Source organism: Pezoporus wallicus, unplaced genomic scaffold, assembly GCF_028554395.1.
Source record: "Pezoporus wallicus isolate ANWC-B61680 ecotype Strahan unplaced genomic scaffold, APGP_CSIRO_Pwel_v1 contig_13622, whole genome shotgun sequence".
Classification (NCBI taxonomy): Eukaryota; Metazoa; Chordata; class Aves; order Psittaciformes; family Psittacidae; genus Pezoporus; species Pezoporus wallicus.
This window is the reverse complement of record NW_026636904.1, coordinates 1-255,629: the sequence shown is the minus strand read 5'-3', so window position 1 is coordinate 255,629 and position 255,629 is coordinate 1. Positions and strand designations below refer to the sequence as shown.

The window sequence follows — 255,629 nt, the reverse complement described above, 5'->3', positions numbered from 1 at the left end:
ACAGAAGCACAAACTGCTTTGGGTTGATTGGGTTGTAGGGATCTTAGAGCTCACCCAGTTCCAACCCCTGCCACGGGCAGGGACCCCTTCCACTAGAGCAGCTTGCTCCAAGCCCCTGTGTCCGTCTTGGCCTTGAACACTGCCAGGGATGGGGCAGCCACAGCTTCTCTGGGCACCCTGTGCCAGCGCCTCAGCACCCTCACAGGGAAGAGCTTCCTTATCCTCAACCTAAATCTCCCCTGTTTCAGTTCACTCTGTGCCACCGCAGCCCTACCACCCCTTCGGCTATCGGCTTCCCACGGAGAGAGGCCAAAAGCAAGCAGAGATAGGATTTTGCAGCAGTGGCGCTCCAGGCCAGCCCGGCTGGCCTTCAGAGACGGTGATTGTTAAATAAATCGTGAGGAGGGCAAAACAAAAGGCTTGTTGACTTGGCTGCCTTGCCGATAGTGGATGCAAGGGGAGCTCTGACCCCACCTTCCCAGGGGAGGGACCAGACCCCACCAGCCTCCTTTAATACATAGGTGCACCCAGGCGCATCTGTGGGTGCGCACGCCTGGGTCCTGGCATCCCCGGTGCCAAGGGCGCTCCTTGGCCTGGAGCATCATAGAGGGTGAGGAGTGAACCCAGCTTGAAGGGGAAGGGGGGGGGAATCGGGCTGGAGGGCGCAGACCCGGGTTGTAGTTGGGAACTGGGCTTGGGTTGGCACTGCCCGGCCTTGGGGGTGAGCCGGGCTGGCTTGTGAGGAGGTAGATCAGGCTGTGGGGGGCGAACTGAGTTCAGGGGGTACCGGCCCGAGGTGGGAGGGCGGTGAACCGGGTCCGGGGAATCGAATCGAGCAGGGAGGGGGCGTGAGTGTGAACCGGGCCGGGGGAGCGAACAGGGACGGGGGGGACGAGACGGGACGGTCCGAGCGTGAGACCCAGGTGTGGGCTGGACCAGTCCTGGAGGGTGGAACCGGAGCTTCCGGGGCTGCCCTTGCCAGGGCAGAACGCCGGGGAGCGGCAGGGTCAGCGCCAGGAGGGCGGGCCTGTGCCCGGCTGGTTCTGGCCGTCCCCGCGGCGTCCGGCCCGCTTCAGAGCCAGCCTCGCCCGGCAGCGCTGCCCGGTGCCGGCCCGCCCGCCTGCCCCTGCGCCTGCCTCGACGGGCGATGCCGTCTGAGGGCTGGCGGCCGCGGGGTCGGCTGGCGGCGGGGGGGTGGGCTCCGTGCCTGGTCCTGGCGCTGGGCTGGGCGCTGGGCTGGGCGCTGGGAGCCGCTCCCCCGCACCGCTGCCGCCCGGACACCGCTCTGCTGCCGCCGCCGCTCCGCCGCCTGGCGGGGGTCGCGCTCCTGCGCGCAGCCGTCCCTCGGCTCCGCGGCGGCTGGAGCCCCTGTCAGCTCTACCGGTACCGAAGCACCGCCGCCGCCGGCCCCAACGGCACCGGGCCCTGCACGCGAGGCTGGCACTATGCCCTTCCCGCCGCCGGCCTCCGCTCCAACCTCGTCACACAGGTCCGGGGGGTGCGGGGGGTATGGAGGGGTGGGGGGGGGGTACGGGAGGGTGAAGGGGTTTGAGGGAGGGGGGACCCCAGCGAAGCCCTGGGTGTGCGCGGGGAGCCCTGGGGGGTGTCCTGGGATGGGAGGGGGACGGACGGGACCATGAGGGTGCTCGACGGGACGGACGGGGAGGCGCTTTGGGGGCTACAGGGAGCTAAGGACCATCCCCTATGCCCCCCCCCGCGGGGCTTCACTGGCTCCAGCAAGGTCAGCGGAGGGGGGGGGGGGTGTTTCTGCCGGGACCGCCGTGCTGATGCCGCCCCCCCCCCGTGTCCCCCCTCGCCGCAGTGGGATCTCGTGTGCCACTCGCGCTGGAAGGTGCCCCTGGAGCAGACCACACACTTGCTGGGCTGGACGCTGGGCAGCATCACGGCTGGCCTGGCCTGCGACAGGTACCGGGGGTCCCCGGGGGGTTCCCTCCCCACGCAGAGCAGGGGTCCCGGCCCCAGCCCCGCTCACGGCCCCGTCCCCCGGCAGGTTCGGCCGCAGGACGGCCTTTGTGGTGTCCCTGGTACTGGCGGTGCCGCTGGGAATCGGTGTGGCGCTGGCCTCGGACTTCACCGTGGTGCTTGTGGCCCGGCTGCTCTTCGGGGCCGCTCTGGCGGGCGCCTTCCTCTCCCTCTATGTTGCGCGTGAGTGTGGCGATGGGGTCCATGGTGCCCGAGCACCGAGGATGCTCCGGGGTGCAGGCTACCCCATGGCCATGGCACCCACGGTGCCCCCCCTGCAGGGCTGGAGATGTGTGACCCCCCACACCGCCTAGGGGTGACCGTAGTGGCCAGCTTCTTCTGGATCGCCGGGGAGCTGCTGCTGCCGGGGCTGGCCGTGCTGTGCCGGCACTGGCGGGTGCTGCAGGGCGCTGTCACCACGATCCTGGCTCTGATGGCTGCCTTCTGGTGGTAAGGACCGCGGCATAGGGTGGGGTGTGGTGGGGGGGGGGGGGGGGGTACCCCTGCACTGGGGCTGAGCTGAGCCCGGGGGCTGGCGCTGAGCCGTGCCCAGCGCAGCGCACCCTGCCCGGGTAAATGTTTGCTCAGGCTCCAAGTGGAGGGTTTCCGTGCTGAGCCGCTCTGCGGCCGGGAAGGGGTCGGGGCAGGCCCTTGGGGGGCCCCGTGACTTCAACCCTCTTGTCGCAGGTGCCTGGTGCTGCTGCTGGAGTCCCCGCGCTGGCTGCTGGCCACGCGGCAGCTGGACAGGGCCAGGAAGACCCTGCAGGCACTGGGCAAGGGCAGCGGCTCCGACCACAGCTCCTGCCACCAGCAGAGCCTCTGCGCCGGTGCGTGCCCTCCGCAGAGCAGAGTGGTGCGGTGGTGCCATGGTGCTGGCCCTAACCCGGGTCCCCGTGTCCCTGCAGAGCTGCGGTCCCTGTCCGAGGGCTCCCCGAAGCCCCGGTACCACGCTGTCTGCGAGATCTTCGGCACCCGGGTCATATGGAAGAACAGCGTCATCCTCGGCTTCACAGCGTGAGCAGGGGAAAGGTGCCGGGGGGCGAGGGGGGTCCTGCCACAGCCCCCCTGATCCCGCTGTCCCGCAGGTTCATCGGCGCCGGCATCCACCACTGCTTCACCCGCAACCTGGCCCCGCACCTGCCCCACTTCTTCTCCTCCTACTTCACACTGGTGGGCACCGAGGCCACCGCCTGCCTCTTCGTCTTCCTGACAGCCGAGCGCTTCGGGCGCCGCGCCATCCTCCTGCTCTGCACCGTCCTCACCGGCATCTGCTCCCTCCTGCTGCTGGCCCTCACCCAGTGTAAGGATGGGCGCAGGGCTCCCCTGCTCTCCTGGGCAGGTTTGGGAACAGGATGCTTCGGGTGGGCTGTGTGCAGGATTTGACCCCTGATGATGCTTTTCCCCCTCGCCCAGACTTGCTGGAGTTCATTGTCCTGACCCTGTCTGTGGTTGGCATCACCACGTCACACGCCGTCACCATGCTCAGCATCTTCTTCGCCAGCGAGGTCCTCCCCACTGTGGTCAGGTAAGGGGGGGAGCTGCCACGTCCCTCATGCTACCCCTGGGTGACCCGGACAGGGTCCCCTGGGTCCCCTCTAAGTGCATTTCCCCCACAGAGGTGCCGGGCTGGGCCTCATTGCGGGCGCCAGCTTCGTGGGCAAGGCAGCAGCCCCCATCACCGCCATCTCCAACAGCCGTGGCTTCTTTCTGCACCACATCGTCTTCGCCTCCTTCACCATCCTCAGCATCCTCAGCATCATGCTGCTGCCAGAGAGCCAGGGCCACAGCCTGCCTCAGTCCCTGGAGGACGGTGAGAAGCAGCGCCGGTCCCCCCTCTTCCACCAACCACCCCGCGAGGACCACGTGCCCCTGCTCGCCACCCCGGGCAGCCAACACTACTCCAACCTCACCTCCTCCGCCAAATCCATGACGGGCTCCACGGTCACCCCCAGTGAGATGTAGCTGTGCCCCCCACCCCATACTGGAGTCTCCCCACTGCTGAACACGGTGCTGGGACCCCCCATCTTTGGGTGCTCACGGGGATGACGGGGTGCACCGGAACACACGTGATGGGGGGAGCAGCAAGCCAACCCCGCGGTGGGGGTGGATCCTGCCCCACGAGGAGCTTTGCTGAGAATCCTGGGGCAGGGGTGATGCCCCCCCCGGGGTGCTTGCACCAGAGGCTCGCGGGCTGCCAATAAAAGTGCCTTGTTTCTATGGGCGGCTGGTGAGGTCGGGGCCCCGCAGAGTGCCCCTGCCACCGGCCCCTTCTCTGGGATCTTTATTATGGGGGCAGTGGGGGTCCCCAGCTCTATGGGGCTTATCCCCGGGGCATTGCCCTCCACAGGGCTGCCCATGTCCCCACATTCTGCCTTCCTGGGGTTTGCTGGGCATGGGGTCCATGGTGTGTGCAGGTGTGCCAATCCCTGCACTGAGGCCTCTCTCGGTGCACGCGCATGTGCAAAGCCCCTGCATCTTGTGCGTGTCCATATGCAAAGCTGCTGCAGCCGGGCATCCTGTGCACCTACGTGTGCAAGATCTCCACTGCTGGTTCCCCATCCCAACCCCTCAGTGGACAGTGGGGTGACCCCCCCCCCCCCCCCCCCCCCCGATCCCTGCTACTGCCCATAGAGGTCGGCCAGGCGCCGGAAGCGTGGCCCCCACTCCGTCAGGTAGTCGTAGTCCTGGTCCTCATCCGTCAGGCTGGAGACGATGGAGCTGAGGGGGCTGGCGACGGAGCCTGAGCCCTCGTAGTCATAGATGAGGGCCGTGTCATAGGGGGGCACGCTGGGGTCGCTATCAGCCGCCTCCAGCCCCTGCAGGGACAGAGGGGCACCGTCACCCCACTGGGGCTGGGGGCTGGGGGCAGGATGGGGCACTGAGCCCTGTCCCCACCTCGTTGATGAAGTCCTCGATGTCAGAGGGGCCACTGGGCAGCTTGCGGGGTGCCAGGGGGGTGGCGGAGCTGAGCGGGGCGTCCCTGCGCAGCGGCGGCTTCACCCGGGGCGAGAAGAGCTCGGGGTGCCGGAGCTGGTTGATGTCGTAGGCATCCTGCGGACATGGATGGGGTCAGCAGCGGTGTGGGGCCGGGATGGACCCCCCCCCCCCAACCCGGGGGTGTCCCCGGGTCCTGCTGACCTGGTCCTCCTCGCCCCCGCCCTGCTCGTCGTAGTTGAGGATGTTGTCCCGGAGGTCGTCCCGCGAGCGCTGCAGCAGCCCCTTGCGCAGAGCCCGCCGGCGCCCACGCACCCGCGCGGCCCCCAGCCCCACCAGCACTGCGGGCACAGCGCCCATGGGTGCCAGGCCAGGGGAGCCAGAGCCGGTGGGACGGGGGGTGAGGAGGGTGCTGGTGGGGCTGGGGGAGTGGGGTGGGGATGCAGGAAGGGACTTGGGAGCAATGGGGTGGGATGGGTGAAGAGGGAAAGGGTTGGGGGGTGTCTTAGAATAGGTCAGAAGGGGTTGCTGGGGGGCAGTGTTGGGAGGCATGAGTGGGATGGGGTGTTCTGGAATAGGATGGGGTGGTGAGGGATGCGGGTAGGGAGAGGTTGGGTTGTTCTAGACCAGGATGGGGTGATGGGGAATGTGGGAGGGAGAGGTTGGGGTGCTCTGGACCGGGATGGGGTGATGGGGAATGTGGGAGGGAGAGGTTGGGGTGCTCTGGACCAGGATGGGGTGATGGGGAATGTGGGAGGGAGAGGTTGGGGTGCTCTGGACCGGGATGGGGTGATGGGGAATGTGGGAGGGAGAGGTTGGGGTGCTCTGGACCGGGATGGGGTGATTTGGGACATGGGCAGGGACTGTGTGGGGAGGCCAGGACCATGATGGGGTGACAAGGTGACGGATTGTGCTGGTAGGGCTCAGGATGGGTGGCCAGGACCAGCACTGCACGGAAGTGCACAGGGCTGGGGTGCCGGCTGGGGGCAGGATGGAGGGCTGGGGGGGGTCTCACTCACCAAGGAGCAGGATGCTGCTGCCGAGGATGATCACGAGAGCCCCGAGGGTGATGCCGGCGCCGGCAGTGGCGGCAGCCAGGACGCTGTCCTCGCAGGTTCCCTCCCGGCCGCAGTGGCACACGGAGACGTTCAGGAGCTGCTGCTGCTCCCGCGGGGGGGTCCCCGAGTCCCGCACCAGCAGCGGCAGCGAGTAGAGCCCCTCGGGCAGCTCCGCCAGCACGGCCAGCACGGCGTGGGTCACTGCGGGCAGGGAGCGGGGCTGAGCGGGGGTCCCCCAGCGCCCCCGATGCAGCAGCACCCGCAGCCCGGTCCGGTCCCTTTACCGTTGAAGCGGGAGATGCTCCAGTTGCGGGCGAGCTGCGGGTGCTGGGGGCTGAGCTGGAAGTGGAAGGGGGCGCCGTGGGGGGGGCGGTCATCGTCCGTGGCCCCCAGGAGCAGGGTCCCGCCGCGTCCCGGCCGCCCGCAGAGCAGCGCCGCCGGCGGCTGCAGCACCGGAGCGTGGTCGTTCACCTCCAGGATCTCGATGGAGAGGGTGCCGGTGGCCGAGAGCGGGGGCTCGGCTGGGGGCAGAGAGCGCGGAGGTCAGGGCGGGATGGATGGAGCGGGGTCGGGGGACGTGGCTTTGTGGGGGGGGGTCCGCTCACCGTCATCGCGGGCGAGGACCAGCGCGATGTACCAGCCGCCCTGCAGGAAGGCGGAGGGGTGCAGCAGCTCCCGCTTGGTGCGGACGGTGCCGGTGTGGGGGTCCAGCCGCAGCCAGTCCGCCGGGTCATAGAGCAGCGTGTAGCTGTGGGTGCAGAGGGAGGGGGAATGACTGCACCCTCCAAAACACCCACTAACGGCCAAAGGGTGCCGGGACCCATGTTCTGGGGCTCACGTGAGGGTCTGGAGCTGGTGCGTGTCGGGGTCGCTGGCAGTGTAGGTGGTGACGGGGGTGCCTGGGGGGGTCCCCTCCAGCACGCTGATCCGCCGCGGGTTCTCCCGGAACACGGGTGCCTCATTGACATCCCGCACCCGCACCCGCACGGTGGCCAGCGCCCGGGGGCTGGTGGGAGCCGTGGGCTCCAGAGGCTGCTCGTTCTGCACCGACACCGTCAGCTCGAAGCGGTCCCGCACCTCGTGGTCCAGCGGCTGCAGACAGGGGCCCAAGGTCAACCCGACCCACGGGACCCCCCCACATCCCGACCCAGCCGGTTGCCCTGCGCCCACCTTGGCCACGGAGAGCACGCCGTCGTTGGTGTGGGGGTCGGTGTGGATGGCGAAGGCGCCCTCGGGGTCGCCCTCCAGGATGGTGAATTTGGCCAGCCAGTTGGGTGAGCCGGCCAGGTCCTTGTCGTGCACGAACACCCTGCCCACGTCCACGCCGACCGCCTGCTCCTCCACCTCCATGGAGAACTTTGGGGGGGGAGCGATGTGGGGATGGAGTCTGCTCCCTTGGGGTGCTGCTGACCCTGCGTGTTAACCCACCCTGCCCCAGCCACTACCTCCTCCTTGGTGAACTCGGGAGGGTTGTCGTTGATGTCCTCCAGGTAGATGATGGCCATGGCGGTGGTGGTGAGCCCATCCCCGGACATGTCAGCTGCCTGCACCGTCAGGTTGTACACCCCCATGGTCTGCAGGGAAGGAGGGGGCCGGTGCTGAGCCCCTTCAGCACCCCAAGCAGCCCAGAGGTCTCCCAGAGGCCACCCATTGCATCCCCGTGCCTGGGTCTGCCCATGGCTGGAGCTGTGGTTCTACCATCTCCCAGTCCACAGTGCCAGTGCCACCCTGGTGCCACACGTGCCCACTACCTCACGGTCAAGGCCAGGCCGTGCGGTGCAAATCTCGCCAGTGGTTGCATTGATGCTGAACATGCCCCCAGCACCCTGCTCCAGGATGGAGTACCGCACCACTGCGTTATCCGTGTCGGGGTCATCAGCATCAGTGGCATCCACCATCATCACGCAGGTCCCTGTGGCCACAGGAGCACCATGGTGGGTGCCAGCACCGGGACTGATTCATCCTCCTCTTTCCCCAGCACCCCCCCAGCTGGTCTGACCTGGCTCAGCACCCTCCACCACGCGCCCTGTGAACACATCCTGCCGGAAGAGTGGCCGGTTGTCGTTCTGGTCCACCACGATGATCTCCAGGTCAGTGGGGTCCTCCAGTGTCACACCACCCAGGTCCAGCGCGAAGGCTTTCAGCTGCGGGCATAGCACAGGTCGATTTGGGCTGGCTGTGGGGCTGGGGAGGGAGCTGTGGGCAGGCAGGCAGCATCCTTACCCTGAAGCGGTCGTTCTCCTCCCGGTCCAGCATGGCGTTGAGGAACACCTTCCCGCTGAACTTGTCAATGGAGAAGATGCCCAGGGGCTCCTCATCCACCCCAGGCCCCTTGATGCTGTAGATCACCCCCCCAGGCTGTTGCTTGTCCGACTTGATCTGGGGGAAGCGAGGCTGATGGTCCTGGGGCTGGGGGGGCTCTGTCCCCTGCCTGGGGTCCCCCTCTGCCCTGAGCCTCCCCCCATGCCACATCCTCCTTCCTGGGGTGCCCCAATGCAATCCTCCTGCCCAGGGTGTCCCCCGCCGCCTCGAAGAGAGGGTGGGGGGCTCCTACCTGCACCAGGAGGTGTGGGATGCGCTTGTGGTTCTCCGAGACGCTGATGGGAGGGATCACCCAGGCCCTCTTCACCCGCCTTGGAGCCTCGTGCTGCTGCCAGGCCTGGGGGCTGCCTGGGACTGTGAGCCCCGGCTGGGCTGGGCTGGCACCCTGCAGGGGGACACGGTGCTGCCGGTGACCCTGAAACCTCCCATGTGGGGTGCGGTGCTGGGGGAGTTAGCAGGGACTTGCATGGTTCTGAGGTGCACAGTACTGGGGTGAATAGGGATGGAATGTACAGTGGCGGTGCAGGTTGATGTGGTTAACGGTGATGGGGTGTGCAGTGATGGGGTGCACAGTGATGGAGTGCATAGTGATGGGCCCCCTGATGGGGTTGGTTCTTGGGGAGCAGAGAGGTCACCCAGGTCCCCTGGGGGCTTTGTGTCAGTGGGCCCCTGACATCCTGATGTGATGGTGAGGGGTGTCCCACAGGGAAAGGGTGCTCCTCAAGTGATCCCGGTTGTGCTCTGGGCATGACCCCATGCCACAGCTGGGCAGGGCCCCATGAGACCCTTGCAATAGGGACTGGAAGTGGCACCCCAGCCCAGGTCATGGTAACTGCATGGATGTGGTGGAAGGGTCAGGGATCAGTTTAGGCTGCAGGGGTGGCCTGGCTGGGCCACAGATCAGGAGTGCTGTGGGGCACAGGGAGCTGTGGGGCTGGGGTGGAGCTGGGGGCTGTGAGGTGGGGGAGATGAGGAATGGAGAGTGGGGAGCAGGAGCTACGGGGTTCGAGAGGCCGAAATCGGGGTCAGCAAATTGTGAGGACTCGCATGGGTTTTAGGGGCTGTAAGGAGCTGAGCTGAAGGGGTCAGGGAATTGCGGGGTGAAATGGGGGTCCGGAGCTGTGGGGAGCAGGTGTGGGGGCACAGAGATGGGGTCTGGAAGAGGAGAAGGGAGCTGGGCATGCAGCTTCTGCCCCCCCCCCCCCCCCCCCCAGCTCCATGCATCATTATCAGGGTGCATCCTTGTCATGCCCCTCGGGACCTACACCGTCCCCTCCACAGAGAGGGAGCACATCTGGGCAGCATCACGCCTTGCCCCACATCTGCACCCACCTGCATCTGCACCGGGTTACACCGCTGGGTGCTGGGGCGCACTGGGTGCCCCGGGTTCCCCCACGTGCACTGTGCCAGGGCAGGGGGAGTAGGGCAGGGGGGGCTGAGCTGTGGGTCCCTGGTGGCAGAGGGGGCCGGTGCAGGGCAGGGGCTGCCTGCCAGGGCTGGGCAGGACAAAGGGCTTGTTCCGAGGCTGCTGCGGGAGCTGCCCCATGGCTTCCAGCTCCCCCTCTGCCCTCCCCAGGAGAGACCCCCCCCCTTTCCCAGGAGGCCACGGATGGGGAGGGTTGTGGGGGGCGATGAGGGGGCTGCTGCTGGAGGGGGGATGACTGTCGTGTATGTGCCTTTTCCTTCCCCTGCCCTGAGCACCCGGCCACGGGGTCCAGGCCAGAACCCCAGCAGCTCCATGTGGCTCAGGCCTGAGACCACGGTGAGGGGCTCTGGGGGCACGTGCATGGACGAGGGGGCGCGGAGGGGTCTGGGACGATAGGTGGGGTGGGAAAAAAGGGGAGCGCGGTGTTTCTGAGTGCCTAACCCAGCCTCAAATCCCATCTCCCAGCTCACAAAGGCGGGCAGTGTGCCGGAGCCGCAGGCCCCCCTCTGCCGCTGCCATCTGTGGGGTAGAAAATGCCTCAAGAGGGGCACCAAGCCCCCATAACCCCCATCTCCATCCCCACTGCCCCAGAGGATGTGTCTCCACGGGGTCTGCTGTCCCGCTGCCCCCCAGCACCGTGTCCAGTCTCCCCATCCCATCCGGCCCTCCCGAGCCATGGAGCTGGGGGTCCCCATCCCCATCTCCCCCCCCACCCCGTATCCCCGCACCCCTTACCCGAGCGCAGAGCGGGGCGAGCAGGCAGGCGAGCAGGAGAGGGGGGCCCATGGCGGAGCGGGGCGCAGTCCGGCCGCCAGCCCCGAGCTAAAATAACGGCGGGGCTGGCTGAGTGACAGCACATGTGCTGTGGCGGGCCGGGCCCCCCCCCGCACCGGCACCTGCCCCGCCGCCCCCGGCCGCCAGCCTGCACCCGCCGAGGGGCCCGACGGGGCGGGCGCGGGGGGCTCGGGGAGGGACCCGGGGGGGACCCGCAGCCCGGGGCTGGGGCCGGGGGGCCGGTGAGGGGGACAAGAGGCCCCCGGGGCAGGGCGGGAGGGAACGCGGCAGCTGTCGCAGGGCGCACCCCGGGGATGCCGCGACGGGGCGGGAGGGAGGGAGAGACCCGGCCCCGCTGTCCCCGCCACGGCTGGACCGGCACCGGCACCGGGATCGGGATGGGGATGGGGACGGGGGGTTCTGCCCGCCCCGCTCCGCAGAGCTCCGCATCGAGGAGAGCTCGCTCCAGCCACCCCCGTTCGCCCCCCACGGGGCAGGGGTCCCCCCGCGCTGGCGGAGGGGTTGGGGCCGGTGCGGGCGCGGTGAGGGGGGGAACGGCAGCGTCCCGCGATCTCCGGGTCCCGGCGGGTTCACACGGGACGGAGCTGGGCCTGGGATGCTCCAGAGCCACAGCGAGGACCCGGCCCCGCTGCTCCCTGATCCCCCCGGGGCCGGTCCCGGTGCTGCTCCTCGCACCTGGGGCACATCCCGGGGCTGGCCCCGAGCTCCGGGGCTATTCCCAGCGCTGTCCTCGACCCTCGGGGCCGGTCCCGGTGCTGCCCCTGAACCCCGCTGGTAGTCCCGGTGCTGGCTCCGACCCCCGGTGCTCGTTCCGGTTCTGTCCCGACTCTCGCTGCCGGTCCCGGCGCTGCACCCCCGGTCCCTGGGACCGGTCCCGGTTCTGTCCCTGACCCCCATTGCCAGTCCCGATGCTGCCCCCTCGACCTCCAGCGCCGGGACCGGTCCCAGCGGCACCGCGAGGCCACGGCACCAGGTGGCAGCATCCTCCCGGCCACCGGCACCGGCGGTCCCCGCTTCCGAGGTGCCGCAGCGGGGAGCGCTCCCCGCTCGCCGGGGCCGGGCCCCTGGGGCTGCAGCAGGGCTGAGAGCCAGCACCCCTCGGGAGCGGTGGAGGGGTTCGGGACGGAACCAAGCGCTGGGCCTGGCACGGGGACGTGCGGGGACACGAGGGGCATCATCACCAAGTCCCCGCTCGGCTGCTGTGGGCGCCCGGCACCGCGCCTCTCATCGGAAAGAGGTGTCCCCGGTGTCCCCCCCTGTGCGGCATCGTTTGGAGCTCGGTGGGCAGCGTGGGCCCCCGAGACAGGGGTAGGGTACAAAGCGTGGGGAAAGGGACGAGGGAGGCTGGCCGTGGGATGCAGGACGTCTCCTGCCCATCCCCAGAAGCTGAAGAGCAGCGGTGGGGCTGTCGGTGTCCCCAGCGGCGTGGACCCGCACCATGAGCGGGTGATCGTGGGGCACCAGTGACCCGCGGCGTGGCTGGGCCCTGGCGCAGGCAGTGGCACTCGCTTGCCTGTCTGTCTGTCTGTCTGTCTGTCCGATCCCATCTGCCTGCCCTGCTCTCCCTGCCACCTCGCATCAGTGTCACGGTGAGGATCTGCACCGGCAGCGCTGGCCGGGGGTCTTGGTGTCTGCCCCTGACCCTAACGCGCCGTGGCAGCGGGGCGGCCGAGCAGATGTTCCCTGCCACCGGCACCGCAGCGTGGGGGCATGGCACTGGCAGACGTGACAGGCTCTGACAAGGCGCCAGCCCCAGCTCATGGTGCTGGTGCTGCCGGACACCGGGGCTGCCTGGTGCCCATGGCACTGCTCTGGCTGCAGCACCAAGCCCCCCAACCTCTGGCACAAATGGAGCTCCCACTCGGGTGCAGGGGTTGGAGGTCCCACAGATGCTGGGTGCAAACAGTGACAGCCATGGCCTATGACTCCCTTGCCATGCTGGGTCAGAGAATGGGTCACCCTGTTTTGGAGGGGCCAGGTGCCCCCTTCCCACCTGACACCCTCTGATCTGCCTGGGTCAGTGCAAGAGCTGCGGGTGTTGAGACCTCCACCGTGGGTGCCGGCACCAGACATGGTCCCATTGTGGATGCAGTGGGACCAGTTGTGACCCCAGTGCAGCGCCTGGGGCATCTGGGCACTGCCCTATCCCCACTAGGCCCAGTGATGGGGAGTGCTGAGCAGCCAGGAGCAGAGAGAGCTGAGCAGCGAGGTGCCAAACGCCGGCGCAGCAGCCATAAAGCCACTGGAGCTTTGTTTTTTATATGGCAATAAAAGATAATGTCAACTATAAAGCGCAAGAGCAGGTTCCAGCATGCTGAGCCTGGGGCAGGGGAAGCTGCTGGGAGAAGCTGAGGGATCACGGAGGTGTGGGGGGGTCCCTGGGGACCCCCCCCCAGCAAGGCAATACCTCACTTGAAGCGAGCAGGTCCCTGGGTGCCCTAGGGCTGGCTGCAGGCAGCAGGAGATGGCCAGCATCAGCACTGGGGAGGGTGTTAGAACCAACCATTAAAGATGCTACTTTGGGTTGTTGTTGTTGTTTTAATGGTTTTATTGCACGGTGTGGGGACAGGCCTGGCAGGCCTTAATGAAGGAGATTGATGGCTTAATAGCCTGTAGCCATTACGGGGTAATTGAATGGTTGTGTACATATGATCAGACCGTCAATGCGGACGTGGCTCGAAAGCGAAGCACCTGGAGCTGTGGGGGGATGCACGCAGCACCCCCTGTGTCCCTGATGGATTCAGAGCAGAGCCCATGGCCTTGAGGACACCCATCCGTCCCTGAGGCCCTGGCTGTGTTGGTGTCCTGGGGCTGCATCCAGCGGTGAAGGGATAGAGCAGGTCTCCAGGTTCACCCAATGGTCACCAAAACCCATCTCTGTCCACCTCAGCTGCCAGCGCGGGCTCCGGGGCACCATACCTAGGTGCTTTAATGAGGCTTCTAATTAACAGCCCTATCTATAGGGACGAACAGCGCTGGGGAAGTGGAGGTGGGGATCATGGGTCCAGCACGGATGGCAGCTCCAAAGTGGGGGGACCACCCTCCTGGCCACCAAGGAGAAAACGTGGCACAGCCGGGTCCCTGCGCTGAGGTGTGAGTCAAGCTACTGCTTTCAGTGTGTGACAGCCAGGTGTTTTACAGTATTTGCTACCTGTGATCATCCATCAAAGCAATCGATAGCGTTCCTGCAGAGTTTTATTAATGATCTTGTCACCGGGCTGGTGCTGGGTGCCTGGGGTTGTCGAGAATGATAGATCATTAAGAGCTTTTGCTGCTATTTATTCTCCAGTGACCTTGTCTCTCTCCATTGTTGCTTGCTTAAGAGTTATGAATGTGAGACATGATAATTTGATATTGATCTATTCGGTAAGTTAAAAAATTTACTGCATCGTTGATGTTTTAACAAAGGATCCACTCAGTCCCTCCCACAGACCGGTGAGCGCTGCTGGTGCTCTGCTCCATGCACTGTGGTGAAGGGACACGCTGGGTGCTGTGGGACAGTGAGGCACGGCTGCGTGAGCTCTGTGTGTCCCTGGTGCTCCCGGGGGTCCTGTCCTGACCCCTTCTGAACCTGAGGTACCAAAATCCAGGAGCTGGTGGATGCTGCTGTAGGCAGGGTACCGGGATGCACAGAGTGGGTGCGTGGCTGGACCTGTCCGTGCATGTTGGCTGGGGTGGAGGGATGGCAGTGGAGAAGTCTCCATCCACATCCTCTTCCCCTTTTCCCCATCCCTGTCCCATCCCTGCTCCCACTGCCCAGCCGTCCTCTCCACACTCACTAACTGTCCTCCCTGATGTTCAGGGCTCCGCTGACCCTCACAAAGGGATTTGATGCAATCACCTGTGCTACCTGTTTCTCTTGTCCTCCCCGGTGCTTCCAGGGCCGTATCAGCTGATGAGGGAATCTGGGGCTCCCTGTCAGCCCCTTGGCACCGACAGGACCGGAGCAGCATCCTCCTGACACGCTGCCTCCCCAGTGCACTGTCCCCGTGGCCACCACTCCCTGCTGATGTTATTGACCCTCACTGCCCACTGGCCAGCAGCTCACGCATGGAGTCAAACGGGACAAAATCCTGTGTATAAAGGTAGGGTTTATCCACACTGCCTGTCCTCTAGGACATCAGTGACCTTCAGACGTGGGCACTGGTGCCAGCACACACACAGACACAGGGGTGAGTGCACATGCAGTGTCATTCATGCTGCAGCAGCTCCCCAGTGCTTCCCACACCCTGCTCAGCTCTGACCTCACCCTGTGCTGGACCATGTGCCCAAAACCGAGCCCATCTCCAGTGCCTGCCTGGTCACAGTCTTCCTCCCCATCTTCCTGGGCTCTCTGCATAGGATTTGATGCTTTAAGGCTCTCTTATCACATGGGGGTCACTGCAAGCCCTTTGAAGCTATCCCTGCCCTAGTCTTTCCCCCTCTGTTACAGGATGTGTGTTGCAGGTGGAGGAACAACCAATGTCCTCTTGGTGCTGGCACCTCTGCTGTTGCTCCATGTGGGACCCCCTGGGTGGGGGGATGCACTGGGATGTTACACACAGCTGGTAGTTACTTGTGGGTTTGTATTCATTCTTCACTTCTGCAGGGAAACGCAGGCAGTGCTTGATGGAGGAGGGAGGTGGATGGTACCCATCTGTGGCAGAGGATGGGGCATCCTGTGGAGAGCAGGATCCCACCAGTAACAGGCGGGCTGGAACTAGATGATCTTAAGGTCCTTTCTAACCCTAACTATTCTATGATGCTGTGATTTTATAACCCGCTCACTCTCTGGGGCTCTTCTTCTCTATAGAATACGTTGCAGAGAAGATGCAATATTACCAGGCATCCCCGTAGCTGTCTGAAGGCAGGAGTTTAATTTAAAGAGTCCTTTTATCCGGGCATGAGTCGTACGTGGCCTGAGGAAGAGCTGTAATGGCAATGGGGACTAGTACCCATAAGGAAGGTGGCCCTGCAGCTCTGGCTCAGTTCATCCAAAGGGACTATATGGGATGAATCCTACTTTCATTGAACTTTATTCACGGACCAGACTGCGGTGAGCCCAGACCTGCATCTGCAAATCACTGCTGGCACCTTGTGAGTGCCTTTGTGGAGGGAGAATGGACGTGGCCGAGGACCAAACCTCCCCAGGCTCCCAGTCCTGGCCCCAGGCTGTGCACTAGGCTGGGTAAAAGCGCTGCAGAAGCTCCTTCTTGTTGACTTTTCCCATCTGGTTGCGCGGGATCTCCTCCACCACGATCAGCTCGGTCGGGATGGCGTACGGTGCCATGATCTCCCTGCAACGCACAAGTGCGGTGTGGAACCAAGGAGGAGCACTTCCAGCCCCTCCCGAGCCCCCACAAATGCCACTGGACGTGTGGAGGAGTTGATCTGGGACCCTGTGTCCTGCAGCCTGTCACGGTGTACAGCTGAGCTGCCCCAGCCACAGCTGGACCTGCCTCATCTAGGGATGGACTTGGTGGTCCTGGGGTAAGGGTTGGACTTGTAATCTTAAAGGTTTTTACAACCTGGTTGATTCTATGATTCTGATTGCTGTGGTTTGGGCTGGCAATGTGCCCTGTTACTGGTACCCAAGCTCTATCTGCTGCACTCAGCCCCACTAGTAAGGCAAGGCGTGGGAAAACTGTGTGTGCAGCATATTTTCCACGCAGATGGATGCTGGACACCTCCTGGTGCCAGACCCTGAGGACCAAGACTGCAGGTGGGTCACGTCCCCAGGTACATGCGCTGGTGACCTGCCAGTGACTCACAGTTGTGTGCTCCAGCCCATGGTGGGGGTCTTCCTGCACTGGGAGGGAGTCTGAGCACCGAGCATCGTCCCTGTGCCCTTTGCAGAACACGGAGGGGGGCTCTCCTGCCTTCTGCTGCCTGTGTGTCACCAACCTGGGGCTGTGCCCAGCTCCGGCAGCATCCTGGCACTGTTTCTAATGCGAGATGCCAAGTCTGCTGAGCCCTTCAACCATCGCCCAGCCCTCCTCCCCCTGCCACCAGCACCCCCTGCCATATGGATGCCTCTAACTCAGGATGGCGCCTGTCGCCGGGAAGCACGATTGGAGGCAAAAGCTGCAAAATGAATCACTCTGAAGAGGGACATGTGTCTCCTGCCAGGGAGTGCGAGAAAAGGGGCCAGGCGAATGTTAAGTGACATAAAAAATAAAGGGGAGAGACAGGGCGAGAGGGAGAGGCAGGAGGGGGGAGCCGGAGCGGTGCCTGGAGCCAGCGCTGGGCAGGGAGCAGCAGCCGGGTAGGCAGACACCCCTCGGCCCTCCGGGGGCTGTTATTTCAAGGGCACCTGCCCTTGATCTGCATGGGCAAAACAGGGTCATGTCTATCCATAGAGCTGGGGACTGTGATGGGAAGAGACGTGCAGGGACAAGGGGAACACCCTGGAAGGGGAGCACATGAGGGGCTGAGTGCAGCCCCTTGCTCTGTGCCAGGGACACCCGGGTGACCCACTAAGCACAGCCATGGGTGATGGATGAAGGGATCTGCTCAGGTCACCAGTGGTCCTGCCAGGAAGCTTAGGAATGAGTAACCACCATGCAGCACAGTGAAGCATCCCTTCCCTGCTCTCCATCACTCCTGCCCTGAGGCTAAAGAGGGTCCTGAATGGAGAACCCCAGGGCACCAGACTCTGTATGGACCAGGACAGGCTGAGTCTGTCTAAGAAGGGGCAGGACGTTTAGGGAATTCATCAGCTTCATCACTATGAGGGTGCCGAGGCGCTGGCACAGGGTGCTCAGAGAAGCTGTGGCTGCCCCATCCCTGGCAGTGTTCAAGGCCAGGTTGGACACAGGGGCTTGGAGCAAGCTGCTCTAGTGGAAGGGGTCCCCCCCCATGGCAAGGGCTGGAGCTGGGTGAGCTTTAAGGTCCCTTCAACCCAAACCAGTCTGGGATGACTGAAATCCAGCATAAGCCACGGGCTGCCCTTCACGGAGCAGCAGTCCCAGGTAACCAGCAACCCGAGGGGTAAGATGTGTGCACAGTGCAGGGACACCCTGTCAGGGGCTTGCCCCCACCTGCCCCAGCAGCCATCCCTATGGCTTTGGTTTCTTTGTTTGCTTCTCTTCCCCCAGTACGTAACTGTTTAATCAGAGCAGCAGCGGCCAGCCAGCATCTTCCTTGCATTTGCTAAATCACAGTCCCCCAACTGTGATTTTTGCAAATCCAGGGGAAATCTTTAATTGGCTGCTGCGCAGCCCCTGATGAAACAAGTGCTCCTGCCGCTTGCAAAATAGCACCAAAAATATCCGCAGCCTGAAGGAGGGAGCCGCCAGGAAAAGGATCTGCTATTAAATATTTTGCTAATGGAATATTAGCGATAAACCCACTGATTCTGCTTCCTGGCTCCCGCCTGCTTACGCTCCCATGAGTGATGCCCAAAACTTTGGCACTGGCTGCTCCCTGACTGATTTGAATGAGGAGGTGAAGGTTTTCACGCTGAACCCTTGCAGGTGGCTGCTCTGTGCCACGCTCATTGGTACTGTGATGGTTTCAAGTGAGATCAAGGAGCTTTGGTGTCTCCCACACTCTCTAAACTCTACGGGAGAGGTCTCTGGGGTTTGCTGGGACTGGGCTGGCTTCCAGCAGGTAGGAAGCAGGAAGGAGCAGTCACAGCAGCACTGGGGAAAAGCTGAGCAAATGTTCTTGCTGCTGAGAAAACACGAAGCTTCCCCTGCGCCAGTGGTTGCTCCGTGCCATCTGCCAGTGTCTGGGCTCAGGGCTGCAGGGTAGGAGCCACTTGGCTGCACCGTGCATGTTGTTTATCAAGGCACTTTTGGGGTAAGAAAGAGGCTCATTTCCTTCCCTTATCTAGTGTGCTTGGGGACCCGGCTGGAACTGTGGTCTCTTCTCCATCCCCAGAGCCTGAGGCACTGTGTCACTGCTGGCCGTCCCTTCATCCCTCCGCTGACCTGTCTCTGACGAGGATGCTGCAAGCTCTGGGCCTGCTCTCCCCATGCCATGCTGCTCACCATGCACTGCCCTGTGGCATCTTACCTGGCCCAGTCCTTCAGGTCCTTCACAGAGAGCATCTCACCCTTGCGCAGCTGCACAACAGCACTGACCCGCTGGCCCCACACCATGTCCGGAGGCCCGATCACAGCCACGTCTGCAGAGGGATTGGAGAGAGCCTGAGAAACCCGAGTGAATTTGGGGGTCAGGGTAGGGCAGAAGAGGGGTTCAGCCCTGGAGTGCTTGGGGGAAAATTCCATGGGGTGTTAGCACGAGAAAACACTGCGTGCCTTTGTGCTGACACAAGAACAGGGCTTTTCACCAAGGGAAAGGCAGGAAGCTGGATGGTTTGAGGTATTTAAGAGTCAAGAGGGAGGAGGATGATGTACAGCGTGGTGTGGAGCCGGGGGCACTGCTGCTATCCCCTCGTGCAGGGTCACACACAGGGGCAGGACAGATTTAATTATAGGCTCATTTCCAAAATCAGATGGGAGCTGCTGCTGACTCAGCACCCAGCCACGGGCTACGGGGCTTGAGCCCCAGGAGACAGCTAACAGCGGGGCCGGTCTCACTAATGGGGTGGTTGGGAAAGAGCCTCCAGGCGTGAGCCCTCGGGCAGCCTCCTGTGTGCACCCCCAGAGGCAGGGCTGACCCTGCAGCTGGGCTCACACACCCCGCTCCTCCTCAGCACACAGGGAGCGTACCTGTGATGTGCGGGTGCGCGAGCAGATGACGCTCCACCTCCAGAGCGCTGATTTTGAACCCCCCGTTTTTGATGATGTCTACTGAGGTGCGGCCCTTGATCCAGTAAACACCGTCCTTGTACGCTGCTGTGTCTCCTGAAAAGCAAAGCAGGATCTGTCAGAGGACATCCCCTCGCTTCTCTGCTTTTCCTGACACGTGGACGCGATGCTCAGGTGATCACAGAATGGTTTGGATTGGAAAGGACCTTAAAGCCCATCCAGTTCCAACCCCTGCCACGGGCAGGGACCCCTTCCACTGGAGCAGCTTGCTCCAAGCCCCTGTGTCCAACCTGGCCTTGAACGCTGCCAGGGATGGGGCAGCCACAGCTTCTCTGGGCACCCTGTGCCAGCGCCTCAGCACCCTCACAGGGAAGAGCTTCTGCCTTAGATCCAACCCTGTTTCAGTTTTAACCCGTTACCCCCTGTCCTGTCACTACAGTCCCTAATGAAGAGTCCCTCCCCAGCATCCCTATAGCCCCCTTCAGACACTGGAAGCTGCTATGAGGTCTCCATGCAGCCTTCTCTTCTCCAGGCTGAACAGCCCCAATGTTCTCAGCCTGTGATGCTCTCAGCAGGCACCGAGCCCAGCTCCCTGTGAGCCCACACTTAGCCCTACAGTTGAGAGCATCTCTGCAGAGACCCCCATGGATGGGATATTAGACTTCCTCACACAACAGCCTGCTCCCAGGGTCATGCAGAGAGCAGACAGCCATTGCTTTTCTGTGGAGGGAAAGGGAAGAATAAGGCTCTGAAGCCAGAAGTCATTTAATATGGAAGCAATGGAAATGGGAGCCATTGCTGCAGGTGGATGTTTCCCCAGCACACTCTGAACACAGACCACAGGACAAGCAGGCTCTAGCTCAGCCCCTTCCTCATCTTTCTGGCAATCACCAGTCACAAGGACCTCAGTTGTCCCGTCCCAGCAGGACATAATTCCTTCTGGATCCCTGGCATCACCAGGGCTGCTCATCCTCCATCGCACAATCCCCAGCCTCCTCTTCCTCCCAGTAATGAAACACCCTCCTCCAGCAGCCCATGAAACCCACAGCGGGTCTTTCCCAGCAGCAAAAGCACCATGTAGGTGCTCTGACCACAGCCACCAGCCCCTGCCATCCCCTGCAGCAGCCCTTGCCCTGGGCACTGCCAGCTGGGAGCACCCACGGCTTGCCAAGGGCGCTTCCCTCCTCCCCTGCATGACTCCTAATAGAAGAATGTTGGGAGTGATGTTAGGAAGATGAGTGTCCTAAGCAACACGTTGGATCTGACCTGTCCTTTCTGCAGGCGTGTGGCAGGTGTGATCCAGTAATTAGCTGCTTGAGCCAACGCTGGGAAGATTGAGGAGAGAGGTCATGTCAGCACAACCTGGCTAAATGCTTAACAAGCTGGTGCACTTTGATAGCTACTTAAGATGATTACTCACATCCTGCTAATAGAGCCTTTGCCAACCGGTGGGTGAAGAGGGGGGGTCTGGGGACCTCGCATTTCCATTTCAGAGCCTTGATGGTAGCACCAGGGGGGCCCTTAGCTCTCCCCTGCACATCAGTCTCCATCCTCTCCTTAATGATATGTGCTGCCTTTGTGTCCACACACCCGTCCCGCTCCCCACAGCAGCTTCACTCACAGACTCATCTCATTGCTTGCTGGAAAGCCCCGGCATGGAGGTGACACAGAGACTGGCAGTGAGGAAAAAGCAGCTCCCAACAATGCAGGGTGAAGCAGCACTGCTGGGGTTGCAGGAGTTCCACGTGTTTGCCTTGCCCTCCATCCAGGCACATGTTCAAAGTATGGTGAATGAGGACAGGATGGGGTCCTGGACAGCAGCATCCCTGTGGCTGGGAGCCCATTGAGCCAGGAGGATGTGCTGGACCTCTGGTTTGAGGGGAGGCTGTGGAAGGAGCACTTTGAGGGCACGGGGATGGGGACTTCATTGGGTGGCCAAGGGAAGAGCATCCCCGGGGCCAAAGACTACGCAGACCCCAGTCCTCCCCTTCAGGGATGGGGACCCCGCTCTCTGGGGGGCTCAGTGTCACCCCAGCGGAGGTGAGCATCCCCCAGTGTTCACATCACTGAACCCCACCTTGCTCCCCTTTCTCCCTCTGCTCCTTATCCCCCATCAGTGCTGCTTTGCCGTGCTCCCAGCACGTTTCTCATGCCAGGTACCGCAGCACACACCACCAGCCCCATGGTTTTACAAAACCCCGTTTCCAGCTCACCTCTGGCACACTGCAGAGCTCGCAATGTGGTGCCTGCACAGGAGCGAGCGCTCAGGGATTTACAGAGTCAGAGCAGTGAAATACCAGAATCAGTTGTGAAATTTGGGCTGCTCCCCAGAAGAGCCGCGTCCCTGCTCAGCTGGCACATGCCAGAATCCCGAGCAGCTCATCCTGCTCAGTTCAGCCAGGGAATGATTAATTGGTGCTGTATTTGCCTGCCTGCCTCTTGGCACTCCTGTGGATGCTGAACGCTGTCTGGAATATTTGGGACTTGTGAGAGAGTTTTAAACTGGGGCTCTCTGGGTGTTTGGCTGCTTGGGTTGAAAGGAATTCATTACTGCTGTGATAAACTACCTTCCATGTCCGGTATCACTGTGGCATGTGTGACTGACACAGGACTGGAGAGCAAACGTTAATTAAAACATGGCAATGGGGGAACAAGAGCCATGAGCTTTTGGCAGGGAGATCAGGAGCTGCTTATTCATACAGAGAAGACAGGGAGAAGAGAGGGAATTAAGACCTGGTTCAATGACACACAGTTCCCATGTAGCTCTTCAGGGTTTAGGCACATGAAAGCTGCCACATTTGCATTTTCATCTTCTCCGTGATGGGGAGAATGGTCCCAGGGACAGGTCCAAGGGATGATTGGGATGTGGGGGCAGGAGATTTCTTTGCACCAAGGTCTTGTGATGTGAAAGCTGAAGGGCCCTTTACCTGCACAGAGTCGTCACTCCCCTTATCTCTCCCTACAATGAGCAAGGACTGAATTCACATCCCTTTGTGTCCTTGTGTCTGTTGGGGACGTGTCAGCCCGAGATGATTTCTCTGGAGCTTGCTTGCAAAGTGAACTGATAGGGCAGAGCCTGTCACCTTGGTCTTGTCTCTGTCCCACTCCCACCCCCTGTACATGGGGTCCAGGCAGAATGAGACACTCAAACCCCGGCATTGCCTGGCCTCAGAGCCCGTTTCCAGTCAGGGAAGTCTCTGTGCTTTGCTTGTGGCATTGGGATTCCAGGGCGCATGTACCATAATAAAACACCTGAGCTGGCAGCAGCCTGAGCATCCAGTACGTGTGTAAGCATCCCTACATGGCCACTGCCAGCATCCCTACATGGCCACTGCCAGCATCCCTGCACGGCCACCACCAGCATCCCTGCACAGCCACCACCAGCATCCTTGCATGGCCACCACCAGCATCACTGTATGATCACCACCAGCATCCCCGCATGACCGTCACCAGCATCCCCACATAGCCACCACCAGCATCCCTGCATGGCCACTGCCAGCATCCCTGCGCGGCCACCACCAGCATCCCTGCATGGACATCACCAGCATTCCCACAGAGCCACCACCAGTGTCAGTGTATGAATAATCACTACTAGCATCCCTGCATGGCTGTCGCCAGCATTCCTGCATAGCCACCACCACCATCCCTGCATGGCCACCACCAGCATTTCCCAAGGTGTTGCCCTTCTTTATGTTCCCCCACACAGCAAGGGGCAGGAGAAAGAGTCATTTCAGACTGGGCATGGAGAGGAGACCCCGTCCTCACCACTCAGCCTCCACCCCCATGCTCCCCACAAACACCATCACAGCATCTCACACGCATCCCTGAAGCCCCGTCAGCAGCACAGCGTGACGGGTGGTTAGCATTATTATTGTGACTATTGTGAGCTTCGGGGACGAGCTCTGTAATTTCCCCCCCCATCTCTTTCTTTCTGCCTCCTCTCTCCTGTCAGGGTCTTGCTGTCACTTCCCGAGCTGACAGGACAGAGCTCGCTCCAGGGGACCGCTGTCCGCCGAGGACAGCCACATTACCCTCTGCCCCGCGCCATCTGCTACCAGCCGAGCACATCAAGACAGCATGTGCGCCGGCACATCCAGCGCTCGCTGCCTCCCAGGCCAGCGGGGATTTCCTGGGCCAGGGAGACTAGTTAAAAGGATGCTGTTGTTTGCTTAACGACTCACCCCCACTTGCTGCTGCGAACGGAGCTGCGAGCATCATTTCCAACCCTAGCACTGCGCCGAGGGTCAATGGCAAGGGTTGTGCTTGTCACCTCGGGGCTCCCAACGTGAGTCCTTGTGCCTGCTGGTGCAGGTGTCCACCCAGCCCCTGCAGGCAGCCCATACAGGCATTGAGCTCCATCCATCCTGCCTGCCCCGGCTGCTTCTGACACCTCCAGTGGGCTGCAGACCATGGGGCACCTTGCCCAGCGGCCTCTTAGGGCTTTGCCCATGTGGGTACCTCCTGGGCATGCAGGGGCAACAGAGGCAATGGGGGGAATTTCTGGGTGGGGAATGGGTCTGTGGATCTCTCCCCCCATGAGATGACACCGCTTTAAACCACATTTCTGTTGACCCTCTTTTCCAGTTGGCCGTGCCTGTGGCTCACAAGTGCTCCCAGGGAGCACCCAGTGCATCAGCACAGGGACAGGAGGGATGCCGTGGAAGGGTTTAATACCTGTGTGATCCTGCTCCACCACCTCTGCTTGTGTGAAATGGGGACAACTGCCACTTCTTCTCCTTGTTCAAGCTTTCAAATCCCTCAGAGCAGGGCTCTGGAGCTGCTGTGGGCAGAGGAGCCCCACCAGCCCAAAGGTACAGCTCGTCCTCCTCCTGTCCTGCCTCTGGAGCTGCCCTGATCCTGCTCTGGTTCCAGGGGCCCTCTGGCCCAGGAGCAGCACACAACAAGCAGGGTGAGGACAGCAGAGCCCGTGCTCCGATGCTCCCCACAACACAGAGGCAGGAGCAGCCAGCTGCGTGGGGAAGGGGATTTTGGCTGATGAGAAGATTACGGTCTCTGACACCACATCCCCACCTCTGCTTGCCCGGGCCACCTCCAACAGGGCTCCTTTCATCAGACAAAGCAGGCAGCAGCAGAAGCCTCCGTCGCACGTGGCTCGGCTCCGGGGCTGCAGCGCAGCTGATGCTGGCGAGGCCATGGGATTATTGTTTCCCTGACAGCAGCCGTCACCGCTACCTTTGGATTTGTTTCAAGATGCTCAGTGGGCATCTGTTCTGCGAAATGTTATAGGCTCTGCTGAGCTGCATACTGAACAGGCTCAGCTGGGGGGGCTGCACATACATATATGTAACCACAGAACTATAGATGGGCTGGGTGGGAAGGGACTTAAAGCTCATCCGGTGCCAGCCCCCTGCCAGGAGCAGGAACACCTTCCACTAGAGCAGGTTGCTCAAAACACCATCCAACATGCCTTGGCCTCTTTTATATATGTATATATATATATATGCATATATATACATGCAAATATATGCACACGTATATATACATAGAATCACAGAATGGTTTGAGTTGGAAAGGACCTTAAGATTATCCGGTTCCACCCCCCTGCCATGGGCAGGGACACCTCACACTAAACCATGGCACCCAAGGCTCTGTGCAGCCTGGCCTTGAACACTGCCAGGGATGGAGCATTCATGACTTCCCTGGGCAACCCATTCCAGTGCCTCACCACCCTAACAGGAAAGAACTTCCTCCTTATATCCAATCTAAACTTCCCCTGTTGCAGTTTGAAACCATTCCCTCTTATCCCATCACTACAGTCCCTGATGAAGAGTCCTCCAGCAGCCTATATATGTGTCTATGTATGTGTATATATATAAATATAATGGGCAGCAGGCTGGCTTTTGGGTAAGATCTCCTTATGGGAAGGGTTGTCTGTAGATGATAGTTCCTTGTCAATGGCCATACCATAGCTGCATGCCTTGCCCAAATGAACTCTGAGAAGCAGATGTGCTGCAATGGAGCCCCTATTTCCAAACTGAAACCACAGTGATTTCTGCAATGAGGTTCTTCAAGTTGTGAAATACTCACTGCAAAGATGAAAGGGCTCTTGTGATCCTGCCACTATGGCCTTTACTTTGTGCACCTCTTTCAGAGAGCAGCGAGAGCTTCCAGTGACTAACACGGTGCCTGAGCTGCTCTCCTGGGACGTGCTGAACAAGAGGCTCTTTGCTCCCAAGAGCAGAGCAACAGGAGCAAACCCTCCTTGCAGCTCCTCAGCCACAGGTCAGTTTGTTCCTGGCAAACACAGCAACGCTGCTACATCAAAGTTATCATGAGCAAACATTTGAACCAAGTATTGACCAAGAGAGCTCTTGGGCTGGAGGAATGAAGTGCTGAGCTGCTTGGAGAGCTCTGAAGTGTGCAGGGAAAAATGAGACTTTTCAGGTAAACCATAAGGAACAGCGACTTCAGCCCAACCTCGATGCAGAGCTGGGTCTGCCCAAGGAATGAATAGCGACAGCCGCCCTTGTAATGGTTCTGGCTGACCAGGCTTTGTGAAACAAAGACCTGATCCCTGCAAACGGGCGCTGTGGGGAGGCTGACACACGGGAGCTGCCACCCTCGACACAACATCGCTGCTCACCGGGGACAGATGTCACCGGGGTGCCAGGAAGGACGGGGAGACGAGAGCTTGTTTGGTAACACGTGTCACCAGCTTCGCGGCAGTGACAGTGTCGGCTGCGCTGCGACGTGCGAGCTTCAGCTGCTACAACACGAGAGCAACGCGGCACCACGCCGGCTTGCAGCCTGTCACACGGCCTGTCCTGGCTTCTGGGAGGTTTGTCACCAGCCCCACGTTATTTACACACCTATGTCTTTGTGTTTGAAGCTCCCCAGAAGGGATGCGGCAGGCGTTCCCCAAGCTGTGCCATCGCAGCAGATGGGAGGCAGGACGGGACGGGGACCCATGGACGTGTGCTGCAAGGTTTGCAAACCAACACCACAAACACTGACTGACCTGGGAGCACCCAGCCAGGTGGATTTTGATGTCTGCAGCTGCAGATGCTGGGCAGGATTGAAGCTAGGCAGATCCCACACTGGTAGGGCTTGGCAATGGAGACAGAAGCACACTGTGGTCTTTGCCATAGGAGGCACCAGTAGCAGCATCGTGCCCAGCTGCGGTGTCAGAGGAGAAAGACTGAGCCTACCTTTGTATACCATCAAACCTGGTCCAGCTTGAGAAGGACATGAGAGCTGGAACACCCATGACTCCATGTCCCCAGGGCACCCAATGGCAGAAGGGTCTGCAAATGTCCACAATTACATGGTGCTTTTGCAGACCAAGCACTGCGCAGCAGAAAATACAGAGAAAAACACCTCTTTGACAGGGAATCTATTCTGTTGAGAAGCAAAAAGTGGATCGTTTTACCCTCCTGCTATGGTGGCAGCTAATGCTCTCATGGGGAGCTCGAGAGACCTGATCAGATGCTGCAGAACACTCCCCTGCGTGGGGCACAGCCCTCACCCTGGTAAATGGTGCTCTCAGGCAAGGCTGGGCTTCCCCCATGGTACCAGCTAAGTGATTTGCTGTTGGTGCAAAGTGCTTGCTGACCCAGCAGGCTGGAGCTGCTCCTTTAACAGTTTCCTGGCTGCTGGAGCAGCTTTTACAGGTTTCAGAAGTGCCTGTGGAAAAACGGGGAGGTGAAGAGCTGCGGGAAGCAGGCCGGGTCTCTGGGGCCATCACGGCGCAGGAGGGATGCTGGTGGGCTCTCCCCTGCCAGCAGCAGAATGCGGTTTGAGCGCTCTCTAATATTAATTACACCTTTTGCTGTTAATGAATCACGCCAGATATTGGAGGCTTGGCTTTCAAGCGCTTCATGCAGAGCACAGCCCAGCGCTCCTCTGAGAGCGGGGATGTCTCACAGCCACCTCTCCAGGAGACACCGACCTGCGGGGACACAGAAGGGACCCATATGGTTCCCAGCCCTACTGTAACGCTGCTGATGCCCCACTCCTTCCAGGCTCAATACCTGCTCTTTCAGGAACCTTTAAGCTTCCCCCCCTCAATATCCAGAAGGAATGCCCTGCTGTCAGCTGCTCTCCTGGCACAATGATCCCTCATTTCCAAGGGGAAGGGCTGGAGCATTCCTCTGCACTGCCTGTACCTGGGGAACTGCTCTTGCCAAAGGAGCGTGTTGGGGGGACCACCAGGGTCCCAGCTGGCAGAGCTCAGGGAAGCTCACAGGGATGCAGTTGGAATAATCAGTCTTTGCCCTTCTCCGGTGCCTTTCAGCAGAGGATCTCCAAGCAAGCTGATCTGGAGGCTAATTAGGCAGAAACAGGAACAGCTGGTAGGATAGGGTGGGTTGCCTGGATGGCTGCTCACACCCAAAGCAGTGGGCAGGAGGTTGTGCATCTCTGCTCTACCCTGGGATTAACTCTTACCTGCCTCCTGCTCCCCTACAGTGGCTCTTGATACTCCTGCTCCATCCCAGGCTGAGGCAGAGCTTATCCTCTGGCAAAGAAGACACACATGAGTGATTAAGATGATTGATTTTCCAGGTAGGATTGGTCTGGTCAGGTGGTGAAGAGCTGGAGCCTTGATCCCTGATCCTGATCCTTTCACTGGCTTAGAGAGCAAAGCAAAACTCCCTTAAACCCCCTTTGCCTTCACAGGGCTCTGTAGGAGCGAGCCCCAGCTCTCCCCAGCACACAAAGCTGAATGGGGTCACAGATGAGGCTTGTGATGGGCACTCACAGGCAGATGTGGGGCCACAGCTGGCAGGCAGGTCCTCCTGCCCTTGAGCCTGCAGAGTAGCTCCATCCCAGGCTGTTACACACAGCCCAGCAGCAGACCACAGAAATGCTCCTTCTCAATCCCAACACCAAGCTTTCAGCTTTGGAAGCCTCCTGCAGCAATGAGCTCCGTGTACCCATCGCACCTCACACGGACAAGCACTTCTTTTTATGGGTTTCAAGTTTTGCTGCTCTTTCCAGTCTTCTAAATCCACGTAAATGGTTTCTTTGTAGGTAACACCAACTCAATGGGAGCAGGTAGCTGCAGAGTGTCGCATGGCAGTGACACTGCCTGTGTTCCCATCCCTCTGGGCACAAGACCTCAGCCTAAGCCCATTGCCCAAAGAAATGGTTTCTTCCCACTGCCAGAGGCTCCCATGCCTGAGAAAAGCTGAGGAGGACATGTGGGGTGGACGAATGATTAGTGCTAAAGGCCGTCAATAGGAATTAGATCATCTGTCCTCTCTGCAGCCAAGTGCCCACCTTGATGGGCAGAGGGACGGGAGGCTGTGCGACACGTCTCCGTCACGGACATAAACCTCTCCTTCCCCCCACACAATGAAAAGTGCATCAATAGATCCCCCATCTGCTCACATACATCACACACTTCACTCCAGTTTATTAGCTGGAATAAATCATAAATATTTCATTATATATCAATGACGCTCGACTCCGGGAAGGTGCAATCCATCACCTCGACACTCTTTGCGACCTGCCGCCATGCAATAAGCTTTCCAGTCTATTAAACAAGATTGATACAGTGTGCTAGGATGGACTAGGGGAATTTATTTATGGAGCACCGGGAGAAGGGCATCCAACGCGTGGTGCCACACGGAGCTGCTCCCGTTAGCTGCTTGGACCCGGCAGCCCTGGAGCAGCAAGAGGCAGAGTCCTCCTCTGAGCGTGCCATGGTTCTGCTGCCATGGTAAGAAGATGCTGTGGCAAAGCAGGGCCCAGGCTGAACCCCAAGGTGCCCAGGTTCAGATGCAGGACCCCAGGGTCCTGTGCAAGGAAAGGGAGACCCCACTCCAAGCTGGACTGCAAGGATGGGTTGGTAAAGCTTTGGCAGAAAGCTCAGCCCTGCTCAGCACCCCCATGCTCCTCAGCATAAGGAGCCGAGCTCAGCACTGCTGTGGTTGCACAAGAGCAGTAGCTGCTGTTCTGCATTGGTGCTCAGCTTCTTCAGCTCTGCAAGCACTGAAATACTTACTGCAGTGCCAGGATATTGCTTCTCTTTGTAGCTCCAGGCTCATTTTGATGCCACACTTTCTCCTTTATTTCTGTCTACCATGAAAGTAAATGCGTCCTCCAGCTCAGCAGTGAACAGAGGGGACCTTTCCAGCGTGCAACCACAGCACTGCTGCTCGACCTCCACCACCACCACCATGTCCTATTGTGTGGGGCACTGCCACCGTGCTTCACCCTGACAATGTTACTGCTATTGTCCACAGCAGCAATGCCCCCATAAACTGTTATCTATCTCCACTCTGCCTGCAATGCAAGGATTAAGAGATTCAGCTAGGATGATGCAGAGCAGCTCTGAGCCCAAGCTCAGCGCTCTCAGCCCCTTGGCTGCTGCTCTTTCCATGCAGGAGGTGATGGAAAGCCCAGCACCAGCCCAGCAGAAGCTTCCTCCAACACAGACCTTGGAGGCAGCTGCAGGTCAGCCCCCAACTGAATTCAACCTCATCCACCCAAGAGAGACCTTGTCTCTCCAAGCCACATCTCGCTTTAGGAGCAACAGCACCACCAATAGGGCTAGTAATTCTGGTTGAACGCTGGGTGTGCAACCAGCTGATGAGTTACCAATGCCTGATGGATGCTCAGTGAGATTTTAACCTGGCACACGGTAATCCAGAGCCTCTCCACAGCGCTGCTGGGATTGATTAGAGGCAGCCTTGCTCCTGAAAGGGATTGACAAAGCCTTGGCAACGATGATGTATGTGCACATATCTATTTAATGAAATGCTAAATGATAGGCTAAATAACAGAAGCAACTTCAGTTTGATTTATTGCATGGAAATGAATAATGTTCGTCACTGCTGTCAGCCATCTTGGTGAAGAGCAGAGGTTATGAGCACAAATTGTAGCTAATTAACAGTAATTAGCACCTCTGGAATTCCGGATCTGGGCTCCTTCACAGAGGCCGCTTGTGTCACAGCACGTGTCCCTGCTCACACATCTCTCTCCACTCACCCCCATCCACCCCAGCACTGCAGCACACAGAGTCTCTGAAACCAGGCTCCATTCCCCCTCTGTCCTCCAGACCCCTTCAGATGGGAAATGCATTAGGAACCCCCTAGGCTTTTCTGGCAGCCTTCCTGCATCAAAGTTAATCAAAGCCAACCTCTGACATCATTATTTCTGCAGGTTCCCGGATCCTCTTTTGAGCTACAAGGGAACCTGAGAAAGCTCCTGTTAATCCTGATTCAGGGCACAAAGTTACCTTGAAGATACCTTGAATCTCTGCCTTTGCACCCCTTCTCCACCCTGTGCAGCCACAACAGGGAGACTTGCCGAGCTCCCACAGACCAGCTTGATGCTTCCTCCAGAGCCTGTCACACACAGTGGCTCTTTGGGGCATCTCCAGTCCATCCACGACTCACTTGGACCAGCAAAATGCCTTCCCTGGGTTCACAAAAGACAATGACCAAAGATAAACGGGCTGGTTCTGCAGTGGCATGCAGCATGCCGAGGGTTTGGTGTGCACCGCAATCATTAATAAAGCATCAAAGGCTCCTGAGGGGGAGAGTTTGAAACTTCTTCAAAACACACATGCATATTAATAATGCACCAATTATTCATGAGGAAGCCATCTCCCCTCCCCTGCAAGTTGCAGGGCTCCTGGGTGCAATGCAGAACCCTTCCCAATAACCCAGCTCTGCCCCATAGAGCCACTGGACCAGCTCTGCCCCAGGACAAGAGCCAGCACCGTGGTCCTCAAACCAGCAGCAATCCTGGCACTGACTCAGCTGCACCCCAGAGACAGGTTCCTGTGGTTGGGACCAGCAGGTCAGCTCAGAGCAGAGCTGGCTGTTCTCCTTGCAGATCCTATCTATTGGTGAGTGGTGCTGGAATCTGGTGAGCCCCGATGCTGATGCTCTGCAGAGGGGTGATCAGTTTCCTAGGAAACCCCAGCCCAGAGCCTCCTCAAGGTCCAGAGCAAGCTCTGCTTCAACCCCTTGGAAGGGAAGAGCCCTTCAGCCTCTGATCAGACAGAGGAGCTGCCCCAAGGGTCTGCATTTGGGTCAGCCCAAATATCCTCCAGACATGGGGATGTTTGCTGCTTCCCTCACTGCAAACTGCTCAGAGATGACGGGAGCCCTGCGGGCAAGTGAGGGCATCCAAAGACACCCATATAACAAGGATAATACCAGTTGCTCCTACCCCTGCCCCCAAAACAACATCTGACAGTAATATGTGTCTGCCATGCTCTGCAGGCCACTGTCCACTGAAGCAGAGCGAGATTCCACCGTTGCTACAGATTTCTACCTGCGTGAAATCTGGAGGTAATTTAATGGCTCACGAGAAAGGAAATAAATCTATTAGAACGGAATCGCTGTTTGTTTACGTATCTTGCCATGAACATCACCACAAGCAGCAGCAGCAGCAGGTGTATGTGCAAGCACCATTTATTTACATAATAAAATTGCCAAGTAGATTTGTAGCTCAGGGGCATCCTCGCCTCTCCGTGCGCGCGCCTAACTCCCATTAGCACTAATGGCAGGCGCTGTGAGCTCAGCAAGCGGGGAACAGACCCTTCCAACTGCCCTAATGGCTGTTACTACGAGATGTAGGGATGCAGACAGCTTGCTGTGTTGGTTCCTCTCCCCTGACTTGGTCAGCGGATGGGAATTGCATTGCAGCTTCAAGCTGCTTTGCCATCCTCCCCATCTGCGAGAGCTGCCTGCTCCTAAGAGAAAGGGGTTTAAGCAACTGATTCCCCACTCTCAAAACTTCTCCAGAGACCCCTGGAGCATCCAGCAAGAGCGAAAAACCAGAAAGAAAAAAAAAAAAATAACAAAAAGCCTGGAATGAATTCCTGTCATGCTCTGTAATGGGGAACTTTGTTTGTATTCCACAGGCAGCAGCGCTGAGCCTGCTGTCAGAACCACGCTGGGAGAAAGGGCAAAACCCTGCCGAGATGAAAGAATGTGAAGCACTGGTACAGCCTCCCCTGGCATTCACACCTGGAAAAAAAAGCCCTAATCACTCAAGGGCATCTCACAAAGAGCTGTGCTAATAAGGCAATCCTCCCCTCGCTGGGTGGCTGTGCCACTGGAGTGGGAGATGGAGCGGTGCAGGGAACGCTGCCAGCATCTCCAGCTACCTGGAAGGTGGAAGCTGCAGATAAGACACGTCTGATTTCAACCCAGTCATCCTGAGCGGCACTCTCCCACACTCTACTTCCAGCTAAGGGACAGGGGGAGTCAGGCACCTGCTGCTGGGCAGATGGGGAGTGCAGCTACCCCTTGTCTCAGCTAATAAATCAGTGATACCTTGCCCTTACATCCACATTTTTGGAAGGTTCCTTGAGCTTCTTTCACCTCTTGGACAGCAGTGAGAAGCCAGGATTCCTCCCACTGACCCCATGCTGCTCTCACCACTTGCTTGCACATCCCCTTTCCTTCCCCACCATGAAGCATGTTGGGTGCAAATCCCCCTGCCATGCTCTGTTCTACAACCCTGACCCAACCAACCACTGTGAGTAGGCTCATACCCTCACACAGACCTGCCTCTGCTCACAATAACAGTTTACTCCTGGGGGACCTGTCCTGCTGCACACTGCCTTCATGAAGGATTCACCCCAAGGGTGCAAAGGGCTGGTTTAAGACTGGTGGTGGCAGCTCTCTAAAACCCCCAGACGAACAGAGCTAGAAGCTTCAGCTTCATATGCAGACACATTAGGGGAGCTTGGAAAGCATCATCCACTGCATCCCCTCCAAATGTCAAGCCTTCTTCCACCCTCTGTGAAACAGGCTTCCCAGCATGCCCAAATGGCCAGAAGGATCTGGCTAGCAAATACAAAGGCTTATCTCTGTATGGCTGTTTCTGGGCATTGGAGATTGCTGCATATGGCCCCTGCTCCAGCCCTGGCTTGGGTTGGGGTCAGACCCCCCTTATATGACATATGCCAGCAGACAAAGTCCTGGGCAGCAGGTTTTAGCTGGGAGAGGAGAACAGCAAACAGATGAACACAAAACTCAGACCTTGGCAAAGTGTGGCAGCATTCTGGGTCCTGCCTGCCCTTGGCAGAGGTGCTGTACCTCACTTCTACACGTGTAGCTCAGCATGACCAGGAGCCTCTCCAACCCTTCAGCACATCGCAGACCTGAAGGACAAGCAGCAGATGAAGCCATCCCAAGCTGCACACTCTGCTCCATGGTGCCATACACCTCTAAGAGAAAAGAGCAGGTAAACCAGCCAAGCTTTGTGAAGTCAGGAGGCTGAGACATTGTAGGTTCACTCAACATCAGCAGGACCTCATGGTGACTGATACAAACACAAGCAGGCTGGGCAGAGGAGCCCCACCACTGCCGGCAGCCAGAATTACTGCAGATGGGTTTGCCCAGAGGACAAGCCAGAAAAGAAAATGGGTAAGTAAAAGTGAAAAACGCTGAGGTTTGGTTTTGTTGTTTTTTTTTTTCACATTAGCTTTTACATATTTATAGAAATCCCTGCAGAAAACAAGATGAAGAAGACAAAGACTAATAAATAAGTAAATGCTGCAACGTGTGGTAGCCCCTGGTGAAACTTTGATGAGCATGGTAACTAAAAATAATAATTGTAATAAGAAAAGCATCAGGCTAAACCCCTCACTTTGGCTTCTGCCCTCTGCAGAACAGCTGAGAGATCAATTACAGCTAAAGAGTGCACTACCTCTTCCTTTCCATGCAGTGACCTGTCCCAGTCTTCAGTGAGATGAATTACTGAATAAAGCAGAGATAACAATGGGAGGCTGTTGACTAAGAGAGGTAGTAGTGGGATGTGAGGAACGCTATCATCTGCCTTAAATTGTTTACTTAAATATACAGCAGCCTCTACTTTTGCTTACAGCAAAATACCATTAGGCATAAGTAAATGTGATCTCAATTGAGTGAAACCCAGAGGGATGACTCCTGTAGAAAGCAAAGAGCCTCTCAAAGCCAGAGATGTTCACCACTGTTACCAGCCCAGTAAAATACCCAGCAAAACCCTCACCAAGGTCTTGGATCATGCCTGCTAAAAGCGATCCCTTGCTTTCCTGCGCTGAGGAAGGAAGGAAACCAGGCCACTGGTTTCCCGGCTCATCCTACGAGCTGTAATCAATTTGTGCGATTCCCTGACCCTGCTCCATTTACGGCTGTGCTGGGTTATGTAAATCAAACACCAAAAACTGTTCAGCAAGCTAAACAGATTGTCTGGGCACCAGCAGAGTGCCTCGAGCAAAGGGAAACCCGGCAAACGAGGAGGAAGGGAAAAGCAGAGGACACAAAATGAGGCAGAAAAATGATAGATTGCCAAGGGTGGAAGGAAAGTCTGTTTGCAACAAATATCCTCTTGAGATGGGCATCTCTGGTGACAGGCAAGGGGCAGGACCCATCACCACCCGAGCTTGAAGAACAGACATGAGGAAGCCTTTCCCACCCGCATGCTGCTTTAGGGGAAGCTCCCGGTGCAAAGAAGCCCACCAGTACACGACAAGCTAGGACACAGACCCATCAAACCCAACATGCAAAGTGCAACTGCTTGAGCATCCCCGCCGATGGCTGCAGCCTCTATGAGGTGAAGCTCCTACAAAAGCTCTGAGTGAGCAAACTGGCAGGTTTAACTCCTGACAGATTGTTGCCAGAGTGAAACCTCCATCCCAAGAGCTGGGCATCGTACATTGAATGGGATGAGGCCAGGCAGCAGCAGGCTGCGCTTGGCAAGGAACTAAAGAGCAAAGCACAGACAGTCTGTCCACAGATCACAACTCTCCCTTGGAGCAGCGAGTTGCCAGCCTGACATCTGCAAAGCTGAATGCTGTCTGGATTTTGGGTGATCACTTTAACATTCAATCCTACTCGTTACCTTCCATCCCTGATGCTCTCTGCAGGGTACAACGAACCCACCCCTCAGTCACTGTTGCAGACAACCCCTGCAGCGTGTATCCATCCTGCTGGAGAGGCTTTCCAAAGCCCTATGGTCATGGGGCAACCAGTGACAGCAAAGACACCACAAAAACGGTCTTCACAGCTCCCGAACCACAGGCATGGAGCAGTGAAAGCCCCCAGGGCCCTATTCCAGCCATGCTTTGACAGTGCCTGTGATGGGACCACGGTCCTGTGCCCTGCACAACTGCTGCAGGAACTTAGCTGATTTGATACTGACCCTTCCCCTGTGGGATTTTAATTCTGGACTGGAGGAGACACATTATTTATATAGCCATGAGTAGCCACTTGAAAGAAAGCCTTGCCAATGATCCAATGGGCTCTGCCAAGTATCATAAGATGATTGTTCAGCCCATTTCTTTACCACATCCTGAGCTCAATCCTGCACTTCCCCTCTTAACCCACTTACTGGCTTGCAGTTGTCCCACTAGATCTTCTGACAGGCTTGCAGAGCTCAGCTTGACATCTCTTACAACAGAACCCAGCTGGAGCTGCAGCCAGGACACCTTGTGTTAATCCCTGGGATGGGATGGGAAGCATCTCTCCTGGCAGCCAGAGCCTGCATGAGCCCCTCTCCCTTTAGGCTGTAACAGCAGTGCTGCCACAGCACAGCTTGAAAGGTAAAAGGAAATAAGAGACCTGAGAATGAACAGCCTGGATTTTGGGGATGTGGGTAGCTGCTGATAGCACAGATTCAGGTGCAATTGCCCCATGCCTCTGAACAGTGGACCATGTGTGTAACAGAGGTTCTCAGACAAGTGAAGAGTTGGCATTTAAGATGTTTGATACAACTAGAGCAGAGCTTTGTAGAGAGTAAACAAATTCAGTGCCAAAAGCTGCTCTTGTTTATGGCTACAAAAAACTCTCTGAGCAGCTGAAAACATCAGTCTCACGAGCAGCCAAGGAAACACAGGGTTTCATTTTGCCGTGTCCTGATGACCCTAAGATTTCCAGCCATTGGGCAAACCTGGCAATAGTGTCTTCTCAAGGAGAAAGAATAAATACCGAGGCAGGAAGCAGAAAAAGTGCATTTTCTCTCCATGGTGTTAGAAGGAACATTCTGAAATTAGAAACGAATCTTTACACACAGCTGATGCCCTGGACACCATGCCATCTTCCTTGTTTACTTCTAGAAACACCTCTTAAATGAGGGCTGTAGATCCAGTGGGATATCCATCCTAAAGCAGCACATGAAGCTATGGTTGGGATACATGTGGCACTTTTTGGGGTGTCCTTTCCTTTGTCCTTTGTCTAAATTCAAAGCCACCAGCAAAGGAAGGAGGTGAGTGCTGCCCTCCTGCCTGACTCAACAAGCTTCAGCTATGGCAGACCCAAAAAAGAAGCAACCTCAGCCCAGCTTTGGAGGGAGCCAATGCTTCATCCCCTGGGCTTATCAAACCGGTAACTCACATCGTCTGCACCATGTTTAATTAAGGAATCCTTTATTTAAAAATAGAATTTGCATTAACTGGGTTTGTGACTAGGAAAGATGCTGCAAACAAACAGAAAACCTGCAGATTAGGATGCTAATTGGATGCATTTCTATTTATAATCTGCCTTGATCAGGCTCAAGTATTTTGTGTTTCAGGTGTCAGTGCTACACCCACGAATGTAAGCAATTCCCCTGGCAGGGAAACACCTGCTTGTCTCTGGGGACAAGCAAGTGCCAGGGAAAAAGCCTGTGTTGGAGGCATGGGGTGTGCACTGATTGCTGCTTCTGCTTCCCCTTCCCCTTGGAGGCCAGCCCTATAGGAGGAATGGGCTGTGTCTGGGCAAGGATGGCCTGCACAGGATGTTTCCTACAAACCCAGATTCCTCTGTGCTGGAAAAGTGCAGGCATTTTGCCTTTTCCATCACAAGTGGGGTAGAAAGCTCCAAAGAACAGGGCTGGGAATGGCAAGGTGCTGGTGCCAGCAGAGCTACCTGGATACAGGCTGTAAAAGGACAGATGGACACCAGGAGGTACCTGAAACCAGACTGAGTCACTGGGTTTCTCCCCTCAACTGGGGTTTCATGGTGCATATCTGAATCCAGCTGGGAAGTGCAGTGCAATGCTCCCCACCAAGCCAAGGGTTGTCCTTGCTGCCCAAGTTTGTGGATCACAGTGAAGAGGCCTGAGCTGAGAGAACAGCACGTTCAGCAAGCACAGACAGATGCTCAGCGTGCTGCCGACTGCCCAAGCTTGGCAGCATCTGAAAGCCTGCCAGAAGTGATGGGTGCTTCTCGTTTCTCCTGATGATGTCTTATTCCAGATTAACTCCTTACTTTCCTCCTATTTTTCCTTTTTTTTTTTCATTGCCTGGAGCTCCTGTCGCAGCGGAACATCCAGAAATAAAGAGATAGCAAGTCCACCCCATTCATTCTCCATCTAAAGTCTTCAACAGCACACAGGAAGTTTTTTGGGCCACAGGAATTATTGTTAATTGGAGTCTGAGGGGTTTGTGACCTGTGAAAAATGATCTAGAAAATATTCAGCAATAAACCAGCACTTAGCCATGTGAAAAACAGCTACAAGGCTGTTTCTTCCAATGCAGCTTAAAGAAAGAAACTTAGAAGATATGAGTCATCATTCTGAAATGTGCATCAAACAAGTTAAATAACTCTTACTTTCTTAACGACATATTAATCAAAGTGCATTGATTCTTGAATCAGATTCTACTACCAACAAGCTTTCTATCTTCCCCATCCTGATGCATGCATTAAGAGAGTTTTATTCTGACAGATACAATATAGCAATCAATAAAATCTTATTATATGGAGCTGAGATACATGGATTTGTTGCAGGATTTATGCACTACTTTCAGACCCGGTGCTATTTCATGTCTCAGCCTTAACCTGTAATTGAAAATAAATCTCCCTGAATACACCAGGTTCTAATTTTCTGGATGTATGAGTAAATGTGAATGGAAGCTGGCCTTCCCTTGGGGAGAAGTCTGATTTCTGATCCTATCTCTCCCCCTGTGCACAGCACTGTATTGCCAGATTCCTCTGGAGAAAGCACCCAACCCAGCCCTGCTCTGTGCAACTCCATCACGATCCCAAACCCTCTGTCCCCTTCCTAATACATCCAAAACCACTGCCTGCCCAACAGCAGCTGTCTCCCAGGCAGAGAGAACACAACCTGAGAGCACCAGAGCCTGAAGGACACGAGCATCTCAATGCTGGGATGGATGATTAGGCAGTGGGATGACCAGAGAAGCTGGTGTTTCCCTGCTGCTTTGCTCAGTGATTGCTCACAGAATCATGTCACCTAATCACAGAATCACAGAATGGTTTGTGTTGGAAGGGACCTTAAGATCATCCAGCTCCAACCCCCTGCCATGGGCAGGGACACCTTCCACTAGAGCAGCTTGCTCCAACCTGATCTTGAACACTGCCAGGGATGGAGGATTCACCACTTCTCTGAGCACCCTGTGCCAGTGCCTCAGCACCCTCACAGGGAAGAGCTTCTGCCTTGTAACCAACCTGAACTTCCCCTGTTTAAGTCTGAACCCGTTACCCCTTGTCCTGTCACTAAGCTCCTAATGAAGAGTTCCTCCCCAGCATCCCCATAGGCCCCCTTCAGATACTGGAAGCTGCTCTGAGGTCTCCACACAGCCTCTCTTCTCCAGGCTGAACAGCCCCAGTGTTCTCAGCCTGTCTTTGTACAGGAAGTGCTGCAGCTCCTGATCATCCTAGTGGCCTCCTCTGGACTTGCTCCAAGAGCTACATATCCTTCTTAGGTTGAGGACACCAGAAATGCACACAGTGCTGCAAGTGGGGTCTCATGAGAGCACAGTACAGGGGCAACCCCACTGCCATAAGCAGGGACATCTTCAACTGTACCAGCTTACCAGAACCCATCCAGCCTGGCCTTGAATGCTTCCAGGGCTGGAGCATCTCTCTGGGCAACCTGTGCCAGCATTCTAGTACCCTCATCACATAACATTTCTTCCTTCTTTCTTTCTTCCACCCTTCTGCTCAGCAGCACGTGAGCGTGCTGGGAGGTTGCCTCTCACCTCGCAGGGCACAGGACAGCTGGGAAGGTATCGCAGTGACAGGAGACAGACAGCCGTAGGCATTTTTCCTTTGGGTCTGTCTCAGTCTCCGAGGGCTCGGAGCTGCTTGGATGTATGACAGCAGGTGGATACACAGCAGTCTCCCTGGAAATGGCTGGAGGGGACACTGATCTAAGCAGCTTTGTCAACAGCGTTAATACAATAAAAATAATCAGATTCACTCGGATGGAAATGAGAGAATAGGCAGACAACGGTGCAAATCAGAGGGAATAAACAGGATGGGAGCAACAGTAAATCACCTATGGAACACCACGAGTTCAGATGCTCCCCAGAAGAACCACAATCTTGAATTCATCAAAAAGTCACAGCAGCATCATGCCTTTTTGTCTGCTTCCTTTTTTTTTCCTACAATACATACACACATGTTTGGGATAAGGCGAAGCACAGGGAGGTCTGCAGAGGCTTCCTCATGGCACACACATGGTGTTTGCCTCTCATCCCGGAGGGAGGAAGCACAGGTTTGCAGTTGTTGCACTGAGCACTTGGTGTTTCCTAGAAAGAGAGCAGGGTCTGCATCACTCTTTTTTCCTCCTATCATGGAGGGAATGACCATCCTCAATGTGAGGTTGTTTACCTAGAGGACACAGTTTCACAGGAGAAAGGGGGATTTTAATAAAGGAGCTGTCAATCAGAAAGGAAAATGACAGCTGCCATGGAAGTGTTTGCTCTGGATTTTTTTTGTGTTCCTTTACTAAACCCCATGATAACTCAATTTATGGGAACAGCAACCAGAAACAAAAGAACTGGCCTGAAGAAGGTACTGGAGAAATAAATGACCTGCAGCCAGAAAAGACTTAAAAACTCAAGACTCCTTTGTGAGCCTTGCATTGCAGGAAGCACCCCAGAAAAATACCTGATGGAGCACTTTAACAGGCAGCCTGCAAGGTTTGAGCCTCACCCCTCGCCACGGGGACAAGTATGGAAGGGAACTGGCACTCAGACCACAGAGCCCCATGCAGCAGCTCCAGGTTAACTCCAATCACAAAACCAAAGGAGGGAATGAGCTCTGGTGACTCTTGGCTTTGTGTGTGTAGCTGGAGGGTATGTGCAGAGCCCACATTCAGTGTTTGGCACCCATCCCCACATGCCCCATCTCCATGTACCACCCTAGAGCAGTGCCCTTCCAGGGACAGGCTCCCAGTGAGGTGCAGCACAAGCAATATGCTGGGATTCCCTCTGCAGTGATTACTCTTCATTTGTGGCCCGCTGGGTTTTCAGATCACCATTAACAATAACAGCTGGGGAGTTCCTACACTGATTCCCAGTTTACCCTCTCCAAAACTCATCCCTGCTGCAGCTTAGTGCACATTCCCCCTGACCTCAGAGACATAGGGGACCTGGTCATTGCCTGCAATCACACTGTCATCCTCTTCAGGTGATCTGCCTGTCACTTGGTGGGGTCTGGCAGTGAGAGGAACACCATCGCCTGGGTTTTGAGAGCACCATGTGCGTGCATTCAGCCTCACCTTTAAAACACTGACCTATATGATATGCAAATGGCAGATGAAGCAGATTACAGCCTGGCAGCAGCTGGGCCTTGCCTCTTTTGGGTTCTGCCAGTACGGTCCTAAAGTCACCATATGGTCCCGAAGTTACCCACCTCTGCTTATCAGGGGTAATTCACGCTATGGATCCCAGTTGCTATGATGGGACACAACCTCCTCGTTTCCCTCACCACAGGGACACTTGCCAGCTCTGAATGATCTCCAGAGGCTGTCACAGTGGTGAAAAGCGAGGGGCAATGTGGCTTGCTCACAGCACCACTGGCTAAATGAGGCTTGGGGAAAAAAATAGCCCCATTGACCTGACATCCTTGAGAGACAGAGCAAGTGGTCAGGAGAGGAAGGAAAGGAGAGAAAGGCAAAGAGAGGAGGAACAGGAAGGGGAAGAGAATTAAAGGCCCCCCTAGACAGCTGTGGGAGACACTGGGGAGGCAGCCTGGCCACTGGAGCACCCTCCAAGCCCCCCTGCCTGTATCTTCTCCCCCCTTATATCTAGCTCTGAGTTTTGCTCAGCTAGTGAAAGGGTTAAGTTTAATTTATACTGATTTCTATTTAATATCATTCTCTCCCCGTAGGAGCCAGCAGCTGTGAGCTGATTGTACTCTCTCATTATGCAGTCTGTATCACTAATGGCCTGTGACAAAGGCATGCCATCTTCCCGGCCTTACCCCCGAGAGCCAATTAAACACACATACTCCCTTCCTGTTTGCAGCGCATTACAATGAAATTAAACTGAATTTCAAAATCATTTTCTCCTAAAGACATCTCTTTGCAATAATTAATGCATGCTATTCCTTTGCATCTGAAATAATCATCAGGAGTGGTGACTAAAAAAATTTTTAAAGCTGATTGCCCTGCACACCCTGTGCATCGCCTGATGATGCTCCAGTACCAGCCCATGGTACGCACCCGGGATGGGGACCCGTGGTGACACTGCCGGCAGGGCAGCTCCATGTCTGCTTCGGGATAACAATGATAATAAATCACAGCTTCTTCAGGAACCATAAATAAATAAGATTACACACAAGGCATTAGAAATCCAGCCTGACTCCTGACACGATGGCACTGCTAACACACAGCGAGAGGGGAATGGGGAAGTTAGAGCTGTGTCTGTGTTAAGGTTCAGCAGAAATGAGCCATCAGCCCCTTCTGCACTGGCAAGATTAATTGGTGGCTGGGCTTGGTACAGCCTGGCTTCACCCCACTGCTCAAACAGCTCCCAGCCAGTGGCAGGGGCAGCAGGAAGGCTGCTCACTGAGATACCACCCAGGAGCTAGGGACAGAGCCTGCCAACGCATCCCATGGCTGGTTCAGTGTTTAATCCATACTGCAGAGAACCTCTGACTGAGGAGGGCCTCTGACCGCTCACCACATGCAGGGTGGGAGGCATAATTTGCAGCACATAACTTATTCATGGCCTGTCACATCTATGCCAACTGAAAAAGCTCTTCAGCCTGGTATGCTCCTGAATTTGTTACCCCGCATGATGGGCACAATTAGCCATTACGAGTTCTCCTCTGAGAACTTACTGTCCCAGCCACAGCAGCTCCAGGTATGGACAGTCCCAATGGCATCCGCTGCTGTAGTGGGATAATGGGATCTTTATTCTGTCTGCAAACATTTGATAAAACCTACCATGGCACACACAGGCCCCACCTGCAATAGGTATTATTATTAAGGTATTCTCTTCTGGTCAAGTTTTATTTGAAAGAAGCAAACACCACAGGTTTTCCCATCCCTGGAAACATTCTATGTTTCAGAAACTCTTCCCTCTCTTGAAAGGGAAAGGAAAACCCAGAAGGGAAATGAGAAAACCCAGGAAAAGCACCATTTCCTCTGCATTTCCACAACGTATCACATAAAAATAAAACAAGCCTCGGTTTCAAATTAAAAGGTCTCTTTATTTGGATAACTCAGGCTTTTCACTATTGCAAAAAAATGGTTCTGGCAATTTCAGAACCTCAGCCTAAACCTGAGGACACCTGCTGGGATTTTTCCTCAGAAAGCTCAGCATTCCTTCAATTAGTAGTTTCTGACTGACAAATGACAGTCCCTTGAAAGGCTCCCTCATGGTCCCAGACCACCCCACGCAGCCACACTGCCCATGCTCATGCCTTCAATCCTTTAACTAAGCCATGACCAGGAGGACAAACTCCCCTGCAGACACCATGATGGAGGCAAGAGGGGAAGCAGGATGGATCCCCCCTCCTTGGAGCTTAGTGGGGGTTTTCCACTGATGTAGTCCTTGTATAAGTTAAACTTAATCACATTTTGCAAAGTTTAAGTCCCCAGAAAACATTAAACATCAGTATATTATGCTCGCAAGCAAGCGACCCCAAACATACCCCATCAACAGGCTACTTACAGCAAAGCCCCTCCTTGAGCCTGGAGTTCTGAAGCGCATCCAACCTGCACCCCCAGCTGGGCTGTGATCCCCCATGTGCAAACCCCCCAGCAGCCAGGGAACCCCAGGGGCTGACCCATAGCTGCTACCTCCTCCTCCCCTCGCTGCCCTTTGCCGTACGCTGCAGGGAACCATCGCGGTACCTGTTTTGAACCAGCCATCGGGCGTGAAGGCATCTGCTGTTTCTTTGGGTCTGTTCCAGTACTCGCGGAAGACGGAGGGTCCCTTCACGAGCAGCTCCCCTTCTTGTCCCTCCAGACCTGGTGTCACCTAGGACAAGCACACAGTGAATGCATCCCAGGGAGTGGCAGTGAGAAGTTGTTCTGCAGCCACATCGGCTCCACCACCTTGCATCGGCTCCCCCACCTTGTGGTAGGGGACAAGCAGGACCCATGCACCGTGTCTTTCCAGCCTTTCCCAACCTCCAATGCAGCCTGCCCACCTGCACGATGTCTTTCCTCAGATGGAAGGACTCACCAAAGTGCCTTTGACATCCAAAAGCACTGGAAACATACATCTGTGTTGTATAAAAACAACAACTTCCATCCTGGAACCATGGTCCACGCAGGCTGATGCCTTCCAGCTGCTGTCAGAGGAGAGGTCTCATATGCAAATATGCAGGAAATACTCTTGGAAAAGGGTCAAGAAATACTTTGGGGAAAGGGATGGTCCTTTCTGACCCCTGGATGGCCTGACGCAGACCAGCTTCACAAGATTTCTCTGCACCCTGCCTCTGTCAGGATTCTCTCCCAGGAAATAATTCTAGGTAAGGGAAGCACAGCCCACTGTCCCACACCTGAGAGATCAGATCCTGGTCTGGTGCTGAAGGCAGCAGCACCACTCACCCTGGACGTATGAGATATGCAGTGTCCTCAGGGATAAGGACCATCCTCCTACCCTCCACAGTTGGGTGATGCAGCAAGGAGGGCAGCCACTGTGAGGCACAGGCTGACACACTCCTGTGACTCTGCCATACTGCTGCTTGCTCCATTTGCCTTCCAAAACTGCCAACCTATCATTCTTTTCTTCCTCAGGTGGCAGCAAACATCACTGGATTTGTTCTTGGGGACACTCGGCTCCTTTCAGGCCCACTGGAAGGTAATGGCTGTATTGACAACACGGGACCCCGCAAACCCGCACAGGCAGGTTTCCTATGGCAACAAAACAAACATCCTGCTGTTATGGAAAATGGAGAATTGCAGGAAGGTCACAGACTTGCCTGACATGGCATGATATCTCATCTCCCCTGCACACACAGCTTCGTAATCGTAAGGAGGCAGGCAGGCTAGGAGATGAGGCACCAGAGAGGCACAAACTGCTTATGCTAACCTAAAGTCCTTTTGCAGGGAAGATGTGCCAAGCCAGTGCTGGGATGGGAGGTCACCCCAAGATGTGGTTTTATACACTGCTCCATCCCTCTGCAGAGAACATCCCAGTAACGGGTACAGAAACACAGCACGAGGGGAGGTGGTAACAGCAGATCTGGAGCACCGGGCAGAATCCCAGGGCAGAGCAGGCTTCACTTGTCTGTGCACCCTTTGATGGAAACAAAACTCCTCTAATGGAAAATGCTTAGAAAGCTTGTTTTGAGGCACAATTTTTAAGGTGATTTCTTCCTGATATCCTGCCTTGGAGGATGGGGTGACAGAAGGATCTCTGCACTTAGAGCCCAGGTGCTTCTGCAGAATTGCCTGGATGACTCCACGTGCCACAGGCTGGGCTGAGCGCCCAGAGCCCTGGCTGTGCATCACCTCCACTGTCTGGAAGATGCTGCAGGAGAAAAAGGTCATTAATGCTGAGCCATGGCAAGGTGGGGAGCTCTCCCCAGGGGATCTGAAAGAGGGAGCCTGAAGACCAGAAGACAAGCAGGACAGCACAGAGAAACCTGAGCTCCAGCAGAGCCAGAGCCTCAGTATATGCTGCAGCCAAAGGGCAGGAGGCACAAAGCCTGTGTGGCAGGGACATGGTGGGTGATGCAGAAGGACTGGCAAAACAAGGCTGCAGTGCTGTTACAGAGGCTGTACGTACTTTTAACAATGAAGCTCTTTCTCCTCACTCCTTTTCCTGCTGGCCCAGCCATAACATCACAAAACAAGCAACTTCCCTGAGTAACCCAGTGCCCCAGGTACTCTCAGTTCCAATTATGCCCATTGGGTAACCCAGCCAGCAACACCTCCCCTCTTAGGGGAAAGTCCACCTCACCTCCCTCCAAACCCACCTGATCCCATCCAACCATCTCAGTTAGCAACAACTATCAAAACTGCCCTCAAATTGCAGGCATTTTATACTACTGCAAGCCTCCAAAGTCAGTCCCTTTAGTTGTCAGGCTGCTTCTGACTCCCCCAAAAGAGCTGCGAAAGGGGAGATGGAGGTAAGGATGGCAAAGACCTGTGAACAGTTGCCTGACCTTCACCTACAGATCCTGCCAGATTTTGTCTTCTGGTTGTCAGCACTGAACCCAAGAACGGGTGTAAATTTGGGTACTAGAATGTCTCTAGCCCTAGCCCAGCCTTGCACAGGCATCACACAGTGCCAGCCTGCACAACCCACACTGTGCCCCAGCTCAGAGCAGCTGAGCTGCCCCAGGGACCAATCCTGCACAGTGTTTACCTGCACGCAGCATCGTTTTGTGTGAATCAAGCCTTGAACCGGCTCCAAATTTCTTGTCATATCAACTCAAATTTTGGCAGCAGCTCAACCCACATCTTATCTCGAGCAGAGCTCCTTGGCAGCAGGCACCTCCCTGTTGTGTAATTTAATGATGTTATGGCTGGCTTGCAAACAGTAAAACAGAAAGGCCGTGACGTTATCTTAATAGGATTTTGCTTGCTGCACTTCGAATGTCAGTGCCACTGCTCCCCGGTGTAGCAGAGGGGACACAAACCACCCCGGCACCAGCAGCTTCTGCTGCTTGCAGACAACATAAATTAAAATTCAGGGTTCGAGGCATTTATCTCCTACAACCCCTTGCATCTGATCCCTGTTAAACTCCCAAAGACACCAAGCTACGCGGCTGATACCCGCTTTGAGAGCGCGATTTTGGTGGCAGCAGCACGGCCAACGTCTGTGCTTCCTTTCTGCAGCAAATCTCAGTGGCACCCATTGCTCATGCACTGGATGGACGTCGCAAGCAGCTGCTGAAAGCATCAGATTGTTAATTGCCCAGATATCTCCTCTCCTTGCTCCATACTTTAATGCACTTTTCAACTGCTTTAATGCATTTGAGCAACTTTTAACACCCAGGCATAGTGTGCTCCTGAAGGTTGCTGCCTGATAGCTTTCTGCTGGACCAGCCAGCATACCAGATAAGATTCCATTTTCCACGCATGAAAATAAAAGGTTGTAATAAATCCTTTGAAGGACTAAAGCTGGGTGATTCTAAAAGGTGTATTTTCCCTGCTTCCATTTTACCTCTATTAGGGGGAAGCGAGGGTGGTTTGTAAATAGCTGGGAATCCCCGCTTGGCAAGCGGCCCTGGGATCTGTTCAAAGTGGCCATTTGTTTTCTTGTGGTCTCTGATGGATGGTGCCCCGTGCCTTCAGGAACAGCAGGAGAGGAACTTGTAATGGACTTTAATGGAATTAGGGGCTTTTATGGAGGTAGGCTCTCAGCGGCGTGTCTTTCGCTGGGAAGAAGGGGAGGCATGGTGGATTCCTAAGCATGTGGAAGACACAGGGTGAAAGCTGTAAGGTGAGGCTGTAAAGGGAGGTAATACCTTGTTACTGGGCTGATAGGATTGGGAGGACGACAGACAAGCTCTTCAGAAAAGAAACAAACACCTTCCTCAGGTGGCAAACAGGTTTTGTAGAGACACATTTAACTTCTACCAGACCTTTCCTTCCTCCTGCCCCCCCCCCAAATAATTATCTGAACCTCTCTCATGGGTGAGCAAAGGCTGTGAATCAGAGCACCTCCTATCAGGAGGGACCATAAAAGGAACCCTGCCACTCCTGCACCCCAGAAATGTGAGGCAGCACATCTACAGAAGAGCAATTTGCCTGGATGGGGTGAAGCGGGGCAGGACAGTGTGAGGGGCATCTTCTGGCACTGCAGATCTTGTGTACCACTTTCCTTCTACTCTTCCCTACTTACACTTCTGTCCCTCGGTCCCCACTCCCCATTCCACCCTCCTACCCAGCCACAGCCTGACTCTTCCACAGTCCTTGCTCCATGAAGCCTTGTTCCCTGCAGCCAAACCTGCTCCTGCAGCTCCCACCACCCTGGGCTCCGAGCAGCCCAGCTTCTATCACACCACTGCTGCCAGAGCAGGAGAGAACAGCCTGGGGTATACATGGGATGGGCACCACCACTGATGCAACCAACAAACTCAAAAGCATCTGTGTGGAGGAAGGAAATGCTTCTGCAGCCCTGCCTCCTCTACCACAGCTTGGAAATGCTTGGCATTTTTCCCCACCTTGTAAATAAGTGATTACTGTGATCAAAATAATTAAGCAACCTAGCCTTTTAAGTGAATAATAGAAGACAATAATTTATATGTGTGAGGTTTATGGAAGTGATGGAACCATCTTAGCAGTTCTCACAGAGTAATAACTTTTTTTCTGTCTGCTTTAAACATATCATTATACAACAAAGCCTAAAGAACGGCTCCACATCCCACTCTGCACCCCAGGGTCAAGCTACGGAGCCGGGATGCTCTGCCACACTCATGACCCCACTGCTGCTAAAGCTCACCTGCCATTTCTAGACATGCTCCTTCTCTCTCAAAAGACCACACATTCACCCCATCAGGATTTTGGTGGCCAGGAGAGCGCTGCAATACACCAAGGCTTTGCTCCAACACAGCATCCAAAAGCTCAGCCCCCCTGGCCTGGAGAAAGCATGGGAGCTTGAGAAGCCCAGACTCTGCTTCCAGACCAGGCAATCATGCTGCATCCAGGACTGGTGTGGTGGGTTGATGAGGGATGTAAGGATATGCTCACCTGCTTCCTAAAAGGAAGCTGGAGACCAATAATCCACTTGGCAGTGCCTTTTAATCACTGTCTCCCTGGGCCGTATTTGAGTGGATGTCCTAGAGGTGTGAGGCTTGCTAAAGCATTACCAAATTCCCAGGCAATCTGAACTCTCACGCACATTCATAATTAAAAATTCCCTGCTAAGTTGCATGGTTTTGTAAAAGCATTATCATTCCTCTGAGCTCCATGTCCTGCAGCATCCTGCAGAAGGGTAGCAGGAGGCAATTTAGACACAGAACAATTTTCCTCCTGCTGGAAAAAGGCAGATTTCTATTCCTCAGGGACACAGCATAGAGAGAATGAAAAAAAAACCCCAACCAAACAAACCCTAAGCCCAGGCTGTAATCTACGAGGCCACATTTCACATCTGTTTTTGCAATGTTAACTTTTATAAAAGGGCTGGGAATAACACAATCAATTTACTTTTCATTTTGGAGGGTTATAAATTTAAAAGCAAGGCTGGCGCACGGTTGAGCTAGAACACTGAAACTCAGTTTCAAAAAACCTAACCCTCTACTTACAGTAAATGTTGCTCCACTGAAAACAAAAGTGAGTGTATATCTTTTTAGGCAGTACTGAGTTTTGAAAGTTAACAGACTGATTAACTCCAGATGATCTCAAAAGAACCACAGAAACAAAATACCAAGTTTGGGAAAGGTCAGTCCTCTCTGCTATTGTTCTACAGACAGAGAACTTCTTGATCTATATTAACACCATAAATTAGATGTGTAACACTGTTCCAGAAACACCAACAACTCTCTATGCTGCTGCTCTCATCCCTCTTGTTTGCAGGCTTCAGAAGATAATAAACAAGGCGAGATGTCAGCACATCTTCCCACTCCCTCAGCTCTCTTCATTAGAGAAAGGCTCCTGACGTGCCCTCACAACGCCTGCTCTGATTTGGTGCTCAGGGGCAGGCAGAGGACCAGGCAAGGATTCAATTAGTGGCCCACCTTCAGTTCTTTTTTCATAAGCCTCACTCAAAAGTTCAGGTCAGCAAGGCTGTGACGTGCTGTGACTACAGATGAACACACTGCCCGAGAAGCTCTAATTGCTTCCTTGTGCTAAGCCATCCCGTGGTGGCCAGCGCCTCCTCCCTTTGGCTGGAAGCACTCTAGGGCAGAGACTGTACCTTTTTCTTCTGGCCTCTGTGCTTTATCATCTCCCCAGTGTGTCCAGGCCTCTTTGGCAAACATCCCCAAGATGTGCTACAGCAGGAACAGCCTCTGCGACCCAGCAGAGGTCCAGCAAGCGTATCATGGGAGGAGGGAGGTTGTAAGCACATCTGGTTGAACCCACAGCTCAGAAGGACTCAGGTGTGCAAATATCAAGTAGAAACAAGAACCAGTGACTGGGCCGTCAGGAAAGCTGCTTTCATCCCATGTCTCACAATACCAAACATAAACAGCCCGGTCTCCCAGGCCCTCTTGGCACAAGCAAGGATACAGAAGGTTGAAGACCACGAGCAGCATGATTGATAGGACCATAGAGGGACGAACCTACTCACCCCTTGTCTCTCATGCTGACAGAACCAAGACTGCCAGTGTGGTGAAGGATACAGTAAGGTCACATATCCTAAATCTTCCCCCTGCTACAAGGAGGAATTAAAGCATAAAACAATAAAGAGATGAATAGAGATCTTGAGAGTGCTATGACAAAGGAAACACTTGTGGATAGAAGGTTCTTCTTGACAGATAAATTCAAATTCAATGTGCAAGGAAACAGTCTTCTGGGATCAAGGCTGCTCCCATGGTAAGAAAAGTTTTCAGCTGAGAAACAAGGGGACATGATGCTACCATGATCTCCTCCTCCTCTTTTCTACCAGGAAGAAATAAAATACAACTATGGCCCATAAAAAATCCCTAAATCAGAGAACAGACAGAAAGAAGGAAGGAGATATAAATACACATGAGAATGAGATACACTGAGTTGACTAAGGAACTGGATGTGATCAATGAGAAGCAGTTAAAATGTTTATACAATAATGAAAGCAGCCTGGGCAACAAAGTGGAGAAACTTGAATTATTTGGGCAGGTCACTGAGGAGATGAGAGGAACACAGTGAAACAGAAATCATAACTGGAATATATACGACTGCAGTGTCCAGCACTGTGAGTGCTTTGGAAGAGTTTCTGGAAGAAGCTGAGGCAAATGGAAAATAGGAAAAAATGCAGCATGAATTTACCAAAGATGGATTGTGCCAGAAAACCTGAAGACTGATGTCCCAGATAGAAGAAAAGTAGTAGACATAATCCAGGCTCCCTTCAACAACATAATCCCTATACTGCCTGCCTGGGAGGTGGCTACTGATGGGAGAGATTGTGTGGCTGAGGGGCAAGATTCCTGAGATGGGCAAAGATCCAGGTAGAGGTGATGAAGCCCAAAGCATCCCAATGAACCCCTGTGGTAGCCAGCCAGCCTTGTCAGCCAGCCAGCAACTCTCCATCACTCGAGTTTCACCCTAGGTTCCAAGTAACAGTCTGACCCAGAACCACTGACTTGCTGTCCTGAGGAAGGCATTCAGTACCACACAGCACATCCTGCACCTACAGCAGCAAGCTGCTGATGGGAGATGGAACTGAGACACTGGAGTAAGGTTCACCATCCAGAGACCCACAGGAAGCAGCAGTACATGAGGTTGTGATGCAGCAGGGACAAAAATACGGATGAAAAACAAGAAAACAGATGAAAAATTGCACCATTGGGAGGAGATGTTCTAGAAGTATAGAAGCATTAAGGACAAACTGCTTTCAGTTGAGGTCTGATCCGGATAGAAAAGGAAGAACCCGGGGTGGCTGCTTGAGACAGCCAGAGACAGGACTCCCTGGCCCTGGTGCTCACATCCCTACCAGCATCCATACTTGTCCATTTCCAGGAATGCCTGGCACGTACCTATCTCTAGCCTCAGGAGCTACACATGGGATCATGGTACATTCACACCAATTGTTTAAAAATACCTGGATGGATGAGGAGGAGACAACCATGCATAAGGGGTACACGTGCAACAGCACCTCCATGCAGCATCTATCCAGAGAGGTGGACCCAAGTCCACAGCACCCACGGGCAGCAGCAAGGAAGCACCCAGGAAGCCTCCAAGACAACCCTGGCAGCTCAGTGATGAGTTCCCCACTGGGTTCTCTGGGGATCTGGGATGAACATGAGTGAGGTGGAGCCATTCTGGGCCCCTCCACAGGGGCATCAATGGCCAAGGCCTCCGGTCATAACAAAGGGTGATGGTGGCAGCTGCCCCCAATGCCGCAGCCCTGTGGAGGTGCTGGCAACCAGCAGCGAGCTGCTAGCAGATGGCAGGGACACAGGGGACATGGGGAGGAGGGGCCAGGAGATGCTGGTGGCTTTGGGAGGGGATGGCCGCAGCCGAGCCGGTTCCCGTCCAGGACGACAGCTTGCATATGGATAAACAACGAGCTAATTACAACCTTTGGAGGGTGGGGGAGAGAAAAACCCATGGCTGCAGCGTCCTCCTGCTGCCAGCTCCTGCAACCCATACGTCCCACACGGCTCCCTTTGCAGCCTCAGCACGAGAAAATTACTCACCATAAAAGCCCTGGCTAGAGCACTGCATTAGATACAGCTGTGAAACCATTTATCTATTGATAGACCCCTATTGTCAAGGACTGAGGTTTGGCTTTCGTGCGAGTGAGCAATTTGGAAAAAAAACAGAAGAAAAAAAATAAAACCCAACAAAAATGACAACCCAAAAAAACCCCTACCAACCAACAAACAAACAAATAAAGAAGGAGAGAGACAATACCCGACAGCTTGCAGGGTTTCCAGGCCTCTGCCAGCTGGGAAGCTAAGCGTATGAAATATGCATTGCACTGAACAAAGCAAACTGAAACATTCAGCGCTGGAGAGCTGTAACCCTTTCCTGTGCGCTGGAGTCAGGCATGGGAGAGTGAGATCCCGGGCTGCCAAAAAGTTAAGGAGAAAAAAGACCAGGAGAAAAAGCATCCAGGGCTCTGGGTGAGGATTACTGAGCCTGCCTGTATGGTCAGATGGACTCAACAGGCAGCTGCTTAAGGCAGGTTAAAAGTTTAGGGGCTGCTTTGGATGCGAGCGGCTACAGGAGCAATAGACTCAAAGCAGACAAAGCTCCTGCTGTCCCCTGACATCCGCTTCCACAACTCTGCTCCCCAGGGATGTATGGGAGGAGAAGCACTTCTCCAAGCACTCAGAGGACAGCATCTCTTCAGAGGACCACGTTCTGTGTCACCACACTCCTGCAGAGGGAGAGGTGGAGGATGCTGTGTCAGGGTGCAAGCACTGCAACTCCAATGGGGATTGACACCTCCTGCCCCACCAAGGTGGCCCTGTCCCACAGCGTGTTGCAGAGCATCCTTGGCTGGGAACAGACCGTGCAGTGAGGGGATCTCATCAGGCTGGAGCACCTTTTGGTGTTGGCAGTGATGGTGCAGCTTCAAGCAGGGCACAGCTGACAGCCTCATGGCTTATGGGTCTGTGTCAGCTCAGGAAACCAGCTCACGGCCCAGGGTGCAGCAATAACTACAGAAGCAGCACAAGAGCCAGCTAGAAAATCTGTGCAAACTGGATGCAATGGAGCACAAGGCTCATGAGAGCTGCAAGATCGAAGGGCTGGAGCACACGCATGAAAGGAATCCAGCACTCTAATCAAGGGGTGGGAGAAAATGAAGGGAAGAACAGAGATCCAGCAAACTTTCAGCTAAGTAGATTATTGATCTTCAGGGTGTGCCAGAAACCAGCTTTGCAAATTACAGCAGTCCCCTGCTGCAAGCTCAGGCAGTTACCGGATGGCAAAGCAGAAACGCTTCCTACCTCCCTGCTCCCACCACCCACAGCCTTCCTCTGCCACCACCACGATGCTGCCGAGCTCCTGTTTGCATCTCACTGCAGCAGGACGTGCAAATGTGTCTAAAGGGTGACAGTGTGAAAGGAAACGGAGCAATGCCCCAGCACCTAATGGGAGAGACAGTGTTAGTGGGGAAGAAACAGCTCGGGCAAAGTCTGTTGTCTGCTGTTGTCAGGATGGAGCAGAAGGCAGAAACCTCAACCCAACGCGAGCCAGGAAGGCAGTGACCTTGCAAGGCTCCATACAGCAAATGATTTCCTTGGCAAAGGCAGGTGCTCTTTCTGCTCACAGCCAGGGTTTCTGCACCGTGGAGCCGAGGTGTGAACGCCTCACAGATTGCCCTGACAATGCGCCTAACCCGCCGGCACCGAGATCACCTGCAAGCAGGAGCTGAGAGCCTGGTGAGAAGAGATGGCTTGCAGCCCAGCTCCTACTGGGGTGCTCAGCATCCCACCAGATCTGCCACACCATGTCCTACATGCCGCCAGGCACAGCCCCACGTCCCCACCGTGGCCAGGACCAGCTCTGGGGTGGCAGTTTCATTATTATCTGTGCAGTGGCACAGATGTGCGCCGCGCTTTCTGTGTACAGAGAGAGATCCCTGCCCTGAAAGTTGTGTAACTGAAGCAGACGGCAGGCGCTGCCTGTGCCGGCCCTGCTGCCGGGAGGTGTTTATTTCCAGCAATCCATTACGTGACATTTGGGACTTTTTCACAGTATCAATGCCAGAACAGAGAGAAATGCCCAGAGCAGCGATGAGGCTGCAGATGCTCATATCAAACACAGGCAGAGCGGGCGCTGAGTGGGCTGTGTGCTTTCTGCACCGGCCTCACCATTGCTGTCCTTCCATACGGACCCCGCTGCCTTTGCCAGGACCACACCAGAGACCTACTTAGATGCTGTAAGCCTCAGAGCCCTCCTGCAAGGGAGGTGAGGCCAAATACGTGTGTCCCTCCTCATAAGAGGCATGGAAAAGGCCATGTCCAGTGGCACGACCAAGGCAGGGAACACCGACAAGGTATTCTCATTCTGGGGACAGCCCCTTCACCACGGAAGAGCTGATCTGAAACAGAGCCAGACCTTTCCTTGCCTGGTGGAGCATGATGAGCATTGGGCCTGTCAGATCCTCTTGTTTTAAATAAATTCCACTGACGTACTCTCTTCTGACATAAATTATTAACCAAGCATGATGCACAGAGTGTGCCAGCAGCAGCATCTCAGGGCAGGAACAGGCAGCAGGTGAGGCTTTCTGCCTGCAACCACAGGTGTGAATCAGTGAAATGACACTGTCACTGGGACAAGAGGTATGCCACCACGGATGCCACCTGCCCATGCAATGGAAAGTCACACTCCATACACAGACCAGACAGAAGCCAAACTCCTGGCATCCCCATGCATCCATCTGTGCCAAGACACACTAAGAGCAGGGACCGTTTTTCCCACTTTGTCACAGCCCTTTTGACAGTCCCAAGGACAGAGGCAGCAGATCCACTCTGCTCCTGGATGTCCTGGAGCAACACAGGAGCCACTGTCACCTAGTGTCACTCAGAGCAGATGGGACCGTTTCTCTCCCTCAGCCTGCAGAAACTCTCAGTTAAGCTGGGACAAGGGGCGAGATGGGCTCAGAGAGGGACCAACCCCTCAGCCAACAACCAGAGGCAAACTCTACCACCTCCCACACCCTCCATGGGTGATATCTTGAGAATTCACCAGAACATTCATAAAACCCCCAAGGGATAGCCTGACGGAAAGTCAGCCGTCAGCCAGGGGCACGGGGCCAACACACCAGTGCTGATGGGAGCCCCTGGGAGCACCATGAGGCATTGCTATGGAACTCAGCAGCCCGCACTGGGGGCTGAAGAGTGTATGTGACAAATGGATGGGATAAAAGGGCAATTCCTCTATCCCAAATATGAACTCAATCAGCCTGAAGCCAGAGGAAATAGTTACGTAGGTCTCAGCCGTCAGAAACCTCAGAGGGTGGTGGGCTTCCAGCACCAGACACAGGTCATCTGGGCTCCCCTTCTTCTCTGGTCACTCAATACAAACAGAAGGAAGGGGAAGGAGTATTGAGCAGACAAAAAAAAAAAAAAAAATTAGGGTTTTTTTCCTCTTATAATTCAGAATAATAACAAACATCCACATTTCATCCTGGAAGTAGCTGCACTATGGGGATTCTTGTGTCTAAGACCCAATTCGTAAAGAGCTCACGGATCCCTTAGGGTAAAAAAAGCATTACAGGATCATTATTAAAATGGACACATTCTATTTCATGTCTCAGTTTCACACAAGTGGAAAAAAAAAAAAAAAGGCCAAAAGCTAACTCCAGGATGAGGGGACAAAACCATGAGATGTAACACTCATCCAGTGAAGTGATATAAACAGGAAGCAGCTTCCTATGTGTTGAGTGCTGCACCAGGGCAGCCACCCCAGGTCTCCTGCTTTGCTCACTGTCCAGCTACACCACAATCCCTGCCCAGAGCGGTCCCTCTCAGCTCTCCCCTGGGCTCATTTTGTACGTCTGGGGTGGGATGCAGTGCTCTGTTTTGGCATCAGGACACAAAAGGCAACCTGCTGCAGCCTGACCACAATGCACATGGGGCTGCTTGTGGTCCCGCTAGCTCCTCCAGCTGCCAGCACAGATAACCTAGAGGAAAAACGGCTTTCTTCAGCCTTTCACCAGTACTTAACATCAGCAGCATCTCTGGTATTCCCTGCTGCAGACCAGGAAGCTCCTTTTGAACCCTTGGCATGTCCGTTGCTAGATGATGAAGCTATTTCCCCAGAGGAATGAGTGAAGCCACATATTTCAGGTTGAATCTCACGCCTGTCTGTCTCCCACCCACACGGTGCACACAACTGCTGGAGCAATTTCTCTCACGCATACAACATCCATCTACTCAGCTGAGCCTGTACATCACCTGGCTATTGATCTGCCAGAGGCAACATGACCTGCACCGCAATGAGGGTGCAAAGGAGATGTGGCAGGAATGCAGACCTTGCTCAGCCATTTCTGTGGGGAGAGAAAGGGGCTGAGGCAGCAGGATACCCTGGATGTTGGGCTGGGGGCTGCTTCTGCAGCAGGGAACACACAGCACCCCAACACAGGGACAGTTCATAGGGAAAAGGGCTCAACTGCTTCATCATCATGGACATCTGGGACAGCAGAACTGCTGGTGCAGATATCACGTGGCTGTTAGAGCTCGGTATGCAGCTGGACCTTCATGGAAACCTGATGAGTTCCCCCCTCATCTGTTTTGAAATGAATGCAACCCCCAAGGCCACCAGTCCTGCCCTTCCAACTCTCACTGCTAACCCCCTGACCAAACCCAGTGAAATAAACACAGGGTTAGAAATCACTCATCCTCTCCTCCAGACTGCAGATATTTAGTGACTCTTTGAAGCAGAGTAGGGTTCACCTGAATTCCCTTCTATGCCTTGTTTTTACCTTCTGCAGTAGATTTCAACTTTTTGTCCTGCCTTTCAAAGGCCAGAAACTGCTTAACTCATCACCTTCCTCCAGGGCATCAACAGCCTCAGCAGATACAATATCATCTTATCCCATAGCCCTTGTACCACAGCCTTCACCTCCCACTCCCACGCAGAGGGTGTTATTCTCTCAGATGTTGTTCATCTATGCAGCAAGGACCACACTTGTGCAGTCTGCAAAGTAACAGGGCTATAGTAACACAAAGAAGAACACAAAAAAAGAGACATTCTAAAAGCATCACCAAGTTCCTGGGAGTAACAGCAGTGCAAGCTTCAGTCCTTGAGGCTTCAAAGAGCTGGGGAGGAGAGAACTCATGAGACAAGTGAAGCAGTAGAGAACATGGATGAGCACTACCTGTGTGCTGTCTTCATCTCCCTGAGCATGGATGGCATAGGAACGAGCACCACTCTTCAAGGTCTCAGTGACAATGCGCACTTCTACCCCTGGCAGTGGGGTGCCCACAGAACCTATGAAGGAAAACAGCAGTGAAACAGTGGACAGCCTCTGGGAAACAACAAAATCAAGGATGCAAAAGAGCAGCTGCTCGTCTATCAATGGCATCTGCAGACTGTGCTGGCACTAAAGAACTTCCTAGCAGGGGGTTATCCTTCAGGAAGGCTTCAATCACATCATATGTCTGCATGCAAATGTCACTGCAGTGCAACACGCCGTTGTTCGCTGAGCAGGCAGTGTTGGAAATGCCTAGGAAAACAAATGTGTCTCCAGCCCTGAGCAGTCTCTCTTGGCCGGTCTTTGAAGACATCAGCACAGCTTCGTAGCCCAATAATGAAGCTGTCTTTTTGTAAAGAAAAAAAAAAAAAAGGCACCATGAAACCTACACAAAGACGTGAAAAGAAAGAGCACAATGATTACTACAGTGGCTCACTGCTTCTCTAAAGCCTGGATTTGACAGAAAAGGCAAAGGCTTAACAGTGTGAGAATTGCAAGGGATTATCTCAGTTTTATGAGACATCAATACACTGTATATAAAACATCACAGGAGAAAAGCAGAGATCAAAACCACATCACTCTTCCACAGGTTTCAATTTTCAAAGCCAGGGAATCTGACACAGTGTCATGAACAACTGCTTTTAAGCTCCAAGCTGGTTCTGCTGACCTAGAGCTCCCCAACCTGCAGTCTGCAGCATTCCCACCCTTTGGTTTAGTGCATGCTTTTCTTGGTGAGCATCTGAAAGCACAGAGGACAGGACAGTTTTGTTCTTGTGACTTTTGTCTCATGAGAGGCTCAAGGCCCAGCATCCACCAGGAGTTGAGGGCATCTGCTGGTTTCCCTCTGCATCTCAACAGCATGAAACCACTCTCAGTGCAAGATGAGAACCATGACTTTCATCCCCTGTGACTGGGGAGAGAGACATGGGCACAGAGCTACCTAGGGCTCTAGAGGACTGCATAAATCTGAGCTTAAATCAGTAAGAGATCTCTCTATTTTAAGAGATGATCAATTCCCCCCCCCCGGAGAGCCTCAAGCTGATGATGCTTTCTAAGTCAGCTAGGCTTGACATTGCAAAGTCCTTAGACCAAGGTGTGCAGGACCTGAAGCTCAGTATTGTCTTCCCCTTGTCATCTGTATCTGAGGCATTTGGGTTCAAGTGGCATTTTCCCTATCCTGGTCTCATTCTCCTGCTCAAGCCCTGGAGATGTGGTATCTGTGACATCATGATTTTGTTTGCTACATTGGTCAGTTGCCATGGAAATAGATATGTCATCGTAGCCCAGATTTATGGCATCCCTGCAGGATCAGCTAAGAGCAGATGGGCTATGAGGGAGTGAGATTTTATTGCAGTGAAACTACCCGAACAATTAGCAAATCTGGCAAGAAATAAACAGAAAGCGACGTGGCAGTTCTGCGATGCGTGTCTGTTCAGCTTGAAATTGCCTTCGGCATTCAGGTCACCCAACATGCATCCAGGTCCTTCTCTTACAAGCATCACTTGGGCTGCTCTTATTCCATGGGCAGACACTGCCAGGAGTCAGAGACAGAGGACTGCAGCAGGGTGAGGAAGAAGCATGAGCCAGAAGAAATGCCTTGAGGTACCCTGCCAAGGTCTTTATGTATTTTAAACAGTCTGGTACCTGCCATGGTAAGCTCCAGGATGATTCAAAGCATGTAACAATGCACAGAAAACACCCTCAATGTTTGCATGCCAAGCTTATGAAGCCACCTTCTAGATTTCTATGGGAATATTTTCTCCAGTGCGAAAAATGCCTTGTGTGAACAGCCTCCAACCTGCCTGGGACACGTGGGAGATGCTGCAAGGGACAGCAGGGAGATGCTGCAAAGTCAGTCTCATAACGCTCATGGAGTGAGCAGTAACCAGTGCAACGAACCACCATGGGCTCTCACAGACTTGCCATCTCTGCAAGCTTTCAAATCAAGATCGGATGGATGCTTTCCTGGAAGATGCTTCTTCCCTGTATGGAAGCTACTGACCTCAATGAAGGAATGTGACTGATTCACAGGCAATAGGACTCAATGACTAGTGCCCACTTCCAGTCTCAGTCTTTGAGAATGAAATATAAAAGATTAGCTGAGTGCTGCCAAAGCTGAAGACACAGAGAAGGCAACATGTCCCCCTCACAGTGTTTCAGATCACAGTTACAAATACAGCTCCATCAACTTATTTTCTACTTGGCTAATGTAAAACTAACACATAGAGTAAGTCCCTCATAGAGAGCTGCCTCCTTGTATTCAGTCTGGAAAAGGCTTTCTGATATTTAGGAAAAATACAAACCTGGAAACCAACATCTGCAAAGGCTGAAAATGCCCACAACATTGATTACAGCTACATGAACCCGAGTGCGTTAATAAAAGTCATGCAAAAACAATGACTAGAGCTTCTCAGGCCCATCCACCATATCAAGATACATGCCATGCAGACCTCAACAAGTCACCAGAAGGTTGAGCCTGTTCCCTAAGGAACAACACTGGAAGTCCTAGCTTCACCCAGACTGCAGTCTACAGGTGATCAGAGGGGGTCTACACTCAGCACTCACTTCCTTTAGTCCCCAGCCATGATCCCAAGGGGAAACTGGGAAGAAATCCCTGCTCTTTCCCCTCTCTCTCCCTCCCAGCTATCTCCAATTTGAATGTTAAGAAATGCTGGCAGCATGCCTGTGGTGTCAGCTCAGCCGACACCAGCCAGGCTGCAGTCAGGAAGGAGTGACACTATTATTCTTTCACCAGTTCTCCTCTGTTTAAAAAAGTTGTCAGCTCTTCCCAGATAAATTTAATTGGCCCTGCAGTCTGTGTCCTTCGGTATCTGGTTACCTCGATGCTGTTATGTGCAGTGGTGTCCTGGGAGAATTGAAACAGGCCAACGATAAGGCACTCAACGATCTCACTGTCAACAATACACGGAGTCCCCGCTGTAGGAGCTATTAGCTGCCTCTGATCTAAACCTCCAATTAAAGTGGTGATTAGGCCCAGTGAGGCATTCTCCATCCATGAATTATTCATCTCCCTTCACAGTAACAGCACCAGGGGGATTAGAATGAGAGCTGGTGAAAACAGAGGCATTTTAAACAGGGTTTTAACCATATACAAGCAAACATTTATCTTTCAAATCTTTCATCTTTTCTTCTTCTGGAAATTAAAGCTCACGACCCTTCAGACCTGTGCTGTGGGTGGATAATGATGCCACACTGCCAGACACCAGTGGTGACATGGGCAGGCTCCAAGGACTCAACTCTTCCCCAGCCACACCAAGTGGGTGGAAGAAGGCAAGGGAAGCCTCAGGACCTCTCCTCAGAGGCTCATGAAGCAGTAGAGAAGGATGTGTGCTGCTTCCATTGCAGGAGAAATCCCCTGGCAAGTGTGAGGATTCCTGGAGTTACCTGCAGGGTAAAATGCCATGCCTGTGGTGCTCCTTTTTCAAAATACAGCTAGTAATTGCTCTGGCCAGGCTGCAGGTCTGAGGTCACCTCTGCCTAGCACCTATCAGTGCCATCTGAGGCCTTTTCTCCAGACACTTAACTCCTCCTCCTACCCATTCTCTGTTCCCAGCCCATCATTGCATTTGACTCTCAGTTGACTCTCTTGCACTGGACACTCTGTGCTACCTGGTGACCTTACATCCCAGCCTCTAATGGGGTAGTATATCAAAAGCTTTTTCAAGGCTCCAGTAAATGATGTCTCAGCTTCACCCATCTGCTTCCCAGGTGACACTTTCTGAAATAAATTAATCAAGCCTATTCAATTATAGACTTCTTTCTGGAAGGTCTCTCACTGATTCACACCTTTGTGAGATGCTCCTCTCCCTCCCCTTAGGGCTGCAGCATCCCCTAGACAGTGGCTGGAATGACAGTCAGACAGCCATTACCCACAGGCCCTCTGCTTGTAGCTGCATGAGAGGATTTGTTCCCACCTCCTCTGCAGACCTTGGTGCCCTCAGGGATTCTGCCCCAGCTCTGCCACCCAGCTCTGAAACAGAAGCTGCCTTTCTGAGTGTCAGCATCTGTCTTGACTATGTTACTTTCAGTCTTACTTCTTTTCTCCTCTTGTCTCCTGGGAAATTTCTAGAGCCTCCACTCATTTCTCCTCCTGAAGGCGAATGAAAAACAAATATAACCATGGCATACAGACATTCAAATGATCTCTGCACCATCAGATGGTGCATGGGGCATACGGAGAGCTCGAGCTCATGCAGGTGAGAATTTTGTTTCCCTGCCTGCTTCTCTCTCCTGCCTGCAGCACTGGGGCTTCTGAAGGAAGGGAAGACTGGCTGAGCTGGGATAGGGGAATGACAGTTACTCTGCAAAAGTAAACTAGAGATTGTATTTCACACTAGCCCTGACCTGTTCTCAAGATGAGGAGCCAGTGTGGGGCAGCTATAGCTTCTCATCCTGTGCAATCTCTGCAGGGGCACAGCCTCTGCATCCCATGGGGTGCTGTGGGGAGCCACGATGCCCTGGACAGCCCCCTGGGTAGCACTGATCCCCCAAGACACTGGAAACCAAGATGATGCATATGGTACCATGCATATGCAGACAGTGTGTGGGGAGAAGGTGGCATAGTGGTGGGCTGGGTTGCTTGGCAGACAGATGGCCACGTTTTTAACCAAAGGGAGGGTGGGGGCATTTCATATTTTGAATGTTTCAGATCAATTTCTGGGTAGGTTACATAAAGTACAGATATTGAGAGGAGGCATGAAGTGTAGCTAAGAGAAGTGAGGGAAGACAAGGAGAGAACAGAACCACAGTGTACAACGAGGTGTGACAAGTTCTAATTCCTGAAGAGCCAAGAAACATGCACTAAAATAAGAGTGAGCAGACATCCTATTTTAAGTATTCAGTACTGATCAGTTGGACAAGAACTGCTTTGTGGAGAACCCTGTGTCAACACCACACATAAATACAACCCCAAAGAGCAGGAGCCGATGATGCAGTCCCATCACAGTGCTTGAGCTTGCTAAGACTTTGGGAATAATAAAGCATCAATATGGCCTCTGCCTCCTGGATAGAACCAGGCTGGCTGCTCAGGTCAGCATACACCACTGCAAGCTCTGCACACACAGCTTTGCCAATCCACCATGATCAGTGATCCCAGGGAAACCCATCAGCTACTACCCATGCACCCCTATCCCCTACCTGGCTTCCCAAGGCCAATTCCCCTACCATCATCATTCCTACTGTAGCCTGCTCCTCAAACATGACAAATGGTGATTAGGTATTTATTCTCTGTGATGAAAAAAGACAAGAATACTTCACAGCCAAATGCCTCCAAACAATGTGCACTCTCTAGAGACTCCTACCTGGGACACGGACTCCATGCAAAGGGTTAGAAAGCGCCATCCCAATTTCAGTCATCCCATACCTCTCCAGCAATGTGTGCCCAGTGATGCTCTTCCACTTCTCCAGGACAGGCACAGGCAGGGCTGCTGAGCCTGAAACCATTAACCTGAGCAAGGAAACTCATGTAAGAAAGTATTCAAGATTACCTGTGCTCCGGGGGATTGCAGTCTAACACAGGGTTACATATAGTCTGCTCCTGCATAAAATCTTAAGACAGAAGCCCTCGAAACCTTTTAACCAGTAGCAAAGATGTTCCTCAGAAGAAGATTCTCTGTCTGATATTGGTTTTATGTTAAGATAGGACAGACTCCTAAAAGAGATACTGCAGTACAAGCTTGGGTTGCAGCACAAAGTCCTCAGTCTTGTGTTATGTAGGGTGACACATATAATGAGCACACAGACCCCTTCTGGCTTTACCATGCAAGAGTGGCTTATAATTAAATAACGTCACCCTTGTCCTTGTCAAAGAGACACTAAAGCACAACAGCCAGCACTGCAGAGAGGTGATGCTGAAAAGCAAACTCATCAGATCCACCATGGAGACAGCCAGCCACCAGCAGCCCCTGCCCACAGGGGCATTGCTCACCTACCTGATGTTCTCTTGGCAAAAGGCACGCACAAAATCCTGCACTTGTGGCTGAGAGAAATGATTGTCGTAGTACTCTATCAGCTTGACATAGATAGAGGGCACTGCCATGAAGACACTGATTCGGGGAGCTTGAGAGCTTAGAAGCTTCTTCCAAACCTAGAAAGGAAGGGAATATACATGTATAAAAATACACCTCAATGTAGAGATTAGAGGGAAGTGACCGTCAGCGCTGTCAGTGACTCCTCAGCACCTCTGAAGAGGTTCATAAGTGAGGACTCTGCAAATGCTTCACAGGGCAGTGAGCTCCACCACTGCTCCTTCATACGGTGCAAGGGGATGCTGAGGTACAGGAACACAAGAGGCTTGTCCAAAACAAAGCCACCCTAGGCTGCTCACAAACAGTCAAACCTCTGCTGTCTGAGACTTCTGGAAAGCACAAACAACAGGAAGCCCGTTGTGTGCACCTGATCCATGCCCAAAACAATGGCTCCCAACCTTCATCATGCCCTTACTGCCCAAAGCACAATATTCAACTCTCTCATCCCACCAGCAGATCACCCATCTGCTTTCACGCACAATGAGCACTAGATGATGGAAATGGCATTTTTCTGTACAACCAAGAATTTGCTCACAAAGACTTAAACTTATGGTAGAATTAGTTAATTCCCTTAATATGCACAGCTCTTCAAAAGGCTACACAAAGCCACCAGCTTATCCAAGCACGCAGCTATTCTTTGGGAAGACACTAAGCCACATCTGAAGAACACAAGAGAGTTAGGATCCCACAGACTCAAACCTTTAAGGGAGAAATGCTTTTAAGAGAAATGGCAGGGCTGGGAAGAGAGAGATCATGCACTGGAACTGGGAGTGAGACTCCACTGCAATGAAAATGGTCATCTTCTGATGAGTTGGTGCAGAGAGGCATGCCCTCAGCAAGCTCAGATCACCCATCAGAAACTGCAGGTAAAGCATCTACAGGCAGGAGACAGCAGTTATCCAGGAGGGCCACCACACCAAGCACACTGTTCCCAAGAGGAATGGCTCCTGTGGGACAGATGTTTTCCAGCTGTAACTCCTGCTAACCTGTGGGAACTACAAATGGAGGCAAATTCCAGGAGCCAGCTCTGCTGGCGGAAGGGTGAAGACAAAGTGAACCTGGCTGCTGCCCTGGCCAAGCATCCCCACCTGAGAGCAGTTAGCAGTGGGTGAGAGCCATAAATACTGCAACTGGGCCCATTCCTTCCACACCTCCCCACTCAGCTCCCTAGGTGAGCTCTTCCCAAGACAGGAACAAAACAAAACCATCAATAAATAAAAGGCTACAGTGACAGCCACCTCCTTCCTTTCACTCTGGCCCATGCCCCGTTGTTGACAAATGTATTTCCTAACAGCTCCTGACAATGTGCCGCCTCTCCCCTCCCTGCCCGTGCATGCTCAGCTGCACAAAGGCATGTGTGACCACGAGAAAAGGCAGGAATTGATTGAAGGTGAACAAGTGATTCTCCTTCATGCTGTCATTCTGCCCCCTTTCCCTCCGTCCTTCTCACTCAGGCTCCATTTCATTACTTTCTACTTGGTTGCGCCAGTGCCGCCTCCTCCTGCGTCTCTCACTCCACTGCTTCAGAACAATCAACTCCTAAAAAACACCACCACCACCATGTTGTTATTCTTAATAGAGCAGGACACATCCAACAAAGGCACCAGCCCACCAAACAGAAGGGAGTTGACGCTACCACCCAGCCCGGAGATGGTCCTCAATGGTGTGAGACAAATACACAAGGTGGAAATCACCCGGAGACGCTGGGAGCTAGGACATGAGTGCTACAAGATCCCCTTAGCATCAGGGAAAGCAGAGGAGGAACATGACTTGCCTGGACCAATGGGTGAGATGCCTAGAGAGAGAATATCACACTCCCTTGCAGAAACCTCACCTACCAGCATGATAAAACAAGCTGGAACAGGCATAACTGCATTTAAGAAGGATCTAACCCTACCATACTTTTCCCAGCCTCTATAGAATCATAGAATCTTTTAGGCTGGAAAAGACCTTTAAGATCATCAAGTCCACCCATTAACCCCACACTGCCAACTCCACCACTAAACCATGTGTGATCCATGATTAAGGCTCAAGCGAAGCTACTCCTAGGGGACTACATAGGGACCATCACTCTTCAGACACAGTTCCCCAAAGATCCTTTTCTCTTCAGTCCCCAAGTATCTTTCCCACTTGAGGCAGCAGAACGGACAAGGACCTTTTCCAATGCCAGTGGTGATATACATGGATCTACTCTCCTCAGCCTGGTGCTCCTGAGAGCCATTGCCTTGGGCATGCAGAGATGTATGACAGCAAGCAGGGAGCAGAACTGTGCTGGAAGAATTGAAGGGAGACAGATGCTCAGAGCTGTTTGACCCCGGCTGCGTGCTTTTTGTTTTGGCCTTCACAAGTCCAGAGCAGCTGTTGGGAGCAGAGGCAGACTTCCAGTCTGTCCATGCAGCAGTTATTTTCACATGGATTTGGATCTGAAAAATGCCAAACCAATCACTCCAAAACACAGCGGATGTCTCTCGCACCCCAGAGCCCCGTCCTCACACGCCTGCTCAACTCCTGCTCTAGATAAAACCCTCACTACCACCACTCCAAACACAGGGGCAGCTTTTTCTGTGTCAGCCCGACTCGCCCCAGCAACAGCCCCTTCCTGAAGATAAGCAGCTGCCTTTGGATTTGTGCCACCAGCTGCCGGGGCGATGTGCTGACAGCCAAACATCTCCACCTGCTCCGCTCCTGCTCAGCCAAATCTGGATCTTACCCATGTGTTTTAACAGTGTTAAGCACCGAGCTGTGGTACAAAGCTGGCAGCCCCAGGCTCTCCGCAGCCCCTGAGCTGTCCGGAGGGCTTGTAACTGCCTAGCCAGCTGTGACAGCTATTTCTGTTTTATAACTATAACTTCACGGTTTCAGAGAAGGATCTGGGAAAGTCTCGTTACCTGGGACTAATCAATCAATCCTGGGGCTCGGACAGGCTCATAGCAAGAGGCCAGCTTTGCCCTTCTAGCACACAGCATCCTCTGACACTGTCAGGCTTAGAACAGCACAATCAATCTCCCCCTTCTGTTATCCCATGTGTCACCGTCACCACATCAATTACATGTGGTATTGGCAGCCCATCATTTCATTTTATTTTGCTCACCTCATACCTCAGTGCTCCAAGTGCTTTTAAAAAGCTATGGATTCTGGAAGCAAACACAGCATTGCATGCCAGGGCTGCCAGACTTTGCACCAAGCACTCACCGGACACAAGGGAAGCTCCAGTACTCCAATGGAATGTTCAGGAGATGGACCAACATTCCTTTTAAGGGTTAGGAACAAAAAGTTTCTAATTGGAAGAAAGCAAGAATAGGAACAGCTTCCTACCAGCAATAACAGCAGCAAAAGGCCAGGGCAGGCTTAAAGGACAGGGCTGCCTGAGCCAGCAAAAGAAGTGGGAGACTTTCTGTTCCCAAGAGCCTTCCCATCATCCCAACATTCCTGATTTTCTTCCCCTCCCACTGCATAAAAGCGTATCTGGGCAATTCCAAGGACTGGCCAGTGAGTTTTTTGCCATCAGTAAATGAAAAAAAAGGAGAAAATTACACCAGTGGGTACAAAACAACCCCAGTGAGACACAGCTTAGGATTTTTCCCACGTATTCCTTCCAGCGCACAAACAGCATGATGGTGAACAAGGACGCAGGAACACGGCAGCTGCTCCAAAACATGGTCACTCCATACAGCAACCTTCCCAATCAGCCTCCAGATCTGCTGAGGTGGCCTGAAGCAACAGATGTGAGTGCAGAGGAGAAAAGGGAGATGCACAGTGCTATGAACTAGACAAAAAACACCAAATCTACCAACACCTGTGCATCTTCTAACGCAAAGAAAGAAGATGGCAACAACCATTTGTACACTAAAACCTGCAAGACTTTGCCTGATACAGGACTCCCAGAAGCAGCCAGAAGAGATGCAGACAAAAGCTGAAAAGGAAGTGAAAGTCCAGCATAGATTTTCCCATCAGACCACAAGCCGATAATAGACAGCCCGTGCTGCTGCCTCTATTGACAGCTACAACAGCTCCTCTCTTCTATAAAATTATTGTATCATTTTCACTTGTTATTGAATTTTTTAAAGCCTTTTCAAAACTAACAATACCCCTAATGCAAGGTTAAATCATCCCTTTACTTCCCTTTTGATCAGGAGATGGGTTTGTGTTTTACATTGATCGCTGCCATGTGGGTGGCACCACAAGTGAGGAAAAGGGCTGCCTGCAATTTTTAGAGTGTCTGTGAGAGCAACAGGCAGTAACACAGCTGCAATCAAACCAGCTCCTTGCTCGGTGAGACCCTGTGCCTAACACTGAGGTCAGAAAGCTCCTGTAACTCTACAGGAGCACCAAAGGGATGCCAGTTTATCCCCAACAAAGGCAGATGGGCACGGCATGAGATGGGAGAGCATCAAGGGGAGAGCTCTGCTCTCTCCTAAGGATTGAGCCACGGATATTTGGTGAGCAATACACAGAGAATCATTCTTCTCTTCAAAGGGAAACTGGGCCCTTGGTGGCTTTGTCTCATGTCTGTTATAACCCCAAACTGTTTGTGCTCTGCATGACTCTGATTTTAATCATTTATTCATCAGTGCAGTTTGATGGCCCCTCTGCATTCCAGGCTGAAGCTTTTAAACCCTTCCTATGCTGCAGGCATACAGAAAGGAGCAAGTGCTTTCCCTGGGACCTGGTAATATAAGTAAATATGACAAGCTCTGGTTCCATTTTTTATATTTCCCCACACACATCAAAAGACATTACTCCATAACAGATGCTGAGGACAGACGGCAGATCTGGGGAGACAGGAAGAAAAATCTCTAACTTTTCAAAGCCAGGTCTGCAAGAAGTGATCAAACATAATCCATTCACCAGTGACCTACTCCTCCCTCCACCGACTCCTCTTTGAGTCTGAAATAAAATTACTCCCCTGAAGCCTCCCATTAATGGATGAAAAGACAATTGCCTTTCTCCAGCTGAAACCGGATGGGAGACACAATCCCCAGCATGCTACCAGCAGCATCTTAGCGGTGCTTGGTTATTGGAGATCAGATTCCTCTGCTTGCATTTGCTTTTCTTTTAAAAATAATCCAAAAGAGCTGCCCAGAGTGATGTTTGCATAAGTGACAGATACAGAGGACAGGCTCACTGCGCTGCACGCCTCTCCTTCCCGGAGGCAACAGTGACTGCTGAGCCATAGATCTCCCTGCACAGCCCAGCAAAGGTATAAAGCATCAGCACCCAGCCTGGTTCACACAGACAACAGCAGCAGCAAGGACAAACAGTTTGCTCCCAGATGTAGCACAAGCTGCTGGTATTCACAAGAAAGTCAGGGGTATACGACACAGCAGCAACCCTAGAGCAACACCTCATACACATCCTTGGCGAGCATCACGTCTGGGGCACGCTCTCACCATGGGGAAAAGCTGCCACAGGTGACAGCACACTCACAGATAGTCCCGAATCACATGCTAGCTTTGGGCACCCATCATTCCCATCTCCCTAGAAGCAGGATCCAAATAAGCTTAACAATTTTGATGGCTTTGTGTGTGACATTATAAAACCGGGTATGAATTTTAGAGGGCTTGATCCTCGGAGGCACCTTAAATCAGACATGCAGTAACGCTGGCACCAAAACAACAGCTCCTTTTGGAACTTCAGGGCAGTAAATCTGCATCTTGGCATATTTATCATGGAAGCCGTTGCAGGGCACAAACTGTGTTGTCATTCTGCAGGCAGCTCACCACAGCTCAAAACCTGCCCAGCAGAGCCAAGCAGGCAGAACACTCCACAACTAGGTCACACAGAGCTGAGATTTCTATATGCTTCCCCCAACACTCATCAGAGCAAGCTTTTTTCCTTCATGTTTCTGAACACTTCTATTTCCTACTCCACACTTAAGACTAAAAGACCTCCTGGGATCTGATCTCATGTTTATCAATATGAAACGCTGACAAGGAGCCTTTTGCTATTAGAACATCTTGAGGCAAGATCAGAGGTGGTCCGAGGCAAAGAGAAGCTGCTCCCGCTGTTACACACTCAGGGTGGATCCACTTCAGCCAAAAGCCTTCAGCAGAGGATCCTGCAAAGCAGACACTGACCTCATGACTCGCTCTGAAAGGGTCCTGTTCACAGGGGGTCCGTCTGCAATGGGACCATGAATGTGTGATTGTCACAGCAAGAGCATGGGCACAGAGGATGCTTGGCTTCCCCTGGGTCTATCTCTCGAACCTCACTGACGTTCCCATCGACTAACAGTCACACCACAGGGTGTGCTCAGTCTTAGTGGCCATCAGTGAACTGATGAAGGGAAGGGAGATGGAAAGAGGGAGTCACTAGGGAATGGATACTGTAGTGCGTGCTCAGTGCAAACCCCAATGCTCACAGGGGCCTTCAAAAGGCCAGGAGGAGGCGGCTCACCTTGCACTCCTTCCTTAAGCAAAGGCATTAATGTCTTCTCCTCTGGCCACCAATTTGCACCAAAAATGTACAAATGCAGCATCTTTAAATTTTCTGTTCTTGCATAAGCAAAAAACCAGGCATTTTAAACAGGTTCAGAAGCAGCTGGGAAATGCTGGCTGCCTGCAAACAGGGACAGTGCAGCTGGAGAAGTAAAAACTCAGCTTGGAAGAAATGACGGGAGGATTAAGGACACTTATGCTGCAGAGCCTGCTCTGGCTCTGAAGGAAGTTTCTGCCCTCTCAGTTCTCACTCTTGAAGAAAAAACACCCAAACCAAACATCAGAGCCACCCCTGCCCCACACAGCTGCCGGGAGGAACACACTTTCAGGCTCACTGCTGTTCTCATGCCTGTTTCAAGTCCACATGCCCACAACAGTGCTGAAATGTCCGTCGTGTCCCCCCCCCCCAATCAGCATTGGCATTCCCAAGCATTTCGAAGCACCAGAAGGACAGGCAGGAATGCTGGGTGCTGCTCCCATTGTCTCCAGGCAGGATTGCAGGCAGCAGCAGAGGAAGGGCTCCCTGGGAAGACACACTGCACCCTGAGGAGTACACACACCAGAGGAATTAACATGTCACATGCGAGTAGACTGTAACACTGGAAATTAAGGCCCATTTATAAACCCTTTATTAATAAATGATTAATAGATGCAGCCATATTTTTTAATAACTTACAATAAAATGATGCTACGAAAAGCTTAAGCAAGACAGTCTTAACAGATGGTGCTATAAAGTGAATTATAACATGTACAGTAGCTAGTGCAAAGTAATGGATGTCCTCATTTAATAAAAAGAGCCTGATTTTATGCAGCAACTTTCATGCTTGAGGCATCCCAATACACTTTAATGAGCCCTTGTGGCCTCACCAGTAGCTTGCATGCAGCTGCAGACATCAGATGCTGTTTTAGTAAGAAAGTGGATGTTGGTCAGGACACCGGGGTTACTCCACAGACTTGATTTTTAACCTTTCCTTGGACAGCTACCAAAAGCAGATGGAAGGGCCTGAAAGATGCCACCTCCTAACACTGCACTGCAGGGAGCAACAAGCAAAGCTTGGTCCGGGGCTCGAAATGTCTTTAACTAAGGAAAAAATGAACATTATTACCACTGAAAACAGACCGGCGTCTGCATCCATGACTATAAGGCACGCTGCAAATTATGTAATTTAATAAACACTGTAATAATAAAGTATTTATTTTGTATAATGAAGTGTTAGTGATTAGAAACCAAACACACATTGGGCATGCTGCTGCGGTTTCTCTTGAACCTTTGCCAGTATCACTCAAGGCTAAATATGTCTGCAGCAGGTTGAGAGTAAGTTCCTAGCCTTGTTTTGATCAGCCTGTCAAGTGTTTTAGCTGCCATTCGAGTTTCTTTATATCACACTATAATTGGCTGCTTTCTCAAGGTGCAGCGAAGGGAAAAGAAAAGCAGCACGCAGCAAGACTCGGGCTCCTTCTGCAAAAATCCTCCACCGAAACTCCGCTGCTTTTCTGAAAGCTGATTTCAGTAGCAAAGGGCATTTTGTAAACAGCTGGTGAAAATAGACTGGAACTGAAAGGCAGCTTGCATTAAACTCCACAAGAAAGCCTTATTTACCCTCATGTGCTTTCTTTGTAGTGTCGATCAAACCACTTTCAGCTCCCAGGGGAGGCCCTTGGAAAAATAAAGGGAATAAGGGGGGGGGGGGGGGGGGGGGGGGGGGGGGGGGGGGGGAATAGAAAGGCAAATGACATCCTTCAGAGCCCATGTGCACCTGAGAGCCCTCAGCACAGCACTCGCCGCGGCAGGCACACTTGCCATGCTGACCTCCCTGCCCAAGTTCAACCTTCAGGGTCAACTAGACGCCTCCAGCACTGTCCCCGCCTGCCCTTGGTTGTCAAGTCCGGGAGAGAGCTTTGATCAGAGGAGGCAGGCAGGCTGTCCCGCTCCCTGGCACCTGAACCCATCCTTCAATATCAGCTCATTGATTTGCAGATGTCGGGGAGAGAGCAGAGAAAAACACAAGGGTGTAAGGGACAATCAATCACCGGTGGCACAGGATGTGGAGAAACGCGCCCTCCAGAGGGCTTGGATTTGCTTCCAGGCTACCAGCACCATCACCAGCATCACCAAGCTCCAGATTTGGTGGGGCACACATCCCTTGCTGCACCTGGAGCTTTTGCGGTGACACACTAAAGATGGGGAAAGACAATCTGGCAGTGACCATCAAGGAGAGAACACTGGCTACAGCTGCCACAGGACATTCCTGCCTTCTTTCTACTGCAGCATCCTATCTATCTACTCTGGAAATGCAACTGCAGAGCTGCCCCTCCAGGGTTATGGGGCTGTTCTCCCCTGAAGGATCAGTGCTCAGCCAGCAAGTGGGTGTTGAGGTGTCAGGGCCATCTTGAAACAAGAAAGGAAGCATGCATTTTCTGTGGTTGCTTCTCTAAGCAACAGAAATAAGCAATGAAGAATCACACAGTCCTGCAGTCACTCACATAGGAGCCCAAACTCAACCTCATCCGCCAGCAGCACAGTCTGGGTGCAACCCACACCTTTGTACTTTGTCCTTTCAGTGTGACAAGGCCACTCAGCACATGGGTAAATATAAACAGGTAAAGCAGCCCGTTTAGTTACAAAGCACAGGCCTGACAGACTCTTTTCCCCTTCCCAGGGAGTTCTGTGCCAACAGCATACATTTCATTTCCACTATGAGGTGGCAGCAGCACCCAAAATGCTAATTGCTCTCTTAACAGTGACACTGCAGACTTCAATGTCTCCCACACAACACATGACACTGGAAGATGTAGATGAGCAGGACTGGACCACAGGGACTGGTAACTGTTGAAACTGTTCTACCTTACTGCTGGTTTCCCTGATTCTAGTCCCTTTTATTCTTCTCTTTAGGTCAGCTCCCTGCCACCACAGCCAGCAAGCTGAGAAGCAGAGCACTGGGACTGGCTCAGCATGAAAACACCCTTATAAGTGTGTTTCTATTGCATTTAAGTAAGGCTTCCCTCCTGCCACCTTTCCTGTAAGGCTGTAAGAAGCTCTCAATTTGCAAACTCTCCCTCATACCACTGAATCTAAAACAACAGATCTGTTAACACTTGCTTTCTGCAGAGAAAGAGCAATGTTTCCATGCAAGTGATGAGTAAATGCACTTCTCTCACCTGGACTGCAATAAACTGCAAAGTCTATGTTCTGTCATGTAACATAATACAAAACACCAAGGACAAATGATTGGAAGGGAAAAACACAAGCTACTAAAGATGCCAACAAGCAGCACATCTTCAAGCAGCACACCACTAACAAGAAAGGAAAAAATCCAGTTATTTCCACCTTTCCTGGTACTAGAGAATTAACAACCCTTATTCTAGGTGCAGATACTCTTGGCATGTATGTAGAAGGGCCCACCTTCAGTCAGAGACCCTCAGCATCAGAGAAAGGGCAATGTAGCATTATCATTATGTATGTCACACTTAAACAAGTTGCAGCCTCCAGAAGAGCGTGTTTATCCCAGACTGTGTGCAACTAAAACCACTTTTTTTACAGGCAGTTTGTGGCCCACATGCAGCCAGTGGCTAAAGAAGCTGGAATTCTTTAAGAACTTATTTCCAAAGTTGCTCTAATTACAATGCATGGGGTCTTGCTGCTGAATTTCAAAGACAACATGCCATCCCTCCAGGCTTACCATCTGTGCATTGAATTCGGGTAACATGATGCATGTCGCTCCCACCCAGAGAGGACAGAGGAGCTTATTGATCACCCCGTGGACATGATGTAAAGGCAGCACGTGCAGAATAACATCCTCCTTCCTCCACTCCCATTTCTCAACCAGCCCTGTGGTCTGCAGAAAAAAACATACAACCCAGTGTTAGGGCAGGAGGAAAGACCCTCACTGCTTTGAAAAACCCGAGGTATCCAGGCCCCACATCCCCTGGGCACAGCTGGCAGCAGGAATCCCAGACCCCCTGGAATGATGCCTGGGCACAAAGATCTTTCCTTTAGAGTCAGCACGAGCAAAATTCCCACCATAACAGTAAAATACAAGAGGAACACCTTCTGCATCTTGTCAGTACGTGTCTTCATGTATATCAAAGTCCTTCCTCATTGATCAGAAATAGTCAACAGTGATTTTAAGCAGGGCCTACAGAATTACTAGCTTGCTGCTGCACTTACAGGGTTGGCAGAAATAATAATAACACCCCCCCATTTTCTCAGACCTGTGTTGACATAATTTGGACACCAATGACACTGGGCTTTCAGCACCTGTAAGGCATAGTCAACAGGAGCAGAAAATCACTGTCTGATAAACAAAGCAGGCTTCACATTTGTACACAAAATATTGGTCTATCAATATACTAAAACTACATAGAGTATATATTCTAAAATACTCTGCTATGAAGGGATGATAATCTAAAGTGTTAAACTTCAGGATTCTGGGTAAACAATGGCTTTCAGTGCCCAGCATTAGCAACTGGAAAGCTTATTTCCAGGCATCTAAAAATAATAAAGCATTTGAATAGTGGAATTTAGTCATGTCATTCACATGCAGGGAGCAGGTTTTAGGCTTTCTGCAAGACAGCACAAAAGATGGTGACTGCTCAGGCCACCTCCCAGATGATCAGCATATTTGTAAGGGAAGAGATTCTTTGCCCAATATAGCCAAGCCCTGGCTCTATCCATCAAAGCTTTCATTCCACTCCCGACACTGCAGTATCTGAGCACCCAGAACAACGTAAGCTCTTGGGAGGTATCTGTAAGGCATGCTGTATTCCCTGCCCTTTTTTCCCTAATGGCATGAGTCTATCCGTTGCAGGCAATGATAACCAACTGGTGAGGTAGTCAGCAGGCTCATTCAAACTTTTAATTCCTTTCGGCTCAGAGAGCTAATGGATTTTTTGCCTTGGGGATATATAGCTGAATAATGCACAGATTTCACACGGTACTCTACTGGGCTAATATATTCCAAACAGGGGCAGAGATTCTTTCCTAGTCACAGTGAAGAAAAGCAAACTGCAAAGAAAGCAGTCTTTTTAAAACAGGTCTTACTCCTTGTGCTTTCCAGGAAAGCAGTGAGAGAGCCCCTCTGCCCCGGCTACAGCTGCAGATCAGCAACAGCAGAAGGACAAGATTTAGGTCCTCGCTTTTCTGTGTTCGCCTTAAAACATGCTGAGGGCTTTCAAGACACAGCCCCACAGCCTTGTGTAGAAATACAGCTGTGCTAAAATGTGTTGTTCTCTGGGGTTTCCAACCAACAAAACACCTCTGAAGGCCAAGATCTCTGTAATGTACCACAAGCTCTGCAGAGGGAAAGTAGCACTCACCACAGCTTGCACGTTCTCATGGGTGCTGAGGACGCCTTTTGGTCTTCCTGTTGTCCCACTAGTGTAGATGATCATGGCTCCTCTGTCTTTCCACGAGGAGCAGGCTGTCAAGGGACCCTCCTCCACTGGTGCATGAGTTGCTGATCCATCGCTATGAGACTTAAGAAGTGGCAGAACAGGGACTCCTACCTTCTCAGCACTAGAAGCTATTTTCCCCACATACTCCTCTGCTGCGATGACTAGAGCGCTTTGTGAGTCCTGAATCACATACTCCAGTTCCCGTGCAGGGTGCTTCTTGTAAAGGGGCACTGCTATGCCCCCACTTATCCAGGAAGCCCACTGGGCAACCACATACGAGGCATCATTGGGACACAAAAATGAGATCCTCTCTTCCTTCAAGTCCCTGTTGGAGCACTCCAGAGCTCTACAGATCTCCTGGGACAAGCGCAGACTCTGGCTGAGAAGGTCCCTGTAAGTGTGCTCACCATTTTGGTCAATGATGGCAGTTTTATCACCAAAAGCCAAAGCCCTAGTGAAGACAGGGGTAACGTCACTGCCGCAGGATGCCCGTGCAGTTTGCAGACCCCTGTGGGGACAGCCAGACCTCTTCTGCCCATGCAGCCCCCATCTGCAACGGGGCAAGTCCCGGATGAGGCAGCGAAAGGGGAAGAGCAGGGAGACCAGCATCCTGCCAGCACTGCCTGTTTTGAAGTGATTCTGCAGAAAGCAATTATAGGAACAGATAAGTATGTGCAGCAATTACCCAGGGTGTTATTCCAACAAAGGAAAAGTGGCAGCCTTCATTTGAATAATACCCACTGTATTATTAATGTTTATGCTTCAGACTGCTGCATTCCCAGTGCACTAGGCCCTACCCAGATGGAACAGGAGACAAGGGTCCCTTCCCTGAGAAGCCTCCGTGTGCCTAAAAAGCAGCCTTACTTCAATTATAAAACAATTTTCATCGATCAGTAATACTAGGACACTAAGTAGGGGTTACCTGAGGTGCCATTCTAACACAGTGGGACCAGCATTTAAAGAAATTAAATAACTACAATGGTACCTAGCTCTCAGCTTGCATTTTCCACCACTCTGGTTAACTGCAGCCTTGCTCTGTGGTTTGAGTTAAGCAGCAAAAATCCAAGCCTCTGAGGTTTAGCCCAGTGGAGGATTGTTTCCTGCACACAAGCTTTCCTTCCAGCAATAGCACATCTAAGTACAGGAAAGCATGCAAAGCCTCACACCTGACAGGTCATCCATCATAAACACTGCTTCAGCTCAGAAGCTTTCTTATGTGACAGACCAAGTAGTTAACAGCTCCCGATCAGGCACAGGCAGCAGGAGCCCTGTCCACAAGGAGCAGCTGGTTTTCCCTGCAAACAGCAGCAGGAAAGCACAGCCACACACACGCTGACTTCAGGGCTTGGTACAGCACTTGTGAAAGTACCAACAGTGCCTGGAGCTGGGAACAGCATGAGGACAAGTTCAGCCACAGCACCAGGCTCCACTCGGGCAGCCAGAGCTTGGTCTGAGCCCAGCCCAACCATCACCCCAACCTGGATGGAGAGAGACCAGTGACATGATGCATAGGGGCATTTAAATCTCCAAAGTGGAATGCTGAGGAGTACCAGCACCAGTAAAGCCTTTACAGGAAGATCATCGACTGGCACAAACGTCACCCATTCTGTGTGCTTAGACAGCACAATGACATCAACCCATCTGCTCATGGGAGAAGCTAGACAAAAAGCTTTTGTGATAATTGGTGAGAAGTACCAGCCGTTTGTGCTTTAACTGTCTTTTCGTTATCCCTCTCCTTTCAAAGGGAAAGTTTCATGTCATCATATTGGGACACCACCTGGATCATCTCACAGCAACATCAGGGAAAAAGCTAACTCAGAGCACAAAACCCATAAGAATGTAACAGGCAGATAGGAGCCTCAGAAGAACACTTTGCAGGGGAGACCACCGGTATACCAAAGACGAGAGGAAGAACTGATAAATTAAGAGAACTGAGGAGATGCCCCAGAAAAATCCCAACCCCCTCTGCATAGAGCGTGGAGCTCTGGCTGGAAGCTCAGCAAGAACAATCACCCTCTGCATACAGAGGCTGCCATCAACACCAACAGGCAAGCAGTGAGGAAAGCACAGGACTGAGGCAGGAGAGGAAGAGATTTACTGCACAGCCTATCTAATGGCTGCTATTAAACACTGAAGTATCCCCAGAGAGATGCTATGACAAGAGGAGACAGTCAAAGGATGACAACTTCACACCACAAGAGCATATGTGATGCTTCCTTGACACTGGCACAAATGACTTGATATTTCTTTTTACAGAACTTTTTATAAGCGCCTATCAGTGGAGCAGCTCAACTCCAACAGCCTCCTAGCTCAGCTTCCCACCATGGGGAGGAGCTGAACCAAAAGGATATAGACAACTGGCAGCTACGCAGGGAAGAGATGAACAAGGCTTAACCCAGCTCAGGCTCCACACACAGCAGCAATTGTTTTTTCCTGCACAGAGGTAGTTGCAAGCCCCACAGGCTCTCCCATCCACCTTGTTCTGGGGTAATGGTTGGACTTGATGGTCTTAAAGGTCTTTTCCAACCTGTCTGATTCTATGATTCAGAGCATTTCTCCAGCCAGACGCTGGCTTTGCATGTATTTTCTTTTGCATATCGACCTCAATTTCTGCTTCTGCAAGAAAAACTTGTTATTTCATGCGGAAACATCTGTGGGGACAGAGAGGTTTTAAACCTGGAGCGTGGTAACCATGTGAACTCATGACATACACCACCAGGATGGAAAAAAACAAAGCAGGTCACGACAAAGCTTACATGACATCTTTCCATTTCTCTGTAGAGACTAAAACATGAAGAGCTAACACCATACATAACCTAAACTGAACCACCTCCTCCAACCCTTGCCCAAGGCCAGCCCACTGGTGAGATGTTAATGTCCCAAGCATTAAGAGGGGCATTAATTGGAAGCAATCGCTTGCCAGGATCACGCCATGCTCCGGGCCAGCATGGCTAAGTGCACTTGGCGTACTCCCTGCTCCCCATATGGCTCCAGAGCAGGTGTTAGCTGCTGCTTCAGAACAGCGCCTTCCAAAAATCACATCATCCCCCTTTCCCCACAGCACCAGTCCAGATTTAATGGAGCAATAAACAGCGGCACCTTCAGCCAGGCCTGCGCATTTATGGACTTCAGGGAGCTACTGTGCACTGCATGTGTGTAGATTAGACACCCAGAAAAGGGCAGCACCAGGGGCTGTTCGCACGACCCTGCCTGCTGCTCGGGGATAACCGTCAGCACAAACTGCCAGAGCATCCCTGAGTACGAGGCTTGTCAGAGGACCCTTGGGCAGAAGGTGCTAGCAGCACAGACCAGTCTTCAAAGAGAAGGCTCAATCCCCCACCCTCCCACGGCTAAAGAAGCAAGCCGAGGCGCTCACACCAGCTCCCAGCACCATAACGCCACCGGGAAGCGCAGTGGAGATGGGAGCCGCGAGGCTCCCACACCTCATCCCTCACCGAGGACCCCCTCCACCCTCCTTCCATCCCCGACCGAGCTGCCCCCCTCCGGCTCCCCCCCCCTCACAGTTCCAGACGTGAGGAATCCCCTCTCCCGTGATTCCTGACCCGCACAGACCGGCAGCACCGTGCCGGAGACCAGGCTCCGCACACACCGGGAGGGAGAGACCGAGACCGAGACCAAGCCCGGCTGCTCGCCCCACGCCCCGCTCCTGCACACCCGGACGGGAGGACTCGTTTATTCCCGTTCACTTCGAGCCTAATGAAGGCACCGGGAGGCGACATCCGCCCCCGCCCCCCCCAGTACCCACCACCTCCGGCCGCGCCCCCGTCGCAGGCCCCGCGGGACAGCGCGGCCCGCAGGGAGGGAACCCGGGCCCAAAGGCAGCGGCGCGGCTCGGCTCGGCCCTGCCCCGGGCCCTCCCGGACACCGCGGCCCGGGGCCGCCTCCCGCAGCCCCGCCGGGGCCTCACCTGGCGGCAGCGGCCCCACGCACCGGGGGACCGTTCCGGCCGCGAACGCGCTCCGGCGGAAACGAAGCCCGGCAGCCGCAGCGTTCCGCGCAATAACGTTTCCAAGCTCTGCCCCTCACCCGTTTTAAGGAGATTTGGACCCAAAACGAACACCGCGGGCGGGGGGGAGGTGGTTGCTGGTCGAGAGGAGCGATCGATGAGTTTGGTACCGCGGAGGGAAGGGTGCGCCCATGGCCTGGATCTGTGGGACCTCCTGGGGGGGCAGACATGGTGGGACACAGGCACTGCGGGACAGGGACGTTGTGGGACGGAGACATTGTGGGACACGGACATTGTGGGACAGAGACACTGCGAGACAGACAGTGTGGGACAGAGACACTGTGGGACAGAGACACTGTGGGACAGAGACAGTGTGGGACACGGACATTGTGGGACAGAGACAGTGTGGGACAGAGACACTGTGAGACAGACAGTGTGGGACAGAGACACTGGGACAGAGACTTTGTGGGACAGAGACAGTGTGGGACAGAGACACTGTGAGACAGACAGTGTGGGACAGAGACACTGGGACAGAGACTTTGTGGGACAGAGACAGTGTGGGACAGAGACACTGGGACAGAGACATTGTGGGACAGAGACACTGTGAGACAGACACGTTGTGGGACAGAGACATTGTGGGACAGAGACATTGCGGGACAGAGACACTGGAACAGAGACAGTGCGGGACAGAGACACTGGGACAGAGACAGTGTGGGACAGAGACATTGTGGGACAGAGACACTGGGACAGAGACATTGTGGGACAGAGACAGTGTGGGACAGAGACACTGGGACAGAGACATTGTGGGACAGAGACAGTGTGGGACAGAGACATTGTGGGACAGAGACATTGTGGGACAGAGACACTGGGACAGAGACAGTGTGGGACAGAGACAGTGTGGGACAGAGACAGTGTGGGACAGAGACATTGTGGGACAGAGACACTGGGACAGAGACTTTGTGGGACAGAGACATTGTGGGACAGAGACACTGGGACAGAGACTTTGTGGGACAGAGACAGTGTGGGACAGAGACACTGGGACAGAGACATTGTGGGACAGAGACATTGTGGGACAGAGACACTGGGACAGAGACTTTGTGGGACAGAGACAGTGTGGGACAGAGACACTGGGACAGAGACATTGTGGGACAGAGACACTGTGAGACAGACACGTTGTGGGACAGAGACATTGTGGGACAGAGACAGTGTGGGACAGAGACACTGGGACAGAGACATTGTGGGACAGAGACATTGTGGGACAGACACGTTGTGGGACAGAGACATTGTGGGACAGAGACAGTGTGGGACAGAGACGTTGTGGGACAGAGACATTGTGGGACAGAGACACTGGAACAGAGACAGTGTGGGACAGAGACAGTGTGGGACAGAGACATTGTGGGACAGAGACACTGGTACAGAGACAGTGTGGGACAGAGACAGTGTGGGACAGAGACAGTGTGGGACAGAGACATTGTGGGACAGAGACACTGGAACAGAGACAGTGTGGGACAGAGACAGTGTGGGACAGAGACAGTGTGGGACAGAGACAGTGTGGGACAGAGACATTGTGGGACAGAGACACTGGGACAGAGACATTGTGGGACAGAGACACTGTGAGACAGACACAGTGTGGGACAGAGACATTGTGGGACAGAGACATTGTGGGACAGAGACACTGGGACAGAGACAGTGTGGGACAGAGACAGTGTGGGACAGAGACAGTGTGGGACAGAGACATTGTGGGACAGAGACACTGGAACAGAGACAGTGTGGGACAGAGACAGTGTGGGACACAGTGTGGGACAGAGACATTGTGGGACAGAGACACTGGGACAGAGACAGTGTGGGACAGAGACATTGTGGGACAGAGACACTGGGACAGAGACAGTGTGGGACAGAGACAGTGTGGGACACAGACAGTGTGGGACAGAGACACTGGGACAGAGACAGTGTGGGACAGAGACACTGGGACAGAGACATTGTGGGACAGAGACAGTGTGGGACAGAGACACTGGGACAGAGACATTGTGGGACAGAGACAGTGTGGGACAGAGACAGTGTGGGACAGAGACATTGTGGGACAGAGACACTGGGACAGAGACAGTGTGGGACAGAGACAGTGTGGGACAGAGACAGTGTGGGACAGAGACATTGTGGGACAGAGACAGTGTGGGACAGAGACATTGTGGGACAGAGACAGTGTGGGACAGAGACACTGGAACAGAGACAGTGTGGGACAGAGACAGTGTGGGACAGAGACATTGTGGGACAGAGACAGTGTGGGACAGAGACACTGGAACAGAGACAGTGTGGGACAGAGACAGTGTGGGACACAGACAGTGTGGGACAGAGACATTGTGGGACAGAGACAGTGTGGGACAGAGACACTGGAACAGAGACAGTGTGGGACAGAGACATTGTGGGACAGAGACACTGGGACAGAGACAGTGTGGGACAGAGACGTTGTGGGACAGAGACAGTGTGGGACAGAGACATTGTGGGACAGAGACACTGGGACAGAGACAGTGTGGGACAGAGACGTTGTGGGACAGAGACAGTGTGGGACAGAGACACTGTGGGACAGAGACATTGTGGGACAGAGACACTGTGGGACAGAGACATTGTGGGACAGAGACATTGTGGGACGGAGACATTGTGGGACAGAGACAGTGTGGGACAGAGACACTGGAACAGAGACTGTGTGGGACAGAGACGTTGTGGGACAGAGACAGTGTGGGACAGAGACACTGTGGGACAGAGACATTGTGGGACAGAGACACTGTGGGACAGAGACATTGTGGGACAGAGACATTGTGGGACAGAGACAGTGTGGGACAGAGACACTGTGGGACAGAGACACTGTGGGACAGAGACATTGTGGGACAGAGACACTGTGGGACAGAGACGTTGTGGGACAGCGACATTGTGGGACGCGGACATTGTGGGACAGAGACAGTGTGGGACAGAGACAGTGTGGGACAGAGACAGTGTGGGACAGAGACACTGTGGGACAGAGACATTGTGGGACAGAGACACTGTGGGACAGAGACATTGTGGGACAGAGACATTGTGGGACGGAGACATTGTGGGACAGAGACAGTGTGGGACAGAGACACTGGAACAGAGACTGTGTGGGACAGAGACGTTGTGGGACAGAGACAGTGTGGGACAGAGACACTGTGGGACAGAGACATTGTGGGACAGAGACACTGTGGGACAGAGACATTGTGGGACAGAGACATTGTGGGACAGAGACAGTGTGGGACAGAGACACTGTGGGACAGAGACACTGTGGGACAGAGACATTGTGGGACAGAGACACTGTGGGACAGAGACGTTGTGGGACAGCGACATTGTGGGACGCGGACATTGTGGGACAGAGACAGTGTGGGACAGAGACAGTGTGGGACAGAGACAGTGTGGGAAAGAGACATTGTGGGACAGAGACACTCTGGGACACAGACAGTGTGGGAAAGAGACACTGCGGGACAGAGACAGTGTGGGACAGAGACAGTGTGGGACAGAGACGTTGTGGGACAGAGACGTTCTGGGACACGGACATTGTGGGACAGAGACGTTGTGGGACAGAGACACTGTGGGACAGAGACACTGTGGGACAGAGACACTGTGGGACAGAGACAGTGTGGGACAGAGACACTGGGACAGAGACATTGTGGGACAGAGACAGTGTGGGACAGAGACACTGTGGGACAGAGACACTGGGACAGAGACACTGTGGGACATGGACATTGTGAGACAGGGACATTGTGGAACAGAGACATTGTGGGACAGAGACATCCTGGGCTCACCATGGTGGCACACTGCAGCTCATTTGGACCTCCCCGGTAGCACCATGCTCCCTTCCCATCCCAGCTGCATCCCAGTCCCCCCATCCTGGCTGCAGGGACATCCCGTGCTGTGCTCGGATGCGGCTCAGCCGTACGCTCATGCTGTGTGTGCTGTGCTGCAGGATGACTGGGAGCGGGTGCTGCAGGGGTTGCACACAATTGCTCTTCTAGGTGGGAAAGCAAGGAGCGAGAGCAATGCCGGTGTCACTGGTGCAGAGCTCACCGGGTGGAGAATAGGCCCTGCAGCAGCTTTCTGTCCTGGCTCTCCATTGCATCGCCATTCCTCAGCTCCCTCCCATCACACATCCTCCCAATGCACAGCTCCCCATTTCCCTCTTCCCAATGCATGGCTCCCTGTTGCACAGCTACCTTCCCCATTGCATGGCTGCCCAAGGCTACTTTGCTGTTGCACAGCCCCATCCCCGTGACGCTGCTTCCCACTGCGTGGCTCATTCTGTGTTGCACAGCACCATAGCCACTGCTCAGTTCCCTATTGCACGATTGTTGTACAGCTCCCTCCCCATTGTATGGCTATTGCATGGCTCCCCACTGCTCATCTCCCTCCCTGTTGCATGGCTCTCTCCTCTTCCATGCTTCCCCGTTGCACAGCTTCTCCATTCAGAGCTGCTGCAAGAGGGACCCAGCACACCCAGGAGCTCTGGGCCAGCCCCTGACATCAGCGAGCACCCATCTCGCAGCTCACTCTGTGCCCATGTGCTGCAGTGCAGATCTGCCTGGCTCCACCACCACCCACCCCAGCCCTGCCACCGCCTCTTTCCATTCTCCTTTTTGCTCTTACCACCTGCCACCGGCATCCCCTGTCCCTGCAGGCTGCAGGGATTAACCCCATCTGGGGGATGCTGCATACAGGGACATCATCCCTGCCGTGGTCCAGGCGCTGGTGGGGACAGGGTGCACAGGATGGGGGCAACAGGGCTGTGACAGCCACCGGTGCATGCACCAAGCAGGATGCTCCTCTGTGCCTACAGCTCCTCCAGGCTGTGCAGGGACCCAGCCCGAAGGGGGGGGTGACGGGCCCTGCTCCCCCTTGGCCATGCAGGCTGCCAGGCCAGCTGGCTGTGTGAACAGCAGATGTCCACCCCGAGCCACCCTCTGCCGCGCCGGCACCTGGTGCCCAGTGGCCATCTGGAGTCAGCCACGTCCCCGGAGATGATGCTCAGCCCTGGCTGCAAGCAGCACCCGGCCACCGCCATCCATCCCGGGGGATGGAAGGGAGGGAGCTGCTCTGGCAGTGCCAAGCACGGCCAGGTGCTGGTGAAGCAGGTTATGGTTTATGCAGCAGGTTTGTGGCTGCTCAGTGCCCAGCCCTGCTCTCCATACCAGGGTGGTGGGGACGCTGCATCACAGAGGGGTCAGTCCAGATGTGCCATCACAGCTGGGAGCAAAACACACAGTGCCTGCGGCTGCTGGACACCACAAAAACAGAGCTGGGTACACTGCAGTCTTGCCTGTCCATGGACTCCGCTGGGCTCATGGGGATGCTACAGTGGTCCCCAGGACACTGGGCTGTCCCCAGGCTGCCACCGCAGCTTCCTGCCTCCCTCCCAGCTAGGGACGAGCCCCACAGATGATGCCAGCAGGAGGGTTTTCTGCTTGCTCCCCCCTGCCTTACACAGCTCACTGATTAATTATGGATCCAGCAGAAAGCTTTTATTACATTACAGTTTACTTCTGGCAACATCCGCGTTTGTTAAAAAGAAAAAAAAGAAGAAGAAAGTAATTACTACTGTGGTGTAAACACCACAAACACCACTGGGTTATGGGGAGCTTGATGCTCGGGGTGAGCACCATGACTGGTGTTTGCTACAAGTCCCTGTTCTGTGGTAGGATGGGATGGGGATACCAGGAGCTGCTTCCATGGCACTGCTTGGGGTGAGGATGGAGAGCAGCGAGAGAAGATCCCATCCATCCCCGCTGGGACACCCCATGGATGTGGGTACCATGTCGCCAGCCTTGTCCTGACCCAACCCAAGGGGGGACAGAACCAGATCCTGTGCCAGGGTCCCTGACTGCTGCTAAAGAGGGAATAGTAAACAAGGTGGAGTGAAACATTTGATCTCCATCCATCTGCCAGTACTTAATCTCTCAAACACAGCCCTTGGGCCTCCCAGCCCCCCTAATCTGCTCCCCCCTTGGCTGTTGGGGGGTCAGAGCTGGGGCTGCTGGCCATGCCCCCCACCACACGCATGGCATCAGCACAACTGGGAGATTGCTAGTTCCATATGGTGGGAGAAACCGGATTAACTGTCCCCGTTTCGTGGTTTAACCCCTGTGCTGCTGCTGCAGTGGTTAGAGGGCACAATCAAGGGGACAGGTTCCTGCTACTGCCCCCTATGCCTGCATCCTGCCCGCATGAGCATCTGCTGCTGGAGCCACTGCCCACACTGCAGTAGCAAGGGACAAATCTGTCCTTGGGGGCTTGCAGGGGATGCAATTGCCTTCGGGACTCCCCGAGGATGGGAGCAGCTCGGAGACACTCGGCGTGAAGTAGAGCTGTAAGTGCCTCCTGCGTCACGTGGCGAGGATAAGTGCAAAATGGCCCTATTATGATAATTGCACAAAATTATGATTGATGGAGATTAGCTGCTTATTTGAGGAAATGGCAGGCACACGTGTGACACAGGCAGGCCGGGCCACGGGAGCACGGGCAGAGGGGCACTCCAGGCTCTTCCTATGGTGCAGATTGTCAGCACCATCCCAGGAGCTGCTGCATCCCTGCTCTCAGGATGGGAAGTTCCATTGCGTAGCCAGAGCATGGCTGGAGTCTGGGATGAGGCCAGTGTGACCCATGCACAGCCCATCCTGCCCCATGCAAGGCTTCTGGTGTTTTCTGCCAACCCTATTAAAGGTATCCCTGATTAGTGGGTAAACCTGTTAAACGGTGATGGCAGGCAGGTCTCTGCGCGATGGCTCCTTGACTGGTGCTCCTGGTGCTCTGCCCCACCAGGCCGTGCCATGGGGATGTGCCATGGGGCTGGGGAGAGGGCAGTGGAGCAGTCCCAGCACCCCTGCAGCTCTCAGTAGGTCTATATGACTTACTTTGGGTGAAGCTGAGCCGGGTGCTGGGTTGGCAGCCTGCTCCTGCCTCATGCCTGGCTGTCCCCACCAGTGTTCCTTGGCCTTGGGGACCCTCCTACGGCATCAGTGCTGGGAGACCCTGCACTACAATGGGTGCTCAAGCCACATTCCAGCTTCTTCCTTCAGAAAATCACCAAGACCAGGAATCTGGGGAAGAAAAGCAGGAAAGGCAGGAATGGCTGCAATGCCAATGGCTGGCCAGGATGGAGCCATGGCATGACTGCACCACTGGGGCCAGGGTTTTGGCATGGGGTGGGCACGCTGTGTCGCACAAGGCTGAGTGCACGGCCGTACAGTGACAAACGGCCGGGGGGCACCCCAAAACCACCCACCCATTGCCAGAAGTCCCTCCTCCGCTCTCCCCTTCCCAATTTCCCGGGCCTCCCTACGCATCAGACGGATGCTGGGTAAGAGGTGTGTCTGCCAGAGCCGTGCTTGCCACGCAGCATCCCTGAGCCGATCTGCATCGGCGCTTGCCATCCCTGGCATGGGCTCTCCTGTCTGGGATGGGGGCACGAGCGGACACGGACAGAGCTGAGCCTCTCCATGCGATGCCAGCACAGTGTCCAGGCTCCCGAGCCCTCACTGCGGGACGAGGACGTCACCCAGCTGCCCGCAGCGAGCCCCTGGCAGGTTCCCCGCCACCGGGCACGGCGAAGCCAGCTCATTCCCCTGCCGTTTTCCCCTTTTCCTCCCCCTTGTTTGGCTTTTGGCAGCAGAGCCACGGTGGTGGCTGGGGCGCGCAGTGCCGGGGAAGGGCTGCCAAGCGCCAGCAGCCCCCCGGCCCCCCGTGCCAAGGCTGGTGGCTGGCAGAAGGGCTGCCTGTGCCTGGTGGGGCTCCGTCAGCTGCGGGAGGATCCCTGCGCCGCGCTCGCTGCCAATTTCCCTGCGAGCTGGCACCGTGAGCGGCTCCGGAGGCACCGGCGGAGAAGGCTGGGGAGGACGGATTGTGAGAGGGAGAGAGGAAAAAAAACAACTAATGGACACATGCCATCGCGGGAGCGGCGAGGCTGCCGCTGCCAAGGCGCCAGCAGGCAGCGAGGGGCCAAAACCCGCCACGGCGAAGAGAGGAGGGTCTGGCAGCCCGTCCTGGCGCGAGACACATGGAGGACAGGCAGCGTGGCAGCGGCACGGCATGGCCAAGGCAGGACGGGTGGCAGACGGTGGAGCCAGAGCGGAGAGAGGTATTTGCCTTCGTTCTAAAGGCTGCGTGTGCGTGCATGTGTCCGCTGCCGGGGCTGCGCATCCCGGCTGGCTCAGCCCGGTGCAGGCTGCCTGCGGCCTCTGTGGCCGTCCCACTGCGCTCCTGCCTGTGGCCTGCCCTCGGCTGCCTGCACCCGCTGCCTGCCATGGGCAGGGACGGGCTCTGGATGCCGGCTGGGCTCGGATAACGGCTGCAAGGGGGGATTTGCCGTCGCCTGGCCGCACACGCAGGGGCCGCGAGGGAGGTCGCAGCTTTGTCTGGTTGGGCTTTGTCTGCCGGCGGCGGCGGTGCCGGGAGCTGTGCCGGGCACAGGCAGGGGCGGCGTGAGCCAGAGTCCTGCTGATGGCAGGGCTGGCACATGGGATCCATCCCCTGCTCCCACACCAGAGCTGCAACAGAGCCGAGCCTGGGGCAAGGGGTGGCTGGGAGAGAAGGGAGAAAGGGAGGGTGGACAAAGAGCCCTCCGCACCCAACACCATGGTGGGGAGGAAGAGGAGGTGCGGGGCACCGGGAAGCTCATGGTCCTGTGGCCATGAGCCGCACAATACAGGGCACATGGCAGCGGGTTGTTGGGGGTGCGGGTGCGTGTTGGGAGCCTTGGGGATGGGGATGAGGGGTGCAGGGCAGAGCTTCAGTCCAGCAGCACTGGTGCGGCCGTGTGCTGGTCCAGGTCAGTGCAGGAGCAGCGCTGGAGCCAGCGGTGGACACCAGTGTGCCGGGAGCACTGTGGCTTCACAGCTCTGCTGGAACCCATGTGAAGGCAAGGGACTCTGGCCAGGACCCCAGACATCAAACCTGGCTGGCACCGGGGGAAGGAGCTGGCACTGAACTCAGGGAAAGAGAGATGTTGGCAATGCTGAGCCCCAGCATCACCCAGCTCTTCCCTGCTGCTCTGCACCACTGAAGGACCCGGCCTGTTCCCAAGCAGCACTCTTGTGCCCAGGGATGTCCTCGCTGCACCAGCACCATGAGGACAAACCTCCCTCAGGGTACCTGACCCCAGCACCCATTGCCTGCCATGGCAGGGGTCCCAGCATCCAACTTTGAGGGCATCAGCATCTTCCTGGGAGTGGTGTGCAGTAAGGCAAGAGGAGCTGGCCTGTCCCATCACATCCTGTCCCATGCTCAAGCATCACTAGACAGACTGGTCCATGCCTGGCTCTCACAGCCAGCCCATGCATCATGAATCCAAGCTGGAGGAGCAGCTCTTCCCATTCCTGCATCAGATACTGGGATTAAACACAGCACCCTGCTTGTGAGGGACAGACCATGCTGCAGCCTGGTCCACAAGCATCCCATGGAGAAGGATTGGAAAAGGTGCCTCCAGCAGCTGAATGGCACCACCGCAGCCCCTCCACCTCATTCAAACCTCCTGGGGCCGCTATTCATGGGACCACAAAGCCCTTTGCCTGCCCCATACTTCCCATTGCAGGGCTGGGGCAGGAATGCTCTCCGTGTTACAGAACGCTCCCCCCATCTCCCGCTCTCCCCCGTTTTCCTCCGTATTTCACAGTTCCTGCTTCCTGCACAAGGCAGGGGTCTCCAGGGACTCCAGCCAGATGTTCTCTGCAGCACACCACATTGCTTTCCTAATGAAATATTCATGGAGCCTCTCCGCCTTTTGCCATGAAAGCCTTCTGCAGCTCCCAGCCATGGAAACGCTGTGCAGGCAGCATTCCTGCAAAGCCATCCCCGCCGGGGTCCCGGCCCATGCTTCCCGCTCAGCACCTTTCCGCTGCTCCTCCTTCCTCTTCCTCCTCCCGCAGGCAGTGCCGGAGCAGGGGCTTCATCCCCTCTCTCCTTACATTGCCAAGGGCACACGCAGAGCCATGGGCTGGGGATGCTGGTGTGCCCTCAAGGCCATCACCCACCCCAAGGCAGGGTCCGTGGATGGCTGAGAGGGGTGGTGAGTGGACGCACACCCCAACATGGGGCACTGAGGTGTCTCACCCCCCCCTTGCCAAAACCACACCAGGAAGGGCAGAGGTGGAGGCCCTCTTTGCCAGTGCGGCCCTGGCGCTGCTGCCGGCACCCAGCCAGCCCACAGCATTAGCGATGCTGTGCACTATAATCCAATTAGGTTGTTTATGCAAACAATCAGGTTTTATGTTTCGGTAAAAAGCTTAAATAACCTTAATCAAAGCGGAAGACCTGAAATTATCACCAGCGGGTGGTGTGGTTTGTCTGGTGGTGGGCAGGACACCCTGCCCAGCTCAGGACACCCTGCACAGCTTGTGACACCACAGCTCCAGGATCTGATTGATAACCCAAGGAGGGAAGGGTGGGCACAGGGTGGCCATGGGGGCGGAAGGAGGATGCTGGGCTACAGGTTTGCTGTGCTGGCTGGGAATGGGGGAACACATCTCTGCCACAGCCACCTCTGGGGCTCCCTGCTCTAGGTGCTGAGTGCCTGATGCTGCAGTGCTGCCCCCCTTGGACCTCTTGTCACCACTGTCCATAAACATGGGAACATCCCTCTGCACCAGGGTGTTGTGTCAAGCCAAGGGGATTCGGGAGATGCCAGCCAGCGACTGATCCAGCACATTGCCACCATCCCACATCACATCACCAGCCTGGGCTGCACTGACAGCACTGGAGCATCCTGGTACTGGGAGGAAATACCTGCAGCTCCAGCTCAGGTCAGCCATGGCAGTGCAAGGGGGCACATGGGGGATTGTGCCACGATGTCCCTGCTCCTGCCTGGGGACAAGCATGGCAAGGTGGGGAGCAGGGCTTGCTCTGGAGGGCCATGCCTGCTGGCACTGCCTCCTGCACACCCCAAATTTCTGGTGAAGTAATAAGCTATGCATGTAGTGTAGAAATAAAACATGTTCTGCAGAACAAATGATGTTAATTTGCTGAGAGGCTCTGAAGCTGAGTATTAGCGAAATGCCTTGAGGGAGAGAGCAGCAGCTGTGCTGGAATTAATGGCAACGTGCCGAATTAGCACCGCTATGCATCATAGTCAGAGGGAAAAATTACCAGAGAGAGGGGGAAAACAACCCCCTCTACAAGCCAGCCCCAGCCCTGGGGCACGCTGTGGAGCAGAGCCCATGGGCTGCTCTCACCCAGCCCTTGCCCATGCACACCATGGGGAAGGCTGCTTGCTCTGAGCCTAATGGCCTCCTCTGTGAAGGTGTGACCTCGGGAGCGCTCAGCATCCCTCTGGGGTGCTTGACATCACTACAGGGTGCCCAGCATCCCTTTGGGATGCTCAACATCCCTCCAGGGTGCTCAGCATCCTTCTGGACCAAACTGTACCATAGCACACCCACCCCACTCCAAGGGACCATCTCATCCAGGGTCTGCATCCCTGCTTCCTTCCCCTCCTTTGTGGGGGACTATTCATCTCCTTGTCTAGTTATTTCTTCTATTTATTCCTAGTTGTTGAGTGCCTGAAGTCTGTAGATCCTCACTGATTACTAACAGTGCAGCTGGCTTATGGCTCTGCAGCCTCCTCCAGAGCATCCGTCTTCCTTCCTCACCACCTTCCGCCCACCATAGCATGCCACAGCTACTGGGACCACGCTGCAAAGTGTGCTTAATGCATGATTCCAGTAAAATCCACACCTCTGATGAATATTTAACACCAAGATCCGTCTCTGCTGCCTGCTGGGGGGGGTCTGGTCCCACTGCAGCTGCTGGGTCAAGGCTGCTGCTTGGTCTCATGAGAAACTGGGCTTAGTGTGGCTGAACCCAAGCCTGTGCAGACAGCAGTGAGCAGTTAGCCCAGGGGAGATTGAGGATGGTGGCATCCTGAGCTGGTGATACCCATAAATCCCTCATCATCCCACGTGTTTGTTGCAGCCCACAGCTGCTTATCCCCAGCACAAAACATCTCCCTGACTTGTCTTGTCACCCTCAGACTTGTGTCCTGCTTTTGCCTCTGCAGATCCCCAGCCCCATGGGAGAAGGATGCTGAATGGAGACACCCCTACCTGGTCCCTGGTGCTGCTGTGCCTACCGGCCCTGTCATGGGACAGTCCTAGGATGGGAGTTCATGATTTGGGCTGTGCAACGCGGTAGATGTGGATGTGCCACCAGTCTGGTACTTGCTCGATGCACCAACAACTGCCATGCACCCAACCTGCCGACCTGCTGGGATGTGGTGACAAGGATGGGAACCCCACTACAACGCCTCTGTAGCCACTGGGTTTCAACACTGCCAAGAGCATGTCCAGGCAAAGGAGGAGGTTTATCCATTCAAACACCAGTACACATGGAGCTTTACCAAACACACTGAGGCCTGGATGGCTGCCTCAGGGGCCAGGATCCAACCTGGGGAGGAGAATGCTACAGACCAAGGGAGGATGGAGGATTACAGTGGCATCTCCAGCCAGGACCTGCATGAGCCCACCGAAGTCCCCAGGCTGGGAGCTCTGGGTACACAGTACTCAGCTCCATCCTTGGGTTGGGAATGTGGCTGGGAAACCTTATAACCAGTTGGTTTCAGAGCAGGAGGCAAGAAGCAGGAGGAAGGTGCTGTGGGTGCTGTGGGTGCCCGGGCACAGACAGGGTGATCGGTGCTGCCGGTCACTGCCAGGTTACATCTGCTGGGGCATGCAAGAGTGACTCCAGATGCATTAGAAGTGCCGTGCTCCAATTTCAATTTCATCGTCTCACAATCATTTTCAGGCTCCTCTTAGTGCCACATTAACGAAGCCTGCTCGTTTGAATGCATAATTAGCCCAAGCATTCTACCTCGCTAATTTCGAAGCAAGGGGGGGGGGGGAGAGGAGAGAGTTGGGGAGGGGGAATTTGCATATTAATTTAGTAGAGGGAGAGAAAAACTGTTTACCACTTGCTTCTTGCTGTTGATCACAGCGGACTTAACTCTTTCCCGGGTGCCATCTGGAGCTGTGGAGCCGGGCGCTCAGCCGGCACATGGGATGGGATGCAAAGGTTACAACGGCAGCAATTAAATCCTCCCTCCAACGAGACCACCCTGGTTGCCTTTCCTGCTGGGAGCACCAGGTAGGCAAAGGGTGGCCAAGGCGGAGGTACCAGGTCCAAGGTGCAGCCCTCCCATGCGGCTCTGGGGTCAAAAGTGCCATCATCACCCATACCCCAAGGTGTCAGGGTCCACCCTGGGTCTGTCCCTCACACCCTTGGCAAAGGGTGCCAGGGGCAGGGATGCCCGACAGCATCACCCCTCCTGCAAATGGGTGGCTGGGTCCATGCCAAGAGCATCTGGACCCCCTCAGTGTGCCACCTCCAAGGGAACAGCTCTGTGTCCGTGTTCCCCCCCCCCCCCCCTTGCTTTTTAGCATCACCCACCCATAATACAATGTTGGATGTTCACATATGCCACCCCCAACAGGCCTTTTGCAATGGCATTGGTGTGGATGGGATGCCCACAGACACGATGCACACCCCCAAAGCACCCATGGAGTAATGTGGGCAGCCTGCTGAGCACTGACAACTCTCTACACATCGAACCCTTCCCACCATCTCTCTTTGTTTGGGAGTCTGTGGGCATCTTGAGGCGAGGATGGAGGTAATTTGTCTGTCTCCTGCAGCGGGCTGTCATCTCACATCTGTGAACCAGTTCTATTTGCACTGCTATTAAAAAATCTCAGGTCTGACAGGTAGTAAAAAAAAAAAAAGTAAAAATAAAAGGGAGAAAAGCCTAAAAGAAAAATAAAAAGCAACTGAGGAACTCCTGGGCAACAGGATGCTGCAAATATTGTGGGCTCATCACATCTGCAACCACCCTCAAATCCAAAGCCACAAGCCATATTTTGGCCTTTGGACATACATCCCCAACTCACTTGGGCTTTGAATCTCCATCCGCATCTCATCTGGGCTCCCCAAAAAGGCTTAGTCATCCTTAGAGAGTCCCTGCCCCAACCATGCACCCTGTCTCACTGGCTTGGAGCCATCACAGCGATTTGGGGAACAGCATCCATCGCTGGCATCCCGTTCTGGCTCCTGCATCCGAGCTGGCATACAGAGATGCACAAGGGGTTTATCCTGCACCTACACATGCCACCAGGTCATGGAGCCATACGGCTGGGGGACACCCCACATGTGGGGATGGGGTCTCTGGCATGGCCGGAGCTGTGCGAGTGCTGCCTCGAGGCGTGGGGCTGGCTTGCAGAGGGTTAACAGTTGATTACAGCCTTTGTCTCTGCATCAGTGTACATAATGCGCCCCGCATTTGCATACTGCAGTGTGCGCTCAATTAAAATGAACTTTTAATTTCTTCTAAGTAAATTACTTCTTCCCGGTACGTGACGCGCACAAATGTCAGAATAATGGGAGAGCCTTAATGAGCTGGGAATGAAGGGCGGGGAGGGGAGCGCAGGGGGACCCGGCCCCCCCGGGCCACCCTCCAGCCTCCCTGCCAAGGGAAAGGATGCATCGTGCCTCCTTCTGCCTTCCCCGCTGGGGCTGGGGCATCCCTGCCTCCGGCATGTCCCCTGGGCAGCGCAGGGGTCACTTCCTCCTCCCCATCACCTCCCTACTGCCTGTGTTCCTTAAGGGGCTGAGCTCGCTGGTCCTGCCTGCATCCTGGCACCTATGGATGCGTGGGGACACAGGGACACGGAGCATCCCTGCAAGGGGCTGAGCTCTCTGCGTCCTGCTCGCATCCTGGCACATATGCACCCAAAAAGGCTCCTTGGGGTACCTTCTGCCCTCAGGGAGCCCCACAGCCCACTCTGCCCTCCCCATGGTGGGTCAGGGACGATGCTCGGCGGGGATGGATCTCTATATCCCCGTGTCCGCGGAGGCCAGATGGCAGGGGAGATTACCAGAATTTGATTTTGAGATAAATCACAGACCTGGATGAGCGAGTGCGGCTCCAGATGCATTATCCGTAATCCCCTGCAAGGGAACCTTTCGCAGGAGACGATCCCCGCGCCAGCTCGGCGGCAGCTTGTTAATCCCGGCGCAGCCCGGGGGGATCAGCTGCTCTCCGGCCGCACCACGGTGTGTCACCCACGCTCGCCTCGACCCACATTTGGTCCAGCCGAGACCGGGTGGAAGCAGATGGAGCCAGATGGAGCCGCACTAGGAGCACACGGGCGACGGGATGAGCCTGTGCCCGTGGTGTCGGTGCCTGGTTGTTGAGCCCGCTCTGCTCAGTGCTGGGGAGAAGGACGAGGGGATGCAGGGGGTCGCTGCTGCGCTCTCCTCATCCCTCGTTCCCCACCAGTGATGCCCAAAGGATCCCAGTACTCCCAGTATGGGGGCCATGGAGAGCCCCCCTTTGTTCATCCCCACTGTGCCCAGCCTGCCAACACCAGCAGTGTAGCTTGGTTAAGTTGCAGTGATGCATCTCCACTCATTACACTGATTAACCGGGACATGGGAATGATTCCCAGGACGCAGGGCCAACCCTAGCGAAGCAGATGAGGAATAGGAAGGGATATGGTGGCCACAGTCAGGGTCTAGCATCCACAGAGACTGCCTGCATCCCTCTCTAGGGCCACAGTGGTTTCAGCTGCACAGGAGAGCCAGCACCATGGAGCTGGAGAGGGCAGGAGGGTGCAAGTGCTCATGCTTGGGGCTGTGGCTTGCTCTTGCTCTCTGCTCCAGCATTTGGGGCCATGCTTTGGGGACACATTCAGCTTTTGGGGGTTCTCGGTTGGGCAGCAGCTCCCCTGAATTCATCTGCACCTGGAGGAGCAGCCTCCTGCAGCTCCATCCAAAGCACTAATTCAGGGATCCCCCCCGATGCAAACAACCAGTGATGGGATGCAAGGTCCAGCACAAAGCCCCCATCTCCCCACATTGCCCCAGCTGAGCACAGACCCCAGGGCTGACCCTGATTTCCCTGTGGTGGTGGTGGGATCATGCTCACCCAGACACAGGCCATCCATCACACGCTGGCAATGGCAAAATAGGCCACGGTGCATCGCGGCACAGAGCAACCATAACCGGAGGATGCTGCCGATCAATGGGAACATTAACCTGAGCCTGTGCCCCCTCCCCAGGGGCTGGGGCTGGAAGGGGGGAGCTGGCAGATATTAATTCCTCTCCAGCTCCCAAAGAACAGGAGGTGGGAAAAGCCAAGGGGGGAAAGCAAAGCTTTGTCTGGCTGCTCCTGATGTGTTGCTCTAGTGCAGCCTGGGAATGCCACCAACACATGTACAAGGGTAGTCCTTGCATGGATGAACTCTGTCCCCCTTAAGGGGAAGGGCCCCCCAGGCTGGTTGGAACACGGAGCTTACCAGTGTCAGCACATCAGCACATGTGTATTTGTGGGAATACAACAGAAATACCAACCCATGTCCATTGCTGGACTTCACTTTTTGACTTTTCTCCCCAAATCTCCTCTTTTAGCATCCTCATTTACAGGAACTGGTGATCCACCTCCCTGGGCTGGTTTTCCATCTCTCTGGGCTGGTGCTCATCTTCCTTGGCTTGTTTTCCACCACCTGGAATGGTGTCCCATCTCCCTGTTCTGGGGTCCCACCTCCCTGGGCTGTTGGCCCACATCTCTATGCCCCAACGCGATGGAGTCAGGAGGCAGCACCGCTAACCACCAGCACCTCTAAGGGTGGGTATCACCCATCACCTTGTCGCCCTCACCGGGCTCAGTGCTCCCCCAGACCCTCCACAGCAGGGTCCCAATGGCAGCCGGTGAGGAAGCGTGTGCCGGCGGCAGCGCGCGGGGGGCGAGGGGGACCGCGCTTTCCCCCCAACGCCAAAATTTACATTGAACCACAAATTAATTTCATAATTTTTTCCTCTCTAATTATGCCAACATCTGCTGCGAGGCCCAAGCTGTGCACATGCATTTTAATACAGCCCTCCCCCCGTCTCTCGACACTGAACTTTGCAGTAATTATCGCCAGGAGAAGGGCTCCTTTCCACAGGAGCGAGAGGCGAGGGCTGACAGCACGTGGAGAGAGGTGCAGGCAGTGTGGGGTAGGCAAGGGCCGTGCCTGCTTCATGGGGTGCTTCCAGGGGAGCTGCAGGCCCCAACAGAGGACTTGCCACAATAAAGGCTGGTTTTGTTTCCAGGAGAAAGGGGAAATGGGAAAGGAGGAGGCTGCTCCAGGTGAGCAAAAAGGCAGCAGGGACCCTACATGTGCAAGGCAACCCACTGCAGTCTGGGCTGGAGTCCAGAGGGATGGCTCTGCCCCAGGGATGCTGCACCATTCCAGGACTCAGGGTACCACCTCTGCCCCAGGGATGCTGCACCATGCCAGCTCTCAGGGTACCACCTCTGCTCCAGGGATGCTGCACCATGCCAGGACTCAGGGTACCACCTCTGCTCCAGGGATGCTGCACCGTGCCAGGACTCAGGGTACCACCTCTGCCCCAGGGATGCTGCACCATGCCAGGACTCAGGGTACTACCTCTGCTGCTACAGGGATGCTGCACCATGCCAGGACCCAGGGTACCACCTCTGCTCCAGGGATGCTGCACCATGCCAGGGCTCAGGGTACCACCTCTGCCCCAGGGATGCTGCACCATGCCAGCTCTCAGGGTACCATCTCTCCCCCAAGGCCAGTCCATGGCTAGAGGTACCCATCCCACTTTGGGGATGGTGAAAGGCCCCTGCCTGTGGAGACCCTGGTCCTGTTTTCATCCTGGTATCTCCAGCTGCACACCCCTGCACTGCACAACAGGCTCTGAGCACAGCTCTTTGCTCCTCAGTATCCTGCCTGCAACTGGAGAGAAGTGCTGGGAATGTGTGAGGCCTGGGGGTCCCCATGCTCAGCTTCCAGTGCACCATCCCCTGGGCTTGTCTTTATCACCTATGGGTTCTGATGAAGCTGGAAGCGTGGCAGCCCCCTCCTGTCCTCTGCTGTGTGTTTGCTCCCACTCAGGGAGATGTTTCATGGCCTCAATGGCAGATGCAAAAGGTCATTTGGCTGCCGAGTAATTAAAACCTGGCAATTATCAATTTAGAGCAGCAAGCTTCTGGCCGGATGAGTGCTCCATTCCTCCTGTGTGAGCTGCAGGATGCAGTCAAGGGGCAGAAACAGGTAAAGCACTGGAGAGGGGATGGGAGCACAACGCGTGTCCCCCGTGCCGGGGCCTCACCTCTGCACAGGCAGCTCACTGGAGACCCCATTGGGATGCTGTGCTCTCATCAGATAGTTCATCAAGTGTTTTAATTAAAAGCTGGGGGGATGAAGGTGCTTCTTGGGGTGTAAGGTGAGCTCGGCTGCTGCATTCCAAGGAGGAAAAGCCTCCAGGCATGGGTGAGCGGCCCACCACCACCACGCAGCATCTGTGAGCTGGTGGGAAGAGCCCCAGTCCTGCCCAGAGCTGCGCACCACGGGCCATGGCACCTATGGCACAACCAAAGGGGTGCAAACTCTCTTCTCACCTCCCTGCTGCCCCGGGGGGGGGGGGGGGGGGGGGGGGGGGGGCTATGGCACGGCCCGAGGCACCCGCCACCCTACGGAGCATCACCCTAGGGTGCAGCGGGGACACCGAGCACCCTGTCCGGCCGCAGCGCGGTGGCAGCCCAGGTGTGGCGGCAGGAGCGGGGCTGCGTGAGCCCCGTTGTGCTGCTGCCGCCCGCCCGCCGCGCCGCCGGGAACAGATGGCAGGCGACAGAAGCTGCCGATGAATAATACACGTGTAATGAGCTCCGGTCCCCACGCTGCCCGCCCCACATGGCCTGCCACTCGCACCAGCCCTGTGCCAGCGTGCCCCTGATATGTGCCTGGCACCCATGGGTCCTGCCCCGTGTCATGATGATGCTGTCATGTGTATGGCATCCATGGGTCCTGCACCATACCGTGGTGATGCTGACAAGTGCCTGGCACCCAGGGATGCTGCCCCAAACAATGATAACTGTGCCAAGTGCATGGCACCCATGCATCCTGCCCCATGCCAGGCTGTTCATAGCATGCACAGGGCACCCATGGCTCTTGTCCCATACCGGGATGACTCTGCTATGTGCCTGACACCCATGGATGCTGCCCCATACCATGGTGATGTTGTCATGCACATGGCACCCATGGGTCCTGCACCACACCATGCTGCCCCTCACATGTGCATGGCACCCTTGGATCTATAGCAGGGTGTGCCTTGACATGCATCTTGCACCCATGGATCTATCCCAATGCCATGGTGTCCACAATGGGTCCTGCCCCATACCAGAGTACACTATGCCGTGAGCCCGGCACCCACAGGTTCTGTCCCGTATCGTGATGACCATGCCATGAGTCTGTAACCCATGTGTCCTGCCCCATACAATAATGACTCAGCCGTGTGCCTGGTGCCCATGGATCCTGCCCAATACCAAGGTGCCCCTGCCATGCACGTGGCACCCAGGGGTCCTGCTCCATACCAGAGTATACTGTGCCATGCATCTGGCACTCACAGATCCTCACAGTGCTGGGCTGCCCCTACCACCCTATGGTACTGAGGCAACAAGGTGACATAGAGAGCATGCCAGGGACCCCCCGAGCACTCCAGATGTCTTGCCTGAAGATGCTGTGGTGTTACCAGGCAGTGCCTCTCTCATGGAGCTGGGAGGGGAGGAGTACATGGGTGCTATGGCAGCCAGCACCCGTGCCATGGGACCAGGAGCAGAGGAGGCAGGATGCGGTTCAGCTGCCAAAGCACTGCTCAAGACATCACTGATGAGGCACCACCTAATGAAGGCTTTGGGGAGGGCTGCTCCCCTGTTTTGGGGCTTTGGCTGATGCGTGTGATTGGACTTGATCTTACAGATCTTTTCCAACCTGGTTGATGCTGTGATTCTGTGTGGGAAACCAGCATCACTCTGGGTGTGGGAGCCCTGGGTTTGTCCTAGTCAGGAGCACGCAGCCGAATTTTCCATCATCCTGGCTCTCAGGATGCTCCAGTCCCCAGCTCAGAGGGATTTGTGCCTCCATGCCCTTATGCCCCTGCCCAATCTCCTCCCGGCCATCAGCATCATCCTGCAGCAAAGCTCCCTCCTTGCTTCTCCCCTTGGCTCCCGATCCCTGCCCGGAGCAGCACAGTGGGTACCTGCAGCCAGCTCCTTGGTAAGGAGAGGCGGAGGGTGGAAAACAAAACGCTGATGGATTGTAAAGCTATTGAAGTGCCGGCGAGTAAACTCCATATTTTTAACGGCATTTAAATGCCTCCAAGCAGATTAATAAGGTCTAGGTAATAGCAGAACCAGTCTATATTTATTCTATCTTAAACGCCAGTTTGTCAGGCTGTATTAATATTGATGGTAAGGCTTGGATTGAGGACAGTAAACGCTGGGACTTCACTTTATCTCTCCCAAACAGGCTGCCTCAGCCCCTTTATCAGGGCTGCGGCTGCGGCAGCAGCTGCCTCTTCAAGGGCTCAGCGCATCCCCTCTCCCCCCGCTCCCTCTTTTTAATCAGAGGAGAAGTTGCTGGCTTGATCGTTCCATTTTTATCTCTTTTATTTACTCCATTTTCATGTCTTTCAGTGCATATTTTATTCCCATCAAGGCAGGACCATTGATAGCTTAAGCTGTCCCCCCTCGGCTCCCCCCATGCAGCGTGATGGGGAAGGACAAGGGGTAATTACCAGCGAAGTGTCCATCCCCCCCAGCCTCCCCATGGTGGCCACACTCAGCGTGGCCCCCCAGGAAGGATGAGCTGCCATTTGGGGGGGGCTGGGGGAACCCCAAGGTCCAGCTGAGCTGTGGGGTTTCCCCCCCAGCACCTGCTGCCCCACAGCTCTATGAGCATCTCTCACTGCTGCTGCAGAGGGTCCCATCCCTGCTTCCATCGGTGTCCAAAGCAGTCCACAACCAACCCCCCCGTCCCATTGGCACAGCCCCAGCCATGCTGTGGGGCAGCACCAGGCACATCGGCACCCTAAGAATGCTTCTATAGGGGCTGTGTTTCCTGGGGCTGTGCCACATGGGGTGACCCCACTTGAGTACCACGGGGTAGAGGGGCCCCACGCTGGTACCCAACGCGGGATGCTCGGTCTGTGATGGGAGCTGAGTACAAACCCATTTTCTTCCTGAATATTCCCCAAAGCCCAGATTCCAGCCCGGCTCTTCCCTGCCAGCATTTGAAATTCAAAGTATGCTCTGTCTTGATTAGTGCTACAAATCATCCAGCTGGGGAGCAGCCGCGCAGCCACGTGGCTGGGGCGCGGGACCGGCACGGATGGCATCGCCTCTCCGATCCCAGGCTCTGAATATTCACAGCAAACTGTTTGTGCAGCCCTTTCCCCTCCAAGAGTGGGAAAAAGCGATGCAAAGAGATTTGCAAATGCTTTCAGATGGGGGCAAGGCGCTGGAGCTCGGCTCCGCCGGTAATGAATGCGGAATAATTGTAATAAATGCTAATTGCAGGAGGAGGGTTGCAGCCTGCCACAGGTTTTAAAGATAGTCCGTAAAAACCCATGTCGGGAGCAGGACAAGCTTTGGGTCCTGCTCTGTGCATCCCTGCTGTCTCGCCCTGGTGGTCAGTGACTCCATGGGCATCATTTGCTGACCACCATGGGCACTGCGGCTGGAGCGGCTCCTGCTCCCCATCGCCCTCCATCACCAGCAAAGCAAACAAGTTGAATTGAACAGCCATTAGTCCTGGGAACATCAAAGGGCTCCTGCACTGGAAAATGAAAATCCTCATTAACTAATAAAAAGCCCATCGCTCACTCTGCCTTTGATATAATTAACGCAGCCAAGGCTTCAATTAAGGTTTTCTCCGAACTTCAAAATGCCGCTCTTTCTCTCTGCAATTACAAGGGGCACCGAAACACCTTCAATGGGGGGCTTCTCCGGCCATGCACACGCGTGTGGATTCACCCACACCACCAACCAGGCACATGTGCGTGCTCTCAGCCTGTGCCACCCCAGGGACAGCATCACAGCCGAGGATGCAGCGCGCGGTGGGCTCGTACATCCCAAATAGGAAATGTTTGTGGAATGGTGCTTGGCAGGAGCCGGGTGTTTTGCCGGGCTGCTCTGACTTCAGCAGGGAAATATGCTGCTGGCGGGGAGCAGCGGTGCCGAGCGATGGGAACGGGCCAGTTCTCACCACCCCTCTCCCCATCCCGTGCAGCTGGGATGGATGGGAAAGGCCAGGGGGCTGGCGAGCGTCGCGCCGCGCTGTCGCAGGGGTATGTCACCCTGTCCCCGCCACCAGGACCCCCCACCAGGACCAGGAGGTGACCCCCATGTCACACTAAGGAGGGTGGCAGCGTTGGATGAGCACCCTGAGCTTGCCCCAGTGTCCAAGGGAGGATGCTGTGGCACTGCCATGGCCATAGGAATGGTGTTCCCAGGCACAGCCCCTGGCGCTGCTCTCGCCTGACTGCACAGAACAGCCTGTCCTCATGCCTCCAAGCAGAAACAAGAGAGACATGTTCACTTTAGAAAGGAAAATAGTGACTCCGTGGCTTAGTGCTTACATACACACAAACCACAACTTTTGCAGACCTCTTTTCTCTTTCCATTGACCCAAGAAAACACTGGCTATGTTTTCACCCTGTCTTCTTCACAGCTCCCGGCCTGGCTTTCCCACATGTCACCCTTTGCAACCCTGAGGCTGTGAGATGTCATTCCCCCAGTCCCCCAGTAACGCCACCAGCTTTGATTTGCAGACCTCAGGACCCTGGGATGCTCTTAGGGCCGGAGCTGGGAACCTTTCCCTCATCCTCAGTGGAGGCAATAGCCACAGCTCAGTGCTAGAAATAACCTGAGGAGCTATTTCCAGCTACTTTCCCTGAGCTGCAGGGTGGTGCTGAGTGCCCCAGGGGGATGCAGGGATGCCGGGTGGTCCGTGAGATGCTTGAGCACCCCAGGGATGTTGGATGCCACAGGGATATGCAGGAGGATGCTGCATGCCCTGGAGATATAGAGGGATGCTTGAGCACCCTAGGGATGCAGGAATGATGGATTCCTTGGGGGTGCAGGGTGCTCCAGGGATCCAGGGGGATGACTAAGCACCCCTGGAACATGCAGATATGCTGGGTGCTGTGCTCCTATGCAGGACAGCACATTTCCCATCCCAGATGGCCACAAACCATTGCTCCTACATGGCCCTCATGGGAATGGAGGATGAGGTCCAGCCCCACACAGGTCAGAGCTGCCATCTCAGGACCAGATATGGATGAGGAAGAATCTGGCTGGTCGCGTCAGGGGAACAGACACATCAAGAGATGGATACGCAGATGGCAGCTCTCTTGGAGAGACAGGGACCATAATCCTCCCCATGGGTCCCATTATCATCTCTATCTGGTGAAAAAACTCTCATCCTGGATGTGTCTAATCCTAATCACTCCCTATCGCACAGGACCACTTCAGACGGGCCAGACGGACAGGCGAGGCCTCCTCCTGCCCTGCATATCTGCACAGGCAGCCCCCGGATGGGGGGGAGAGGCCACCTCTTTGCTCCTAATCCCTCTGCGAGGCCTTCATTTAAAAGGGGATTTGCTGTTTATTCCCTCCGCGGACTGTGCGATCATTGCAGGGTCAACATCTGATCTGGGAGAGCCTTGTTAAAATATCATAATGGCACATTAATTTGGGGAAATGGGGGGGAGCTGAGGGGCTGGGTAGAGCACTGGTGAGGTTCTAAGGCATTGTTTGGGGTCGTTACATGCAATGGAAGGCTTGGGTCTATGTGGTGGTGGTGGCTGAGGATGCTCTTTGAGACGTACCCAGGCATTTCCTTGTGGGAAGCTGAGATTTGGGCTCCTCACAGCCCTTCTCCCCCATGCCAGCCACCCCCTTTATGTGTTTAATTCTCCCCTCTCCTGCTTCCACATCCATATTTATGGCAGGGATGGGAACAAGGAAGGAGGGTGGTCACCTGGGGGGGGGGTCTCCTGCTGCCCGTCCACCCTCAGGGGGTGCCTGGGGCTGCTGTGTGTGTGTGTGGGGGGGGGGGTGATGGGATTAAATCCAGAAGGGAAAATATCCTGGAGCAGGTGCAGCTTGAGACAGGTCTGAACGGCTGCCAGCCGGCTCGGAAATCCCAAACACATCTGTGCTCATCAGTTGGACACCAGATGGGACCAGGGTTAGTGTTTTGGGCTGGGGTTGGCTGGGGGGGGGAGGCTGGGATGGAGCTGGGGAGGGCTGGCTGCTCCTGCCTGGGATGCTCACACCCCGCCTGCACTCCCCATATACTTAGCCTGATATTTTTAGTGTGTTTTTCCAGCTGGAGGCCAGATCCCTCTTGGGGTATGGGGTACACCAGAGACCACAGCAATCCCTCACAGGCACTGTGGTTCTCCAAGCCCCAGCACTGCCCACAGCTTCTCTGCCTTCCAGGGTCCTCCAAGCATCCATCAAGCCAGAGCTGCGAAGCCTTAAGTGCACAAAAGCCCTGCCTAAGGGCTAAATATCATCAACCCCCAATATTTTTAGTTATTGCCACACATCTAGTTCACTGGTGGATTAGGACTGTTCCAACCCCAAGAGCATCTCGTCTCCATCCCAATATCCCTGACAATGGGCTGGTACAGGGATGGCTGCATTCTTCCATGTTGGTGGCTCCAAACAGTCCTGCAGCTGAGCTATGCTGGGGCCAGCTTTGTGCACCCCAGTCCTGTGCATCCCAAGTCCCACGAACCCAAGCCCTGTCTACTCCAGTGGCAGCAGACGCAGCTCACCAGCCTCCTTGCTCCCAGCTATTTTTAGGATATCAGTGGCTAAATCTGGCACCATGTGGGCTCAAGGCTTCCTGGCAGCAGGTTGACTGCTGCCCTGTACAGCACTTTGGGGCTCCATGTCTCTCCATGTGCGCTGGGAGCACTGCTGTGCTTCTTGAATGGGGTGTACTCAGTGTAGGACCACACTGCTGGATGGGAAAACCATCCCGGCTCAGGGATAGCTGCAGTAGGATTGGAGTTTCCCAAGCCCCTTGGCACTGACTCCTGCCCCATTTAACAGCTTGCTTCTGAGTGGCAGAAGTGAGGGGCAAGCCCTGACCCCAAGCACCAGGATTACAAGCCCATGAGGATTCCCAATGGCTTCACCCCATCTAACCTACAAGCAGGGGGATGCCACTGCCCACCTCTCCCTTCCCACAGGGCTGGGGTGATCAGGGCACCTCTTCCCTCCCCATCTCTCCATGAGCCCTGTGGCCTGGCAGAGCTGGGAGTCTGTAAGTGTTCTGATAAGAGGAGGAAGCTGCTGAATGCAGAAACGTGGCTGCGGGAAGCAGAGCTGGCAGGGACTTGCATGCCCATGAGGAGGAGGATGTGGCTCCTTCCATCCCCTCCTTTGCCCAGACGGGGCTCAGCTGGGGGACTATGAAAGGTCCTTTCTGCCTACATTTACCCCTAATCCCACTGTTACTGTGCATGCACAGACCCATCCCCATCCTGTCCCCATGTCCATCCCCATCCCCATCTCCGTCCCCATTGCTGTCAGGACCTCCATCTGCATCCCCATCCTCATCCCTATCCCCATCTCCACCTCCATCCCCATCCCTATCCCCATCTCCACCTCCATTTCCATCCCCATCCCCATTGCCGTCCCCATCCCCATCTCCATCCCCATTGCTGTCAGCATCTCCATCCACATCCCCATCCTCATCCCTATCCCCGTCTCCATTCCCATCCTAATGCCCATCCCTATATCCATCTCCATTCCCATCCTAATGCCCATCCCTATGTCCATCTCCATCCCCATCATAATCCCCATCCCTATGCCCATCTCCACTCCATACCCTTCCTGTTCCCATCCCCATCTCCATCCTGATACCCATCCCATCCCCATCCTCAACCCGTCCCCATTTCCCGTCCCTTGCCCCCCCCGAGGTGCCGGCACATCCCCAGGGATGCTCAGGAGCACTGCACCCGTGGCACAGAGCCCAGCACCCGTTCAGAGAGGGCTGTGCATCCCACGGCTGGCAATGGCCGTTCTGCTGCTCTCTCCCCTTCCCTCTCTCTGCCTTTCTGAAAATTGATAATTAACCTTTTGTCCATGGGGCTGTTGTGTTTATTTGGTGCAGGCGGCTGCAGGGCGCTGATATGGAAATCGCAGCCGGCAAGCAGCTCCCCGTCTTCCCCTCAATCTGCAGCCTCGCACAGCCGTTGGGCAGAGATAAGCAGGTGCTTATTCACAGCCCTGCAGCTGCCTGCGAGGGTAGCCCTACCTGATCACTCCAATCTCAGTGAAAAACTACTTGAGGTTAGGCTACCGCGATGGAGAGAGCCGATAGGGACCGCGCCAGACAGCTCCCCCGGCTCCCGGCCCGCGCTCCTGCCTCCCTCTGCCCACGTCCTCTCCTTTCCCTCCGTCTCCCTGCTCTGTCTTCCCCGTTATCTCCCTCTCCACATCCCTTTGATTTCTCTTTTTTTTTTTCCCTTACAGAATTTGCCTTTGTGTTTCACGAACTCTCGGCGGTTCCCGTCCCCCCACAGCCTGGCCACCGCTCTCCTTCCCATCCCCATCCCCTGCCTTTGCTCCCGCATCCACATTCCCTGCCAGACTTGGGCATCCCCATAGAAAAGCCCAATCCCAGCCTCACACTTGCAGCACCCAGGGCCGTGTCCCCCCTCCCCGCAGCCCAAAAGGCAGCCCCGCTTTGGGAGGCAATGGTCTGGTCTTGGCTCGGCAGCTGCCGGTGCTGTTTTGCTCACGGGTTATTGCTGCCACTTCCTTTCACCTCGGGTTTCCCCGCGCTGCATCGCTCTCCGATGGAAAGGGGAAGGCGGTGGGGAGCTGAAGGGAGTGGGTGCTGCAGGCGGGGGGGTGCTGCAGGCAGTGGGTGCTGCAGGCGGATGGGTGCTGCAGGCAGTGGGTGCTGCAGGCGGGGGGGTGCTGCAGGCAGTGGGTGCTGCAGGCAGAGGGGTGCTGCAGGCAGTGGGTGCTGCAGGCAGGGGGGTGCTGCAGGCAGGGGGGTGCTGTAGGAAGTGGGTGCTGCAGGCAGTGGGTGCTGCTGGTGGTGGGGTGCTGCAGGCAGTGGGGTGCTGCAGGCAGAGGGGTGCTGCAGGCAGTGGGTGCTGCAGGCGGAGTGGTACTGCAGGCATAGGGGTGCCGCAGGCTGTGGGTGCTGCAGGCAGTGGGTGCTTGGCCATGGGGTCGAGCGGGTGCCCGCTGGAGCATTCCCAAGGGAAGAGTTCGGAGCCGATCGCGGGGCCGGTGCGGTGCGAGGGCGGGCAGCGAGTGGCACGGCGGGGCCGAGCTGCCCCCGGGGGTTTCTGCCTCCCTCTGAGGGCAGGGGCGGTGCGAGCCCGTCCCGCTTCTCCTTTGCCCGGGGAAGTTCCTGCCCCACAGCGTGCGTGCGGCTCTGACTCAGAGGGAAACCGACCGGGACGGGCGGGGGGGCTCGGCCGTGCCGGGGCAGACCCCACATCCCCAGGGGTTCCCTCCGCCACGGGCTGGACCCTGTGCCCCCAGGGGTTCCCCACAGGCTGAGCCAGACCTGGGACCCCCAAAGGGTTCCCTCTATGTCAACACAGACACCAGATGTTCCCCACCAGGCCACGGCAGACCCCAAGGGTTCCCTTCATGCTGACCCGGACCCCAGGACCCCAGGGGCTCCCCCCCCATGCCAACCCAGACCCCAGGACCCCAAAGGGTGGGATCTCTGGTCCCCAGCATCCTAGTGCCACTGATGCATGGCTCTTGCAGCTGCCCAGGCAGATGCTCTCCCCTTTGTGTGCAGAGCAAACCCTCCAGCTGCAGGTGACATTGGGGACATGGGGCCTCAGGTGACACTGGGGACAAGGGGCTGCAGCTGGGGGGGGATTTTCCTGGCCAGACCTGAAACCTCAGGTTTTGACTTGCTGCCCAGGGACAATCCCCAGGAGCAGCTGCCACCTTTAATCTCCATACACCTTCCATCTCCCATTGCAGGTGACCCTGGCCCCCATCCAAGGTGGCTTAACAAAACCATGGGCTGAGCCCACCTGGGCCTGCAGCCACCCAACCCACAAGAAATAAAAGGAGAAGAGGCAAGAACGTGGAACACGACTGGAAACCCTGCTGAAAGCTCTGCCAGTCCTCAGTCTGCACAGCCAGGCTGCTCTGCCCACACCGGTGGGGCACAGGCATTCCCAGCGCAGGTAGGATGGAGCTGGGATCCCCCAGCATCACTGGGATGTGGGATGCAGGTCTGGGGCAGAGTCTTGCTGTGGGCAGCTGCAACATCTCCCTCAGAGCACAGCCCTGAGTGGGTTGGGGCTGTGGTTTGTAGCTGTGTTGCCCTTTCCCTCTGCACATCGGCCCCATACTGGGGCTTCCCCTTGTCTCCCTGCAGCACCCAGACCGCGCTCACCATCCCCTGGGGCCCCAGGGTGCACCCAGAGGTCAGCGATGCAGCAAACCTGTTGATGACACCCTGCTTCACCCGTCTCTACCCCGCAGCCTGTGCCCCACAGCACAGCACCCCCGTGCTCTGGGACCCCACTTACACCCCAGTGCCCCTTTCCCATCCACCCCCTGAGAGCCCCGCACTGGGAGCACAAAGCGGGGAGCCCCAGGAGCCATCTGCGGGAGCGCAGGTGGCCACCGAGACACACCATCTGCTCAGCCACCTTCGGGGACCGTGCGGCGCTGCTGTATTTTTAGGACACGTTTCCTCCCTCCCACCTGCAGCCCGGAGCTGCCTTTCGGGTTTCTAACAAGTTTTTCCTCTCGCTGGTGGTTGTTGCAGAGCCCAGGCCCTGGTGATGCTGGGTCTGGTCTGGGGGTGCAGGGATGGACTGCAATGGGGGGCTCTGTACCCAATGTGGGGGTTATCCCAAGTGCTGAGCAGGCCGAGGTGATGCTGGAGCCAGGCTGGTGCCCGGAGCCTGTGTGGCTCCTGCACAGCGCTGGTGCTGCAGCCAGGGGACATCCTCATGCCCATGGGTGTCCGCAGGCAAAGGGGACACTGGGAGGCAGGGAGGTGAGCCCTTGGTGTGGCAGCATGGTGGTTGTGCCAGGCTACACTGAGGTGGCCATGGTGTGCTATACACTGCAGCAATGATGCTGTACCATCTTGTGCTGAGCTACCCCACACTGTGCTGCACCTATCCCTGTGCCGTGCTGTGTTGGTGGTACCATCCCGCACTGCACTTCCCACTCCGTCCTGCACCATCCTGTGCTGCATCATGCCAGCCATGCAATGCTGGGCTGCATCGTGCTGGCTGTGCCATGCTGCAACTCGATAGCCATGCAGTGCCGTGCCGTGCCACGCCACACCATGCCACATTATGCTGCTTATACAATGCCACGCTGCACCACGCTGCCCATGCCAAGGTGCACCATGCAACCATGGTGCTCCTGTCTTGCCGTGCTGCACTGCGCTGCCCATGCTGATCTGAACCCGCGCCGGTGCCTCGCAGTGAGGAAGTGAAGCCGGCGCGAAGGGGAAGTTGTTGGAAAGTCAGACCGGAATGGCTGATAGGGAAGGCAGAGCTGGGCTTGGTCGCAGATGGTTCCTGTTGGGGAAGGACACGGGCGCAGCTGCCCGGCCCCCCCCACCCTCTGCATTATCACTGCCCGGCAGCTGTTCACCTTCCCCTTGCCATGGGACACGGCTCCGCCGTCACCGCAGCCGCGGCCGGCACATGAGCGGCCCTCGTGGCACCGAGCGGGCAGGACCTTGCTCCTCACCGGTGCTCAGCATCCCCCTGCCCGGCACGGCCCCAGCACTGACCGTGGAGCAGGCTGTGTCAGGGTGCTGACACCCATCCCCTGCCATGCTCACAGGACCCCCCAGGCCGGACAGCCACCCCTCCAGGGCAGCGGGCAGGACCGGACAAGGTAAGGCCAAGGCAGTGATGGGGGGGAAGGCGGTGGGTGGCTGTGTCCATGCCATGTGCCATGGTGCAGGTGACTCTCCCCAGTGTCCGATGCAGCCTTACATTGGACCCTGGGATTTGCACTGGGTGGGCTCGTGCTCCCCAAGGGTAGCATATGGCCAGTGCCCATCAATGCATCCCCAGTGGGGACCAACCAGCAGGAGTGGTGAGCTGGGGCATGGCTGACCCCATGGCACCACGGGTTTGCCACCACAGGGACCCATGTGCATCCTGCTCTGCAATTAACCTTTCCATAATGAGTAATCAGTTTATTTACAAGGTTTCAATCCTCTGTTTACTGGGTGTTTTCATGCATTCTTGAGCCAGCAGCTCACATGCTGCTCAGGAGCTGCTCGCTTGCAGCATGGGAATGTTGAAGCTCTATGGGGCCAGGGCATCCAGCTGCCCTGTGCTGCAGCATCCCCCTGGCACCAACATGGCCAGACACAAGGCAATGGGCACCCCGCAGCCTGGCCTTGGCCAAGGGGCTGTATTAGCACTGGGGGGGGGCTCCTACTGGGCTCATGCCTGGGCAGGAAAGCGGCTGCCGGCTGAGTCATCGACATTTGTCTGCCCTGAGTGAACAATACTGGCCCTCTGCCTCGCTTCCCCTCTCACACCCTATCCCCACCGGTGCCGTGCTCTGCTCACAGCCCCCTGCCCCACTGCTCAGCCCTGCCACCACTCGCAGACAGGGGACATGGCATAGACAGGGGTTTGGGTGCGCTCTGGGTGCTGCCCCCATTGTACCATGTCATGCAGGTAGGAGCTGCTCTGGGGTCCTTGTCCCCCCATCTGCCTCCTGCAGCAATATCGGGTGCATCCCCGGTGATGGGCACCCACTGGGAGCCATGCGGATGCAGTATGGGCGCCGTTGTCCCCAGGGCTGCAGGGATGGGAGCCATGCAGATTGCTGCAGGCTCGCTGAGCTGCCCGTTAGGCTGTTGGCAAGAGAAATGTTTATTTTGTTGGCCAAATATCTCTGCAAACTTCCTGATTTCCTTGCGGCCGGCGAGGCAGCGATAGGGCTGGCAGGGCCGTTGCCTGCCCCATGCTCTGGCTTTGGCACGGAGAGCTGTTATCTTCGATGCACAGTGGGCAGGGAAGAGGTGGAGAAAGGGAAATGAAATACAGCAGAGGTGGCACGTTTTTTGCTCTTGATAACAAGCCCTGCTTTTAGCCTGGGAACTTGGAAACGATGCAGGTGGCCAGAGACAGCCGCAACGTCCCCTGCCGCTGCGGTGCATCTGGACCTGGTAACGGATCCCAGACCTCTCTGCTGTAAGGCTGTGGCTCCCCAAGGCCTGGCGTGGATCAGCGCTGACCTCTGTGCAGTCACACACCAATGATGGGGCATCTCAGCCCTGGGGGGAGTTCTGAGATCAGCCCTGGGGCAAAGCCATGTGCTGGAGCGAAGGCAGGCTGTGCTGCACCACCTCCCACTAGCTCCGATCGATTTTTGCAGGGATGCGAGGTGTTGGAAGTGCAATGCAAGCTAATTAAATTCCCATCCCTAACGAGCCCTCTGCAAGCAGTGGGATGGGGAGGGCTGGCAGGTACCCCGTGTTTGTGGGGGAGAAGGGGAATGTGAACCCACTGTTACCCCTATCAGGGCTGCCCACGAGGCAAGGGGCAGGGAGGACAGCCGTGATGCAATGGTAGGTCTGAGAGATGCTCTCATCTCCTCAGCCCTTGGCATTGCATGGAGGTCTCACATGCACCAGGCAGTATTAGGAGTCAGGTCCACGACTCTCATGGAGGCTCGGCAGCACCATGCCTGATCCTGGCCTTCCAAAGGGAAGAAGCACCATGGGGAGGGACAGAAGGAGCTGGAGGGACCTTTGCAGTGCAGCAAGGTGCATGGCTCTCCATCACACTGCGCTCATTGAGGCTGCTCAGGGAGGTTTGCTCAGCATGTCACAGTGAATTCCCATTGCCTGAGGATGAAGCTGACAGTGCTGCCACAGGGGTACCAGCAGCGTCTCTGTGCACCTCAAAGCATCAGCTCCCAGAGGCAGGGCAGCACATGGCCGCATCTGCTTTGCAATTAAAACACTTTCCAGACTCTCTGTGGCAAAGAAAAGAGGCAAACTTGGCCCCCAGCAGCCTCAAAACCTTAGGAACACCCATAGGAATGGTGTCGTTTCCCAAAGTCTTCTGGTGTTTAAGCCAAGCCAGTGATTTTTCTGAGCCTGTGGCACAGGGCGAGCGGGGATGATAAGCAGTAGGGGCTGGTTTCCCTTTGAATGCCATGAAGCAGGAACGAATCTGTCAGCAAGGAAAACAGGATTTGGGTTTTTTTGCTTTTAATGGAAGATGCTTTTTTTTTTCTCTTTTCTTTATGGAAGTTGTGAGAAAGCCACAAAGCCCCCGGATCTGCTTCCTGGTGGCAACAACCAAGGGGCTGCTCCTTTCAGCTGAGGGAATGAGGGTCCAGGGCTGCTGCAGGGGAGGTGGCCCTGATTCCGGGGAGCCCCACAAGTGGGCAGAGAGGGAAGGCAGGCACAAAGGATCCCCCTTTCATCAGAGCCTGGCGAGCAGCACTTCCTGCCGAGCAGATGTGACCGCAGCGGATGCAGCTGCAGCGGGCGATAGCCAGCGGGCAGGCGAGCTGTCTCCCCGGCCACTGGCTCCCCACCAGCCCCTTATCTCCCCCTCGCATTCCCCGATGCACTAGTGTGCAGGGAAACGCAGCCAGGGCTCCTGCAAGCGGAATGCCAAGGGAAGAACACCGGGGGCTGCAGCCTGGCTCCTGGCACTCTGGATTCAGACACTGAGATTCCAGCCACTGCATCTGTGCAGGCAGCTGGGCAATGGGAACATTCGTGGTCACACTGACCCTACCCAGGCCAGCCCAAGCACGGCATTCCCACAGGGATGCTCTGAGCAAACAGGTCCCTGTGGGAAATGGGGACCCTAGAGTGAAGTGAGGTTTTGCATTGCTGCATCTGCTTGTGAGCATCCAGCCCCACACTGTCCCCAAATGCTGGGACCTCACACATCCAGCAAGGACCACAAAGAGGCACCCGGGGATGCTCTGCTCCCAAGAGGGAAGAGGTGGAGATTGAGAAACCCAGATGGACAGCCAGACCCGGTGGGGTGACACAGGAAACCTGCAGCACGGCTCAGTGCCTTCGCCTCCAGACAAGCCTCCGTGAAAGCCAGGCCATGGCAGGAGCCCCAGCACAGTGCAGGTGCCCATGGGTGCTGCCCAGCATGCCAGGACTAAGCAGAGCGAGTGGGGGGAATGTGGGATAAAGCCTTTCCTAAGAAGCCTGAGGCTTGCAAAGGAGGGATGCAGCCTGAGTAGCAATCAGCTCCTGCAAGGAGCCCAGGTTGTGAGACCTAAGGGAGAGCCAGGCGAAGGGGGATAATGTTGGTGCTGGCCAGAAGCAGGCTGAGGGGCTGAGAGCTACAGGGAGAGAAGTGATGGGTCAGGACTGATGTCTGGGCACCCAAGAGGTGTGAAAAGAGACCTCAACACTGTGGTGACTGCAAAGGCACAAGTGGAGCATGGGGTTGGGGCTGCCCTGGGGGCAGTGTGAGCAACGGCACCAGTGTGTTGCCCCCCAGCCTGTGTGCATGGCTCTGATAGCAGGTAAGGGGTCATGTGCACAGGCAGATATGGGGCCCAGATGGTGTGTGGTGGTGACCATTTCCTGCAAGGGTTGGTGCCAGTTGCCCTCATCTGCCCTCAGTGAGCACCTTATCTTCTGGCACACGCTATGCCAGGCGTGGTGGTTCCCTCTTGCACAAAGGCCATGCTGTGGGGAGGCCCTTTGCTTTGAGCAGGTCCTCAGCATCTCCCCAGCCTGCCCCACTGCAGCCTCTCCCCACACACACACAGTGGGGTTGGAAGACATCCCCTTCTCCCCGCTGGTCAACCAGTACCAGTGAGCGGAAGTGATGAATGATGCTACCAACACCATCCCGTGGGACTGAGACACCCATGGGGATGGTGGTGGGAGCAGGGCAGGATGCAGGCGTCAGGAGATGCTGGCTCCTCAAAACAAAGGCGGTGTGAATTGCCGTAACGCGTACAGTTAATCCCCGCTGCACCCCGCGCCATCAATCACACACCGGCGTGACCGGCACCGAGTCGTTACAGGAGTTTCCACCCTCTCCGGTGGGGCCCCATCCTGCCCCGCTCCAGATTTGCCGGGGGAAGGATTGCCAGGTCCCTGGGCTGGGACAGATCCAGCCGCAGGCTATCGGGCGCTGGCAGGCACTTATCTCCCAGCGCGGCCGTTGCTTTCCCACCCCGGGGCAGAAGTGAGGCTGGCCCCATTGCCTGCCCCACTGCGCCACGTCTGCCCCATGCACCCGGGGACATGATGAATGGGGGATGTTTCCCTGCCAACACTGACCCCAGGGATGCCAGGCCCCCCCCTCTGTCCCTATCGAAGGGACCCACCGTGCTGTGGGAGCGCGTGGCAGCACCCAACTGGCAGTCCCCAGCCTGGGCTGGGCAGGGACCTGGGCTGTGGGGACAGGAAGGGGTTAAGCCGGGGAAGTTCTCTCACTCTCGGCAATGATTTAAACCAGACAGAAAGGTTCTGTCATCCATCACGCTAACAGCCAGATCATTGTGTTTTAAAGTGTCTGTAATTGCAGCAATACAGAGACTGGGAGGAAGATAAAGGCTGGGAAGATGCAAATGCGGAGGGGAAGCACCAGCACCCAGCGGGGAGAAACCCGGAGAGCCCTGGGCCCCCTGGCTGGTGGCTGAGTGAGCCCTGGGGACAGCCATGGGGACTGCCATGGGGCCAGCTGGAAGGTGACCCAGGGGTCCTCCTGCCTGCCCCACCTCAGCTCTGGCGCAGGTTTGGAGCACCCACAAAACAATGTAAGCAAACGGAACCAGGGACAGGCATGGGCAGGGAATGGTCCAGATCTGCTTCGCTAAACATCATTTTTATAGTACAGTTATCTTACTCCCTTGTTATCCCCAGCTTGGCTCTCGGTGGTATTTCTATCCCTGCCTCTCTGCTGAAATCCCCCGGCTCAGCATGCAAAGGATGGTGAGCTCCTACCCAAAGCATGCAAGGAGGTGGCCATGGACATGGCCACGGGTGATCAGGCTTTGTCCCAGTGGCCGTGCCCACGTGCAAGCACGCCGACAGGGAATTATTAACATTCAGACGAGGCCCGCTGAATAAAACGAGCTAACACAAATGTTTATTTTCACAGTAGTGAATTATGACTTCAATAGACCAAAATTACAGGCTGCGTGTGTGGAATAGGAATGAAGCAGACCCTGCCACCCAAATGCAGGGTGCATGGGCAGCCGTGCCTGGCTACATCTGCCTTTGCTCATGGGGCAAGATGGTGCCAAGCCAGCAGGTATTTGATAGCATCCTTCAACTGCATCCCAAGTTGACCAGGAGCTGGGCATGTTGCAGCTTATCCCAGCAGAGCCCTGTGGGGTATTTTTATGGGCGGACAGCAGGGCTGGTGTAGCTGTGTATGGGGTGGATTTTCCTCCACTGTGGAATTTCCTCCACAAATTTTTGTGGATTTCCTCTGCAAATGAAACTCACCTGCAAGAGGCTCCTTGAGAGGGGTCCCATAAGGAATGAGGGCATAGGGAATAAGGGAAGAGCAGGAACAGGGAGAGCCCCAGTGAGAAGTGCAGGGTATGTGATGCTGCCCAGTGCACACACACGCAGTGCTGAGTGGTGTAGATACAAGAGCTGTCAAAACCTTCATGCTCCCCCAGCACAGGCAGTGCAACAGCAGGGAAATATCCCTGGGAATGAGGGATGCAGAAAGAGAGCTGGAGGTTGGGATGGTCCAGAGCGAGGTCGGGAGCACTGGGTCAGGGTGGTGCAGTCGGGGGATATTGGCTGTGCAGAGCCCATGCAGCGATCACACAGTGCCAATGCATGACCACGCAGCCATGCTGCAGCCTGGCAGAGCCACCGCGGTCCCCAGCGCCCAGCCCTGGGAAGCAGGAAGGGATGAGCAATACAAGAACCAACCATGCGGGTGGCAAAGGCTCCGCGCAGCATCTCGCAGAGGGAAGGCAGCTGCCAAGCAGAGTAATTACGCAAAGAGGCAGGGCTTCAGCACAGGGAAATTAGCAGGGCTTGTGTTACCCGGCGCACAAGAAAGCGACAACACCGTAGTAGGGCTTGGGGGGGATATTTGGTGTTCCCCCCATCGGGTATGGGGCACGCAGGAAGGGCACGCTGCGACCGGGTGAAAGCAGCAGTGCTCTGAGTGCCTGCACCATTGCCCTGCGCTGCTGTAGAGGAAGGGCTCCGCTGGCATTCCTGTGGTGCCAGAGCCACGCAGCCACCCCAGGGAGCCCCAGTGAGGCCAAGCAGGGTGGAGGGCACCCCGAGGCCTGGCAGGGACGGGCATGGTGGCTGTTGAGGGCTGTGGGGTTTGTGACTGCGCATGTGGTTGCTGCTATTGCTTGCATTGACAGAAGCAGAGCAGCCACAGCCTGCAGCCCCCACACACAGCCCCCCACACACCTCACTTCAGACTGGGACAGTCCCAGCTCCATCCCCCTGACTGTTCCCACGGCCCCAGACAAGCCCTGGCCCCATTCCCTCGCAGAACCCCTCATCCCATGCAAGCAACACCCGGTCCCTTGCAGCCCACTGACCCCCATTCTTCAGCACCCACAACCCCCTGTGAACGCTGAACCCCCTGCAATTCCCACCTTCCTGCAGCCCCCAAGCCCCATACACCCCCAGCACGGTCCTCTGGTCCCCAGGCTGCTGCTCCCAGTCCTTGTGCCGCTCCCTAAGCCCCGTGCAGCCCCTCCTGTGCCGGGGAGCCCCCCATATGCCTATGGAGTCCTTGGTGCTGTGCAGCCCCTCATTGTTCCTATGGAGACCCGCTGTGGCATGCAGCCCCCCATTTCTCTGTGTAGAACCTCGGTTCTGCGCAGCCTCCCCGGTGCTGTGCAGCTCCCCCATATCCTCGTGCAGGCCCCCATAACCCAGTGCATCCCTCCATGTCTCTGTTTGGGACCCCATAACCCTGTGCAGCCCTTCGGTGCTCTACAGCTCCCTGTGTCTCCATTTAGCCCCTGGTGCCATGCAGCCCCCATGTCTCCGTTGAAGTCCCCTTATCCCTGTACACCCCCCATATCCCCGTGCACCCCCCATTTCTCCGTTCAGCCCCCCGGTGCCAAGCAGCCCCCCATGTCTCCGTTGAGGTCCCCATATCCCCGTGCACCCCCCATGTCCCCGTGCACCCCCCATATCCCCGTGCACCCCCCATATCCCCGTGCACCCCCCATATTCCCGTGCACCTCCCACATCCCCGTGCACCCCCATGTCTCCGTGCACCCCCCATATCTCCGTGCACCCCCCATATCCCCGTGCACCTCCCACATCCCCGTGCACCCCCCATCTCCCCGTGCACCCCCCATTTCTCCATTCAGCCCCCCGGTGCCATGAAGCTCCCCCATGTCTCCATTGAGGTCCCCATATCCCCGTGCACCCCCCATATCCCCGTGCACCCCCCATATCCCCGTGCACCCCCCATGTCCCCCTGCACCCCCCATATCCCCGGTCACCCCCCATATCCCCGTGCACCCCCCATATCCCCGTGCACCTCCCATATCCCCGTGCACCCCTCATTTCTCCGTTCAGCCCCCGGTGCCATGCAGCTCCCCCATATCCCCGTGCACCCCCCATATCCCCGTGCACCCCCATATCCCCGTGCACCCCCATATCCCCGTGCACCCCCCATATCCCCGTGCACCCCCATATCCCCGTGCACCCCCCATATCCCCGTGCATCCCCGTGCACCCCCATATCCCCGTGCACCCCCCATATCCCCGTGCACCCCCATCTCCCCGTGCACCCCCCATATCCCCGTGCATCCCCGTGCACCCCCATATCCCCGTGCACCCCCCATATCCCCGTGGTCTACCATGCATCCCCGTGCACCCCCATATCCCCGTGCACCCCCCACATCCCCGTGCACCCCCATATCCCCGTGCACCCCCATATCCCCGGTCACCCCTCATTTCTCCGTTCAGCCCCTCTCATCCCTGTCCCCCTCCCCCGGGGTAGGCGGGGGGGCCCCTCTCCGGTGGCGGCGGCGGCGGAGCGCCCCCTGCCGGGCTCGGTGTCGGCGCCGTCTAAGGCATCGGCGCGGGCGGGCGGCGCTCACTCCGGGGCGGGCGGGCGGCGCGGCGGCAGCGGCGGGCGCTGCGGGGGCCCGGCGCGGCACGGAGCGCGGCCGCGGGCGCCCCATGGCCGCGACGCGGCGCCGGAGGATGCGCCGCCGGGCAGCGTGCAGGGGGTGAACCGGCCCCGCGGATTTACCGGCTCCTCCGCCCGCTCCTCCCTCCGGTGCCCCCCCTCCGGGGGAGGGTGGAAGCGCCCCGACCCCCGGGCTGGCGGCCCCCGGCGGCCCCGGGCGCGGCGAGCGGCGGCGGAGGGCAGGTGCCGGGGGCAGCCGCCGCCGCGGGGCCGCGCTCCGCCCGCGCCGGCCTTAAGCGGGCCGGGGCCGCCGCCGGCGGGGGGCCGCTGCCGGCTCTGGCCGGTCCTGTCGGCTCCTGCCTTGGGACTTACCTCACGCCTCCGCCACAGCTCAGGACGGTAAGTGCCGTCCGCGGCCGGCAGCGGGGACCGGGAGGCGCCCGGTGCCCGGGAACGCACCCGGGGAAGAGGGGCTGGGAATGCTCGCGGTGCGCAGGGGAGTCGGAGGCTCCCGGTGCCAGGGAGGGGATGCTCGCAGGGAAGAGGGGCTGAGAATGCTCCTGGTGCCCTGGGGATTCCTGGTGCGGTGTCGGGGCTGCTCCCGGGGGAGGCTGCCGGGTGCGCAGGAGTCGAGGAAGCTCCCGGTGCCCGCGGGGTTCTCACAGTGTCAGGGGTGCTCTCGCCGCGCCGGGCACGGGGATGCTCCCGGTGCCGGAGCCAGCGCGATCCCCACCGCCGCGGTCTCTCCATCCCCACGCTCGGCCGCTCCCGGGACGCCGGGCAGAGCAAGGAGGGAGGAGGCGGGCATGGGCCCGCTGTCTGTGCAGCGGTCACCGTTCCCCTTCCCGTACCCGGCAGTAGCTTTCCCGGAGCCGGGGCGGCCCAGCACGGCCGGACCCACGGGAGTCTGTGCGTGCGTGTGTCCCCCTGCAGTAAACCCTCCCCCGGCCGTGGGTCCCCGCTTCTGCCCGGCGGGAGATGTGGTTTTTATCCCTGTATCCCTCCTCCTGGGACCACCAGCCCTCCGGCTCCATATCCCGCTCCTGCCGCCGGCGATGGAGAGATGGAGCCACGTTTCGTGGCGAGGAGGAGCTGATCCACTCGGGAGAGTCTGTGGGAGGAAACCCGGGGCTGGTTTGTGAAGTTACAGCTACGGCAGAGTAATTCTGTGCTTACGTGCGAGGACACGGGTCTGTGCAGGGGACACGCGCGGTGTCCTCTCGTGTGACAGGGGACAGCTTGTTGGACGCGGATTTGGGGAGGAAGGGATCCAGCTCTCTGCTTCCGATCCTCGCAGCCATTAATCACCGTCCGGCTCTCGCTTTCCCATCAGAATTGCATTAAGCAGCGCTGGCTGGCACTGCGCCGCTCGCTCCAGCCTGGCTTTGCCGAGGGAATGCTGTCTGTGTAGGGATGGAGCAAGGCTGGCACAGCTCTCCGCCCGGGCTCCTCCGTGATGCTGGGCCGGGGCACAGCCAGCAATCCCCATCACTCCCCTTGCCACTGGATGGTGCCTTCGGATTCTGCAGGGCGCTCCTCTGGTTGAACGCACCTTTTGTTGGATTTTTTTCCCCTTTTTCCCCTATTAGCCAAGGAAAACTTCGCAACTTCCCTTCTCTTTCGGAGAGGAGCCGCCGCCGCTGGGTTTCATTTTGGGTTGTTTTAATTTGAGGTCACGTGCACGTTGACAGTGTCTTTGAATCTAGCGATGGTCTCGTCTCTAGCTTAAAAGGAGCTTTTGAGCTCTTCCCTCTGTTGTTTTCTCTCTGTTCAGGAACAAAGACATTTTGGTGCCTTTAATTAAAAGGAATATTAATTCTCCGCTCCTTTGTCGAGAGACTTGAAGACTCTCTGCAAACATCCGTCTGCCCGGCGCCGCAGAGGGGTGAGCTCTGCTATGCCACAGGGCACGGAGATACGGGGCAGCAAACCCAAAACTCCACAGTGAACGTGGAGCAGCAGCCAGGGACGATGCTGACAGCCCCGCTGCCCGTGGTCCTTGAGTGGGAGCCCCACGGGGCTGAGCTGCCGCGCAGGGCAGGCGCTCAGGGCTCCGGAGGTGTGTAGGGCAGGTCCCTGCGCAGAGCGTTTCCACACAGGCAGGAATCTCGAGCGTTGCTTGTGCTGTGGTTGGGGAGGCAAGTGGACGTGAACTTGGCTGTGCGAAGGGGGTTTTTCTCTGCCTGCTGCCTCCCGGTTGCTGTCTGTGCTGGCAGGTAAGGTTTTACCTGGGGACAGCCAGATGTTGGTAGTGTTTCGATTGAAAACGTGTGATTACAGATGTTGGGCTGTAGAGAGGAAAAGACAAGGTGGATGGGGGGGGGGGGGGAGAGATTGTTCTCCCGTGGTGCGGGGTGGTGGGCACTGGGTTTGGGGGGCAGCTTTGAGGCCTCGTGTGGGTGCAGGTTTTGCCTCTTACGTTGGAAACTTGCAGGGTGCAGGATGTACGGACACTGGTGCTCAGCCCCGCTTTGGGTTAGGAGGGTCGAGCAGCCCCCCAGCCTCTGCCTGGGTGTATGGCTGGGGGGGCGGGATGCTGCCAGCAGCCAGTGTGCGAGGTGGGGGTTCAGAGCTGGTGATGCCCCCTGTGTCCCTTCCCTGGATTTCTGCTTCTGAGCCACGTTTGCACGTGTGGAAAACCCCGGGCAGGATCTGGGCTGCGCGGTGTCCGGCTTTGCAATGGAAAGGAGCTCTCGGCTCCGCTCGCTGCCGGCAGCCGGGTTAAATCCCGGCACAGTCTGGAGGCAGATCAGCATCCCCTGCCCCGCGCCTGCCCAGGGGAAGGATGTGGGGTGCTGTGGGACCGCCGGGGAGGAGAGGCATCCCCTAAATGTCTGTTGTTATCTCCTTTGGCAGGGGTCAGGGGGTTGCTGGTGAGCCAGGCAGGGATTGCAGGGCTGCCCGAGCCAAGCCAAGGAGGTGGCAGTGTCCCCCGGGGACACACAGCAGCCCTGCCACCAACACCCACACTGCTTCTGCCTCCGGGCAGATCAACACAGCCGTGGTGGGCACAAGGATTTGGGCAAATCAGGGCCTGATCCTGCCAAGCGGGGCTTCCTGAGCCCTGGGAGGGAGCAGGGACAGCCCACGGGTGCTGGGCTTCAGTGCTGCCGCTGGGGTCGAGGGGATGCAGGTCGGGTGCTGTAGCCCTGACCCGTGCTCTCTAAGCTGGACCATGGGCAGCGTTAAACTGCCCCTCCAGGCTGAGGTCAAGGGGGGTCCCCAAGCTGGAAGCTTCCTGATGGCTGGCATGGGGTGAGACCATGCCGGTGGCACAGAGGAAACCCCCCTGCCCAGGCTCTGCTGGCGTTGGTGCCATTGCCCAGTCTGGGGGTTATTTTTAGACATCCTGAAGCTTGTTTTGCGCATTCCCTCCCAGCGTGCTCAGGCTCCGTAGGGGCAACCCCACCTTGACGAGCACACAGCTTCCCTTCGGAAGATGCTGACCAATGTTTCCAGAAAACATCCAAGGGATTTCCTGTTTATTTTGCAAAATTCTCATTGATATTTTTTTTTTTTTCCCCCTGTGATGTTTGATTCAATCTCACATGGGTAAAAATCGCCTTGAAATGGAGCCCGTGGTTAACAAACAGACAAAGAGTCAGCAACGCAGCAGCCCGGAGGCTGTGGGGATGCACGGATGGATTCGGCACCCCTCGGAGCTGTTACCATCCTGGCAGCTGCAGGGCAGGATCCAGCCGGGGGTCCCTGGGGAGCCGGCGGTGCCTCGGCATTCCCACACTGCAGGGACATCGCAGGGAGCTCCCTGCGGACACTGGCATGTGCAGGAGGATGTTTTCCCTTCCCCAGCCACTTTCTGCCTCCAGAGTCCCTTGGCCGCTTGTGCCACTTGTCCCCACTCCAGCCCTTAGGACGGCCTTTGGGCACAAGCATCCCTGTGCATGTGGTGGGGTGGCTGCAGAACTTGCAGTCTGGGGCATTTTAGCCCCTCTCACTGCCCTCAAAGAGCACCCAAAGGGACATGGGTCTGGTTTGGGGTGCCCCTTTGGCAATGTGTTGTTGGACCAGTTGCTGTTCCAGCACAGCCATGCTGTGCAGGGATTGATGGATCCATAGCCCTTGCACGAGGGAGGGGGTTTGCAGTGAGACACGGATGTTTCCCAGGCAGAGGGGCAACTGATGGAGTTGCTGGTGGGGTCAGCCTCACCCCTGAGCTGCCCGCATGCCTGCAGTTGTGCCAGGCTGGCCCTGGCACTGCTTATTCATGGTGTTTCTTCAATATCCAGGATCATGAGGCTGCTGGGGAGCAGGGAGGGTGTGCGGGCAGCACCGGGAGCTGCTGGTGGGATAGCTCAGACGGCGGCACTGGGGCAGGACATTGCAGGCAGCATTTTGCAGCAGATGCTGTGCTCCAACTTGGGGCTTGGTGGGGGGCATTGGCCATGCTGCAGCTCCTGCAGCACCAGTGGGTTAGGGGAAGCCCCCGAGCCTGGCCCTTTCCATGGCGGGGGGACCTCGCTTCCCGTCCCCTCTGTGTGCTGGCAGGCCACGCTGCCGCCGGCCGCTGTTGACTCACAGGCTCCAACGTCAAGTGCCGGTGCTGAGCCCGAGATGCTTTTAAAGGCAAGGCTGAAATGCACAAAATGTTCAACTTGTAAAATATGTAGCGTGAGAAAATAGCCTTTTCTGCTCTCCCCCTCGCTGCCGCCGCTTCCCTGCCCCATCTGCTCGCTTGGAAAGCTTCCCGCAGCTGGGGGGGGGGCGAGGGGCTGGCGGCGCCCAGGGTCCCTCGGTGATTGCTGCTGGCCCCGCTCGAGGGTGTCATCCACCCCGTGCTGCTGTGCCCATGCAGAGCTGCTGACCCTCGGCAGCGGGAGGGCTCCCAGGGGCACCTCAAGGATGCGCTTGGTCCATGAGGATGCTGCTCGTGTGAAGCCTCCTCCATCCTCCCGCCCTCCCCACGCAGCATCCCGAGGTTTCTCTCCCCTGGGGCGCGTTCTGAGAGCAGACATGGGTCTGACGCTGGGAAAAACAGCCAGGTTGTGTGGCAGTTGCTGCCAGCACGGGGGATGATGCAGGTGGTGTTGGGGTGTCCCATGGGACCCGGGGTTTCCGAAACAGGGCATCTCTTGGGAGGGTGCTGGGAAATACCCCTGCAAGGCGCCCCGCCAGCACCCGGGCCAGCCAGGAAGAAGCTGCCACGCCAGAGCTGGCCACAAGCCACGGTATCCACCACCCACCTTAATCCATCATTATCTGGGCACATTTCGGATCCTTGCCAAGAGCAAGGTGGGAAGGGGGGGTTGTAAGCATGCTCTCCCTATTCCCCTGCCATCCTTTTTGCTGCCTGTGTGTAATTAACAGAGTAATTAAAAACAGGATGAGTTAATTGGTATTCATTTATGTGGCAGATGTTTTTAATTGAGATACGAAACAATTTACCTGTTTACATAAACAATAGCAAATGAAGGCTTGTAAAACAGAGAGGGCTTTTTGGCTTTTGTTGTTGTTGTTGTTTCGAGGAAAATCAAAGCCATTCCTATCCACCCTGGCCATGCCAGCACGGGATGAGAGCTGGCTGGCACTGCCAGCACCGAGCAAGGCAGCAGGTTTGGGTCTTTGGCTGGCTTGTTGTGGCTTGAGAAATGGGGTTTGTTGGGCTCCGGGCACATCAGGGAGCCTGGTCCTGTGTCAGTGTCCCACATGGAGCTGTGCTGTCACTGCCACAATGGGGGAGATGGAAGGGGACCAGGCAGCAGGATCCCTGCTGGCTGTTGCTGCCCTGGAGTTGAGTGAGGAGCGTTGCCCATGGTGCTTCCCCCAGCAGGGCTGGATGTACTGGGATGCTGTCCCAGAGGGACTGCAGGGAAAGCAAAGCGAATCAGGATGAAAGGTTGGACTAGATGGTGCTTGAGGTCCCTTGAACCCTGGTATTCCATGACTATATGATTCTATGGTGAAACCCACTTTCCTCCCAGTACTGTGGGTGGGGAGCATCCCAACCTGGGCCAGTGACGTGGGACCCATTCCAGGATGCCCCTGAGCATGGTGAGGATGGCAGAAACAAAGGCTGGTTCACCAGCTACTGCAGAGGGCTGCTGTGGTGGTGCAGGAGTGGCAGGGCAGGTCCTGTTCAGCTGAGCAGCCAGACTAAACCAGAGGGGCAATGCCCAAACTTGTGGGGCGGTTGGCTTGGTGCTGTCACCCGCGCTGGGCCAGGCTGTCACCATCCCCCTGGCTGGAGGAGCAGGGCACCCCAAGAGCTATGCCACCTGAGGCATGGGCATCCCTTTGAGCATCACTGCCTGCAGGCAGGAGTGCAGGCAGCAGCCTGGCAGGGCTGAGTGCAGAGGTACCTGAGCACAGTGTGGTCCTGCTGCCAGCGTGGCGCTGGCACCGCTGGGCACATCCATGTCCCATCACCCTCACAGCAACAACAGCTCCCTGTGCCTTGAGCTGGCCAAACGCAAGTTCATTTACATCTTGTGCAGAGGGTTTAATTAATTGGATTTCCTTTTCAAAGGCTTCATTTTTGCTGACACGTGCTGAGGCTTTTCTCTACTAGCCTGGCTCCCCAGAATATGTATAGGGGACACCCTGGTGATGGGTCCCTGGTAGCTGCCAGATTGGGAACGTCCCTCCTGCATCCCACAGTGCTGTCCTCCTCGCAGTCCCTCTGCAAGTAATCGGGGATGAGCCTGCTGTCACCTACCCTTATCATCACTGCATCCCTGGGGAGTGGATCAGGATGAGGAGGGAGATGACGGTGTCCTGCAGCTCCCACCACCTCTACCGGGCTCATGCACGTGGCCGGTGCTGCTGCCTGTTCGCCAGCACCGCACGCTTCCCTAACATGCTCCAGCTGGGATAGCTGGGTCCCTCGCCATCTTATCAGGGAGTTGTTCTTGGCCCCCGTGGCAGCAGCAGCTGAGGAGCAGGAATGCTTGCCTGCCTTTGTTTCGGAGGCAGCCTGGCTTCAGGAGACGTCGCCTCCAGCATCTGGATTTCATTTGTGGCCATTTGGAGAGCATGAAGGATGCTGGTCTTTTAATTCCCTTTTAACCCTCTCCTCACCCAGGAAGCTTCACCTGGCCTGGCAGGGGAGGGCTGCAGGAAGCTAGAGCTTTCCGATGGCCACAGTCAGGGCAGTTCCTTGCCCTCTCCATCCCCATCATTGAGATGGAGAGGAGAGCAGCCAGCCCGGGTGCTCCACAGTCATCAGACTTCTCCTAGGGCTGGCACATCCCTGTCTCCTGCCCAAGGCTGCCTGGGGTGGGACAGGGAGCCTGGTCGTGTGTTGGTGTCCTGGTCTGTTGCACAGCCTGCAGCCATGTGATGCTGTGCATTGGTGCCTGCTGGTGTGCATAACTGCACAGTGCCATGTGTTGGTGCTTTTCAGCATCCAGCACTGAGGAGCACACGGACAAGCAGACACCCTTATAGCAGCCTTCCAGTATCTGAAAGGGGCTACAAGGATGCTGGAGAGGGACTCTTCATCAGGGACTGTAGTGACAGGACAAGGGGTGATGGGTTCAAACTGAAACAGGGGATGTTCAGGTTGGATATAAGGAAGCTCTTCCCTGTGAGGGTGCTGAGGCGCTGGCACAGGGTGCCCAGAGAAGCTGTGGCTGCCCCATCCCTGGCAGTGTTCAAGGCCAGGTTGGACACAGGGGCTTGGAGCAAGCTGCTCCAGTGGAAGGGGTTCCTGCCCGTGGCAGGGGCTGGAGCTGGGTGAGCTTTAAGGTCCCTTCCAACCCAAACCAGTCTGTGAGTCTGGGATTCAGGGGTTGCCTGTGCCCAGTGGGGTCGCACACCCTGAGCCCTGCAACCCTGCTGGGGCAGTATGGGGTTGGGTGCTATAGGCAAGCCAAGGCTCCATCAGCCACCGCAGCAGTGACCATGCCCAGGCCAGTGTGTGTGGGGTTAAACCCTGCGGGGTGACAAATGGGGGGCTCAGGGTCACACGGGGGTGTGTGGAGTCCAGCATCCGCTGGCCCCTGGAGGCAGGGTGGGGGACACCACTCCCACCAGCCAAGGAGAGAATACTAATCCTTTTAGTCTTATATTATTACTTATTCATCTGGGCTGCACAGGCCTAATGGAAACCAGATGGAGGAAAACAGACACAGCCCCGAGCGGCTGGGACAAATTACCCCAAAGAAAGAGAAGAAAAAAAGAGGGGGAAAAAAAAGAGGAGAAGGAAAAAGAAATTCCAGTGAGGTTTGAGTCGTGTTGGGGAATTATTGTTTGGAGGTGCTGCTGGGAGGCTGCACTGTGCCCCTAAACCCCCCCTCATCCACCACAGAGCTCGCCCCATCCTACAAAAGTTCTGGGTTGGTGGCCAGATCCTGTGGGTATCCCAGGTTCTGTTTGCTTTGGGCATTTGGAAAATCCATCAGATTTGGGGGCATTCCTCACCCCATGCCTTCGTGGTGGTGTTTGGACTGAGAACACCTCAGGGAAAATTTAGGATTCAGAGGAAAATTAAGGAAAATAGGAGAGAAAACACAGCCAGGCTTTGTGGAAACTTTCCTCCTGAAGGAAGCTGTGGAAAAGCCATGTGCATGCCAGAATGAGTGTATCTGTGTTTTCCTCTCAGTGTGGGCATGCGTACAGCATCAGGACAGCAAGGGGGACAAGAATGGAGATGCAGGCAGGGATGCTGCTAAGGATGCAGATGGGAACAGGGATGCAGACAGGGACAATGCCAGGGAAGCAGATAGGAACAGGGATGCGGGCAGAGATGAGGATGCAGGCAGGGGTGAGCATCTTGCAGCCTGGACCCTCCTCCTCCCTGCAAGCAGCAGCAGGGTCAAACCTGTGCTTGGAGCTCCTTCAGGTGCCCTCACCTAGGCAAGCTGCCACACTGTCCCCAAGCTGCTGCGGCTTGTCCCCATGCCCCACTGCTCTTGTGTGGAGGACCAGAGCCTCAGGCTAAGCACAGGGGTGGCTGCAGCCTCGTAGATGTTGAGAGCATCTTGCAATGCCTCCCTGCACCATGGCTCATCCTCTGCTGTCAGGGCTGGAAAACCGGAAGGCTTGGAAGAGCCTTGCCCAGAGATGGGCATTTCCATGAAAAGGGAAATAAAAGGTGTTTTTTTCAAAATTTACCATTTATTTTGGCAGGCCTTGTAAAGAAACTGTTAGGGAGGGATGCAGCTTGGTCTTGGGGTTTCTCCTGTGGCTGGAGTGGGAGAAGAGAGCAAGGAATGGGAAACGGGAGCATGAGCATCCAAGCATCTGCAGGATTCCGGTGTGCTGTGGGCAGGGAGGGATGATCCCATACTGGGAGGATACTGTGGGACCACAATGCTGACCACCCAAGAGTTTGGCCCTTGCTCCCAGCTCTCCCATCTCCCACTCCTCTGTGTGCGGCATTGGCTGCGGCACAAGCCCTGATAGCATCTTGCCTGGGATGAGGCCCCGGTTTTATTTAGCCAGGACAATGTGCTCTTACAGGGTTCAATTAATCTCACAGCAGTTGCAATGGATTAAGCCTGAATATTAGATTAGTGTTTATCAGCCTCGCCTGGTGGGGAGCGTACCGGGGCACCGGGGGGGACCCAGGGGGCAGCCGTGGTGGCCTCTTCCTTCTTTGGCTGGGGCTGGTGTCAGCAGTGGCATGGCTTTGGGCACACAGATCACTGTGCCACAAGTGCTCACACCTGTGGCCATCCCACCACCATCACCCTGGGCTGAGAGCCCGCACTGGGTTTGTGCCGCCGCTGGCCATCCGGAGGGCACGGTGTTGGCACATTCCCATAGGGAGCCCATGATTTACTGCCTGTGCGTAATCCCTGCCTGGGATTACAGCAGCCCCGAGTGCAGCTGCCCGGGATGGTGAGGGGTTAGTGAGGATTCCCCACACGTGGGCAGGTAATCGCTGGCAGGACCATGCCGGGGTGTGACAGTGATGGCTTTGCAGACACACACGTTCCTTCTGTGCCCTGCGTGTGGGGCAGAGCCGGTGCTGCAGCGGCAGAGCCCTGTCCTGCCCTGTCCCCACCACAGCGCATCCACACTGGGCAGAGGCCACCATCCTCACCGTCGTGTGGACGCACCAGAGGTCCATCACCATCCCCACCAGCCTGCAGGCACACAGGACACCACTGCCCGAGCTGTGCCCGGGGCAAGGATTGCTGCCATCCTGCACTGTTTAGCTGAGACCCCCAGGCCAACCTGCGGTCCCCGTGGGTCCCTTCTGCCCCCAACCCGGCCGGGGACCCCCGTTCACCCCCCTGTGTCCTGTCCCTGCAGATAACGCGGAGACGCCGGCCGCCACCATGCCCGACTCGCCGGCCGATGTGAAGACACAGTCCAGGTCCACGCCGCCCAGCATGCCTCCGCCGCCGCCAGCCGTCACGCAGGGAGCCACACGGCACCCGTCCTTCACACCAAACACCAGTGAGTACCCGGGATGGCGATGGGGACGTGATGCCAGGCAGGGGGGGGTTTGCCTCCCTTCGCCTCCAGGTCATGCGCTGCATCCGGGGCCTGCAGCATCCTCGGATCTGCATGGTGCTGGCTGTGCTGTGGGGTGGCGTGACCCGTCCTTGCACTGGAGACTGTCTTTGGGCTGCACACCCCAGCTCATGCATGCGCCTGTGGGGAGCACAATGGCACTGTGGGGACATCCTGCTCTCCTGCCTGTCACGGAGCAGTGCGTGGCCTTGGGTGCTCTCTCCTGCAGAGAGATGGATGGAGGATGCTGTGGGCTGGAGCTGGTCCTGTTGCGAGTCCTGTCCACGTGTGGCACCCAGCAATGGCAGGGCACTGTCCCGGCCAGCTGCAGTGGCAGGAATGGCGTGGTGACATCAAAGGCCTGAGTGGGGACACAGAGCCTGACTCCTCAGTCTCTGTAGCATCATCGAACTGGGGGAGCCCCAAGAAGCTGGCTGTACCCGTGGCAAGTGGGCTCATTGGATGCCCACAGCGTTTGCATCAGGAAAGGTCTCCGTGCTGGTGACACTGTCCTGGCACATGGCTGGACAAGGCACACACAGGGCAGGGTCCAGGCTGGCAGGGACCAAGGCTGGTCCCTTGGCAGGAGTGGTGGTGGCAATCGTGAGCAGTTCCTCCAGCTCTGCTGGGACGTATCCTGGGCATGCGCACACAAGGGTTTTGCTCATAGGATCATGGAATGGTTTGGGTTGGAAAGGACCTTAAAGCTCATCTGGTTCCAATTCCCTGCCATGGACAGGGACACCTCCCACTAGATCAGGCTGTAGCTGCTTCAAGCCTAAAACCCCAGCAGGGAGAAAACATCTTTAGAGCAACCCCCAGAGGCGCAGCCCCAGTGCCGTACCCCAGTGCTCCCCGTGACGGCCCCGCTGCCATCCCAGCCTGATGCTCTCTAGTTAGAAATCAGCTTGTGCTCTGAGGGGTTTTGCTGTTTAATGCGAGCCCAGGGGCCGGTGTGGCATCCTGGGGTCGGCTCGGCATAGGATGCAAGGACAGAGATGCCCGCGGCCTCGTCGCTGCAGCTCATCCCGAAGCTCAGTGGTGTTTTGGTTGTTCTTGGTCTCAGGGAGAAGCCCCCTGTGCTGGGGCTGTGCAGGGCTGCCCCGAAGCGCAGAGCATCCCTCTGGCTGCGGTGGGATGCAGGGACCCGGCTCCATCCCATGGCATGCATTCACCCACCATCGAGGAGTATTCCCTGCGGGGACCCCGTCCGAGAGCTGCCCCCTCTGCTCTCTCATCATAGCGTGTTTTATTTTGCTTGCAGATCGAGACGCTGGCCCTCCGACGTTTCTGCCTCGCGGCCGTTTTCATGGTTGCTTGAAATGGTCGATGGTCTGTCTTTGTAAGTAAAATGAAGCATCCGCTCTCATGAGAGACCCGAGCCGCAGCCGCAGCCCCCCCCCACCACGGGGAGCTGCAGGGGGGCTTGGGCAGCCTGTGCTCCCCCCCGGCAGCCCCTGGCAGGGCACAGGGATGCGAACCCCGGACATGTGCAGGGTCTAACTTAGTAACGCACCTGTCGTGGGAACAGAAGCAGTTGTGGCCAAGGGGTTATTTTCGGCACCTCTTTAGCGGGCGGCAGACGCTGCCCGAGCCGTAGAGCGCGCGGGAGCCCGCCGGGGCAGGCAGGGCACCGCGGCACCGCGAGGTGAGTGCGATCCCGGGAGCTGCGGGGTGCATGCCTGGGTGCCTTCAGGTGGCCGGGACGCGGGGTGATGCGTGTCAGCGCCGGTGCTGGCTGCGGAAGGGGTCCCTGCGCTCGTGGGGTGTGCATGGAGGGCTGGCACAGAGCAAGGGGCCGGGCACGCTGCCGCTGGGCACCCCCAGGTGGCCCCACTGGGTGTCTTGGCATGGGGAAGCGTGCCATGGAATGAGACGGCCCCTGGCACGGGATGGCAGCTTCTGTCCTCCCGGCTGGGTCAGTGGGGATGGAGGTGCCAGCGTGCTGCAAGCCAGGCTGGGGTCTGTGGAAATGGCTTGTGGCTTCTTCCAGAAGGGTGCTGACCACCCTTTCTCTTGGCTGCCTTGAGAACTGAGGAGTAGGATGAGTCCCACGCCGCGCTAGGGCATGCACTGCATCCTTACAGCATATATCCCTTTATAAAGCTCCTCACAGCACCAGGAACCAGCCCAGGATGCGGCCTCAAGGATGCAGCAGCATCCCGGAGCCTCCAGGGGTGTGCCACCCCCATGGTACCCAGCAGGATGCTCCGGTCCCCCCATGCCAGCCTTATCCCCATGATGCCAGGGCATAGCCATCCTCTCTGACCTCCCATCCCTTCTCTCCCACAGTGATGAACGGGAGCAGCCACTCACCAACTGCCATGAACGGGGCCCCATCCACCCCAAATGGGTTCAGCAACGGGCCGGCCACCTCCTCCACTGCCTCCCTGTCCACGCACCAGCTCCCTCCAGCCTGTGGTGCCCGGCAGCTCTCCAAGCTCAAGCGTTTCCTCACCACGCTGCAGCAGTTTGGCAACGACATCTCCCCCGAGATCGGGGAGCGGGTGCGCACCCTCGTCCTGGGGCTCGTGGTACGTCCCCCACGCATGGGTTCGGCACTGGGGTGATGCTCCGTGAGGGGATCCTGCAGCTGCCTTTAGGGATGGGGATGCTGCTAAAGGGGAAAGAGGGTCCTAAATCATGGAGAAATGGGGTTTGTCTGCAAAGCATCTCCTGGGATCTGCACAGCACAGTGCAGGGGGCAGGGCTGGGTCCCAGCTGCTGGCACTGAAAGCCAGGAGAATGGTTTTCCTTCGAGGGTGGTTTTCCCTTGAAGCATGGCAAAGGAGCATAAATAGGGAGAAATAGCACAGCATCCCCCTGGGGGCTCCAAGGGGGTGCTGAGCCTGGGCTCTCCCTGCAGAATTCCACACTCACCATCGAGGAGTTTCATGCCAAGCTCCAGGAGGCCACCAACTTCCCGCTGAGACCCTTCGTCATCCCCTTCCTCAAGGTGGGTGACCAAGTCTGGGTGATGCGGGAATGCCGGGGTTAGCATCACCAGTAAAGGGGGTTCAGTGGGTGGCTTTGGGGCCAGGGCTGGCGCTGTGGGGCTGCCCATGTCCCCCTGGGCACACGTGTGGCATCCCTTGTACACCCATCTCTCTGCACGTGCGGAGTCACACGAGGCCGGGGCTGTTTGCAATGAAGCGAGGGGCTCAGCCCAGCTGGTGACCATTTGCAATTCATTAAAAATCCCCTTTTTTAGTATTTGCCTTTTAATTCCATGCTGACTCTGCGCTCTCACCCTGCCCCTGCCACCTGGCAGCACCGGCGCTGCTGGCAGATGTTCAACCCCAGTGTCCTGTCCCTCAGTATAATGAAAAACAGCAAAAAAAAAAGCCCCTTTTCCACCACCCCCTATAGCAGAGGTCCATGAATCCCGCAGGAATCTGCCTGCAGTGCTGCCGGAGCCGTTTGCTCCTGGCAAGGGAAAGCAGAGCCAAAACGTGGCCGGGGGGCAGCAGAACCCCCTTTGTCCTCCTGCCTGGGAGCAGGGGTCTACGGGAGCAGGGGATGGTGCATCCCTGGCTCACAGGGTCCCTGTGGGCACTGGTGGCCCCATAGCCCTGGGCAGGCTGGGATCCATTCCTGCTGTCCCGCTGCCAAGCGCGCGGCGGCCGCCCTGGCACCCTGCTCCCAGCTGTTCCCACCGCAGGCTCCAGATGTTTCCCATTATCCTAACTGCAACCAGCCGGGCTCGGCGTGCTTCCCAGACTGGGGCTGGCTGGGTTCTGTGTGGGGCTGTTCCCCCGGCCAGGGAAGGGGAGGGTCTTCCCGCAGCGAACATCTCCGGCTTGGGCGCTAACAGATCTCACAGATGGGGTTTGGCTCTGGATCAGCTGCCTAAAGAGAAACCTGGAGCTGGCAGCCAGAGCGCCCAGGCAAAAAGGGTCCCTGCTGCTGGATTCCTGCTGCTCTGCTTGCCCCCAGGGGCTGCAGTGCTGGGGGGGGGACGTGGTGGATGCAAGTTCATAGCTGGTCCTCATGTCCCATGGGTGCCAGATGGGCTGGGTGCTCCCCAGCCTGGGTGCTCAGGTCCCCAGGGTGAAAGCTGTGGGGATAGAGTAGGAGATGCTGCTCTGCAGCCCTGCCAGGATGCAGGAGGGTTCTGTTGAAGCTGTACCCATGTCAGCACATGGCTGAACCCTCTGGGGTGCCACATATGTTCCCCCAGCAGCCCAGCTGGTCCGGGCACACTGCAGCAAATGGGGAAGGTGCTCAGGACCCCATTCACTGCAGCGTGGGGCTCTGAGCAGCAGGTTGCTGGGCTGTGGGGGGATTTACGGTGCCATGGACCAGACTCTCCATCCCCTCGCAGGCCAACCTGCCGCTGCTGCAGCGGGAGCTGCTGCACTGCGCCCGCATGGCCAAGCAGACCCCGGCCCAGTACCTGGCGCAGCACGAGCAGCTGCTGCTGGACGCCAATGCCTCCTCTCCCATCGACTCCTCCGAGCTGCTCCTGGAGGTGGGCGAGAGCGGCAAGAGGAGGACGCCAGACAGGTACCAGCCAGGGGGATGCTTTGGGTGTTTATCCAGGGACACCGGTGCCTGGCAGGGACCAACCTCCTCCTTTCCACCCAGGACCAAAGAGAACGGTTTGGACCGAGACCCTCTGCACCCCGAGCACCTCAGCAAGCGGCCGTGCACCATGAGCCCGGCGCAGCGCTACAGCCCCAGCAACGGGCTGAGCCACCCTCCCAATGGAATGGGGCACCCCCCGGCTGCTCCCCCGCTGCCCCAGCACTACCGCCTGGAGGACATGGCCATGGCGCATCACTACCGTGATGTCTACCGGCACTCTGACCCCCGTGAGCGCCAGCGGCCCGCCGGTGAGTGCTGGCATCCCCCAGGGCTTGAGGGAGCAGGCAAAGGGCTGGAGACCCCCATGATCCCCAGGCACAGATGGGTGCTGCGGGGTCTGACCTTGTTTGCCTTGCAGCAGTGCATGGGGCACGGCAGGAGGAGGTGATCGACCACAGGCTAACTGACCGGGAATGGGCAGAGGAGTGGAAACACCTCAACAATGTATGTAATGCCCACTTTCCCCACATCCTATATCATCCCACATGCGTGTGCTTTGCCTCCCCCTGCTTTGCCCTCCATCCCCACCGTGTTCCCCCTTGGGCTTTGCTCCTGTGCATCCTCTGCTCTCCGCAGCCAGAGTGGTACCCAGCCCTGGCACAGCCTGGCGTAGCCTGAATCCCCCACTCCTGTGCTATGCACCGCAGCCCCTCCAGCTGCATGCAGCAGAACCCCCACACACCTTGACGTTTCTTTCTCCCCCCAGCTGCTGAACTGCATCATGGACATGGTGGAGAAGACGCGCCGGTCGCTGACGGTGCTGCGGCGGTGCCAGGAGGCCGACCGCGAGGAGCTCAACCACTGGATCCGGCGCTACAGCGATGCCGAGGACATGAAGAAGGGCAGCCCCCCCTCCGCCCGGCCCCACAACAGCTCCTCTGCCTCCGAGGCACCCCAGTTAGGTATTGACCCCCGGGGCCATGGGGTGCGTTCAGGGGGATTGTGCCCCTCTCTGGGGTGCCGGTGCTGTTCCTCTGGGGGTCCGGTGCTGCTGGAGGGTGGGTTTGCGGAGGACAGCATCTCCTCATGGCATCGCCTCTTCTCTTTTGCAGATGCTCACCGGGAGTTCACACCTCGGCCCCTCTCTGGGTACATGCCGGAGGAGATCTGGAGGAAGGCTGGTGAGTGCAGGGCAGGCAGCAGCATCCATCAGTGTGCCAAGCCAGCAGGGTCTCTGCCCCATCCCCTCCCTGCGCTCTGCTTGGGTGCCTGTGGTACTGGAAGGGTTTGAGGTGGGTTTGCAGTGGGGAGCAGATGCTTGCAGCCCCCCCATGGCACTGCCGCAGAGGAGGACCGCAGAGCAGGGGCTGGGGTGGCCGCACACCCCGTGCCATGCTCAGCTCCCTTCCTTCCAGAAGAAGCCGTGAACGAGGTGAAGCGCCAGGCCATGTCGGAGCTGCAGAAGGCCGTGTCGGACGCCGAGCGGAAAGCCCACGAGCTGATCACAACGGAGCGAGCCAAGATGGAGCGAGCCCTGGCCGAGGCCAAGCGCCAGGCTTCCGAGGATGCCCTCACCGTCATCAATCAGCAGGAGGACTCCAGCGAGGTGGGGGCTGGCAGGGGAGAGCTGGGGGGGACAGGGTTGCTGGCAGCACGGGCGTATAGGATGTGGTCCTTCTGCAGTCAGGTTCTGCAGCATCTCTGCATGCAAGCGTGGGTACTGGGGGGCTTCAGCAACACCACGCGGTGGGATGCATGGTCCAGGCCGAGGATGCACGGTCCAGGATGATGTGTGGGGTCTGGGATGTAGATGCATGGTCTAGGATGGGGATACGTAGGACAGGATGACATACATTGTCTGGGATGCAGATGCATGGCCCAGGATGAGGTGTATGGTTGAGGATGGGGATGTGTGGTCCAGCATGGGGATGCGCAGGCTGGGATGATATTTATGGTCCGGGGTGGAGGTGCACGGTCCAGGATGATGTGTATGATCTGGGATGTAGATGCATAGTCCAGGATGATATATATGGTCCAGGATGAGGATGCGCGGTCTGGGATGTGGGTGCATGGTCCACGATGGAGTGTGTAGTCCCGGACAGGGATGCGCAGGCCACAGTGATGTGCATTGTCTGGAATGCAGATACATGGTTGCGGATGGGGATGCATAGTCTGGGATGTGGATACATGGTCCATGATGGGGTGCATGGTCCAGGATGGGGATGCTGTGATGGTCCAGGACGCATACACATGGTCCATGATGGGGTGCATGGTCTGGGATGCGGGTGCACGGTCTGGGATGCGGGTGCACAATCCAGGTCTGAGGTTTAACTCTGCATCCCCGCAGAGCTGCTGGAACTGCGGGCGCAAAGCAAGCGAGACCTGCAGTGGCTGCAACACCGCCCGCTACTGCGGCTCCTTCTGCCAGCACAAGGATTGGGAGAAGCACCACCACGTCTGCGGGCAGACTCTGCAGGGGCTGCCGGCCCCCGCTGCCCCCAGCGCCGGTGTGGGGCTGCCACCGGGCCCGGGGCAGCCTGACGGGGTGGCCACCATCGCCAGCAGCCCCAGCGAGACGGGCTCGGTGTCCGCGTCCCGCGCCGGCACGCCGGCCACCCCGGCTCCGGTGGAGAGCGCGTCCCGCTGAGCCAGGCTGGGACCAACGCTGCTGCCACCGCTCTCCAAGAGACACGGACTGCACTCGATGCAATCTCCTCAGCTACCTGACTCGTGTGACCTCCGAAACGACCTCTCTAGCTCTTCACAAATAATCCTCACGGATCCTCAAACTGGGCTTTAAGTGGAGTTAAGGCAAATACCGGTCTTCTCTGTTCTCTCTTCAGTCTTAGTTTTGGCTTCTTTTTTTTCTTGGTTGGTTTTCTATCAGTTGAGGGATTGTGGTTTGGGTATTTTTTGGGTTTTTTTGGGGAGGGGGTTTGTCCTATTTTTTGCTTTCTGGATGAGGGATGTGGCTGCAGCCTCGCCATGGAGTGACATGGGGAGAGGCCAGCTTGGTTCTGGCCCATACTGGCACTGCCAAGGGGCTCGCTTGCAGAAGGAAAGAAACTTCTTTTCTTCATCTCTCTCTTAATTTTTTCCCCCTTTTTTTTTTTTGTAAAAAAAAAAATAAAGAAATAAAAAAGAAAACATCGAACTCTTTGGCTTTAAGTAAGAAATTGTAAAAAAGGAATAAAAAAAAGAAAAAAAAAGAAAAAAAAAAGAGAAAAATCCAAAAACCAGACGACGCCAAGTCAAGCCGCGCGACGGACGCTCACCTGTAACTACCTTGCTAGCTAGCCAAGAACAGACCAGACTCACCTCTGCTCCAAAGGAAATCCAAAACCAAGGAAGATCCAAACGTCTCTCCACTGCCAAAGTTCGTTCCGTTCTGTCGTTGCTCCCTTCCCTCCCCGCAAGGCCGGATGGACGCGCCCCTGGGTTTCCATTCCAATAAAGCAAAAAATGGGTGTTTTCCAAGCAAATCGAAGTCCCCGAGCTGCAGGAGGGGGAGACGGTGGCTGAGAACCGCAGCCGGAGCTGGCACATCTCTACCTCTGCCCGCCGCCGCCATGGAAAAAGAGAGTTAAAAACAGAGATTAAACGACAGATTTTGGTGTTCTCCCTTCCCGAAGCCAGCAGCCGGACCCCCCCCTCCAGCCCTATTCTGACAGGCTGCTCCCACACCCCGCATTGGATTTGTTTCACGTGGATTTGGAAGAGGAAGAAGGAAAGGAAAGGAAAGCAAGCATCACCTCCTTCCCGGCCGAGGAGGCAGCCAAGGACGATGCCGGTTGTTGTGTGCTTCTTGCACCGTTGTACAAAGCGCAGAGGACGGGAGTGCAATACGGAAAGTCGCCCGGCTCCGAGAGGAGGGAAGCCCCACGCGGGGCAGGAGTGCTGTATGCTAATGTGAATGTAAATAGTGTTTTGCAGAGGTCCAAAAAGATGCTGATAGTAACGATAATAATGACGATAGCGATAATAATAAGAGACATTTGCCAAACGAAGGATGATGAGAACGCGCTGGAGGCCGCGGTGGGGGGGAGCGAGGCTGGATGTAGGCGAGCAGCAGTCGTGTGCTCCATAGGAGATGTAATTGTTCCGCATTTGCAAAACCATCCTGTGTGTTTTCTGTAGGGGAGGAGGAGGAGGGAAGGGCTCGGGGCCGGGTCTGTTGTGTTATCAGTCACCCAGGGGCCCGTGCCGTGCCACTGCCGCAGAGCTTGGTGCACGGGACACCACCGAGGTGATGTTCTTGGACCTGTGTAACCAGCACCGAGCCCTGCTGTGGGTTTCTGTGCACCCCAAGGTTTCAGTGCGTTCCCTATGGGGTGGTTTCTGTGCACCCTGAGACCTTGGTGCATACCCCACGGGGTTTCTGTGCACCCCAAGGTCTCAGTGCATCCCCTGGGGTGATTTCTGTGTACTCCAGGGTCCCAGTTCATCCCCTCAGGGGGTTTCTGTGCACCCCAAGACCTTGGTGCATCCCCCCGGGGGGTTTCTGTGCACACCAAGGTCTCGGCGTATCCCTCCAGAGGGGATTCTGTGCACCCCAAGGCTGGGAGCTCTCCCGGGTTGCCCCCCCCTCGAGTGACTGTTCACTTTATTTATGGTGTGACATATGTAATATTGTCTATTTTTCTTACGTTTCCTGAGAAGAGGTAATATATAAGAGTTCTGCAGATGCGCCTGCTGCGAGGCCACCTGCTCTCCCGGGTGTCCATCCCATCCCTGCCCTTCCCACCACACGTGCCCCTGCGTATCCCCATGTGTCCCCAGCCCCGCGCCGGGGCTCTGCCTCTCTACCTCCGCCTCACCGGGAAACTGTGGACGAGAGCATTTCCATAGGGAATTTCCATGGGAATGCTCTCGTTTCCACCCCCTTCTGGTTTGCTTCCGTTTCTTTTCCTTACTTATTATTTCCTTCTTTTGTTGTTTTTTCAGTGACAAAATTACCCAACAGAACCTTGCATTGAAACCAAAAGCCGAGGGAGGGATGGGATGGGCAGTGACGGGCGGCGCTAGCAGATGTCCAAACCAGAGCGACAGCTTTAAAGTGTAATATTTCCCAAAAACGTTAGTTTTTAGCCACATCCCTCGCAGTGATGTGAGCTGGGGAGGTGCTGGCCAGAGCTTCTGTGGGGTTTTACTCCAAAATGGTGTTGGGGCATGTGGGGGGCCAGGGGATGTGTGCCCTGTGCCATGCCCAAGCCATGTTCTTTGGTGGTTTTATGTGCTATGGGAGATGGTAGAGGGATGAGCATAGCTGGGAATAGGGACACCCCGGTGGCTGTGGGGCAGTTCGGGGACACGGGGGTTGAGGTGGCTGGGCATAGTCCTCTGCTGGATCATGGACGCATGGCCACCCATAGATCCCCTTCTTGGTTTCCTCCCCGCCATCGCAGCTTGGGGACAGTGTTGGTGGTGTGGGGATAGAGGTCCTGGTCCTCATGGGGAGGCAGACCCCAGGATGCTGGGTGCGGCACTGTGCTGGAGGAGGTGGATCCAGTACGCGAGGGTCTCTCCAGCTCCTTCCTCGCGTTCCCAACCTGACGTCCCACTGAAACCAAAGTGCCGCATCCTGGTGAGCCTGGGCACCCTGGAGCAGGGTCCCACGCCTGCCTGGGCTCTGCTCCATCACTCCCAGAGCCCCCTATAACCCCCTGCAGCTTCTCCGTGCCCTTCTCCTCTAGGGCCCACCGGGGTCCTCTCTTCTCCTCGGGGTGACACTCTGGCTCCTGGTGGGTTTGAGGTTGGGAACAAGATGCCACGTTGTTACTAGGTCCCAGGCACTGCGGACCAGGTCCCAGGACCTGGGTGCCTTGGTGGCATTCCCAGGGGATCCTCTGATGCCACTGAATGCCATAGCCCCAGGAGGGAGGTGCTGTGCCACCATCCCCCCTTACTCAAGGCTTTCCTGCTCCCATGCCCTGCCTGTGTGACCCTGCCAGCCCTGGGGATGGGGATACCGGGGCATGGGGGGTGACAGGGGGCTGGAAACCAGCCCCGACACATGGGTTTTGGGGGGTTTGGGAGGGTTTTGGGGGGCTTGGGGGCCAGCCCAGAGAGATGACGTGGTAGGACTTTCCTTCGGCATGCTGTCCCCCCCCCACCCCTTTGCTGTTTCCCGCTTTCTCTTAAGTGTACTGTATGTTTGACCTGTGAAAGATGTAAACTTTATGATTCAGGTTATGTCTGTTCTTAACTCTGTATCTGTGTAATAAAGACAATTTAATATCAATCAGAGCCTGGACTTGTGCTGTGCCTCACCCTGGCAGCACTTTGTGTGCCTAACCCAGGGGGGGTTCAATGTAGCCACCGGGTCGGTCACTGACCTGTGTCCAACCCTGAAGAGGGGTGTCCATGGTGAGGGGCATTCAGGGTTGTCCGCAGGGAACGCAAAGGGATGTTCTCTTCCAGCTGCAGATGATGCACCCTGTTGGGGTGCCCTGGTACCGATGATGCACCCTGTTGGGGTGCCCTGCTGCAGATGATGCACCCTTTTGGGGTGCCCTGCTGCAGATGATGCACTGTGTTGGGGTGCTGTCGTGGTTTAAACCCAGCCAGGTAACTTGTTCACTCACTTCCCCCCCTTCTTTCCCTGCCCCTACTCCCGGAGGGACGGAGAGGAGAATCGAAAAGAATGCAACTCCCACGGGTTGAGATAAGAACAGTTTAGTAACTAAGGTATAACACAAATCACTACTGCTACCACCAATGATAATAATGATAAAGGAAATAACAAGGGAAGAGAATACAACACCTCAGCACCAGCCGACCGATAACTCGCCCCCCCCAGCCCGACCAAGCTCCGACCCATACCTCCTCCAACCCTGCAGTCCCCCAGCCCTTCCGGCTAACTCCCCGTTACATCCTGGGCATGACGTGCTGTGGTATGGGATACCTCTTTGGTCAGTTTGGGTCAGGTGTCCTGTCTCTGCTTCCTCCTGGCTTCCCCTCCGGCCTGGCAGAGCATGAGGCTCACAAAGTCCTTGGCCAAACCAAAACATCCTTGTTATCAGCTCTGTTCCCATGCCGAAAGTCAAAACACTGCACTGCACCAGCTACCAAGGAGGAGAAAAATGACTGCTACTGCTGAACCCAGGACAGGTGCCCTGCTGCAGATGCTGCACGCTGTTGGGGTGCCCTGCTGCCAATGATGCACCCTGTTGGGGTGCCCTGCTGCAGATGCTGCACCCTGTTGGTGTGCCCTGCTGCAGATGTGCACACCGTTGGGGTGCCCTGCTGCAGATGCTGCACCCTGTTGGGGTGCCCTGCTGCCAATGATGCACCCTGTTGGGGTGCCCTGCTGCAGATGTGCACGCTGTTGGGGTGCCCTGCTGCAGATGCTGCACCCTGTTGGGATGCCCTGCTGCCAATGATGCACCCTGTTGGGGTGCCCTGCTGCAGATGCTGCACCCTGTTGGGGTGCCCTGGTGCCGATGCTGCACCCTGTTGGGGTGCCCTGCTGCAGATGCTGCACCCTGTTGGGGTGCCCTGCTGCAGATGTGCACGCTGTTGGGGTGCCCTGCTGCAGATGCTGCACCCTGTTGGGGTGCCCTGCTGCAGATGTGCACGCTGTTGGGGTGCCCTGCTGCAGATGCTGCACCCTGTTGGGGTGCCCTGCTGCAGATGTGCACGCCGTTGGGGTGCCCTGCTGCAGATGCTGCACCCTGTTGGGGTGCCCTGCTGCAGATGTGCACGCCGTTGGGGTGCCCTGCTGCAGATGCTGCACCCTGTTGGGGTGCCCTGCTGCAGATGTGCATGCTGTTGGCATGCCCTGCTGCCAATGATGCACCCTGTTGGGGTGCCCGGGTGCCGATGCTGCACCCTGTTGGGGTGCCCTGCTGCAGATGCTGCACCCTGTTGGGGTGCCCTGCTGCAGATGCTGCACCCTGTTGGGGTGCCCTGCTGCTCGCACCGTGCCAGGGAGCTGACTGCGGTCCCCAGCACCCCCAGCGGGGTGGGTGGACAAGGAGGATGGGGGGAGCCCCCAGAACGGGCCCTACGACCCGTGCCGGTCTTCTCCCACCAGCAGGACTCGAACCCGCGGCCACCGGGTCCCAGGTGGGCAGGACCGCTCCTTCCGCCCTGCCGTCAGGGGGCGGAGCCTGGCGCCGTGCCCTGCCCTGATTGGTCTTTGCTGTGTGAAAGGCGCCCTGCGCGGGAGATCCACACGTGGCGGCGCGCCCAGGAAGCAGCGCGGCGTGTTCGGGGTGCAGGTCTGTGGCGGGCGGTGGGGCTCTGTGGGGTGGAGCAGGGGGCAGCTTCCTGCTGCAGGCAGGGGAGTTTAAGCCGCTGTGAGCTCAAACCAGGAGCACAGGGCTGAAAGGGAGTGGGTTTGCCTTTGGGTGAAGCACGGCTCCCTCCGTGCAGCCTGGGAGCAATATGGCGGCGCAAGTCCTGCCTTCTTTTCCCCTTTCCTGCTGGCCTTGTGCCTGCTGCTTTGCAAGCATGGGAAAGGAAATACCTGTGGGTTTACTCCCTAGTGGAGCTGGGAGATAAACTCCCTTTTGTTGTCTCCGGCCCACCCTTGTGCCCAGCTGCAGATGGAGGTGCATGTTGTGCAGCACAGAGTGGGGAGAGGGGTCAGGGTATCCGTGTTCATGCACTGCTCATCCAAGTCTTGGTTGGGGTTTCAGGAGCTACAGGCCGTCACAACCAGAGTGATGGAGAAGGCTGAGTGGATGAAGAGGGTGCAGCTGGAAGCTGAGAGCAGCCTTCCTGGGAACTTGGAGCCAGGTATGGGCTGTTCCTGGGTGCTGCTGTACACCCAGGGACATGGCTGGGGCACAGGGTGGGAGCTGGAGCCAGAGCATGTGGCTGTGCCTCTCTGGACAGCCTGGGGCTGGACATTGAAGGTGAATGAAGGATAGGGTCCCAGGTGTGGCATGGTGCTAATGCAAGTTATATCCACTCTTACCTCATATGTGTGCAGGCAAAGCTGCAGTAAATTGATTACTTTTAATTCAGTTAATTAATTGAGTTTAGCACCAACAGCCTCAACAGAGCAGTTATGCTGTGGTTTGGGTTGTATTCTGAAGAGAAAGAGGGGAAGGGGATGGAGGAGGCAGATGCAGTAGTGTGGGGATTTGATATGCCTGGATGTGACAGGGGACCTGGGGAGCTTTGCAGTATGTCAGCTTGGTGGTGGTTGTTGTGGTAGCAGACCTCCACCAGCAGGACAAAGCAACCCTTGTTTCTGCAGGTGTCTTCTCAAAGGAAATCCATAACAAGGCAGAGTCTGACCAGAAATCCATCTATGTGGGCAACGTAAGTGGGAAAGCCTGGAGCGGACCCCATCTTCCCTGCTCCTGGTCCAGTTGGACATATGCCTGAGATCCCTCACACAGGGTACATCCACCCCGCAGTGAAGGCTGGCTGGTTCGATCCCAAATGCTTCTCCTCTGCCCAGCCCAGACTGGGATTGTGGCTCAGCATCTCCTTGTGGTTTCCAACCACTTGCAGATAATCTGTTGTGTCAGCTCCCCAAAATGTCCTGCTGGAAGCTGCGGGGTTTGTGTTGTTGCTTGTGCCCCCAAAGCCAGGGGAGCTGTCTCTTGGGTTTGGGTTTCCAGGCTGGAGCCTTCAGCTGGAAGGGACCTTCTGAACCTCAGGAGATGGTGCGAGAAGGGTCAGCTGGGTCCTTAGTCTCGGTGATGGTGTGTGAATGTAGACCCATAGGCTATGGGGGGCTGGCTGGTGGCACTGGAGGAGTTGAGACTGTCTTTGCAGCTGGATTATGGGGCCACGGCGGAAGAGCTGGAGTCTTTCTTCCTTTGCTGCGGGAAGATCAAAAGAGTGACCATCATCTGCGACAGGTTCTCGGGGTACCCCAAAGGGTCAGTGCTGCGCTGCTGGGGTCTCCAGGGTGCTCCCCATCCTGTGGGAGCAGTGGGGTGTCCCTGGGGCTGTGCTCACCCCATCCCATTGCAGGTATGCCTACATCGAGTTTGAAGAGCAGAGCTCTGTGAAGACTGCAATGTCGCTGAACAGGATCTTGTTCAGAGGCCGTGTGATTAAGGTAAGCAGCACCCTGGGGTGCTGCATGCATTTCTCCCATCTCTGTGTGCATGGGGCTGTGCTGACCATCGGCACTGGCTGATCCACACTTTGCCTTCCAGGTACTCCCCAAAAGAACCAACTTGCCAGGCATCAGCACCACCAACCGTGGCGGTTACCAGGGCCACTTCCGAGCCTGCAGACGGACGACCGAGTGGGAATCCTGCTATGGAAAGCAGTACACAAGCGCATGAGGGAGGGAATATGGGTGCGTGGCCAGGTGGGGGAGTTCGTGTGTATTTGGGTAAGACCCCTGGAGGAGCTGCCCCTTGTTCTGGTCATGCTCAGCTTCTTGGCTCTGCAGCTGGAATGGGTGGGAGGAAGGAAAAGGGCTCAGGCCCATTCTGTGCTGTAAACATCATCCCCGTGCCTGTGCACTTGGGGGGGTGGCGTGTGGGGTGAAGGACCAAAGTGAGCCCCCAGTGATGGCACAGCAAACCCATCCATGCTGCAGTCCCTGCATTCCCAATGCAGGCCTGGAGCTATTCTCCAACACACCTCCTGCTCATACATGTGTGAGCTCACTGTGGATTAGGTTCACTGATGCCCCAGTGCCTTTGGCACTGTGGGAAGAAGCAGAGAAGAGCTCTGGGGGTGAAAGAAGCACCTGGAAATCTGCTGCTGTCTCCTTGTCCCTGCGGGGACTTCAGTGGTCACTGGCTCCCAGCCTGACCAGTGCAAGCTGTGCCTGGCTTTGGAGGCTTAGTCTTGGTTATCTGGGGCAGAAGGGTGAATCCAGCTCTTGGAGGGGTGAAGGAGCTGGTTTTGGCACAGTTGACAGCTGAGCAACGCACCTGTGCTTCAGGATGCTGTTTTTGTTGTTCTTTAGGGGTTGGGCAAAGATGCTGCCTTACTACATACCAGAAAGCGTTGGACTACCCTGGTGATGCCGACTGGGCTGAAATGAAGAAATGGGATTGGAGAGATTTAAAAACATGCGTAGCCAAAAAAGATTAATTTGAACAATGCCATCTGCTTAGCTGTGAGGATTACTGGTGAAGCAGCCATGTGCCTGGCAGTGGAAGACTGGGTCTTCTCCATCCGCACATCCTGACAGCATCCCAGAGGGACTCGCCTTAGGTTTGCTATGGGGTTTCCATCAAGTACAGTCTTATTCCAGAGAACACTCTACCCTCAGGAGGGAAGAGATGCCCCAGACCATCAAGGCTCATTCTCATCCCGTAGACAAAGGCTGCACTAGAAGGTTTGGTTTAGCTTCTCGCTGTCCAGATATCCTTAAACCTGCTATGAGGATGCTCAACCCGTGAAGGTCCTTCAGCTTTGCCAGCATTTTGTACAGAAGCTGGATGCTGCTTTCTCTTTCTTGTAAGAAAGACCCTTCCAAAGACTCTTCTCCAGATCAGTGGAGAAAGTCCTGGGTTGTGGCTCTACATCTGACTGCTGGGGAGCTTCATCAGCCTTGTGCATTTCTGACCTTCCTCTTGGAAAGAGAATGGAGCCAATTGTGTGTTTTGGGTCTGTTTTTTAGCTCACTGCTCTTGTACATGTAATAACTAGGGAAGGGGAGAAAACCACCCCTTGCTGTTTCTGTGGAAGCCTCTGTATCTCTCTGATGCCTAAACAAAACCTGGGTGTCACAAAATCCTTCCCTCTTATTTAAGAAGTCAACAACCCCTTTGTCCCTCTTCCTGCTTGTACCCCAAAGTTGTAGGGATCAATGGGTGCTGCCAACTCGTCTTTCTACTTTATTTCTCACAAAACCATCTCCACTGTTGCAAATTTGGTCTGATCTTCCTCTTTACTCCCCTCAGGAGTCCCTGGGTGGGAATGGTGTAAGCTCAGCTGAGTGAAGTTCTGCACTGAAATCTGTTTTATTATGCAATTCTCACACTAATCTTTGGTTAGGATTCCTCCAACCCCAATGTGACTGATACCTAAAGCAGCTTTTCACAGCTCAGGAGGCATTGCCAGCATAAAGAGCCCAGTGATTTCCCCCCTTGAAACCTAAAAGACTTCTGTTTGTTTGTTTTAAAGCTGGTGGCTTTAACCCTCAATGTTGTGTTTTGTGCCTTTCCCAAGACTGGCCTCTATCTGAGCTACACCTTAAGTTTAGACTTAGAAAAAGTATTTTTTTCTTAGGCTTTAAACTTTCACTTTAGTATCTCTGTAAATTTTTTTTTTCACTTTAAACAAAAATTACTTTCGGGTGTTTGGATTCTGAAGTGCTGAATTCCCACTCTGAAGTGAAAAGAGTGAAGATGTACAGGAAGATGTTTTGGAATAGCAGTCTGCAGCTGTGTGTTAGATGGTGGGAGAGGCTTCAGCACTTTCTGATGATCTGAGAGGTTGTTAATTTAAATGTATGGAAGCTCTGTTTCAGAAGGTATTGCAAATGTCACTTTAAAATAAATTACCCTGCTGTGTGAACATAGTCTGCAGTAAGACTGGAGTTGACTCAACACTGACCTGGCTTTCTCCAGGCTTCTTGTATCCTTTGGAGCTGTACAACTACTTAATTATCTTTCTCAGCTTATGTTTTATAGATTTTTAACTTATTAGATGCTTAAGCACAGACTGCTGCATGTGGGGCAGGAAAAACTTGGAGTAGAGGTGTGTGACCAAGTAGCTGGCTAGTGCCTATGCCTGCCTGTGTTACTTCTGCTGACCATGCTGTAGCTGCACAGCCTTGTGTAGTATGAATGTACTGCACAAGCAATTAAGAAGCTTTTCTAGCCTACTTGGTGGGGTTTTCCTATACAAATACCTGGTATTGATTTGGCAGTCTTTAATTACAACAGCAGAGAGCTGCAGGGGGAGGAGATGCTAATAGAGATTAGTTTGGGATGAGCCAGGCAGCTGTGCAATCCTGTCTTAATCTTTTTGTGTGGATTTATCCCAGCTGTGCTACCTGGGCTAGAAATAGCTGTTAAGTGTGCTTGGCCAGCCTGAATGAGGTGTGAGTGTGAATATCAGGAGGTGCTGTCAAATGTGAGTCACCCAAAGACCTTCCCCCAGGAAGTGCAAGGTTTGATTGGGTTCAAGGTGCTGTTTTGAGACCAGCTATTTGCTATTGGCAGAGCTCTCTCAAGTATGTAAACAGTGTCTGGGGGTGTAGAGAAACCTGAAGCCTTCAGCTGACTTGCAGAGTTTTCTCTTTCCAAGAACTAATGGAGTAAGTACATACAGATCTGAGTGCTCCTAACAGGAAAACCAGGACAAAAGCCCAAGTATGTTTGAAGTGAGCATTGCTTGTGATGTTCCTGTCAGAATGAACAGTCCTGAGCAAAGAGGGGTGAAAAAGAGCAAAAGGACTTCTGTGGCTGATGTGCTTCCCCTGCTTCAGAGGAACTGCTCTGAAGCACCAGTGCTTCTGAGGATCAATGTCACTCTGCATCTCAGCTGACTGAAATCTAGGTTGACCTAATAATAATCACTTAGCTGCCTCTTGTGCAGCTGTTCTTGCTCTAATCATCAGCACAGCAGGAACTGCTGTTTTTACACAAAGCTCAATTTCTACAGAAACATCTGACTTGCACAGAAGCACAGCTGCATGCATTTCTGCAGGGAACAAACCTATCTGACATAGGCTGACCTTCCTGAAGGAAGAGCTGGCTCTCACATGTTGCCTGAAGGCATAAAGATGAACAGTGATGTCTGTGCTATACTCAGGTTTGCTGGAGATGAAATGCATGAAGACCTTGCAGGTGTCCAGTTTATTTACATAGAATAAATTTAAGATATTGCACAGAACAAAGACAATATATACATCACTTTATGCACACTGCTGCACATGGGAGACGTCCTCAACACATGGATCAGGGGCAGTGCTTCAGCACACCTGCATCATCATGGAGTTCACCATATTATCAAAAGCCCTAGAGAAGGGAATGAACACAGAATATTAGAGGAAGCAGCTAGTTCTGCCCAGCACACCTATTGTAACAAAGGCAATGGCTAACAATGTCTTTTGCTGGTTAACAAGATGGTTTTCCCTGTGCTGAATGCCTTGTTTTTAACTATGCTTTGTTGGGTAAGTAATAACTTTTAACTAAGCTAAAGTAAGGATAGGTTTCACCCTGGCTGCAGACCTCAGCAAAGTGTAAGAAGGTGTTTTTGCCCAGGCAACAGAAGGTCCAAACATTACTAGAATCCCCTGTGAGATTACAGGCAAGAAATGGGAGGCACTGGCCCTTCCAATTACACGTGTCCTTACTCAAGGATAAGCCCTGAACAAGTGCAGTTGTTCACTTTTTAACCTGCTCTGCTTACAAGTATGTTTATTTCTGTCACCTACGAAACAGGTGATGTTTTTTTTTCTCTCCAAGAAACAAATTTTCTTGCATCAGTGTTTCTACCACCAGTTCTGAGGTAGGAGTGAGGCAGTCATGAGACTATCAATTTTCTGTTACACAGAAATGGCCTAAAGGCAACACAGCTCTTCTCCATTTAGGCATGAACATCTGAAATGGTCAGCCACAGGGGTCATGCTCTTGCTGCTGTTACATTGTGGGTATACTGCAAGTTCCAGAAAGATGACAAATATTAGTATGCTCAACTTACCTGGAATGGATACGGTCCCCAGGGTTATAAAAGGGGTTACACATTATATCTGTATATGAATTGTGCAGCTTTCGGAACATCTGAAAAGAGATTGTAGTTTAATTAATACTTTTTTTGCTTCTCAGCACTTTATGAATAAGTAGCAAAAACACTGATTGGTAAGTCATGCTCACGTCCTGCACTTACACTGCGGATCTCGTTGTCTCGAAGTGCTGTGTTTGAAGAATCCACCACCATAACAAACTTCACCCTGGAATTTGTCACATAGCCGTATCTGCGCAGCTGTTAAGGCAAGTGCTTCTGACACACCAGAGCCTGGCAAAGCAACTGATGCAGGCTGACATAAACTCAAAGAAACAAGCTGAGAGGAAACAACACATTCTTGCTATGCCCAGCACGTAGCTAGGACTAGATGAGGTAAGCAAGATGCTATTTGGCAGGAACTGAATCCCTTTTCTATCTGACTTCTTCCATCTTTCATAACTCCAGGACAAGCTTGCTCCTATACTGGCCAGTAAGGCATGCCTTGCAGTTTCAAAAGTCAGCCTCCCCCTAGCTATTTTGGGGAAACCATTTTAATGACACAGCCAACTTATTTATTCCTCTTTGGGAGATGTTCCAATGTCAGCCAGTGTGGCTGATCTTAAACTTCAAAAATGAACAACCAGGTTATAAAAACCCAGAAATCAGGCCTGCAGATAACTCCCATCTGTGGGATTCAGAGGAAAAGATGAAGAAAGCTCAAAGATCAATTCTGTGACTTATAAACATGGCCATGGAGTATAAAGAAATCAGACCACATTTAGGTACACGGGATTTAGGTACTTTGCCAGAGACCTTCACACTCCTGCTACTTTCACTGGTGGTATTAAAGAGTTTAAGCTTTATTCTAGTCAGTCAAGTGTTTTAGCTAAGCAGGGACTAAAGCACCCAGTCAGTGAAAGGTGAAGTCTAGTTGGACCAGGCACTCATCATACATTGCACTCCCTCATGTAGGGTAAAAGTAGGGGTTTTCCACTGCCCGGTGGGCAATGAAGCAGCTTCTGAACTGACCAAGGCACCAAACCTGAGCCTCTATGTGACAAACTGGTCAGTGAACAAGGACATGTGTTTTATGCTGATGTCTTTAATACAGCACCAAGTAGGAAGAGAGGCTTTCTATGCAGAGCCCCTTCCAAGAAAGAAGGGGCTTCTATAAATACATAAATAAATGCACAATAATACATGTAAAATAAATACATATAAATACATAAATAAATACAAAATGGCATGGGAAAAGGCATCAGAAAGATACACCTTGTAGTCCTCAGTGGGGTAGAGGAGCCCTAGGTACAGTTCCCTCTGATCTACGAGGGCCTTGCCCATTGCAGAGATCTTTTCATCCACGACATCGAGTGAAGTGTGCACGGTGTAGTGGAACTTCAGCTCATTCTCACTTGGAACGCTCCGGATGTACAGGGGATAGTTCTGAGGAGCAGAACAAACTACACTGAGTAGGAGTGGCCGCTCCGCTGTATAAGTGATGCCACGACAGTGCTCCTACCCAAAGAACTGCTGCTGTCAGAAGTAAGGTATTTTAAGCATTTCACATGCACAGCTCCCCTTTACACCTTGTAGCACTTGTGCAGATCTCCATATACCAGCACCAGGAGAATCAGCTGCAAAAGGGAGGCACTGCACAAGGCTCAGGTCTCTCCACTGCTTGACCTGCCCCAGCAGAGCCTCTCTCCCCCTCTTTCTGAGGAAAACCCATCTCTTCCCCTGGCAGCATAACACCACAGGGCACCCTCACGCTGCCCCTGCACTCACTGCCCTGGTCCCAGCCAGCTCACTTCGAGCTCCAGTGCCTGCCCTGCTCCCCCACATACCCACCAAGGCTCTGTCCCACTCCCTTCACCCCTACTTATGCCCCACAACCTGGGACCCGGCCCTTTCCCATCACCCCTACCCCACAGCCAGCCCCACGGCGTCAGTTCTGCTCCCTTCCTTGCTTCTGCTAGGCCCCACAACCACAGACCCACACGCTCTCCACTCACCTCTCCTCTCCTCATGCCCCACAGCTCCCCCGCCACCTTCAGGCCCCACAACCTGAGATCTCCCCTCACCCTTCCTCAGGCCCCACTGCTGCACTTGACCCCCTGCCACCCTCAGGCCCCACAACCTGAGATCTCCCCTCACCCTTCCTCAGGCCCCACTGCTGCACTTGACCCCCTGCCACCCTCAGGCCCCACAACCTGATCTCTCCCCTCACCTCCCCTGAGGCCCCACAGCTCCCGTGCCCCACAACCCGAGGCCCATCCCCACTCCATCCGCCCCTGCTCCGGCCCCACAGCCCGAGGTCCATCCCCACCTCCTTGGCGATCACGGCGATGCACACCGCCATCTTGTCCCCGCCTCCACCGCGCGTCCCGTCAGGCGGGCCGCCTGTCACGTGAGGCGCGGCAGCAGCGCGGGGCGGCGGTTGCCATGGCGAAGGCGGTGCTGGTGCCGCTGGGCCTGTGCTGGGCCCTAGGCCTCGCCGCGGCCTCCGCGCCCCCCAACATCGTCCTGCTCCTCATGGACGACGTGAGTGGGGCCGGTGGGGGGGGGGAGGCCTGTGGTGGTCCGTGTCACTGGGAGGAAGTCGCTTGTGAGGGGTGACGCTGAGGGGGATTTGGGTCCATGGGAAGGGGCCGGTGTGGCTGAGGTAAAGTGGGGACTCGGCTCCATAGAGTGCGTGTTATGGGGTGTGGGCTGCGGTGGGTCACTGGGGTGGGAGCAGGGCCCTTGTGATGAGGGGGGGGGCTCCCAGGGCTGGCGGAGGGGCGCCTGTGGGGTTCTATGGGGGTTATGGTTTGAGCACCGGCACCCTGTGGGCACGGCTGCTGTCAAACGCGTTGCGCTGGTGTATGGGGAGTGTGTGTGGTGTGTGCGTGGTGGTGGTCCCTGAGCTCACTGGGGTATTGAGGTGCATGGGCAGGGGTCCAAAGCTGCGCTGGTGCAGTTTCATCAGGCTGGTTCCCCGTGAGCCTTACCCTGCAAATTGCGCTGGGTTTGGGTGTCCTAAGTGCACATCGAGGGGCGATTTTGGGCCTGGCGAGGCTTCTCTTTTGAGAGTGCGTCTTGAGCATTTGTTTGCTTCATCAGCTCCATCTCAGTCCTGCAGAGCTGTCCCTGATGTGCATGGAATCATAGAACCATAGAATAGTTAGGGTTGGAAAGGACCTTAAGATCATCTGGTTCCAACCCCCCTGCCATGGGCAGGGACACCTCACACTAAACCATGTCACCCAAGGGCATGGGGCCCTGGTGTTCTTTGTGGGCATGATCCAGCCTAGGTTACAGTTCCCAGGTTCACACATCATCCCTTCCAGGGCTTCATATTCAGCCTGTGTGATGGCACGTGAGCAGGGTTTGTGCCGTGATTCATGGTCAGAGGCCTCCAGCACAGGGATTCAGGTGTGGGTTGATGTGGCGGTCTGGAAAAGTTTGATTGAAATAAGCAGGAATATCTGAATAAGTCTGTAAGGACTTTGTGTAAGTACTTCCTCATGCTCAGTCGCTTTCTTCCTCATTTCCTTTCCTAATTTTCTGTAAAAAGTGGTGAAGAAATGGTGGTAGGTCTGGTGTACCCCTGCCCTGCCCCTCCTTCAGGACAGAACTTCCCGAGGTGATTTGTGCTGGAGACTGCACACAAACCCCTTGTTATTCTTCATGCTCTGCTGAAAACAAGTGAGACTTCTCAGACCTGTAAAGTCAAGCCCATGCACAAGCCTTTTGGAACAGGTGCATACAACACCTACATACTTTACAGGTTTAATAATGTCATCTATTAGTCCATTTATAATGACTGAGCATGATGAGAAATGAACTCCGCAGTCCTTGGCAAAGGATTCCACTGGCTGGTGTATGTTGAAAAACAGGGTGTCTCGGTGGTTTTCAAGCCTTGGTAGAATCACCCTGAAATTAAGGCTTGGTTTTGTAGCCTACAAAAATAATCGTGACAATATCTTCCAATAACAGCAATGGAGGTATCTGTAGTAGCACTGAATAAGGTGCGTCTACAAGTGTAGAGAAATAAACTCCCAAGATGTTTAAGGAAATGTTTTAGAAACCCACACTTACCTCTTGAAAACCTTAACCAGAAGAAAACTAATTCTGCTAAATTTTGCCTTCTGAACTGAGGGGGAGGGGGAAAAAAAAAAGGCAATAAGTCACTAAAAAATGGAAATAATCACAGATTTATTTCCAATTAAAAGTCTTTTCACTTTTGCAACCTGGGGTGGTCTTAGCCACCTGGGCAAGGAAATATATTATTTTCCAACACAATCCTGTTGCTGGCATCTTCCTGGTTTGCTTCTGTCCTGAATACTGTGGTGTCATCTGTCAGGTGTGTTTGTGGTAGGAACGTGTTGTGTTCTGTTTTAAGCTGCTCGAAAAGCAAATGAGGGTGGGTGTGTGCCTCGAAGGGTGGGCAAGCTCTTATCGCCTGTTTGGCTCCTTCTGCCGATTCAGCATGACTGGTTTTCATTGTGTTTCTACACTCCAGTACAAGATAATTACCTTGTAAGACGAGTTTTTCTGCCCAGCTGAGCCTGCAGTCCATCTCAATTCCCCATTCAGGAATATGCCCCCCACACACCTCCTTTCCCAGCTGGCATTTGTAATATTCAAGATGAAAGTTCCTTGGGACAGTGATTATCCCACTCCAGAAGTGTTACAGTGTGAGACATGATAAGGTACAGATCCTGACTGAACCTTCTATGAACTATCTATTTATTTAATAATTTGTTAGTTAAAAATGCATCTCCATGGTCTTTTTTACTTTAATCCTTCAGTAACTTCTGTGATTGTGAACTGGAACAACACGATACTGTTTTTTTCTTTCTTCCTTGATGATAGAGATACTGAAGAATGGAGAATTGGGTGGTGATCCCACTGAATTCATTTTAATTCCACATCCTAGTGGTAGGCTGTAATGTTTATTTGCTCCTTGCTCCAACCTCAGCAGACGGCTCTGCAGCTCTCCAATAGTTTTCTTTTCCAAACTGCACCACTGCAGTGTAAATGTTGGACTCTCAGATGGGGCCAAACAGATGGCTTTCTAAAAATCTCAGTACGTTACACCCTCTCTATCAGTTGCTCACCTGATACGCATCTATATTAAAGAAAGCTATTGCCTTTTTTAAAGCATAATATAATCTCTAGCAACCATGGTGCCTAATTGCTCATTAAATTGTTCCCTTCTAGAACCTTCTGTTTTAAGTCAGTTTTATTTGTATTATTACCAGTAATAGTTTTCAGCAATGAATGTAGACAGCATGATAGTAATTTTATGATTCTCCTGGGGTATGACCCCTCATATGCCCGGAGAAGATGCAGGGTGAAACCCCACTGTCTTACAAATAAGCAAGACACTGGTTTCTCCACATTTCAAGACGTGATGCCTCTGTCAGGTTTCTCTCCAGAACTTGCTTCTCAAATAAATGCTTCCTCCCTTTTCCTGCAGCACTTCCTTGGGGTTTAGAGCTTTGCTTTGCATTTCTAGTTACACATACACAGATGGATTGCCAGGTCCAGCAGGCTGAGGTGGAGTCCTGGGATCCACTGCAGAGAGCCAGAGGCTGAAGGGTCAGACTTTGCAGCTGTGCAACACCGATTATATCACTTGTAACTTCCTTGTCCTTCTTCACACGTGTGCTTGCCAGTCATCCAGCACTTGAGGAAGAGTGAAGGCATTAGGGTGCTTACCCAGTTCTGCTACAAGTGTTTTAATGGCTATTAGCAAGTCGGTTAATCTCATGTGTGCCTTGGTTTCCCATTCCTCAGTAAGAAGTGTAATAGTTCCCTGCTTCACAGGGTTGGGGAAGATAATTTTTATCACATTTGTGAAGTACTCCGTAAGTAGGGAGATGAGCACTATAAAGATTTAGAAATGAAGGGATACAATAACAGTGTTATGTGGGCCCAGAAGCATTGTTGTGGAAGAGTAAAAGTACTTCTACATCTTTTGATGTGTTCTTTTACAGATGGGTTGGGGTGATTTGGGAGTTTTCGGAGAGCCTTCTAAGGAGACTCCTAACTTAGACCAGATGGCTTCAGAAGGGATGCTTTTCCTGGATTTTTATACTGCCAACCCCCTCTGTTCTCCATGTAAGTAAACTTGGGTTTTAAACTAACGTATAAGTGTGCCACCTTCTGAGAAGTTTGGGATGTTTGACAAACTAGCAACCAAACCAGAGATTACCCTCAGGACAGCGTTTGGATTTGGTGCTTTGATCTTGCGTTTTGCTCCCTTTTTATTTATGTTTTGCTTGGAAAACCGACAATCTTCAGTCCATACAAAACACTGTTTTAGTGATCAAATCAGTCTAGCTAAAGGAATATTTACAACATTATGGTGCGGTATTCTAAAAACTGCAGTCATTGCATTTTTTTTCATCTTTCTTATTTTGGGATAAACAAAGCACTACCTATATTGTTGCTGAACATTGTACATAGTTTGATTCCGTTGGCTTTGGTGAGACTTTCTTGCAGCAGGTTGTGCCCTGGTTTTGACCCTCATGGTTTGCAAGATTCTTGGGGAAGGGACAAGAGATAAAAGAAACGTTTGGGTCTGGGAGTCACAGATATTTTTATCATTACTGTTTTTTCTCTGATGTGGGTTTATTTTCTTTCTTTTTTTCCCCTCTGTCTTTTTTTTTTTCAAACCTGATTGACAGCTAAGAACTGAAACAAAGATGGGGAACAGGAGCTTTCTGTTTGGGCTTTCATTTAGGATATAATTTGTTAGCGTGCTGATGACGTCCTTGCTGAGAAAAGGCATTTAAAATATGCTGAAGTCCTGCTAAGTCCAGCAGTGGTACTGTATATGCTTAAAGTAAAACATCTGTTTAAACATTCCCTGCAGTCAGGACCTGACTTCTGTTGTCAAAGCTGGACAGCTCTTTCTTCACTATTACATGGCTTGTGTTCAGGCAAGCTTAAAAACTTAGCCTTAAGCATCTAATCAGTTCATGTTATGATTTCCTCTTAAATATAAATGTCAGATGTTCCTTTTATAGTTACTGAGATAGAAGAGCTGCTACATTGACTATTGAAAGTAAGGATTCTTCAGCAGTGGGTAATTTAAGAGAGGGGCCAAATTTCAGTCGGGTTTGTCCTGGAATAAGTTAAATGGTGTCTTATCAGAATGTGGCTATCTCCATGGCTCACTGGAGAGGGGAGTTCCTGCCTGTTTGAATGTGAGTGATCTTAGTTAGCTGGCTGTGGCAGAAAGACGCTGACATGCTTTAGTCAGCGTGCTGTCCTCAGCCTTAATGTAGTAATGTTAACATTAAGCAGAGAATGCATGTAAAATAAAACATTTTTTTGTTATTTGCAGCCAGGGCAGCACTGTTGACGGGCCGTCTTCCTGTCAGGAATGGATTTTACACCACGAATGCACATGCCAGAAACGGTATGGGCTTCACTCCTGATTTGCCTTCCTCTCTTGATTTCCCTCTGTGCTTTGTAGGAAGTATTGCTCTGAACAAAGGCTTGGCTCGGTGATCTTCCCTATGGATCTTCCAGAGTGGCACAAAAAGATTACCATGTTAACTGCTGGTAATGAGCGTGAAATTTATTGCTTCCTCCTCATCAAGCAGAAAACCTCCTCAAATTAAGAGACATAAACAAGGCTGGTTGATCCATTTGCTTCTGCTGGCTGAGAAGTGTTTCCTCTGGGTGGTCTAATTGGTGTCTGGTGAAAGAAAGTCACATGGGGTGTATGTTAACACCCAGAGTAAAGAACAAGCTGCTTCCAGTTTTATTGAGCAGCCACTTCTCTAACCATTTCAGCCTTGGCAGCACTGTTGTGCCCATGGTGCTTCCAGGGAAGATTACCAGTTCATAATGTCCCATAATGTTCATAATGACGTGACACATGCCATGTGCTTGGGCAGGAATCAGCAGCTACATGCTGTTTCAGACTATGGATCAGCAAACGCGCTTGGCTGTGTCCATCCTAAGCAAAGTCACACCTTGAATTCTGAAGGGCCAGATAACTGTAGACTGAGAGAGAGGTATCATTTCTTTAAGCTCTTGCAGCCTGAGCAAGTTTAGTGGTCATTTGATTCAGGGGAAAAAAGCCGTAGTTTTAGAAAACAGGAAGCAAATTTGCAAGAGTAAAGGAAATTTCAGTGCACACCTACAGCACTTGCTTTCTTTATGACCTGCCCCTTTCAAGGGTCTTAACTTCATCCTGTGATGGCAGCCCCCTTTATTGCTGGCCATGGTGTGCTAATGGGTGTAGATCTGTTGATCTCTCTGAATTAATTTTCTTCATCTCATGACCTGGGAGAACTTCCAAGGAGTTATACTGCTGGGATTTCAAGCTAGTTGCTGTTTCTGATCCAGTAACAGTGCTTCTAATGATGGGTAGCCATGAGCTGTTTTCCCTAATATTATTGAGAGTTGGAAAGATTTTTGTTTGTTTTATGCAGCATACACGCCACAGGATATAGTAGGAGGAATCCCAGATTCTGAATTACTGCTTCCAGAGCTGCTGAAGAAAGCTGGCTACATCAATAAGATCATTGGCAAATGGTAAGCTTGCTTTGAGATCTCAGTCTGTGTGTGTGTGTATTGTGAAGGAGCAGCAGAACAACCAGAAGCTCAGATGTCTGACTTTTGAAATTTGTGGTGGATCTTCCCCCCTACTGTGATCAATTTCTGACTTGCTGTCATTACAAGTACATGTAGCTTCATACAAAGACTTGAAGGGGTTTTTGTGTGTGCGTGCATTTATAAACCCTTCACCCTGTGTGCTTTCATCCACTTATCATCCCACTCAATCAAAAACCACCAAGATGTTCTGCTGGAACTTGCCTTGAGCACCTAAGTGCTTTTTATCATTGGCCCTTGCTATATGTTGGGATTTTTTGTTAATACAGTAGTCTAAATTGCGAAAGCTTCTTTTTAGGGGATAGAAGTGTGCAGTGTAGAAATAGAGATGCAGACATCTCTAGGGCTACATTTAAGATTGTTTATCAAGTACAGAAGGTGAGGGTGAATAGGAGTAAGCTTGATCGGCATAGTTGATACCAGATGTTTTAAAAGACCTGGAGGTCTAATCCAATACTCTGTGAATATTGTCCTTTGGCTTTATGGACTTTCATGGAAGTACAGTATAATCTCTGTAGAAGATACAGAACTTCTAAAAATCAATGTTTTGTGATGGCCAGGTTGGTCAGGGCTTTGAGCAACCTGGTTTAATGGAGGATGTCTCTGCCCATGGCACGGAGTTGGAGCTATGTGATCTCTAAGGTCCCTTCCTACCCAAACCATTCTGTGATTCTATATCTGCAAAGAATCAGAAGGGAAAAGCCTGAAAGATACTCATGTCAAACAAGCACGGTGGGATTCCCAATGTAATAGTTGAAATTGGTGCATTTGTAAGATCAGAATTTCAGTTTTTGAGCTGTAATGGAATCCCATGGGGTCTGGGGATCTCTGACCGGTTGATTCACAGTTTGGAAGAGTGCTGTAATACATAAATGCATAAGTAGCAACTTCCAAAGTACATAGACACCAGAGGAGTTGACAAGAGTAATCGTTAATGAAGAGAGTTCAGACAGGAGAAGTACTGGGGGGGGATACTGTTAAGGCAAGTAATAGAATCATAGAATAACTAGGGTTGGAAAGGACCTTAAGATCATCTAATAGGGTACAATTTCTCTTAACAGTTTTGTTAACTAGCTAGAGAAGAGAGAGTTTGAATTGTGGCCAGATTCACCAGTGCTGCTGAAATTGGAAAGCAAGCAAACTAACCTGAGACAGTGAATTATTTATTAACCACAAATCCGAACAGCAGAGTGGCCATGAAGAATCGGATCAGTGGGCTGAACGCAATAAGATGCAGTTCAGTGCTAATAAATGTAAATTCATACACTCAGGGAAAAGAAATAAACAATGCAAATACAGATTGGTTCTAGGCAGTTATTTGGAAAAGAGCAAATCTGGAGGAACCTGCAGCTGTTAGGAATAAGCAGTCTAAATATGAACCTGCAGTACACTATTGTGCACCCAAGACCTGTTACCCTGGGCAGGACTAGGGAGTGATCCTGTACAGCAGCCACCTCTGCTTGTGCTTCCTAGAAAGGGGTTAAAAAAGAAAAAAGGCAAAGTACAGTAGTTAAATTAGGGTCTCAAACACAGAATTTTAGGGCTTGTAAAAAAATCTAAGTTCTCCAGCACTAGATTTCTATATCATTTCAACATCCCTCCTAAACACTTGTGAGGGTGTCCTGTGGCAGCAAGTTCCATAGTTTAGTTATATGTTTGCAAGTCAAGTGTTTCGCATGACTGTTTTTGAATTTGTTGCATTTCATTGAATCTCTTTTTTTTTGTGTTGTGAGAGGGAGAGAATAATCTGCATCTCAGAAATTATTTAATGCCTTTTTCAAGTTTCTCCCTGTGTAAGTTCTCTTAGGACTTTCTTAGAATAAAATATTTTTCATGTCCCCTGTTGTAGAAACAGTGACGAATAGTTTTGTATTATCATGTACATAAATGAGGAAAGAATAGAATCCTGCAGGTCAGACTTGCAGGTTTTGTTACATTACCAAATGATCATAGCTGGAATTATGATTATTTTCTGTTATAACTTATTTTGGAATAGCTCAGAATAACACCATGGATCATTTTACTTCAGGTAATGAATTTTATGCCCCTTATGTTCAGAAAGTGTGCAGAAAGCGATGGCATAAAATGGACTGGTTGCAAATGCAGGCTCGTGAGTGGAAGCTGGAATGATTACATGAACATAAAGCTACAAAGATCTCCCTTAGAGACTGAGGGTGGATGGGTGTTCTTTGTCCTCAAGATGGTATAAATGAAGGAAGTTTAGAATTTGCAGCATAAAAGTTGGAGATTAGAGAGGAGCTGCATCTTGAAGTTAAGGATGGAGAATTTTCAAGCTGCATAGTACAACAGAGCTGTCATCAGCAGTAGCTAAACATGTTTTATGTTCACATGTGCACATAAAGAACTCGTTCTCATTTACATTCAGGTCTCTTTGTACCATTTTGGCAGCCTGAATACTCCATAAAGGGGATGCAGATATAATGATACATGTCATGAGCTTTGCGTTGTGTTTTTACAGCTTAGTGGTATGAAAGTGACTTCTCACAGATCAGAATCCCTAAGTAAAACATTATGTGTGTCTTTGCAATGGCTTTGGGTGGTGTTGTTCATCAGTGCAACTCATCAACACGGCATGAAAGAAGACACCAATGGAAGGAAACAATGGAAAACAAAGATCAGATAGTAGGCTAAAATGGGATAAATGTGAGCACTGGAGTGAGTCTGCACAGACACACTTGCAACAAGTATCGGAATGATCAAGAAAATGCTCTGCATTTATTTCATTGAAATGCTTAGGTTTTTTCTTATTAGGCAAAGATTGTTTTCTTGCATGCCATTCTGATGAGATGATTATTTGCTTTTTTGCTGCAGAATTTAACTCACCTGTTTCTTTTGTTCCTAGGCATCTGGGTCACCGGCCACAGTTCCACCCCCTGAAGCATGGGTTTGATGAATGGTTTGGATCCCCAAATTGCCATTTTGGACCTTTTGATAACAGAGCTCTCCCCAATATCCCTTTGTATAGAGACTGGGAGATGATTGGCAGGTAATTCAGCTACTTGCCTGGTAATGTTATTTTCTTTGCTTCCCTGCTGACATTACAGTGCTGGAAGATAAGTGCTACTGCAGCAAACCCATTTCAGTGAAAAGGGTTTGGTAAAACCAGCAGCTGCTTCAGAATCACTTACAGACTCAGTTGGATGGGCAGTGATCTACAGGTATTTCACCCCATGCAGAGGACTTTATAGCATGTCAAGCATTGGGAATATCCTGCCTCGTATCTGATCTGACATACTTACAACAGGGTACCCTGAATATCCTGCAGTTCAGCAATAAACCAGTGCGGAAAAGGTGCTTGTAAGCAGACATGAAACACACGAACAGCCCTTCTGGGTCAGGGCCAAGACCCATTTAATCCGTTATACTATGTGATGACTACTGGTAGCGAATGTGTATTGAAAGGGTATAAGAAAATGGATATGTGGAATGGTTGTTCTCTTGTATAATTATCCACCTTCCTAACCTGAAGGTTTCATCCAGATCTTTAATAGCCCTGAGTAACAAGGCCAACCTACAAGATGCACATGGACCATCTAGGGATGTGACTGCTCTAGAATGCCTCCCTCCAAGAGATGTTTGCTTATCCCATTGCACCCTAATGGCTTCCTGTGATGATGTCACTCCACTGCTTCTCTTGGAAGCTGGTTCCAGTCTGTACTGAAAGACCTCTTTATTCCTTCTCTTCGTGTTTGTAATAAACTTCTGTCTGTTTGCATAACACCATTCTGTGCTCCAAGTCTGCAGTTGTGCTGTTCTTGTCCATTCCATTTGAGTCTTGTATCGTCTTATTTCCCTTGGTGTTCTCTTGAGGACTGCTCCCTGCCCTTCTTTGCTTAATTGATGTCTAAAGATACTTCTAACATAACATTTTCCAAGCAGCCCAAGGTCTGAGTCTAGGATTGCTCCATCTCCCTGGCAGTTGTTCTGTACTTCTAAAAATCTTACTCACATTGCAAACAGCTCTCTATTGAAGGAGTAATAGCATGAGATCTGTAACCAAACTACCCCGATTCTAACAGCTGAAGAGTGAAAGTTTGGTAGCTCCGGTTTGTCCAAAACTTGCAGTGATCCTTAATTCAGATCCAGCTGTTTCGTTGCTTTTCCCCAAAAAGAAAAAAATATGGTGCTACTCTTTTTGATATCTGAAGAGAGTTTGCTGAGTATCACGTGATCTGTTTGTCACCTACTTTTGTAGCAAATGAAGAAAAGCCTGTTTATGTTGTATATTCCTTAGGATTGATATTTTTTCTCTCTGATTCTTTTTATTGTAAGATACTATGAAGATTTCAAAATTGATCTGAAGACGGGTGAAGCCAACTTGACTCAGATCTATCTGCAGGTACTGTCTATTTTGACCCTGGTTTTTAAGCCACAGTGACTTTATGCTGCTTTTTTTGGAGAGATTTAGATGGCAGAGGATGATTCCATTAAATTCATTTTTATTGCTGTTTACAGGAAGCTCTCGATTTTATTAGCAAGCAGCAGGCCAGCCAGCAGCCATTCTTTTTATACTGGGCAATTGATGCTACCCATGCTCCTGTTTATGCCTCCAAACAGTTCCTGGGAAGTAGTCAGAGAGGACTGTAAGTCTTGGGTTTGTGGGTCTTGATTTTGTTGGGTTTTTCTAAATTAATACCTCATGCTGCAGAAACAGAAAACCTAAGCAATGTTGATCCAAGTACATAGATATTTTCTCTAAAGTGTATGTGTGTGCTGAAGTAGATCAGTGAGGACTGTGCTTGGATTGTTCTTTAATAATTTTGCTATCATCTGAAATGAAGATCATGTGACTAAAATGGGGGAGGAGGGGGAGTCTAAGCTCCTTTGCCAGTTGTGTGAGTAATGAAGTGCTGTATGTGGCACAGATGATTTTTGGAAGGCTTTTGTATGATTAGTGCCTGTTTTAAAAGCCTATAAATCAGGCCAGCAAGTAGAAAAGCAGGCATGAAAAATGCAATTTACAGGAGGCAAAGAGCTGTCCAGATATTGGGGGCCCTGCTTCTGAGAGTGCAGTTACAAACCAGCATCCATAAGCAAAAGTATGTTATTAGCTTCAAGTCTGTGGCAAAGTGACTTTGCCTGTATTTGAGAACTTCATAGCTAAATCTGTATCAGTCATTGGTCTCTGTCCAAGAGTGGCTCACATCTGAACAAATTCTGACTGTTAATACCCAAGAAAGCCTGCTCTCTGCAGGTAAGAGACACAGGGTTTGCAGTGGGAAACTTTATTAACAGTACCTGCTGCATAAGAGAACTGTTTCTGCAGCACAGGCATAAATTACATCCCCTAGAAGCATTGTGGCTGATTGCAGTGTACTATGCTGTGTGACACTTTTCCTCTTTTCCTGCCTGTAATGTTTTGCATCTGTTTTTGCCTTAGATATGGGGATGCTGTGCGAGAAATTGATGATAGCATTGGAAAAATCCTAAAACATCTTCAGAAGCTGGGTATCAGTGAGAATACTTTTGTGTTTTTCACCTCTGATAATGGGGCTGCTCTCATTTCAGCTCCTAAACAAGGTGAGTCTCAGATGAGCAAACCTGGGCTGGGGTTGTGAAATCAAGGCTGAAGTCTCTGTGTCTGCAGGAAAACAGACATGTACTTGGGGTTTTCCTTTATGCAGTTAGGAGAAGTCTCAAAACAAAACGTTTATGCTTAAGGTTAGCTTATGTTCATTACTTCTGGTCACTGCTGGGGGAAGTAACCTTGGCTGAATGTACTTTTGGCCTAACCCAGTGTGGCTGTTCACATATGTGCACTTCCACTTTGTGTTCCTCTGTCAGGGGTGAATATTCTTCAATTTATTTAGAACCAGGCACAATAACTTAGCAGGGTTCTTACTCTCCATCTGCCAAACGCCTATTTCAGTTTTCTGAGTAATTACAGAGAGTTAGAGTCTCTCCTTTAGCTCACATGGAAAATACCAAGAAGAAAAACTATAAGGGGCCTATAAGGATGCTGGGGAGGGACTCTTCATTAGGGACTGCAGTGATAGGACAAGGGGTAACGGGTTCAAACTTAAACAGAGGAAGTTTAGATTGGATATAAGGAGGAAGTTCTTTACTGTAAGGATGGTGAGGCACTGGAATGGGTTGCCAAAGGAAGTCATGAATGCTTCATCCCTGGCAGTGTTCAAGGCCAGGTTGGACAGAGCCTTGGGTGACATGGTTTAGTGTGAGTTGTCCCGGCCCATGGCAGGGGGTTTGGAACTGGATAATCTTAAGGTCCTTTCCAACCCTAACTATTCTATGATTCTATGGTTCTATTTTTGTTATTCACAAGTCTTCTTTGTTTAAATGACTGTTTCTGTCAGAGTCATTGCAAATTGATTTTATGACCCACTCTCTTCTGTTTGGAGGCAGGCTGTCTTGTGGTTATTGGACCACAGAGCAGGGAGTATCCTGAGTTACGATTTCAACTGAACCACTGTGTTTGACTTTGTGTGACCTGGAGTCAGTCGCAAGCCCTTTCTGTTTGTTCCTCAGCAAGCTTAGCTACAAGGTTGTGTTAAAAACCCAAACATTCCTGCAAAGCAGTTGCTATCACTGAGAATGAGCATTCAGGGAATGCACGATTATTTTTCTCTCTCTTGTATCTGCATCTAATACTGCTCTAGTACTTTACATGGATTATGAAAAAAGAAATACTGTTTCTGCCTGAAAGTGTCAGATTTCCTTTAGTTCCAAACAGCAGTTAACATCCTTAAAGGGAAGGAACATGCCAGTGAACTATTTTCTGTTATTTTGGCTTTTGTTTTTTACCTTTGTTTGGTTGATAGCAAGTTGTGTTTAACTGTCACTTTGTCCCTGTGCTGAAGACACTCCTAGAATTTCATCACAAACTGATATTTAAAAACAGAGCCAAACCAAAACAACAACTCTGGACATGTTATTTGAAGAAGCATTCAAGCAGAAATGAAAGTTCATTTAAAACTAGCCTAGAAGTTTCCTGGTTTACAGGGTCCCTCTGAAATATGATGTTGGCTTATTGTGGGGTTTATGGCTTCTTTTCTCTCTTTAGGAGGAAGCAATGGTCGTTTTCTGTGTGGCAAACAAACCACCTTTGAAGGCGGCATGAGAGAGCCAGCTATTGCTTGGTGGCCTGGACATATACCTGCAGGAGGAGTGAGTATCCACTTTTAACAACTCAGATCAGTCTTAAGTGAACTGAAGTGAATGGGGTGGTTCTTGCTGGGTTCAGTGGGCTTGGGTTCAGGCTTTTAACACGCCCGATGTGTCAGTCCAGACACTTGTCTAAATAAGGACCTGAATGCCCCACACCGAGAATTATGCCATTCTTGTTCATTATTGCTGCTTTGCAGCTAGAGTGTCCATGATCAACATCTATGAGCACCAGGTGGTCTGGTCTTTTTGTGTTCCTGATCTATTTAAACCCTTTACTCTTTTCAACCACAGTATTTTTAGTGAGTTATGTGTTTGAACAACTTGTATAAAGACATGTTGCTAATGTGCGTCCCAGTGTAGAGCAGGAGCTTGTTGCCTGCACCCACTCTCTGTGCCCTTAAGTGTCAAGTGCTTTGATACTCAGCTCTTGCTTTAGTGTTTGATAAAAGTTCCACTCATGGAGGTCCAGATACCAGACTACTGCTCTTGCCTGCCTATACACAAATTTAGATATGATCACTTCAGGATAATCCTCCAGTGGCACTACCAGCCTCTCTTGTCCCAGTTCTCATTAAAGAAGGATGCAATCAGTTCTTCTGCAGGCAGGGTTCACAGTAAATAATACAGGTTCCCTCCCCTTTGTGAGCATCTCTCATCCCTGAAGAAAGTGATACTTCATTAGCTGGGCACTGTGCTTAAGACTGCAAACTATTAATAAATAAAACATTTTCCTAAGTTGCATTCCTTTTCAGTGGTTTAATTGAGTCAGGATAATAATAATTTATCACTTCCATTTAGGAGGAAGCCATCAGATAGCTTAGATCTACAGCTGAGGGCAGGAGGGTAGTTTGGTTTCATAATTTTTAAAGGGTTCACAAAACCTACCAGGGATGCTTTATTCTTTTTTTAATTTGAAATGAAAACAATCTTTTTGTTTAAATTTAAACATTTCCATAAAGCCTTTAGAAGCCAAGTACAACAGCCTTGGGCTAGCATATGAGAACATGAAACTGAAGCTGACTGTTTTGTTTTCCTTGTCCAAACTAAATAATGTGCTAAAAGTAAACATGCTTTATAAATGGGGACAAGTAAATACCAAATTTAAAAATTCTTTCCATTGTAGTAACTCTGAGGATAATGAAGAACATGTGTAAAGAAATAATTTTTCTTATTTTCTATTTTCGAACTGTAACTGGCTGGTACCCCTCTCCCAGGTAGTCTTTTAGCATGTAGCACAGCGGTGAAGCTTTACGTGCTGCAAAACGTTCTCAGTAGCCTGGTGTGATGCTTGGCTTCCTGCTTGAGGCCACAGTTGGAGCTGCTGTTTGAATTCCTGTGAGCAGTCATTTCTGTGGAGTTAACATGTTTGCATAGGTGGGTGGACTGACCTACGCTGTGCTATCATGAGCCTATGCATGCTCAGTGAGCTGGAGAGTGCGCTTCAGGCTTATCAGGGCAGGTATGCACCCAAAAGTCCCCACTCCACCACTGCTATCATCATCCTTGGCACTTAAGCACATGCTAAACTTTAAATCCATCCTACCCTGGGCTCCAGTTCACAATACTGCCTGCCAAACGTCTGCATGTGCAGGTGTTACGCTCCCAGATGTCCTCTTGGGCTCCACTGAGGTACCTTGAGAAGCCTGTTCTGACCTCTGTCCACGGGATGTGCTGCTTGGCTCCGAGATAGACCCCATATGGTGCTACTGATAAGTAAATACATGATAGCTACTTATATGTCTTTTCTGCTTTGTATTCTTGCCATCGAGGCTCCAGCACTGGTACATACAGCAGCACTGACCACAGGTGAGACGTTTGGCAACGCTTCTGTGTAATATAGCACACACTGTGTTGGTCTGTAGTTACTGCTTCATAATTGCCTCTTTCACTGACATAGTAAGTGAAGAGACATGTGTCTGCTAGTTCATTTTTGGCTTTCTTTTCTGCGTCTTACACAGTCTGTAGCTTCAGCATCTTCCAGACTGCAAACTTAAACCAGTCAGCCTAAGGCCTGAGTAGCCCAAGTAGCTGTAAAATGTGGGTAAACCTGCTTCAGAGTCTCTCAATGCTCTTTCTTTTCAAAAGACTTGAAGGAGACAAAGGCTTGGGAGCCATGAACCTGGGTGGAAGCAAAAAGCTTCTCAGGAGTGCCAAGCACAAAGCTGAAGGGTCAACTCCTCCTTCCTGCGCTGTGGTTGCTCCCAGTGCAGTGGTTGTTCTTTTCCAGCCATGGACCTTTTGAGAGCAGGCAGAGGGCCAGCGACCATTTCAGCTGGCACAGCTGCAGCCAGAAAAAGAAGGCTTCTGTCTCTGGCCACTGAAATCCAGTTATTGGGTGGGAGGCTTATTCTGCTGATGGGATCTGGCAGTTTATTAATAATCTCAGTGATATATAGTGTTGGGTTTTTTTGTTTCTATTAAAAGAGTACATTTGTCTGCTTAAATAAGGGAGTAGCTTTTATTTAGACAAAGAAGTTAGGTGACAGGATTGTGAACACTTGACAGGATATCGATAGAGGTTGGGATAATTGGTGCAGTTGGCAGATTTGCAGGTTTTTTGGAGGAGAGGGATGCCTCAGGAGTGCGTGTTGCTCTTGGCATCAACATTCAGTAAATTCTGGTCCCCTGTCAGGAATATTTATTCACACACAAACAGCCTTTCTGCAGTTTCCTCCTCAGCTACGTTTTCCAGGTGAGTTCACAACAAATCAGCATTTCAAAACTCCCCGCATCACATCTGCCTTCTGGAAGGATCCAGCTGGAAAAAAAGCCCATCGTATTCTGTTGGTATTTGAATCCTCCTCCTCTCTTCCCTCACCCTCCTCCCCTTCCTCTCTCGTGCCTGCTTCCTGAAGGAGAAAAGAACATATCAACCCAAAGACAGCATTGCAACCTTTTCTTCACTATCTCCCATGGGGCGCAAATTGAAATTGAATTAGACAGGGATATCAGGTCTGCTCGCTGTGATAACTGTAAAAGGATTTTATTTAAAAACACCCTGACATTTGTTCACCCAGTTTCAAATATTTAGCTTTCCTCCTTTCCATTCCTGGCGGGGGCGACTTTATTAATTGTCGCCTTTGATTCAGAGTTAAAGCTTGGAAGCACTGATAACAGCGGCGGTGACTATTTCTTCTAGCGGCGTGGCCCACAGCAAAAGGATTTCATTTTCTTAAAGACGTTATGTGTATACTGAGAGTTTATTAAAAAGGAGGGAAGGGAAGGAGGGGGGGGAAAATCCGTTCTTCCGTGTGTAATACCAGCTGTTTCTCACTGATACGAGCAATATCTGATCTCACTCTTTTTTATATATTATTTATTTTCTCTGGGCTGTTGCCCTCTCTGGATTTTTCTTTTTCTTTTCTTAAAAAAAAACTGGAAAGGCAACCAGAATGAAAGAGCACTGTTGACAGGAGAAAATGGTAATTTTTTTTTTCTTTTTCTCTGAAAAACACTTCAAAGTTTTATATAAATATTAACCTTTTTTTTTTTTTCCCCCTCCCCTTCTTCAATATGGTGCTGCAGAGCACAGATAAATCCAAGTGGCTGTGGCATGGGCATTTAATTTCCTTAAGAAGTTTTCTCTGCTTCATGGAAAAATGTTGTCTGAGACCAGAAATGTAATTGGATGATTAAAGAGAGTCATCTACATCTGGTTATGGTTAATAAGGGCCAGTACAAGAAGACCATGGTGGCCCCACAGGATTGTCACAGTGCAGTGTATAAATTGGGTGATATTAGAGGCACGAGTCTCGGGTCAGCGATTGCCTCTTGCTGCCTGTTATCAAAAGATTGAGGCGAGGGAATGGAGTGATAACAAGAAAAGTGCCTTTTGGACTTGCCTTATAAATGTGAGAGGTCTAATTACAAAAAAATCTCTGTTTGCCCATCCGCTCCTGACGTAGCAGTTGTCAGGGAGCAGCCATGTGCCAGATCTCCTCTTTATTAGATTTCCAGCTCTGCATATGGTGTTCTGCTGACCCCACAGCTCTCCTAAGGCATGTTCTGGGTGAATTAGCTGGCAGATGAGCCTACGAGGGACTGAGCATCTTCTCTGAGATGCTGAGTACTTGTAATCCCCTCTGACTTCAGAGGGAGTGCAGCATTCCCCGTGCCCATGGCTGATGAAGCTATCCTGCTCTGTAAGGAATGAGCTGATGGTATGGGATGCTGTTTTTTAGTGTGTCCTTTCTGAGTGCACACCCAGGAACAGAGAAGAGCCCGTGCAAGTCAATGGTCCAAGGAGAACATAGCACTGTCCCACAACTAATCACATAGGTGACATATCCACCTACGCTTCTTCCTAGTGGTCCACATTTGCCGAATGGCCCCAGTAAGAAGCAGGGTTACCCTTTGGACAGCTTAGTTCTGTTTCTGTCTTCACAGCTGTGTATCAAAAGATTCCCATCCTCTTCTCGATGTGGAGATAGAAATTCATCTATAAATCTCCCTTCTGGGGGAGATTTGTGAGCTCATCTCTACTTGTCGCTGCCTCCAAGGACAGGCTGAGCACAACCTCTTTCAGGCTGCCAGCTGCATCAGTGTTCACAAATAAGGTTTAACCTGAAATGGCTGAGACCTCCTGAAACACCTATTGATCTTGGTCAACTGATCCAACTGCTTTCCTGAGCAAGGATTTTCATGGTCAGGTTTCCTCTTGTGCTTTTAGAGCTTTGCACTTCGATTTCTTCTTAAGAGTTGTGGAAGTATTCTTGCATGCAGCCTTAGTATTATGTGTTTCTGCCAACACCTTTTGATGAATGGGAGCCATTAAAATTTGAAATTACTGTAATCAAGGAATGGGATATTGTAATGTTAAACTGGTAATTAGTCTCTTGCATATTGCTTTCTCCAGTTTCTTTTTTTTTTTAAAAAAAACAACTTGTTAATTCCTCCTTTGTGTTCACTTTTTTCCAGCCTAGCCTCTCAATAAAAGGCTTAATGTCCCAGCAAAAATAGCATTTTCCCTTTAGTTTTTTCTCTCTAGAGCTAGCATCTCACAAAAATTAATTTATCATGTTATCATTTGTTGTCGTATTTAAATAATTAGTGTCAGCTGACAGGCTGGGGGTCTGTTTGTGAGTAGAAAGAGGATTCAGAGATAAAAAGTCTTTGATAGTCCCAGTATGGTAATGTTCACACTGACATTCGCAACGCTGCTGCTACGACTTGGATTTCAGTCAGAACGTGCTTCTGTACTTACAGATGTGGGCTTGTATCAGATGGCTTCTTGTTTCTGAACAAGTGCTAAAGCTGAAAAGGCTCTTTTCGTGTTGCATCTTGTGCTGGTGCATCCTGGTGCAAAACAGCTTTGCTCTTGATTTGAATGTGTCTGCTTTAATTTGGTGTGTCACCAGCTAATTAAACATTCTACAACAGATAACCGTAGCATGCCACAAGAAGGGTGGGAGTAAAGATTCAGAAAGAATCAGAACAGACTTTTTAGGTTTTTAAAATATAAATAATTAAGACCATAGAGATGAATATGGCTTCCAATTAAGGGGAAAAAAAAAAAAAAAAACCAAGAAAAAACAAGAGGAGGAAAAAAAGCTTGCACATCTTCATTGGAGCCAAACCCAGATGTTTTTCTCCCTTATTAAAATATATTCTAAAAATACCACAACTTTACAGTTCTTGAATTGTTGGAAATGGTTTGCAGATGAAGTCATCGGGCTCTTTTTGTTATTATCCATCTATCCCTGTGCTTTCTGGGAACTCTCTCAGGGTATTCTGGACTCCAGAGATGACCTGAAGAGGGAACAAATCAAGGACTCTTTTTCTTGGTTTAAGTGCTGATTTTTCAATCTACAAATGAGATGGAATTTGCTGCATTCAAGTTGAACTCTGTTAACACATACTCCTGTAAAAAGTGAAAAGAAAGGGAAAATAATACTGGAAATGCAAATGCTCCCTTATTAGAGGAAGAATATGGATCATCTCCTTTATTATTTTAATAGGGGGGTTGCTGGTGACTGCAGCACTGTAAAGGGAGACATCCTCAAAACATGCTCAGCAGAGAAGGAGGCTCAGGAAGCAATCCTTGTGTTTTGGTGGAAACCAGCCTTTTTCGCTTTGGCTTTTCCTGAAGGTCTTGTTGCAAATGTGTCTCTGTTGTTTTTTTCAGGTCAGTCATCAGCTGGGCAACGTGATGGATCTGTTCACCACCAGCCTCTCCCTGGCGGGACTGCAGCCTCCCAGTGACAGACAGATTGACGGCATCGACCTTTTACCTGCCATCTTGCAGGGCAAGCTAATTGACAGGTTCGTTATGAGCTCTGACCCTTGCATCCTGACTGAAGCGATGCCACATTTGTTTGTGTGGGGTTTTCTACAGAAATATTTTATAAACAGAATTGATTCATCTTTGCTCCCGCTCCGTGAGGTGGGGGAGCACCAGAGCTTTGTGCTGTGTGCCGGTGGAGTGAGCAGAGGTGGGATTTCCTGACATGTGGCATGTTGCCATACAGCGGAGTCTGGGGACAGGTGAAAACGTCAGGGGGTTAGCAGGGATCTCTGCCACAACATATGGCAATAGGGAAGATAAAAGCCTGAGAACTGTAGCCTGGGTAGGGGAGAATACATTATTTATACTGGAAAAACATGCAAGAGTATGCTGCGTCTTTGTAGTCCCTGCTTGAGAGAGGCTGTGGTGATGTGGAAGCCCTCCTCCTCCCAGGGTCCTGTTTCTGTGAATGCTTTTGCAAGCATAGATTTGGGTTAAATATGTGAGATCTTTATGAGCACAGAGGAGCGCTGTCAGCTGTGGCATACAGGCACTGAGATCTGACAGCAAACATCCTCAGTGCTCTTATTGGAAGGGTCGGAGGTCAAGAGAGGTCTTGTAGTTGTGATTTTGAGGAGGAATTTGGCAGCCTGTGAAATCTGAATACAATCATATTCTTTGCGTGTGACATAGCAAGGAAACATATGCATGGAAAACATACTTGAGTTCTTTCCTCTGTTGGGTGCGAGCCATTGTTCCATAAAATTGCTTTTGTGCCTGTCAGGCAAGGAGCATGCCTACAGCATTACCTGAGAGCTTACCCAGGGGCTGCCATGAGGCATTGCAGGTTTCTCAAACACAGCTTACCCCATCTTTACTCCTGAAAGTTTGTTGAACTTCTCTGTTTTAAAAGAGAAATCCATTGCAGTCACCAACCCCTTGGAACTGGTGCTGTTTTTGTCACTCAGGGCACAGCAGGGGTTTTCATTCCCCACCCTCCCAAGACCGGACCAGGTCACGGTTCCTACAGCCCCCAACAACTTTCCAGTTGTGTTCTTTTCATCTTGAAAAGGGAAAATGGAATGGGGGGAAAAAGAAATCAGTAATAGCAGAACTTTGAGTACAAGCCATAACCCTCTTTCAAAGATGGGAAGATATAGTTCTTTTTGATTGAAACCATAACCTTACACCTTCAGTCAAAAACACTTGTCAAATAGTGAGGTTTTATGGCAAGGAAAAAGGAGGCTGTCATGCTTTGTGGCATATGTGTTTGGGTTTTTGTTAATGGGACTGCTTTAGATCAGGTTGTGCACTCTGGCAGATCTCGAAAGCTGCCTTTATTTCATGGGATTTCAGGTGCATTAAGGATGCAGGAGTGAGCACTTTCCCCTTTGTTCACAGACAGCTCCTGGTGACAAAGGAGAAAAGCTCATTGTTTGTGCAAGGAACCTGCAGGGAAAGCTACAGTTTTAGAACAGAAGACATCTAAGGCTACTCCTGTCATTCAGATGTGAATATTTTAATCTGATCTTGTGTTTAGGGACTGTTTTTTTCAAGATAGTATCACCAGAGTGAGTACTTTTTGCTAAGTGGCATCTCTGAATGAAAGAAAGGTGTATGTACCCTACAGACAGCGATAAACAGCTTCACCATCTCGTCCTGTCAGCAGCCTGAAACAACTGGAGAGAAATGCTAAGTCTGATGTACTTTGGTGATGAGCTTCACCTGCAAATCAGACCTTTCTCCTGCAGATAGCTCCTTTCAGTAGAACTTCATACGGTTCCCCCCAAAAGACAAGAGCACATTACTGGGGAGGCAGACAGGGACATTGCATAGGACGCCCAGGGAAAGGGTAGTGCACATATTCAGGTGCAGACCAAATGCTCGGAGTGAGTTGCATTTCTCAAATGTATTTTTAATTAGGAAAACCTCCGTGGAAAAGTTGGGGTTTTGACTGGTATGTTTGGATGTGCAAAGGGAGGTTTGGGCAGGGGATGGAAATGGACAAGAGTTAAAAATAAAGCTTGTCTGGCTGCCAGCTTTTTCCATATGGAGTTTTTTCTGAGATGTCATCCAGAACAGGCCAGCATCTGGTGTCCTCCCTGGCCACCCTCTCCACATGACACTAACAGCACATAGCTTGGTGCTGTGTAAAGAGGAGACTGAGCATCACAGCGTCTGTGAATCCCTGTTTCTCTCTGGCACACACACACGCTGCTCCTGAGACATTTGGTGTTTAAATCGGCACGCTCTATAGGAAATAACAGGGTCTGATAGTTCAAGGATTAACAATCACTGGCAGCCAAGCTGTATAATGTTTCATTCTTGCACTGTGTGAGCTCTCAACTTGATGAACACTCTAAAAAATGTTAATTGAAAACCTTGCAGAGGAGACTATTAGGAGGCAGCCTGTTTCTGACTGATAGCCGGAGCGGAAGTCAGACGCCATTAAAGTGTTTGTCTCCCTTATCACCAAGGCTGCTGCGGCACTGGTGTTTCTCATGCAGCTCTGCTCTCCTTCTCAGGCCCGTATTCTATTTTCTCAGGCCCTTATTCTATTTTTTCAGGCCTATATTCTATTATCGTGGCAACGAGATGATGGCAGTGAGAGTCGGGCTTTACAAGGCTCACTACTGGACCTGGAGCAACTCTTGGGAGGAGTATAGCAAGGTAACAGGACAAAGACCTGCACCCTGATCTTGTTGGTTCTCCTGGGGAGAAATAACCCTTTAAGGCACAGTTTTAAATTGGGGAATGTCACTGTGCACTTGCAAGACAGCCTTTTATTCACAGCCTCTTAAGAGCTACTGGGTCTGCTACAAAATCTAAAGAGACTGGTGCCATAGCACCCCCCTATTGAAATCAGAGACAAGCAAAGGAGAATGAGCAAAGCCCGAGTTGCTCAGAGAGGTGGTCCTTTTTATCAGCACTTAATGCCCCTTAATATCAAGCAGCTTTCCCTGCTGAATCCCGAGCTTTCGTATGTGCCCTCACAAAGTTTTGAGTCCAGTGCTGAATTGACCATGTATCTCACCATTTCTAGTATAAAAGGCCTAGTGCTCTGAACTGTTTAAATGGAATAGGAGTGGGTTTGCTGGTTTTCTGTCCTGAAAGGGAGAAGGAAAGCTGTAGGAACCACACAGTGGAAAGAACAGCAGTTGTTGAGAACAGTAGAATACATGTGTTTAATCTGTTATCAGCACCTTTGCAAACCCATATCACACTATAAGATGTTTTACAGTTTATTTGCTGAATAGGCACAGCTTTTGTAATTTCCTGGCTGATATTCTCACAATTGGATGCTAAGCACTGTTATTTTTCTTCTTTTGTATCCTTCTTGCCTCAGACTTGGGTACTGAACTCTGGGGCATTCCTTGAATGGCAGGTTCACACATGTGCCTTGCTGATTATACCTTTAGACATGAACTAAATGCATTATGGCACAGCTCTCAGCAGTTTTGACAGCCGGCTGGTACTGAGGAGGGATTGTTTGTATGATTTATTTTTTTATGTCTTTTTTTTTTTTTTTTTAACTTGTGGTGGGTCCTCAAGGCATCACAGGTGCAGAAGTAAGTGCTGATGACATTTGTGGATATAAAAGTGCATGGTTTCTTTCACTGGGATGTCCTGAGGGTAGAAGGAAACATCAGCTCTAAGGGAGTCATTTACATTCAGGGCTGTAAATATGTGCATTTGTTTTTTTAAGACTGAAATGCTCCAGGAGTCAAAGTTTCTGTTTTACATGGAGTGAGAAGGAAAGTTGGCTCTAGAAATGCATCACACACTCTGTCTCAGTGCTAATTTTACGCAGCTAAAATGAGATAATGTATTTGTCTAGGTTAGTATGTGAGTAAAACCCATATATCACATGTGGCTCAGCATGGAGGATTTTCCCTCTGTGCAAGAGACTGGGAGCTTGTGTGTACGTGTGTATAGGTGTATGGATGGGGTCAGAGGGCTGCGTTTCCCATGTGCATGGGAGATAATGTCACACATGAATAACTGCTCTTCATTGAAATACAAGCACATACACACGCTTACATACCTAGCTGAGAAATAAATAAATGTCTATGCTGATCTAAACTTATTTGTACATGTCTGAATATGTGTGTAACCATGATAATAGAATCAGAATGGGGACCACTCATTTCAAAGGCTTTCCTACTGTGAGCAATGGCAGTTGTGCAATTAGGGAATATTTATTTCTTTCTAAGTCTTTGTTTAACTACTGTCTGATAAAAGTCAGCAATTATACTGTACATTAGAGAGATGATTAAAAATTCACTTGCTTTCCTGCAGCTTGTATCGCATGTGGTTGATGTGGGTAAAATTGGAGCACATTACTGGACAGACTAGCCATTAACAACATGCAGAGGAAGCTGAGGCTAAAATTTGCTCCGACTCTCCTCATGTCCTCGAGCCATTAATTTCAAGGCTTGCAAGTTTAAAAATAGAAATAAATCAGAATGCAGAACAGTTCCACAGTTCTGAGTCCTGTTTTAGGAGTTTTGTAATCTCACAATACAGTCGCCTCTTTCAGTGACTCTGGTGTTCTCAGCTGTATTGATATTGGACTACAGTCACCCTGCCAGAATCCGAAAGGCCAATTTGTTTGCTAATTTCATTTGAATAACATATTTATTTAAATGCATGCATGTCTGTGGCATTAGGAATTCTGATTGTTGGCAGGTTTGCTTTTCAATAACTTTGATTTCTGGTCCCAGTAGAACTTCAGCTAATGAGGCCTTGTTAATTGTATTATGTTTAGCATGAGTCCTCACCTTCTTGTGAATCCAATGTGATGATTTATTAAACTTTCAAACATAAAATTCTCTATGCCTGAAGGCCCAAACTCAGACCTGGAATAAGCAAATGTATCTGGTTGGCATGGCATCCATTTGAAAGAGATCTGAAGTTGGCCTGAGGTGTCAAAACAGCTGCCTGCCAATTTTCAAGAGGTTTGTTTTATGGGTAGTTGAGTATCTCACTATTTTGACAGATACATGGCACATTTTAGCCAAAACTCCTTTCGCTTCCAAAATTCCCTTGTTAATTGGCAGTGTGGGAAATCATTGATAAAGAAATCTTGCTGTGTTTTTAATCCACACTCTGTGCATTTTTGTTTGACTTTTAGATGAAATTATACCATTAAAGCAGACAGGACCACATTTTCATGCTGATATTGGAAAATGTGAAATTGGTGCTTGTCCTGGGTCTGGTTAAGACTACCGGTGTCTTTCAGAATTAGCTAGAAAGAATGGGTGCAATTTTGGCCTCTAAACTGGAATACTATGTATGTGTTTAAAGGCAGCATAAGTTAGTTAAGTAATAAAATATGTATACACAAATAAAAATGTACCAGAGAGACGCAGCTTACAGAAAGCAAAGCCTAGGAAAGCAGAGCAGGGATATGAAGGCTTCTCTCCATATGGCACTTGGAATATCTGGAAATATCCCATGCCAGCAGTAAACAGGTTTAACAGTTGTCTCAGGCTCCCATGACATTAACGTGCCCTTACTGGTCTGCATCCTCTATCTTACAGCCTGGGATTAAAATTCATCAAAGATGAAGTGTGCTGTTCTGCTCTTCCTATTGTTTGTTTCTTTTTAACCCCCCAGGCAATTCTTATTCTAGTCTGAATCCCATAATAAAATCTTGTTGCTTGTTGTCTTTCTCAGTGCTCGAGGATACCTTGATGCTGTCTTTTCTGCCGGCTTAACTTGATTATGTGGGTAACTTGCATTCTTGACTGGTTGCTCTCTTCAAGGCAAAAGGGAAAGGCTCACTCAAGAGAAGCCAGTGAGAGTAGGCTCTCTGTGGGACATTTTTCCATAGATTGCATAGGTTGCTCATTTGGGTCTGTTTAGCTAGCTTCCAGCTCCTTTCATATAGCTGGCTCGTGTTTACGTATTTGGACATCTCTGACATTAAAGAGGTAAATGAAAGGGAGCAGAGGTAAATGAAATGGGACAGAGGTAAATGAAAGGAAACTGTACTTAAAAAAAAAAAATATTTATAATTTTAAATAGGAAAAGATTTTAAAATAGTTTGGTAGAGGGAGAGAAATCTTCCCCCTGCACAGGGGCTGACTCCCTGTTGCTCTAGGGCAGGTGGATATCAGTCTGTAATCATTTCCACCATCACTGACCACTTTTCTTCTTGTACCAGAAATCAGCAGAGATAAAAATAGCCACATGTGTTTTGTGTGGGAGCAGAAGTGAGAACTAAAGATAAACCTGGGAGATCCCTCTCTTGTACACCGTAACACGCCGGACTTTTACTGGCAGTCTCCTATAATAAAGTGCTGTTTTCTGGTGCTCTCATCATCTATCCTTTCAGCCTTTACGTCATGCTTGTTCGTTACCAAATTTGAACTGCATTGCCAAGTGCATGACAAATAATGCATGCAAACTTGGTGGTTCTGTAGTTATTTGGCCCACAGGATTGAAGGGAGAGGTATGTTTCATCTTCCTTGTTTGGAAGGAGAGGTCTGAAGGGGGAGAAATGGGTATTCTTTATGGATTTATCTGAGTGCTAGCAAGTCCTTCAGGAATTGCTAATTTAATGCTATGTAGCAGAGCCAGCAGTATGAGCTAACAAGAGAAAGGAAATTTCCTTCTCTCTGCCTGCCACAGAGGCTGTCCAGCAGAGAATAGTTCTTGTGCCCTCCAAGAGCAGTGATGCAAGAAGGGAAAAAAATAATTAGGAAAAAAATGTGGAAAAGGCCCTTTGGTTCATTGGAGAGTAGCTGATAACATCAACCTTTCTGCTGTCACTTCAGTATCTTGTTAGTAGTCTTCAGTGGTTTTCCAAGAGAGCTCCTGTGTCTTTAAATGATTGGTGTGGGTGCTTGCCAGAAGACCCTATTATTTTAATGTAAAATGCCAAAGGGGTTATTCCTGCTGAAGCCTGTCTGATTGCCCCTCTCCTCAACGTGAAGGGATCGATAAAGCCTTTTCTGCAAGGGGGATGTGAAGTCAAGTAGAACCTTACAAATAATGACATTTGATTGTGGTCCTCTGAGCATATGAGCTAGCCATTGATCGCTTCTGCTTGAGAGCTGCTGCAGGCTTTCTGGTCTGCCCATCTTCTGGGGTCTCTTCCAGACAGTTAACACATTAGAAGCAATTTTTGTTCAACAGGGTTGAAGCTTGGCAGTCACATTTTCAGGTGTCTGGTCATTCAGAGCCCCAGTTTGGAAGGCTGGGAATCACCAGGAGAGCGAACAGCCACTCACTCGTGCTGCGGCAAACAGCAAGCAACCAGGCTCCTGGCTTTAATTAACCACTGTTCTATTCTCCTTCTAATATTAATACAGTTTTGCTGCTCTGGGTTTTGTGTGGTGGAATGAGGAGACATGACCAGGAGACAGGCTCCAGATTTGCTGCACCGCTGTCAAAATCTGCAGCCGCCTGTGAAGTCGGAGGGATCTGGGATAGCGCCAGGGTGACGAATTGCCAGAGGGCTTACGTTAACACAAGTGGTGATTCCATCACTTGGCCGAGAGCCCAAACTGGCAACCGGCTGTATTTGTCTCATGTCTATATTGACATAGCATCTGTGGTCCATTTGCTCTGGAAATTGAAGCATAAGCTGTGCAACCAATAGCTGCTAGGTCTTAGGGACGGAAAAACAATCCAGGTTACCTGATTGCTGAGGAGAAGGGCAGAAAGATGTGCTCGCTGAAAGGTTTACCTGATGTGCAGGAAATGTGGGGGATTGCTGGAATCTCTCCTACTGCAACCAGGTCTACATAGTGGTACAAAATCCTGTGCCTGTGGAAGAGTCCGGGTGAGCTATTTCTGGTTGCCATCTGATGCTCCTTTATGGGTTCCCTTAGAAGGCACACAGTTGCTCTAGATAGGATCTATCTGGTTTGGCTTTCATTGAGGAGAAAGTGCCAAGAATTTGCTTAAACACAGGGAATGACCTTTCTACTTTGTTTGATCAGTGTTACATGTAAAGATGCAAATTACATTGGATTGTGTGCAGAGTAAAATATAAGGAACGTGCTTTAACTGGCTATTGATCCCCTGCATATTGTTATTAACAGTCTGACAAATAAACAGCTTAAAGGAAATTAACAGCAAATGAAGTAGTAGTTGGTTTGGGGTTTGTTATCCTGATGGGGAGGGCAGGCACAGAAATCTCTTTGCTCTTCTCTAACAACATAGCTTCATTTTCGGGTGAAGTTGCCATCTTGTCGGCAGTGCTGGAGAGCTGAAGCCGGTCCTTTGTCAGCATAAATGTGGTGAGCTCCTCTGCAGCCCATGGAATGATGTGGCTTTTGCTCCAGCTGAGAACCTGGCACATTTGCATTTATTGTTAAAGCCTAGTGTTCTTGGGGTCCATGGCACATGTTGTCAGCTCAGGCTTTTACCAGCGCAAACCTCAAAAAGCAGTTTTGTTTAATGAAAAGCAAGAAATTATCCAAAATGGTGACATGATTTAATATTATCATCTAGAAGAGTCTCCTTCCTCACCAGGCCTGTTTCCCTGCAGCCTAGGGGTAGCGTTCCTGGAGGGCAGCTTCTTACCTCCCATACAAGCACACAAGCAGTCTTGTGATGTCATTCTGCCCCAGCTCCCAGTACCACATGTGACCAAATCTGTACTCTTTCCAAGCAACCAGAGGGATCATCCAGATGCGTCAGAGTGTGGATTGTCTTGTCTTTAATTCTCAAATCTGAAGCAGATTTAATTCATACTGGTTTTCCTCCAGAAAAGGAAAGCAATCCAGACTTGGGGGTCCCAGACATACAGTTTGCTGGGACAGCTGATTTTTCTCTTTCCATCCCGCGAACTGAAAATGCTTTGATTTACAAAACAGAATGAAATAGAGCTGTGATTTATAAGTTAAATATTCTTTTCTATGAAAGGGACAGAAGAGCAGACAGCTCTAGCTGTATCTGTATTGTATTACTTAGATGCAGGACAATGCCTTGATCAGGGCTGTGAGGATATAATTTTACCTCTTTTTTGCTCATTTGTTGAGGATCAGGTAGAAAATATCTTCACCTCTCTCTGTAGGTTGAATACTGGCAGTCACAGAGTACATAAAACTAGTAATAGTCGGTTTTATTTGTGGAGATAAAGTTGAAAGTAGAAATTTAGAGGGTTCTTTCTGCCACATTTAAGAGGGTTATTTATCAGTGCTGTAAAATGACATGATTTTATTTTTTCTATTTATTTTTCCCCCGGTACCTTTGAAGAGGGCATTGGGTGCTTATGTTAGAAAGACAGATAGCTTTTGGCTAGTGGCATCAGGCAAGTTGTTGCACTTTCTTTCCTGGGATTCTTTGGGCTGTGTTCAGGAGCCTCAGCTACAGAGATTTCATAGGAAACAAAAGATAAAATGTACATAGAGCAATGTACAAACAAATACCCAAGAGACTAAAATCTTCTTTCAAACTAAAGCATTTGCAGCCAAAGAGCATTGTACCAATTAGCAGGCTCTTAATTAAATTGCTTGTTTGATTTGCATCCAAATTATAATCTGAATGTTGTGTAGGCTTTGATACCTTTTCATTAACTGTTCCTTTTGAGGGGAAAAAAAATAATCTATTTTCCACTGTGTGTTTCAGAGGCCTGTGGTGTCACAAGGTGGAAAGGTCAATCATTTTTGTATCCATTTAAAGTCCATTATTGGTGGGCCACTACAACCTATCAAGCAACTCTCTTATTTTTCCAGTCAGTGATTCAGGAATCTATAGCTCTGTGCAGATAAATGGGATTTCATGGGCTTCTAAACTTCTTGCTTTATTGAAAAGCAGAATATTAACTGCTCCACTGACCAGCTGTCCATTAAAAACACGGGATATTTTTAGAAAATTGTTTGCCAATCAAATCCCACCAACATCTGTAGAGAGCCTTTTCAGTTTGTTTGGTTTATAAGCAAATCCTACAGTTGCTTTCCCACATCCATTGAAACATTCCCATTTACCTTCTCTCCATGTCTCTGTCCATGTCTCGGGGCATTTTGAGGTATTGTAAGGAGCGCAGCGTGTTAGCTGGAAATGTAAAACTGAGCTTTAACAAGTCCATTTGGTGCAAGTTCTTTCTGGTCTATGGGGCCCCCTGCTTTATTTGCTGTTCAGTGAAATTAGTGCTTTGCATTTTTTGCTATTCCCAGGGTTTAAATAGGTTCTGTTAGCCCTCGGGATTGCAGGCCAGCTGTAGGGATTAGGGAGCTCCACACCTGGCTAATAACTGGCCAGGCTTTGGGAGACGCAGCCTGGCAAGGGCAGACCAAAGAACTCACTGCTCTGGACTTGCTGGCAATCCCATCCTCAGACCCCATAGACTTGAGTGTTAGTGACAGGAACATCTCCAGACTTAATACAGTTCTTTCAGCTCCACTGTCATTCCCAGGTGAGTGCCTCTATACTAGCCTGGGTCTTGGATTCGGCTGGGATAGAGTTAGTTGTTGGCTTAAACCATATTAGTTTGCTATGAATCAGATCAACAAATGCACCCATCTCTTTAAAATTTATTAGATCTGCATCCTTATTCAGTGCAACAGATCTGTCAGGAATGGTGTCAGGTGCTGGCAAGCTGAGCTCTCACGGAGGCCAGCAGGTCCCTTTGCCTCTCAGGGTGATGCTTCTCTGTTTGGCTGGATGCTTCCCCTGGGACTGCTGCTTTCTCTTCAGAACTGCTGAGTGATCCAGCCCTCCCTGTGTATTTTGAAGCCATAGAAACCAAAGAGAGAAGATTATTTCCATGTACAGAATTTTTATGATTAAATGGTTTCACCTCTTTGTGTTTTGCCTTTTCATTTTAATGAGTATTTCATAGAGATTACTTTTTTGTAAGACAAGAATGTAAGCCCTGCTTCAGCTTCTCTGTCAGTGCAATGCCAACCTTCTTTTACCCCATCAGATCAGAATCCATTTTGCAGACTGGAGTGGATTCTTGGTTTAAAATAATTCTGGATTTTGTGGGTATATTGGAACAAGGTGCTGAAGAAAGTGGAATCAGCTGTAATTTTGCTCCCTCCTTTGCTTCACCCTTGATGACCTCTCTCCTCTTCACTGCAGGGCATTGATTTCTGTCCTGGGCAGAATGTCTCTGGAGTGACAACACATACACAGGAGGAGCACACTACCCTGCCACTGCTTTTCCACCTGGGAAGGGACCCTGGCGAGAAGTATCCATTAAGGTGAGACAGTTAACAAAGATGTTAAAACTCAGCACTATTAGCATTCGCTTTATATAATTCATTTGCCTTGGTAGCTGTTTCTTGTAATCTGCTTGAAAACTGTCCCACAAAGCCATTACAGGAAAAAGAAAGGAACAAACATTGGTTTCCAAGTGGTTAGTGTGCACGTGGATGGGTGTGCCGGTGTCCAGGGCTTGAGTCGTTGAGCTGGTCATTCTTGTTCTGTGTCCTGCAACCCCTGACAAGGCAAAATGCATATTTTTGGACAGGACAGAGTGCAGGGCTGCTGTGGAATAGAGCAGTGGTGCTGGTGAGTGTGTGCATTGGAGCTGTGATTCTCTCTGTGTTTTGGGACTAGGAAAGAAACAACTAGTGACCTTTATGTACTTACTCTGCAGTGGTTTTTCTCTCTGCATTAGAATCTGTGGAAGGCAGACGTGGTAACCTTCTGATCTCCTAGCCCCCGCTAAAGGAGCTCATCTAGAGGGTCTGTACCAAGAGGACATCCTGTTCAGTCCTGTTCCATCCTTGGACTTTCCTGGCTGCTTGAATCTATTTTCCCATATGCCTACTATTGTAATATTTATCTCCAGCATACACCTGAGAGATTTCTGTAAGGATTTATGTAGCCATAAGCCAGCACAGCCCACATATAAGCCTGACACCTCCAAAAAAGCTCCCAAGGTGTCCCCACTTCTCTCCTTCCTTCTACTGAGTTTTACCCTGTGGGAAAACCTGCAGACAGGGGCATGCAGCCTCATCCCTCACCAATGGCTCCAACTTGGAGAATGTGGAAATAAATGAAAGGAAAACTAGTGCTACTGTGACCGCCTGCACAGAAATGGTTTTGTGCAGCAGCTTCACTAGAGAGATGTTTTTCTGAGCTGACAGGACTTCAATTACTCAACTGTTTTAAATAATTGAGTGGATACACTCACTGCACTCCTTTGAAAAGAACTGAGCCTGTGCTGTCCACTAAGTGTTTTCACTAGAGAGAGGAGGGGAGGAAAAGTGTTTCCCCTTCTCTCTCGCTTAACAGACAAGCACTCTAGAGGTGCATTACTCAGTGTATAAAGCTCTTCAGAAGCCCCACCGTGTTAGCTCTCGCTTTCTGTTGAGTTTCATCACTAATGAATAAAGCAAATCTGCAGCTCTTGCATTTTAAACTCAACGCAGTGAAATTACGCTACTGGGTTGGGATTCCAGATGAGACTGTCCCCTGTTTAGTTTACCAACTATTTTATTTTTAGGAGGCTGAGTTAATAGAAATGACCTCTTTTTCCCAAAACCAAACAAATGGTTAGTATTAAGTGAACTGTGTTTGTGTTTGTGAATTTGAGAGAGAGGAGCTCTTCCCTAAGAGGTCTGTAGGACATCTGCTTCCCTGCTATTTAGATGTTTCTTGCCACCACCATGGACTGAGCATTGAAATAAATTCCAGTGTTACATCTGCAATCGTTTCTCGTACGGTTCCATTGATTTTTGGACATTCACAAGCTGTTGCTTTGATTGAATTTTATGGCAAGATTATGGCACAATTATGGAAAGCTGGGATGTTGTTTAATATGCAGACCTTAATAGAAAAGCCTCTTCTTAGTAAATGAATCTTCCTTTCTGCAGCACATTCTGTTGCTATTGTCTCCTTTCTGGTCACAGTGGAAAACTCATGGGAAGTGGGTCTCCTATATCGAATGTGGTAATTAAATTATCCTCATTTGTGGAGCTGTTACTGTTGTGTATTTTTATTTAGCTTAATTATCCCCCTTGGCAGACAGCCTGTTGGGAGTCCCGACACTAATGTGGCTCAGAAGGGAATCCAGCATTCTCCTCCAAGCGTGCATCTGTCTGTCCATAGATGCTGGGTGTGTGTTCACAGTCCATGTTGGCCACGCTCCCCTCTTCACCCTCCTGCAGCCTGGAGGAACAGGGTGTATTGTAGCTCTTTCACCAGCTTGGCTCCTCTGATGCATTGTTATGTTGCTAAAGCATTTAGAAAAGAATGTGTTGTACCCCTGATTTATTGGTACCTTTCCCTCTTCTTTTATGTAATTTACTTTGTTAAATCTGTACTGGATTTTGTTGGTATTGGCTGCTGCTGTGAAGGAACAGCATTGCACATCGATGCACTGTCGTCTCTGCCTTCTTTTGCTCATTTTTTATTTCATTTATTCCTTATTTTAGTGCAACTTTTTCTTCTCTCTAAAATTATTTAAATAATCTGTCATCTCTCTTGATTTCAATTAGCTTGGATTGGGGTCACATACAAAACCACCAGTAAGAAGTTTCATTGTGATGCACGAAGGCCAGGCATCACACACACCTCCAGAAGGATGTAATGCTTATATATTTGGGCTCTTTCTAGTATCCAAAGGGATCTTGGAGCCAGGGCATCCTAGAAATCAGTCTGCTCAGTCACCTGAGCAGCATTTGACTTGCAGGGTGCTTAAACTCAGGCAGTCTCATCTGAAATGCCATTGGGTCATGACTTTGCATACAAGATACTTGAGAGACTTCTTTGAGGCTTTGATTTTCAGTTCAAGTCATCACATGGGGATTAGCATTTCCAGTCTTCATTGGGGAAGTGGCTGCTAAAGGGATCACTGAAGATGCAAGTCCTTCAAGACATAGAGACAGCACGTAAAGTTTTCACTTCCCTGGGTGTCAACGGTGAAGCAGGGCAAGTCCTTCCTCTTCCTTACACAGTTCACTGGATTTCCTGGAGCCTGCCTGGAAACTGTATCAGCAAAAGCTTATCTCCCATAGGAGTACTTTTCATGCAGTGGAAAAACTGGTCAGACAATTACAGGCAGGTCCTGTCATCATGTTGAGGGCACGTCTGGCAGTTCTGAGCCATATGGCACCCTGCACTTCTGTTCCCCTTCATGTAAGGCTGTGCATGCATCCCTACGCATGTCTGACTCCAGGAACAGACCCTCCCAACAGCGTTGTGACTGTTTCTTTCTGCCATTGCCCCTCTGGTTTTGGCTAGATGCTTTGGGCACCCAAGCTTCTGCCAAGGGACATGGTTTTGTTTACCTCTCCACCTTAAAAAAAAGATGATTGCTGGTGTTTCTCAGTCTGGACTGAAACTTCCCCCAGGCAATCCAACAGCCCCACAGACTTTACATTTTGTTAGCTGGGATTCACAGCAGTACCAAATGGGTGTTATGAGTCCTCACGCTGCCTGAGCTTGCCCAGGTGATGGCATATTTCATAAAATCATAGAATCATATTTACATCATCACATCAACAGACTGAATGGAGCAAGATCCATGTTCCGTTGTTGGCCTTCAGGATGCTCATGCTCATCACTAGCATCAGATTCAGTCACTACCAAGTTCTTATCCCCCTTTCTCCAGGCAAGAGGGGGACTATTCTGAAAACTGCAGGATTCTGGGGTACTACTGTTGAGAGAAGCTTGGCACCATAGGATGAGCTTGACATTTATATGGCTGCAGGATGAGGTAGGCATGAACATGCCTGCCGGTACTGATGAGGCAACATTGGCATCTGGATTTTCGTAACACCTGCAATACCAGGGCATTTATGGGCAATATACTTTAAAGAAATGTGGTTACTGGTGAATAATCTTCCTTTTGGTTGCCAAAAATGGCAACGTAACTGCACTTATATAAGTAAGACTTACCTTACTATCTGGTCCTTGTGTAGTGAGAAGTGAACTGTTTGTGTCTTTTTGTCAGCCAGAGATTGACTGGATCTGTGTAGGCTGTGGGATAGAAGGTATCTTTTTCTTTATAGCTCTCAACTTTAAAGTATAAATAAGATTGTGTGTGAGGCAGCACACAAAGCAGAAGCACTTCCCTAAGTCTAACTGGTATTTTGTTTCCGCCTTAGGTACAATTATGAGGGGGTTTGTGCTTTGTATACTGAGTTTACTAAATTCTGAGTGTCAAAATACCTGTGTTTTACTTAGGGCAACAGATTTTACTTTTATGGAAAGAAAATGGAAGCGATAAGGCTTGGTTGGTGAACATAATGATTTTAGAACACATTAATTAACAAGAGAGCTCACAAGTGCCTATTTTGAGCAGATGGAAAATCCAGGAAATCATCAGAGAGGTAATTGCACTAGTTATGGAGCCAGAAAAGAAGGGAAGAATCTCCTGAAGGGAAGCTGAAGGGGAAGGGATCTGATAGAAAAGTTGCTAGTCTCACCTAACAGGTAAGGGAAGAAACCTCACTGTGGGCAAAGGAGAAAGGGTGCAAAACTGGGAAAAAACTGTGTATAACAAAGAGCCAAAATCTTGCCCAGCAGATGCTGACTCCTCATCTTCTTAAAAAAGAAGGAAATGGTACCAGCTGCATTGCTGGGGTGAATTAGCTGCTGCCTCAGGAAAGGTAGCATTGAGGAACACTGAAACTGTGGAGAGCTATGGATCAGGAGCCCCAGCACTCTGCCCTGTGGCACGTCGTCTGATCAACCTGTAACTTGTGCTTAATTGTGGCCGACCAGCAGCTTGCAGGTATTTTGATGAGTAACTGTCTAGACTAGAGTGATGCTGTATAAAAAGGAAGTAAAAAGCCAAACGAATCAGTTTCAGAAATGTAAAATGCAGTTGGTAGTGGACATAATCTTCCTCAGAGATGGTGCAGGCAGTGCTTACAGCCTCAAGAAAGTAGCCTGAAGAACATACTGCTTGAATTATGACTCAGAAATACCATGGAAGCAACTAGCAGGATGATCAGACGGATAGCTGTTGTTTTCTGTCTCCTGTTCACACAAAGACTGAGGCTTTACATCCTCACTCTGCCTTTATCTCCTCTGCTCTCCTCAATGCTGTGGTGGCTCGCAATGAAATCCAACAGAAAGGCAGGATTCCTGAAGCTGGGGAGTTACACCTTCTGTGACAATACTGAGTAGGCGATCAGCATGATCACATCTCCTTGCTGCAAGGAAGACTGTGGGCACTGTTAGAGAATCCACCCAGGTGAGAGGCATCATCAGTACTCCCACTGTGTGGCTCCCATGCCCCACACATCTCCAGGGGTGTCTCCATGGCTGCTGGACCAGAGAGGTGAATGAAGTTATGGGCCACCCTTCAGTTTGCTCCTTGATTCCTTCTTTGTTTTACTTTGGCCCTGAGTCTCTCTGGCAATTGCAGGTTTCAGCAGCAGAGCCCCAACCTGTTGTCTGCCTCGTGTATTGTGCAGTTTTAAATTGCAGATGAACTTGATAATGGAAGAGAGGAACTGAGGAAGATTGAATAATACAAGATCAAGACTTGGATACTACCATGCTGAGCAGCCTCAAAGTACTGATAACAGATAAAATCAAATTACCCGAATCTGGGTGTATTTCACAATTAAAAATAATGGGTTTAATTAAGATAATTCCAGTGGAAAAGGAAGTTAAATATACAAATCATTACCCCAAGTTTTCTGCTCTTCCCACAACTTCGTGTGCATTTGCTAGAACATGCTATAAATCCAGAAGCTGCTGTTGAGAGCCTGCTGTCAGGTTTCTGTGATGTGCAGTATATAATACCTATTTTATAATGTTCCTCTTGATAATAACATGGTCCTGTTGCTCCCAGGATACGCATACTGCACTGTGCCCAAACATGAATCACCAGGACAAAGTATAAAGCATCAGGATCTACATATAAAACAGTGCTGAGAAGTCTCTTTAATTTTCTCCAGTTCTAATCTATTTGAGAACATATTTATGATGGTGGAGAATTGCCCTCTCCCTCTCCTTACAGCTCAGGGTGCCAGCAGACCTGAAGGTGAAAGACTTGAGGACTGCATGATTAAACCAGAGCTCTAACATCAAAGTCAGCGTGTGAGACAAACCCTCCTCGTTCCGAACCTGCATTTCGGTGTAGGGCACGGTGGGGTTAACAGCAGAGCAGGTTTCACTGGCGTTGTTTGGTGAGGGAGGAGATGGGAGCAGATTGCCAAGGCACAATTACACTAAATGAAGGAAGCACAGGCCACACCTGTGCCTGGGACCCTGTGCTTACAATCCAGCCCTGATTGGATCTCCAGAGACTTCCCAGAGGTAAAGTGTCAATTAGTGTAATGACCCTGGACTTTGTCCACTCTCTTCCCTCATTCTGAGCATGGAATAATTTCATGTACACTGGGGGATCTCTTTTAGCAAACTCCTCACAACACCACCTGCTCACCCTCTCATTCTTCCAGTGCTATTCCCAGCTCTCCTTCTGCAGGATTGTTGAGCTAGAATACAAAACGCAGCATGCTCCGGAGGCAGCGAGGTCTGGATCTTCATGCAGACAATGCCCAAACACCTGTATAGATAATACCGTCTTCTTTTGGAACAGAGAATGTGGCAAACGCTGCACTTGCAGCCCAATCCTGCATGTACGCATTCAGGGAAATGATGGGACTCCATGAAAGAGTGAGAGAGGTTCCCAGCTCTGTTAACGACTCAGACTGATTACCATGGAGTAATTATCCCCATTTTATAGACAAATTAAAGGCACTTTTCTCTTTCAGATTTTGTCTGAAAATGCATTTCCTGCATAGGAGCAGACAGAGTTTTAATCCCCCTGTACAATTTCAGTAAATACTTTACAAATAAGTTTGATTGGATATGAGGAAGACATTCTTTCCTGTAAGGGTGGTGAGGCACTGGAATGGGTTGCCCAGGGAGGTTGTGAATGCTCCATCCCTGGCAGTGTTCAAGGCCAGGTTGGACAGAGCCTTTTGTGACATGGTTTAGTGTGAGGTGTCCCTGCTCATGGCAGGGGGGGGTGGAACTGGATGATTTTAAGGTCCTTTCCAACCCTAACTATTCTATGATTCTAAATCGCTGCATGGATATTGGATGTTGATGCGTGTTGTGGAGCTAAATAGGTCTGTCTGAGCAAAACCTGAGCTCATCAGAGCACAGAATGGAGATCTCAATGGGGCCAAGATGGGAAGACCACCCCCTGTCACTGGCATGGCTTTGTCTCAGTGGGTGACTCCAGTTTCTGTGAATACCAGCTCCAAGGTTGGTACCATCATACGGGCATCACAGTGCCCTGCTGTGCATGGAGCCTTGATAGAGATCTGTATGAGGAAGATACTTCATGTGTTCCATTGAGGCATCTGAAGACAATCTGTGATGATCTTCCAGTATTGAATGACACCTTATAGCACTCGGGGTCCATCACTGTGATGTACTTCAACACAAGGAAGACAGCTGCAATCGGATATGTTTTAAGCTAGCATCAACAGGTTTAGCCAGCTTAAGAGCATCTTAAGCCCTGCTGAGACAAGGTTTATAGGTTAGCGGTCTGACTTGGAGCATAATCTGTACATGTTCTCTAACTTTAGCCAGCTTTGTACTTATGTGGGAAGTGTGAGTCCTTTACATGAGCCAAGCCATTTCTATCATGCTTTTGGGGAAGTCATTCAGCCTGTGCTAAATGCTGAAATAATCTAAAAGTGTAGAAACTGCAGGGGAGAGCAGTTCAAAAACACCAGGAGCTGAGGTTAGGCCAAGATTTCCTGTCACTGCTGAGCTAGCTGAAAAAGCCTGGAGTGTCCTGAACATGGGAATTAAAGCAAGATGATGATTCAAATGACTCGAGCCTATTTTATTATACTGCAGCATTCATGTGTCTTAGGTTACTAATGAGCAATAATGCTGTGGATAAATGCAGGAGTTTGGATTATAGCAAAAAGACTTTTTTTCATTGCAACAGGACTGGCATATTTGGAGCAAAAAGCAGCAGTCATGACAACATATTGTTTATCTGTCATCCAGAGCACAGCTGTGTTTTCCACTGGTCTGTCCAGATTACAGCTAATTTGGAATCCTATGTATGAAAAGCCGTTCCAATGGATGAAATTGGGCTATCTCTTTAGCACTTAAATATTTGCAAAGATGCTGTGGAGCTTAATTAGTTAGCAGAAACATCTTATCTTATGGGTCCACTTCCAAAAGAAGATCTTAAATGCTGGAGAGATGACACAAGTATGTGACAGAAATAAACACCACGTTGTATAGTTACAAGAGCAGCAGGAGGAGGCATTAAATTATTTGATATCTAGAGTATCAGTTAGACTCTAACAATCGGTTAAAATATGTATTAATTCATATTAATCCTTCATGTGAGGATCTTAATAAAGTGTGATTAGCTGGGGTTTGGAAGAACTTTCAAATCCTGGCACAATAGCTATATTAGAAATCTAAAACACTGAAATACATGTGTCTCCCTAAACTGCACTGCATCTCCGCTTCCATCACCAGCTTTACAGGGTTTCTGTTTCCCCTGTTTCATCCAGTCTGCAGCTCATATGTCCAACATGCTGTGTGCATCCCTGGCACTTGCCTGTGGTTTTAGGCAGTGTGTTTGTCTGCAGCCTTTCCTCTCCTTTCACAGGCTCTCCCGTGTTTGCTGTCCTCTGCATGTCAACACAGGTTAGCTTTAAACCCTTCCTGCCTCTTGTAGAAACCTGTTTCCTTTCTTTCTCTCAAGCAGGCTGGCAATGCTGTGCTTTGAAACGCAACCACAGGGCTTCCAGATAAAATCTCACCAAGCTGAAAGGCCGCTGTGCTACCGGATGCAACCCTGGCTGAGCCAAGTGATTGCTGCCCTGAGTGTCCTCATCAGGGAAGGAGTCAGAGATGGTTTTTGGCAGCTCCATTTGCCTGTCTGCTGTTTTCAGTGGTCTTTGGGGCAGTGCAGGAGTAATCAGTCACTACTGTGAGAGCTAAGGTGGGAGAAGAGCAAGGAAATTCAGGAGCCTCACAAGGACAGTCTGAATTTCAGGGTGGTCCATACAGATGACACAGCCAGTCCCTGCGATAGTCTCTCCACCAGGATACAGCTAGCTGGGTGTGAGAGCAACAGATTAGTTTGCTCAAGCTTGTCATTTCAAATTCCCTTCCTGTTCTCTATCAGCAAAGCTCAGGCCCATCCCCACAATCAGCTTCTCTCTGGATGGCTGCCGAGATGTGATATTTATAGGGTTTACTGGAAACTGTTGGCACATTACTGGGCTTCAAAATGTGATTGTTTTTCAAAGAAGGAAATTAGCTGGAGTGTGGGGCTGGTGGCCAGCTTGGACTGTAAGCAAAGGGAGCCCGAGGTCAGGACCAAGCTGCATTGTTTCTTTTATCTTCAGAAGCAATTTGCTGCTCTCTGTTTTTTTGAGTGACCCTTAACATGATGGACAAAATGAGATCATTGGGTAGTAATCCTCCATTTTAGAGATACTCAAAGTATTAGTAAAGTACACCCTGAACCACTTAAACAAGTACCTATTAGAGTAATTGGATGGATAAAAATCTCATAATTTATAACCCTGTATGAAGTCTTGGAGCATGACAGATGGGTCCCAGCTTGTAATAATAAAGCTGTAATGGAAGAATGTAGATGGGGAGAACCCTGGGAGGTTGCGAAATGGAGGAGGTATTCTTGTCTTGGACAAGTCACTTCTATTCTTCTTCTCCATCTTCCTGTTTGCATAATACTAGTTCATCTCACTTGGTGATTGTGAAGTTTTACTAGCTGAGGGTTGTATTTTAAACCCTTAGCTTGAGAACACTTGAAAAACAAAGTATTGGCATTACCTTTGTTTCCCTACAATAAATGCCTCTGTATGATGCACATTAGGGAAAAGCACTTGAAAGAGTGGACAATGGATGTGCAGAGAGCCCCTGCAGGGTTGTTTGTGCGCTAATGTGTTTGGTAAGGTTTGTTCCCTATTCTAGGAAGTCTTCCATGACAGTCATTTGAGGCACAGCTGGAGGACAAGTTTAACCGTGCCAAGTGCAAGGTCCTACACCTGGGTCAGAGCAATCCCAGGCACAGCTACAGGTTGAACAGAGAAGAGATTCAGAGCAGCTCAAGGAGAAGGACTTGGGGGTGTTGGGTCGATGAGAAACTGAACATGAGCCAGCTTCAGTGTGTGCTCACAGCCCAGAAAGCAACCGTATCCTGGGCTGCATCAAAAGGAGGGTGACCAGCAGGTTGAAGGAGGTGATCCTGCCCCTCAGCTTTGCTCTTGTGGGACCTCACCTGTAGCATTGTGTGCAGTTCTGGTGTCCTCAACATAAAAAGGACATGGAACTGTTGGAGGAAGTCCAGAGGAGGCCACGAGGATGCTCAGGGGCTGGAGCACCTCCTGTATGAAGACAGGCTGAGAAAGTTGGGGCTGTTCAGTCTGGAGAAGAGGAACAGCATGGACACCTCATAGCAGCTTCCAGTGCATGAAGGGGGGCTATAGGGATGCTGGGGATGGACTCTTCATTAGGGACTGTAGTGATAGGACAAGGGATAACGGGTTAAAACTTAAACAGGGGAAGTTTAGATTGGATATAAGGAGGAAGTTCTTTACTGTGAGGGTGGGTTGCCCCTGGGAAGGCACTGGAATGGGTTGCCCAGGCACTGGAATGGGTTGCCCAGGGAAGATGTGAATGCTCCATCCCTGGCAGTGTTCAAGGCCAGGTTGGTCGAAGCCTTGGGTGACATGGTTTAGTGTGAGGTGTCCCTGCCCATGGCAGGGGGGTGGAACTGGATGATCTTAAGGTCCTTTCCAACCCTAACTGTTCTATGATTCTATGGCAAGCACCTTTCTTTGAACATACCATGTTTACCAACAAGATCTCCCTTGGGACTCAACATTAGCTTGCAATGTATTTGTCCACCTAGTGAGACAAGGAGGCGCAAAAGTACAAAATGTAATCAGTTCTAAGTAATGTTGAGTTTGATGGCTTTGTAATGGAAAATAACTGCGGTGCTTAGAGGTAGTTGACATAGGTTCAGGTCCTCAGTACCTTAGCATAAAAGGTGTGAGAAAAGCAGAATAGAAGGACAGGACCTGGGGATGGGGAGTATCTGGGACTAGCAGATGTCCAGGGTGGGCACAGATAAACTCAGTGATAAGTAAAAGGACAGGATGATTGCTATGTTTGGGGTGTTAATAAACCCATTAAGCTGGTGTAAGCATCTACTAGGGAGTATCCCGCACTAGCAGATGTCCAGGATGGGAGCAGTTAAACTAACTGATAAGTAGTAGGGCAGGATTATTGCTATGTCTGTAATGTTAATTAAGCTTGTTGGGAAAAGTAAACGACCCTTAAAGACCACCACATTTTTGTATGCGTGCCGGAAACCTTTTGGAAAGTGATGTAATATGCTCAGTGACCATGTAAGGATGACCCGTATAGCAATTCGGGGACACGCGTTAGGAGGAGCTATTCCCCGTGTCTCCCGGCGCCGCAATAAAGAATACCTGCTTGCCAACTTGAAACTCTGCTGGCGAGTTTGTTCCCGGAGTTTTCTCCAAATCACTAGGAAGCCAGCAGTTTTGAGAGCTGAAGCTGCGTGTGGAGGTGACCGAGCAGGAGCCATGTGCTTCTCTGAGAAGGGCAAGCCATGTGCCATCCTTGCTGCCCTGAGCAGAGCATCCCAGACCAAAGCCTCCAGGCCTGGCCAGGCTGGACTCTCTCAGCCCAGATGTTTCAATTCCCCTATGGACCTGTGGGCAGTTAATGTCAACTGCATGTTTATATACTCTCCTTTCTTACTACAGCCCGGGAAAAGTCTCCTGACCCAGCTCCATGATGTGGACATTGTAATGATGCCGTGTATAAACCCCAACTAATAACATCTGTGGTTTTTTTCACATTCTAGTTTTGCCAGCAATGAATACCAAAGGGCGATGGAGCAAATATCTGTCATTGTCCAGCAGCACAAAGTGACCATGGTGCCAGGGGAGCCACAGCTTAACGTGTGTGACAAGGCTGTCATGGTGAGCATTCAAGCATAAATATGTTTGAGAATCCTTAGCTTAAAATAGATTTTGTACAGGCTTTATAAAACATCACCTAAAGCCAGGGAAGGATGGACGTGAGATGCACACATTTGAAGGGCTGCCTGGCTGTTCCATGAAGGAGAGGTCTGTTTGTTACCTGTGCAGCTCAGTGGCACAGGAAAGCTCGTTCAGAGAGTGGGGTTAGGTCTGAAAAGTCTTATCAACATGCTGTGATAAACTCTGTGGCTTCCTTCCATAGAGATACCTATGGCAGTATCTACAGCTGTAGATCCTTCTCATTTCTAATCCCCTTCTGCAAATCTAAAAATCTTCTGTGTTTTGAGTGGTGGGACTGGGAGAGTGGCTCTTTTCCAGTCATGTGTGTGAGTACCTTTTGGTCTTGCTCGGTCTCCTCCAATTACACCCGTGCCTGACTTTTCCAAAGTGTTTCTGGCTAGAAAGATGACAGGCATTTTCAATTCTGTTTTCTGTTTCAAGTTGCATGTTGGAAAGTTACAGTTTGGCTTTACTGTCAAATGCTGCTTGGTTTGCTGAGAACCTAGGAAAGAAACTGGTGAGTTTGTAGGAGGTCAAGTTGTCAGATGACAAGAGTCTGTGTAGTCTAAGGGGATGTCCTTGTAGACTGACACAAAATAGTAACAGGCATATCTTTCTGTTGCTGAAATAACCTACTGAAGCAAGCAGTTGGTACCTGCTGCTGTGGTCTATCTCCAAGCAGCCAGAACAGTGAAAATGTGAAGCTGTGTCTCTGCAGTCAGAAGGCAACGATATTTTCTAGCTTTATCACATCTTTTTATTTTTGGATGTTAAGTAGGAAAAAGATTTGAAGGACCATTGTTTCTGTGCTGTTTTCTTTCATTATTCAACTTTTCCCTTCGTAAACACTGTTCTGTGCTCCTCTGGGACCTTCTGGGTTCAGGCACTCTCCCCAGTGCCTGACTACTGCCAGAGACCTTAACTGGAAAGGCATTTCTTCTGTGTTAACTCCAAAACTGGTTCATAAATTGCAGGCTGTTCTGTGGCTACCCTGGTGCAGTGTGTTTAGGTGCTGTGGAAACATCTGGTACCCATGTCTGTCAACAGTGTCTTTGGGTTGCATAATCGAAAATTTGCTGAACTGGAGGTCCTGCACTTCATCCTGCACCCCAGCCCTCTCTTAGGTTCTTTTTAGGGTCAATCTTCTCCCTGAGCATGCCACGTTCTATCTCTGTCTTGTTGGGTAGAAGTTCTGCAGACCATGGGCTGCCACTTCTGCTTTTGCTGTGGCAAAGTCCAGCCATGCCTGCCTAGTCTATAAGCAGAGGCAGCTTAATGACTGCTCCAGCGCCTGGCCAAGCTCAAAGCAGATCATTTGGCCCTCCCTGATGGGTTGGAGGGTATTCTGATCCCAGGAGAAATCCCAGCAGGAAACATGATGAGTGTTCTATTCTATAGAAACTCTTAACGGACTAATTGTACACCTCTATCAGCACTACATCAAGGTCTTTCTCCTCACCAGCTGCCCCTTCTTCCTCCTCCTCTTCATCACAAAACAAAGATAAACAGGCACCAAATTACTGGCTTTTGAGACCAGGAATTAAGGTATCCAGAATCTTTTTGGAGTGATAGTATTGATGGGGTTGATGGGGCCCTAAATTTGTCTTTAGAGGATGCTGGAAGACAAATATCACCTCCTAGTACTATGCCTGACAGAAAGTAGATTTAGATTAGATATTAGGAAAAAAATCTTTAATGTGAGGGTGCTGAGGCGCTGGCACAGGGTGCCCAGAGAAGCTGTGGCTGCCCCATCCTGGCAGTGTTCAAGGCCAGGTTGGACACAGGGGCTTGGAGCAAGCTGCTCTAGTGGAAGGGGTCCCTGCCCGTGGCAGGGGTTGGAGCTGCAAGTACTTTAAGGACCCTTCAACACAAACCAGTCTGGGATTCTAGGATGTTCTAAATTGTCACTTACTTATTTGATATTTAATATCCTCTCTGGGGCAGAGGAGAAGAATTGTCTTTATTTATACATAAGCAAAGCAGATGCATCGTTTTGTAGCTGCTGCAGTCTTGGGATTGATGTTAAGTGCAGCAGCATAAGCCCTCCTGAGCAAGTGAAGTGTTTGCTGGCCCATCTGTGGCACAGCCCACCAACAGCGTAGACAAAGCTCCCGCAGAGCCAGTTCTGCTGCCTTTTCCTCCTATGGAAATGTGGGAGAAATTGCTCCATGCAGTGGAGCTGGCTTGACTGTGTGTTTGACTTGCAGCACACATGGTGTCCTCAGGACTTACAGCACAGATCCAGGAAAGCCAGCTTGGGCTGCGAGACTGAAGCAGATACCAATTTGTTTGGTGTTTTGTTTTTCTCAAATGAACAAACATTTAACTTGTTTATTTGGATCTCTGTTGCTCCTACAGAGCTGTCAATCATCTGAAATTTCCAGCGGCGGTTGTGCATTTCAGAATCGAGTCACAGATTTAGGAAACAGCACCCGTAGTCCTTAAACCGTCTGGAGCCCTTCGTGCAGTGACGAGCCTTTCGCCAAAGCTCCCTGCTGTGGCCTGCTCCTTCTGCAGAGATAGCTGGTGTCTCACTGCCATCTGTTGTCAGCTCTGTGGAATAGAAACCTGCTCCGTTAGGTTTTTTTGTGGGGTTCAGCTTTTCTTTTCCTCCATAGGAATTTAATTCCAAGAAAACATAAATGACTTAAAGGATAAAAAAATAAGTAAAATGAAAGGCAAGAGGTCAGAGCTGAACTGATCTTTAATAGGTGACAGCAGGAATCTCCCATGAATGGATAGACCTTGAGAGAGGGAGGGACACAGAATGAATGCAAAAGATTTCTTGAGGCAGAATGGGAATTGTAACCTGCCATTCATATTACTGCAGTTTTAAATGGCAAAACCCCAGTGAAATCGATAAATTTCTTTTATCCAGATTCCTTCCTTTGTTAATCCGTTTGGAATCTGAGGTTTGAAGTGGATTTTCTTACTGATGTCATTCCTGTGTTATGCTGGAGAAAGGTATTACAAGAAACATGGAAATGAGGAAGACAAATGGTTTTGGTCTGCATGCACTGGAGTAGTTGTCTCATAAATGCCTCTGACTCCATCTGTTTATGAATTCATCCATCAGAATGCTCATTAAAATACTGGCATTCTTATCTCGCTCACACCCTTGGCCTTCTGTTGCTTTTTGCTTGTTTCCTCAAGAAAGTGCATGGATATCTTAGTGCTAAACATGATAATTCTTCTCTGGATCCCAGGAAAATTGGGGTTTTCACCAAAACCTCATGATCCGGTTGCTCCATGCTACTTACAGGAAAGAGAGGAAGGTCACCAGAGCCACAGCACTCTGCATTTGTACAGGAGAGATACCACTGTATCCCAGAAGAGGGAATTATCTGCTGCAGAAGGATTTGTAGTCTTTCCTAAAGCTTTTTCTGAATAGTGTTTGGAGTTGGGAAGTTGATGAGCCCAGGAGCATCAGCTGCAAGAGGAGTTTTCATTTTTCAAGCAGGACATAAAAACGTCTTTGTGAGGATGAGAGAGGGTTGGTTTAGGTTATAGGGTTTAGCAGGTACTTGGTATAAATAATCTCTCTGTATGTTTTTTGTTTGTTTTTAACAGAATTGGTCTCCTCCAGGCTGTGAGAAGCTAGGGAAGTGCCTGAAACCACCTAAGTCTGATCCCAAGAAGTGCTTTTGGCCTCATTGATCTTCCCTGCAGCCCTCAAGAGCTACACAGAAAAGCTATAACTAGCTGGACATACAGTTTACAAAGCATGTCTTCTCATGTTGGCACTCCTGTTTACACAGGAAGAGTGTGATGCATGTATGATATCATCATTTGCCCTTCCAAAGGGCCAGTGTTTATATTTCTAGTGCTCAGGGTTTAGCTTGTACTCTTCTGTTGTTGTTTCCATAAATGGTAACTTTTCAGTGAACACCGTTTCAACTCTAAAAGCTCTCTGTACAACCACAACTCTGCCATCACCTCAGAAATGCCATGGATGCACCTTTCCTGTCACTCCTTCCACCCAGCCTGCTCTCTCGAATCATCACTCATTCGGATCCTGAACAGTGACCATGTTCAGGAAACTTATAGCCGCCAGAAAACCCTGCCCAAACTGCCCTTGTTTGGTTTGCCTATAACTTGTTGTTTTAACATTTATTTCCATTGTGAACTCTGGACACCAGCTTGTTTTTCCTTTCTTCCTAAACCTGCAAGTACTGGGTGCAGCTATAGGGTCCAAACTGCTGCTGTGCATCACTGGGTGCAACCGAGTGCTCCCTCCTGTTCCTGAGTAAGGGGTTGGCTCCAGGGAGAACTCCCTGCCTTCCTTCATCTGTAACTGCAAACATCCCCTAGGTAAAGAAACCTGAAGATAGAGTTCACGTGAGTACTGCCTTATTGACAGGGTGCAGGATGTTCTTGGGGAGCTGGGGGTCAGTAGTTCATTTCAGGGGTTTTCTTCATTTCCAAAAAACTCTGGGTCCAAATATGGTTTAAGTCATGCTTCTAGTCTCATGATCTGGGCCCAGCCAACTGCAGGCTCAGAAATGCCCGTTTACATCAGACATTAACTCTTGACCCTGTTTCCAGTGTACGCTCTCTGAGGAATTCTCCTTGTGCAAACTTTCCACAGCCTGGGTGTAGCACTGCTTTAAACAGAGTTCATGGTAAATGCTGATCCTTTGCACAATTTCACACTGCGGATTTCTCATCTGCTTTTGAGCCCGTTTCACACTTCTGGCTATTGCTAATAAACACGTCTCAAACACAACTGAGCAAGGTTACTGTGGAGCTTCAGGGGAGTAGCTAGAAGCGTGCTGGTATACTAGTAGCTGAACATGCTGTTTGCACCACTGAATGCAAACAGGAATGCTCCACTTCCACCCCTCCAGTGTTTTAAACAGTACATGTGCCCTCTCTGCTGCTGTTATGCTGCCTTGGGAAAAATCCAGGGTGTAAACAGCAGCTTCCTTCCCAAGCAAGCCTTGAGGCTGGCTTGAGAGCTCTGCTTCTGCTTCTTGAGAGTTCTGCTGTGCTTCTGCCTGCTACAGGCTTCTAAACTGCCTACTCTCACCCTCCCTGTAATCCCAAAGGCGCTCATTCTCTCTGTTCCCATGGTTTACGTTACCTGTAATCCTCTCCACGGTAATTCTAGGGTATATCTCACGAAGCTGGATAATCCTATAAGATTGCAATAAGAACAGCTCTTGAGTCGGCTCTCACTGTTCCACCCATCAGAAATCACAGCCAACACTTCATCGGCTGGCAGAGCCTCCGAATCTCTGTGCATCTGAAAATGGCATTTGTTTATAGCCTAGATTTCTTAAGATGTTCCTAATTGTCCTTCAAGTATATCAGGGCATTTCTAGTTCATCCGTAACATTTCTCCTTGTTTTGATGTAGTGTGAATAGCTCAAGTCTTGAGAGATTCTGATCAGCCTTTTCTTCACTGATGCTGTATGAGAAGGACAGGAAGGAGGACTTGCAGCAGTCATGTGTGTCTGTCAGCACAGGAGACCAGACAAAACGAGTAACTTCTCATTTGCTGAGTCTGGTCCACCTCTGCTTTAGTGCTTCTCTCACCGACAATTGTTCAGGACCCTGCAGTTCTCTAGTATCAGCAGATAGAGATACCAACCAGAGGAGGGAGTCCATCACTGCAACTCTCTGAAAATCCCCAGCAGCCCGCACATAGGAACAGATCTGCTGTGAACTGCGACAGCACTTCGTCTCTCTTCCTGCTGCGATGAAGAGATCCCACCATAGGACCACAGCTCATTGTCTGAGCTCTAGCCCAGACATGTTTCTTGGTTCTTTGCCTTTGCAGTAGGCACGCTGTGAGTGTACTGGATGCCTGCTACCCTGTGTCCCCTGCTTGCCTGGCTGTCACTTCCTTCTGTACTCCTTCAAATCAGCAAGCTGTGAATATACTGCTTTTCCACAGTCTGTGTAACTTGCTCAGACAAGCCGTCCTGTTCTCAGCACATGCGGTGTTTGTCTGGTTACCCAGCACACAAAGCCCTCATTCCTCACTGAAGTAATCTCTCAGTGCATAGATACTGGATGTAAACTTTGCACTAGAAAGCTGGCTGCTATAAGGGGATTGACTTCTGTTGATGTCTGTTTATTATCTGCTTCATGTCCTTTTATTATAAAAGATCAAAGCTTAATGTGAAGAACCTAATGCTTTAAATAAGAACAGTAGTTTTACAGCTGGATGGCTAGGAAGAATTTGAAATCAATGCCTTTCCCAAAGATGTACAGATTTTGAAATTGTGAGATGAAGAACTAATGAAGAAAAATAAACTAAGTTATTAGAAATGCATTATCTGAGTTGTCTGTGCGCACCTGTGAAACAACTGAACAACACCTTGCTTTGGGACAGTCTCACAGAGACGCCTTCCAAATCATGGGACTGACCTGGGTTAAAAATAGCCTGTTTTGTTTTTCCCTGTATTATTTTTAACGTGGATCAATTTCCCAGCCCACACGGCTGCCCAGCACAGTCCCGAGGCAGGGGTGTACTGTGGCTGTGTGCACCAGCGCAGCCGCAGGGGTGACCAGCTCGAACCCACTGATACACCCCTCAGGTCACAGCAGCCAGCATGTGCAACCACATCTACCCTTACGAATTATCATGATCTGAAGCTGAATTAACTCTGATCTGAAGCTGGGCTATGTGATAGCTGCTCAGTTTGGGGAATTGGCTGTACTGGCTTTGCAGGAGCTGCCTGAGGCTGTGTGTGCAGTCACAGAGGAGCGGGTCTGCTGGGGTCCACTGCCCCATCAGAGACCTGCAGCAGTGAAGGCTGTTTGTTGATGGCTTCATTTCTCAAGCTGCAAGACGTAAGAGCTAAAGGAAGGATGATGTCTGCCTAAGACTGCTTCTATGTGACATTACTTTCTTTATATTTAAATACATCTGCTGAATGCTAAAAGCTTAATATCTGCTTGGGCCAAGAGTCCAAGGAATTTCTTTCTTCCCTTTAATTTCCAATTAGCTGAGTCTCTCAAGTCTCCCTGCTCTGCCCCTGAGGCTGTGTTATCATCCAGCCCTCCACACAGAGAAGCTTCTGAAATTGATGTAACTAATAATCATGGAAAAAGTCCTACTGCATTTACAGTCTACAGCTGCGAAAGTGGAGCCTTGATTTAAAATCCTGCAGCGACAAATGGATTATTTCGGTGGCAAATTAGTCTCTGTGGACCAACAATTTGGGTATCTGAACACTGGAACTGGAAACCAGAAGATCAATTCTGAACACTTAAGAGCCAAGGTTAATGCCCTGCAAACCTGTATGGAGTGCAGCAATGAAAGATAACATGCCTCTGCATTTTAAATGGGAAGCTGAGGAATGCAGTATTAAAAGTGAAAATGGGCAAGTTCAGAACAGAATGAGAGCAAGCAATACCCATGTACTTGCTAATAAATGTGGTGTCTGGGGACTGAGTTTCCAGCGAGGGCTGAGGATGACAGTGGGCTTTTACTAAAGGAACTGGAACTAATACTGCTGAGAAGGAAGCTGCTGGACGCAGGATGCTAGCTGCCATGAGGAAGCTGGCAGTTCTCAGTACATGCCAAGTCAAGCCTTTCCAAGTGCCATGGACAGCTTCCAGAGCTCCTGGTTTAACATAAAGCATAGCCCATGAGATGAGTATCTAACAAAGGTTGGAGAATACTCGTTTTCCAATTAGGACATCTCTGCTGTAACCATGTGAAATACTTTCAGAGCTGGAGAAGGACCTTTCGAAGGTGAGAACAGTTGGAATCGGGGTGCTGGGGGAAGGCAGTTTGTTGTCTGCAGAGTTGCCAGCAGCCTCTTCAGCACAGCTAGACCAGAAATCGCTCCCCAGGGATCTCACTGTTGTCTTCAGCACTGGGGAACTTTACAAATTCCTTGCTCTTTTACTCTCTTAAGAGTTAACTCTGCTTGTTCAGTGTCTGAAAAATGGTCTTGCGGTTGGAGAGGCTTGTTTTTCCATTTCTCTTAACAGTTACAATACTTGGAAATAGACTTTTTCTTTTGTTTTCCAGTAGTATTTGATGTGAGTTTTTCATTTGTTATCAGAAGGTGACACAGCAGTGCCTTTTGAATTAAACTGAGTTCTGAAGAACAGTTGTAAGGGAAGAGCTGAAATCCTGTTTTAGGTTCTTTTTTTCCTTTGGAAAATGACTATTTTGAACACCGAGAAGAGTCTCCATTTGCTTGTTTTCTTTATATCCCCTTCCACCATTTGAAGTTTCGTTGTTGCTCAAAGTGTAGCTGGGATTATATAAATCCTAAATAGAGGTGGATCCTTCGCCAAAAGCCTGTGGTCTTAGGAGTGAAAGAAAACCCTCCGCCATCCAGCTTCTCCAGAGAGCTAGTCTGGCAGCTCTCTGTGCCTTTGCCCCTCCCAGAGTCACTTAATACCCTTCTGGGCACTATATATGTTGGTAGCACAATTCCCATCTGAAAGGGATAGGGGCTGAAAAGCCCATTGGCCAATTCGCCAGCAGTGAGGAATGCGTGCCAAATCCATTAGTCCTGGATTGGACTCAAAATCCCTTCCTGCCCTGAGGAGAGAGAGGAGTTCTGTGTCTTCTCCAAGGGCCTGATCCAACCTGGTGCAGCACAGGAGGTGCTGGGTTTGGGTCTGTATAAGCAGGATACTATGGAAGGGCAGGACGCGTTCACAACGGTGTCCTCCTGTTAGGGAGGACAAATCTAGCTCGTTGTTCAGGATGGAAGCTTCAGTCCTGAGCCCAGGGAGCTGGCTGGGGAACTGCATTCTTCTGCTGTTGAAATAAGATATTTTAAATTTGGGTTTTTTTTAAAAGAAAAAGGTTTTAAAGTGCAGTCGTTTCTAAAGCTGAAATTGAAGTGAAATGTTCCAGCGGATTTGAAAGGAAATTTTAGTTCTCCTTTCCCCTTGTGGGTTATGTCGAAATTTGGGGCATTTTGTTCCACTTCACACTGAAGTTTTAAAATCCGTAACGGAACAGAAACTTCCATACTCAGCACAGCTCTTCTAATTGCCTGTTTCAGCTGATTACAGTGAGCTCTCAAGGTTTTAGACCCCCAGTTTCCATGTTCACTGGCTAATGGCATCTCTTGCATCAGGATGCCAGAGCACTTTAAAGTGATCTCTGTGTCCAAAAGAGAGCAAAGCCAGTGTCCCCCTCCTATGGGTCCCCTCTTGGGGGTCCAGATCTGAGGTAGTGGTTGCTCCACCAAGCACAGAGCAGCCCTAAACCTCTCTGAGCCATGAGCGGATGTCGAGGCACCTCCCTGGTGATATTCCAGAGCCGAAGTCCTTTGACATCAGCATTTGGAAATTGGTCCTAGGAAAGTTCTTTTCAGATGGAAATTGCAGTAGGAGTCAGCACTGTTGTTTGAAAGGTTGAACAATTACAGGGAAAAGTGATTTACTTTGGAAGCTAAAAACCAGTCTGTACTGGTAGATGCAATTCACATCCTTTGAAATGGAGGATTAATGAGGTGAAGTTCTGAGTTCAGAGACCTGGGGAATGCTGGTTTATAAACCTGAGCTGGCACGTGGCATAGGTTCAGTCTGATTTGGTGTAATATTTATGCTCTTCTCTTCCTGGCAGAACTGATGGTGTGTGAGAGGCCTGATCCTGCATCAGAGGAGGAGAGATTGCTCCAGCCGCTTCTTCACCCGGCTGCTGGATCTGAAGGGACCACTGGGAGCCTTCAGCAGCTTGTCCTGGTGAGAGCTGCAGGTTTGCCTGGAGTGGGCTGACATGGGGAACCTGGGGACCTCATCTAGCCCCAAGAAAAATGGGGTGGTGTCTTCTGTTTGTAACAGGGGGGATTGCATAGGAGGGTCACAGTGTGATTAAGGAGCTTATGGCTCCATCAATGAGAGGCAAAAGGCAGAGGTGCCTGGTGCTTGTACTGCAGGCAGGCTGCAGGAGAGCCCTTTCCCACCTCCTGCTTATTTCCACGGGTAGACAGATAAATTCCATCACTTCCATCCGCCAGGAAGAAGAGGAGTTGCTGGAATAGCTCATTGTCTTGTATCACGGTTGGTAAGGTCACAGGAGAAACCTTTCCAGCTCATCTGGGGGAGTGACAGTGTTGCAAAGCCCCTGTTCCAGTGGAAGGCTACGTGCTTTGTCCCTGGTTGCCTCACTGGAACAGCTGCTAGAGAGGATTTTCCTGGTGCCAAAGCGATAATCTGACTTCAGGGAAAATCTTACCCTGTAAGGGAATGGTTGTGAAAGGAGGTGGGCAGACTCTGGTAACAGCTTCACAAGAAGGGGAGCAACCTTTGCACTGGCCTTCAGTTTGTCTCTGTTGGCACCTCTGGCAGACATCCATTAAAGAGGTGAATCGGGAATAGATGAACTGGGCAGAAAACAGAGCAGTGGAGGATTCAGTGTACAGTGACTGATTCCCAAGGGTTTTGCCAAGCGCTGGGAATGACACAGCAACACAGGACGTTTTGGATGCTGAGATGGGGCAGAATTGGGTGTCTTGTGAACCAGGCTGCGTATATGAACCTGTAACAGTGAAGCTGGTGAGGGGACCAGTTTCCCCTCCTGTCAGCAACTCCTCCTGTGCAATAACCACAGTGATGACCCCCAGGACTATTGGGAGTGACTGGTCCAGCACACATAAGCAAAAGCAGCTCAGCATTCATCATGAGGCTGCTGCAACCCTGAGCACCCATCCCATGGGGGCCACATCAAATCACAGCAAAGTACCTGGACAGGTGCTGGCACATGCCTTGGATACAGACCCAAAGGGCTATCTGGAGCACATGGAGCTGAAGCTGTTCCCAATACAGCTGTCAGCAGCAAGCACTGAGCTTGGGCAGGGGTGTTTGCATGCTAAAACTGCCTTTGCTTTCTGCAGGAGGCTGTGCCCTGATGCATTTGGACCAGGTCCCAGTCGTGTTTGTTAATGTAAGAGCAGATCTGTACTCATGCAGGATTACGTCTCCTGCCCACAGTGGATTCTGCATAGACAAACGGCTATTCACCCATCAGGAGATGGGAGATAGGAGCTGTGTGAGAGTGCCCTGACCTGCCCTGTGGATGGGTGATGCCAAGAGCTGCTGAGCTGTTAGTCTAGGACTGAGGGCGCTCAGACTGGCTGTATTATCATCCCCTGTGAGTGTAATCCAAACCAACGGGTTTAACAAACACAGAATGCAATTCCAGGAGTTCACAGGGGTGATGAGGGACAGAAAACCACGAAACAGTGTAGTCCTAATAAGCTATCTGTGCAAGCCACTGGGCAGGGGTGAAGGGCGATGGAGGCAGGCGTAGGACTCCTTTCCAAAGCAGGCTGGGGTAAGGCAGGGTCCCAGAGCTCCGTTCACAGGTGACAAACAGCTCCACACACTGCAGGTACAGTACTCTTCAGAGGGGAAACTGAGGCTCCATACACTGGGGTACCAGGGCTCCCTGCAGCTGGGACAACCAGCCTCTACACTGGGGCACAGAGCACTGTGCTCTGCTGGTGTCGAGGCCGTGTGCATCCTGGTACCAGGGCTCCCTGCGCTGGGGTATGGGCGTGATGGGGATGCCTGTGCTCCCGCACCAGGGTAGCAGAGCTCCGTGCTCCAGGGTAACGAGACACCATGCACTGTGCAGCGGGGTACCACGCTCTGTGACCCCGGGTACCACAGCTCCGTGCACGGCGGACCCCGGGGCTCCGGGTCCCGGGGCCGCACCGGGGCGGGATAAGGTCGGCGGAGCCCCGCCCGCCGGGCCCTGCGCCGTGCGGTGCTGCGCAGAGCGGGGCCGCCATGAGCGAGGAGCGGCTGCGACGGGTGCGGGACCGCGTGCGGCCCTTCCCCGACTTCCCGGTGCCCGGCGTGCTCTTCCGGTGCGAGCGGGACGGGGACCGGGATGGGGATGGGGATGGGGATGGACCCAAGGCAGAGGCGCGCTGCCCATCCCTCCCCTTGCCCACTCCAGGCAGCACAAGGATGCAGGACGTGCATCCCCCCTGCATCGGAGCTCAGCCGATGGCCACCTGGATGCAGCTAACAGAGCTCTCCCTCTCTTTGCAGCGATATCAGCCCCCTGCTGAAGGATCCCGCGGCATTCAGGGCTCTGATTGATCTTCTGGAAGATCATTTGAGGGTATCTCACCCCAAAATCGACTTAATTGCGGGTGAGTGTTAAAGAAACATCTCTGAGGCCGGCACAGAGCACTGTAGCCTCAGGCTGCCCAGGAGGGAAGTGAGCAGAGATCCCTCTGCTACCAGGGCAGCGAATGCTGAAGCCCTTGGGCACTGTAATCACCAGGTTATACCCTTAACTGAATCCCGTAGTTTCCTGAGGTACCGGGTTTAGATATGGCAGGCGCCATCTGATGACACTCCAGTGCCCATTTCGTAACTCATTGCTTTCATCAGTAAAAGGGAGGAGGAAGTGCAGGAAGCCAGCCATGGCTGTGAGGTCTCATGCAGTCCTCTCAGCAGGCAGACCCTGTTCCAGCATGTTTTCCCTCTCAGGGGGCCTTTTGAAGGCAACAACAGCAGCCTCTGTGGCGATAACGCGTTGCAGCACACCTATGAAAGTGGCCGAGAATGAAAATGCTTGGGAAGGCAGTGCTTGGGTTGGGCGATAGCCCAAAGTTCAAGGAGTCTAGACCAAACCTTGTCCAAGTGCCTCATGATAAGTAAAACCTGTCCCCCTGCAGCACAAAGTCCCTGGTTGTGTGGCTGAACTGATACTGGGGCTTCACTGAGCTTATCTCCAAGAAGAAGAGCTGGAAGGGAGGCAAAACAGGCTGCTGGGGGGGGGGGGGGGGGAGTTTTGGTGCCTTGAAGCCCATCAGCAGCACATCTTGGTGAGCACTGGCAGTGCAGGAGCACGCTGTTGTGTTTTGAACCACAGAAATAAGTGACTAAGAGCAAATGGCTTGTTGAGACCCTCCCTGAACATGGGAGGATAAACCTGGGTTATCATGCAAAGACACCCCCAGTTCAGTGGCTCTGGTCTGAGTATTTGTGCTGCTCTGTTCCCCATAGGTCTGGACTCCCGCGGCTTCCTTATAGGCCCTCCTCTGGCTCAGAGACTGGGGATCGGCTTCGTGCTGATAAGGAAAAAGGGGAAACTTCCCGGTCCAACTGAGTCCATCTCCTACGCTCTTGAGTATGGCAAGGTAATGCCTGGGGAGGAGAAGAGGGTTTCCAGGCTGGTTTCATGCAGGGCTGGGGGTGTCAGTGAAGGGATGGGGTGATAAACCCAGCAGGGGATGCCCAGGCTGGGTTTCACAGCTAGTGCTGGTGCTTACAGGCATGGCACAAGCCTCAGGAGCAGCACTGAGCTTCCCTGAGCTCCAGCATGGCAACTCCATCCCTGAGCCATGGACACAAGGTTTGTGTCCATGAGGCCTGCTGTGATTTTTGGGGGTGGTTTGTGCTACGACTTGGTGCTAAATTACTTTCTTTGACTTGAATTCAGGGGCATGAACATGGAGTGTGTTTCCCACTCTTCCAGTAAGTGCTGTAAAATAAATGCCTTCATTGCATGGCTTCAGAACCGAGCGCTCGCCTTGTAACACCACAGCCTCCCTGATTCAGGAGCAGAGGTTTAATCATCATAACACGCTACCGCTGGTAACTAACAGCAGCCAGGGACCAGCAGCAGAAACACTGAACCCAGGCGTTATTTATGAGGATTGCTTGGGCCAACCCCTGCATGGGACAACTTCATCTGACACAGGACGTGCCTGTGATGGTTTGGGTCTGGTTTGGTGGTGCTGTCAAAGCAGAGTGCTCCAGCCCAGTGCATTACAGGAGATTTTCCCCACTGGAGAACTGCTCTGGGATAAGGTTTCCTGATGGGACCATAACTCACTTGATGAATGTTCGGGCTCTTGACGTGCCAGAGGGTTGGCCCAGCAATCACTTAACCTGCTCTATATTTCCATGGCACTCCCCTGTAGCTGGAGTATGTGTTTTGGGGGGGTTTAGGTGCTGAGTGCTAAGGCTGATGTTGCTGAAGACGTGCCTGCGTTCCACCATGTGTTAGCAGTTGGTGAAGGGTTTCTCTGTCAGGGAAGACTAAAATGAAGCTGCTCTTTACACCCTGCAGGCTGAACTCGAAATCCAGAGTGACGCAGTGGAAGCAGGACAGAAAGTAGTTATTGTAGATGACCTGCTTGCGACTGGAGGTGAGTTGGAGCATGTGTGACCCACGTGCACCTGCGTTGCAAGCAGCTGCGGGGCTTGAAGCCTACCTTGGCATTGCTCCACCACTGATGACGTTTCTGCTCTTACCCCTATGTTGTGCAGGCACCATGTATGCAGCCTGTGAGCTGGTGAAGAGGCTGAAGGCTGAGGTGCTGGAGTGCCTGGTGATCATAGAGCTAAAACTCCTCAAAGGGTCAGAAAAGCTCAAGTCCATCCCTTTGTACTCCCTCCTGCAGTATGACTGAGGAGGAGCATCCCTGCTACTTAGGGAATGCACACTCGGAGCTGTGCACAAGTTTAGGGTCTTATTCAGTGACTCTTGATGTCGTAAAGGGGTGTGTGTGGGGGGGAAACCTACAATTTTCATCCTGGCCAGCTGCTATATAATCACAAGTCCTATTAATTTTCCAAGCCACAGATTAAGGTGTGTTGAGTATAAGGATCCTTTCTGGAGTTCATCCTCTTGGAAGAAGGATCTAGGGGATCTGTTCTAGGGGATGGAGACTAAGATGGAAGCCGTCTCTCTTCCATTAGTCCTTAGTGGATTTGCAAAACTAGGAGCAATTTGCATCATGAGAAATATCCCAGAGCTGGGTGACAGGCAGTGAGGATGCGGGTCATGCATGAGCTCAGGGCTCTTCACCTCCCTTCTGTCCATCACGTACCAAAGCCTGCAGCTCCAGCCAGGGCTGGCACCTTTTGGTTAGCAAAAATTCCCTGTATACTGCAACTTATGCAAGTCCCTGTTCTGCTGCATTCTTCTTGGGGCACCAGGGTGTTGACAGGACAATGCCATTTGGAGTCTGTTCTTGTTGAGATGTTTTGGTGTCAGGGTGTTTTGGGCACAGGGAAGAAAGAAAACATGTTAGTTTACTCATGAGCTCCAGCTCTTATTCAGGTTGAGTAATGGGTGACATGGGGTTTGGAGATGCTCCTTCTTGCATGGTGCAGTTTGATCACTAAAACTCAGTATGCCGACACTTTCACATGACTGGAAGCACGAGGGACTGTGTCCCTGTCCTAGCAGGGACTGAACTCACTCATAAAATAAATAGTCACTTTTTATTCTTTTCTAAACTGTCTCAGAGCTGTTCTTGCAGTAGCTGAAGCCATTGGTTACCCTTGTGAGTGTCTTGTCCAAACCCAGGCTGCTAGTGGAAAGCAAGGCTGTGATGTGAGCTCCCTTTTGCCACCCCACATCCTTGGAAGGCCTCACTAGCCAGGACTCAGCACTACAGTTGTCTTCACTCTGCTCTAGCTGGAGGAGGGCACTCAGGCTGGTCCTACTGGGCTGCAATGGAAAGGCCCAGTGCTGGTGGGAGCACAGCCCAAGCCCCTGCATCTCATCTTGCCTTCCCCCTGCAGCACACAGGGATGCTGCACACCCTGCCCTTACACTTTCAAGGGCTAATACAGCTATTTTTATCACCATTTCCTGAAAAGCCACTTCAGGGCTGTTCAGTTTATGCTGAGAAACACCATTCCCTTGGGAGCAAACCTACCCCAGGGCACTGGTTTTCACAGCCAGCCCCTGCGAGGAGCCAAGGGAGGCAGCACCTCACACACACATACTTGGCACGAGGACAGGGTCCCTGCTGTGAGCTGGAGAAGGGAAAAATCCACCCCAAAGAGCTGTGGAAAGCAGCTGCGTGCAGTGGGAGCGAGCCCTGTGCAAGCCCTACCAGTGCCAGAGCAGCGAGTGGGGCCAAGAGGTGACATCAGGGAACGCGGGGACGGTGCTTCGCATTGGGCAGGCTGCGAGCACCGCTTGATGTGCTCATAGAGACGGGGCTGTGCAGGGTGGCTTCCAGGCAGGAGGGAGGGTTCAGACCCAAGTAGCAGAACAGGAGCTCTCTGTGAGCTCACCCGGGGCAGGCGTGTGGCTGCCAGGCTGCTGGACCCAGCTCCCCGCTGCAGTGCGGTCCATTCAGCACGGCCAACAGCCCAGCATCGCATCGCTCCAGCCTATGGGATGGGTTGAAACCCTCCTCCATGGAAACAGGGGTTATCTCCCACCAGCATCACTAGCCAACGGGACAAGCAGCAGGGTCCTGGAGGAGGAAGAGCAGGGTCTGCCCGCTCCCTCAGGCAGCTCTATAGGGGATGCCCGATGCTGCCAGCCTCCAAACCATGTGGGGAAGCTTCCCAGTTCCAGTGTGGTCCCCACCGAGAGGGCCAAGGGACAATCGGTCACCGTCCCATGCAAGCCCCACACTCAACCCAGTGCGGTCTGGCTCGGGATGTGGTCTGAGGTGCTCCCGACGTGGCAGCTCCCACCCCTACACGCTGCAAGCACTGACCTGACCTGGGCGCTGGGCCAGGCTAGCACCACTGCAGCCATCAGCACCCTCTTTGTCCCTTTTCCCAACCCACTCCAGCCAAGTGGCCTGGGCTTTCCCTTGGGAACCCCCCCCACTGCACCCACCCCTGCCCCATAGGGAGCTGCTTGTGCTGCCCGTGTACAAAAGCTGCATTCAGCTCCCTACAAGCCCACGCTCACTTTTTCCAGTCACTGTTTCTCCAGGAGCTGGATGCTGACCCAAGCCCTTCCTGGCCGGTGCCAATTGCCTCGGAGAGCCACGGTGCTAACGCAGACAAGGCGACTCACGGGGCTCCTCGCTGGGTTAACGCAAGTCAGCTATATTTAAAACATTTAATACAAATATGTTTTGACAAGTCCTGTAGTTGTTTCCAGCGAGTGCTGGGGGATGCGTTTTTCCCTCCCTTAAAAAACAGAACAAGGCCCAGAGCTCCAAAAACATCCACTTGTGACTTCTTCTCTCACTCCTTTCCTGACTCGTCACCCTCTCAACCCTGCCTCCCCCCCAACAGAGCCCAGTTAATGGAAGAAACCTCCTGCATCAAACCTTAGGGAGAATACAACAGAGCTGAGGAGAGGTTACTACAGCTCCTCTCCACCACCTGCACTGTCACCAAGGCTGCAGGACTGCCTGCCTTCAGCTTGAGGGTTAGGAGAGCTACGGTCCTCATGGACCCTGCCAGAGGAATTAAGTTAAGGCGCTTTGTTCTCAGACATCCCTGAGGATGAGCCCACATCGGATCCCACTGGGATCTGCTACATTGACAGGAGACTGCACGGGGGAAGCCTCCACCCTGGCGGGGCTCAGAGGGTTTCTGCCTCCTTCACCACCTTGGTGAGCCTCTCGGCGATGATCCCGAGGTCCTGCCCTTTGTCCAGTTTGACGTAGGTGTCCGTCCTGATGGTGTGGATGCCCACCCAGTTGGGCAACAGCTCTGCCAAGAGCCTCAAGTGTTTCTCCATCTCCCCTGCAAAGAGAAACAGCAGCCGCTGCGGTCAGCGCTCTGCTCCACAGCCCCTTCCAAATGCAAACACCCTCCCCTGCTCCCAAGAACCATCACCCCAAGAACGCTTCCCCTACCCGGAGGCATCTGCTCGTCGTAGCTGTCGGCCATGCGGGCACAAACCACCTCCATGGTCAGCGCCTGCTTCTTCTCGGCCACGAAGATGTTGCGCAGGATGCGGGCCATGGCCGGCAGGCGCCGCAGCATCCCGATCCGCCGCTCCTGCTGCGCATCCCGCATCATCAGCGCCTGCAGCTTCTGCGCCTCCTTTGCACGGATCTTGGGGACGGGAGGACATGGGGTGAGACACGGGCAGGTCCCTCCTCCCCCCAGCACTGGTGTTAGGGCCAGGACTGAATTACTCACCCTCTCGAGCAGGTCCTGGGACACCCCTTTGAGAGCACTGGAGGTGCTGGCAGGGGCCGGTGCTTTGGAAACCACTGGTTCCCCTGCTCCGGCTTCAGCGGTTCTTAAGGCCAGGTTGGCAAGAGCTTTTTCCATCTGCTCATGTGGAAGAGAAGAGGGAGGAGGGGTTGGGTTACAGCTGGGAACCGATCGCGATGCAGGAAGGAGAAGTTTCCCCTCCAACGCCCCCGCTGACACTGCAGCCCAGTGCTCCCGACCCATCCCTGCCTGTGCGGGGTACGGATCAGGATGCTTCATCTCCTCTCCCAGCCCCACAGTCAGTACCGACAGCTCCTCCAGCCCAAAGCCAGTCCTACGCCCCATCCTGCAGCACTAACAACCAGGTTTGTGCTCCCACCTGCCCACATCTGACAGTGCTCTCAGTCTTGCTGCTCAGAAATGGTCCTCCCCCCCACCATCCATAAACATCTTCCCAAAGGGATGACTGGCTTGAGGTCCACAGACACAGCCAGACCCTGGTCCTGACTCACCTTGGGGCTCAGAACCCCCTGAGCCCTGCTCAGCACCTCCTGGGCCGTGGTGACCCTGTCCTCCTGTGGCGGCTGCGGCAGCTCAGCAGGGATGATGTCCGGCACCTCGTCCACGTTGAAGCGGGGATGCCAGCGCGTCAGCTTCTCCTCCGGCACCACCATGGGCGGGCTGAGGGCAGCCAGGAATGCCTGGAGAGGGGCGAGAGCTGTGTCACGGCACATGTAGGTCAGGTACAGGGGAGCTGGACATTGCCTCCTGCTCCCAGCAAGGTTGGCAACACCACAGCTTGGAGGAAGCTCAGTGCCAGGACAGATGCCAGCTGCCATCCTCCCCATCCACGCCTTCCTGACAACAGCATCCCATAGGAACCAGTGATGTCCTTCAGCCTGCTCCTTCCACCCTAGCTACCAAGGCAACCCCAGGCCCCAAAAGCGGAGGGTGCTGGGGCCTCACCTTGTGGTGCTGCTTGACGATGTTCACCAGGTTGTGGTTGAATTCCTTCCTGCGCTCCAGCAGCCGCGATGCCGACAAGTGCAGGCGCCCGTCCACCTTCTCCTCTGTATGGAGAGACATAAGCATCACCCCCAGCACCTCGGTGACACCGCGCCAGGGCCCAAGCCTCAGGAAGGACATGATCAGAGCCCTCTGTGGAGCTCAATTGCTGCCAAAATCCCTGCTCTATCACCCTCCCACCTGTCCCCAAAGTGTTTTCTTCAGCACCTTACGCGTCAGATATAGCAGAGCAGAGAGAATCCCTGGAGATCCACAGATCCCAGCCTGGACCAAGCACATCCCCAACTCTCAGGGCTCCCCCTTAGCCATACAAACCTTCCTCCAGCACTGGTTCCAGTGTGAGCTGATAGTCAGACTTCTTCTTGCCAAAAGAGGGGATGTTCTTCTCCTGGCGCAGCTTGTAGGAGGTGGGATACACCGTCTTGATCTGCCCCATGTGCCGCTCCTCAAACTGCCTGCAACAGCACCCACAGAGGTCAGGAACCCCAAAGGCTGAAACAGGGCATTGGTCCCAATAGCTTCAACTGGGACCCGACACGGGGCTGCCCACTGCTGCCAACTTACTTGTGCATCATGTCCTGCACGCCCTGCTTGACCTTGGCGAAGGTGATGGTCTCGGAGCGGTTGAAGAGCATCCCGGCGATGGTGTCCACGGTGCGGAACATCTCCGCCAGCATCCGGTACTTGTAGGGCAGCGTGAGCCCCGGGGGCACGTCCTGTGCGAGCGTGTGGAACCGCTGGTACGCGGGGGCCTTCTGCCTGCTGGGAAAGGAGAGGGCTCAGGGTCCCATGCACACAACAGCCACCGGGTATGGTGAACATGGCCCCGAGGGTGCAGATGGGGACAGAGACCGGCCAGGATGGGGTCCTGCTGCTGACAGGGCTGAACTCACAGCCTGAGAGCTGCAGGCCCAGCCTAGATAGGGGAGACCCATCTCATATCCCTTCTCTGAGCATCCTGGGGATGTCGATGCCCCAGTGCTCACGGCACAGCCAGGGTGGCTCAGGCCACGCTCAGAGAAGCCCTCTGCATACAGCAGGGCCAGTTCAACGCTGCCACAGCCCCAGACACCCCGAGAATCCCCTCCAATCTGTGTCTGCATCCCCACCGCGGCTCCTCACCCAGCCTCGGCCGCAGGAGCCGCCTCCTTGGTGTCCCTGTGCGGCTGCGCTCCGGATGCGCCTCCGCTGCCCGCTCTCCTCTGCCGGACCCGCAGCTCCAGCTGCCGGACCCGCTCCAGCCGGCTCCGAAGGTCGGCGCTGGTCCCCGCAGGGATGGTCCCCGGCGGCAGCAAATTCATCCCGAGCAGGCGGCTCTGCAGCCCGGCCACGTCCTCCTGCATGGGGAGGGATGCACTCAGTGCGGGCTCGCACCCTGCATGGGGCATCGGGCACAGTGGGGACCGGGCTCGTACCCGCTGCAGGCGCCCGGCTGTCCCCGGGGGGGCCGTGTGGGGCTGCTGTGCTGCCCCATCCTGCCCATGGCCGGGGGAGTGCGTGGTGCTGGCAGGGGGCTCTGCTGCCAGGTCCTGTGCAGGAGGGGACAGAGGACGAGCAGGCGAGGGGCTGGGGGCCTGTAAGAGAACAAAGGAGCGTTAGAGGCTGCTCGGGGAACCCACCCGCTGGGAGCCCATCACTGGGGTCCCCCATGGCCTTGCGCTTCGGGGGTAAACGGGGGCAATATACGGGGGGTGCACTAGGGGCAGGGGGCAAGCCGGGGGATGCCTCCATCAGGAGAGGGGGAGGCCTCTGCATCAGGAGAAGGGGGGGCCTGCATCAGGAGCGGGGGTCTGCATTGAGGGGGGGATCCTGCATCAGGACAGGGGGGTTGGCTCCACAGATGCTGCCCGGGTTTTACAGCCCCCCCCCCCCCCCCGGCCCCATCCCCATTTCAGGGCCTCATCCCGGCCCCAGCGGCGCACCCCCGACCCCCTCCGCTCCCTACCTCAGCCACCGGCCGCGGCTCCGCATCCCGGTGCAGCTCCAGCCTCTTCCGCACCGCTCTCCCGCTCGACCCCATGGGCCGGGCTCCGGCCTCCGGCTCCGCTTCCATCTCACGGCGGCTCCGTTTCCTGCCTGCCAGGCCCCGCAGCGCCGGGGTCCCTCCGCGAGCTGGGGTGCGCGGTGAGCGGGGCAGCAGCGCCTCATCCCCGCACCGCTCCTCCGGCGGCTCCGGGGCACCGTCAATGGCGGCCTTCAGCCGGCGGCCGCCGCTGCTGCTGCTGCTCTTGACCGGGGCTGAGGCGGCCGCTTTCGTGCGGGTGAAGAAGTCGGTGAGGCGGAGCTGGGCCATGGCGGCGGCGGGTACCGGGGCTGATACCGGTACCGGTGCTGCTGCGGGTCCGGTCCCAGCGCAGTCCCCTCACGTGGAGCCACTACCGCGCCAAAACCTTCGCTCCTTGGCGGGAACCCGCGCGGCTGTAGCTCCGCCCACCGCGGGGCGGGAAAGGTCACGTGGGGAGGAATTGGCGCCACACGGATCTTAAAGGCGCCGCGTCTTTTTATAGCGCTGCTGTCTGTGGGGATCCAACCCTCCCGGAAAGGGGTCTGCGGACTTCCCCCTGTACCGGAGCGCCCGGGTGGTGCGGCCCTGTGCCCCGGCCTGCGGCAGGGATGGAGGAGGGCACCCAGCCCTCCATGGCTGGAGACTGGGGAGACATGGGTCATGGGGGAGTGGGGCAGAAGCAAACGGTGTCTGAGTGGTGCTGGTGTGGGGCAGCCCCATGGCCCGTGGTCACCCCTGTGTGTGCTCTCCCCAGTGCGCTTGGCGCTGGGGAACTGCTTGTTTCCAGCTTGTGTCGAGTCAAGCCCTGAGCCTGCGGTGGTCGTGGCACCCCTTGAAGCCCCTTCCTTCACGTCCATGGTTCCAGGACAGCAGTGGGAGCAGGGGCTCCGTGGCTGCCCACTGCCCCAGCATCCCCCTGCCCCATAGCGTGGCCGTGTGCTAATGGCACTGCTCGGACATGGGAGCAGCTTTGCTCGCCCATAAAACGCCTCCCGGTGCACTCAGGCCGTGCCCGCAGCACTTACAGGGCCGCTCGGTTCTCATTTCCCTTAAAGCCTGAGCCAGGCCAGCAAAGTGGAGCTGGGCCACGTTCGGGCGCGCAAGGCAGGGCTCTGGGGTGCTGTTCCCGGTGCCTATTGACATGCACAGCCTCCACTCGCACCCCGCTGCAGTGCGGTGGGTGCGTGGGGCCGGGTACCACCCTTCCTAGATGCGCTCTGCATGGGGGGGGGGGGGGTCTGCAGTGTTAATTTCCATGCCCTGGTCTCATCTCATGGATGCGAGGTTGATGCCGAGCTTCACGGCTCAGCATTGACAAGGGTTTGATTTACAGGAGCAAATCCCTCTGGGTGCAGGCGATGAGGATGGATGCGGTCGGGCGGAGGGGTCACATCCCTGCTCTGAGGATGCTGGGGGTGCTTTGGGCACTCACAGCCCGTTCCTGCTCCCACAAGGAGCCGTGTCCAGCAGCACTCGGATGGATGCGTGTGTCTGGGGGCCCTCAGGCCCAACCTGCCTATGGCTGGGGGGGGAAATGGGCATTGGTGTCTGCATGGCTGCGGCTTCGGCACCTCTGGGGTGGGGGAAAGAGCCCTGAGCATTCCAGAGGAAGCCCGTGGATGAGAGCAGAGCCCGCCCAGGTGGGGAGCAGGTCGGCAACGTGCGGGCCGGGTGCCAGGTTATTCAGTGCTCTGAAACAAACAGGGAAAGCCAAAGAATGCGGAGAATTCCACGGGCCGATGCTTCCTGCTAGGGGCCGGTGCTGCCTGCTGCCCGGCCGTGGCACCCAGCTCCCCTCCTTCCAGCACCCATGGGTGCGTGGCCATGCACTGGGGGGACACGGGACCTTCACAAGGCTCTGGGGACACAGGACCCTGCTCTTGGGGTGCACGGCTGCCCCCCAGGGGACCACATCCCAGCTCCCCATCCCCGTGCCCCGGCTGCAGGGCTCCATGCAGGCAACACCGGCCCTAAATGCGGGCCTCAACTGGAGGGGTTTTGGTTGCTCCGGGGTCCTCCCCACCGCTGCCGTCGGGGCTGAGCCCGGACAACTCGCGGCAGCAGTGGCGCCTGCAGTGCCGGCGGGCGGCGCTAGGCGGGGCGGGCCGTGCCGGGCCGTGCTGTACCGGGCAGAGCGGAGCGGTGCCGGGCCGGGCCGAGCCGTGCCGAGCCGGGCCAGCCCGCGAGAGGGGCGGGCGGCGCCGCTTATAAAGGCGGCGGGAGCGGGGCGGGGGAAAGCGCGTCCGTGCGCTGCGCTCCGGGACCGGCCAGCGGGGCTTTGCCCAGCCCCGGCGGGGCGGAACGGCTCGGCTCGGCTCGGCTCTGCGGGGCATGGCCCGGGCCGCCGCCGCCTGACGGGATGGAGCGGCGGGTGCTGTACGCGGGGCTGTACTGGCTGCTGCTGCCCCTCGCCCTGCTCGCCGGTGAGTGCCGGGGTGGGGGGGTGCTGGGCGCGCTGTGTCCCCGCTCAGGGCTCCCCACACGGGCAGGACCCGCTGCCGGCCCTGGGGGAAGCGGGCGGATCGGTGGAGGGACGGGTGGTTCCCCCCCACCACCACCCCAACTTCGAGCCCCACAGGGGATCCCCCTGCGTGCTCCCCGCAGCCCTATGCGGGACCGAGCCCTCGGGAAGCGCTGCGCTTCCTCCGGGCCGAGCGTGGGGCAGCGGCCGGGTGCGTGTGACCGGACAGCGGGGCCGAAGCCGTCGCGGTTCCAACCCCGCTGCCTCCATTGCCTCTCGCAAGGTGGAGGGCGGGTGCCGGGCACCCGGCTCCCCGCAGCCCTCGTGGTGGTTGGGGGGGAGCTGGCACCTAACCCGGCCGTGTGCCCGGTACCGTCGTGGTGGGGTGGAGCGGGGCACCGGGCACCCGCCTCGGCCGCTTCAGCCTCCCCTCCGCAGGGCTGTGGCTGCCGAGCTGCTCCCAGCCAGCCCGCTTTGAGCAGCGGTGGGGTTTGAAGGCAGATGCGCCACCCACCGAGGCAACCGTCTGGCCACCGGCCTGGAAAATACCCGTGTCCTGGGACGCGCAGGGCGAGAATCGGCTCTTTGAGCCCCGGCTGCTCGGGGGACCCCGCTCGGGAACGCTCCGTTTACCTTCACTTAGACGTAAAGGAAAACCCTCCCTGTAACCAGGGCTGTTCAACGTGCTCCTTGTGCCCGGCTGCCGGGCTCACACACCCCGTGTTGGGGTGCCTGCAGCGTGGGGAAGAGTGGGAAGGACACCTGAGTGCTGTCACCCCGGGGAGGGGGGGTGTGTGTGTGTGAGGGGACGTGCACCCGAGTGGAGCCACATCCAGCCGGGTGTCCCGGTGGTACTGAGGGGAGCCGTGCCGCCGGCCTCCCTGGCAGAGGAAGTCGGTGACTGTTGGAAAAGCTGCTCTGTTTGCTCCGGGCTCGCTGGAGGAGTGACTCAGTGCATGGCGCAGGATGCGAGGAGGTTAATTATAACCCTGCCCACGGGCGGACAGCGCGACCGGGCTGCTATGGGGAGGGGAAGGTGGCCGGGAACCGCTCGCACCAGGCCCCGGTGGGGCACGGGAGCTGCCGGCCATGTCCCGTGGGTGCACGGGGCGACACGTGGCCCTTTGGGCGCGGTCTGGCGCATGGGGCCCTCCAATTCTGCTGATTTGGACCCAAATTCCGCCGGGGTTGCTTGGCCCGCCCCGGCACGGGATGTCCTGGCAGGGACCTGCTGCATCCCACGGCCGGAGGTGTCGGTGCGCTACTCGTGGTCAGACGTGGGTCTGGGGTCCTGCTTGTGCAGCTCCCCCCCCCCCCCCCGTTCCTTGTGGGTTTTGGATGGGGGGGGGAAACTGAGGCACGGGGGGGGGGGGACGTGGCTCGTTCTGCTGCACCTGGGGGGAGGAAGAGCCCCGAGCACGACCCGCCTGCAGCCCTTCCTTCCGCAGCAATCAGGCTCTTCCCAAGCGTCCGGAGGATGTTTGCTGGCGGCGAGTGGAGGGGCAGGGCTGGGGCTCACAGCATGGCTTGGGGTGGGACCGTGGCATGGACCCCCGTGGTGCGGCTCCCAGGCATGCCATGGGGTGCGTATCCCACCCAGCACAGGGACGTAGGGCTCCATCCGTGCTGGAATGCATGGAGCAGGGTGGGCACAGCCGGTGCGCATCATGGGGTGGCTCTGGACCCCCGGGGTGGTGACGTCCTGGCTGTACCAGCGCAGTGCTTGTGCAGGAGCAATGGGTGATGGTGGCAGCCCCTTAATGCTGCGGTGCCCCCCAAAGCTGGGGGCAGTTGGGGTGAGGTGAGGACATGGCCTCAGGATGTAGTAAGGGTGCTGGGGGGGGGGGGCTCTGTGTGGGTGCTGCTGGCCCTGGGTGCTGCAGGATGCTGGTACCCAGGCGGTGCTGGCAGGAGTGTGGGCTGCAGCCGTCTGCCTCCTGCGGTCAGGTGCTTTTTATAAAGCAAAGGGAAATAAAATAGAGGAGGAAAAAAAATATATAAAAAAACCTATAAAAAAAAAAAAATAGAAAGCAGCCACCGCTGTCTCCAAGAGCAATAACTGCTGTTTCCTCCCCAGGCGCACAGGGGGATGGGAGGCAAAGGGCTGGCTGCCTGCAGCCTGCATGGACAATGCCAATCATCTTCCCCCCACAGTGCCCATCATCTCCCCAGGGTGCCCATCTCCCTGGTAATCCAGCCTTTTCCAAAGCCCCCACATTGCCCTATCGAGGCAGTGATGCTGTGGGGGCTCCCCAGGGCTGCAGCAGGTCCCCACTGGGTGAGGGTGGGGAAAGGGGTGTTTGGACACTGGTGTGTGGTGGGCATTGTCACGGCGCTGGGCTGTGCGTGGGGAATGTTACGGTGGATTTGGGAACGTCCCCTTATGATGTGCGATGGGAATGTGGGTCTGGGTGCGCAAGCGGGAGATGCCAGTGGGCATCCCACTGCTTAGCTCATGGCTTAGGGGGTCCTGAGGGCTGCTCCATCCCCTTGGCATGGGCTGTGCCACCCCACCGTGTGCCTGATGTAGGGGCTGCAGCCCTGGGTGCTATGGAAGGGGTGTCCCCGCATCCACTGTGTTGCTGGCCAGCCGCTGGGGTTTCCCAGCCGTGGCACCGCTGGCACCGGTCCCGGTGCCCTCCCGGGGCAGCTCCTGCGGCATTCCTTGGGGAGCAGGGCCTGGCGCAGGCGGGAGTGGGGTTGACTTTCCACAAAAACAGGATACGGCGGCTGGGCTGGTGGGGCTGATCCCTGATCCCGGAAAGAGGAGCCGGGGATGGGGCTGGTTCTGCCCACCCATGGGCTCGCTGCTGCGGGGATGGGAATGGTGCTGTGCCCGGGGCTCATCAGCCTCTGGTGCAGAGAGCAGGGTCCTGGGTGCAGAGTGACACCCTGGGGACCCTGTTTGGGTCCCCTCGGCCCCTGTGAGGCCAGTGAGCAGGAGGCGGCTTGGCAGAGCTGCAGGGCTGCGGCCGCAGGTAACGGGCCTGTGTGAAATAGCAGGGAATTAAAGAGCTCTTCTAATTAATCCTGAGCGGCTGCAGGTCCCCACAGAGCCAGCGGCTGCACTGATGCGAATCAGTGTGTGGGCACTGTGAGTGGTGCGTAGCGGGGTGGATGCTGTTATGAGGCTGCCTCATTGCCGGTGGGGTCTGGGGATCCCCCTTTCTCCATGCAGCTGGATATGGATCTCTCCCTGTGTTGGTGCCTGGGAGGGGGCTGCACCCAAAGTCCCCTTCCCACTCTTCCGCATCCCAACTACAATGGGATAAACCCCACTGCTGGCTCTCCCTGTCTGCCCTCACCCTTGCTGCCAGGTCCCTGCCTTTCCCCGTGGTCCCCAGTTCCCCCCTTTCCCTTCCCACATGTGATCCCAAAGGGAGATGAAAGGCCGGTGTGAAGGGAACCAGCACATCTCGCCCAGCGCTGTGATTTATCCTGCTCCCGGCACATTACCATCCTTCATGTTTCCAGTGCTGCTGCTGCCAGCGGTGGTGCGATCGCTGCTGCTCCCAGGATCACGGGGATGGGGAGTGGATGCGGATCCAGGATAACCTTAGGGGGACGCTCAGTGCGGGCCGGATCCTGCCCCATGTGTGCGGCAGAGACGAGACCATGGGGTGTGATGGGTGCTGCCTGCATGGGGATGGGGATAGTGGGCGCCACGGTGCTGCAGCCACCCTCCCGCCTGGCTCCCGGTGGGGACCTGGGTGCGGGATGGAGGGCGGGTTTCGCCGTGGGGCTGCTCTCCCCACAAGCCAAACTGGTTTTTCTCCCCACGCCGGCACTTTCTCCGCTGTCAGCAGTGAAGGGAACTGGTTTCCTCTGCCTGTGCAGGACGGAGCACCCACACCCCGGTGCAGCCGGCCCTGCAAAGGTGTGGGTGCAAAGCTGGGCACCGTGGGTGCTCACAATGGGGGCTGTGCCATGCTGGGGGGGCTGCTCATCATCAGCACATTTCTTTCCCCCCCTTTTAGATCCCATTACAAGCTGTCTGAAGCCACTGAGCACTGACCACGCTGAGGAGCTTTGCCTCACGCTGGGGTGATGGGGGATCCAACAGCCACAGGGTCCCATGGGTGCTGGTTCAGCCCCAGGGTGCTGTGGGCTGCTCTGCATTTGCAGGCAGCTGCTGCCAGCCCTTCCTAGTGCCAAGTGACCCAAGCCACTGCCACCAGGATGCCTGCTCTGTCCCTAGTCCTGGTGTCTGATGCCCGTGGCATAATGCCACACCGTCACTGCACTGCGTGTACCCCACAGTGCCCAGCAATGCCTATGGGTCTCCCTATGCTACCCACCATCCCATCTTCCCCACAGCTCCCACGCAGACCCCAGCCAGCGGGACACCAGCACAGTGGTCCGTTCCCCCCCACCATGCCACCATCACCCCTAGGGCGGTCATGGCTGGGACAGGGGACGCCCTGACCCGAAAGGATGCTGCTTTGGGCAGGGGTCGGTGCTGGAATGGAGGTGCCGGTGGCCGCGGCGGGGCTGTCTGGCTCCCCCCCCCCATCAGCCGAAGCAGCGCTCGCCCCCGTGCCGGGAAGGCTCCTCTCTGGCTCGGGAAGGGGAATATTTGCTCCATGAGATCATGGTTTGCCGAAACGCTGCCAGCAGCCCACGGCAGCGTGCGGGGAGGCGGCGGGTGCCGCGGTCACTGCACAGCGGGTCCCGGTGCCCCCGCTCCGCGCTCCCTGCGCCCCTCACCCGTGCTGCGGGGCTGCCCGCGCTCCGTGGGAGCCGGCACCGGCGCTATCCCCGACGGGCGCTGCGTGGGACGTGCCCCGGGCCGCCGGGCGTGTTCCTGGGTGCCTCCCGTCCCGTCACCCCATCGCCATTCCCGGGGTGCTCCCGGGGGCTGCGCCGTGTCCCCGGCGGCCGCCCCATCCCTCGCCCCAGGATATGCTGTCCCATTGAAACCTCGTAAACACAGGAAGGGCCGCGCCGGGCTGGCGGGGCCGAGCACGTCCCCTGGCTCCCAGCCTGGCTCCCCTTCACCCCCCAGCCCCATGGGCCCTCCTGGCCCTCACTGCCTCATCCCGTTCCCAAGCGGGGTGCCGAGGGGAGCGAGTCCCTGCTACGGCCACGCAGAGCTGGGGTCCCCAGCACCGGTTCCCTGTGGCTGTCCCATCTCCAAGGCTGCCCCATGGGGATCCCACCTCCTATCCGGAGTGGGGCTGCTTGGGGGGACAGGACAGGGGTGCGACATCCCTCTGGTCGGCACGGGAGGGGACGGAGGAACGCCCTGGGGCTGCCTGGAGCAGGGGCACAGTCACACAGTGAAGCCATCCCATGCTGTGCCTCCCCTCCGCTGTGGCCAGGTGCCCATCACCGCGGCCTCACGGCTGCCCCGCCGTGTCCGTGCCCATCTCCGGGTCGTGCATGTGCCGGTGTCAGTCACCGCTTCGGGCTGTGCGTGGAGCCGATGGGAACGCCGCGTTCCCCGGCGGCAGCTGCCCCGGTCCCCTGTGTCCCGTCCCCCCCCCGCCTCGGTAGCAGCAGATCCGTGGGGCGCCTCCCGGCCCCGCCCCCCCCCCCCCCCCCCGACGGCTGCACGGAACGAGCCGTAATTTAGGGTTAAAAATAAGCGAGGGGGAGGCGAGGAGCAGGCGGGGCAGGGGCTGTGGATGGGGTCCCCGAGGGCCTCCTGCAGAAGCCGTGTGGAAAAGCAGCGGATTCCGCTCATGGATCCCATTACCTCCCATGTCTGAGACCTCTGTGTCCCCCATCCCTGTGCCACCCATGTGGGTCACCGTGGCTCCTGCCCGTGTTCCTCTTCCCATGGACACCTCTGGGGGGGTTGAGACCACGTATGGGATTACACATAGCTTTGGGGTGCGTCCTGAACGGGAGGGGATGCAGCCTCCCTGTGCCCGGCACTAACGCTGCCTGTACCTCTGCCCACAGCCTGCCTCTTCCGCTTCAATGTCCTCTCCCTGGTGTACCTGATCTTCCTGCTGCTCCTGCCCTGGTTCCCGGGGCCCAGCCAGAGCTCCACCGCAGGTAAGGGGCTCACCCTGGGGTGCAGGCAGGGCAGCAGGATGCTGCCAGCCTCCCTCCGGCTGGTACCTGCCCTCCTTCCCCTGCGGTTTCCCCCTGGTCAGGCAGTGTGGCTCCTCGCTCTGTTAATTATAGCCCAGCGTGGCTATTAATAGCCCTTTCACTCCAAAACGGTCAGTTTTGAGCCCCAGACTCATTAACCAGAAACCTCAGGGCTGGGCTGAGCCCGCCGGGTGGGCAGGGATGGACCAGGAGCAGCCCTTCTGCCCTGCTGGGCATGGGGGGGGGCACAGGGGATGCAGCACCCATGGTGTGTGCATGGGCCCTGTGTCCCCATGGTGGGCACTGGGTGCCCGTAGCGCTGCTGGGCTGTGCTGTAACACAAGCCGTGGATAAAAGCTCTGCCCTCTGAATATTTCATGGGCTCTCACGACTCCGGAGCTGAGGCTTGACACAGATTTACAGGAACAAACAAGCAGAGGGAAGGTTTCTGGCCCTGACCCCCCCTCCCCTTCCCGGCCGGTGCGCAGCTGGGGTGGGCTCGCTGCCTGTCCCGAGGCAAGGAAAACGGGCTCTCGGCCCGGGAATCCCGGTGGGATGGGGGCACAGCTGCAGCTGGTGGAAGGTCTGACAGGGATCGTGGTGTGGGGGACCCCCTGGCACCCACCCACAGGATGTTCCGTGAGGGATGAGGATGGGAACTGCATCCCAACACTGGCCTCTGTGCAGTGGGGCCAGGGAAAGGCTTGGTCCAGCTGGGTCAGAGGATGCTGCAGGGGCGAGGGGAAGGAGTGTGGTCCCATAGCTTAGGCTTCCTGCATTTCCCGTGCCTCAGTTTCCCCAGTAATGTAACGAAAAGAGTGGTCTGTGGCTCTGCTGGTGCAGAGTGAGACATGCACATGGTGGGACCCAGGACTTTGGAGAGGGACTCTTCATCAGGGACTGTAGTGACAGTACAAGGGGTGATGGGTTCAAACTTACACAGGGTTGGATATAAGGAAGGAGTTCCTCCCTGTGAGGGTGCTGAGGCGCTGGCACAGGGTGCCCAGAGAAGCTGTGGCTGCCCCATCCCTGGCAGTGTTCAAGGCCAGGTTGGACACAGGGGCTTGGAGCAAGCTGCTCCAGTGGAAGGGGTCCCTGCCCGTGGCAGGGGTTGGAGCTGGGCGAGCTTTAAGGTCCCTTCCAACACAAACCATTCTATGAGTGTATGATTCTATGACCATGTTCCTGGGGCAGACCCCTAGCATCTCTGGGCACCCTTCCCAAGGGTTCTGGGATGCTGGTGCTCCCCGGGGCCACCTCAGATAATGGGTGATGAGTTGCCTGTGTCTCACAGGTCACACCAGCCGCCTCCTCAAAGCCCTCCTGGGGATCAGCATCATCTTCCTCCTCGCACACCTCGTTTTCCAGATATGCCTGTACACGCTGCCTCAAGTGGACAAGATGATGGGGCCCAGCTGTGAGTAGGGGGCACTGGGACAGGTTGTGCCACTGGGCACAGACCCCATCCTGGATGTTCCCTGTGGATGTGGGGCTGTCTCCCATGGGATAGCACATACTTAGGGTGGTCTCACATCCTGCCCTTGGGGGTCTGCAGACTCAATCCCTTCCTGCTTCCCTGCAGGCAGCTCACAGGAGGTGTTTGCCCGGCACATCGGGGTCACCAGGTAAGGGTACCCTGGCGGTGTGGGGCTGGGGACTGGCAGTGGTGGTGGGGACACCCCTGACCCACTTCCCCCCCTGCCCCAGGCTGGAGCTGAGCGACATCCCCAACTCGGTGCGTCTGGTGGCACCCGATGTCGGCGTCCTGCTGGTCTCGTCCCTCTGCCTGTGCCTGTGCCGTCGCCTGGTCCCCAAGGCTGCAAGCGTCCGCAGCCGGAGACCGGAGTCCCTGGAGTCCCGTGAGCGGGTGAGAGCCAAACCCATCAGCATCCTGCCCAGCCCGCACCATGGACACCACGGCTGGTCCCATCCCCTCCCCAGGGGACATCCCCAGGGGCCGGGAACCTGGGTTGGGGCAGTTTTGGCAGCGGCATGGGGCTGGGACATCATCATGAGACATCATCACAGCATCCCGTATGGGCTGGGGTGACTCAGCCGCGGAGGAGTGCTCGTGTTTGCTCCTGTGTTGCCGTAGGGATCGCAGCAAGCAGCCCAACCCCACAGCACTGGGCTGGGGGGGGAGCATCCCTGGGTCTGACGGGCACCACCGTGTGGGTTAGGAAGGGCAGTGGGATGGGCAGCTGTGGGGTGCTGGCACCCAAATTGAGCTCACCAGCGGGGAGCATGGATGGGTGCTGTGCCGTGCCGGAGCCTCCTGATGGTGTTCGTGGCACTGGGGTCATTCAGACACGCACAGCCCAAAGCCGATGGCCCCCCTGGCTCGGCAAACACCTTTTGGGGTGCTCCCCGCTGTCGTGGTGGGCACTCGCCTGCCCATCGCCAGCCATGGATGGGCTGTAACCGGAGCTACCGGGCGATGCAGATGCCTTTGCCATGAGCACGGGGCCAGCCTGGAAAGGAGCTCAGTGCTGGGAACCCGGGTGCTGGTGCCAAGAAAAACAGCCGCCTTTCGGAGGCTTTTTGGAGCTTTCCAAGCAGCTAATGAGATAAACACAGCCAGGTGCCGGGCTGCGTGCCCATAGGGTGTCCGGCCGTCCATCCCTCGAGTGGGGAAACTGAGGCACGGCCAGCAGCAGCATGGGGCCAGTGGGGGTGCTTGTGGGGCTCACACCACTCTCTCCTTCCTGGCAGCAGGAAGAGGAGGATGTGGAGCAGCAGGACAGCACGGCCGACACGGACACGCCGCTGAGCACCAGGCTGCGGGTGACGGCTCACTGGCTGCTCTGGGAGGCTGGGAAGGCCTTGGCCATCACGCTGCTGGCCTTAGCTGGTGGGTATGGGATAGGGGGAGCATGTGGTGAGCTGGGGGGGGCTCAGTGGACACGCAGGTGCAGGGTGGGATGCTTGGTCCAGGGGGATGCTTGGTCGAAGGGGATGCTCGGCTGCGCATTGACCGCCCACGGGTGCCGCTCTGCAGGGATCACCCTGCCCTCCGCCTCCTCCTGTGTCTATTACCTGTTGTTCGTGGGGATGTGCACGTGGTGGGCCTGCCACCTGCCCAGGAGCTGCCGGGCCTTCAACACCACCTGCGTCATCGTCTGCATCTACACTGCCTGCCACCTCGTCTGCCTCTTCACCTACCAGGCACCCTTCTTCCAGGGGGTCTACCCGCCTCCCACCTTCTGGGCACGGTGAGTCCCTGGGGAGGGTGCTGTGCTGTGGGGTACGGTGCTGTGCCAGGACCCTGGCTCATGGTGGGGCTCATGGCCACCCGCTCCATCCCCACAGGCTGTTTGGCTTCAAGGACATCGTCCTGTACCTCAACTGCTCCAAGCCCAACATCCTGGAGCTCAACACCAGCCACCCCTGGCCTGTCTATGCCAACCCTGGCATCCTGTTCCTGCTCTACTTCACCATGGCCACGCTGATGAAGCTGCGCCGGCTGGATGCCAGGGTGAGGGGCTGCAGGGCTGAGCTGGCCCCTCTGCCGATGCCTGGTGCGCCTTGCAGCTCTGAGTGCCCCAGCCCTGGCACTGGGGTGCCCATTGGAGGGGATGTGGGGGGCCTGTAGCACAGGGAGGGGCTTCATCAAGGGGTTGGGTCTCCGGTGGCAGCAGTGCTGTGCCCTGAGCTGGCTCCTGCCCCTCGCAGAGAACCGCAGCCCTGGCACAGCCAGCAGCGAGGTTCCTGTCGAAGGAGCTGGTGGAGATGGAGAGCTGGCCCAAGGACACCGATGGCGTGGCTGAGGACACCAAGGTGGGTTTTGGGGCGTTGTGCCCCACAAGCGATGCCCATGCTGTGGTGGAATGGGAGCTGGGGTGCTCTGGGGGTTGCTCTGAGCCCCCTCTGTCCCCCCCAGCCCATGCTGTCCTCCAACACGGGTAAGGCAGGCGGCGGTGCTGAGAACTGCACTGTGCACATCATGGGCAACTCTCCGCAGCCGGGTAAGCCTGTCCCCAGTTCATCCCCGTCCCCACAGCCTGTCTGTGTGCTGGGGGTCAGCTCAAGGTCCCCCTCCCCATGGCCAGGCAGGAAGCGTCCGGCGCAGTGGCTGCTCCTGCACACCCTGGGCCATGTCATCATGAAGCAGAGCTACGTCTGCGCCCTCATCGCCATGATGGTGAGTGGGGGGACACGGGGGGCACTCCCCGGCCTGATCCCATGCGAATGGCCGCATCCTGCCTGCCTGTAGGTGTGGAGCATCACCTACCACAGCTGGCTGACCTTCGTGCTGCTGCTCTGGTCCTGCCTCATCTGGACGGTGCGGAACCGGCGTCACTTCGCCATGCTCTGCTCGCCGTTCCTGCTGCTCTATGGCATCGCTCTCTGCACCCTGCAGTACATCTGGAGCATGGAGCTGGCCTCCGAGCTGCCCACCCGTGTTGGCTTCATAAGCTTCGAGCAGCTGGGGCTGGTGCACACCAAATACCCCTGCTTGGATCTGGGGGCTAAGGTGAGTCTGCTGCTGTCCCCATCTCTGTCCCCACCAGCACGTCGCTGTCCCTGCTCACTGCCTGTCCCCGCAGCTCCTGCTCACCCTCACCTTCTGGCTGCTGCTGCGGCGGTCCGTTAAGGAGAAGCTGCTAACGAGGAGGTCCCCGTCCACCCCGCTCATAGAGGTGACCATCTCAGACATAGGTGAGGGGTCCCACCATCACCCTCCAGTGCTGAGCATCCCTTGGGTGCAGGCAGCACCCGGGGTGCCCGCCATGTCCTGCAGCCCCCTCCTGCCTCGCAGACAGCAGCCGTCAGGGGGACGTGCTGAAGGCGCTGGGGGGCCTGGTGAGGAATTTCTATGCCAAGTACTGGATCTGTGTGTGCGCCGGCATGTTCATCGTGGTGAGCTTCGCCGGGCGCCTCGTCGTCTACAAGATCGTCTACATGCTCCTCTTCCTCCTCTGCGTCACCCTCTTCCAGGTAAGGGGGTCAGGGACACGTCCATGTCCTCATCCCCATCCCCGGTGTGGCCCTGCTGATGTCCCCGTCCCTGCAGGTGTATTACAGCCTGTGGCGCAAGGTGCTGAAGTGCTTCTGGTGGCTGGTGGTTGCGTACACCATGCTGGTGCTCATTGCCGTCTATACCTTCCAATTCGAGGACTTCCCCATATACTGGAGGAACCTGACGGGTCTCACGGATGAGCAGTGAGTGTCCTCAGCCCACCGAGGGGTGCCGGCTGCTGCCAGCCCCATGGTGGCCCCAGGGCATGGCCAAAGGCATGGGGAATGGGGTTGAGCCCTTCAGGGCAGCTCAGTGCCCGTGCAGGGTGGGATGGATGCAGCTCTGCTCTGACCCTTTCTTCCCTGCCCAGGCTGGGTGACCTGGGCCTGGAGCAGTTCAGCGTCTCCGAGCTCTTCTCCAGCACCCTCATCCCAGGTTTCTTCCTCCTGGCCTGCATCCTCCAGCTCCATTACTTCCACCGCCCCTTCATGCGCCTCACGGACCTGGAGTGCATCCCTGCTGCCAGCGCAGCATCCTACCGCATCCCCAGGTAGGGCCCCGCGCTGGGGTGACCCCCCTGCACCCCCAAGCCCCCCATCCTGCTCTGAGCCCTCCTCCCTGCAGGCCCGAGGAGCTGCACGGGAGTCGGCTGCTGCGGGATGTGGTTGCTGCAGACAGCGCCAGGACCAGCGATGGTGACAGCACCGGGATGGGTGATGCTGACACTGCATCACAGGGTACCCACCGGGCAAGGATGGGGGAGAATGGGGTGGGATGGGTGTCCTCCAAGCTGGGAAGGGGCTGGAGGGAGATATGGGAATGAATTAGAGCATCTTCCAAGCCAGGAAGGCACTGGCAGGGTAGGGAGATTGATTTGGGGTATTCTCTGAGAATGGGTTTGGGTAACTTCCAAGCCAGGAACAGTCTTGAGGTGTGTTCAGAGATGGCTTGGGGTGTCCTCCAGGTGTGGGAGGATATGGGGATGGATTAGGATGTGCTTCAAGTCAGGAAGGGGCAGGGGATTGCAGGAATAGATTGAGGCATCCTTCAAGCCAGGAAGGTGCAGGGATAGATTTGGGTGTCCTTCAAGTCCTGGAGAATATGAGGATGGATTTAGGGTATCATCTGAGCCAGGAAGGAGCTGGGAGGGTAACGGAGATGGATTGGGGTGTCCTTCAAGTATGGAGAGGAGGCCAGGATATGTTGGGGTGTCCTCCGAGCCCATCCATGATGGTCCATGTCCCCACAGTGCCCTCCAAATGGGGTCTGGTGCTGGAGCGCCTGATTGTGCTGGGTTGGACCTTCTCGGACACGCTGACCCGCGGGCAGGTCTTTGTGGTGCGTCTGCTGGAGCTCCACATGGTCAAGCTGGTGGCTCTCTACGCCGTATGGGTGGCCCTGCAGGAGGTACCAGGCACGGGGGCACTGGGCTTTGGGGGGGGTGGCTCAGCCAGGCACCCCATGGTGCTAATGCATCCGCTGCGCCAGGTATCGCTGATGAACTTCTTGCTGGTGCTGCTGTGGGCCTTCGCCATGCCCTACTGCCGCTTCCGACACATGGCCTCCTGCCTCTCCACCGTCTGGACCTGCATCATCATTGTCTGCAAGATGCTCTACCAGCTCAAGATCGTCGACCCCAACGAGTACGCCAGCAACTGCACCCAGGTGCCCACTTGTGCGGTTCTTGGGGTGCTTGTGGCAGCGTGAGGGGGGGTGTTCCCTGGCTGGAGATGGGGTCTGGCAGCAGGCGTTAGGGTGCTGACACCCGGTGGTGCCCCCCTTTGCAGCCCCTGTACAACAGCACCAACCTGACCCCGGAGGAGATGAGCAATTCCACGCTGTACTACGGCCCCCTGGACCCTGCCAACTGGTTCGGCATCCGCAAGGGTTCCCCCAGCCTGGGCTACATCCAGGTGAGCCTGGGGACACCCTGTCTATGGGGATGCTTCAGGGGCTCGCCATGGCCCTGAGCATCCCCTTTCCCCACCAGAACCACCTCCTGCTGCTGGTGCTGCTGGTGTTGGAGGCCGTGGTGTACCGGCGCCAGGAGTACTACCGCAAGAAGCACCAGTTGGTGGCCCCTGTCACCGAGACTATCTTTGAGGATATCTCCCGTGAGCACCTCGACCAGGGCCTCATCAGCTGTGCCAAATACTTCCTCAACTACTTCTACTACAAGTTTGGCTTGGAGGTGAGGAGCAGGTCCTATGGGGAGGGAGGGGGTCCCACCATTCACATCACCCCAGGGCTGAGCCTCTGCATCCTCCCAGATCTGCTTCCTGATGACGGTGAATGTGATCGGGCAGCGGATGAACTTCATGGTGATCCTGCACGGCTGCTGGCTCGTCGTCATCCTGACGCGGCGCCGGCGCGCGGCCATCGCCTGCCTCTGGCCCAAGTACTGCCTCTTCCTCATCATCTTCCTCATCACCCAGTACCTGCTGTGTGTGGGCATGCCGCCCGCCCTCTGCGTGGGTAAGGGGCTGGGGTGGGAGCATCCGGCCTCTGCAGCGGTCAGGGAGGCAGAGGTCCTTGTCCCATTGCTGTGAGGGGCTGGCACCGAGCGTGTCCATCACCCCCCAGACTATCCATGGCGCTGGAGCCGGAATCTTCCTATAAACTCGGCGTTCATCAAGTGGCTCTACCTGCCTGACTTCTTCGTGGCCCCCACATCCACCCATCTCATCAGTGAGTGTCCAGCCCCAGCACCCTCCTGCCCAGGGGGTGCCCTGTACCCCTACTCCATCCCTGCACCCTCCTGCCCATGGGGTCCCTGTCCCCGTCCTCCATCCCTGCACCATCCTGCCCAGGGCATCCCTGTCCCCTACTCCAACCCTGCACCATTCTGCCCATGGGGTGCCCTGTGCGCCTACTCCAACCCTACTCCATCCCTGCACCCTCCTGACCGTGGGATGCCCTGTGCCCCTACTCCGTCCCTGCACCCTCCTGCCCATGGGGTGCCCCGTCCCTTACTCCATCCCTGCACCATCCTGCCCATGGGATGCCCTGTGCCCCTACTCCATCCCTACTCCATTCCTGCACCATCCTGCCCATGGGGTGCCCTGTGCCCCCACTCCATCCCTACTCCATCCCCGCACCCTCCTGCCCATGGGGTCCCTGTCCCCTACTCCATCCCTGCACCCTCCTGCCCATGGGGTGCCCCATCCCTTACTCCATCCCTGCACCATCCTGCCTATGCGGTGCCTTGTGACCCTACTCCATCCCCGCACCATCCTGCCCATGGGGGTTCCCTGTCCCCCTACTCCATCCCCAGCACCCCCTGCCCTAAGTCCTGTGCCCACAGATGACTTCATGCTGCTGATGTGCGTGGCGCAGCAGTGGCGGGTGTTCGAGGCCGAGCGCACGGAGGAGTGGCTGCAGGCGGCGGGCGAGAACACCGACCGGCTGGACCTGGAGCGGGACACCCACAACCCCACACCCAACTTCATACACTGCCGGTGGGTGCCCAGGACACCACAACCCGGGACTGGGGATGTGGGGATGGGACTTGTGCATGGGATGGGACCACATGGGTATGGGTATGGACAGAACAGGACCCCCAGGCAGTCCCTAAGGGCTTGGGTCCCCTAGGATGGAACCCTTTTTGGCCAGTGAAGCTGTCCTGCTGATGCTAGAACAGGACCCCCCTAAATGGCTGTGACAGGACCCTTGCCACTAGGATGGTAACCCCGAGGCTGGGACAGCAGCATCCGAAGGCTGTGTTGGAAGGAGATAACAGTGGTTCAGGGCACCCCTAGTGATGGTGCAGGACCCCCATGGGCCACAGATTTGGAAAAGGACCATTGTCCCCAGGATAGGGCTCATGCGGGGACTGGGACGGTGCTGGTTTGACTGGTAGCACTTCACTGCACTCCAAACCCAAGTGGTGCCAAGCATGGGTGCTGCTGGGGACAGGGACCCTGCTCTGAGTGCCCCATCCCACAGGTCCTACCTGGACATGGCAAAGGTGGTGGTCTTCCGCTACCTCTTCTGGTTAGTCCTGGTGGTGGTCTTCATCACTGGGGCCACCCGCATCAGCATCTTCGGCCTCGGCTACCTCCTGGCCTGCTTCTACCTCCTCCTCTTTGGCACCGGCATGCAGCGCAAGCCAGCCCAGGCTCGCCTCGTGCTCTGGGACTGCCTCATCTTCTACAACATCACCGTCATCATCTCCAAGAACATGCTCTCGGTGAGGGCTGCTGGTCCCAGGCCATGCAGTGGCCCCTGGGGCCACCTCCGTGAGGAGGGGATGGGTAGCAGGGCTGTCCCCTTGCCAACCTCACGCTCTGCCTTCTCTCCCCACAGCTCCTCTCCTGCGTCTTCGTACATCAGATGCAGGACAACTTCTGCTGGGCGATCCAGCTCTTCAGCCTGGTCTGCACCGTTAAAGGCTACTATGACCGTGAGTTGGGGGTCTGGGGGTGCTTTTGGGGTGCAAGTCTGAGCTGCTGACTGACCTGCCTGCACCTCTGCCTGCCAGCCAACGAGATAGGCAAGGACCACGACTGCTCGCTGCCCGTGGAGGAGGCGGGCATCATGTGGGACAGCATCTGCTTCTTCTTCCTCCTGCTCCAGCGCCGCGTCTTCCTCAGCTACTACTTCCTGCACGTCATGCTGGACCTCCAGGCCTCTGCCCTGCAGGCTTCCAGGTGGGGCTGTGGTCCCAGAGGGGGTGCCAGGGCATGGGTGTCCCCCTCATCACCCTCAAACTGTGCCCATCTCGCAGGGGCATCGCGCTGTTCAAGGCCAGCACCCTGAAGAGCATGCAGTCCCACCGGCTCGCTGAGAAGAAGTCCCTGGCCCAGCTGAAGCGGCAGTGAGTGGGGTTTGGGGGGTCCTGCAGCCACCTTGGGGTGACGGTGAGGAGGATGGGGGTACCCCGGGGGCGGGTTTGGGGATGCGCGTTCCACAGCAGCCTGTGCTGGCAGGATGGAGCGGATCCGAGCCAAGCAGGAGAAGTACCACCAGGAGCGGGTGCCCCGCAACGTCACCGAGGGGCAGGATGAGGCCAGGCCAGGTGAGAGCCAGAGAGCCCTCCCAACCCCTCCACGGGCGCAGCGGGGTGACCACAACCCATGGCTGTGGGTCCATGGAGCCCCGTGGGTCACTGCGGTGAACCCACATCCCTGCTCTCCCCGGTGCCCGGGGTGGGTGCACTGAGCGCAGCCGTTCTCAGCCCCTCCATCTGCCCTCCCACAGCACCCAGCAGCCCGGTGGAGCCTTCCCAGCAGAGGCAGCGGTGGTGGCGGCCGTGGTTAGACCACACTGCAGGTACTGCCCTGGCACGGGGACATAGCGGGGCACAGGGTCCCCGCGCTGGGCACTGCTAACACCCGATGGTGCTTTCGGCATGGGGACAGCACGCACGTCCCCCGGCCCTATGCTCGGCTGCAGGGCTCTAACTGGGACTGGCTGGTTCCCAGCACTGACCGGGTGTTGGAATGGGGGCAACAGGATGGGGTTGGGGTTATTGGCATCAGTCACCTCTGAATGCTGGTGGTGGAGGGACCCCGCTTTGCACATGGGGGGGGATGAGTCCTTGACTCTGGTGTCCCCAGTGGGGATCCCCAGGGTGTCCTCAGTACTGTGCCAGGCAGTGAACATGGGGAGATGGCAGCAGAGCCATCGTCTGTGGGGGCATCGTCCGTGCTGTGCCATGCTGTGCCACCCCATGAGGTGCCAGCCATGCTGTGACACCCGCTGCCACCCTGGCAGTGCTGCATTCTGGGGAATACTTCCTCTTCGAGTCGGACAGTGAGGAGGAGGAGGAGGCAGCAGCAGTGCCGGAGGAGACGCGGCCGAGCAGGCACAGCGCCTTCGAGGTGAGCATGGCTGGTGGGTTGGGGACAGCCGTGCCCATGGGGTGCCGGTAGTGCCCATGGTGTGCTGACAGCCCCTCTGCCCCTGCCAGCTCGTGTACCAGGCCTGGGTGACCAACACCAGGACAGCGCTGCAGCAGCAGCAGGAACAGGAGCAGCAGCAGCAGCAACAGCAGCCGGAGGCACCCGGTGCCAATGTGGCTGCAGGTGGGTCTGTCTCACCCCAAAATGGGGGGGGTGGGTACCAGGAGGGGGCACAGTTCTGCCCTGTGCTTGCTGTTTGCCCTGGCAGCGGCTGGCATCCCATAATGGGGCATCGGCTCAGTCAGGTTCCCTGGTGTGGACTCTCTGGTGGCTACCATGGAGCTGTGCAGCTCCCTTTCAGTGCCTGCAGTGGTTGTTAAGCTGGATGGGGAGGATGGGGTGATGAGCAAGAGAACCCCAGCAGGGGCTAGGACTGATGTCCGTCCTCCACTGGGCTGATGCTACCCCTTTGTGGGGGGTCTGACCCTTATAGGGGACAGTGCAGAGAGAGAGGAGGAACTGGGGGCACCTGAAGAGGCTGAAAGCCAGGAAGAAGAGGAGGAGGAGGAAGGCACTGGTGAGTGTGCGGCCGTACCCCAGCACAGGGGGATGCTGGGGTGCTCTGAGCGGGTCTCTGAGCCTCCCCTCTGTCCTTGTCAGGGCGCAGCAACGTGGTGCAGCGGGTGCTGAACACGCTGCGGTTCCTGTGGCTGCTGTTCCGGGCCATGGTGGACGGGCTGACGCAGTGGCTGGATGCCTGCACCCGGGAGCACGCCAACATGTCCAGTGTCCTGCGCCTCGAGAGATACGTCCTCACACGCCGCCTGGCCACGGTGAGCACGGGGACAGGAGGGATGTGGGGACACGGGGGTGGCAGCCCCGCGGTGACACTGACCCCACTGCAGGGAGAGCACATGCACCGCGGGGTCCTGGATGACCTGTACCTGCCGCCGCTGGAGGAGCCCCATGAGGAGCTGAGCCAGCGGTGGAGTATGGACTCCCAAAGCAACGTCCCTTTCAGGCAGGTGCATGGATACCCCTTGAGGGTGATGCTGCAGTGGGGCCAGCGGGCAGGAGGCTCATTGCTGTCCCTGTGCTGTCCCCAGCAGGCACCGAGGAGCGGTTCACACCTCGGTGACCAGCCAGGAGGAGCAAGTGATAACCTTGGGGTCCCAGGAGAACATGGATGGGTCTCGGGAGCTGCTGGCCCTGCCGCAGAACCGCAGCCGGACGGCCAGCGAGCTCCTCGGGAGCAGGTACAGGGACATGGGGATGGTGGGATGGGGATGTGGGGGTCAGCAGGGCTGGCTCACCCCCCTGCTGCACCCTGCAGGCAGCTGTACTTCACCGAGCTGGAGGAGTCAGAGCGGTTCTATGAGTCCCACAACCGGTTCCTGAAGCTGCTGCTGGCCGTGTACCGCTGCGTGGCCACGCACTCCGAGCTGCTCTGCTACTTCATCATCATCCTCAACAACATAGTGACCGCCTCCATCATCACCCTCTTCCTGCCCATCCTCGTCTTCCTCTGGGCCATGCTCTCCATCCCCCGGCCCACCAAGCGCTTCTGGATTACAGCCATCATCTTCACCGAGGTGGGCAGGAGGTGGCTGGCGAGGGGACGGTGCCACCCGGCTCCTGCCTGTCACCCACTGACCCCAGTGTCCCTGCAGGTGATGGTGGTGGTGAAATACCTCTTCCAGTTCGGGTTCTTCCCCTGGAACTGCTATGCCATTATGCTGCGCAATGAGGGCAAGCCCTTCTTCCCACCCCGCATCATGGGCTTGGAGAAATCTGACCGCTACATCAAATACGACCTCATGCAGCTCCTGGCGCTCTTCTTCCATCGCTCCCTGCTGCTGGTGAGCCCCAGGGCATGGCATCACCTTGGGCATTGTTTGGGTGGGCATCCATGGGAGCTGGAGGGGTGATGGGGACTCTCAAGAGCACCCAGTGGGTGCTTGGTGGCTCTGCCTTGGTTTCCACCCAAGGTTCCCGTTGCTGGTTGGGACCCTGGGGTGCAATGGGAGCTGATGCTGTGAGATGGGGGGCATCAGGAACGCATCCCCCTGACCACATCCTCTGCAGTCCTATGGGCTGTGGGACCATGAGGAGCACCTCATCCCCAAGAAGAAGGCGGAGCGGGTGGAGGATGAGGGAGAGGAGGAGAAGAAGGAGGAAGCAGAGTCCCCGCTGCTGGTGGTGAATGAGGAAGGGACGGAGGCACCGGCAGAGCCAGGGGCACCAAGCACAGCTGCGGAGCCGGAGCCAGAGGGTGATGCTGTGGGGCAGGATGAGGAGGCGAAGGCCGCCCAGCTCCGCTTCAGGAGGAGGAGGTGGCAGCGGAAGAAGCAGCCAAAGGTGTCTGTAGAGGAAGGTGAGCACCAGCCCCCCTTTGCACCCTGGTGAGGGGCAAGGCTGCTTTCCCCTGGGGCAGAGGGTGCTGCTGCCGGGCAGGATGCGGCCCTCCAGGGCCCTGGCTGTCACCCATGCTGTGCATCACTTGCAGAGGCTGGGAATGAAGAAGCAGAAGAAGAGGAAGAGGTAAAACAGAGCCATGCGCAGAGGAAGCTGAAGACGTTCGGGCTGCGGGTCAAGCTCTTTTTCGTCACCATGTGAGTGCCCTGTGGTGCTGGATGGGGTGCGGGACGCGGGGTGCAGTCCCTGGTAACCCATACCTTTTATCCCTTGTCCCTCCAGGGCACAGAACATGTACCAGCCGGTGCGCAGGTTCTTCTGGGACATCCTGCACACTGAGCACCGTGCAGCCACCGACGTCTACGCATTCATGTTCCTGGCCGACGTGGTTGACTTCATCATCATCATCTTCGGCTTCTGGGCCTTCGGGGTGAGCAGGGGGTACCCACAGGGCTGGCTCCCACTGCAGGGTCAGGCTGGGGCGTATCCTGACCTCTCCTGCATCCCCAGAAACACTCTGCAGCCACCGACATCACCTCCTCGCTGTCGGATAACCAAGTACCGGAGGCGTTCCTGGTCATGCTGCTCATCCAGTTCACCACCATGGTCATCGACCGCGCGCTCTACCTCCGCAAGACCGTGCTGGGCAAGCTGATCTTCCAGGTCATCCTGGTCTTCAGCATCCACCTCTGGATGTTCTTCATCCTGCCGGCTGTCACGGAAAGGTACCGAGCACCCCTTGGGGATGCCAGGGTACAGCCTGGTCCTTGGGTGGCCCCTGGGGTGGCACCGTTGTGTCCCCAAGCCCAGCCTGGCTGTGGAGGTGGCCGGAGGGGTGACACCTCCCTCCTGCAGGTTGTTCAGCCTCAACACCGTGGCGCAGCTGTGGTACTTTGTGAAGTGCATCTACTTCTCGCTGTCAGCCTACCAGATCCGCTGCGGGTACCCGACGCGCATCCTGGGCAACTTCCTCACCAAGAAATACAACCACCTCAACCTCTTCCTCTTCCAGGGGTACGGCACGGGGCCACGTGGACCCCCAGGCACACACAGGGTGCTGCACCAGCCCCCTTTCCCTGGGTCATAGAGTCATAGAACGGTTTGGGTGGGAAAGGACCTTAAGATCATCCAGTTCCAACCCCCTGCCACGGGCAGGGACACCTTCCATTAGGGGAGGTTGCTCCAAGCCCAGTCCAATCTGGCCTTGAACACTGCCAGGGATGGAGCCTTTAACCACTTTTGGGCAAGAAGATTTATGATTCTATGAATGTCCCTACCCAGGTTTCTATAGGATTATATAGGATTCTATGAGTGTGTTCCCCCGCAGGTTTCGCCTCGTGCCCTTCCTGGTGGAGCTGCGGGCTGTCATGGACTGGGTCTGGACAGACACCACGCTGTCCCTGTCCAACTGGATGTGTGTGGAGGACATCTATGCCAACATCTTCATCATCAAGTGCAGCCGTGAGACAGAGAAGGTGCGTCCCCACCATGCTGGGAAGGGCCCTCCAGTAACCCCGTGTTGCTTGGGGTCCCCTTGAGCCCACCTGGCACTGTGTGCTGTCCTCCCCCTGCAGAAATACCCCCAGCCCAAGGGGCAGAAGAAGAAGAAGATCGTCAAGTATGGTATGGGGGGCCTCATCATCCTCTTCCTCGTGGCCATCATCTGGTTCCCGCTGCTCTTCATGTCACTGATCCGCTCCGTGGTGGGTGTTGTGAACCACCCCATCGACGTCACCGTCACCCTCAAGCTGGGGGGGTACGAGGTGAGGATGCAGGCGGTGGGTGCTGTGGTACCCAGCCCAGATGCTGGAGACCCCTGCCCAGCTGATGGCACCTTGTCCCCCTGCAGCCGCTGTTCACTATGAGCGCCCAGCAGCAATCCATCCAGCCCTTCACGCCACAGGACTATGAAGCCCTCACCCATAAGTTCGAGAGGCAGCCGGTAAATCCTTCCTCCCCCATTGCAAATCCCCTTCCCGCCCCCAGCTCCATCCTGCTGGGGTTGGGGTGTCCTTGGGTGGGTGCTGAGCCGTGTGTCCCCCCAGGTTGCCATGCAGTTCATCACGCTGTATGGCTATGAGGACATCGTGACAGCGCGCATCGAGGGCAGCTCAGGCTCGCTCTGGAGCATCAGCCCCCCGAGCAGGGAGCAGATGCGGAGGGAGCTGCAGAACGGCTCCTCAGACATCACCCTCCGCCTGACCTGGACCTTCCAGAGGTACTGCAGGGCACGGTGTGGGGCACGCAGCGCCTCCTGAGCCCCATGGCACTTACACGGAGCCTGTGCTGTCCGCAGGGACCTGGGCAAAGGGGGCACGGTGGAGCACACCTTCGACAAGCACAGCATTGACCTGCAGCCCGGGGCGCCCCAGCGTGAGCAGCTCGCACAGCTGCTGCAGGGCACCCGCACTACGCCGGTGTGAGTATCCTGGGGGGTGAGGATGATGCCCCCATGTCAGCGGGACGGTGCCCCCCTCACTTATCCCCCTCTCTTGTAGGGAAGTCCCCAGGCTCTTCCCCAGATACATCCGGGCGCCCAATGGCCCTGAAGCCAACCCCGTGAAGCAGCTGCTGCCAGGTAGGTCCTGCCGTGGTGTGTTCTCCCCTGTAAGTACTCAGTGCTGGGGGCACACAGATGCAGGTTGGGTGGAGAAGTGATTCACAGCAGCCTGAGGAGCACTTGGGGGTGTTGGTTGATGAGAAACTGAACGTGAGCTGCTTCAGTGTGAGCTGAGCCCAGAAACCCCTCGTGTGCTGGGCTGTGAGCACCGCAGATCCTGCCCCTCTGCTCTGCTCTTGTGAGACCCCAGTTGCAGCACTGTGTGCAGTTCTGGTGGCCTCAACATAAGAAGGACATGGAGCTGCTGGAGCAATGCCAGAGGAGCTCACGGGGATGCTCAGGGGCTGGAGCACCTCCTGTATGGAGACAGGCTGAGGAAGTTGGGGCTGTTCAGCCTGGAGAACAGAAGGCTGCGTGGAGACCTCATAGCAGCCTTCCGGTGTCTGAAGGGGGCTACAAGGAACCTGGAGAGGGACTCTTCGTCAGGGACTGCAGTGATAGGACAAGGGGTGATGGGTTCCAACTGAAACAGGGGAAGTTGAGGTTAGATCTTAGGCAGAAGCTCTTCCCTGTGAGGGTGCTGAGGCGCTGGCACAGGGTGCCCAGAGAAGCTGTGGCTGCCCCATCCCTGGCAGTGTTCAAGGCCAGGTTGGACACAGGGGCTTGGAGCAAGCTGCTCTAGTGGAAGGTGTCCTTGCCCATGGCAGGGGTTGGAACTGGATGGGCTTTAAGGTCCCTTCCAACCCAAACCATTCTATCACTGTGCATGCTCCCTGCAGACGGGGAAGACAGCTACCTGGACGTGGAGGTGCAGCTGAAACGGGAGCTTGCAGGCGCCAGCCAAGGGGGTAGCAGCTTCGTGGAGTGGTGGGTGGTGCGGCTGAAGGATGCCCCTAGCAGCATCAGCAACATCCTCCCCATGGTCATCTTCAACGACAAAGTCAGCCCCCCCAGCCTGGGCTTCTTGGCTGGTTACGGGTACGTGGATGGGGATGCATGAGGGGCACAGAGCGGCTGCACCTAAGGGCAGGGGGGTTACAGGGTGCGTGCGTCCCTGTATCTTGCAGGATCATGGGGCTGTACGTCTCCATCGTGCTGGTGATCGGGAAGTTCGTGCGGGGTTTCTTCAGCGAGATCTCGCACTCCATCATGTTCGAGGAGCTGCCCTGCGTGGACCGCATCCTGAAGCTGTGCCAGGACATCTTCCTGGTGCGGGAGACGGGCGAGCTGGAGCTGGAGGAGGAGCTCTACGCCAAGCTCATCTTCCTCTACCGCTCTCCCGAGACCATGATCAAGTGGACACGGGAGAAGGAGTAAAGGGGAAGGGGCTCCAGACCTGCGCCCCTTTCCCTTCCCAAGGACATCACCACCAATGCCTTAACCAGCCCCGCACGTTGGGGCTGTATCCTGCCAGGGCACACAGTGGGACACGGGGCTTTCGGTGCTCGCTTTTAGGGGGGATGTTTTTCTTATGTTGCTTTGAAGCACCGTCTGACCTGCAGAAACCCACTCTGTGCCTTCCCAGGGAGGGGGACAGGAGCCGGACACCCCCCCACCCCATGGGTACCCCTGGCTGCAGAGCAGGGGGGAGGCAGGAGCCAACCTGTGCCTCCCCACTGCTCTCACCAACCCCGTCCAGAACCAGGTTAAACTCAAAAGCAATAGGCCCCCCAGCCCCAGGATGGGGGGCCCTCGGTTGTGGCTCTCCCCTAGCTAGGAGGGGGGGGGGCCGGCAGCCCCAGCTGGACTCTATAGACACTTACCGTGATGTTGGTTTTGTTGGTTTATTTTTTGTATTATTAATTCAAATGGTTTATTTATACAAATATCTAATAAAACAAAGCTGAGGCCTGGCGGAGTGATGCTCAGCTGGGGGGGGTGGGGGTGTGTGTGTCTGGGGTGGGACTAGGAACCTATTGCTTTAGGGGGTTCCAGCACCCTTGCCTACCCCAGATGGGGCTGGGAGCTCTCCCTGCTCCTCAGGTGTAACCAAAATGAGGTATAAAAGCAACTACTTGGGTGCCAGCGGTGCCCAGGGGCTCCCCACCATCCTACAGGGCACCCCTGGGGGGCTGGCACCCTGCCCCACTGGTGCCCCAGAGGGATTGGGCGCTGTGTCCCCCACTGTCCCCAGCCCTTTCAGCTCTTGCCAAGCTCCTTGTCCTCTGGTGGAACCTCCTGGTTCTGCTGCTGCATCTCGGCACTGCAGGGAATAAACACTGGATGGATGGGTGTGTGGGTGGATGGATTATGGATGGATGAATGGACGGATGGATGGGGGGTGGACAGGTGAATGGTGGATGGATGCATGTGGCATCAGGAGGGTGCTGAGATAGCAGGGAAGGGATCCCCCCATCCCCATTACCTGCGGATCCTGCGCTGGGCTTCAGCACGCACATAAGGCGGAAGCGTGGTGACAGGACCCTGTAAGAGAAGAGCTGTGGGTATGGGGACCCCTGTTCCCAAGGAAAACACCCCACTGCACACCAAAAGCCTTACCAGCTCCTTGAAGGTGAGGCGGCAGCCGTAGCACAGCAGCGGGATGTAGGCAGATTTGTGCTCAGCCCTGAAGGGACAGGGACCCTGAGTGGTGGCCCTGCTGCCAACACAGCATCCCCCCCTTGCCCCACATGCTCACCCTGCTGCCAGGGGGTCCTGGCAGCACCCATTCCTCTCCATCTCTGGCTCATCTATGATCAATGTGGGCTCCAGGGCCAGCTCCTCCTCTACAAGAGCCAGAGGGCACAGGTGTGATTTGGGGATGCACCGTGCCCCCAACCTCCTGATCCCCCCCATTGCCCTCCCCACTCACCCCCATCGAGGTCCAGGGCACACAGGCAGAGCAGGCAGCGCTCGGACTCGCAGCTCGGCTTGGCTAGATCTGCGCTCAGCTTCTCACCCGTCCTGCAGACAACACAGGGAGGTGAGGGGTGCACCCCCTTGCCCCCCCATACCACCCCATAGTGCCCCCACAGAGGGGATGCTCTACCGGTAGACGGTGCTGATGGTGGAGGGGAAATCCTTCTGCAGCCCCATGAGGAAGTGCTCTACCACATGGCGGATGCTGGGCTTATCCCGGCGCTGCAAGGGCAAACAGAGAGGGCAGGGATGGGAGAAGGGGTCCCAACCTCACCATGGGGACGTGGAGCTTGGGATCCACCCCATGCAGACCAAGGGACACCCCTACCTTGGTGGGGAGCGGCGGTGCAATGACGGTGGGGACATTGAAGAAGTGGTTGTAGAAGGCAATCTCCTTGGCCGTGTACTCCCGCAGGGGACGCACCACCATCACATCACCGTGGCGGTCGTCCTTGAAGCCCTGTGGGTGCGTGGCTTGATGGGGGACCATGGCAGCACCAAGTCACAGAACCCGGGTCCACGGCATCATCGCTCTGGGTGGGAATGGACACCCCCAGCTAGAGGACAGGGTACCAGCTGGCTGCTCACCGTGTCGACGGCAAGGAAAGCACCACGACCCAGCGCCAGGTTGGTGAGGAGCTTGATGGCCACACATGTACAGGTCTCACCGGTCATCACCTTGGTGTAGCCCTTGGTCCGGGCTGTCTGCAGGATGAGGTGGATCCTGGGGACAATGTGACACCAGCTCAGAGCCACCGCGCAGTGCCCGGTGCTGGGTCCGGGCAGGATAAGCCACTCACCGCAGCATCTGCAGCAGCTCCTCTTTTGCTGTCAGTGTCTGCACAGCCTCAAAGACTTTCAGCAGCTCCTGGGTGAGGGCAGCAGCAGGCAGGCGGGGGGCAGCCGGGGGACCCTCCGGTGACTCCCCACTGCCAAGGCCAGGTGGCGAGGTGCCACTGTCCTTGTCCCCGTACCCCTTCTGCCGCTGCTGCTGGATGAAACCCTCCACAGCCTCCTTATAGGACACACTGGGCTCACTGGGTGTCACCGGCCCAGGGCGCAGGATGGATGCGGGCAGCTCCAGCGCCTATGGGGCAGAGATGGACACTGGGAGGGTGGTATGGGGATAGCCAAGCATACCCCTTTACTCCAGCGTGTGTGTCCCTCACCACCCATGTACCTGCTCCAAGTGCACCAGGTAGTAGGGGAAGCCGGTTGCCTGCAGCAGGGTCTCCACGCAGGCCAGGCTCTGCTCCCGCTGTGCCGGGCTCTGCCCACGCACCGCTCCCTCTGCGAGGCAAGTGGGCACCACCAGTGAGGAGAGGAGGGGGCACCCATCCCATCCCTGGGGGACCACAGCCCCCAACCCTGGGGGACCCTGTACTGGGAGTGGGGGTAACCCCTACCATCAACGTAGACGACACCAGGGATGAAGCGGAGCTTCTTGGCTGTCTCCCGGCTGAGCCCCTGCCAAAGGCACAGGGTAAGGCGGGTGCTTGAGTTGTGCCCCCCTCCCCAGACCCTCTCATCACCCCCATTCTCACCTCCTGGACCTGCCGGAGCATGGCACTGGAGGCTGGGCCCCCCGACACCGCCAGCAGCACCTATGGGGACATGAGGGATGGTCACCGGTGCTGCTGCCACCGCTCAGGTCAGCCCCACACGTGTGCACCCCAATCGGTACCTTCTCTCCCGGGAAGATGATGCGGTTCTTGCCCAGCATCGCGCGGAACTTGTGCACGAAGTACTCGTGGAAGCAGTTGCTGCAGGGACGCAGCCCTAAGCCATGGCGTGTTCCACAGCCCCCAGGTCCCCCAGCCCCAAAGCCCTCAAGGCCCCTGTCTCCAAGCCTTGATGTCCCAGAGATCCAATGCTCCCAAGCCCAGACTTCCCAGTGACTCAGTGCCCGCAGTCACTGATACCCCAGAGACCCAATGTTTCCAAGCCCCAAATCCCAGAGACCCGAAGTCCTCAACCATTGATATCCTCGAGATGCAATGTCCCCAAGCCCCAACATCCCACACACCAAACATCCCCAAGCCTCCATGTCCCAAACACCTGAGCTCCCCGACTTCTAACGTCCCAGGGACCCAACGTCCCCAAGCTCCAACACACCCAAGCCTTGCTGCCCCAAAGAACTGATGTCCCCAGCCCTCAACATCCCAGGGACCCGATGCCCCCAACCATTAACGCCTCACACACCCCACGTCCCAAGCCCCGATGTCCCCAGCCACGCATCCCCGCACACGGCAGCCCCTCACCGGCAGAAGGGGTCCCCGACGCGGATGATGAGTGCGGCGGAGCCCTTCCCGCACTTCATGCAGGTCCGCGGGTGGCTGCGGGGACACGGCCGGTAACGGCAGCACCGGGGACACCGCACCCCGGGGGCGGCAGCGATCCCGGTACCGGGGACGTTACCAGGGGGTTAGGGAGGGGGTGAGCACCAGGGGGCAGCACGGGGTGGGGTGGGGGGGGGCACGGCCCCATGTCCGCTCCGCACCCGCCGCCGTCCCCCGCCGCCTCGCACATGGTCCCGGCCCGTCCCGTCCGGTCCGGTCCCGTCCCACCCGTCGGGGCGCACGGCGATGACGCAGCAGCGCGCCGCTGGCCCCGGTTCCGTCCCCGCCTCCCCGCCGCCGCCGCCATGTTCCGGAGCCTGCTGGTGGCGGCGGCGCAGCGGCCTCAGGCCCCGGGCGGGTCCCCGCGGCCGCCCCCCGGCCCCGGCCCCGCGGGCGAGGCGCTGGAGGCGCAGTTCAGCTGCCCCATCTGCCTCGAGGTGTTCCACCGCGCCGTCGGCATCGCGGGATGCGGACACACGTGAGCCGGGGCCCGGGGCGGCGGCGGCGGGGACCCCGGCCCGGCCCGGCCCGACCCAGAGCCCGCTTGGCGCTCCCCCAGCGCACCGGGGCCTCTGTCCCGTGACCCGGCCGGCACCGGTCCCGTCCCGGTACCGGGATCCCCCCCCATCCCCACCCCGTACCCGCGGTCCGGTACCGGTGTCCCCATGCCACCGCCCCATCCCGGTACGGTGACCTCCATCACCTGACGCCTATCCCCCCCTACCAGCCTGCTGGGGGGACCCTCATTGTTCCTTCTCCATTCAGCCCGGTACCGGTACCCTCCATCTCCCCTACAGCCCGGTACCGGTACCCTCCATCTCCCCTACAGCCCGGTATCGGTACCCTCCATCTCCCCCACAGCCCGGTACCGGTACCCTCCATCTCCCCTACAGCCCGGTATCGGTACCCTCCATCTCCCCTACAGCCCGGTACCGGTACCCTCCATCTCCCCTACAGCCCGGTATCGGTACCCTCCATCTCCCCCACAGCCCGGTACCGGGGCCCCCCAGCAGCTCCATCAGCACCGGGTGCGTTGCACCCATCCTGAAGCCCGTTTCCCCCCTGGGGAGCTGCGTGCTGCCTTGTTCCCCCACTGTGTGCACCCGAGGGTCTTAACTCCATTGATCACCTGAACCTTGCCCCTCTGTGCCCACACCTGGTTCCTGCCCCCAGTGTCAGCCCGGGTCTAACCCGATGGGAATCCTGCCCTGACCCCACAGGTGCTGTGCACCGTTCCCATTGCCCCCGGTACATGGTGAAAGGCTGAAGCGCTGCCTTGGGGAGCAGGGGTCTGCTTGTCCCCCTTTCCCATCCTGTTCCTGGGGCATCTCCCCTTGTATGGTCTCGCTCTTCCCCCCATCTCCAGCACATTTGGGGCTGGGGGTGCTTCCTGGGGTGATGGCAGTGGCGTGGGGCAAGGGGCACTGTGGCTGTCCCTCAGCAGGGGCTCGGCAGCAGCATTTCATTCCCCCGTTGTGGGTGACGTGAGCTGGGCTGGCAGCGGAGGGGATGGGGATGCCGTGACCATTGACTTTGTGGAGACGGAGCTGCTTTGCCTTGTGCCTGGGGGTCCCTTTCTGTGCTTGCTCTCCGCTGCTTTGATTTCTCATCCCTGCTGCTGCAGGCATAAGGACCTTGAAAGGAGGTGAACCGGGCTCTGATGTGCTCACTGCCTTTATTCCTGCATGGCCTCAATGCTCAGCACCAGTTGTTGTTTGGCTCTGTTCAAATCCACTCCCAGCCTCAGGTCTCAGTGCCTCAGCAGTGCCTGCCCCCCCCTGCACCCTGTCCCAGGCTCCCAGTTCTCCCACTGGAGATGCTGATCCCTGAGGTTTGGGGCTGCTCTGCAGCCTGGGGTGTCCTGGGGCTGGGGTCCCCCTTCTCCTCCCTACATCAGGTTGCTGAGTGTCGCTCTCTGTGCCCCCAGCTTTTGTGGGGAGTGCCTGCAGCCCTGCCTGCAAGTGCCATCCCCTCTGTGCCCGCTCTGCCGCATGCCCTTCGATCCCAAGAAGGTGGAGAAGGCTTCCAGTGTGGAGAAACAGCTTTCGTCCTACAAGGCTCCCTGCAGAGGCTGCAGCAAGAAGGTAAAGCTCATGGGGGAAGGCTGCCCGTACCCATCCTACTGCCTGTCCCATGGCCGGAGGTCACTTGCTGTTGGTGGTTGGGATTGTGGGGGCCTCTGTTCGGAGTGTCCCCTCTTCAGTGTGGCCCCACATTGTGCCCATGAGGTCCCCTACGTGTCGCTGCTGCTGCCATGAGCCAGGCAAGCGGGGCTGTGTGGAGATGAAGGCACTCTCTCCTAGCTGCCTTTGTCAGCAGACTGGAGCTATTATTAGACAGTGGGGACCTTCAAAAGCAGGCTGAGGTTTTCCTGCAACACAGGAGAGGCTGAGGCAAACCAGCTCTGCTCCAAATGAGGGTAAGGATTTAGCTCTTGCTTAAGGTGCTGCAATCCCAGCGGCTGTGGGGAAGCTGAACCAGCAGCATGGCCTGGCCCTGCCTGGGGCAGTCTGGTCTGGGACGCTCCAGGACTGGCTAAAAAGCTATGATTCATGGTGTGTCTCCGCTGATGTACTTCCTGGCTCCCGTTAACTTTGGGGATCTTCTTGTAACTGCCTGGCTGTGACCCAGGGACAGTCCTCTACAGTGTCAGAGCAGTGTGGGGTTTCTGCCTGTCAGCAGTGCCTCCTTTGAAAAGGAACATGGAGCTAATGTAATAACACAGCCCGGGTGGCCGTGTGTGACCTCTGGGGATATGTGCAGTGAGCATGTGGCCCCAGATCTCTGTCCTGCAAAGAAGAACGTGCTGGTGCAGCGTTTCCATGCTGGTGTGGGTCATCCTGCACAGCCCACTGTTTGCCCTGGTTGGCCAAAACTGCTGTCCTGAGCTGTGGCAGAGCCTCCAGCACTGTCTGGAAGCTGACAGGAACATCTCTTCTCTCCTTGTGCTCCAGGTGACCCTCGCAAAGATGCGCTCTCACATCTCATCCTGCACGAAGGTGCAGGAGCAGATGGCCAACTGCCCCAAGTTCGTTCCGGTTGTCCCCACATCCCAGCCTATTCCCAGGTACTGCCATGTGTCGGGTAAGGAAACGCGTCCCTCCTTGTTGGGCTGCACAGTCACCCTGGTCCCTTACAAGCCCTAAAATCCAAACGTGGGTTTTACTTTCCTCTGGGAAACCAGAGGGAGAAACATCAGCACCGTTTCCCTCCTGTCACCTGCAGCCCCTGTCTGCCCTGTATTTCAGAGTGTGGAGTGGGAGGAAGGACCGAGCAAACCAGGGTGGTTCAGCCTGCAACTGGGGTGGGAACGGGCTGGGCTGGTTTCTGCTATGCCTGGATATCACAGTGGGGGTGGCTGGCTTAGTTTGGAAGGAGTCAATCCAGTCCTTTCCTGGGGGTTTTGAGCTCGCCCTGGCTCTCTTTAGCAACATTCCCAATCGCTCGACGTTTGTGTGCCCGTACTGTGGGGCCCGGAACCTGGACCAGCAGGAGCTGGTGAAGCACTGCATGGAGAACCACCGCAACGACCCTAACAAAGTGGTGAGTGATGCTGGGAGGGGTTGGTTCTGTGCGGGGTAGCTCCTGGAAATCCAAATATGCCGTAGCTGATGCTGCATCCGAGGCCACCGGCATGCAGAGCTGTGTTTTCCAGCTGGCTTAGTTTGTTTTAGATCCCTTTGATGAGAGGTGGGGACCTGCCCCTGTTTGTTTTGTTAAGAGGCTTTCTAGGATGAGCTGCCTCCATCCCCATGTGCTATCAACCTGGGTGGTGCTGGATTTCCTCTCCCCATCTGGGTTGGCCACACTGGGTTGACCAGGGCAGGGAACTTGCAGCTTTATCGCTGTCTCAGAGGTGCTCACATGTGTGTGTAACTTGTCAGTGGCCTAAAAGCAGGCTGAGCCATGGGCCAGAGGCTCTGTCCACCAAGAGATCTGCTTGGGGGGGGTGAGGGACCCCCGTTTTAGCACATCCTCTGCAGATCCCACTCTGTCAGAAACAGCGGGAGCGCTGCTCCCCTCTTCAGGAGATAAGAGATGGAAGGGTCTGTGCCTATTGGTCATGGTTCTCTTTTGTCCCTGCCTTCTGCAGGTGTGCCCGGTCTGCTCAGCCATGCCTTGGGGGGACCCCAGCTACAAGAGCGCCAACTTCCTCCAGCACCTCCTTCACAGGCACAAGTTCTCCTATGACACCTTCGTGGTGAGTACCTCAGCTGAAATGGGGTCATCTTCCCCCAGCCTGGAGGGAAAGGGGGCAGATCCTCCTTTAGGCTTTGTGGGAGGCACATGTATAGCCTCTCTCAGAAGACCCTCACAGCTGTGGGGCTGAGCTCCCCCTCTGCTCTGAGAGAACTCAAGCTGATCCTCATCAGACACACCAGGAAAACCTCTCTGAAGGAGGAGGAAAATCTTATTGCACCATGAAGATGAGCTGTTTCCTCCATGCACTCCATTAAACTCATCCCCTGAGGAGCTGTAACACAAAGGCCTTTTCTTTGAGGCTTCACAAGCAGTGGGAAGAGAACGGTACAGGCCTGGGGGGGGATCTGGCTGCTGTAGGTGAGCGGTGTCCATGGATCCCCTCTTGGGGAGCTGCTGACCATTCCTGAGTGGAGAGGGGGGGTGTGATTGCCCAGACCTGGCTGCAGGGACTGAGGGGAGGTTTTGTCAGCATGGTACCTTTATTGCAGGGCCATTAGAAGTCAGGGAAAGGAACCTCCAAATACTTAGAGAGAAATATCCCCGTTTAGGGAGCGATCACTGTGTTGTATAAACCCAAACTGGAGTGATGGAGAAACCTGTGACCCTGCTAGAAAGCTTTTCCCTTTGGGCACAGCTGCTGGCATGGGCATATTTTGTCCCTGCCCTCCACCACGTCTAAGAGCAGGGCTGGTGTTGGCAGATTCCAGGCTGGAGAGGGACTGTGGGCACAAAGGATGCCCCAAGCAGCACGGCATTCCTGGGACACACATGCTGGAGGAACGGGAAGCTCGGTGTCACCATAAAGAGCAGGGAGGGCTCCTTGGTGCTTGATGTAGAATCTGTGTCCTGGCTGTACCACTTATGACCACCCCTCTCTGATTTTAGGACTACAACATTGACGAGGAGGCAGCGTTGCAGGCAGCCCTGGCACTGTCACTGTCCGAGAACTGAGGGTGACTGGGGAGCATCGGACCCCCTTTTGCACACTCAGCCTTCCCACTGGGGAGGCACGGAGCTTATCAATCCCCTGGAGACCCGCTGCTGCTGCTCTTCCCTCTCCTCTCTGTGCACATCCCACCTTGTTTAAGAAGGTGGAGTGTCCTTATGTCGAGCTGGACCGGTGAGTGAGCAGAGACTTCATGCAGGGAGGAGAGAGGAGTCGGCACCGGAGGGATGGGACCGTTCCTCCATTAGGCATTTCATACCCATATACAGAGTATATACCTGTGTCCAGATCTATTTATTATTAGATGCTTTTTGGCACCGTTTGTCTTCATGCTCTCTGTTGCAATTGAATAGGTACGTCAAACCTGGATGCATTTAATGCAGAAATGCCCTAATTGGAACCTGCAATCATCCATGTCCTTTGTGGAAAGGAAGAAAACGGCACGGAGCATCCTTTGGGTTTTGAAACTCCACAAGGTTATTGCCAGAGACATCGATCTGTCCCGTCCCCAGTGCTCCTTCCTATGCTGCCCAGGCCAGGCTGAATCCCAGGGCAGGACGGTTGTGCTCATGCTGACAATGGGTTCGGAGGAGTCCACAGCAATGGCATCCAGTGAAACTCTCACCTTTCCCATTTTGTACCGGCTCTTGTGATACTGAGTTCTTGCGTTTTTCTACATGAATCAGCGTGATGCCTTTTCCACGTTTTATAGAGCGGGAACAGAAGCTGTTAACTCTTCACACTGCAATATCCGACACTGAGGACAAGAGTATTTTTATGGAACATTATTAAGAAAGTCTATTTTTAAAACAAAGAATACCCCAAACACACAAACACGCTGTGGGTTTGAAATCAGGTAGGAGGCAGTAGCCGGACCCTAGACTGATTTTGTGCCTGGATGTCCTCTGGCTGTTTCTGACCCATTCCCTTCCCTTGTTGGCATGTTGTGATACAGGACATGCTGGGTCAGAGCAGCACCTCTTTGGCTGCCTCTTCAGGCTGCCTTTTTGAGGAGCTGCAGCATTACTTGTGTTCTCCAGCATCTGCTAACCGTGTACAGTGGTCAGGCTTGGGATGGCTGAGCCCTTGCAGGCCTTGTTCCGTGGCACTGCTCAGTGTGGTTTTGGTTTGTGAAGGAGCAGGCAGGTTAGTTGTGGGGTGTTGGTATTCACTATGGAGCAGCTGGACTGTGTCTGAGTGATGGGTGTGCAGGAGGGATGTCTGCCTGTGCAGGATCCTATCCCCAGCACTGGGCATCTTGTCCCCCTGAAATAGGGGATTGCATCTCCCTTCCTTGGGAACAGGGCACACATGGGCAAATGTTGATCCAAGAGATGCTCCATAGCATCCTGGTGACCTGTCCTCTTCCATGTCCCCTTCCTGTGTGCCCTCACTGCCTGCTGCTGGTGGGGTTTGCTCTGCTGGGCTGGGAGAGGGTGGAAGTGGGATCTCCACCTGCAGGCCTTGGTTGTGCTGCTGCCAGCCTGAGCATGCCCCCCTGTGCAGCAGAAATCGTGTCCCTTATGAAGGGTCTTCACTGGTGCTTGGGGAGAGAAGCTTTGTGCTGGGGCCCTGCCACCCTTTGGAGTCTCACCAGTGACTGGATCAGCCCAGGGCTCTCAGTGAAGGACCTGTGATGCACGGTACCTTCCGGTGAGGGTTTGCAGGGGAGAGGTTTGGGAGAGCAGTCCCTCTGCATGTCCCTGCTTGGTTTATCCGAGGCTCCAGCTCTGCACTAGCAATACTGTCCTGGTTTTCAGCTTTGATTTGAATGGTACTGGATGGTTTGGGGGCTGTGAGTTCCCCATGCTGCCAGCAGCTCTGTGAGGAGCATGCAGACTATGGCAGGGAAAGGGCTGGAGCTGCTCTGCTCCCCTAGCAAGGAGGGATGGGGTCTTCTCTTACCAGCACTACTGGTACCTGCCCAGCCAGGAACGTGGCTCTGGTGGGATGGAGAGCACTGGTATCTCCAAAGGGACCCATGAGGGTCTCCTTGTCCCATCCCTAGCCGGAACACTCATATCCTGAAGCAGCCTCCATTGGCTCTCACTTGCAGGGAGCTCCCTGTCCCTGGGACAGCACTGTTAACCTCTTGTCTCCTTCCTTCCTTCCTTCCTCTTCCTTTCTGCCCCACAGCGCCAGAGCCGGGGTGAAAGAGCTGATTTTGTAAAGCACTTTAAGGCGCAGGCAGGCACTGCACGGGCAGCTCCTGCCTCTCCCCACGGGGTGCTCTCCGGCCGGGATGTGCCGGGAATGCCGCCGTGGTTCGTCCGTGTGTTCCCCGTGACTTTTTGCATATCCAGAACTTTTACTGTTTTTTGATGAAGAATCAGATCAATAATGTATTTGTAGCAAACCATTTTTCTCAATAAAGGCAGTTTCATCCATGCCTGGTCTCCCTTGTGCCATCAGTGCTGTGTCTTTGGGATGTGGGATGGAACCATGGGGTGCATGCCCCCAATCCTGGCTTCTCGGGCTTCTCCTTTCCCAAACACAGGGCTTGGGTTTGCAGCTTTGTCCTTATCTTATCATCTCCTCCTGTTAATAGCGATGCTGTTTGATCCCAGAGCCAGGCACTGCCAAACCTGGTGTGGGGATCCCCCCATCACATCCCAGCTCTGTGTCCTGCCATCCCTGGCACTCGAAGACAGGACATGGGGAGGGTGCTTGGCACCATGTCCTGTCCCTGGAGCCGCACTGGGCACTGGCCAGGGGACCACGTCGGGTGTTCCTTCCCCGGGTATCCCAGGGAGGTGTCCTGGCTCCGAGCCCCATTGGGGTTCTCCAGGGACATGGGCTGGCTCTGCACAGCCAATCCCTGCAGTGAGGAGAGACCGATCCAGGGAGCAGCCGCTGGTGCCCCTTTGGAGTGGTACAGGGTTCACCCTTGTCCCAGGGCTCCTGTTGCCCCAAGTGTAAGTCTTGGGGACACGATGGCCAGGGCTCATCACACTGAGGAACCCCCTTATCTGCCCCCCGAACAGCCCCTGTGAGGCCTTCCAGGGCCAGGAGGGCATGGCAGCAGAGGGGACGGATGTGTGGCCATGCAATGGTGGGCACCACCACCACCGTGTCTGCCTGTGCCTGCAGGGAGAAGGGGTGCTGGGGGTCCCAATGAGCTGAGGGTCTGCTCCGTCCTGACCCATCTCACGCCATGGGGACGCTACAGGCAGTGGGATCCCATTTGTGGTGGCAGCACTTGGGGACACGACTGTCCCCAGCGCTGTCCCTTACACCTGCAAGTGGCTGGCCCAGTGCTAATGAGCCCTGGGTCCTTACAGAACCTACTGGTGCCTGTAGGGACACAACAGAGGGACACGGCGTGGGGACACATGAGCAGAGGAAGTGTGTTCCCTATTGCTGGCACGGTTTTCCCTGCTCAGCCAGCACCGTGTCCCACCAGCCCTGGGACAGGATCCAGCTGGAATCTCACTGCCGGACCCTCTATGTGTTCTGTAGAGCATCTTCCTCCTGTCCTGCATCCCCACAGCTCCCAGCCTGGAGGGGGATTACAGCAGGGCCCCTAAAAAGAACCCTGATGCCATGCTGGGGTCTGGCCTGGCCAAATGGGGCTGGGATGGCAGAGATGGTGGGGACAAGGACATCCTGCAAGTGGCCCTGAGCATCCCTATGGCATGGCCAGTGTCTGGATGATGGCAGTGGGACTACCCCCACCGCAGGGGTCCCAGTGCCATCCCTATGACCCCCAGTACATGGTGGTGGGGACCCTTGTGCCAGGGCATGGAGGGGGGGACAGGCTGGATGAGGTGGGTGTCAGAGGAAGCTGCTTTATGCATCCCTGCTGCTAAATCGGGTCCCGCAGCTGAGTGGAAAGAATCCCACATCCCGGAATAGCTGCGTGCCGAGTCCTCCGCTCCCACCCATGGAAAATGCCTATAAATACCGGGGTGTGGGGCCAGGGACCCCTGCCCTGCCACCGAGGGAGCACCACGGTGTCACCCACATCCCCCCCAACACCCGGAGCTGGGGGTATTTTATGCTGCAATGAGTGACCACAGGAGGGGGGTGACACAGGCAGTGGATCTGGGTTGGGGGGTGCCCATAGGGATGAATGGGGCCACCCAGGCGCTGCTGTGCTGAGGGCATTGGGAGCACTGAGAGGGGAATGGGAGCACTGGAAGGATGCTGGGGGCACTGGGTCCATTGGAGGGGCACTGGGGTATTGGGGTACAGCACATACTGGGAGCACTGGGGGCTGGGAAGGTGCTGGGGGCACTGGAGGCACTGGGATCCTGAAGGCTCTGGGAGCACCAGGGAAGCACTGGGGATATTGGGAACATTGGGATGGGATGTGGTGTAGTGGTATTGGGGGCACTGGAGACACTGAGGGTGTGCTGGGATAACGGGAAGAGCTGGGGCATCAGGGACAGTGGAGGTAATGAGAGAGCAGGGAACACTGTAGTAGCACTGGAGAACTGGGGTTTGGAGTTTTGGGAGCATTGGGAACGCTGCAGGGATAGGGAACACTGGGGGCACTGGGGACAATGGCAGTACTGGGGGGCACTGGGGGCATTGAGAGCACTGGGGGCAGTGTGAGCAGTGTGAGCACTGGGGGCACTGGGAGCACTCGGGCACTGGAGCACTGGAAGCATTGGGGGACACTGGGGGCACTGGGGACACTGGGGGCACTGGGGAGCACTAGGAGGCACTTGTAGTACTAGGGGCACGGGGGGCACTGGGAGCACTGGGGGCACTGGGGGGCATTGGGGGCACTGAGGGGCACTGGAAGCACTGGGAGCACGGGGGGGCACTGGGAGGGGCACTGGAAGCACTGGGGGGGCACTGGAAGCACTGGAAGCACTGGGAACACTGGGGGCACTGAGGGGCACTGGGAGCACTGGGGGCACTGGGGTGCACTGGGAGGCCCTGGGGGCGCTGGAGGCACTGGGAGCACTGGGAGCGCTGGGGGCCCTGGAAGCACTGGGAGCACTGGGGGACACTGGGAGCGCTGGGGACACTGGGGGCACTGGGAAGCACTAGGGGGCACTGGTAGTACTAGGGGCACTGGGGAGCACTGGGGGCGCTGGAGGCACTGGGGGGCATTGGGGGCACTGAAGGCACTGAGGGGCGCTGGAAGCACTGCGAGCACTGGGGGGTACTGGGAGCACTGGAAGCACTGGGGGGGGGCACTGGAAGCACTGAGAGCACTGGGGGCACTGGGAGCACTGGGGGCACTGGGAGGCCCTGGAAGCACTGGGAGCACTGGGGACACTGGGAGCCCTGGGAGCACTGGGGGCACTGGGGGGCATTGGGGGCACTGAGGGCACTGAGGGGCACTGGAAGCACTGTGAGCACTGGGGGGTACTGGGAGCACTGGGGGGGGGGGGCACTGGAAGCACTGGGAGCACTGGGGGCACTGGAAGCTCTAGGATCACTGGGTGCACTGGAAGCTCTAGGAGCACTGGGTGCACTGGGAGAACTGGGGGCACTGGGGACACTGGGAGCACTGGGGGCGCTGGAGTCACTGGGAGCACTGGGGGCACTGGGAGCACTGGGAGCACTGGGCACACTGGGGGCAGTGGGAGCACTGGGGGCACTGGGGGCACTGGAAGCACTGGGGGACACTGGGAGCGCTGGGGACATTGGGGGCACTGGTGAGCACTAGGGGGCACTGGTAGTACTAGGGGCACTGGGAGCTCTGGGGGCAGTGGGGGCACTAGGGTGCGCTGGGAACACTGGGAGCACTGGGGGCACTGGGGGGCATTGGGGGCACTGAGGGCACTGAGGGGCACTGGAAGCACTGGTGGGCACTGGATGGCACTGGAAGAAATGGGGGCACTGGAAGCACTGGGAGCACTTGGGGGCACTGGGAGCACTGGGGGCAATGGGAGCACTGGGAGCACTGGAAGCACTGGGGGCAATGGGGGCACTGGGAGCACTGGAAGCACTGGGGGCAATGGGGGCACTGGGAGCACTGGAAGCACTGGATGGCACTGGAAGCACTGGAAACACTGGGGGGCACTGGTGGCACTGTCGCCGCACTGGCGCCACTGCGCATGCGCTGCCCCTTCCCGATTCGGAGATGGCTCCCCCGAGCGCCGACCCCAGCGCCGGCGGGGGCGGAGCCTCCCCGTGGTCCGATCGCTGCCATTGGACGCCAGGAGCCGGGCGCTGCGGGATCAGCCAATGGCGAGGCGGGAGCCACCCGCAGGCCACGCTGACGCGCGGGGCGCGGGGCCGGGGCTCCGTGCTGCCCGCACCGTGCCCGCAGCGCCATGGCGGTGTCCGCGGTGACCTGCACGGCTCCCGTCAACATCGCCGTCATCAAGTACTGTGAGTGCCGCCCCACCGGGACCGGGACACCCGGTGCGGGCCGGAGGGGGGGGGGGGGGGTGGTGTTGGAGCTGGCTGAGGTGCGGTGCCAGACCGTGCCCCTTGTGCCGTGCGGGGCTTAGGGGTGGCTGATGGCTCCCTGCAAGTGCCTGGCAGGAGGATGGAGCCAGGAGGGGCTGCGCTCTGCTCCCAGTGGGAAAGAGGAAACGGCCCCAGGCTGCGCCAGGGCAGGGGTAGGTGGAGATGAGGAACAATTCCTGCCCCAGAGGGTGCTGGGGCATTGGAACAGGCTGCCCAGGTGTCGTGGTTTAAACCCAGTCAGGCAGCTCGTTCGCTCACTTCCCCCCCTTCTTTCCCTCCCCCTACTCCCGGAGGGACGGAGAGGAGAATCGAAAAGAATGCAACTCCCACGGGTTGAGATAAGAACAGTTTAGTAACTAAGGTATAACACAAATCACTACTGCTACCACCAATGATAATAATGATAAAGGAAATAACAAGGGAAGAGAATACAACACCTCACCACCAGCCGACTGATAACTTGCCCCCCAAGCCCAACCAAGCTCCGACCCATACCTCCTCCAACCCTGCAGTCCCCCAGCCCTTCCGGCTAACTCCCCATTACCTCCTGGGCATGACGTGCTGTGGTATGGAATAGCTCTTTGGTCAGTTTGGGTCAGGTGTCCTGTCTCTGCTTCCTCCTGGCTTCCCCTCCTCCCTGGCAGAGCATGAGGCTCACAAAGTCCTTGGCCAAACCAAAACATCCTTGTTATCAGCTCTGTTCCTGAGATGAAAGTCAAAACACTGCACTGCACCAGCTACCAGGGAGGAGAAACATGACTGCTACTGCTGAACCCAGGACACCAGGGCAGGGCTGCAGTCAGCGTCCCTGGAGACGAGGCCTCAGTGCCGTGGGTTGGTGGGATAATGTTTGGGGTCGATGGTGTCAGAGTCCTTCCAGACCCTGTTCATCCTATGCCATGCTGAATGATGTGGTGCTGTACCTACCTGCGCTGAGCTGTGCCGTGCCGTGCTCTCTCTTGCAGGGGGCAAGCGGGACAATGACCTCATCCTGCCCATCAACTCCTCCCTGAGCGTCACGCTGCACCAGGACCAGGTTGGGATGGGGTCAGGACCGGGCTCAGGCCCCTCTGTCCCCCATCCCATACAGGGGTTGGGGGGGAGTGCTGTGGACCCTCCGACTGCACTGACCCCCATTTCCCTGCAGCTCAAGACCACCACCACGGCCGCTGCCAGCCGGGACTTCACGGAGGACCGGCTATGGCTGAACGGGGAGGAGGCGGATGTGGGGCACCCCCGGCTGCAGGCCTGCCTGCGGGAGGGTGAGTGTCCCCCATCCCATCCCATCCCATCCCATCCCATCCCATCCCATCCCATCCCATCCCATCCCATCCCATCCCATCCCATCCCATCCACCGGGAAGCGCTGCTCCCCACTGCATCCCCAGTTCCTCCCTGTATCCCTCACAGTGCGGCGCCTGGCCCGAAAGCGCCGGGGCAGCAGCACGGTGGACACGGCCGCGCTCAGCCTCTCCTACAAGGTCCACATCGCCACCGAGAACAACTTCCCCACCGCAGCCGGTTTGGCATCCTCCGCTGCCGGCTACGCCTGCCTGGGTGGGTGAGCCGGGACACGGGGGACACCGCATCCCAGGCCTGTCCCCACCATCCTGACCCCGTCCCCATCCCCGTCCCCACAGTGTCCACGCTGGCGCGGCTGTACGGCGTGGAGGGCGAGCTGTCGGAGGTGGCGCGGCGCGGCTCGGGCAGTGCTTGCCGCAGCATGCTGGGGGGCTTCGTGCAGTGGCAGCGGGGCGAGCGGCCGGACGGCAGGGACAGCATCGCGCAGCAAGTGGCCCCCGAAACGCACTGGCCCGAGCTCAGGGTCCTCATCCTGGTGGTGAGGGGCTGGGGACGGGGTGTGTGGCTGTAACCATCACCCACTGGCGATGGTGATGGAGCACCCCAACACTATGTGGGTGCTGACCCTGGGGATCAGGGGGTGCCCCCTTGCTGTGGATGGGGGATCAGGGGATGCCCCTTGTTGGGGCTTGGGGATCAGGGGATGCCCCTTGTTGGGGCTTGGGGATCAGGGGACGCCCCTTGTTGGGGCTTCGGGATCAGGGGATGCTCCTTTCTGGGGCTGAGGGGATCAGGGGGTGCCCCTTGTTGGGGCTTGGGGATCAGGGGATGCTCCTTTCTGGGGCTGGGGGTATCAGGGGGTGCCCCTTGCTAGGGATGGGGATCAGGGAGTGCCCCCTGTTTGGGCTTGGGGATCAGGGGGTGTCTTTTTCTGGGGCTGGGGGGATCAGAGGGTGCCCCTTGCTGGGGATGGGTGATCACGGGTGCCTCTTGCTGGGGATGGGTGAATCAGGGGATGCTCCTTGATGGGGACCAGGGGCACCTCTTGCTGGGGTTAGGGGGATCAGGGGATGCCCCTTGCTGGGGCTGGGGTATCAGGGAATGCCCGTTGCTGGGGATGGGAGCTCATGGGGGGTGTTATATCCCATTGTCTGTGCCCCCCCCAGGTCAGTGGTGAGAAGAAGCAGGTTGGCAGCACAGCAGGGATGCAGACCAGCGTGGACACCAGCCGCTTGCTGAAGGTAGGGAGCTCAATCCTGTCCAGCACAGCTGCCTGCAGGCAGGGTTTGGAGTCCTGGTTCCCTTACAATGGTATTTCTCCATCCTTGGGA

The 255,629-nt window shown here is 54.5% G+C and overlaps 14 protein-coding genes and 1 long non-coding RNA gene across 30 annotated transcripts; 10 read left to right on the top strand and 5 right to left on the bottom strand.

Annotated features, from left to right (window-relative positions):
• Positions 1–248: 248 nt before the first annotated feature.
• On the top strand, positions 249–4,069 carry SLC22A31 (solute carrier family 22 member 31; the record flags this gene model as incomplete). The annotated part of the gene is made up of 10 exons (XM_057402210.1): positions 249–379; positions 983–1,489; positions 1,823–1,926; positions 2,012–2,166; positions 2,265–2,433; positions 2,671–2,810; positions 2,889–2,997; positions 3,069–3,283; positions 3,397–3,508; positions 3,600–4,069. Coding segments are annotated over 10 exons (1,988 nt in total), but the record flags the coding sequence as incomplete, so codon positions are not given.
• Positions 4,070–4,237: 168 nt separating this feature from the next.
• On the bottom strand, positions 4,238–10,655 carry CDH15 (cadherin 15). Of its 4 annotated transcripts, none has more exons than XM_057402204.1 (14): positions 10,459–10,655; positions 8,530–8,712; positions 8,199–8,354; positions 7,975–8,119; positions 7,727–7,887; positions 7,421–7,549; positions 7,146–7,331; positions 6,814–7,067; positions 6,581–6,723; positions 6,260–6,496; positions 5,937–6,176; positions 5,122–5,258; positions 4,879–5,034; positions 4,238–4,799 (listed from the first exon to the last, which is right to left on the bottom strand). In XM_057402204.1, the coding sequence occupies exons 1-14, from the start codon at positions 10,507–10,509 to the stop codon at positions 4,602–4,604; spliced, it is 2,376 nt and encodes a 791-aa protein (XP_057258187.1). In that variant the 5' UTR covers positions 10,510–10,655; the 3' UTR covers positions 4,238–4,601. The 4 variants fall into 4 exon arrangements, with proteins under 4 accessions (XP_057258187.1, XP_057258188.1, XP_057258190.1 ...); XM_057402205.1 differs by having other exon boundaries at positions 8,530–8,682; positions 10,459–10,653; XM_057402207.1 differs by having other exon boundaries at positions 4,665–4,799; positions 5,122–5,190.
• A 4,866-nt stretch (positions 10,656–15,521) lies between these two features.
• On the bottom strand, positions 15,522–93,872 carry ACSF3 (acyl-CoA synthetase family member 3). 3 transcript variants are annotated; one of them, XM_057402227.1, is made up of 10 exons: positions 93,611–93,872; positions 74,630–75,346; positions 72,994–73,149; positions 62,781–62,935; positions 62,151–62,296; positions 56,734–56,846; positions 43,212–43,338; positions 19,176–19,310; positions 18,517–18,628; positions 15,522–15,794 (listed from the first exon to the last, which is right to left on the bottom strand). In XM_057402227.1, the coding sequence occupies exons 1-10, from the start codon at positions 93,638–93,640 to the stop codon at positions 15,677–15,679; spliced, it is 1,809 nt and encodes a 602-aa protein (XP_057258210.1). In that variant the 5' UTR covers positions 93,641–93,872; the 3' UTR covers positions 15,522–15,676. The 3 variants fall into 3 exon arrangements, with proteins under 3 accessions (XP_057258210.1, XP_057258211.1, XP_057258212.1); XM_057402228.1 differs by lacking the exon at positions 93,611–93,872 and adding an exon at positions 78,636–78,721; XM_057402229.1 differs by lacking the exon at positions 74,630–75,346 and having other exon boundaries at positions 15,523–15,794; positions 93,611–93,869.
• LOC130595469 (uncharacterized) lies at positions 85,769–87,896 on the top strand. Its single transcript, XM_057402230.1, has 2 exons — positions 85,769–86,805; positions 87,496–87,896. Exons 1-2 carry the CDS (start codon positions 86,168–86,170, stop codon positions 87,581–87,583), a joined length of 726 nt encoding a protein of 241 aa, XP_057258213.1. The 5' UTR covers positions 85,769–86,167; the 3' UTR covers positions 87,584–87,896.
• A 14,222-nt stretch (positions 93,873–108,094) lies between the features above and the next one.
• On the top strand, positions 108,095–134,807 carry CBFA2T3 (CBFA2/RUNX1 partner transcriptional co-repressor 3). Of its 7 annotated transcripts, none has more exons than XM_057402220.1 (12): positions 108,095–108,429; positions 126,857–127,003; positions 128,325–128,402; positions 129,353–129,594; positions 129,927–130,016; positions 131,385–131,566; positions 131,648–131,895; positions 132,006–132,091; positions 132,354–132,549; positions 132,700–132,768; positions 133,006–133,274; positions 133,935–134,807. In XM_057402220.1, exons 1-12 carry the CDS (start codon positions 108,366–108,368, stop codon positions 134,232–134,234), a joined length of 1,971 nt encoding a protein of 656 aa, XP_057258203.1. In that variant the 5' UTR covers positions 108,095–108,365; the 3' UTR covers positions 134,235–134,807. The 7 variants fall into 7 exon arrangements, with proteins under 7 accessions (XP_057258203.1, XP_057258204.1, XP_057258202.1 ...); XM_057402219.1 differs by having other exon boundaries at positions 108,097–108,429; positions 133,003–133,274; XM_057402222.1 differs by having other exon boundaries at positions 108,101–108,429; positions 133,003–133,193.
• A 418-nt stretch (positions 134,808–135,225) lies between these two features.
• On the top strand, positions 135,226–137,828 carry LOC130595466 (uncharacterized). Its single transcript, XR_008971324.1, has 2 exons — positions 135,226–135,999; positions 136,041–137,828. It is a non-coding gene; the product is annotated as an uncharacterized LOC130595466 (long non-coding RNA).
• A 2,428-nt stretch (positions 137,829–140,256) lies between these two features.
• On the top strand, positions 140,257–141,843 carry LOC130595459 (polyadenylate-binding protein 2-like). The gene is made up of 5 exons (XM_057402209.1): positions 140,257–140,329; positions 140,796–140,860; positions 141,323–141,429; positions 141,524–141,611; positions 141,712–141,843. Exons 1-5 carry the CDS (start codon positions 140,257–140,259, stop codon positions 141,841–141,843), a joined length of 465 nt encoding a protein of 154 aa, XP_057258192.1.
• A 3,448-nt stretch (positions 141,844–145,291) lies between these two features.
• TRAPPC2L (trafficking protein particle complex subunit 2L) lies at positions 145,292–148,606 on the bottom strand. The gene is made up of 5 exons (XM_057402218.1): positions 148,521–148,606; positions 147,465–147,637; positions 146,357–146,444; positions 146,171–146,250; positions 145,292–145,485 (listed from the first exon to the last, which is right to left on the bottom strand). Exons 1-5 carry the CDS (start codon positions 148,551–148,553, stop codon positions 145,440–145,442), a joined length of 420 nt encoding a protein of 139 aa, XP_057258201.1. The 5' UTR covers positions 148,554–148,606; the 3' UTR covers positions 145,292–145,439.
• Positions 148,607–148,613: 7 nt separating this feature from the next.
• Positions 148,614–197,417, top strand: GALNS (galactosamine (N-acetyl)-6-sulfatase). 3 transcript variants are annotated; one of them, XM_057402216.1, is made up of 14 exons: positions 148,614–148,735; positions 152,179–152,302; positions 153,534–153,608; positions 154,633–154,735; positions 157,677–157,820; positions 159,107–159,173; positions 159,290–159,417; positions 160,215–160,354; positions 161,856–161,959; positions 168,084–168,220; positions 170,750–170,852; positions 179,223–179,344; positions 190,960–191,077; positions 194,708–197,417. In XM_057402216.1, exons 1-14 carry the CDS (start codon positions 148,637–148,639, stop codon positions 194,792–194,794), a joined length of 1,551 nt encoding a protein of 516 aa, XP_057258199.1. In that variant the 5' UTR covers positions 148,614–148,636; the 3' UTR covers positions 194,795–197,417. The 3 variants fall into 3 exon arrangements, with proteins under 3 accessions (XP_057258199.1, XP_057258198.1, XP_057258200.1); XM_057402215.1 differs by lacking the exons at positions 190,960–191,077; positions 194,708–197,417 and adding an exon at positions 179,938–181,066; XM_057402217.1 differs by lacking the exons at positions 179,223–179,344; positions 190,960–191,077; positions 194,708–197,417 and adding an exon at positions 171,735–173,853.
• A 5,371-nt stretch (positions 197,418–202,788) lies between these two features.
• APRT (adenine phosphoribosyltransferase) lies at positions 202,789–206,062 on the top strand. Its single transcript, XM_057402213.1, has 5 exons — positions 202,789–202,935; positions 203,123–203,226; positions 204,089–204,222; positions 205,158–205,236; positions 205,358–206,062. Exons 1-5 carry the CDS (start codon positions 202,856–202,858, stop codon positions 205,498–205,500), a joined length of 540 nt encoding a protein of 179 aa, XP_057258196.1. The 5' UTR covers positions 202,789–202,855; the 3' UTR covers positions 205,501–206,062.
• Positions 206,063–207,894: 1,832 nt separating this feature from the next.
• On the bottom strand, positions 207,895–212,282 carry CDT1 (chromatin licensing and DNA replication factor 1). 2 transcript variants are annotated; one of them, XM_057402202.1, is made up of 10 exons: positions 211,935–212,282; positions 211,405–211,563; positions 211,112–211,326; positions 210,554–210,751; positions 210,305–210,444; positions 209,930–210,033; positions 209,476–209,664; positions 208,946–209,080; positions 208,657–208,858; positions 207,895–208,543 (listed from the first exon to the last, which is right to left on the bottom strand). In XM_057402202.1, the coding sequence occupies exons 1-10, from the start codon at positions 212,280–212,282 to the stop codon at positions 208,380–208,382; spliced, it is 1,854 nt and encodes a 617-aa protein (XP_057258185.1). In that variant the 3' UTR covers positions 207,895–208,379. The 2 variants fall into 2 exon arrangements, with proteins under 2 accessions (XP_057258185.1, XP_057258186.1); XM_057402203.1 differs by having other exon boundaries at positions 210,554–210,748.
• Positions 212,283–214,180: 1,898 nt separating this feature from the next.
• On the top strand, positions 214,181–238,128 carry PIEZO1 (piezo type mechanosensitive ion channel component 1). Its single transcript, XM_057402212.1, has 51 exons — positions 214,181–214,417; positions 220,363–220,458; positions 221,792–221,914; positions 222,080–222,122; positions 222,205–222,364; positions 223,210–223,348; positions 223,496–223,709; positions 223,807–223,972; positions 224,170–224,274; positions 224,378–224,462; positions 224,547–224,638; positions 224,711–224,971; positions 225,045–225,156; positions 225,257–225,435; positions 225,512–225,660; positions 225,828–226,007; positions 226,082–226,194; positions 226,707–226,864; positions 226,946–227,122; positions 227,245–227,370; positions 227,448–227,648; positions 227,728–227,932; positions 228,041–228,145; positions 228,762–228,915; positions 229,403–229,646; positions 229,763–229,859; positions 229,938–230,106; positions 230,184–230,273; positions 230,386–230,474; positions 230,657–230,728; positions 231,173–231,279; positions 231,369–231,483; positions 231,794–231,877; positions 231,961–232,133; positions 232,206–232,285; positions 232,359–232,556; positions 232,634–232,892; positions 232,971–233,159; positions 233,386–233,674; positions 233,807–233,912; positions 233,998–234,145; positions 234,226–234,440; positions 234,571–234,729; positions 235,043–235,190; positions 235,290–235,478; positions 235,565–235,657; positions 235,761–235,933; positions 236,012–236,134; positions 236,214–236,293; positions 237,055–237,253; positions 237,343–238,128. The coding sequence occupies exons 1-51, from the start codon at positions 214,354–214,356 to the stop codon at positions 237,590–237,592; spliced, it is 7,545 nt and encodes a 2,514-aa protein (XP_057258195.1). The 5' UTR covers positions 214,181–214,353; the 3' UTR covers positions 237,593–238,128.
• A 74-nt stretch (positions 238,129–238,202) lies between these two features.
• CTU2 (cytosolic thiouridylase subunit 2) lies at positions 238,203–241,506 on the bottom strand. Its single transcript, XM_057402200.1, has 14 exons — positions 241,396–241,506; positions 240,819–240,897; positions 240,679–240,738; positions 240,541–240,601; positions 240,315–240,424; positions 239,935–240,221; positions 239,723–239,858; positions 239,463–239,594; positions 239,265–239,356; positions 239,088–239,179; positions 238,914–239,001; positions 238,775–238,841; positions 238,641–238,699; positions 238,203–238,478 (listed from the first exon to the last, which is right to left on the bottom strand). The coding sequence occupies exons 1-14, from the start codon at positions 241,452–241,454 to the stop codon at positions 238,415–238,417; spliced, it is 1,386 nt and encodes a 461-aa protein (XP_057258183.1). The 5' UTR covers positions 241,455–241,506; the 3' UTR covers positions 238,203–238,414.
• Positions 241,507–241,769: 263 nt separating this feature from the next.
• RNF166 (ring finger protein 166) lies at positions 241,770–247,456 on the top strand. Of its 2 annotated transcripts, XR_008971323.1 has the most exons (7): positions 241,770–241,951; positions 243,401–243,557; positions 244,428–244,540; positions 244,902–245,016; positions 245,567–245,674; positions 246,562–246,796; positions 246,976–247,456. XR_008971323.1 is itself a non-coding variant. In XM_057402211.1 (6 exons), the coding sequence occupies exons 1-6, from the start codon at positions 241,779–241,781 to the stop codon at positions 246,625–246,627; spliced, it is 732 nt and encodes a 243-aa protein (XP_057258194.1). In that variant the 5' UTR covers positions 241,770–241,778; the 3' UTR covers positions 246,628–247,456. The 2 variants fall into 2 exon arrangements, 1 of the variants encoding a protein (XP_057258194.1); XM_057402211.1 differs by having other exon boundaries at positions 246,562–247,456.
• Positions 247,457–252,848: 5,392 nt separating this feature from the next.
• Positions 252,849–255,623, top strand: MVD (mevalonate diphosphate decarboxylase; the record flags this gene model as incomplete). Its single annotated transcript, XM_057402231.1, has 6 exons — positions 252,849–252,916; positions 253,963–254,033; positions 254,145–254,259; positions 254,407–254,553; positions 254,637–254,836; positions 255,465–255,623. Coding segments are annotated over exons 1-6 (750 nt in total), but the record flags the coding sequence as incomplete, so codon positions are not given.
• Positions 255,624–255,629: the final 6 nt, after the last annotated feature.

Bases quoted from the DNA above. Each gene is read 5' to 3' on its own strand.
- CDH15 (XM_057402204.1), bottom strand. From the start codon at position 10,509: ATGGGCCCCCCTCTCCTGCTCGCCTGCCTGCTCGCCCCGCTCTGCGCT. The intron at 8,355-8,529 runs GTAGGAGCCCCC...CGCTTCCCCCAG, and splicing joins TCCCACACCTCCTGGTGCAG to ATCAAGTCGGACAAGCAACA. The intron at 7,332-7,420 runs GTAGTGGCTGGG...CCCCCCCCAAAG, and splicing joins CCGAGTTCACCAAGGAGGAG to TTCTCCATGGAGGTGGAGGA.
- LOC130595469 (XM_057402230.1), top strand. From the start codon at position 86,168: ATGCGATGCCAGCACAGTGTCCAGGCTCCCGAGCCCTCACTGCGGGAC. The intron at 86,806-87,495 runs GTATTTGCCTTC...GTGCTGGTCCAG, and splicing joins TGGAGCCAGAGCGGAGAGAG to GTCAGTGCAGGAGCAGCGCT.
- ACSF3 (XM_057402227.1), bottom strand. From the start codon at position 93,640: ATGCATCTGGAGCCGCACTCGCTCATCCAG. The intron at 75,347-93,610 runs GTCTGTGATTTA...TGCTTTCTGCAG, and splicing joins AGCCGCACTCGCTCATCCAG to AATCACTTCAAAACAGGCAG. The intron at 15,795-18,516 runs GTAAGATGCCAC...TGTGCGTTGCAG, and splicing joins GACCTGAAGGACTGGGCCAG to GGAGATCATGGCACCGTACG.
- CBFA2T3 (XM_057402219.1), top strand. From the start codon at position 108,366: ATGCTCACAGGACCCCCCAGGCCGGACAGCCACCCCTCCAGGGCAGCG. The intron at 127,004-128,324 runs GTGAGTACCCGG...TTTTGCTTGCAG, and splicing joins GTCCTTCACACCAAACACCA to ATCGAGACGCTGGCCCTCCG. The intron at 132,092-132,353 runs GTATGTAATGCC...TTCTCCCCCCAG, and splicing joins AGTGGAAACACCTCAACAAT to CTGCTGAACTGCATCATGGA.
- LOC130595459 (XM_057402209.1), top strand. From the start codon at position 140,257: ATGGAGAAGGCTGAGTGGATGAAGAGGGTGCAGCTGGAAGCTGAGAGC. The intron at 140,330-140,795 runs GTATGGGCTGTT...TTGTTTCTGCAG, and splicing joins TCCTGGGAACTTGGAGCCAG to GTGTCTTCTCAAAGGAAATC. The intron at 140,861-141,322 runs GTAAGTGGGAAA...CTGTCTTTGCAG, and splicing joins AATCCATCTATGTGGGCAAC to CTGGATTATGGGGCCACGGC.
- TRAPPC2L (XM_057402218.1), bottom strand. From the start codon at position 148,553: ATGGCGGTGTGCATCGCCGTGATCGCCAAGGAG. The intron at 146,445-147,464 runs GTATCTTTCTGA...ACAGCTGCGCAG, and splicing joins CCCACTGAGGACTACAAGGT to ATACGGCTATGTGACAAATT. The intron at 145,486-146,170 runs GTAAGTTGAGCA...TCCCTTCTCTAG, and splicing joins GGGGACCGTATCCATTCCAG to GGCTTTTGATAATATGGTGA.
- GALNS (XM_057402215.1), top strand. From the start codon at position 148,637: ATGGCGAAGGCGGTGCTGGTGCCGCTGGGCCTGTGCTGGGCCCTAGGC. The intron at 148,736-152,178 runs GTGAGTGGGGCC...GTTCTTTTACAG, and splicing joins TCCTGCTCCTCATGGACGAC to ATGGGTTGGGGTGATTTGGG. The intron at 179,345-179,937 runs GTGAGACAGTTA...ATTTATCTCCAG, and splicing joins GGCGAGAAGTATCCATTAAG to CATACACCTGAGAGATTTCT.
- APRT (XM_057402213.1), top strand. From the start codon at position 202,856: ATGAGCGAGGAGCGGCTGCGACGGGTGCGGGACCGCGTGCGGCCCTTC. The intron at 202,936-203,122 runs GTGCGAGCGGGA...CTCTCTTTGCAG, and splicing joins GTGCCCGGCGTGCTCTTCCG to CGATATCAGCCCCCTGCTGA. The intron at 204,223-205,157 runs GTAATGCCTGGG...TACACCCTGCAG, and splicing joins ACGCTCTTGAGTATGGCAAG to GCTGAACTCGAAATCCAGAG.
- CDT1 (XM_057402202.1), bottom strand. From the start codon at position 212,282: ATGGCCCAGCTCCGCCTCACCGACTTCTTCACCCGCACGAAAGCGGCC. The intron at 211,564-211,934 runs GTAGGGAGCGGA...GTTCTCTTACAG, and splicing joins AGCCGCGGCCGGTGGCTGAG to GCCCCCAGCCCCTCGCCTGC. The intron at 210,034-210,304 runs GTTTGTATGGCT...CTCTCCATACAG, and splicing joins GGAACCAGTGCTGGAGGAAG to AGGAGAAGGTGGACGGGCGC.
- PIEZO1 (XM_057402212.1), top strand. From the start codon at position 214,354: ATGGAGCGGCGGGTGCTGTACGCGGGGCTGTACTGGCTGCTGCTGCCC. The intron at 224,463-224,546 runs GTAAGCCTGTCC...CCCCATGGCCAG, and splicing joins GGGCAACTCTCCGCAGCCGG to GCAGGAAGCGTCCGGCGCAG. The intron at 232,134-232,205 runs GTGAGCACGGGG...ACCCCACTGCAG, and splicing joins TCACACGCCGCCTGGCCACG to GGAGAGCACATGCACCGCGG.
- CTU2 (XM_057402200.1), bottom strand. From the start codon at position 241,454: ATGAAGTGCGGGAAGGGCTCCGCCGCACTCATCATCCGCGTCGGGGAC. The intron at 240,425-240,540 runs GTAGGGGTTACC...CTTGCCTCGCAG, and splicing joins TGGTGTCGTCTACGTTGATG to AGGGAGCGGTGCGTGGGCAG. The intron at 239,595-239,722 runs GTGAGCAGCCAG...ACGCACCCACAG, and splicing joins CTTTCCTTGCCGTCGACACG to GGCTTCAAGGACGACCGCCA.
- RNF166 (XM_057402211.1), top strand. From the start codon at position 241,779: ATGTTCCGGAGCCTGCTGGTGGCGGCGGCGCAGCGGCCTCAGGCCCCG. The intron at 243,558-244,427 runs GTAAAGCTCATG...CTTGTGCTCCAG, and splicing joins GCAGAGGCTGCAGCAAGAAG to GTGACCCTCGCAAAGATGCG. The intron at 245,017-245,566 runs GTGAGTGATGCT...TGCCTTCTGCAG, and splicing joins GCAACGACCCTAACAAAGTG to GTGTGCCCGGTCTGCTCAGC.